At 41.7% G+C, this 278,938-nt stretch overlaps 3 protein-coding genes across 7 annotated transcripts; 1 reads left to right on the forward strand and 2 right to left on the reverse strand.

Annotated features, from left to right (window-relative positions):
- The first annotated feature begins 5,439 nt into the window (after positions 1 to 5,439).
- LOC103815314 (MARVEL domain-containing protein 3-like) lies at positions 5,440 to 24,468 on the forward strand. 2 transcript variants are annotated; one of them, XM_009089060.4, is made up of 4 exons: positions 5,440 to 5,508; positions 6,600 to 6,755; positions 10,153 to 10,313; positions 23,602 to 24,468. In XM_009089060.4, exons 2-4 carry the CDS (start codon positions 6,640 to 6,642, stop codon positions 24,297 to 24,299), a joined length of 975 nt encoding a protein of 324 aa, XP_009087308.1. In that variant the 5' UTR covers positions 5,440 to 5,508; positions 6,600 to 6,639; the 3' UTR covers positions 24,300 to 24,468. The 2 variants fall into 2 exon arrangements, with proteins under 2 accessions (XP_009087308.1, XP_018782367.1); XM_018926822.3 differs by lacking the exon at positions 5,440 to 5,508 and adding an exon at positions 6,205 to 6,353.
- Positions 24,469 to 36,330: 11,862 nt separating this feature from the next.
- On the reverse strand, positions 36,331 to 186,984 carry PHLPP1 (PH domain and leucine rich repeat protein phosphatase 1). The gene is given in 20 exon segments (XM_050971019.1): positions 36,331 to 38,407; positions 40,295 to 40,523; positions 42,232 to 42,426; positions 43,342 to 43,446; positions 47,093 to 47,223; positions 51,521 to 51,683; positions 52,701 to 52,901; positions 61,247 to 61,402; positions 65,214 to 65,309; positions 67,186 to 67,246; positions 68,851 to 69,053; positions 70,974 to 71,204; positions 71,720 to 71,866; positions 81,666 to 81,832; positions 96,887 to 97,012; positions 99,009 to 99,205; positions 170,606 to 171,955; positions 171,958 to 172,094; positions 172,278 to 172,712; positions 186,752 to 186,984. Coding segments are annotated over 20 exon segments (5,688 nt in total). The 3' UTR covers positions 36,331 to 37,282.
- A 23,037-nt stretch (positions 186,985 to 210,021) lies between these two features.
- On the reverse strand, positions 210,022 to 254,186 carry ZCCHC2 (zinc finger CCHC-type containing 2). 4 transcript variants are annotated; one of them, XM_018926803.3, is made up of 14 exons: positions 253,122 to 254,186; positions 239,719 to 239,830; positions 236,376 to 236,452; positions 234,082 to 234,153; positions 230,742 to 230,854; positions 228,728 to 228,822; positions 225,361 to 225,444; positions 223,467 to 223,524; positions 220,663 to 220,795; positions 219,120 to 219,184; positions 218,182 to 218,276; positions 215,202 to 215,330; positions 213,002 to 214,510; positions 210,022 to 212,020 (listed from the first exon to the last, which is right to left on the reverse strand). In XM_018926803.3, exons 1-14 carry the CDS (start codon positions 254,052 to 254,054, stop codon positions 211,953 to 211,955), a joined length of 3,543 nt encoding a protein of 1,180 aa, XP_018782348.3. In that variant the 5' UTR covers positions 254,055 to 254,186; the 3' UTR covers positions 210,022 to 211,952. The 4 variants fall into 4 exon arrangements, with proteins under 4 accessions (XP_018782348.3, XP_050826480.1, XP_050826482.1 ...); XM_050970523.1 differs by having other exon boundaries at positions 220,663 to 220,798; XM_050970525.1 differs by lacking the exon at positions 225,361 to 225,444.
- Positions 254,187 to 278,938: the final 24,752 nt, after the last annotated feature.

Here is a 278,938-nt window from a genome sequence, read left to right on the forward strand (position 1 = left end):
AGACTCAGTATGCTGCACTAAACTGTGGGTTAATTAGAAACAGGAGTCTCTCCTCTATTCCTGTTTTTGGAGGAAATGTTCATCAGCAGAAAGACAGCAATGCAGAAGTCCCACCTCCTCGGTGAGTAACTGAAATCATCCTCTCCGTCCCAAACATCAAGGTGTTTGGTAGAAAAATAAGCAGAATAAGATAAAGTAGTGGAAAATCCTGGTTGAAAAGTATATAGCAACTTTTTACTTCAGGTTTTAAATGTGCACTGTGTTGAAATATTGTGGGCTTCTTCTGAAAACTAACTTAGAAACAACTTGATCCATTTCCCGCTCAGTGAAAGAAGACCTTGGTGGCAGATTCTGTCCTAAACCAAACCCACCTGCCATGAACTGCTCGGGCCACAGGATGCCACTGTTGCACATCTTTTTCAGGAGGTCAAAAGAAAGAATGACAAATTGTTTGCATGAACAGGACACCTAAATTTAATACCTCTTTTCCTTCTTAACATATACAATTGCTGATGTTTAGAGCCCCAGACAGACCATCCAGTTGTAAATAGCTCAGAGCTGCACAGGAATATGTGTTTTCTTCAGGAGCAAATATTCGAATACCTTTTAAGGCTCGATTACTGAACCCAGCACCTCTGTACCTTCATAAATTTCTATGCACAAGAAATCTTTCCAATGACTGCCCCAAGTGTTGACTCAAACTCTGATCGTTTTGTCCACAAAATAAATACCCTGTTGTTGGACTTTATCTGTGTCCAGATGAGAAAAGAAAAACACTAGATGGGAAAGTAGATTAAATCAGAGAGAAGGCAGGCTGCTCGTAATTGCTACCTCTTGTGAAAGAGCAAGAGCCCTACCATGTTAATAAAACTTCATAAATATTTTACTAATATAAAATGGAATGAGATGTATTCATGCCAAGAGACAGGGAAGTGGCCTGAGCTCCCAGATAGCTGCTCTTGCTGCAATTTTGTGCAATTTGCAAACTGGCACACAGAATCAGAAGCCCAGGACTACTGAGACCTCTGGGATGGTTGAGACAAAAGCACTGCACAAAAGTCCACCAGTGTGAATTTTAGAGGAGTCCAGATTGCAGAGATCTACACAAGGTCTAAAAATCCTCTGAAAGCAAATTTCAGTCCTGACATATTCTCACATTGAAGTGGTAAATTATTACAGAAAACTAAGTATGGGGTTGCAGACAGTCTCCAAGATTTACGCAGACAAGGGATCCCCCAAGTTCAGCACAACACAGATGGAATTTGTGAGAATGGGTTGTTAAGAAATGAGGGAGAAATTTTAATGCTAACAGTTTCTCAAATTTCAAAAGCCATTTAGGTTTTGCTCAACATTTTAGAAGGGAAAAAACATCTTTAGCCTACTATATCTCCGTTTAGGAACAGAGAAAAAGAAAATTAATGATAAGGTTTCAGATACATCTTGGGTGGCCAGCAACAGACAAACTTGAGGAAAGCCAGGATGAAAGTGACAGCTGTGGTGATGCAGAGCACTACTGAGGCTGGTGTTACAACTCTGTACCTCGAGCTGATGTAAATATGAAGGGGCCCACAGATAACAGCCTTTTAGGATTCAAGGCTTCAATAGAAACATCCTCACTACCTCCAGTCTGTTTTGGATGCGTCCCAGAAACTGGCCATTCCACAGTCAGGGTCTAGATTCAGTGACACCAAATCCCTCTCTTCAGAAAGCCATGTTGTAAGATCTCTAAATCAGAGCTAGACAATTACTCAGAAGATGCTGGGAAGTACTCAGCCTTGTAAGAGAAACAGCTACCGACCAAACAATTCACACATTTCCAAAGACAAAAATAAAAGAAGCTCATGGTTCCACTGCTTTTAAAATTAAGTATTTGTAACAGCACACACCAAGGATATAATATTAAATCATGACTGTTTGCATTTCTTTTGCTGAAGAAATTTTTAGTGTTGTGATTTTTTTTTTTTTTTTTTTGTCATTAGCACAGAAAAAAATTTGACCACACATAAACAATTACTTCATTCCCAAACTGAATTTACCTCCCATTCCAAAGACCAGGGATTTCAAAATCTCCTTAAGAAAGGGGGGAAAAAAAGCCTTCAATCCAAATTCTTTTCTTTTTGTTTATAACAATAAACAACAGATTTCATATAAAAGCAGCAGCATAAGGGTAGAAAATAGTGTTCCAAAGCTAATTTTAGTCCTGCTGATCTCAGGAGCTTAGTGTTCCTGTCAGACTGAACAGACTCCAGTGGTGCCCTGCCTGCCTGGCTGGAGAAATCTATCCCTGGAGATCTATTTATAGTACCTTGTACCCTGTACCTAGATTAGGTTTTAGGTTTTTTGTTTTGTTTTGTTTCATTGTGTTTTGTTTTGCTAGGCGGGAGCATGTATCCAGGACTACATTGATCCAGGACACAGATGTGACCTACTCGAGTAAATTAACAGGGGAAAAAAAATATCAAAACAGTTCACACTTCATTTTCTGCACATCAGTCCCTCTGGACTTCATCAGCTAGCCAAAATTCAGTCCCAAAGGTTATTTCTATTACAAAGAGAAATTGATGACAAAATTGAGTGTGTCTTTGATACAAACCCATCTGCTTACATACAACACAGCATCCTTTCACCTGCAATAATGTAAAAACAAATTATCTGATCTTTTTCCTTGGTGGTTGTCATTTAAATTTAGCCAGTACAATATCTAATCTCTTCATGATTTTCTCCTTAGAAACACACTCCTCCTCCTCCTACATGTGGATGTTTCTCCCTAGTTAGCATGATTTTCTGTGGCTTCTTCCACTGGTTCTTATGTCATATATAGGCAACTCCAGCAGTCACTGGAGTGACTTGTATCTTGTATTTTCTTTATGAGTCTCCAGGAAAAAAACCCTAATGTCATAGAGTTAAGGGGTTTTTTTTAATGTAGATCTCACCTTGTAATTCTGTGTTGGTTGTGACCCTGTTATTTCAACTACCTGGTTCCATAATGACTTTAAACTCTTCTAAATACTTACTTTGCCCACTGACTTGACTGAATTTTACCCAGTCCATAATAGCATCCCTTCAGTTCCACCGAGCCTTCCAAACCAAAATGGCCACACCTGAACCCTTTCAGCCCAGGAGAAATTCTTTAACAAAACTACTAGCTATACTGCAAACAGTAGCTGTCAAGGATACTTTCAGCCCCTACAAAAAAATCCATTTCCAGCCATGACTCCTTGTGATTTTTCAACTGTTTGTATGAAACCTGCCCACCAGAGGAGAGATGTAATTCCTCATGCTCTCCTCATGCAATGCACTCCATTGCATCTGCTGGATGCAAACAATGAATCGATTTCCCAAATATTTGTTATCTAGACAGGAGAAGGGAGTTCATGCAGGCACCCTAATCTGTGGGGTAAAGTCTGCCAAACTAGCTTAAACAACCTTTAAATAGAAACAGTAGGAATTAGAAACAAACAAAGCTACGAAACAGGAAAACAGTCCTGCTGTTAGGCTGCCTTTGCTAGCCAGATGACAGCCCCAAACTGAGAAGGCATAGCAATCGATGGGTAGTGGTGTCTCAAACTGCAGCTTCTCATCAGGGCTTCAGTTACAGTCACCACTCACTGCTGCCAAGAGAGGTAGCCCTCTTCCCCCATCCCTCCCCCAGTTTCTTCCCTGTGGGACATGTGCTTCTGCCAAGTCCTTGCTCCAGTGAACATTTGATTGCAGCACAAAGCCAATTCAACTCACTAAAACAGCAGAAAGTAAATTGATTTTGGCTGGAAAGCAAGCAGAACTGGATTATTATGTGATCAAGCAAGCACTAGAGCTGGTTCAAGACAGCAAGAAGAAGATGAAGTGTACAGCTAAAGGCAGGAACAGTAGAAGAGATCTAAGCAAGGTGAGAATGGTAAACAGCAAAAGAAGCTGTTAACACAGCTCAGACAGAGCAGGGAATCACACTCCTACCACACTTCAAAACATGTGCTTTGAGTATTCAGTTCCTGTAGCTATCTCCTCATTTCAGGGACCTCTATGTTACTTACAGGGGATTTTGGATTCACCTCTGCCATGGGACTGCACTTACAGCTACATATCTTAGCCCAATCTCACAAAGCACTGGTACCCCGAGCTTTCTGCTGTGAAAGGCCTGGGAAGGAAAGGGATTTCCTGCTCCCAGCTTTTGTGCAGGACAGTGCCACAGCATAGGGAAGCTTTCCAAAGCTCAATATTAGCTGGGCACGGTGTCATGTTAACACCATCATCCTGTTTCCCAGGCACAGGCTGCTTTTGTGTACAGGACTGCACAACCAACAAGCCATTTGCTGCAATTCCGGTTCAAGAGCCTGTCCAGATTCACTCCAAAAAGAGATTATAAACACCAACAGAAGGCATCCTGAGGAGACCAGCACATTGTTCCTCTGTAAGAGAGACATCACAGGCTGGCAGCGGGGTGACAAAGCCCCTGCCGATACATGACAGGGAGGGCTTTCAGCAGAGCACCAAGGAAGGAGACTGCATCATTCAAATAGCTGTTCATCCAAAACATGGCTCTGCACCAGAGGAGAGTTTATCTGCTTACCTCCCTGTGCAACCTGTCTAGTGTAACACAGGCCATTCCCACACAGCTGCTCCTGGGCACAAGTTTCACCCACTGTCTCTCACCTCCTTCCCTTCATCCCAACCCCACTCCCCATTCTGTGGGGCTTTCTGCCCTGAACGCTGCCAGACAATGGAGGTGGCTTTAGAAAATCAATAAGGCAACCTGTAAGGACCTTGAATTTCAACTTTATTAACCTTCAGGCTTTATATCCTCTCATGGTTATCAAATTCTTCCCCAGCACTGTAGGGCACAAGGCACATAATTTCATTAAATTAAAGCAAACTTGCGTTGTCCTGTGCTCCCAGACACCAGCACATTCCCACAGCCCTCGTTCCTGTTCATTGAGGAGGAGGAAAGGGCAAGGAAGCTGGTGAAGGGTCTGGGGTGCACATGCCATGAGGAGTGCCTGAGGGAGCTGGGGGTGTTTAGCATGGAGAAAAGGAGGCTCAGAGGTGACCTTATCACTCTGCAGCTGCCTGGGAGGGAGGAAGGTGTAACCGGGGGGGACTGCCTCTTCTCCCAGGGAACCAGCGGCAGAACAAAGGGACACAGCCTCAGGCTGTGCCAGGTGAGATTCAGGACATCAGGAAAAATTTCTTCACATGAAGAGTGATTAAACATTTGAATGAGCTGCCCAGGGAGGTGGCGGCCTCACCATTCCTGGCGGTATTTAAGGAAAGCCTGGACGCGGCACTCAGCGCCATGGTCTGGTTGACATGGCGGTGTTGGATCGCAGACTGCACTTGATGATCGCACAGATCTCTAGGTCATTTCCAACCAAACTGACCATGTGATTTTGCAACTCTGCTCACCTTTCCGGGCTGCCGAGGCAGGAGCGGGCAGGGCCGGCCGGGCCGGGGGGCGGTGCCGGCGGCGCCGGGAGCTGCTGCGGGGCGGGACGGAGCTCGGCGCTCCCTCAGGTGAGGGCCGGGGGCGGCGGGCCTTGGCCCCGGGGAGCGAAGGTGCCCGGCGGGAGGTGCCCGGTGTGTCCCGGTGTCCCGGGGCAGCGCCCACGCCAGGGCCACCCCCGGGACGCCACGGGGGTCTCGGGGCGCTGCGGTGGCGCTGCGGCGGCGGCACCTGGAATCTTTCCCTGTGGAATGGCTCCTGCCCTCGGGGGAAGGCGCTGTCTCTTTCCCTCTTAGATGCAAACAAAAAATAATTTATTCCTTTATATTGTATTTTTGTATGTTTATATTTATTTGCTTTATAATACCCAAAGGAGATGGAGGAAGGTTGTCAGGCCTTGATCAGTGCAAATTAAACCGACTGCAGACACTTCTGCAGGGATGATGAAGGCAAATGAGTCTAAAGAATCCTCAGGTGTTTGAAGTCTGTTTCCCTGTTTTACAGGTTTGGGCTTCATCGTATCGTGCTTGAAAAGATAAAGACGCTTTCAGCAAATAACAAACTGGTAGTATTTAATACGGAATTATCAGGGTATAGCTTCTTGCCCGCTTACTTTCAGCCCAGCACAGCTTTGCCTGTACCTAATGTTTATGCAAATCATAGGCAACGTGTGGTGGTGACTCTGCTTACACCCACGGGTGCCCTCCTCTTAGAAACTCCCAGGACAAAGGTCATAGCCTGCTCTTCCAGACTTCCCTGTGCCAGTGGCCGCTGTGTGCACGCTTGTGCCGTGCACTGGCACTTGCTGGGCTTAATGCTTTACCTGAGACACAGCGTTGCAGAAGACAAGATTCAGTTCTTGGGGGACAAGATCCCTTGCCCTGGCAGCAAAGGCGGGAGAATCAGAGCAGACCTGGTAAATAAGCTAAGTACAATAAATGTCAGGTACAGAAACATTGCACTTACTTGATGAAAAGGAGAAGGTAAAGAAAAATTTCCTGCTTTAATGAAGTTACTTTGTAGTTTAAAGGGTTTTACTTCCTTCTCTTCTTAAAAAAGCCTGTACTAATTTTGAATCAGCACTTAAATGAAGTGAGTGCTGGTCAATGAATAACTTTTAAGTGGAGCAATAAAATGAACTGGTTTTATTTCTCTGGCTCAGGAAGTTATTTTAGAAGGAGAGAATACATCTGAGAAACAAGATGTCTCATGCTGGAAGTCGATACCAAGATAAGCAATACCGGCACCATGAGAACCATAGATCTGATAGATACAAGGAAGACAGAAGAGCAAGAAAACCATACCCATACAATGCAAGGTACGTCTTTATCTCCTCAGAAAAATAGATCACAGCAGGTCTATAATGTCTGCCTTCTCTCTGCTTTTAAATAGGCTTAATTTACAATAATAAAGAAAGCCTTTACTCAGCTGTGAAAGCATGAGCATACTGTATTTGGAAGAGAGCTATTTTACACTTAGAAATTTAGCCTTTTTTCTTTGTTTTGAGCTGGAGACAGGACAGAAAGATAGGCTGTGTAACACAGGCAGAGATGTGAATTTCCTGGGATGATCTCAATCAGGTTGGGTGACAAGTAGGTGAAATGTGGCTATGAGTCTTAGTACAGTTCCTGAAGACACTGGTCAGCAGGTGACAGCAAGCTGTGGCTTGCCAAATATGCACTGCTTCAATAAAAATGTTACATGACTGAGACCAGTGCAGGAACTTTGTGAGCTCTCAAGTTGCTGTGAACATGTTCCTATTAATCTGAAATAAAATTACTTTCAGTAGTCGCTGTCAATAGATGAGTGCTTGTTGAAGTGTCTAAGGCTGTTGGCAGCACTTGAGAGTGGGTCAGCCCCTACCACTACAATGAGCAGATCAGCTAATGGGTTTCCAGTGCCAAATAAACTCTTAGGATATTGCACTTCTCCTTCCAGCCTGGCTTGGCTGCAGCACACTAGACGTGAGCTTAGGCTGTGTTCCTTTCAGGTCATGCCAGTGCATGGCTGCTCTTCAGGAGAGAGTCTGTAGGTCTAAACACCACTGGCAAATTTGCCATGGCAGCAGAGTGTTCATCCCTGCCACTTAGTCTCTGGGGACATGATTGTAGGGGAATTTAAGAATAAAGGCAAACAGGGAGAGGAGATAGATATAATGGAAAAGCTGAAAAGCTTTTTAATTGAAAAGCTGAAATGCTGAGGTACTCCCTGATAACATGCATTTTAGTAAGGAAAACAGAAAAACAATAAAAGGAGCAGAGAAGAGCACTGTGTGGACTACAAGTAATACTTATGGATAAGTATAAAACACTTGGGTGGTGCTAAAACTATTGCATTGTGAAAGTAGCTAATGATAATTTTTTTCTGTCTCTCTTAAATTATGAAAAATTGGAGAGAAATTGGAAAAATGACCAGCCTAAGAATCATCCTCAGAGGCTGAATGCCTGTCCTTAGCAAAAACAGAGCTTGGCAGGCAATATAGTTAAATTGTCTTGAATATATTAGAAGTGAGAGCAGCTAGTGCCAGTAACACATTAATAGCCCAGTGGAGAGAAAAAGAAAAAAAACAAAAGGGTTGGAGGTTTGATGTGGGCTTTTTTTTCTTTCCTGTATAGCATAATATAAGCAATGTGTGAAAGGCTGGCAATAAATTAAACCACCACTTTTTAATAAAGCACTTCTCTGGATTTCTTGGTTTTGCTGTTAGTTTTATATGTTTGGACTCGTACATCGAAAATTGATGGATGGGCTGTAAAGGTTCACAGACATCCCTGTATCCACCAGGGATTAGAGGAAGGGAAGCTGCAGTTGCAAATCTGTAACAGCCATGAAGATAATTCTTAGAGTCAAGTCAAGCATCTGGGGGCCATCAGACCCCACTAAAACTGATTGAAAGACTTTTCTGTCAGTTGTTTTGAAGGATTTTGTCTTAACCTAACAGCATTTCCTCTGCTTGGTTCTCATGGAGTTCTCGTGGGTTTTGGTGAAAACTTTGGCTGATTGATCAGAAGGCCAGCAGACCCTGTAATGAAATACATGGGAAGAATTTCGTGGAAGCTGTACTTTGGGTGCCTAATACTTTCATCCCTGATGAACCAGACTAGCCAGAGTATTTTTCTGTCCAAATGCATTTCTGTCTGAAACTCCTACCGCAACCTTCCTCCCAGTGCTGAGGAGAATTACCTAGAATGGTAAAATCCTCAAGGAAAACAGCAGCAAACGTGACCAGAAAGGCCATAGTGAGAAAAAAAGGCATCTAAAAAAAGGATTTTTTTCCCCCTAAATGTACTCTGCTGCTGAACATTGAGGCAGGAGAGGGGGTTGGTTTGATTTTTTTGTCTTGTTTTGTTTTCTGGCAAGTAACAGGAAACAATAGAGAGAAGCAGCTGCATCAGAAGTACCAAAGGGATTGCTTTCAAGTTACTGGAAGTCTTATAAATCACACAGCTTATTTAATTTATGTGACACAGCTGCACAGGATGCTTTGGTAGTTGCACAAGACACAGGACAGAGGTCAGAAAAATCAGAAATGTTTCAGCCAAATAGAGCTGTTGGCAGCTAAGCATGGAGACGTTAGCATTGGTCTTGTTATTGAATGTCTTAATTAAAATGTAAGAACTACAAAGAACATGATTTAATGTGGATGAACGAGATAATATTGAGTCTGGAATTGGATGAAGATAAACCTTAGTGAAGTGCAATGATACTAGGAAACAAAACTACAGTTGAAAATGCTGATCTGTGGATAAGAAATTCAAGATAAAAAAGGAATATGAAGAAGATATTTAAAAATAATAATGCTGAATAAGACTTAAAATATCCTTTAATAACAAACTTATCCAGCTGTACCTTGAAAAAGGCAAGCTCCAATTCTTCTTCAAATGAGGGAGAAAATTTCTGTTAGACCACACAAAAAATTTGCAGCCAATGTTTCTTTTAACTTGAGTGTTAGCTCAGTTTAAAGGGAAAATTGAACTTTTCCTATAAAATAACCTAAATCTCACCAACTTTAAAAATCATCGGGCTTCAGATATGGAGCTGTATGTTATTGCCGAAAACTGGACCATTGCATCAATGAAGAGACTAACTGGAGACAGGAGAAATGGATCTTTTCGGGGAGGAGGGTTGATTTTAGATTCTTCTTCAAATATCTTCAAGGACCTCAAAAATTTGAATAGGCTATTTTTTCCCTAGTTTAAAATCTTTATCTGTTTATTTTAATAGCTTTTATTCTTTTAAAAGACATCTTTGTGAGAGACACTAGTTGGAAGTACAAACACCAATTAAATAGTTGTGCTACTTTGCACATTTATTATGCCAAAATCTCTCTCATTTCTATTATCTGGCCTGCTATGGACTAGCTAAATTGTTTGGTTTTCATGAAAAAGCTGTTATGTCCTCTTTCTACCTTTTGCCAGTAAGCTAAACAGTTCAGCCAGCCTACCCAGTGAGTACACTGTTTTCCCAAATAAGGACCATTGAATGCAAATATCCTTGTGAATGTGGATTTATGCAAGTTTTTGGGATATTTGCTTTCAAAACAGGCAAGCAAAAAAGGTTAGATGCCTGTGAAGCAAGCTAGTTGCTTCCACTAAGAGGAGCATCTGATCATTTCTCATGTTCTAATGTTCAGGAGGACATTAGAACATTAATTTCTCATGTTCAGGAGAGAGTATGACCTAATGTATAACCATCAGTTGTTTACTCCATTGTAGAGACATCCGAGGTGGCCAGCACTCAAGGACTTCTCCTGTTTGCTCAGACCCTTACTCTAAAACCTCAGGAGCAGCACTGGAGTATTTTGGCCCACCACCAGAGTTTTATCCCACCAAGGAAAGCTTCTCAATGAAGTGTTCAAAGGTATGCACAACAAGAGGTATGTGAGACTCTTATTGCCTGCAATCCACCCCTCTCCTTCCATGGACTTCTCTTGGATTTGGTTTCTGTGTTTAGAAGCACAACAAAGTAAAGCTAGAGGAATATTATAACAAAAGAAAACAAATGGGGAAAAAAAAAAACTACCAAAAAAAAGGCCACAAGGACTGAGAGAGTTAATGAATGGCATAACTGAGGATTATGCCATTTTAGACATCTAAAGGCAATATTTACACAGATATTTAGATACTTGAAAATACATCTCTGGAATATGCATCCAGAGCACCAGAGTAGGTAATGTGTATAATCAGCCAGTCTGTGCAACAAGAGTTAGCCTTTGGGATTTAGGAATAAAATAGACATTTTAATCATTTGAGCAGTTTGGAGATGGCTGTTGAAGGTTTGATGATAGTTTATTTCCCAATCATTCTTCTCACACTTTTTATCAATTCTGGATTTTCTGCAGTTATCACTCATACATCTTTATAAAGCATCATCGCAGAAGACAAATTTTTTTTCTGGACATGAATCCAATAAAACAGTTTTGGAGAAATAACTTGGGTTTTTCTTAGGAAGAAAGCACCTAAAACAAGGACAGAAATGAGCCTTAATGTGGGAGGAAATCAGCCTTAGTAAACTCATTCCTGTAAACTGTAAAAAAGAAGTCGTTAAAATATTCATTACCCCGTGAAAGTTTTCCCTCTTTCAGGGCACTGATCATTCTCACCTTGTCTGTAGGAAAGCTCCGCTGCAGTCTGAGTTGAACTTGCAGCTAGGTGCAAAGTCTTTGGCTGATGTTTATAAATAGACTTTCAGTGTCCTCCAGTAGAGAGAAAAGTGAAGAGATTAGCTGTTGGAAGTAAATTAAAGCACATAATGTTAGATTATTTCTTCACTCCATGTAGGAAAGTTAAGTAGCACAATCAATTTAATATTTTTCTGTATGTGGGTACATACATGAACAATTTTAAGAGTGAGATGAACTATTTTGTCTTAAAAATACGTTCTCTGTTTTAGTATGCAGTTTGTTTTTCATCTTCAGATATAACTGCAACCATTAGTAAAGGTTTAATGACATGGAGCCATACTGATATTTTATCCATGATAAAATTGTATCATCAGTTTCTTCTTTAAACAAACTGAATTATTTCAACTTGCCTGAAAAGCTGCATAAAACTCCATGCCCTGTTTTATCAGAGCTTTAGAAAAATGGAGTAGCAAGTTAGTTTTAGTTACCAGTTTCACTGGTTGCTTGGACTTATGGATATCTTAATGTAAAAATCTGGGGGTTTTTCCCCCTGCATTTGCTTTTCATTATTTCAGTGCATTAAACATAATTAAGATTTTTTAAATGTCCTAGTTTTGGATACATCAGTTGACAATGATGATTTTACTCCCACCCCTCCCCCCGGTATTGCTCAGTGTTTTCCAAAAAATTTCATGTCTGAGCTTGCAGTGGAGGAGGGAAAAGAGATCATGCAGAAAATAAACCCTTTTATTAGCAACCTTATTTCAAAAAATGAAAATAGATTGAAGGTTGATAAGATTATGAGAATGTTACTACCCTGTTTAGTTTTTAGAAGCACCAAGATTTAGTGGACTTTACTAGAATTGTTTTGCAGAATTCTGTATTCCCTGCAGTTATGGTAGATGCTGTAAATGAACTACATGGATTGTTTACTAAGAAGTCAGTTCATGGGAGCTGCAACACTTTAGAGCATGAAAAGTTCCAGTAAATACTTATTAACCATCTCCTTTTGCCAATGATTTATCAGCACTCTGGTGAAATTTCCCCTTCCCAATCACCATAATTTTAAAATCAACTAGACTCAAACAAGGCTGGGAAATCAAGTGATGAAACAAATGTTTCCCAAAGCAACAACTGAAATGTGAACCTTAGTTTCTGATGGTCCACTAAGTAGCCCCGCCTGCAGTGGAGCTTTTATCTTTTGCCTAGCACACCTAGGTTATGTTCCTTATGCATTTTGAGCAGTTTAGCAAACTAGAGAGGAATTCTATAAAACCAGAGGTCTGAATAGTATTTGCTTCACCCAAATAGTTTCCCCTTCATCCATGTTTTTACCAGCTATATCCCAAAAAACTCAAGCTGAATTTGAGAAATAAGCAGCTGGAATTTTTAGGGATCCTGTAAACAGTTTAGAACCTTAGGACACTTTAGGACCTCATTCTCATTCTCCTGTCTTTGTTATTCCCCCCGCCCCTCCCTATTCCCTGCCCCTTTTTTTCCCCCCACAACCACATTAGGACAATAAAAACAGCCCAAATTTAGTGGAAGAAAAAACTGATACTGACTGCTTTTGCTGGTAGGAACATTTGATACCATCTAAGAAACTTCAAAACATTCTGATCTTTTTTAATCCTTTCATCTTGAAAACAGAAGGGGAAAAAAAAGTCTGTTAAAAAATTATATGAGGGATACCTATTCAAAGCCATTCAGGTGGGATCACATGGGTAGCAGTGCTGGATCATACGAGGCACTTCATCACTCTTCCCCCCAAAAATGGACTGAAGTACAAACTTAGGAGGACCATCTAAGTTTAGACCAGTAGAGAGTAAGCTGTCTTCTGGAATAGACTCCAGACTTTGGATTGGTGGAATTTCCTGAATTGGAAGACTGAACTCACATCTGTTGTGTTTAATACCTCTTTACAGACTTATGAAGTTTGTTTAATTCTCTGCTGAATCGCTTTTTTAAATGCTTGACCTTCACATTACCTTAAGATAAGGAGTTCCAGAGTTTCACTTGAAGTACTACTGTTTCATTCCCTAAAATGTTTTAAAGAAGGTGTTTCTGATTCTCATGGTATTCTAAATATGTAGTGATAATCTCATATATTCAGCTTCTCTATGAGATTTATGGTTTTAGAAGAAGTCTTCCCTTTTTCCCCATGCCCCTATTGCTTCTTCACAGATTGAAAAATAGCCAGTTTTGGTCAGTTTTCCAGTCTTATACCTTTTCCAGGTCTGCCACACGTTTTTGAGATAGGCTGACCAGAAATGCAGTAAAAATTCCATATACATTCCAGAAAGAATCAGACATCTGCCTAAAGGCTCTGTTTCTGTAATCCTATTCTAATGCTTCCTACCTTTTGTGTGGTGTTTGACTATCAGTGAACACTGAGCTGATGTCTTCAGAGAAAGAAACCTGAAATGGAAATGCTTTGCTTAGAATCCCATCTGCGTGCTCTGTCCAGAGGGGCATCGGTGTTTGTGTGTATTTCTGTACAACCATGAGGTGGAGGTTGCTTATTAAACACTGATTTCATTAATTTCTCATTCAAAGCTTGAGCTCTTAGCAGCCTACCATTTTTACTGTTGGCAAGCATGAAGAAATTTTTATTATTATTATTCTTAAAGCAGACTTCACCAGCTCAGTTTTCAATCTTTTCAGTTCATTAGTCTGTGCATCCACCATAGTATTTTGGCATGTAGTTTTGAGCTGAACATACTTGGAACCTCCACTTACAGGTCTTTGGGTCATATTGCAGAGCAGACCCAGGGTGTACGAACTGTATTTTCTTTGGATAAAACTAAACGAAAGGGTGAGCTGTAACTACTAGCAGACACTCTGTCCTTTGGAACAAGCTAGAGCCAAAACGAAGTACTTCTCCCTCCCCAGAAAAAGCCTGTCCTGTAGCCCCTTGTGTCTTCAACTCTACCTTACTCTGCAAATCCCCTCCCACTGCACTGCCAATATGGGCATATTGGTGACAGGCAGCACAAACCAGAGATTACTCCCTTAACTCTAGCTGCCTGAAAACTGGCTGTTTCCTTTTTATTATCCTTTCACCACTGCTAACCAGTGAAATTATTGTTTATCTCACAGGAGCTTGTGTCATTAAGAGCACTACCTTTCTTCAGATATCTGCTGATTCTTTTAAGTGACTTCCCTATAAAACTCTTGACTATTCCCTGCTATGCTGTCTTCATGTCTAGTTTCTATATGTTGGGTAATTTTACATAGGAAAGCTACACTTGTGGGCCTGCAGATTACAGATCAAAAGGCAGTAGAAACAGAAGTGTGCCGCCTTCTGTTTCTGCAGTAGTGAAGCAGATTGAGGGAACAGCTTATAGACTGGTGTCAAACTGCCTAGATGCAATATATCATTTATGGGAATTTGAAATAAACTGTTTATGATAAAGACAAACTTTTCATTAACTAAGGAACTGCTGCTTGCAATAGCCATTTCTTACTGCTTACACACAATATATTACATATGCCATTTAAAGCAGCTCATGTTGAAAACAACAAGAGTTTTTTGACCTGGTGATTCTTGAGGCTGAAATTCTGTCAGAAGGAAACATTCAATTTGCTTTTCACAGTGCAGGTAAAATTTATGTAGTTCTCTATGTAGAAAACCTAAATTAATTATCATTTTGCCTTTCAAATAACCCCCCTAGATATATTTAAAATATAACCAGATTCAGTGCTTTGGTTTAGCAGATGAAATGAAAAAAGTGTTCAAGGTTGGCTGCCATCCTTCACCTCAGTGAGAGGAAAATCTGAGTTGAACCCAAGAGTGAATTGCTGATCATAAATTGGTCTCAGATTGGTCTTCAAAACTTTTAATTTTCTTTTTATTATATTTATTATATTGGTGTGAAAGAGGTGGAGCAATGCAATTCTTGGATAATGCCTCCTGTAGTTTTGCTTAAACAGCGAAGATAAACTTAAGTTTCTGCCATCTTTGGTCAGTATGTGACTCAGAAAATTACTTGTGCTTTTGCCTTCCATAGGATTGTACTGTGCTAGTCATGATTCCTGAGCAAATATCTTTTTTTTTTAATTTTTCAACCCATTTGGCCTTTAAGGGAGACAACACTGAAAAGGTTACGAAACAGTTTGTGAGGGAGCAAATATAATTGAATCCCTGTTCTTTGGTGCTATGAATACAGCTTTGCTCCTTGAATAGTGTTAGATTTCTTAAGCATATTGTAGGCACTTCCAAACAATCATGCCTTTAGCCTACATTCTAGCATCCACAATTGTTAAAGCCTTCAGACCAATTTCCTCTCAGAAAAAGACAGCATTATAGTTTGTAACAACATGAAAAGTCTCCAATTTCAAGCATAGCCAGGAGGAAATATCAAACTGAATTTATTTGGAGGAGGAAATAGAATTAGGGAGTAACAATGACTTTCTCCAGGATACATTCATGCACTAACAAGCCAGCATTAATTCAAATGTAAACATCTATAAGCTTTTGTTTTCACAAAACACAGTCAAATTTTTTCCCCTATAGCTGTGCATGCTGGGAACTACTCCTAGACTAGAAAAAAATACTGAGATGAAAAGTTAGCCAAGACACAGGGTTCACAGTAATAAAAACTCTCTTTGAGTTATGCCATTGTTCTCAGCCATAAAGCTGCTGTTGTTTCTTTGCTGTGTTGTGTTGTGATACTGTTCCTCTTGGAGTCAGACATGGAAGTAGGAGGGGGAAAACATTTTGTGGAGGACTCATACCCCTTTCAGTGCTGTGGAGATGCTGGGGGGGAGCAGTGGTCTGTAAGAGGCATTGGTCTGAAGTGAAAAAATCTCCTGTAGCTTTAGGTATGCACATTCAAAAACACAGAAGGGTCATTAAATGTGCATGGTGCAGGTAACTGTGTGTGAAAACAAGCATTTGACAAGTACATGCAGCAGCATGTTGCATCTTTTTGGCAATGCAGGACACCTACATTCCTGTGGGGGCACCCAGCAGGATTAGAAACTGTTGTGTTTTGTAGTCTCCATCTTCACATTTTGCCCCCACAGTGTGCCGTGCTTAGTTCCTTTAAATTGTGCCAAAAGCTGCTCTACACTGTTCCTGTGGCAGTTAATTTCCATGTATTTCTGCCTAAGAAGGGAGCACTAGGGTCCCCTATAGTCTCATTGTAATTAGACAGCTTCCCCTTCTATCTTTTACAAAGTATATTTTAAATACAGCGTGACTAACAGGCTGAAGTTGCCATCAAATTTTTTAATCTTGTAATTGTGAAGAGATATGATATTAATAGTGGGAATTGAATGGAGCTGTGCAGATTAAAATAATTCCAGTTATTCAAAATGCTTAATTAAAGTAGCAGAGTAACAAGATACAGCAGCAGAGCTGCAGGTAACCTTCCTTCCTGTTCTGATGTTAAAGTATTTCATTTGGAGCTCAGTCCTCTTTACTGTGAAATACAAACAGCCTTGAGCAGTTGGCTCTATAAAAACACTCAGGAGAGCTACACTACTTGCAGATGCCAAATCCTACCTTTAGCAAACTGTTGCCTTGCCAACACATGGGACTTCACTCTGCCCACGTTTTCGTATGAAATTATTTTCAACCACCTTTTGGCATTGTGCTAACATGTACACAATTGTTTTTAGAGAAGGGAGAGCTGCAACTGAGAAGACTCACTAAAGTTGGCAGGCGAAGATACTGGCAAAGTTGCTGTTAGCTCTTTGGTGTGTGTTAGACTCCAGTCCATGTTTCCCATACTGGCAAATCTTAGTTAGGTTTGCTCACTGCCGTTACAGAAGAAGAGTTACACCATCTTTCCTTTGAGAGAACCAGGTTTGTCTTCCCTACATCTGACCCAAATTATGGGAACAAAGGGAAACTCTTCTCTTTAAAAAGTGGCTCACAAAGCCAATTGATACAGAAACAGACTATCTATTGAATGAAGCTCTATTTCTTGAGCAAGTGATCCTAGCTCTCTTAAAGGAGAAAAATCCACCCGGACAGGAATGTTGCTCACCAAGTGTGACAACGTGCAATTAGTGAAGTGAATGAGAAGCTCGGGTTCACAGGTGCCTCCAACCTGACCCACCTTCAGCCAGACTATGATTACTTAAAGAGCAATAACACCCCAGTCTTTGTACTTTCTAAAGGTGGCTCAGTTTCAGTTCAAACAGAGGGAGTGGCCATGGAAAGTTGGCTTACGGAACAAGAGTGTTTCATTGTTTTCTGAACTCCTTTTAAAAAAACCCTTCAAGCTGGTTTCAATACTAAGACACTTGTTTACTACTTGAAAGAACTATTGGTACATTAAAAAAAAAAAGGCCATTTCCTGAAATGTAGAATGTGAGGTGACCATGCAGAGACCTACCAGTGCTACAAATAGAATACGGCCTTTTACAGTTGTTGTATTTAAGCAGTACTGTCAAATACTACAGTTTAATGCAAGATCTTTTGCTTCCCACCCTCTCCAAAATTGGGAAAGATGACTCATGCTCAATTAGCAGGAGAGAAATCAAGAACATTCTAGAAGTGATGCTTTAAAGAACTACTGGGTACAAGTAAACCATAGCTGTTGTTCCCAGGCAAGGGCTGGGTTGTATTGAAACTGTCTTACAGTGGTGGGAAAATATGGGGATAGAGGATGATGCAGTAATTCTACAATTTAGGTCCACCCTTTCCTGTGAAAATTGGACAGCACTTTTTAGAGGATGGGAAGTTATTAAGCAAAAAGAATAGAGCAGGTGGGATAGTTGTTCTTTAAGGGAAGAGGATACACAGAAAAAACAGGATAATACATTTGGATCTGAGCACTCTGTGAATGCAAGACTTCTCTGAGTCATTAAAACCAAGGCTGGTCATCCTTTGAGATTTCCTAACAGAGTGATTATCTTGACTAGAGAGAGACAAATTATTAAAAGGTAATAATAAAGTTTATTTTCTAGAGCACGTAAATAATTTAATTTTCCCAGTTTTAAACTATTTCTTCTGTGATTTCCAGTAAGATGGATATCTCAAATGAGCGTAAGTGTGTTGGGCACATCCATGCAATTTAAATGCATTTGGCTCTGAGCATGTGCATCCCTTGGGTCCTCTGAAAAGCCAAGATTTTGTTGGTGTTACATTGCCTAATTCTTGTGTTTTAGGGTTGGGTTGTTTTTTTTCTGCCTTTGATTTTAGCATGACTAAGTCCCACCACTGGCTGAAGAACACAGAGACCTGCAAAATAATAGTGGTGTGGGGGCTTGGGGGGCATTTCTTTGTTTATGAAAAAGCTGTGTATTGCCCTTATTCTGCTTTAGGGAAGCTGGTTGAATTCTTGTTACTGGTTTCAGTAAGATCTTGCTTTCTACATAAAGGGAATAATGGTATTAAAAGAAAGGTATTAAAACATCTTTGCACCCAGATTTTATATTTTTGATCTCTTGCAACTGTTGTCTTCATTTCTTTTTCCTTTACCAGTTCTCCTCCTCTGTTTTGGTTTCTTCCCATTTCTGTCACATTTTGTCCCCTTCCAAAAGCAGAGCCAAACTCTGCTTTACTTTGAAATTTTCTCCCCTTCTAATCTTTTTCCTCCTGCTACTGACTCAGTTTAGCAGAGGGGTGACCGAAGCTACTTTGAGCTGTGCCTTCAGTCTCTGGGGAATGCCAAACCTGCACTGCCAAGAGATGTTCTCCCTTTGAGATCCTTTTCAGGACTGACTGCTGCTTTTGTAAGTCACTATATATGTTCGAAATACTTGTCTTCTCCTTTTTGAGGGGGGGAAAAAAAAAAAAGAAGAAAGATTACCTCTGAAAAGCAGAAAGCTACCCAAATGGGGGGTGGGGGGAAAGAAGCAAAATACAACTTGCAGTGAAAAAGGCTTGGAGAAAGATTTGTCATGTGTGTTGTAGCTTCTGACGCCTCTCTTCCCTTCTCCTGGAGCGACCCCTAATGGGATGTGACATGGATACCACTGACCTGTGTGTCACCAGCCCTGCCACTGGGATCCAGGTGTCCAAGGGTGGCAGCCACACATCCCCAGGGCTGCCTCTGGGTCCTGCTGGTCCCACTGGTATGTGGTCTGCAAAGGAAGCAGAGGGAGAAGGCAAGCCAAAATGGAGAATGGTAGACATAGAATATCCTGGAAGTACACAGTGGTGTTCACTGAAGAGGAGTGAATGATACAAAAAGAGACGGGAAGAGTAGTCCATGTGCATTCAGCAGAGGAAGAAGGTGACTTCTGTCCCAGATACAGTGGAGGGAGACACTTTGAAGGCCTTTTCCATTAGTATGGCCCTGATATTGACCATTCTACTTTATGTACATGTATATACACACACCATGACCCCCCACACCTGAACATCAGAGCTGTCCTGCCACAGTGCCTGGATGGAAATTCCTCTTTAGGGCTTCTGACACAAGACTTGAGTGCACAGCTGAGTTGCTGGGTACCTCACATTCAGCCACAGTGTGGTCTTAAGAGGCAGAGCACGCAGATTTAACAGCTCACCTCACCTGAGAAGGGGAGTTTCTGGGTCTGGCTCTTACTGCCCTTGATTAACTCATGCCAACACGATTGCTCATCAGATATGCTGTGTCACCTCAAGAGGCTAAAGTTGCAGAACAAAACCAGCAGCACAAAAGAAAAGAGTTAAATAGTTTTCTGCTATTTTAATTTATTTGAACAACTCTTAGAAGGGCCTAATGTGGGGGTAAGGGAGAAAAGTAGTGACTGCCCAGCCAAGAGTGGGAGCTGTTAAAGTCAGCTGCGTGTGGGTCTGTACCCTTAACCAGCCCACCTGTCAGCTTTTCTGGATGGTCAAGCCCACATCTGACAGAAGATAAAACTATTGTTCAGTGAGTTGATGCCATGGAAATAGCCCAGCAAGGAAAAGAAAGGGAAAGAAAAAGTGAATAGTACATAAATAGCATAAATTGGAAGGCGATATCATTGGTTATAGCAGGAAGTGTACTCACAGCAAAGGACAACTGCAATCAAGCAAAATTAACAAGTAGGACACATTGAAGTTACCATCCACTGCAGACTTAGAGTTTATGGAACTAATGAAACAGTTCTCTGGAAATCTCTGGCAACACCCACTTCTAGACTGCAGCCCTTCTCCTCACCTTCAGTGCTGGGAAGCAGTGCAGGAAAGAAGCATAGGTAAGGAAATAGCAATCCAGGAGCCCTGACAGGACTCCTGTAACTTATTCAGTAAAGAGAGGGTTAGTTCCTAAAGCCAGCTGTTGACTGCGCTGATTTTAATACTAATGAGTAACATTTTAGGTAAATCCAAAGATGTTGAACCTGAGAAAGGAAAAAAAAATAACTAAACCAATAGAATTCTGAGCTGTTCAGACCTTTGGTTATTTACACTTAAATTTTGCAATGCATTCATTGTTGCATGGGATTAGGGAATTACTATAGAGATAAGCAACTTCCCTATAGGAAGACCTTTTGGTTTCTGCAGCTACAACTTCAAGATGACATGGCTAACTGGCCTGTGAAAGCAGAAATGGCAGGGCAGACTCAGAAGCATGGCTTGTAACTCAATCCTTTGCACCAGCAGCACACTGCTTGACACAGGTCGCTGCTAGGATGTGTGTGAGCAGACCTTGGCAGAGCTAAGATTCAAAACTTACCTGTCCTTTTATTCCTTACTTCTCAAATCTGTCTCTATCCTGTTATGCTAGTAAGATTTTATATCAGCTTGTAACTATCACAGATTAGGGCTGCAAGAGGCTTTTAGGGTTACTGGGTTGGAACATACTGTAAGGCTTAATATTTCCATCAAAGCCCTGATGATTATACAACGTCTTAGGCATTTCCACTAATTGTCTGCTACGTTCATAAACCCAGCTGGCTGTCATCATAGACCTGTAATTCATTCTACATACTGCTTATCATTTTAAAATTGTCTTTAATACAGAAGGCTTTGTTCTTGCACTTTCTTTTAAAAAAAAATCTAACTTAATCTAAATGATACAAGTGATTAGTGAAGTAGCTGCTTCTGAACCTCTCTCCATTGTTTAGTCACTCTAATCAATTCTACAGCAGCCACGTGTCATAACTGTGCAGGTACATACAAAACCTGACCAGCCTGAAAGCCCTGTCTAAGGAAATTTTTCAGGCATGCCTTTAAAGCATCTACTGCTGTGCTTAAAAATACAGTAGACCTGCACTGATCACATTTGTCATCCTGTTATCAGTCAGCTCAGCAAAGTTAAGGGGTGGCGTACAGAATGTGTGTGAACACACAGAAAGTTTTGGAGCAGCATCATTGAGGATTGGGGTCATTTATAAATGTGGGGAGGTTAGCAGCAGGCAGTAATTACCTTGAGAACAGAAAATTGCCTTTTCCAAAGCTCAGCAAGGTGAGGTAGAGGAAAAGTTGATGCTTGGTAGGTCAGGGGGCCTCAGTACACACAGATGAAAAGGAAATTCTGAGGTCAGCAGCTGACTGATCATGGGTTCCCAACTAACACGTAGCCAAACATACTTAAAATTTATGTTTCCCTTAATCAAATGGTCTTTCCTCCATGTAGACTTGTAAGAACTGTTTCCTGCTGGAGCATCTATGAAATCAATAGTCAGCCTTTAAAAAGGGAAGTGCCCTCCTGCATCCAACAGTGTAACACTAAGGGCCCTGAGGATCTAAGTTGACTCCCTGTATTTGGAAGGTATAATGTACAAATCAGCTGAGCAGACAAAAAAAAAAAAAACCCACCTGATTGAGTTCCAATTAATGTTCTGCACAGCTACTACTCTTTCAAAATACTATGAACAGTCCTAGTAAAGTGATGACTCTTTACCTATTAAAAATGACAAGTCTTTTGGCTGCATCATTTGAATTTGGTACAAGAAGTTCCAAATCCTAACTCCAGGGCCAAAAGTTAAATTTCTCTCTATGTTTAGCTCCACAAATACCTCCTCTGAAGTACTTGAAGCCTTCTGAAGAGATTTGGTAACCAGCACAGTTATTGCCCTGCTTCACAGAAATGGTTGTGCAGAAGGGTCTGAAAAGGCACGCTGCCATGCAGAAACCAGCATCACCTCTGAAGAACACAATACACAGAACTGCTCACTTGGTTCCTCTTGAACAAGGGGAAGAATTTTGTCTGCTCTAACACTACCTCCCTGAGCTAGTGGCAGCAGGAAAGTACTTGCTACCTTAACCCTCTGTGGAGGGAGTAAGAAGGGGCAGAATGGGAATATCTGATAATCCGTCATTGTGGCTGTCACTGTCTTTCTTTGGTTAGAAGCATCTGGCAACACAAGAGAGGAATTTGTTTAATTCCCTTGTGTTCCTGCTTCAGCCCTTCCTTTTCAAGCCCATACAGCCTTGACAACAACTGAGCCGTTGCACAAGAGGGAAATGCCATGTGGATCAAGCGCTAGTAGCAAAAAATGAAAGTCTGTGTGCAAACCACAGATCCTGCTCCACTTTAAGGACAAATATAGGACCACTGTGTCAAGCATCTTACATTCTTGGCTGTCAGACAGCAATGGAATAATAAGATTTACAATTCTGTAATTAACTTCAGAACTTTGGAGCAACACGCCTGACACGCTAAGGGTTTTCATTTCCCCAACAGGCAACTCTAGCTGTGCTGTGCTTCACCATCAGTCATGTTTACTAATCTTAGTCTGACCCCTAGTGAGCTGTCATAGAATAATCAGATTTATCAAACATGAGGCAGCTTCCTGAGAGGCTGCTACCACAAAAATAAGTAATTTCTCTCCTTTTCAGTTCTGGGTTTTGTTTGTATTTTTTCCATTAAAGATACTTGGTTACCCTAACAAAAAAAAAAAACCAAAAAGCCAACTCAGAAGTTGTAAGGCTTTCTTCTGAAGGTCAGGCTGTGAAAGAATGCATTTGACCTAGTATCAAATTCACTTAATTTATTTCTGCATACAAGGTGGGTTTTGCTTCCTTACCCTCCTTCTTTTTTTTTTTTTTTTTTTTTGTGCAATCAGAAACTCCTGTTTCAGAGTTACATGCAATTTTTGTCTCTGAAGGAGATAAAGTGCAAGTTGCATCTGGTTAGACAGTAAGTTTAAATTAACAAATACCTTCACAGAAAAAAAAATGTATAAGTTAAAGTAGTAAACATGTTTTGAAGGACTGAAGTAACTTACACAATTTTTCAAGTCGTTAGAAGCTTCTAGGTTTTTGTCAGCATCAACCTCAGCATTTTGTTCATACTGGATATTTCTTGCTCAGTATGTTTATGCCAAGTAGTTACAGGCCAAAATATAATCACTGTGCGCTTGCCTTGGCAGTAACACAAGCACTGTAAAATTTTTATGGATTTTTTTTCACTGCATGAAGATCCATCTATCAAGCACACTGACAAATTAAAAAAAGTAATTTGCCCAGCCTCCAAAATGTACCCGTGAGAGTTCAGGCTTCTCTTCTTTTTTTTTTTTTTTTTTCTTCCAAGTGCTTTTCTGTAGCTGTAGCCAAGAGGAATATCTCAGTATTAGTACTCTCTGTCTATGGTTTTGGTGTACTTCTGTCACCCACAGTTTGCACAAGATGTGTTTTTGACATCTATTTGCACTGCTGTGCTCCTTCCAGGCATTTTGAAGTTTGTGGAAATCACAGCTAACCTCCTGGTGCTGATTTGCGTGGGCGCTTCCCAAGCCTCCGTTGCAGGCTTCACGTCCCTTGGAGGCTTCGGATCCTTTAACCTGAATTCAGCCTACAGCCCCTTTGAGGGCACGGAGCTGCAGGAGGTGAGGAACCTGGACATGCAGTTCACTCAGATGAGAGCCCCTTGCGTGTACGGCGGAGTGGCCTTCAGCTTGACAGCGGCCACGCTCACCCTCGTCTTCCTCGTCGTGGGGGCAAAACCCATCCAGCAGCTCCGGATAGGGCTGCTGGTAGGCGAATGTGCCTTCAGCCTGCTGGCTGGCCTGGCCTACCTGGTGGCCGTGGGGCTCTACCTGCACTTCGTCAGGCAGGTGAATGCCACCGAGGTGTGCAGGAGGCGCGAGCGGCTCTACGCGCGCCGTGGCTACACCTCCATGAACTGCGACATCCAGGGCGGCGATGCGGCCGTCGGCCTCTTCGGGGTCGTCGCTTCCTGCCTCTACTTTGCCAGCTTTGTGGTCTGCATCCTCGCCATCCGCACCGTCCGGGCCTTCCAGAGCCACGTGGCCGAGGCTCAGCACAGCCCCAAGGGCAGCGTTAGAGACAGAAGTGTCAGAAACCACCACGTGCGCAGGACCTCTGAAAGCTCCCACGACGTCCGGGCTCTCGCCACGTTAGTATGAAATCAGCTCTGGGACTGTGCCAGAGAGATGAGGCTTCAGCAAAGGATGGACCTCGCAAATAGGCAGCCAGCCCACAGTATATATTCCTACAAGGTGCTGAAGTGTGTGTTGAATCACCGATTGTAACCATACTGCTACAACATGATGTAATAAAATCGACATTGAGTGACTGCTTTAACAAGGATTTTTGCGCCGGTCTCTCAGGCTGGACTCCTGCATTTAAAATGTGTTTCATTGTAATGTTTTCATTGTGCACAGAGCAAATCCAGACAGCAGTGGGCTTTTAACAGGTTATAACTGCGTTGCTGCCAAACTTGAGCTAACAACTACTTCCTTTCCCTCTCCCATGACGTAGGGAATTGAATACCCAGCTAGGATGGGCAGCTTTCAACAGATCCTGTGTCTGTTGTGTGTCCTACAGTGCTTACAAAGCAAAGAACACCCGAGTGCTTTTCTGAATCCTGTCCGAAGTTACACTTGTAACCTTTCTTGCCTGGGCTAGTGAAGCGTTTTATCTTTTGAGTCACGGGGGTTTACACATGCCGATCATGTGCTTCCTGAGGAATGCTCCCTGGGGGAACTTGCTGCAATGTCAAAGGGAGCATTCAGGGTCCTTATCCAGTTTCCTACTACGTTTTCCCATCTCACTGAGCACAGATCAGAACCTGAGAGGCAGCACACTGGTCAGGTATCAGCTTAGTAAAGATACCATTTGTTTCTGTAAGCACCTAGACGAGGTTTGGTTTGCTGACTCCACAGCCAGTGGTGGGCAGAGCCTGAATTGGGAACATGCTGCCTGCCCTGGGAATGCTGTAACAATGACAGAAGGTACATATATCCTTCCAGTATCTAAACAGGCAAAGCATGAGTGAACAGCAGTAATTGTCTGCCCCAGGGTTGAGAAAATAAATTTAAGAGAACATCTTTCAAGAGTCCGTTGTTTGAGGCAGATGAAACAGATCACTGGTCTTCAAAGGTGAGGGAGTGGGAGAAAGAAAAGGCTGTTCTTCCAGCGCATAAGATCTGTCAGCTTGAGAGGAGGGAAAGCTCTGGCCATTTTAATTCTTTTCAGTTTTGTCTGGCTTACAGTCATTGCCCAGATGAGGCTTTTTTGAACCATAGTAGAGCTTATTGACTGCATACTTCATACATACACATATGTATATACACACACACATCTCAAAGGATTGTGTTTGAGGCCAAACAAGAAAGTGTTACAGTTCTGATTAGAAGTGATTGCATGAGTCTTTACAATAAGTATCATTTATATAATTCCTTAAACATCTCTTTAACACTTTGAACAACAAAAAGCTCCATAGCATTATTATGCTTATGGAGAGACAGGAATAGAGTTTTTCCAATCTGGCTATGACTCACAGTCATCATAGAGTCAGGAAATTAGGACTTTGATTTCCAGCTCTTTGCCAAAGCCCAGACCTTCTCTGGTATGCTGTAATCAGCTACAAAGTCTGTTCCAGGGATGTCTGGCATGCAGCTAAAGCTGCAGCTGACCACTTGTTGGGCATCTCTGCCTGCACTCCTGTACTGTGCTACCTCTACACCTTGCACAGTTTGAAGGCAGGCTTAGTTACACAATGACACACTGTTATTAACTTACACAAACAACAGAAAAGCAGCACCTTGAAGTGACAAATTCAAAAGCTTAGAAAATGTTGCAGGTAAGAATGCATTAATTTAAATTGGTCCTTAAATACATGTACAAGATGAAGTTTAATCTCAGGGCTTCTTTCTCTGTCCCATTCATTTTGGGATGCTTGCCTGCCATCCCTGTGTAAAAGCAGTAAAAGCAATAATCTTCTTGGGAGCACTGATTTATGTTTTCTTTTTTTTTTTTTTTTTTTGCTTTTCTCTTTATTCCTTGTGTCTGTGGTAAAGTCCTCATTTGCTGCAAGGTATTTCAGTCTTTGGAAAATGGTGCACAGAGCTCCACTGTGGACTATTGGTGTAGTGTTCCTCCCTTGGACACCTGGGTCCCTCACAGTCCAAATATTTTGGGTCCCTTTCCTGTTAGCAGGAGCAGTTTTAATGTGTTTTAAATGTAGAGGTAAAACGTAGGTGCTGAATACAGGTCAGTCCCAGTCACATCCTCTCAGCTCCTCACCCAGTTGCTTCCCTGGGTGAAGGGACCCTCATCATCCCCTCTTGTTTCTAACTTTTACAGCCTCAAGTTTATTCCTTATAATAAAACTAATTCTACTCTTTTAATCTAAAATGGTTCCCCCTTGTTCTGTCACTACAGGCTCTAGTAAAATGTCTCTCTCAATATATAAATGAGGGCTGAAAAATGTGGAAAAACAAAAGGGTCTTCCCAGAGCCTTCTTTTCTTCAGGCTGAACAACCCCTCTGATCATTGTCCTGGCCCTCCTATGGACTCTCCCCATGAGATCCATGTCCTTTCTGTGCTGGTGACCCCTGAGCTGGATGCAGCACTCTGGATAGTGGTCTCACCAGAGCAGAGCCCAGGGACAGAATTCCCCCACCCTGCTGGCCATGCTGCTTTTGATACAGCCCAGGATATGATTTGCTTTCTGGGCTGCAAGAGCCCACTGCCAGTTCAAATCCATTTTTTTATGCACCATTTTTTATCCCCTCTGTCCTTCTCTCCAGGGCTGCTCTTGATCCTGGTGATTGTCCCAACCCAAGTGCAGGACCTTGCACTTGGCCTTGTTTGAACTTTGTGAGGTTCACATTGGCCCACCCCTTAGGCCTGGAGACCCTGACAGGTGGCTGTGGATGGCATCCCTTCCCTCAAGCATTCCAGCTGTCAGCCTGATGTCATCAGCAAACATGCTGAGGTCCTGAAACACTGCAAGCAAAGGGACCCCAAAGAAAGCCACTACCCAGTGACAGTTTCCCTAAAGTTTTGTGCCTTGAATGTTTCCTTCCTTGACACCATGAAGAAAGATTATTAGGAAATAATTGTGAGGAGGTAATAAACAGTGCCATTTCCTCCATTCACCTTCACTGAAGGAAGTGGAGAGGAGAGGGGGAAATCCCGGAAATACTTCTCAGAGGACTAAGGCAGGAAAGAAGCAGCTTTCCTATCTGTTGGGGTGAAGGACAAGCCAAATGCCATCAGAACAATCCAAACCACCTTGCTTTCCAACTATAACACCATGCTTGATGTCCTCTAGAAGTCATGAAAGTCCCGACTCTGTGAGCTGGGAAGGTGTAATACAAGAGCAGAGGTTGCAGAGGTTTTCTAGCAGTCACATGTGACTAAGGCCACAACAGGCTGGTGTCCCCAGCTGCCATTGCAGGTGGTCCTTCATCCAAGGCAGATTAGCCTTCCCACTTTCTGCTGAAAGTGGCTGTGCCTGACCATTACCTTAGAGCAGCGACTGCCATTTAGTATGGGACAATATTCCACATTTGGACCAGTACACAAAGGCAGGGCAAATGGCTTTTGTCAGCCCTACCATTCCTTTGAGCTTTCCCTGCTGCTTGCCCTGGGCACACGTGTGTCTGCATTGCCTGCATGCAGCCTTCAAGGGCAGCACTGAAAACAAGCTCAGCTGTTTCTCTGACACAGCCTCTGACAGCCTAGTTCACCTGCAGCCAAAGGAGCCCACAGCCAACACCCTCAGTCCCTCTTTGGTGAGGAGGATCCTCAGGCTGTATCCAGCCTGCCCTCTGTGACCACCACAGCTCTTCACCTGCTGTGAAGGAAGCAGGGATAGCGAAGGCCAAACCTGCCCTTCTCCAAGAGGCTCTCCTGGGGATAAAACAGCACAACATCTCTCAACCTCAAAGCCATGGGTACAGCAAGAAGCCTTCTGGCACACCAAGGCTTTTCTGAAGCTTCACAGAGAGGATTAAAATGGCAGCCATCCCTGGAGACATGAGCAAATGGATGCAGGTTGCAGGGTGAACTGGAGCTGCCTGGCAGGAGAAAAGCCCCATTGCAGATGACAGGTCACTAGTGAAAGGAGCTGGGCTGAGTACCTCATTCATCTCAGAGTCACCTGTGAGACTCCTGGCCAGCCCCTTTGGATTTAAACCATCAATTTGCACCACTCTGCTTCAATGTGTGAGCAAACAGCTTCAGTCAGTCAGAGAAAAACCTCCAGCTGTGCCCCCCAGCATTAGCTACCCACAGAGGGACCCCTCCCCACAGAAGATTCTCAGAGAAAAACAATCTGTCTTTGAAAAAAATGTGTCTCCATGCCCTAATCTTGAGGAGGAAACAAAGGGCATAAGATATTTATGTTGAGAAGGACAGAAAGATAGAAAAAAGAAAGTAGAGAGGAGGAAGGAGGGGAGGGAATCCTCTCCCCTGATCCTGCATCCCAACACTGAGTAAACTGCTGTGAAAATTTCATCATGCTGGGCTGTGCACCTTTGAGTACCCATTTTCCTAGATGTGTCCTTTGTTCCAACAAATTGATAAAACAGTGTAGTCTGGGGTAAATCTTGTCCAAAAGAGAGCAAATCAACACCCAAGGACACAGGTCTCTTGCTTCAGTGTGAAAGGCAAAACTGGGGGGGGGGGTGGGGGTGGAGGACAAAGAGGAGAGAGGATGTTTACTCTTCCAAATAAGCTTAACATAACCTTTACATTTCCCAAATAATTCATGTATCTGGAACAGGAAATCTGGTGCTGCTGGAAGATCTGCATGTATTAGGGCATTGCCATCCTGCTGCAGAGCAGCTGTAAGGGGGAAGGACCTGTGTACCCATCCACAAAAAGGAAATTTTCAGGTAAGCAGAAACAAGAAGCTCTCCTATTTTCTTAATGACCAAAAAAAAAAATAAAAGAAAGCATTCCCAGCCTATAATACATTTTATCCCAATTTAAGCTTTCTCCATGAGTCCTCCAGAGAAGAGTTTGAGTGTATCCAATGTGCAGAAGCAACTAGGGACACAAACCGGTTGTGCAACAGCAGAAACTGAATTCAAAGCTTAGCATTAAGAAAAGTTGGCATCTCAGTTTACATGGGAAACTGCTTTAAATTGATGAGAATACATACAGGGATTAAAATACTAAAGAACAGTTTGAATGGAATTTTTCTTTCATAATCCATGCATTTTAGTCCTAGTGCAGTCTCAGCTTCTTACTTTAAAGTTACTCTTCTGGTAGTTTTCCACCACAAGTCACATTTACCATAGAGTTGAGCAAAGCTACAGATATACATCAGAACTTCAGTAACTCAGATCCCTCAATCACATTTGCCATACTTGGACGCCTCCTTTTCAAGACTCAGGTAAGTTACTTAAGGGCACCACTGAAGTGCAGTGTTTATGACAGCTGTAACATTCATTGTTACTCTTCTCCTTCAAATCATCCATCTCCCAGAAATGGTGGCGCTCAGGGTATTGCAGCAGCTTAACGCCAGCACAGCACAAAAACTGTCACAGATGCTCAGCATCACCCGTCATAAATAAAACATGAGACCCCTCGCAAGGTCCACCAGTTGTCAAGGCGTTTGATGTAATTGGTTCGGGCGTGTGACAGTGCAAAACAGGCAAGTCACAGGATGCCCTTCATTACTACAAATGGTCTATTGATTTCCAGGCATGCCTTTCACACACAGACCTGCACCTGCTACTGCGCTCCCCAAAACTCTCAGGCCAGGCTGAAGGGCTCAAGTCTGGGAAATGCCTACATGTGTTTTATACGTAATTAGTTTTTCAGAAGGATGTAGAAAGGCTCATGATACAGATGCACACAGGTGCTAACAGGGTGTTTTCCTTGCTTCAGAGTACAAAAATAATTCCCCCAAAAAAATTCCCCAACAAGGTGGCCCTATCACAGAATCATTAAGGTTGGAAAAGACTTCTAAGATCATCAAGTCCAGTTGTTAACCCAGCACTGCTATGTTCACCACTAAAGCATGTCCTCAAGTGCCCACAGCCACATCTTTTGAAAACTTCCAGGGATGGTGATGCCACCACTTCTCTGGGCAGCCTGTTTCAATGCCTGAACACCCTTACAGTGAAGAAATTTTTCTAAACCTCCCTTGGTCATTACCTCTCATTTTGTAACTCAGGAGGAGAGACCGACCCCCACCTGGCTACACCCTCCTTTCATGCAGTTGTAGAGAGTGGAAACATCTCCTGAGCCTCCTGTTCTCCTCAATAACCTAAACAAAGCAGCTCCCTCAGCTGCTCCTCATCAGGCTTGTGCTCCAGACCTTCACCAGCTCCACTGCCTTTCTCTGGACATGCTTCAGCACTTGTGCAACTTAAAGGGGATTCAGATTTTTCGACTTCTATATCAGATCTGACGGTGAAGATTGGGCGGTTTATTTGTCCAAATAAATAAGACATGCTGGGATCAAGACCTCATTGCACATAGTTTGCTAAGACTACAGGAGATCCTGCCAAGATCCTGTTTTACCTGGCAGCACAGCAGGTGCTCTTGGGATCAGTAGCAGGTGTGTCTTCCCTGGCTTCTTCAGCCCTCACATCCTTGTTTGGACTCACAGCAACTACTTGTAACGCTCAGTGTGTGCAAAGCAGACTCCTGCTATGTCTGTGCTGCTGCCTTCCTGCCTTCCTTGCTCATCTGAAGAAAGGCTTGTCCGGGCCTCTGGTGCTCCTGCACGGCTTGCACGATGGGGTGGGAGCACGAGGGCGAGGGATGCAGCCGTTCCACTGGCAGCCGCCAAGGAGGAGATGCAGCAATGCTGGTCCAGTGCCGCTGTAACGCGAGGGGGAGCCCTTGCAGCTCCCAAGGAACACGGACAGCAGGAATACGCCTTTCCCCACCCCAAATATAGACGCTCAGTTCCTCGTCAGAAAAAAACCAGGAGGCCGGAAAGCCATCTCTGATCATCTTCACAAGGACATTGGTCCTGGTTCAAACACGTGCAAGCCACAGACCACTGGGAGTGGGGAAGGTCTCTTGCTATGGATCCCCCTTCCTAGATATCCCTATTTCTGATGGTGCAGGATGGTCTGGGGACATCTTTTCCCACATTCTTATCTCCAAAGCATTCAAAAAATGCTAGGGAATGACTCTGCTGATACTTGAGCTGACTCTGAACAGCAAAGAAACAAATTCTGAAAACCTGTGGTCAAATTTTGCCCAACAGAAATGAGAGAACAGAAAAATCTCTTTACCCTTGTTGAATGAAACTACCATAGGTGACCTGGCAAAGTTTGCTTTCAGGGAGATTTGCTCCTTTCAGGAGGACAGCTTTACCCACTTTAAAAAGACACAGCAGTGTTTGCTCTTCCTTGCCTCCCAATTTTAAATACATTTGAGCAGAGCACTTCACTATGTATTCTATGCACTATTCTGTGCATTGTATGTCACTATATATTCTGTAATTTCAGGACCAAGTTAAGTATTAACTGCATGTGCACCTACTGCAAGATCTTTTTTTTTTTTCCACAAAATTCTGGGTGTCTCTCTCCTTGAGAGGAATTAAAATGAAAAAGCATCTTACAAGTCACAGACTTCTGCTGTACCACTCTCTCTTCATAGTTCTGCATCCCAATTTCCTTTAAAGCATTCAACAGCATACATTTAATTAGCAAAACAATCCCATCTGTTCCACGAGTCAATACTGACAACTCTATGGTTAAAACACATTTATTTCTCTTGGTGCAGCTGTGCTGAATCTGACAGGGGGAGAAGAGCCTGCTGTGCTCAGAGCATTGTGTCTTGTGCCCAGGCTCTCATCACAGGGCTGCTGGCACTGGGACTCCTAAAGGCCTCCAGAGCCCAATCCCTGCCCACTGACGGCCCCGGGACACCCCTAAGTTACCTACATGCCCTAAAGACAAACCTCCAAAGACAATTCTACAGAACCACTGGTAAAGATCTTTTCTGTCCGTTTCCTTAATTTTAATGAGAGACACAGAAGAACAAGCTCAAACAAAACCACCAAACATGCACCAGAGGCTGTGACGAGCAGCAGGACATTGGCACTGAGACCCTAATGGGCAACAGGGCAAGAAGAGCCAGCTGAACTTCATCCACCAGCAGGGACTACTTCCCAGCCTTGGGACTGCACACTTCATCCTCTCCCCCAAAGTCTGTCGTGCAGGAATCCACACTCTGACTGTAAATCGGGCACCCTGAATCTCCTACAGCAGAAAGCCTCAGGGGATCATCGGCTCCTGGGTCTCCCTATGAAGGAGCAGACCAGTCCTGCCTGTTCCAGGTCTCTGTCACACTGCACTTATTATACAACAGCCTCCTCATGCCGTCATGCTTCTGATGAGCTCTTGCAGTTTTAACTGTCTCCCTTTAGCTTACAATATTAAAAAAATATGGAAAAGGATGAGATAGCGTCTGCTTCATTCAGATCCTGCCTCAGTCTCAACCTAGAGGGCAAGCTTAGCTCATGGCATGAGATAAAAGGTAGGACGAGGTATCCAAGTCAACCGCAGGTGAATCCAAACTTGTCAGCCAGAGAAAGAATGATCTAAAGGATGAACTGTTGACCTCAACAGGAATGGAAATACAAATAAAATGGTCTGGATAAAAGCAGGGACCAAGCATTTAAACCAGGGACTTGGAGCAAACAAGGAACGTTTTCCACACTGATGTCCCAGATAAATGGAATACTGATTCTGCCTTGAGGCTGTGGTTAATCTATTTAATATTTGGGGGTTTTCCACCCCCATCTTTTGATTGAAATGGCTGCAAAGAGTCACTTGCTCTCAGGCAGCAGACAAATTTTAACTTTCAGCTTTCCATAGAAGCAGTAGTCTTTTTAGGCAGGGCATTTGAACACTTACAGCATCAGTCTAAGGCACAGCAAAATGCAAGCAATCAAGAGGAAACAGACTGGTTCACGCAGCACCCCGTGAAACCCTCAGTGCAAGCACGCAGGCCACAAATCTGTAAGACAAAGCAATTACTGCAACAATAGCAGACGTTAGCCCCAAACGAATCAATTGAACTAACAAAGCAGGACAGTAAAGCAGGTTAACAGAGAAAAGTAAACACGGAGTCATTTAACAGAAGCCAAGACTGTCCTGGTTCCAGCCGAGCCCAAAAGATATTTTTACCACCTTCTGGCCATGTAGCTCCCCCCTGCAGCCAAAGCTCTGTGGAACCTGACCGCCAGGACTGCTGAGAACTGTTTGGCTTGAGTGCCTCCTCCTCTTAGAAAAAGCAAACCTCTCCGCTAAGGGGCTGGCAGTGTCCGGGGAAATCAGGCAGATCAGGCTGAAGGTACTGTCTGTTCACTCCTTTGAATCCTGCTCTGCTTGAATTGATTCAAGCCCTCCTGCCCCCCAGAGCAGCGACACCCTTCACGGGGTTATCCCAACCAGCCCACTCAAGCGCACATTTGCAAGCCCAGACCTGCAAGGCTGCACCCGAGAGACACCATCCATGACTAGTGCAGAGATGCAGAAATTACCTTCAGAGCCAAGTGTGACATTTCATTAGCACCCAGCCCCACACAGATATGCTTCCTAAAGAGCAAAATTGTGCTTAAAAAAGAAATATGTACAATTTGCTGGAAAATTACCTGTATGAGCAGTAAACACAAGGGCTGGTGATGATGCCACAAAGAGATTACTTGAAGCAAGACTTAGGGCACGACAGTAGCAGCACATTCTGTAACTATGAGGGAGACAACCCACATGGATGCAGTGGCATGCTCTGAGGCCAGTAAGCCAGAGGAAGGCAATGCCACCATGGTGGTTGCCATCATGGAGATGGTGGCACCAAACGCTGAATTCACAGGCAGGATGCCAACAGGCTACTCTGGCACAACCAAATGTGTTACATTACAGCACTATGGGCAGAAAGCAAGAAAAAAAGCTTTTATGGCTTTTAACAAAAGGCTCACATTTACAAGCACAGAAGCCACTCAGTTACTTCTCAGTAGTACCACAACTTTCTGTTTAATATTATCTTCCAGAAAATAATGTAAATATGTTCATTTCTCTGCCATCAGCTATCCACCTCCTCTTATTCATGCATTTCTGCTTGTCTCAGACGCATCAGCAAATTTCTAAGGACATGCAAGGTTTGATTATAAAAGTAATGGGGTTGTACATTTTCCATGGCTGAAAGCCTTCTTTTTAGCTCCCAACCATCATCCCTGCTACAGCTGTCAAGTTCTGCAAATAAATCCACATCTCTTGTAGTCAGATAGTTCCCAGTAGGTCAAAACTGCAAAATACACTGTGAACATAATCCAAAAATCATGTGCAGTATTAGTGCATGTAGATGTAATCAGTGACCTCAGCTTCAGCCCTCACGAGGTAAGAACACACCAACCCGCTTTTGTGAAAGAGGACAGTAACATCCAGAAAAAGTAATGAGTAGCAAACACTGCACCTTGTTTTTCAAGTCAGTTTAAAGCCAGGACAAAATATCCTTTGCCCCTGTTGAAAAATAAATGCTATTTACAAACATGCAGCAAGCATCCAAGCTAGCAATCTAGCCCGACACTTGACACAAAGCCCAGCAGAGGGATGAAGTCACCCCATAAACGTATCAATCCTTCACATTATGACTTGCTAAGACAGCCTACTATCACAGCCATATTTTCAAGGCAGGACAAACAATCCAAAGGTATACTTCCTCTACCAAAATCCTGTCACTCTGCTGCCACAGAAGCCCTGACTCCGGGATGCTGCTGCTAGCTTTACAGAAGGCACCAGCCTTCAGTGGGCTGTCAGTTTTGACCATCTACACTTCAAACTAAGGGCATAAAGAGGGAAACCACAAGGGCTGGCAAGTTCTTGGGAGTCTGTCCTTCAAATGGAGGGAAGGGAAAGTCTTTACAGAGCCTATGTGCATATCCTTTTATTCACATAAGAGAAGGGGAGTATCAGTCATCAGCACTGAGCCAAAGTTTAGCTCACATGAAACGTTTCCCCTTCCACCCCTGTTCTGCCTGCTGCTCTCTCTGAATTACCCCATGTACAGCACAGCAGACACCTTAGCACAAACAGAGACAGCAACAGCAGCAGGAAAATAAAGGTAGTGTCCTTGCTAGTTATCACCTTCAGCCTCAAGCAGCATCAGAACAGAAGGAAAAAAGGGAACCTTTTCCAAGGACAATGAATCGCTTCAGCAAAATCTGAAATATACAAACTGTTTGTACCAAAGAACACCTAAGAGTTACTGACCAATAAACCATAAACCCTTTTTGTTTAAATACATTATTTAATGAGTTTTCTTTAAGAAAGAGATATTTTGAAGCTCAAATTACAATGAAATACAATCTTCTAGATCTACAGTACACAGTGCTATAAACATTTATCAAACCAGGTATTTTAATATTTGCTCCTGTTGTTATTGTTATTAAGGAAAAGTAACTAAAAATCTTCTGTTAACAGCAATCCTGTTCTAACTTGGCTATTTCAGCCTAGAACAGAATAAGGACAACAGCCTGTCACCACAGTCCTCGTCCCAAATACAGACCAAATGCCAAAAAGAAACAAGACACTGTCATTACTGCACGCTATTTCAGCTTTTAAAGAGTGAGAAGTTGTAAAATGGAGCAGTTGGCTGAGGGCAATACTGAGAAAGGACATTTCTCCTTTCCCACAGGAATCACAAAAAGATGCCCCTTTGCCACCAAAGTCTGATTGCCATCGAACTCATGTTCATGCAGCACATTGGAGCAAATTTACATATGTAGTTTTAAATTCACTTTTCTGCCTTCTCCTCATATTTTCTCTCTTCTCTCAGTATCCAGTGCTTTCCTTCTACCTTTTGTTACCCCTTCATCATTTCTATCTTCAGTCACTCAGTCCCAGTGGGACAGAGCCAGAGCACACTGCTCCTCTTGTCTTCTGGCATTGTCAATACCGTGGCAAAGGGCAAATCAATAGTGGTGCATTAGTACCGAGAAAGGAAAAAATGGAAGAGGTCAATTCCTCAGAGAGTTGGTTTGTATCTTTTAAAGGCCACTTTGCACAACCTTTGAATTCTGAAAATACAAGTGAGCTTCTGCAGTTAGTGTAAAAATGTGATCGAGCTGAAAAAGTTAAACACTTCTTGGTTTAACTGAGCAGCACGCTGAGGAACCACAGCAAACTGCTGTTTGAGAGCTGCTGCTCAGCTAGTCAGACATAAAAGCAGACATCAGGTGTAAATTTCATATTTATTATAACAAAAATTATGACATGTTCATTTGTGCATTCGGCTTTAATATAACTCTTGGTATGTAAATGTTCTACAGCAAATGAGCTCTATACAATCATGCTGGTTGTGGCAGCAGTAAGGAACACAAACAAAACGTGTCTGTAAAAGTAAGGAAAGAAAGAGACCGGAGGAAAAAGTGGGTTTCTTTGAACAGTCTACACCACCTGGGCTCTAGCTAACTTGTACACAGCCACACAGTCCATTACGCTTAATGACCATGGCCCAAAGAGTCGCTTAAGAAAAAAGGTCAGTTTTTCAGGTTGTGTCCTTAATGCCAAGGCTACAAAACATGTAAGCATCACTATACAACACTGAGCTATTTACAGGAATTTCCCAATCAACTGTTCTCTCAGAGAAAATTAGTGAATCTCAGTGACTTAAGTCACCTGAAAGAGTAAAGCAACTCCTAGGAGTTAGTCTCCATATTCTACAAATGTCTATCATTTTCAAGACCAAAAAAAGCCTTTTCTCTCAAAGAAATACAGTATTACAATATTACTTAAATCATTTAGCACTGGCTACTGCCCTGCTTTTCAAACGAAACAAACAAGCCATTTTAAAAAATATTACATCATCATCTGTTTCTCAGCAATATATTAAACCTTTTTATTTTTTTATTATTTTTGTTTTGTTTTCCTGTTTTTACACTTGATATGTTAAGGGAGGGTTAACTATTTTAAACTTTACCAGTCGAGCGTCTCTAGAAGAAAGTCAATGAATATTAAACCTAACAGACTGAAAAGCTGCAGTTATCTGTAGTGGCAGGATAAGGAAAAGGAAGTATATAAAGGAAAAGGATAAGGAAAACCCCTGCTGTAATGCAAGCCCACTGGGTCTCACAGTCAAGTCTCCTTATTTGTTAGTTTATTTTAGGAGCAGTAAATAGAGTGGGTCATAGTGGTGTGTCATAATAGTCTGCCAGGTGGTCCATCGGATACTGCTTCTGCTGCTGCTGCTGCTGTTGTTGCTGTTGTTCCTGGTGCTGCTTCATAATCTCCTTGACTTCTTCTTCGAGCTCGGGTGGGATGATGAACTGGTCATCAGGATCAGGCTGTGCTGGAGCAGCAAAGTAGCCCCCCGTTTTTCTGAGCGGCGCATCTGTTGCAACTTCAATTAAGTTATGGCTCCTCTCGTGAGGTGCCACAGAGCCGTTGCCCCGCCGCCGCCCTATTGTGCCCGTGGCAGAATACTCAGCTTTCCTGGGAAGGCCGGGCTCATCTTCATTGGCACTGATGACGATCCCTTCGTCACTGGCTTCCACTGGCACTTGGAGAAGCTGCTTCTCCTTGGCTCGGCTGCAGTGGATGTCCACCTCCACCTCCACGCGGCTGCCGTTGGTGAACACCCCCTCGATGGGCTCCTCATCGTCGCTGTCAAGGCCGTTGTCGGAGAAGGCGCTGGAGAAAGTGGCGCTGGAGAGCTGCCTCTGGAAAGAGTTGGACAGGCAGACGGGGTGCAGCATGCAGCGCTGCTCCCCCGGGTATGCCGGGCTGTTCTCGTTCATGGCCACCTGGGGCGGCTCGTCCGAGGCTGTGGACCCCACCTCGCTGCTCATTTCCGAGGTGGAGATCTCGCTGCTGATTTCGGAGGCCATGCCACTGCTCGAAGACGGCATCCCGAGCGCGTCTGTAGGCCTGTCCTTGATGACCACGTTGACCGACTGGGGGAAGATTCCTGGGCTGGGGGGCGGGACCCCGTTGAGCTCACAGCAGCAGAAGCTGTCCTCCGTCACGTTGAGCTGAACCACGACAGCGCTGATGCTGTCGTTGCAGCCATAACTCTGGGCCAAAGTGCAAAGCTTCTTGGCGGCCGCCAGCGCATCAGGCACGTTTCTGACGGCCTCAACGGCTTCATCCATCGAGAGGCTGTCCCACAGCCCCTTGCTCCCCAGAATGAAGAACTCATCTTGTGGAGTTAAGGTGATGGACTGGACGTGAGGACGCGGCACAACACTCGGGTGAAGGAAGGTGTACCCCAAGATTCTTGTTGAATCTGTCACACCATTCACTTTGCCATCCTGAAATTAGAAAGGACAGGAAATTGGCAACAAGTTAGACAAGGATATACAGTACCTGCCTCTCCTTGTATTCTACTGATGGCTGTTTTTGCAGTAGCCCCAACACTGCCATTCACAGACAAGGAGACAGACAAGCAAAGTGACTTGCAAGGAGGTGACAGAGCTGGGAGTAGAGCACAGCAAGGGCTGGTTTGCAATCCTGCGCTGCGCCTCCTACACCCGACTGATTTGTCATCAGCACCACCTATGCACAGACCAACAAAGCAGAGGCCTGCAACAAAGAGCCATCTATTCTGCTCCTGCAGCTGCAAGAGCCAACTGGACAAATCTTTTACCAGTGAGTCAGACTTATCCCTCCTCCACCCACAGTATCTGGCTTTAGACAGAGCAAAGCAACACACACTTGATATAGGGGCAGTTCATTCAGTTACAAGTCTTCTCTTGCAGCTGTAGCAATTGTAGGTTTCATCTTGGCTCATCACTTTAGAAACTGAGGTTCATTTAAAAAAACCCTTTAAATTAAGCATGCAAGTCAAATGTAGCAGGGAGCAAGTCTGCATTTCTCAGTCAGCTGAGTTGTAGTGAGATGTTTTACACGCCCCAATTACTTACTACATTTCCACTTATATATGACATTTCCAAAGGGAGGAGGAGTAGTATCTGAAGGGATAACATCAGTAAAAACGGACGCATTTGAGAAAAGAATCCCATGCACGTCCAAATCCCAGGATCCTGTCCTGGTTAGAATCCAAGCTGCCAGAATAAGCAGAGCAAGTGTCTGAAAGAGCAAGTCTGCCTATCTGTCAGCCTGCTGGGGATAGCTGCACCCTGCTAATTGCATATTCAAGAAGAACAGCAAAGGTGAGGATTTACACTCTTTGGGTCCAGCTAATAACTGTAGGGGTTATTATAAAACAGATAACCACAGAAAAGTGAACCAAGACTAAAAAAGGTTCCTCTTTAAAATCACTCAGGGAAAAAAAAGCCCCCATGTCAGCTAGTCAACTTTCCCATTAGAAGGCTGACAGCAGTGATAAGCCGTCAGTGTACATGAAATCAGTGAGTCATCTGAAGATTCAGCCCAGAAATTTCCCTTTTCCTCTATGGAGGCACATAATGAGCGTGCCTCCCTGATGTTGGAGTAATTCCCTTTCAACTTGTCACGTTTGAGATCCCAGCCCTCACCTTTCCCCGGCAAGATCAACAGGCACATGACTTACTCCACACACACGCTCACTCTGCTCTAAGGCACACAGCAGGGAGGTTTCTAACCTTTCCCTCACCATTAGGAGGATTCGATATTTATCTATTCCTCTGCATGTGTCACAAGAGGCAAAGCAAAACTGACAGCAGTGGCTTCAAGCTTCTAAGAAAGGAACAAACAGTCTTCTCCTCTCTCATGGTTCAGTTGAGCACAGGGTGAGTTTTCCTCTTGGGCAAGTGCTCTCTTCAAGAGCAGCCTGTCAAAGGGCAGTTCTGGGAACACAGCTCAGACAGCAAAGTCAGCCTGCCAGGGGCAAGGAGTCTCCTAAGGGAAGGACGACATTGCTCCAAGTGCTCTGCCCTCTCATCCTTTTTAATTGGAAAAGCTCTCCATGACAGTTCCAACACAGCAATTCCTCTCCCATTAGGAAGAGAGTATCTGCTTTCCTGTTTCAATGCAACATGCTGCTCACTCCTGAAAGCTAATCAAAGTCCAGCATGGCAATGGAATGGAAAAGCAACTTGAGTATGAATCACCTTGAAAGCAAAAGTGCAACTGAGGAACCCACACCATGAACACCACCTCCTAGAGGTTACTGGTATCAACACATAATTTCATGCCCTGCTGTGCAAATGCTATCCAAAGAAGCTGCAAGTTGCAACATTCCCCAGCTGTTCTCTAACCTCTGTGATTATGGCCTTATGCTGCTTAATCCTCTTCAGCTCTTCTTCACAGCTCATCATGTAACACCTGGACAAAGGCAGAGGTTTCCCGTTCCGGCAGAGAACGGTTTGGCACTTCCCCACGTTTGCTGAGGTTAGTGTGAAGCATCCACCAGGGTCCATGGGATCATGTTTTATATGGCAAAGGACAGCAGAGCCTCCAAGTTTCTGTCCAGCTGTTCCAAGTTTCCTGGAATTTAAACAAAACAGTGATTGTTCTTTAATTGGAAAACAAGTATTAGGAGCACTGTGGAGAAACAGCCGCTGTTCCACAACCAGAAGCATTCCAGGCACTGGCTCTACTGATCACTGGGACAGAAACAAAAATCTCCACTGAAGACTGTGACACCACAGCAGCAGCACTGCAGGGATCAATCCCATGTGCAACTCTCAGGCAGGGTGTTGTTTTCACATATGCAGATACTCAATTATGCTCAATTTTAGAAAAAAAAAATCTTTGCACTCCTAAGAGTCTCACAGTTGTCTTTTCCTTTACATCTAATAGATATTTGTTTTAAGGGTCAGATAGAGCTTTCGCTTCTGAAGCTATAGAACTTATTATAAAAATAATAATTCTGACTGTAAAAACCCTCTACTTTAAAGCAAATGCTGAAGGCAGAGTTTCACTGTTTTGTGATATCTTAAGGATAATGCTCTTAAAAGTTATCAAATTATGACCAAAAAAATCAAAAATCAGAATCCTGAGGACAGAATGGACAACTAAATTTGCAACCAAGCCTCAGTGTGCTTTCTACATTATTTTTTACAAATAGAAAACTCTAAACTCTAGGAGTGCTGCATACCACCTGTAAGCACCAGTGAGAAGAGCTTTTTGTAGGAATGCCGCATTCCTTGTAAATTGCATTAGTAGCAAACAAAACCACTTAATAAGTACTTCCAGTACTTAAATTTGCTGTAATTTTTCATTTTTGAATATTTTAAGTATATGGCAACCACCTTCTCAGTTAGCAGTCTGAGGCACTGTTATAAGCAATTATGGGAAGGAAATGTTTTCTCGCTTGTTTGTAAGATTCAATGCCACCCTACTGCTGCCCTATCTTTTCCAATACAACAACTTCAGTATTTTTCTTTTCCAAGGGTGCACAAATTCAACAAGAAGCAATGCTACTTTTAATTTGATCCATTTACTCAGTCTCTAAGCTGCTTATTTGATTTCCCCTCTGCTTCCCTGACCTCTTCACTCTCCTCTGTCCAATTCCCTTCATACTCCTCCTTCACTCAATGTGTCCCTAGGCACAATTTCTTCTTCTGACTGGAACAGCACACACGGTTTCCAAACCACTACACAGAACTACTATTACACTCATAGATATTGTATCACAAGCTCCAGAGAGCTTGTGATGGGTCCTACTTAAATAATATTCAAAGGCCAAAGGGATTTCTAAGAAGTCAGACTATGTGTTTTAAATATTTACATAACCTTACATAACCTGAATTGGTATGCAGAAACAGCAAGGATAAGTTCAGGCTTTGAAGGCAGTTGTATCAAGGAAGTTTAAAAAGATGATCAAGACACTGACACCACTGACTTGGTTATGGCCAATTGTAAACCTTAATACTCGGGAGATGATACCAAAAAGGAATAAACCTCCACCCACCACTCAGTCATGAGCATTTTAGTAACTTTCCGGGTGGGTTGGGATTTGTTTGGTTGGATGGAGAGGTGTTGGGATTTTTCTCCCCACACCTTAAAGAAACTGATGCAATATCACAAAACAAGCAATAAAAGGAAACAAATAAAATAAAAATACCAAGGCTTTTTCCCTCTTCCTCCCCTCAACATTTCTTCGAAGCAAGAGCAGGTGCCTGACCCAAAAGCAAAGAAACTGCACTGTAAGCACAGACAAGGAAAAAGAAGCTTCAGATCCAAGACTCACCTCTGCATAACGATGAACGTATTGATCATGTATTCCTCCTCATTCTTTGTTTTCTGCAGCTCTTCTGCCAGGATGTCACTCATCGTGCACTGCAGCAGGTAGGGCACTTCCACATTGCGGTCCCCATCAAACACACCATAAAGGGCCTCCCGGTTGTCACAGAAGTTGTTGGCTGAAAGTGCTGCCACACACAGCCTAGGGAAAAAACGAAGCAGGAAAACATCAGGGGTTCTATCCCACTACTAGTTTCTCAAGTTGTCATTTTGACCAGAGAGATGCAGCCTGCTCTGAGTGCCAGCTTTAACCACCTCTGGTCACAGGTGTTTCAGGACTGCTTTCTGAGCTGTGGGGACGAGTCAGGCCCATCAACAGTGCTAAGACGTGGAGAGAACTATGCTGGAGGTTCAAACTAAGCCTTAAGGATTCTTCCTCCTTTTCAGCATATGTATTTTTTATTGTAAAAATGGGAGGTAAAGTATCTCCAAAAGAACACCAATTTAAACTGCACTTGCTGCTCCAAAAGCCATCCTTAGGATCTAGCGTGCTGATAACCAAGTTTGGTGTCAAATCAGTTAAGAGTTAGGAAGGGTTTGCTGGCACTTGCTACGGAAACCTAGGTAGCAGAAGATTTCTAAAAAGGTATTTGAGGAACAAAGAAAGATTCATGACATAGCCAGCAACACAGAGACTAGCAGACTCTTGGAACATTATTTGTCAAGTGCTGCCTTTAGTCGAAGGAGCGCCACACACTATGAATATTCAGAGTTTTGGCCATTCTGTCTCTTCTTTAGTATCTCGGATTTGCTTGGTAAACATCCTTTGGTTGAAGATAAAGAAGCTTTGCAAAGAGGAAAATGCTTTTAAACGCTCAGACCTTTTGCAAGTATCAGAGTCTTGCATAGACCAAACGTGTCGGCTGCCCTTGTATCTTAGCAACTTCCCTAACAAAGACCCAAAGGGAGAGCCAGGCAGGAGAGCTCGGTACACAAATGGAGAGACGTGGCTTGGCCTCTGCAACCCCTAGAACGTCCCCAAAGCTTGCACTGAGGAAAGGATGTCTTTGTCTCGGCACAGAGGCGCTCACACAGCAGAACCCGTGCCAGGCCGTACTTGTTCTTGACGCCGGACGCCTCCGTGTAGCCGTGGCTCCACACTGCCGGCGCTCCCGACGCGTCGCCCGCCGAGGGCTGGTCGATCTTGAAGCACCGAATATTGCTGCAAGGAGAAAGGAAAGGGGAGAGATGCAATGGATGGACTTGCTGACATGATCCAACCTCAAATGTGAAAAGAACACCCCTTTTACTCTCCCAGTTCATAGTAAGACATTTAACAGTAGAAAACGAAGCAGGACATCCAAAGTGGTTACCTTGAGGTGCCTGCATACAACCAACAATAACTGAGCCGCTATCAGTGAGGGTGTCAGCTGCACTACTCTGTTTAGATGCCCTGTATTTCCCTGCCCTCACCCCTGAGCTATTTGGTTCAAACCAGGCCCTGCAGGAATACAAAGCTAATTTGCCACTAGTTTGATGGAAGCCAGTACAGCAAAGTGACTTTTTAAACTTATCCATCTCCACACATTTTAACAAGTTTCTGTGCTCTTTTCATTGGACTCAGATGAAATATCCTGTATGACCTACAGCATGCCCTAAATAGAAAAAAACCAATTAAAATAGTTGTTTAGAAACAACAATGTGTAGTAACAGCCTTTCATGAAAAGACTCACAAAACAGAAATCAGCTCTATCCTGATCCTGCACCAACCTGCAAGAGCCAGCCTGTGGTCCTGACAGCAGGCATAGCCCTTCTGCATTCCCCATCTGTGCAGTCCAATTTTCACAAAGGTCCTTGATCCTCTACCCTCCAATTTACTACCAACATAGCCTTTAGCCTGAATTTCAAGTATCTCCTGGAGCATAGTAAAGACTTAAAAAGGGCCCAGCCCTCTCTGTTTATACTCTTCTCTTCACAGCCCTGCATTGCTGGGAGAGATGACCTACCCCCTGCTCCCTACTGCTCTCTTCCAAAGGCAGGAAAAGCGAGCTCCCCACATGCTGCAGATACTTCAAAGGCACCCAAACCTTTCATGAACCAAATGAAACATAAAAGGACACAAGCAGAAAGGTCTAACTGTTCACTCTGAGCATTAGTTTTTCCTCTAAATCCCCATCTGACCTGAACACACAGGAAAGTCTTTTCTGCATTGCAAAACCTTCCTCAAATAACCTAAAGTACTGTCACATCCAGTTTGATTTCTTTTTACATTATTAACCAGGATGTACATCAGTGAGGGTAGACTAAAAACCAACAAATTATATAAATAATGTTGGAACCACTTGTGTTTTAAGTTCTTGCTTTTGCAGCCCTCTGTGTGACAAAGAGGAGGCAAACATCTTGCCACGACTATTAAGAAGGTTAACTAACCCCAAATCAAACTGGAAACCTGGATCTCTTCCAAAGTAGCAGAGATTTTAATTCTGTTGCACCAGCAAAGCAGGACACTCATGAGCAAACACGCTTGCATTGCAGACTTCTCACACAAGGCATTTATCTCCAGGGCAGAGGAACCTGGGTCACAAAAGTTTCTTTTTGTTTCTTTTTTAACTGGGTTGACTGACCTCCGGCTCCTGGACAGGTCAAAGACCCAGAGTTGTCCCAAGGCTTCCCAGCAGTGGTGAACAAAAAAAGTTACCTCAACACACAACACACTGGTTCCAGCCTCCTTAGGGGCACCAGTACAAACAGACCATGTGTCCTGAAGGGAATGATACCCAGCAGAACATCCTATAAAGGCAATACAGGCTAAGGCTTCTGGACAGCCTGGCTTATTTTCCCCCTAATTTAAAATTACTGTTACAATTGAACTAGATGCTGGCTCTTAAAAATCAGAGTATCAGCACTTTTTTTTTTTTTTTTTCATTTTCATTTTAATTGCTAATGAAAATTCTTACATCCCATAAATCACTTGGCAACATCCTCCCAAGTATGCAAGCTTCCTTTAAGATCTCCATACATAAGAAAAAAGCAAGCATGCATGACAGGACTCTTCTCACCAGCACTGAGAATACATATTAACCTACTACCTGCTTGAATTCTGCCAGGGCACAGATGGAGAGCTGCCTTTCACATGCAGAAGGAGGATATAAAAAGTACCAAGTGCACAAGTATTTTTGTGCCTGCCACAAAAATCAAGTGAAAGAAGTGCCTCCTCCCTCACAGTCAATTATAGCAGAATACCATAAAAGTAAAGGTAGCATATCAGACAATGAGAAACCCCTAAGGAGGCCTGAAACACCTGATTGTGCCTAATGAACACAAATGAACAGAATGGACCTGTGGTTTTAAGAATAATTAATCTTTAAAAAACCTCAAAACTAAAAAAAAACCCAACAAATCCTACAACAACAACCAAAAAACCCCAATAAACCCCAAACAAAACATACACTCCCCCCCAAAAAAAACAACAAAAAAACCCACTCCCAAAAAACAACAAAAAACCCACCCATACTGCCAATGCCAAAACAAATAGCAAGGAAAATGCACGTGCTAGAGGGAAAAGTTTCCTGTGAATTAAAGACCACACATATGCCAGTGAAAATATAACTGGGCCACACTACCCTTCAACTACTTTGAACTTACATTTGTACAAGAATGCTACCATGCACGATGCCTGAATACCAAAGAGGCAAGAGAATGTGTGACCATCTTGTCTGCTGGGTTATACATAAGAAAAGCTGGTATTTCACTAAGTTTTGACACCATTCATTAATTCTATAAAATATGTAGAGCTTTTCCCCTATGAACCAGAGCAATATTGCACACTGCTTCTTTAGGAAGATTTCCTGTATGCAAAGAGCAACTCTTAAAATAGAGGCATGCCCCTTTTTTCACTGTCTGCTGCAGAATATGGACTCTTGTTTTCATCTCTGAGAAATCATCATTACTCAAATTTCCACCTATATTTTGAAAATCTGCTGATTAAAGCTAAAAGTAAACTCACACTATACATTTCCCTTGCTTGCACAACAGATGAGGGTTGCTGCTCCAGTGTCTGATCTTAACCATTTAAAAGCAAGCAACATGAAGTAACTGCTCAACCGCTAAAAAGTAAATCAATCCTTCTTGGAACCATTCAATGTTTAAGAATAAAGGAGATTTAGAAGGAAACTTGGAGCTGGTGCAGTTCAAGGCAGCACCACTGTCCACAGATTATCTGGTTTACTGCAACAGCTCATCACACTGCAGAAGAGGAAGGGACAAAGCACTTAGGGAATTTCAGTAATGGATGACACTTAAATCCCACAGGAAACAAACAGGTAGACAGGAAGGAAACTGAGGGTCCCAAAGCATAGGAAGCAGTTTCTCTGCAAACAAAGTGAGTCTTTAGCAGTTAAAATATAAAAAAACCATATAATATCTAGCACAGAAGCAGACAGATATGAAGGGGAACAAGAAACAATGTGAAGAGGTAAAAATCAGCACAATGGCAAAGACAGACCCAAGCAGGATGAATGCAACAAAAAGATACAGCAAGCAGCTACTGACATCTCATCACTGCTAGAAAATACATCTTTTGGCTGAATCTAGTGTCAGGAAAAAAAAAGCAATCAAACTGGCCCAACAGTGGTTACACCAGACTAGCAGACCCCTCCAGGAGTTACAGCTGAAAGCAATTGCACCAAATTGGGTAAAGTCATCCTCTTCAATGAAGCACCAATTTCAGACCTATTCACACTATCTGTTACTTTCTGATCCACTGGCAACAGGGAACCATATCCCTTAAAAGAGATTCCACTTCTGTGTATTGTGGTTTTCACATCTAGAATTGTTCTGCTCCTTCCCCACTCTGTAAGATAACTTACTTCAGAAGCTCTAGGGTTTTGTGATCCAGGGCTAATCTGGGATTTCCAGTCAGGTCCAGCTCCTGCAGTTTTGGAGGCAGGTTTTCAGGCAATGTGACTTCACTCAATTCGTTGCAGCTTAGGTCCACACACTGCAAAAGGAAATCAGCCAAAAAAGCAAGAGAATTCAGCTGTCATCAAGATCATACAAATTTTGACTAAATGTGGTAATGCATGTTTCATGAACAATAAAGGCTGCAATCAAGACCTAAGACCATTAATTTAAGTAAGTGGTTCTTACAAAAGAAATTCTTACATGGCATTTAGCCATCTTGCCAGATGTCTGGGACACCTAGAAATATGTTCCTTCCATTTCCATCTCTAGTCAGGTGTCATCTTGTTACAAAACCAGTAAGTTTTGTCTGCTCTTCACAGAGATAGTCAGTGGATTTTCAATGTAATTTAAAGAAATGTTATTAATGAAAACAGTCTCTTAATAGACAAAGGAAATGGAGGTAAGTACAGCTGGGGCTTCTAAGCCACTGGCATAAAGCTCCCAGGAATTCAGTATTTACTGAGGGATATTAAAAAAAGCAGTGTTATTAATGTATGCGGAAGGGAGGAGTAGAGGGGGGAAAATACTGGAGCAGTTTTAAACATGGTTTTAATTAGTGCCATCTTAGATGGATTTATATTTAAATACAAAATCAATAAAAAGAGTGAAAAAAAAAGATTTTTAGTATTTCAAAAATACAAAACAGCAAAGAAACTTGCAGGCTGTCTACCAGCTAAGCACAAATTGGCTAGAACAAGTCCATTATAATGATAAAGTCTCCAAACATTGCTTAAAGCTGCATATTCAAATGAAAGTTAATACACAGGGAAAAATAGGGCACATGAGAACAAAATCAAATCTCCAAACTACTAGAAGGATGGCTAGTGTAGTATGCCCCAAAAACTAAGGAAAAAAAAATAATTCTGAGAGGACAGAGCAGACTGGTATTTAACAGAGGACAGACGAACTATCGACATCTTTCTGAAAGGCCATTTTCTACTTTCAAGTTGCAAAAGTGAGAGACTTCAGAAACTTTAATAGAAGAGCTGAAAGGGGCAGAGGGAGACTTTTTCAAGCTGCACATTTTGACCATTATTTAATTTCCATCAATACAAGAGAGGCACTTTCATTTTTGTAGGTATACTCAAAGACATCGGCTCCTGAGCTGGAAGCAGACATAAGATAACCTACTAAATCCTGGAAAAGAACAGTCTCCAAACATTTTATTAAAAAGCGCAATGAAAATAAAAAATTTCTGACCCAAATCTTGAATCCTGAGATTGCCTATTATGGAAGCTTTATTATCTATGAAGAACAAACTGCTGGTGTTATCTAAGCCTGATAAGGAAAGCAAAGTTTGAATCAGTCACGCAAACAAAACAGTAGACAGCTTAGCAGCAGTTATTCCAGAGAGCTTTTTCTCTCTGCACAACTGCTTGCTGCTTCCAGAGAGCCAGAAATTACTTTGCAGATTAAGGAAGCTGCCAGCAGGCCTTGCTGTGTTCAACACCTCCATGCCATTATATATATAGATGGGAGAACATGCTAAAATGAAAAGTACAAGCACCAGTAATTTCATTGTTCTCCTTAAATGCCCAGTGTGCCAAAGACAGTGACACTCTAGAGCAGATCCCTTGGCTCCTAGGCACTAGTGAAGATGGTTTATTTATCAGGTTGGAGTCTCTTAGTTGCTTGTACTCGTTGAAGAATAGGCTAAGAGGGACTTGCTGTGTTAGATTTAGTCTTTGTTCTACTCCACAGGCAAGCAGGAAAGTTTATTTCCTAATTTATCCCAATTTCCTCCTGTGTTATTTTAATGCAAGCTGGTTTTGCCCCGCCCATGCAGCACCAGAAGAACAACTACAATGGCAGATTTTGCACTGGATGGGCCAGCTGGAAGACAGGGTTTAACAGGGAGCATCTGCTTAGGCTGCTGCTTTCACAGCTTTGTAACTGTGTTCAAGGCTGGAAGGGACTTGGGTTATTTCCACTTGTTGCTGAAGGTAGTCATACCAATATTATCCTATTTGGGTTTTTTTTTGGTAAAGCAAGGAAAAGGGAAGTCACACAACAGCTGCAGGGAAGAGTCTGCTGAGGCAAGGCACTGACTCAGGTGTGAGTGCTTCCAGCTGCTCGGCCGTTCGCAGAAGACATTTCAGGGTGCACAGGGCAAACCTAACTCTGGCAGTATAAATACCTGTCACAAAAGACAATAAAAATCCTAAAAATATATTGTCCAAGGTACTTCCAAGGTCTCCACTGGGGTCTTTTAAAGAGAGGACAACAAAGAACTTCTGTAGCCCTGACTGTAGTGTGTAAAAAAGGCTTAGAGACAATTATATCTTTAAAATGACCTTGTGACTGGAAGTCCTGGAGTTATTGCAATTGTAAAAGCATCATCCTTTACCCTAGTCTTCCTTCTGAAATCATTTCAGACAGCACAGTAACTGCTGATACTAACTGTTCCAGTGACACTGACACCAAAAACATAATATATCAGCCTCTCAGGATAATTAAACACAGAAGCAAAACAGCCATTACCTCAGGTAACAGAGTTTCCCCAGGAGTTTAGAGTGAATGTCACTTCAGTTAAAATTAATCATCAAATATGATATAATCACAGAGGTGACATTAGACTAGATGACTTGGAGCTTTGCTACAAACAAGCTTATTTCACCAAGTGACCAAATCCACAGTTAAAGAAATAAATTCTGCACTTCAGCATATTTTGAATGCCACCCCATATCTAAGAAGGAGCTCGTGTACAGGCAAGAAATGGACACAGGCAGGCAGCACATGCTTAATCTCCAAACTGATAAACACCAACCCTGACCAAGAGATATCACCCGAAGGCCAGAACTCCTATGTCTAACAAGCCACCTTCCCATCTGGCAACTGTATGAACTCATCTCATGTAAGCCAAAACTAGGCTTGAGTACTGACCAGGCATTTCCCTTCCACAAAGGTGGAGTCAAAGAACACTTTACCCTCTTAGATTAAGCCACGCATTATCCCTGCATTCCCAAACCACTTAGTGACGTCCATGTCTCTTTCTTTTTGCTGAAGAGAACTAAACCATAGGGAACCAGCAGGAAGAAACTGCCAGCTCTTCCAAGAGCATTTTGCTGTTCAATGTGGCCAAGCAGCACTTTAAATATGACACCTCCATAAAGCATTCTGTTTTCCCCAAGATGCACAAACAAAAGGAAAAAGGTGACTGTTCTATCAGTATGTTTATGTTATTTTTTTTTTTTGTTAACACCACCCTCACAGTTTTAAAGAAATGTTTACCATGCAGAGCCTCACTCCCCCACCCCAATTCTTCCTCTGAGAAAAAAGGCTTTACTTCTGATTGATTCTAAATGGCCCTCTGCTTCCTCTGACCATTGTTCCAAAGAGGGAGGAGTATTCAAACCCACGAGTTTGTTTGAGATTTCCTGGCTGAAACCACAAAGCTCATCTTTACATATACTCGCTTGTCCAACAGAATTATTGCTCCTGCTGCTTTCTATGACCCCAGACACTGAGGCACACACAGCAGGCTGGGAACTTAGCCTTTTGACTTCACAAAGTGCCAGAAGGACACTTAAGTTGTTTTGAGTCCCTGAATAGGTAATCAGTTCTCAGCCTCAGAGAAGGACAGATTTTTCTGCTGTATCACAAGATTTGTATGCTGTGAGACAACAGTCTCCCAGTTCTGTCCAGCAGAAAGGGCACACAGTGCAAACTATTCTGCACTAGAGCCAGGCGAGAAGCAGGAACTCGGTTCACTGAAGGTAAGGAAGAGCGTTCATAGTGTGATCAAGTGAAGAACGCCTCCCTCAAAAAGAAACGTTGGAAAAAGTTCAGAATTACTTCTGGAAACACAGACAGGAGACAGATTAGCTAATCTTCCTGTTGTGCAAAATATGACTGCAATTAGGAAAATGAAAGTTGATTGCCTAAATACTCAAATCCTGTGCTCCCCTGAATTTATCTCTGTCCCTGAGGTCTATCCTGTAGCTTCCGCAGTTTTTGAGACGTGCTCTAAACAAAGTCCATTCCTTCAGAATCAACCAATTGCCAAGGCAGAAAGAGCTAATGACACACAACTCTTGCCAAATGTTTAAGTTGTATCAAAACAGACTGCCACAGGAAGACAATTAACACTCATCTGGCAGAAAAGATACAGTGCAACCAAGGTAAGCGTAAAATCAGATTTTGAGGCTCCTCTTCATGCCACTGAGGCTGTACAGAGGCAAATATTTTGCATACGATTTCAGAGGAGAAAGCAGCCATCAGATCCCCATCTCTCTGAGAATATACTGTCCCATAGCAATGAGAGAGCCGAGGGCAGAAAAGAATTGGTAAAATTACATTACGCTTGCTTCTTCCAAAGCACATTCATTCCATACCTTTATTTCAGAAAGCTGCATGACTTCTGGGAAGACTTCAATGCAGTTGGAGTGAGCAATTACAGTATGCATACGTCTGCAGTTCATGATGGTTGTTGGAATGGCTTTCAGTTTGTTCCCACTAATATCGATTTCCTCCAACTCTTCCAGCTTGGCCATTTTGCTACAAAAACAAGAATTTGTGCATTTTTCTTCTAATAGACGCATACTTTATTTTGAAGCAGCGATAAGACCAATGGTTTTGTTACTTTAAGAGAACAAAATCACAGACTTTCATTCTTGTTCACAGCAGTGCCTGTCATCTCTCCTCATGTCAGATGCTAACACAGTTGTGGAACAAAATGTGTACTTCTGTCAGTGTTTGTTAACGCTACCTTTCAAATTACTTATTTTGCTTACATCCCCCTACTCACCAGCTCACTTTCACTCTTTCCTCTTTCCTCCTTCCTCCCCCTTTCTATCAACTCTAGTTTCTCACTACATCTCTCCACCTCACATTTTCCCCTCCCACTTCTAGCACCCCACTCAGCCCTTCCCACTAAATGCATCTCCTTCTCCTTGCTGCTGAAGCCCAGCTGCTCAGAATATCACGCAAGGACAGAGATGTCTCTTCCATTATTTATTGGCATCTCTTCTTCAAGGTTGTACCCCATCAGTTTTACAGCACATCTTACACTTGAAAGATTTCTGATTAAAACAGAGTGAACTGAAAGCACAGAAACTGCTGCCAAGGCAGAATCTCCTTCTGGAGTTGAGAGGATTTTTCCCTAGTGGAGTTTAGTCCACTTCCAGAGGACATTTCCAGACGGCTGTGCTCACAAATCTCTTGTGAGGAGAAGCTCATCAGGTGTAAGCAAAGTTACCAAGCCAGGGAGAACAGAGGACCTCTTTGTTTGGCTTCCAAAAGCATAGAGTGACCCTGCTGAATTAGTCCAGCTGAGAAGAGTTGCAAGCACCACGAAAATTCATGGAGTAACAAGCATCACTCATGTGTCTGTAGTGCAAGAGAGGGCAGCAGTGCGCAGGAGGGCATAAGCAGGGGAATCCACCCAATGTGGTACCACTACACCCAAAATGCAGCCTCTGCCACCAGATTCCGGCACAATTCGGTTCTCACTGTGAACATGCTTCACAATGCCCACACACCTGTGGGCCAGAGACAGTGAAACAAGTTCCTTACCTTGCAGGGAAGCTCTGTAGGCGATTGTAAGCCATGTGCAAGATTTTCAGGTGTGGGTGGCCTGTTAACAAGGGTACACATTTATCTGTGAGGTTGTTATTGGTCAAATACAACTCCTGCAAGATGCTATGGGTTTCTTCAGAAAGGGTGGCTGGAGGAAGCATTTCCAGTTTGTTGGCAGAGGCATTAAGAAATCTCAGGCTGCAAAGAGAAGTTACATAAGGGAGTTTAGTCAAACATCCTGCAGGTTTTGTCTAGAAATATAAATAAGAATGCCTATTTTTAAGAGTTAACTTAAGATAGTCATGAGGTAAAGGTCAAAAGCAACAAGTTCACAACAGACCAAAAGTCTAGCATTACATGAGCAAAACTTCTGATCATGTTTTTAATGACCACATTTGTAAGAACAAAACATCAGCAAAAGGAGTACATCGAAGTGCCTCTATCCCGTTATCAAGAGCTCTGTATCTCCAATATTACTACAGCTGTAGCTACAGGTAAGAGCAATAACAAACCACATCATTTCCATACTCATTACACATAAAAATGAGTTCTGTATTCATCATCAATGAACCATGAGAATTGCCTTTCAAGTGACTAAACAAGTCAATGGTAAAAAAGCCAGCCAATTTTCCAGTATTGGTCTAAGGTGCAGACAGTATTTTGCTTAAACATGCAGGCCTGAAAACAACTGCAAAATATGAAAAGTACTCTTTGAATATTTGAATGAAAAAATATGCATAAATCACAATAAAAACTAAAACCTGGGACCAAACAGTAATTTATCCTTTCAGTTTTAAAGAGAAACTGTGCTAGTAGCAAATTAAACTTTACAAGTTACATCCTTGCTTGCTGATGTGTGCAGCAAGAGAGCCTTATCTCTGCACAGCTTTTCTAAATGTCCTTCTCCTGCTCCCCAACACAGCAGGAGCCCATGTTTTTGCAGTCCCACCACTAGGGACAACTAAAGGAGCACAGAAATGGAGCTATTCTTTCTGTCCTAAAGGCCTTTTCCAGGATGGAAATAAGACCTGCTGAGGTATAGGCACTTCCCATTCCTGCCAGTGAAGTTCTGTAGGCAGAGGATTCATGTTTGTTAGGAGAGTATGGTGACCACAGCAGCACTGTAGGTATCTTGACGGCTAGAACTCTCACCAGCAATTCCAAACAAATGGAAAAATAAGAGTATTTATCCTTTAGTAACCAACTCTGGCATGACTATGCCTTTTCAACAGACATGGGACCTCTCTTCCTTCCTTCTGTTTTCAGAAAAGGCTGCCTTGGAGCAATGCAGAAGGAAGTGTGGGCTTGCCAGTCTGCAGTGACTGCATTCAGACCAGGCTGTCCTGCTTCCACCAACTAATGGGAACAGGCAGCTACAGAGAGCAAGGCTGCATTCAAGAAAAAAAGACTCATAAATGTGCTGTCTCAAACCTGTAAAGCCCACTGATCAGGACACAAAAGGCAGGTGTGTTCCAGTGCTCGATCTTAAGAGAAAGTGATAAAATATTGATGGCTGCTCCCATGCACGCAGGAGTCCACACTGACCTTTAAGGTCTATTAATGAATGAAGTGGATTTGCAGGAGTAGCAGCTGGCTCAAACTTGCTCAGCAGTAAATAAGGGTCAGGCATGCTACAGGAGTCATGTGGAATGCCAAAGGATTAAAATCCCCCACTATTTCCATCAGAAGCAAAAGCCTCTCAGCACTGAAGTGAAACCTGCACTGCACAGAACTGAAACCCAGTTAGCTGTTTTACACAGACAGAGGAGTCCACTTCAGAGAAACAGTTTAATCCTCAGGCTCATTCATTATTCACAAAGATGCTAAAAATCCAGAGGAAGAAGTGAGGAGAGGAAGGATTAGTACAGAGAAGAAAATAAGAAGCTGAAAGGGATTTTTAATTTATTTATTTAATCTAAAAAGATGCTCAGTTTCACCCTTTAGCTACAAACTAAAAATATACTAAGCCCATTCAAGGCTGGATCATTAAACCGAAGTGTACTGCATCAACAGATCCTGTGCTTAATTAAACAGCAGCAAGTACAGCTATTACTAAAGTACAGACAGTTACTACTTTGGCAACTTCAATCAAATGTGCATGGTAGTCTTCCCTCTCCACAAGCTAAAGGCACTTTGATTAACATTAAAGTCACAGGGTTTTTTTGTACCACTATTAGTACAAAATGGTCATCTTCAGCTCAAGCTGTAAAGGCTTAAGAAACAATTAGGTTTAAGGGTGCTGGAAAAAGTGAGTTGTCACAGGAACGATGGGGATAAGAGGTGACAGCAAAACACACCCTGTGAAAGGTCATGCTCTTCTGAAGAAGAACCTGTATCTTATGCAGCTTGCAAGTTTTGTTCTTGCAAGCTGCATGAGAACAACCTGCAGTGTTCCACAGGTACCAGCAGCGAAAGCGGTAATTTAGAGAGGATCATAGCCCATGGCTGTGAAGTCTGATCAAGAACTGCTAGCCCAAAGTACAACTAAAAGCTTCAATTAAGACTCTGATACTGCTGAAATTAATACAGTGTACTATACTGTAGGCATTTTAGATTCAAAAGAAAAAAATTAACCATTCTTCTGTTTTTAATAAACTATCAACATTGGTGAAATGTAACAAGACATTTCAACTTGTTCCCTCACTGGTAATAAAAGTGAGTGGAATCTGTGTGTTCCTGTCAGAAGTAAGTTTTGATGCATGTATTTTCTAATGGGGAAGGGAGAGAGGAGGGTTGATGCTCTGCACACACACACCATTCCCCTGACCCTGATCTTTCGCTAGATCTTCCTGGGAGTGGTACAATGACACTTGAAATAAATCCCCATCATCCTAACCTAGAGGCTACTGCCTTTTTGTGGATAAAGTTTAGGTGACTAGCAAAAGCCTTGCCAATAACTTAGAAGAGGAACCCTGTGGTAGCAGAGTGTCTGACCTTAAACAACTGACAGTCAGGGTCAGAATAGTCACATACTCATCTTTGTCTCCAGATGACGTAATTAGAATTAAATCAGCTTTTGGAAATGAGCGTGTTACTTTCTTACATGTTTTTAGACCAGTTGTTACATTAAAATGGCAAAAAACATTCTGACATAATAATTCTTTCAAGATATTGTCTAGATTTAAAAATAAAAATGAAATAAAATAAAATAGGGACACTGTTCTTTGGGTAGAGAACAGAACGAACCATCAGATTGCTAGTACCAAAGATTTATCAATTCTGCACTATAATCTTATGTTAAAAATAAAAACCACAAACAAAAAACAAACAACCCCCCCCAAACCAACAAAAACAAACAAACAAACAAAAAAAAAACCCACCAAAAAACAAAAAAACCCCGCAACAACCCAAAGAAACCCTAGAACAAAAACCCAACAACCAAAAAAGCCCAGGAAAACCTAAAAGTGTAGTTGCCCGTCAGGTCTTCCCTCACACTGATTTAACAGAAGTCCTCCTCCAGGTTATTTCCACTTCCCTATTTCTTCATCCTTGTGCAATGTGCCAGCTGCTACCTTAGAAGGCACATCTTATAAACACCCTCCAGAGGAGTGGAGATTTACTTGGGCACAACTGTTCCCATCTCTCTTGTGCATGGACTTAAACTGCTGCATGTTTCCCACTCATTCTGCTTATCAGATGGAAGCAGAATGTCAAGTATTAAAGCTCAGTCCAAGATTAATTGTTTCCCCTTTCCAATTCCACCCACACACTATACCACAAGCTCATGAAAAAACTACAGCATCACTACAAAGACCTGGATTCAGCAGCCTGTGCGCATACCAGAGCACAATACAGCCAGGAAAGCATGAATTAACAAGTACTAAAACAGCATAGCAGATGAAGATGTCTGAAGGGAGATGTCTGAATTCTTCAGCTTTAACAAGGTGAATATTCTCCCCTGGAATAATAACATAAACAGTGATCTCTGGCTGGAATAAGTCACCTTTGGTTTTTTTGGGGTATTAAGTCCCTTGCTGGACTTCTCCAAAAGACAAAAATAAGAAAAAGCACTGTCCCAAAAGAACAGGCTAGAAACAAGGGCATGGATTTAATTCAACCAAAACCACCTAATATGCAGTCATATCCAATCCCTATTCATACCCAGAAGATCCCATCTAAATTTAAACTTCCAAAAGCAGAGGAAGAATATTTTCTATAAAAAACTGCAAAGGGTTTGAATTTTGCCTACCAATGCCTACCTCTAGCACACACAAAAGCCGAATAGAGACAATTGGGAGAACACAGCACCTCTGAATTCCTCACCATTTTGTGAGGCAGTTTGACAAACTTGCCTTGCTGGGCAAGACACAGCCATCACTGAAAAAATGTAAATTCTCCAAAAAGCTTAGGAATGTTTGACACTAAAAAGAGGATCACAGACAACAGCATTCTTTGGTGAAGCAGCAACAAATCAAAACCACAGTGTTTAGCTTGAAAGTACTGATAAGAGTTGGAAAGAACACTGCAGTTGCAAAAAGAGAATATGCAGAGAAATCAAGATCTCGAGTTTGGCCTATGCCCCAAGATCTCCATCCATACAGAGGAATCAAAACACAAAATTTCTTCTTCAGTGTTCTGCAGAGACATGCCCTCAATTTCTGATTGCCTAAGACTAAAATAATTTATGAAAGTGGTAGCAGGTGCGTGAGGAAGAATCCTGTAAGCTAAGCATGTCTGGGGGGAAAAAAGAGGGGGGGGGAAATCAAAGCTGTTCTGCCAGCCTGTGCAGAAGAGAGTACTTCTTAAAAAAATAAATAAAATAAATTAAAAGACAGAAACACTCAAGTGAATCCCCTTCCTGTTGATGGACTGCCAGAAAAACCACTTCTCTGCTGCTCTCTCATCAGCTCTTACTTTCTAACCTATCTTTAGCTATTTTATAAACCGGGATTTCCCCAGTTGCTAAAGAACCTGCTTGCAATCCTTAACCTAGCATCAAAGAGACAAATGTGGATAAGCATTTCTGCCACACAAGCATGTGCATCAAACACTCACTCATTTGACTTGATTTCCTCCCTCACTTCCCCTGCATCCAGGATAGGATGAATCTTTGCATCACAAAGAAGCAGCCACAGTGGGTGGAAATGGCAAATACCAAACGAGAGAAAATTTAACTGGGTCACCTTCCAGAACTCCAGCAAAAGCCAAACCCACCAAAACAAATAAAATAAACTCAAAACAAACAGAAAATCAAATGAGGTAAGAACAGCTGAACAAAGCTGAAAACAAAAATCCTGCAGACAGAGTCTAGACAAGCTCTGAATAGCTGACATTGGCTTAACCACCACAGCTGGCCACTACCAGACACTGCAAAACAAAGCCCAAGGTTTAAGCTGTGCACATCACAGCTACAAATCTTCACCACACAAATGCTTTGCAAGTCTGATGGCTGTTTTAAGGGTAGACACTGAAAGCATTCATTCTAACTGGAAAGGAGCTTAGGCAAGAGACAAACCCTTCCCAACTTACCACTGTGCTTCCCCCCATTTTTAACCCTGCCCTGACCTGCCACTATTTTTCTACTGTGCCCAACTAAATCTCTTGAGGACTCATTTGTCTCATCTGGAGAGCACTTGGTGCAACAGTGTCCATGCCATTAAATGGTAGTTTGCCTGCAAGCTGCTCAAGGAAGGCAGTAAATGTCTGTACAAAAACCAGACAGTGGAAAAGGCATCACAACAGATGCAGCAGAGCACAGAAGTGAAAGGCTTCCAGAATGCAGGTGCACAAAAAAAGGTTCAGGACTCAGTTTGGGAGTTTTCCCCATCAGCTGCAGCACTTGCATGAATTCTCTGTTTTTCCAGCATATGGTAATGAGAAATGAAGAGATTATCTGGCTGCCTCTGTAGCACTGATCTTGCCAAGAAAATCCCCACCCCACAAGAGAAATCCTTGCTAACATAATCAAGATGTGCATACTTTCAGTGCAATAAACAGAACCAAGTTCTGTCTTGGTCAGAGAGATGTATCATAGGTTAGTCCTCAATTTTTCCTTGACTAACAGTTTAAAATAGAAAATTAATTAAAAATCAGACCAACAAAATATCCCTAATTATACTCTTCAGCAAAAAAAATACACCTTTTCACTGTTTTTTGAAGGATTAAGGCAGAAAATCAATGTTTACAGATTGCTCTATGAAGAGAACTGAGGTTTTTCAGTATTGGGGGTTTGGATGGGGTTTTTTTGGTGAAAGCGATATTCTCTCTTCGTGCACCAGTGCACCCATTTCCTTTGCTTCCTCAGATGTTCTTCTAGATGTCAAAGCCCACCAGTGCTTGTGCTGAAGTTTGCCCAAGGCACTTCACACCCACTTTGTCAAATATTCAGAATTGAGAAAGAGAAAGCGTTTATAATTCACAGCATGAGGCTTCATACAGACAAGATATCATCTGTCAGTTGCACAGACCCGAGTACCTTTCAAAAAAACCCAACCAAAACAAGCCCAAATCTTTTCAAGGCTGTAAAAGGCATTTTATGCAGAGATAAAGGTACTGTAAGGTAAAGTGATTTGTCCAATATTACACGCTGGGTAGAGACCATGGCACACCACTCAGGAGAACCAGTTCTCTTGGCACGTCTGGCAGTACAGATTGTGCTTCCCAGGGAATGCTTGGAGAAGAGAAGCATTTTACCTTTTTAAAAGCAAAACAATCTCCTGAATGCCTTTCCAGACACATTTCTGTTGACACTAAGCTGCTGATAGATGCAACCATTTGAAAATAAAAGGAAAGAAGTTTTGTGTAGGAAATTCCAAACTTAAACCTCTGATGTTGTACACTAATATATTCACCTGTACTGTTGTTTTCCTTCAGAGTTCTCACTTTTGCAGCAGTCATAGGAGAATCAGCATGGACAAACCATACCATCTTAAACCAAGTTAAAGGGTGTCAACAGGGAAAACACTACCCAAGCCAACCTGGGTTGGGTGTCTACTTCTACTATCATCACAGGCAAGGGAGGCAGCATTGGTGATGAGATGTCAGAATGGGTAAGCCCTGTTTATCTCCTGTGATGGTGCATGACTTTGTTAAGACCTGTAAAAGACTTTAAAAACACCAGCCCTTTACTGCTTAAAAGCTGCAGAGAGGAACAAAGTTCCCCAAGCCTGAATCAGCCACTTAACACTGTTATTCAAAGTATTCTTTAATTCTACCTCTTCTTAGCATATTTCTAGTAAACTTCTGGGAATCTATCCCCAGTCCTGGTTTTAGCTTTGTAGTTTTTCATTTTGGCGTCAAAAAACAAACAAATGAACAAACCAAAACAAAAAATGAACAACCAAAAAACAAACAAACAAAAAAACCCCAACCCTACCTACAGATGAGCTGCAGTACCAAAAAGTCAAATTCTCTCTCTGCCAAAATTGTGGTACACTACATCCCAGACCTACCACCTGTTTTTAATACAAACTTTGCAAAATTATTTCTCTCATTGCTTTCAAAACGCCAGGAGCTCACTGAAAATTACTTTAAGGTTTCTTTTCTTTCCAAGTTAACACATTCAACAGTTAAAGAGTTTATTTAAAAAGCATCTCAACCATCAACCTGATTCTCCAAGTCAATTTCAGGAAATTTAACCAGATGCTCATGACAGAATTAACAACGGTACAAAAAGGAGGGGTTTTGCAATACTCTTAATTGGGAAAGGAGATCTGCCAGTGAGATCACCACCTCTTTTGCTCCTGCACCTCTCAAGAAAGCCAGGAGCTTTACATTCCTTTTGTCACAGCTAGAATCAGAAATAAAAACCCCCACAGCACACAACCTCACTGTCTGTTAAATTATGCATGCATTGAGCAGTCAGAAATCCCATGACTATATGTGGAAGTGAAGAAGTGCAAGGAATGCTGACACCAAGTGGGGCCAGCCCATCCACCATTCCCAGATGATGCTACCAACCTCCTATATTTCAACCACAGTCACTTGAAGAATAAGTTCATATTCAGAAAAAAAACCCCAAAATCTTGAAGACTCTGATACTAAAGAAATAGCAGCATAAAAATAAGAATCTAGAAAGCAGATCAAGTGATAACATCAGCTAAATTAGTGACAAACATTTAAAAAGCATAGAAAAAAATTCAAAGAGTAGGGACAGGGGAATAACTGAATTATTCTGACCGCCTTATGCATAGATTTTGTTTTGTTTAACAGGTATAAATAAGTTCTAGCCTCTGACTGAAGGGGGAAAAAAAAAAGCTTTCACACTTCATCAAACAAGCCTAAGAAACATGTATTTAAAGAAACTGCCACTAAACCATTTCAGTATATGTAGTAGAAAATAGCATGTGCTTAACTCTACAGCTAGATTTCAAGAAGTAGGTGTTCAGCAAGAGCTTGGTGGGAAAAAAGAAGCAACCATATAAGGAAACAAAACCAGAATAAAAAGAATGTGCTCTGGTGAGTTGGGCAGACATCTGTTCTTACCACACAAGGCTTGGCAACTTTCAAATTAGAGAAGCCTCAGATTACCCTCTGAACCAGGAAGTAACAGGCCAAGCAAGGTTCATGCAAATCAAAAGGATCAACTTTCTTTATAATTTTACCTGTCTGCTTTCAAAAGCAGGTTAGATGGCAGTTCCAGGAGCTGGTTGTGCTGCACGTCCAGGACCTCCACCTGCGTTCGCTCGAGCCGATCCGGGAGCCTTCCCAACATGTTGTGTCCCGCCAGCAGCTTCCGCAAGCTACTGTTGTAAAACAACCTTAAGAGAAATAAAAAACACCAAAAATGAGAAAATTTTAAACTGAAGAGTTCCTTTGATAATTTAAATATGGTATCATGGCTCATTACAAGAAAGTGATTCAGCCAGCTGATTAGCAGACGTGGTATTAATTACGCACAGATCCAAGAATGTCTTCCCACTCTACACCAACTTCTTCAAAAGGTTTTCAGAGACAGGGAAGGAGGTTCACAGATGATTCAGGAGTGAAAGTAGTGACAAAGGGTTATTTTATGGCACTGTATAAAACATGAATATAGAAGCATGACAGTGAAGGAGGTAATTGCTAACAAAGGCTGCAGAAATGTGCACATGTGGGATCCCCCTAGCTAATGCAAGCACTTCAGAAGTGGGGGTGAAATCACTGGTCACCCCACAAGCTTTATAGTGCTCGACTCATCATCTGCTGACTCATAATCCAATGCAATTCCCCACCCCGACAATTTTTCTTTTCTGTTAATACCAGACTTACATAAAGCCTCCTCTCCAGTTCTACAGCAAATGAAATTTATCTAATCGGCTTTACTTTCTCGAGTTTTTACAACCAATACACGACCTGGAGTCCCACCCCCCTGCTCCATTTTTTTGTGGGGCTAGAGAGAAGGGGAAGGGAGAAGAGGGCAACATAAAGAGAAGAGTAGCTGTTCTGATCAAACAGTATAGCTTAAATTCACAGGATAAACAAATGAATGAGGGCATGCACCTAAAGAAACCAAAAATAGAGCAACTCTCAATTTTGAACAGAAACCACTTTCAGCAAATTAAGAAAAAAAGATTATTCTTCATCTGCCATGTCTTACATCTGTCTTACATGCCTGCTACTGTACTGTTTAATCTGGCGAGCCCATGCAACATGCTGACCTGCTTCAATCCAATACTCTTGAATTATTCAGCATTAAAGCAAAAATCTTCCCCCTGTCACAATGACCCAAATACACATAACAAGCCTCCCACCCTCTTCCCTACAATGCATCAGGTCATGGGATTATTGTGCCAAAATCATCAATCAAGCACGTTGAGTATTTTCCCCTTGACAGATACCGTCACTCTCAGTATCTGCATGCCAGTGTTAACAGTTATCTCACTTGGCTGGATTGTCTGAGTTATGGCCATGGATACAAGTCAACAGCCAGCCCTATCATTCCTGAAGGCTCAACACGGGGTGAAAAGACTTAGCAAAGTGATAAGTCTATCTATTATGTATTCGTTATTTAACCATTTTTGGTTTGCTCTATTTTTACTTGAAAATCTCTCAAGTTATGGATTTGCCTTTGTATTCTATTTTTTGAGACTGGCTAATACTGTCAACACCAAATATCAGGGTAGAAAACAGAACTGGTTGACAGAAAAAAAAATCCCTTGGAATTTTTTTTGGGATGGTTGGGGGCAGCACCATTTAAAATTTTTTAAAAAGCTGAAATTGTGCCAAAGTCCTCCGAGATTTTCTCTTTCCATTATTCAGAAGAATTTAGTAAATCTTTGGGGGATTTTGATTTTTTTTTTTTTTTTTAAATTTGCTTTCTCTTATTTTTAAGTCAGACAAGCACTGAAGGACCTGGGGTGGCTGAAAAGAGGTTGAAGAGCATTTAACTAAACAAGCTCCTGATGAGCCTGGGATGCCTAGTTCTCAAGCTGGGTGGGGAACCAGGATGCTGGGACTGCTCTTCCATACAGGCAGCTTTCCCACTTGCCCAATTCCCACTGGAAGTTTTTGTGAAATCAATAAATTCTAAGGATAAGCACGTCATTCATCATCAGCATCTTCTCAGAAAACACAGTCTGGTGTAAGCGTTCTACCAACTCCTTTACTAAGCAATTCTTCAAGAGAACACAACGTTGAATACAGATAGATCTTCAAAAAAAAAAAAAACCAGAAAAAGGAACAAAACCACATACAAACATCTATTCCCTGATGGAAACAAGATCATTTTGGCAACTCCTAACTGAAGCATTTCCTTTCTCTTTGGCAGTATGATTTTTATGAATTTGTCTTGCATAGCTAAGATCAAGTACCCTTTTTTGTTATTTTTCAATACTTTTAAAGCTAAAACAGTTGCATTACAGTCCAGGGGACATCTTCCCTTTTCCCTTAATTGAGACAAATGCTAGTACAGAAACATCTATCTCAACTGCTTCAACTCTTTGTCTTCAAGGACTATTTCTCTGTTTCAAGAGGCAAACACATAGCATCAAGTGTAGTTTGTTTAGATCAGATGCAATATTCACCCCACCAGGAATATGTTGGTCACTCAAGGCTTGAGCATTTGTGTTTAAGTGTCACATGCAGCCTCCTAGGGGAGTCCTGCTGATTCAATTCACAGGTTTTCAGAATGCTATTCTATGTAGAAAAAGAAGTACAGAGCAGAGCACCTGAACACACTCATTCAGTTTTTACTTGCATTTACTTGATACTTAAGCATGTTGAGCCATTTGCATTTGACTCCAGACCCAAATTTCCCCAATGGTTTAAGATATGCAAAGCCTGCCTTTTGAATGGAACAGGACCCTAAAACTGAGCTGACTTATTAGGAGCTAAGCTATCTAGACATATACTACAAAGAAGAACTTTCAAAGATAAGCTATTTCCTGGGGTTAATGATAAGATGGCAGGAGAGACAAGTGGGATGTTGACTGTACCTAATTTCAGCTAATCATTAATCTCCCAGAGATATCCGGTATGTCTTGGAAGTCCTGGCTGTTATGAAGTGCAAATGAAAGAAAAATGAACTTTTGCACCCCCACCTTCTGAGTAGGCACAGCTTGATTTTTTTGTGTGTGTGTGCATGAAAAAACAGAGGAATGAACAGTGTGCACAACAGCCTGCTAGTTTGCTTGGTGAATCTCCTCACATTCTCTTCTGCCCATATTTTTGAAATCCATTATTTTCCCATATCTGACACTAAAATGGACAAGTTTACACCATCTTACACATCTACCTGACCCAGAAAAAAACTATAATTCTTGGTTTCTGGTGCTTTTCTGTGCTGAACAGCTCTTTAAGGAAAATATTGGTACTTGATGATCCTTGTGGGTCCCTTCCAACTCAGCTTATTCTGTGATTTAGTAGCTCATGATACATCATCATCTTACACAACATCTCTTTCAAAGTGTACAGAACAAGCTAAAATGACAGCTCTCTTCTAGGGAAGGCAGGAATTCAAAAATGCCCAACATCACCACCTAAGCAGTATAATTCACCTGGAACAGACAGCTCTCTCTAGAACAAATAATAGCAAGACATATTTATTATTTAAACTCAACTCCTATTTTGCTTTCTCTTGACTTCTTTTCTATCATTTATATTTATCAATTTTAAGTTTAGACCTCTAGAAAAGAGATCATCTTGGTAGTAAAGGTAATTATCCTTCTCGCAGGACTTTACTTACTTGAAGAGGCTTTCCCTTTTTTAAACCCTTTGTCATTCAAACAGGGCTGTGAACTGGAGTCCCCAAACATCACTGAAACTAAATTGCAAGTGCTGGATTTCTAACTGTCATGTAAAGTTATGGCTGTAAATATTTAATATTCAGTATTAAAAATGAAGTGCTTTCCTGCCTGAACAGCCACATGAACAGCTTCAAAGTTCAAAGGAACTACTTTCTCTGCATGAAAGTAAAAGAAGAAAGGCTAGGTGGAAGCTTGAGGCATGACGACACCCCACAAGGTAAAAATAAAATCAAACAAAAGATAAAACAACCCTGACAGTCACTGGAATAAGCTAAACACTGAGTCAGCAATCATTTTTGAATTGTTTATCCTGTTCCCCATTGTGGAACTGGTCTGCAAGACTTACCGGGCAGGCAGCTCACGTATCTGATTGTGGCCAACATCCAACACTTCCAGTTTCCTGCTGTCACACACCCACTCAGGCAGGTTTTCCAGGTGATTTCTATGAATTAAAGAACACAAAGAGGTGTAACTAAATTATAATTGAGATGTAAAGGCTATTAAGAACACAGCCTCAAGAGAGATAGAGATACCTGCAGGAAACAAATCTGCTACATAGCATGTTGCCTGTGAGATTCTATCATGTGTCCTTCTGCAAGGGCATTACCAGTACAGTCAGGTCCTGAGTGAGGGGGCAAGAAAGCTAACAGCAGTGTTATCTCCCTGCATGTGCAGTCACTAAGAAAATGGGGGAAAAAAATGCTTCCAAATTACCAGGGGAGTATTAAGAGTATCACAGTCCCAAAGCTGAGATCTCTCCATGGAGAAGAAAATTTCCGAGATGCTTCTCAGAAGATATTCACACCTTACACAGTTGAAATATCTCTTCAATCTCTCAAGTACACTGAAATCCACTCAACCATTCTTTTGCTATCTGACTGAACAGAGCAAAATTTTTTTTCTACATATCTTTCAAGCCAACTGTTTTGCTTTTCTTGCATTTATCTTCACAGGAACTAACCCTTCTGGAAACTAACATCTTGGAGGCAAGGTTTTCCAAATCCTGCAGGAAAACATGCTAATAGGCACTGTGGGGCACTCCTGCATCCTGCCTTAAAGACAAAAATTAGCAGCACAAGATACATGGAGGAGATTGTGTGCAAATGCATCCACATAATGACCACTTCAGTCAGAATACACAGATGCAAACTGGACATCAAATAATAGTCAGGCACTTGCAGACCTGAAGTTCAGGAATAGGACACTTATGAAGCATGAATATAAATCAATCATTCGCTCATATCCTTTAGTTTATTCCTGCAACAGCACTCAATCAAAATATGCAATGGCAACCCAACCCCTCTTCTCAGACAGCTTCCCTTCAGATCTCAAACAGATTTCCCAAGTTCCAACAGAGCCAAAAAGCTAAGGAGACCCTACCCATTTAGTTACAATGCCATCACTGCAATGTAGCACAAAAAGGGTTTTGTGATCAAAATCATGCATTCTGCACCAATTTCATTAAAAAATAAATCGAGGACACAGCTTTTCAAAGATCACTTTCCAACAAAGCCCTTATTCAGTCACACCAGTGTGTTACATTTAGGACAATATGAGTAACCCAGGGCTGATAAAACTTCCAAGCTGATGGCCACTAGCCCAGGTAGCTCACGAATTGTTATGATCACCCTCAATAGCATGAGCGCTTTATGCAGGTTTTTTAATGAATGAGATTATCACTTTAAATGCAGATGAGTAATTGCTTAAATAAGACAGCCATTAGGCACGTGTATAAATGTTTTTCTGATTCATTCCTGGAACTGTAAAACAAACTAAAACACCCCCTTTTTCCATTTCTTCCCTTATTCCACCTCCCTCATTGAGGTGAAATTTATGTATGCATTCAAATGGCTCAAATGGCAAATGCAGACATCCCTGCAGCAGCCAGGGCTGCAGAGAACTACGAGCCTCTGCAGGAGCTGCCAAACTGATGAGTAAACTATCAAACCATCACCTACGCTGGGCTTACGCTGCAGACATATCCAGAAAGTAACTTCTGAACAAGTCTCAGATTGGTGTGCGTTTGAATCATCATGTTCTAACTCCATAAGACAGGAAATCTTTATATCATGGAAACTCTTTAACTATAAAGAAATTCAAATTTTGATTTTGGCAGTAATTAAAAAAAAAGTAAATCTATAAAAAGGGAACAGGAGGGAACTGACCAGCAAGAAAGAAACTCTGAAAATCAGTCTTTTCTTATTCCAAGGTCCAATTCCTACCCCCATTCCCACTCAGCGAGATGACAGTAAATGTCATTGTTCCGTAAGTCTCTTTGATTTATATTTCAGAGGTCCAAGAAAAAAACATACTCTTACCTAGAAATATCCATATAAGCCAGGCAATTAGGAACTGGATACACATCAAGGTGAACAAGTTCTAGGGGAAAAAATATATATAACAAGAAAAGCAGTGATAAAGATTTACACTTAAATGACTGTTCCATAAGAACTATTTTAAGAGCTAACACCCTGAGATTTCAGACCACATCAATAACCTAAAAAATTTCTGAAGATCTGGACTTTTGTGAACCCCTTGTGACATAGCAAATGTACTATGTTTTAGTACATTTGCTATGTTACATTGTACTTGCTATGACTGCATAACTGATCAGGGATGAGAAAGTAGAGGATTTTAAAAGTTTCATGGCAAATTCTCATTTTTAACATTTCTGTTACAACAGCTGTAATTTTACCCCCATCACCCTCTGCACAGAAGAGACAGTCACAAAACTGCTCTACTTTTTTCTCACTGGTCACTTGAGATAGAAGCATAGGAAGGGAACCTCCCCACTCTGGAACAGCAAGTTACAGAATACCAGAGTCCTTTAGGTCATGGCAAGATCCAGAGTATTTGTCAACACATTACATAAGCCTTGGCATGCCTGTGGAGTTCCCAGTTGCAGGCAGCCTTACAGATCTTTTATAACACAACTACAGCTAGTAATGTTATTGAAGCAATCAAAATATAGTTCATATCCTAAGGTTTCAGGTAGCTAGTGCTTAGTGTTAAGTTTAAAGAAACCCAACACTCAAACAGACATTTATTTAAGCCTACAGAAAAATCAACTAAAGTGCAACTCTAACATGCAGTTTCTTTGGAAAATGAGATGAAAACAAGGTGGCCGAGGGTAATGAGAGGACAAGCCAGGAGGAACAGCAAGACCAAATAGGCAGTTGGTTGCAAGACATGGGTTGACTTGGATTCTCAGCCCACATTGAACAGCACATGCTCAGATTATGTTAACTTTTCTCAGCTACAAAGATCCTGGCATGAATACTTAATGAAGGCGCAGGCTTAGATATTGCTAAGATGACAGCCTTTTAAAGGCAGTTCAGACTGCTCATCAAATGCACAGTTCTCCTACTTTGCATTTTCTTTATTCCACACTGAACTACTCTAAATGATAAAAATCATGGTGCAAACTGAGTATTTTAAGTAATAGCAGTTTCTAGAGACAGATCAAACAGATCCTGTTCATGAAACACAGCAGTCATGCAAGTGCATGTGAAGAAGGCTGCATTATTTTTATTATCAAATATGAGCAAATGAAGTTACCATTATGAATTTCATAGCTTTCTGGACAGGCTAAGCAGCTAGAGGAAGGAGCAAAAATTTATAGTTTTGGATTGTCCCCCAAACGGCCACTTGCCCAAACTTTCTCAGTGCAGAGAAAAACAGTAAATTCCTTACTGTCTTTAGCAGAGCAACACATCAATGCAACCAAAACAAGCAACAAATTCAAGAACCCTCCCTACTGACAAAGAGAAGAATTTCTAAGATTTTCACAGTTCTTAGACCTCCAAAACATGGTTTTATTAGGAAGTCACTTCCAAAGCTCAGAACTGCCAGTAGCATTACACAGCACACGTAAAACCCTTTTATCTAGGACTGCGGCAAGAACCTCCTGATTATGTGCACTACCCTCCTCAAGCATCCCACAGAGAACCAGGTCCAATGACAATACCACAGCTGCCACTCACCATTGCAGGAAGCATACAGAGCTTTGAGGAAATAGCCACTGATTTTGAGAGTCACCAGCTGATTCCGCTCACAGTGTAACACTTCCACGTTGTTAAAAACCGTCGCGTCCAGCTCCCCAAGTTTGTTGTCTCGCAGATCCAGTTGGGTCACATGATGCAGAAAATCTATTTCATCAGCCTCCAATCTCCTAATTGAATTCAGTCTTGCAGACAAAAAAATGAGATGAGTTGTAGTTATATGGCAGGCTGCTGCTGACAAACCATTGCTTGCTCTACAATCAGTCAGCTGCACTGGATTAAACTAGCCCGCTTTCAGGTTCTGATCAAAGTTGATTTTTAATATTTTCCCCTTTGTTATGTTACAGTTTTATTCCTTTGAAAAGCAGGATAGCTATGCTCTGTAGCTTTATCCATCATGACAAAGGAATGATGACACCAAGCTCCTTTCTAAACTACTTTGAAAAGTACTGATGAAAAGCTCTGCAAGAAGCTAAGCATTACTGTTACTGTGCCTATAAAAATAAAAGATGATCTGGCTGTTATTTGTGCCCAATAGTTTGGAAAAGAACAAAACCTCTACAGTTCTTGCTGGCCTATCATCTGCTGGAAAAATCCAGCACATACAAGTAACCAGCCTGTATTGGAGACCCTTGCCTTATTGAAAGGCCAAATTGAGATTTATGAATTCCCATATATTTGCTTCTCGCCTCTGCATGCTTCACAGCAAGTAAATTCAGACCTGAAAATAGGTGTTGAAAGAAAACACAGCAAAAATCTAAGACGATTGGGTCCGACAGATAAAAGAGGACAGGTTTTACACACCTTCACTGCAGTGCATTGATACTGTTAATACTCAGCAACTTCCCCAGAAGTTATAACTGTATGAGATTACCTATAACCCCCTAAAGACTGACGAGCACTCCAAAGAGATTTGTTTGAAATTCCCAGTTCTGAGGAGAACACTAAAGTCAGTACAGTAACTTCTGCTGAAGCTTAGTGGGCTTCTGCTGGCCCACTAAGCCAGCTGAGCCCTCTCTACAGCAGATGACAAATACTTGCAGTTTTCCTGTTGCTCCTGCTTTCCAAGCATTGCCCTCTGTGTAACAGTTGTGTTTGTAGAGCAGCTGCATCTTCCAGTTAAAAGAATAAGGGTAATTAATATGTCCCCTCCAACACCGCCATACCTTTTATATTTTCAATTTGCAAGTAGTGCTTCTTTGTGATTTCACTGAAGCAAAACACTTCATTGTACAGCAAGTACAATATTTACTATTCCAGTTACTGCCAGAAAGAACCACTGCTCACTGCTAGGTGCAAAAAGGATGCAGCAGACGATGAGAGGGCTGGAACTGCACCACTGGAACTCATGGCCAGGTCAGCCACAAGATCCCTCCTCTGAGGCCAGTTAATTTGCTTTTAACATATGTACAAACACAGACATATTTTAACCCTACCAGAAGCACTTCAGAATCCACCTACCTACTTTAGCTAAACTTATGCTGGCCCTTCCTAGACTGCAAAGTCTTGACAGCTACGTGGCAGCTGACTGCAGAATTTGTCTTCTCCAAAGACCATAACAACAGAGAACCACCTCATACCAGAGCTATTTGTAATAAGGATCTCTTTGGACTCCTGTGAGGGTATCAATAAAATAACATTACTCATGGTGGACAAGGCCTTTTAACACACCAAGAAATACTAAAATATCTGGTTTTGCCTTTTCATCTTCAATGCCCTTTTCGTCACCTCACAAATCTGTAACACCTCAGATAGAAGCTTTTTGGGCCAGGGACTATCATGTCTATTGCATTAACACCACAGCAACACAAACTGCAGGAACCACAAGTATCCCAGGCTCTGTTTTGTTCGATCCTTTGGGGCAAACATTCATTTCCCCTAAAACTCATTTTTCTACCTATTGGTCCCCCTAAATGCTCCAACTTCCTCAAAGAAGAGTGCTAAGTCACAGCAAGTGCTGGGAGTTACATAACACCACCAGAAACATGGTTCAGTGGACAAACACAAGAGATTTATACCCAGAGGCAATTCTGACAGCCAAGGAAAAGCCCTTTCAACACAAATAATTTAGACTCACTTATTCTTCCCCTTTTCCGAACACCTACCTTAGATCCACATGCTTAATATGAGGCATCCTTTTTAACACCTGCAGGTTCAGGGTATCCAAGCAGTTTCCTGACATACAAAGTTTATCCATGGCAGTCAGCTTCTCCAGCACTCCAGGAATGTCAGTGAACTCGTTGAAGGACAGACTCACATAGCTGAGTTGATGAATATGCTCCAATTCATCAGGAAGTGACTGGAGAAAGTTGCCATCCAGCAAAAATGTCTGCAAGCTATTAGAAGAGGGGAAGGGAGAGTGAAGAAAATGAGTGACCTGTTAAATCCCATTTCCTTCCTATAAACACACAAATCTGCTGCAGTTACAGTGACATACAATATACAAAAGGGCAGCAGAAAGAAAAATGTTAATGAATAACGCTGTAATAGCTGCTACAGAAGATATCCAGCAAATAATTAAAAGCTTTGGCAACTATGAAGAGTAGGCTGTTAGACAGTTCTATCTCCAGAATTACATCTGAAGAACATAAGCAAGAAGGGTTAAAAGATTTTTTTCACCATCAAGGTGACCTTTGTGTCAAATGCTAGAGACTGGAAGAGCTCTGAGGCACAAAGCGTGCTTTCCCTTCATCCACAATTGCTTCCATATGGATCTACAAGCCAGTCTGCTCTGACAGAACCCAGTAAGTTTAAACTGTTTCTCATAGCAGGAGTATGCAGAGTCATGAAACTGCTCATTGCCTTTGTTATTGACAGGCTGTGTATGTGAAAGTTCTAAGAAAGTACTTGCTTGTGCATTTCGCCTACAACTGCTGGAATGCTTCGGAGGGCATTGCAGGACACGTTGAGTTCAGTCAGGGTTGGGATACTGCAGACTGCCAGTGGGAAGTCTCCTAAATTATTATTCGAAAGGTTAAGGCTCTTCAATTTGGTGAATCTAAAATGAGATAAGAAAAAAGAAAGGAAATAAATAAGTAATCCACACTAAATTGCCTCATAATGATTAATATAAGGCAAGTTTGATTATGTAAATACAAATCACATGCTTTTTTAGTTTATATGCTCAGAACAACCAGGGAAGCAACCAGACACTCAAATTCAACATCACTTGTAAGAGTTCACTCATGTTAAGCTGACAGAGAGAAACAGACCCACCTGAACACATTAAATGCATTTTCCAATGAGTGTAACAAAGAAGAAATCCCTTGCCATCCTTATATATTTCACTTCTGTGGCATCTCACCGTGTACTAAAGCACTGCTATTTTCCTGATCCCATTTTTTGGTAGTAAAATTACCCTTGTGGTAGTTTTGCTACCAAAGGTGCAGAAAATTCTCAGACTATTTGAACACTAATTTTTTGTGGTCCTGCTGACCTGTGTGCTCAGGACCATTCATGTTTGCCTTCCAAATAAAAATTCTCATTAGAATAGACTGTTTGGAATACAAGTGGGAAATGTGCTAAATTAAAACTGAATTTAATACGGCTTCTGTAGTGACAGAGGCAAAATTTTGTCCTTGACATGTCACAGAACTCTTAAAGCCCCTTGGTTTATGACATCAGCCAAAAAAAAGCAACTTGCATGTGTCTGCCTTACTAAAAATGACCAAGACCATTTAAACAAAAAACCCAAGTAGGGGACAATCCAATTAGCCAGCCTGCATGTTCAGCAACATTATTATGGTTGCCTGACAACCACTGGGAGGTGTGCCTAAAGCCAAGTAAAAGGATGAATGAAAAGATCTGTGTCAGACTCCGATAGATGGGAGGAAGTTTCTTTTCTGGCACAGCTTATACCAGGACATTTTATCTGGACTTAATTTTCCCTTCATTAAGGATCAAGTCCTTTATTTGTGTGAGCAGACTTTTATATAACTTGGCAATGGAAGCAAAACTGCACCCATGAGTGCTGCTATTCCACATAAAAGTAATCTCCAGCAGCATGTGCCAGTGTATCCACAGCCTCTGCATCAGCCCATTCCTACCTCAGAGAACTTTGTCCTCCTCCAAGCAGGAAACATGGAGAGCAAATGCATCAAGCATTAGTAGAGTTTTAATAACAAGACTGAAAAATCCCTAGCAGCTACTGCAATCAACTGGCGCACCCAGTATTGCCTAAATCAAACTCATTTCACTGACTAAAATTCAGCAGAAAACATAAGCAGTGCCTTTGTATGGTACTTCAGTGAGGGCTGCTGAGCCCCAAAGGCAGGCTGCAAACACATATAGCATTTCTACAGGCTTGCAGCAAGCAAAGAAATGCTGTACTCTCTAGTGGTATTTTGGTGCAATGATGGCAGGAGAAAAACATAGAAAAACACTGCCAGAGTTATCACAAATTTTGAACACCCTGTGCCATGCTGGAGGCAGAAGAAGTTTGGAACAAAGTTAGATGGAGACTAAAGGAAATCTTGCAATCAAATTACTGCTGCAGGGGAAAAAATGCTACTGTGCAGAAACAACGACTAGTCTATCTCTAAAGGAAGAACTGTAAATTAAAAAGGAGGCAAGGGTAAGTTAAAAAGGGCTGCTAGCCAGAAAAATAAATATGCACATTTTAAACCCTATACATTCATACCCCTCTATTTTGAGAGAAAGGACTTAAAAATCTTGAACCTAGAACTGAGGTCTTAAAAATCTTGAACCTAGACATTAATCCTGCATTTATCTTGAAGATGACTGTAGATTTAGGGCACAGATATACTGCCTTAAAATTTGGGGTGTTTCTGTGGTGGAACAGCTGTCCCACATCATCCTCAAAGTTAGCTGCTAATACAAATAAGAGTACTCCAAGCACTGGACTCTGAGCCTTTAGAATATTTTCTCACAGTATTAGGCAAGTACAAAAAAAGTAAAAATGGGAAGATTAAGTCAAAATAACTCAGCTGCTGGAGAAACACCAAAATGTAAGTTTTCCAATTTTCAAGCCAACCATGAAAAAAGAATTAACTCATTTAACAACCTACAGCCTTTACCTGTGCCACTCTGCAGTCTCAAAAGGATAATCTCAGGGCTTTTGTCCAATAAACAATCTACTAGAAGATCCCAAACACAATATTGAGATAAAATTACAGAAGAGCAAACTAAGAGAGCAAAGAGGACTGGAGCAGCAGGTGGTAAAGGAAGCTATGAAATACAGTAACTCCAGTGTCATGTTCAGTTTCAAGGTTTTCTGCATACATTCTTGTGCATAACTGCCCTAGGTCAAAGAGGAGGAGGGAAAAAAGTTCCCCCTACTCAACATATCTGGATTACATCTCTACTACTCTAATGTATGTTGTAATGTGTGCTTATTAAAAGTCTTTGGTGAGTAATCTAACTACTCAGGACACAAACTGAACTGGTTAACAGGTCTATGTAGTACATATGTGAGGATGAACAGCACATCCAGTATTGGATGCACTCATACAAAATGCACAAAATGTACACCAAAAAATCCACAAAAGAAAGTTCATTTTTGAATCACATTTACAGAAACACTAAAAGATAGACACCATAGTCTTAGTTACAGTTACACTAATTTAAGACATCTGGCGGGAAAGAGGTATTTTCTTCCCCTGTTGCAAACATGTTCATTTAGAAAATGCTAAAGTAGTATTTCTTCTCACGGAGCACTGTCAAGTGCAGAACATTGAGCAAATGCCTGCTAGTTTGGCTCAGTAAAGTTAAGATCTAAGTCTGCCTCTCATCTTTGGCTACTCACTTCACACTACGCACATCACGAACGTGCCAGTGCACTTCCGTTATGGAGCACTGCCACGCTGCACATTTAAAATGCTGCATTGTTTATAGTGCTTCTTATATCTAGACAGATTTACAGTCAGTCACACCAGTATCACTTGTATATCACATCAATATAAATAAGGTAGGAGAGAAGTATTTTACAGACTCAAGATTTCTATTGCAGCTGAGTTTGCAAAGTATCAGGCTTCCAACAGATTTTTACAGAGCAACATCTTTGCTGTTTTCTCACATCCAAATATTTTCTCTTATCAGAAGCAGGCACACACACCCATGCTGCCCACATGGCATTGCTAGAAAGAAAAAAAAGGCACAACATTGCTTGTTTGTGGTACAACAATGTAATAACCTCATATCAAGTCCATACATATGCTTTTCATCCTTCCATGGTTCCAGACTTTGCTATCTCTTAGTAAAAGTCAACCCAAATGAAGAACAGCATCTCTCAATACACTATGCTCAGTAAGCTTACTAAGCTTTCTATTGTAATGGCCAATACATAAACACTCATTTTGCTGAACAAAAATAGCCCTACTTTAAGCTAGAGCAAAATGTTGACATGTCAACCCTTGGATTTAAACACGCAATATGACTGAACACTAATTGCCCTAATTGAGTCAAAAACTGCCCACTTATTTAATCCTGAAGCTGCCACTTCAGGAAGGGCTTTAGTTTGACATAAGAAAAATAAGGAGAGGGACTAACAAGAGAAGTTTGTATCACAGCAGAGGAATGAACTGACAGGCTAATTTCAAATTCAGCTCCACCTGGTGTGAACAGCAGAGGAATTTCCATTACACAGTACAGCATTTGTGTTCCACTATGTTTGGGGCAAGGGGAATAGTGTATTCCAACTGGTGCTCATACACCATCACTGAAATCCAGCCATAACAGGGTCATCTGACAAAACTGCTCTTGCCCTACTCTTACCAAAAACAATTAAAGAGCAGTATTTTACCACACCTGCACGGGAAAGCATGGCTTAATAAAGAATTCAGTCTAAGGAAAGCAATCATTTTCCCAAACCTATCTCCAGAACCTGGGCTCTCATGACTGTGCTGTGGTTACAGCTCAATATTATTTTCAAGCACCAATATAAGTGTCCCTCATTTTCAGCATCATTTCTGAGCAGAACAACAGTCTTTGCCTTGCAGTGCTGTGACAAGTTTTAGAGCCAAACTAAAACTTGCCACCTTCTTGAACACCTGCTACTGTGGCCACTGACTTAAGCACAAAGAGAAACTTCCCTAAAATTCTGCCATGGCCATTTCCTCCTTGGAAATAAAAGGTGCAAATTACTCTCTTTCTGCAATTGTGTTGGATTACTTCCTAAGAGAGTTGCTAGCCTAGTGCCAAAAATACTGTCATAGCATTCCCTTTGGGGAAAGAAAGGTGTCATTGCAAAAGTCTGAAATTAGTAATATAATTCAAATGAACAAATAACCAGATGTTAAGTCAAAATCAGACTACCTCCAAACTTAACAACAAAGTTTTTATTATATTACATGGTTGGTAAGAGTACCATAAAGACAAGAGAATCAAGTGTATGGTTTTGTTAGTGGAACTACACAACGCAGTTCTCAGATTCTGCACATACTTACCACACACTGCTTCATACGGGGAGAAAGACTGACCTCAGAGGAAGGACAAAATTCTTAGGAAAAAGTAGTGGAAATATATTCACTTCCTCTCTACTGGAAATTTATAATGGAAATATAAAAGGGGTGGACTTCCAAACTGAAACATGTTTAACTACATGAAAAGAAACCCCTTACTTTGGAAGCCATATTCAAAAAAACTAGAAAGTAAATTGGAGACTGGTACAAAAAACTGGATTCCATATATATATTCACTTGTTGAAACATTACTTGGAAGAGAGACTGCTGTACTTAGCCTTACAGTTCACTAAAGTGAATCCAATTAATCCAAATGCAATTTCTACTTTTAGAGTACACTATTTTAAAAGCATGTATCTCGTACTGCCATTCATTTTCCTCATACCACTATTAAGTTCACTGTTCCAATTTAAAATATATAATTTAAAAAAATTCAATCTGTTTCAGGCATTAAAGCAATTTTGCAATTGTCCCCACTTAGTCATTTGCAGAGATTTAATTTTATGATTTAATTTTTTTAATTTAATGTCACTGATTTTTGCTGTGTGTTCATGAGGGCACTTTCTTGACATCACAAAGATACACAGGAGTTAAGGAGAAGACAGTCATGAAGGTTTGGAAGGATACACTAACAAAAGCAAACTTTTCTGTTCAATGTCTTTACAAGTTGGATAAAACAAAAGCGGTGAAGTTACGTAAACAACAAACTACAACGCCATCTTTAGCATTACAATTATTTTTTAAAAAAATTCCAAAGCTACAGAGATGAGAAAATAAGTGCAGCATTAAAATACAGCAAGCACTGGATGGGGTTTATTACTAGCAGACCTCTGGTTGTCAATACCACACCAACCTTTCCTCTTGCCCTGCTGCTTAGATAGCTGCACTTCAGTGCTTGACTTGAAGTGAAAGAGAAGAAACTATATAAAAGTAAAGTTTCCTGTCCAAGACCAACAGAATTGTGAGAAGAAGCTCCCCGCATCTTCACACACCATGGAGCAGGCAAAGTTAGCATGCTATACATACTAGGATTCATTTGAGTATCAAAAAAAACCCCACCCAAAACCCAAACCACTAATCCCTCCCAAAAAAAACCCCAACAACCAGCCTGTAAAAAACCCCAAAAAAACACTCATCAAACCCCATAAACAACACCACGAAAATACTCCAAACAAACAAACAAACAAAAAAAAAGCAAAAGGGGAAAAAAAAACCCCCACAACTCAAAACCCAAACATACACCCCCCAAAATACCAAAATAAAGCAGGGTGGGGAGGGGGAAGGAGAAAGCTCAAATCTTTTCCAGTGCCCCTGTGGGGCCTGACAAGGGGGTAGATTTATAATTGACATTCATTAAACCATCCAACTTCCTCCAGTAACCTCAGTTTCATACACTAATAGCAATAATCACAAGGAGTACCTCAAGGCACTTAGAGGCCAACCATGTGGCAGGCTGGAGACCTTCCTCCCTGCTCCTCAACCTCTAGGCACAAGCTAAGATCAAGCTGCATCTCATACTGACTTCCAGCAACCTTGCCTGCTGGGTTCATACCAGTTAGGCTGGCAATACTGGTTCTCCCTTGCTTCCAAGTGCTCTCTGAACAAAGACTGCATTTTAAATTACCTCCTTATTGCACAATGAATTTATAAGGACAATTTAATTTGAGGTTGTCTGAAATCCTGGGTTTTCAGATTAAAATTGGAAGTTGCAAGGGATTTCAGAAACACTTGCATCAGTAATTCAGAGTGCTCGAGTCTTCTCATAACCTAGAGATGCATCTTCAAACTTCTGCCAGGAGCCTCAAAGAGTTCCACCTGAGATGCCACAGAAGGCAGTGCATTTCTATAAGGGCTCTGGGAGAGAAATTATACTAACTCATCTTAAGATAAAAATCTATATAATCACTGTTAACAATTAACAACCACAATCAGAATAATAGTTAATTCTTTAGATAAAACTGGCAAGCATAATTTTATTTATTTTTAAAACAACTTTGTGTCTTATTACATCTCCCTTTTCTTTTCCTTATTTTTCTTTTAAATCTGCATGTCTTATCTTAAAAATCCACATACTGATAACTTACTTTTCAACATTAATAAGAAAATAATATTCTTGATGCCAACCAAATTTTCCAACAACACCAACTGAAACAATTTCATATAAAGTGTTCTCAGTACAGTGAAACAGAGCAACAGTAAATAAAGACTATGGTCTATTCTTGTGCCTCATCTCAGAGCAACAGCACTCTGCTAAATTAGCAAGCCTGAACTCTTAGCATTTCAGCAGGGGAATCTCTCTTCTCCAAAAGAGAAACATTCTTTCCTGAAGTTTTAAAAAAGATTCTGTGAGGGAGAACAAGTAGGATCATTTGCTACTTTTTTCAGTACAGATGAATTTTCAGAAGGCTTACTTGTTTATATAGCATGAAATATGTATTCCCTGATAAGCAGGAAAAAAATAGAGGTTGCTGTATTTACCTTTTAATAGTCAGGGTGTTGAGTTATGGAAGTTCACAAAAGGTGGCTGAGTGGACAGTAAAGCAAGAAGAGGTGCAGCTACTGGGAAAAAAGTACATCTACACCTCTTTACACCTTCAGATGCCATGTAATGATCAGGACTAAACATTTTATTCATAAATGCAACAAATTATATTATTTTAACAACTGAAAGAAGGACCTGTGCAAACAAAAACAGAAATGCCTTTTTTCCTCAACAGATTCCTGACTATAGCTGCCATGACAGTGCACTAGTCAGCACATCATTACTATGACCCAGCTGCTTTCAAATCTACTCAGTGGGTGGCTGAAAAGTTGGTATTTTATTGCGTCTTTGACACACTTGTTCTGAAATCCAGCATTCATTAAATTACCAACCAAAGTGATTTATTAAGAGGAACTGCAGCACCAAGAACTGCTTATAGCAAAACTAATTTTCCTAGACTGCCCTGCTAACTAGGTTTTACTTTAAAACTGTACCAGGAAGGGTAGGTATGTAAATGCCAATGTGTTTTGTTCAAAACATCCAAGCATATGGCTATTTTGGAGCCTTAAATACTTGTATGCTTGATTCAGTGGTGCCGTGCCTCCAATTTAGCAATTGAGAATTTTGCAGAAAAGCCAACAGTACCAAATCAGAACAGCAGAGATTCTGTACTTGCTTTCCTGTGATTTGAAAGGACACAGCGAACAAAAAAAAGACTTTCGGTTTATTCAGTGACGTTCTACTGTGTGCAACCCCTATAAATCTGAAAATGGCTTTACGGAATTGGTTTAAAAAAGAAAAAATAAATAAATCAGATGTGTGTTCACAGGAACAATGAGCTTCACTTTACACATGTCTTGATACCAGATTTCACTAACAATTTTGAAACGTACAGTGCTCTCCTCTTTCTAGATATTTGTGCATTTACTCACTAGAGAAAAGCAGACTTACTAGCAGTCAAGCTGACTCAAAGCTTTTGGGGAACACAAGTACATCTCGAGTTTTCCCTCCCAAAGGAGAAGTCAGTTCTGTCTTTCTTAGGGCAGGAAGGAGAATGGCTTGGGAATACACTCCAGGGTCAGGCTCATGCTTTTGCTGCAGTATGGAGGCAAAAGCAATGGGGCATCACTTTTCTGTACCCTCAGCAGGAACTACTGCTACTTCACAGAGTACTTCCCACTGTCACAGCAATGGGAACAGTGGCAACAGCTTCCTCCAGCTACTCACTGTCTGGGTGATGCCACCTGACCTGGATGAAGCTAAGGCTGGAGGACATCAAGCAGACAAAGGGAAACATCAAAGACAGGAGTTTCTGATGCACCAACTCAGATACACCAAAACAGTGCTGTGTAGCCAATTTTTTTTTTTTCTCCAGAAGATCCCAGATCTGCCTCGTGCCTTTTTGCCAAGCTCAAGGCAATAGAAGCAGAGCAGAATATTACTTGCTTACAGAATAGGGCCAGCTCACAGAAGAATGGGAGAAAACCAGTTTTGCACCACCTCAGGTAAATGCCACTTCTCCAGATTCTCCTCATCTCAGAAAACAGGAGAGTTATATTTTGTCACCTGAACTCTCTCTCTTTTATGTTCAACCTCATGCTCGTAAGAAAAAATTTAATGGTTTGTTGACTATCAGCAAGACTCATCAGCTGTTCTTACAACTGCAATACCAAGAGAACATTAAACAGAGAATGAACATTGCTATCACATTAATTATCAATGCTTTCTAATCCTAAACAGAATTAGTTGCAGGTACACGGACAAGTCCAAATCTATTCCAAACAGAAATTCACTGTAGGTACATGGACAAAGCATAATCAAGTATCTCCTTTAGACTTTCTGATATTTAAAAAGGGAAAACTATAAGAAGTCATAAAAATAAGAGACACTGATTATTTGTCCATGTTCATCGCTAGCTTGTGCTAAAATTCCATTTGCTATCTGGAGACCTATGCTGACATTCACAGTCCAGTCAGAATTCCTCTCCAGACTGTGCTCATAATGTCTTGGAATAGCTGCCTGCTTTGTTTGTGAAGCAGACTTGCTGGGTTCATTCATCTTTCATTATGCCAGATTTTTTGTTTTTCCAAAATGAAATTGGAATGATATAAAAATACAACAGCCCACATAATCCATCTTGTACTTTTCAGTTGTTTTTCAAAGAGGAAGGGATTTAGAATTGTGGTTTAAAACATTTTGTTTGAACAGGACCATCCACAAATACAATCCTGAAGTACTTTGCAATTCACCTACCACTCAAATTAAAATCACAGCTTTATATTCAGTATGGGAACATTCATCTCTGTGAACACAGAAAGGCTGCTGATTCCACAGAACACATACATTAAATCATTCAGAGCACCAATCATGCTGCTGTCTATCCATTTGTTACACTCTTGGATGAGCTGCAGTGGAAAGAACTGGAAGGTCCCAGATACTAAGAAAGAAGAATTAGGATTGAGCAGAGTAGAAGGAAGACAGGAATCAGACTGAATTTAAGAAATCAGGGTTTCCTTTGCTTGGGGGGGGCTAACAAAAAACTTCTTCACTTGGTCACACGCAGTACTGTTCCTACCTAGAATGGCTGCCTTTGATGGGCAGTTCACCAACTCATACTCACACGAGTCAAAGGCTGAAGAACCACGGTCTGGCCTCAGTAGGTAGATAAAAACACATTATGAAAATTGCATTTTGAGCTGAAAATAACCTTCTATTTACAAGAAAAACATGAAGTTTCTTATGAAAGCCAGTCTGTTTCTACCACACAAAGTTAACCAATTACTGCAGCATAACAGTCAGGCCAATGTTCCCCAAGAGGAGGTAGTAATTTTTAGGAAAGTTCCTGCAGATCATGGCTGCAAAGACAGGGAAAGAGTAATAGAATCATACTTCTTTACCTTTGTAATTCACTAAGCGCTCTACTTGTGGATGGGCTGGGGTTTAGCCTCAGGAAGTTCTGCTTTAAATTGAGATGAGTGAGGTCTTGGCTATAAAACAGGTTGGCAGGCAGGTGCTCCAGGCTGCAGCATGAAAGATCCACTGAGCTGATGCGTTGTGATGCAACCTGGAAGTCAAGTACAACACCAATATATTAATATAGTAATAAAGAAAAGAACATTTCCTTCACCCCTAGCAGCACAAGATAAACTTTTTTAAGCACAGCAGAAGCCAGTGTTGGCATATCTAGCTGATCTAACACAGTTTACATAATTGCTGCAAGTTATGCCATGATCTCTTTCTTGGCCTCGGTGCTTAAACCAGGTCCACAGACAACTAGCAGGGAGAAAAGAGCAAAGGTTTGTCAAATTATTATGCGAAATGAATCCATTTCCATTTATGAAGTTATGCAATATTTGACAACCAGAAAAAAAATTATTTGACATGAGCTTTAGTTTAGTCCTTTGGGTAGCACTGCCTCCTCCAAGTAAGCGGAAGTGAGGACTTAGCAGTCATCACCCCTCTATTGGTTTCATACATCCAAGATGGGTATTAAATGACAGAAGAAGAGTTATCTCATTTACACCTTACTGAAGAGAAAAAATAACCCAGCAGCAAAGCACCAAGCACTCATCTCTTCTCAATGAATGAGAAGACTATCCAAAAGTGAAAAAAAATATGACAAAAACAAAACTGAGATTTGGAGGCTTAACACTGTTTTCTAGAAAGAGGAAGGTAAAACAAACACAATCTATAGAGGCTAAAAAAAATCATATCAAATAGCACTATATATATACACAGCTAGAGTCATTCCACAGATACCTATAGGCAATTTCTTCAAGTAATGGCAACACTGCCCCTTCCCATATCTCTAGGATACGCCTCGGTGAACGACATCTTCCTGTTTCACTGATTTACTAGACTTTACTAAAAATAAATTAAAAAATCACCAGCAAAATCAAAAACCAAACCAAGGCTGCAGTGTAGAATGCTTATATTTTCTGTCCTACACTGCTAAAAATGTTCGTTCACAAAGTAGTGTCACAGACATGCTACATGGCAAAGCACCACCACGTGGTAATGCAAGGCAGTGGGGATGGTGGGCAAGGAAGAGAAGCCAAATGATAGAAGAAGAGGAGGCATTTTTGGAGCAGGCATGGCTGGATCAAAGAAAGAGAAGCAAACAACTTCGCCACCATTTTAGATTTCTGGGACCACACCAACAGTGCTCAAATAGTTATGGTGTCATGTCAGCTGCTCACACCAAAAGCAGCTGTTGTTTCACTGGCCTTTTATGCTGGGAATCTGGAGGTACAAATACCACAACTAAGGGGCAAAACAAGGAAAAGACCCAACAACTCCTAATCAATGCCCAGTGAATAAGAGCTTCTCAACTCTGACAAAGGCCACACCACTCAACCTTCTGGGCAGAGACAGAGTTCCTGCTACAAGGCACTCTGAAACTAAAGGCATCAGGTGTTGAGGAGGTAGCTTGCCACTGAAAAGAAGGCCACAGAAAATTTTTTCCCTCTCCAATGCAAGGTACACAGGATAAGTGGTTGCTATTATAAACACACAGCCATAAGCTTCAAGGGGAACAGACGCTGCAATTTTTTTCTCCAACGCAACCATTAATAATCCAGTCCTCCCACATCCATTAAAACGCATGAAGTTTTGTTACTCAATTAGTTCAGTCCTTTTGTTACTGTAGCTAGTATTTTTCTTCCCCTTGTAGTATGAGACAAGAATTATTCATAGGCTATACTGAGCAGTCATCTCTGAATGCTGGGTATTCAGTCTGTTTATGCCCAGCACTGTACAGCTCTGACTGTACTGCTGACACCCATTAAATTAAAAGGAGGAATGTTTGATTTCAGGTGTAACACTTGTATACACTGTTGCTCCAACTACTTGTTTGGAATGTGATATGAACAGCAATAACCAACCCAGCAGTGCTTAGCAAGGCTCATTACTCTAAAAATATCTCAAGAACGAGAAATGGTAATTCTGAGTGGGAATCATGATAACACAGGCAAACAAAATCAAATATACAAATTCTACTGTTGCCCAAAAAAAGCATACAAATCCTTTCTTAAAACTGTCAAATAAAAAAAAATAAATCTAGTTAAAAGTAATTTGTTTTTACATGCTATATGCACTTGTTCATTTTTGTTTGACTTTTTTTAAAAGGGAACACTTTATTATACAAAGCATTTAATTAATATTTTCATGCAATTGACAAATATTGAATGATGTTTCTACCAGAGAGATAACTGTAAAAGTTAAAACCATTCTTTGAAAAGGTCTCAGTTCTGGAATCAACTGTAATTTTATCAAAGTCTTTCTGTTACCAAACAGTACTCTAAGAATTAACTCTCAAATTGTTACAAGGAAGGCTCATATAAACACATAGTTATTCTCACAGGCAGGGATAAAACTTTTCTCTTTCCATTACTCAATACTGTTCTATAACACATTCCTACAAAATAGAACAACAAGATGAAAACCAAAGAAGACATAAAGACCAAAGAACATAATTTTAATACTTTCTTTCATTGACCAGAAATTTTCATTAGGTAATTTGTAGCTGAATACCAAAATTCTGAAATCATGTTGTTCTGAAATCCATCAATCTTGCAATTGTCTGCAAATGACTTGAACATAGCAAGACCGCACAGGCTTGAGTTTGGTATTGTTTATTAAAAGCAAAGACTTTTTTTCTAAAAGATGATGCAGTTCTTTAATAAAGCACTGTGTTTCCTTGACTCACTGTGGAGAATCACTGCAGAGATAAGCTGATAAAAGGTGGGAAAATGCTGAGTAGGATATCCTTCACACTCAAAGAATAAAATGCATCAGAAGAAAAGGACATTATCTGCAGAAAGTCATGCTTCCACTGGAAGCAAACAAAACCAAAAAATTCCACTGTAAATAAATATCCCAGCAAGTTATCTGGGTTGTGTTCAACACATCCATGTTCCTACAAAAATTGTGAAGAGAGTTGGTATGGGAGCACTGCTAGGGGGAAAGGCTTTCTGGATACATAGGGAACCTACATTCAGCACCTGTTACGGTTTGTTTGGTGTTTTCTTGTGGAAAACCCTTAAGTATAGCTGTTTGATATGGTATATGTACACATATATAAAAATAAAACCACAAGCAGCACAATTCAAAACTCCACAGCCAGAAGCCGCCATGGCCCAAACCAATCCCTCTCAAATGTCTTCTCATCATATCCCAAACTGCACAGACCTCTCACACTTGCATCACATGAAACCACTGCTGCATTTCCTAACACTGAGGAAACGGCTGGGGTAATGACCTTCTTACAAGATGGTATATCACAAGCTCTCAATGGCAGGAGTACAGCAAGGAGCTGTAGAGTCAAGGCTTGCCTCTGCAAGACATGCAACATTTGACACCCATGCAGCTCAAACACAAAGCAAGATCTCACATTTCTCTGAAGTCTCTTTTTCAGTTGGGATATTTAATCATCAAAATATGAAATATGCTGCTTTGTCCATTCCCTGGATATGATTTTTAAATACTTTACAGTCTGTCATTGTGTTGCAATGTCCCCCACTGTAATACCAGAAGAGTAGTAATGGGATAAGGCCACGCTGAACTTTGTACATCAAACCACAACGTCCAAGGGAAGATTTTTTTCCCCAGTTCCTGCTGCAACCTGAGTTATGCATCCTAGGCCTACACTGTTCTATCTTTTTTTCAATCTTCAAATGAATATAGCAAACTAACTGCAGTTTTGAAGAAGTGATACACAACATAGCACATGTACTACAAAATGCCCTGGGTCTACCCACTGCAAACACCAGAAACCTGTAACTGTGCTTTTAATTTTCCCACAGCAGCAACAAAATGCAGATTTATTCTATAAATACCGCCACAAATAATGCTGCTGCAGAGAGCTCTCCCCGCCTCGGGCAGCATGTCTTCTGTTTCTCCCCACCTGAGAGTTGCACACATGCCAAAGAAACAGGAGTCTCTTAATATGAAAACTCACTTTTACACATGTGTTACTTGTGCCACAATACATCTACAACTATTCCAAAAAGCCAGCAGTACCTCTGATGCCTAGATTCCAGGCAACACTTCAAATAGAAGAGATTTGCCAAAGTGTTCTGATTTTATTTTTTTCTTTACTTATTATTTTTAAATAGGAAACCATATTCCACGACCTGTGAAAATACAGTATGGGTTCACTGTAAATCTTTTTCAGCTGGCAACAAAAATACAGAAAAACACTTGCATCAACCCATATTCTTTGCTGCTTTTTGCTACACGGGGCTGAAAAACCACTTTGCTTTGTCCATCAGTATAATGACACCTCTGTCACCGAGCTATGCAACAAGACTGATTATGGTCTTTGTTTTAAATCCTTGGCTATACTACAAAAATGATCTGTTGCTGACAATGGATGTCAGCAATGGGCACAGATGAACCCAGCTGTATGGACAAACACAAGCCTTGTTTACACAAGGACATCTTTTGGTGTGATCTGTGGTGTGAATTTAAACCAATGTAATTATGTCTTTTTCCTGTTTACCCTCATCACATTACCTATAGTTCTATTCAGATAAGAAATTACTGCTTAGGACTTCAACAGAAGACAAAATAGCAAAACAGCCCACACTGCAGAGGCAGCCAAATTCCCAGTCTGTTTGAACTGAGTTGACAGTGTTAAATTATACCTGCTGTAGACATGCAATACAAAGGCAGTTTAATTTTTCTCCTTTAGGATTTGTTTTTAAACAGTTTGATATCCACCGTGGCCTGCATAAGCCTTAACTAAACAGTGATACATTGTCTTGAAATACCTAAACTGACCTTGAGCAAACAGGTTCTCCTCACCTCAGAGCTAACCTTGCCTCAAATCCTAATCCTCCTTTCTATTCAAACATCAAAGCCCTGCTCAGCAGGGGCCTCCCTCCATGGAGCTGAAGTCCACAGCCAGGAAGCACATTGGTGGCCCCAGCCACAGCCAAGAGCTGAGGAACTCCTTAGCCTGGTAAACGATCTAATGCCAGAAAACTTAATGAAGGGGAGGGGGGAAAAAACCATTTGCTTTTTCATTAAAGCCATGCATTTTAATTTTTAAATAACAACTGTTAAAATGGGTGCAGTCCAAGGCTAAAAGGGTACTGTCTTTTCTGGCATCTCCTTTTTGTTTTCTTTCAAATGTTAAATTAAATACATGCCAACTCAAGCTAAGGGGCTTGCACAGAAAATATAAAACCCAGCAAAAGGTTTTTTTGAAAGCCTGTCACTCAGATCCACAAACCCAACAGGCACTGCCACAGGTCAGAGCAGTAATTCCCTATTAAGAGCAGGGCAGAAGTGCATGCCAGTGTGGCAGCACTCACAGGGCACTCTTGCCCCATCTCTCCTGTGGAGGTGAAGCAGTCAAAAGCCTCCAGTACAAATGCCTCATGCCAATGAGACTCAGGGGAACAAAAATAATTTAAACTTGTCACTTCTCTGCTCTCCTTATCTCTGTACAAAGTTTTATAAACAGACAGGTCACTTCTACTTTTAGCCCTTGTGCAAACTTCTAACAACTGAAAACAGCTTCAGCAAACGTGTAGGGAGGGGAAATGGGAAGGGGATTGGAAGTTGGGCTCATTTACCTTTCATGATAGGAGACCAGAAAAAAATTCATAGATGTGAAAGCTGGTGACCCAAGTTTAGCATAAGATTTTGAGAGCAAAAATTTGACAAAAAAGGTGACATTCAGCATCTGTCATTTGGAAATGCTGAGTAGCATCTGAAGTCATTACCAGAATATGAGTACTTTTGCTCCTCCTGGAGGAAAAGTAGCCTTCTTTTAGAGACAATGTACAGGTATCAATATTACCCAGGGCATGATATCAACTCTGTACCTTGGTGGTAGTCACACTGGGATGCTCACACTAAGACTCCTGCAAGGACAAGGCTTAAGATGTAACTTAGAGTTAAGTGACAGTAATTAGCTGTTGCATTAAGCTACCTATAATTCAGACATGTGAATCTCCATTTGGTGGAGCAAGGAATATCAACATCTTTAGAACAGCTTGACTGAAAATAATTCATTTGTAAATTCTGCCAAAAAGGTGACAGTCTAATAAAAACTAAGAAAAATCCCTTTTGCTTCTTACTATTCCTGTTAGATTTATTTTTTAAACAGACAAGCTGCTGTATTGCCAAGTACACAGACTTTGCAATGAGCAGCCCTCCAGCAAGGACTTTATTTCAGCATTTTTTTCAGTTCAGCATGGGAAAATCATGCAGCAGATCCTCATGGAAGCAATGCTAAAGCACATACAATGGCACTAAGTGCAAATCATGCCTGGCCAAACTGGTGGCCATTTTATGACAGAGTGACTGCAGCAGTCAGCAAGGGAAGACCAACCAATGTCACCCACCTGGACCTCTCTAAGCCCTTCAGCACAGTCCCACACAACATCCTTATCTCCAAGCCATGAAGGCATGGATTTGAAGGGTGGACTATATAGCAGATAAGGAACTGGTAGATGGATGCAGCCAGAGCTGTGGTTAATGGCTCTGTGTCAGGTGGAGGGTAGTGGCCCTCAGGATCATAGGTCTTGCAACTGGTGATCTTCAGTGTCTTTGTCAATGACATAGTGAGATCAAGTGCACCCTCAGCAAGCTTACAGATAACACAACAGAAGGAAGAGAAGCCATCCAGAGGGATCTGGACAAACTTGAAAAGTGGGCCCGCAAGAGCTCATGAAGTTTAGGAAGTCCGAGTCCCAGGAGCTGCACCAGGGTCAGGAGACGACACCAGATGTAAGTACAGACTGGTAGAAGTCACCACTGAGAGCAGCTTGGGGTTCTGGTTGAAAGCAAGACATGAGCCAACAACGTGCACTCACAGCCAGGAAGGCCAACTACAGGCTGGCTGCATGAAAAGAGACGTGGCCAGGAGGGCAAGGGAGAGGATTCTCCCCTTCTACTCTGCCCTTGTGAGACCCCACCTGGAGTTCTGCAACCAGGTCTAAGGTCTCTAACATAATAAAGACATGAACTTTTTAAAGCATGTTCACAGGAAGGCCACAAAGATAATCCAAGGTTGCTCAGAGATGCTGCAAATGCCCTGTCCCTGGAAGTGTTCCAAGTCAGATTCTATAAGGCTTTGAGCAACCTGGTCTACTGGAGGGTGTCCCTGCCCACGGTGGGAATTTTGGGACTATATAATCTTTAAGATCTCTTCCAACTCAAGCCATTCTAAGATATACTATAGATTTCAGACTCTTGCCAGTAAGACTTACACTGGAAGTTCACTTGTCTGAGTCTCCCCAGTCCCACATGGAGAAGGTGGTAGGATTTTTTTTTGTGTGTGTTAAGCAAGAGATTATGCTAGGTCCTCCACTGCTTATCTAGGTTCTTTGACAGAGCTTTACCATATGGATTAATTCTACAATGAGATGAACTCTTTTCATACCATTATTCCATGTAACTCAGAAAGGCCTTCTGACCCAAGTATTTTGTAATACAAATAATCATAGATATAGCTCTACTGGCCTGTGGCCAAAAACTGGTCCCCAGCACTCATTCCCTCTTCTCCTTGGAGACTTTATTCCTTCTCCACTGACTACAGAAGAGGCCTAAGGAGAGTAAATGCCCCTAAAGTTAGGTTTTGCTAATAATTCCTCTCCTTTCTTCCTTGCTGCTGGACTTTGCCTGGAAAGGCTTTCAGTGTTACAGCCATTCAGCTCTAACATTTCAAGATCAGCTCCATTATCACACCTTACACACACCAAAATTCTGTGCACTATGTCAGTCCCTGCAATCCCCTCCTGTCCTATGGGATATGCTCACTGCGGACACTTGGTTCCCCTGAGCTTCATTAAGAGCAACTTTACATTAATTCTCCCACTTGTTTCTACTCCTTTACTTCCAGAGATTACTGAAAACACTTTGGGGTCCTTCTGGATCGAACACACCTTAAAAGATAACATATACAACACCTAACTGAGATTACAAGTAATGCTTTCCTGTAATTATGCAAGAGCTGCACAAATTCAGCTTCAACAATACCAGAACCTGATTTAGAGGCTTCAAAAGACAGTACTTGAATGCTATTCCAGATGTGTGGGCGATACCTAGTTTTCTGTTCTCACTCTTGGCTGCAGTACTTCAATAACCATTATTAACTGAAGGCAGCAAGACCAAAACAAGAACCACAGACTCTCAAAATTCCAGCAAAAGAAAAAAAAAAACCCAGTGAAAATGTAATTTCTCTAAAACACAAATGAAGAGCTTCAAGTTACCATTACACTTTAAAATCAGCTGAACTGTTTAGACATGCAAAATTAATCAGCTGAGACAAAATACCAGGCTTCCCTCCTGAACCATTAAGAGACTGACTACACTGAAACACACCCAGAAATGAATTTCCAAAATGTCAACTAACCTCTAATAACAAAAGGCACAAAAGAATAGGCTTTTCAGGGAAAGAAGAGGAAGAAAACTTGCAAGTGTTATCATCAAAAGAGCAATAAAACTGGCTTCAAGTTTGCTTTGCCCAATCTTCTGCTTTCACACTTCAGACGATAAGAAGCCATCAACAGCAAGAATGACCAGACATGACTTCAGAGCAAAGGTCCAAATACTGAAGATTTCGCACACACAGAGAAAAGGAAGTCAAGTTCCACATGGAAACCAGAGGTTTGTTTATGTTTAAGTATCTGTAATCACCACCAAAAGGAAGCTGTGGGTTTATTTTTAGGGATCTATTTTTAGCGACAGCATTATCTCAACATTGTCATTTTATGGTATTAGGGGAAAAAACGGTTTCCTTGTACTAAACTTAAGAGTTATCATATTTCCTGTAAGTAAGGATCAGCTCAAAAAAAGAGACGTACTAAAAAACGAGAAAATCTTCCTGGATTCTCTTTCCTTGACTAGATGTGGAATCAACTTTTCCAAGAGGCTAATGGTGCTGCTTAGTCTCAAGTGTGAAGAAACACAAATTGTTATTCACAAAGAAAATGAGCTTTGCTTAAAGGCTACTCTCAAAAGATGCCCACTGATGCTGGCAGTATACTAAACTAATTTTTAGGTCATATTGGAATAAAGACTCATTTTTCAGCCTCCAAGCTCAACTGGCATAAGAAACAAACCAACTACTTCATGGTCACCTTCACAGTGACCAACCAGCAGGTTTCTGACCTCCAACCTGCTCCCAACACACGTGAAACCAAGCAGCCCCAAATCACAATGGTACATTCAAACACATAGACTAAGACCATAAAGCTAAAAGGAAATGTCAGAAACTCCTAACTGCAACACAAGTTGTCTGTTGCACACAATTCCCTGTAGAATGACCACAGGTGATAACCAAGAGCAAAAAGTAAAAGCAAAAACGCTGATCTAGAAATTCAAATTGCTTGGAAAGTAAAATTCTGCACAGTATTCCTCCAGAAGAAGGTCATCCATTGCTTAGGGGGCTTAACAGACACTTGGAGAGGAGACAGCGCAGGCAGTGACATAAAAGCTGTCAGCACTGTAACAAGTAACATCCCAAATATCTTAAAATAAATTACTTTATCCTTGCATATGATTTTCCCCTGCACTCACCATTGGGGCTGTTCTGTGATGAAAGCTCAGCAAAAAGGTATTCTGAGCCCATTTTGACCAGTAAGCATTAGAAAAGCCTGTCCCTAATGCCTCCAGAAACAACTGAAGCTTGGTAATAATCACTGCAGTGATGAACTCTGTGAAGACAGCTCATTACAGTATCCAGAAATACATATGAAATAGGTCAATCACCTAGAGGGCAAGCCAGGCAAATACAATGTAGGGCTAACTTAACAATGAGATTCGTGGCTTCAAGCCTCCTTTACAGACTGGAAGCTCTATTTTGTATTAAAAAGCTCTGCAAAGTCTGTGTTCCACAATGAAGCTGGCGTGGAAGTTTCTCACACCACCTTTCCTGGTTGACCATGGTTGACAGGAGAAGGACAAATACTAACATCTGAAAGTATCTGAAATCAAGATGAAGCTATATGCACAAGTGGATATACTTTATTTCCCATCACTTTAATTAATTTTTCCTTCTGTGCTGAAGGAAAAAGCAGTCCCAGTTAGATAGGAAAAACCTATCCCTGTCTCAAAAGTGGATGAAGCACAGCTGAAAAGCAGGTACATCTTTAGCAGTGTTGTTGCTTACTGCATTTCCTTAGCACAGTTTCTGCAAAACACATCCAAAAGCTAATCATCCTGGTCTCCAATTTTGGAAATATTTTTGCAGCACTGCAGTCAAGGTCAAGAATTATTTTCTAAATTCTGTAGAATTTATATATATAGATGTAGTCTGTAGCACCAAGTCTGTGGTCAGAACTCAAGCCTTTTCTCCTCATCAGAAGTAAATATAATATCATTAGAGTCATAGATCAACTTTACAGGGCTCATACTCCCCTTTTTACAACAGTCTCTGTACACAATTGTCATATTTGTACTGAAAAAATAATCAGAAGACTGAGGCAGGTGGTCAGAACTAGGTAACTTTAGAGAAAAAAAAAGTAAAAAGCAAAACTAATAATTTTGTACTGCTGCTTCAGGTAGATATCTACACAAGTTGAGGAAAGATGGAGACCACAGCTGTAGAGGCTCCTGCATTACTTACTTGCATAGTATAAGCTAAATTCTAATCTGTTCTAATTTTCTGCTAGCTTCACAGTGCAAGTAAACGTATGAAGAGAGCATTCTGCACTGACATGAAAGGAATAAGGCCAACATGGCAGCATGCCCTTCTCAGCTGAATTTGCTATTCTTGCTATTTTTACCATGTTTTAAACATAATGTACACTGACATCATCTCTCCTTTTTCACAGGCTACAGTTGTTTGGAACACCACATACTTCCACAGACATTAATACAGAGATAACTGGAACAAGGAAAAGAAAATATAAAAGCACACAAGAGAAAACTCTTAAATTTCATAGGTTTTAAATCCTTTTTTTGGACATTCCTTGTATTTTCAACAGCAGTCCTCTTTTGTGTGCAGGCATGTAAGCCCCACATGACAACTTATGCCCAGCCACAGCTGTCCAACTCTGGTCGATGGTGTGCAGACACACAGGCTCTGTGCCTGTACACGTCTCCCTACATACACAGACATGCACTGTTCACAGCCCTTGTCCCTCCTCTCCTCTCTTCCTCTACCTGCCCCACTGAACCAAGCACTAAAGCAGGAAATAATTGTCACATGAAGCTGTTGACACACTTCCTGCTCTCCTGCAACCAGGAGGGGAGACAGAGGTTCTGTGGGGTCACATAACTCATCCCAGCATGCCCAGTGGGGCACACTACTTTCAAGAGGATAAAATTCTGTAATGGATCCTGGCATATGCTCTACAATACTGATTTTCCAAGGCAGACCTTGACGTTCCATTTTAAGTGCATGCCTTGAAACACAGAGGACTGCTAATCCTTTTATACTCCACCCAAACCACCCAGGTCATGAACTGTCACAGGCAACGCTCACAACAAATTTCACATGCTGAAAAATTGCTAGGTTTAGCTGTTAGAAGCATCCAACAGCAGACCAGATTCCAAATAAAAGGCTCACAACACAAGTCCCACCACTCCCTAACACTGTATGTGTAACACTCCTCTCTCGTCTACATTAAGGGTGTAGCTTTTTAGCTTTTGGAAGTGGCAAATGAGGAACCCCCTCATCACAGCCTCCTCACTGTTAAACACACATGCTTTGCCCTGTCCTTCTGCATTTGACATTCAAGTAGCCAAAAGCAGCAGATTTGCTGTGCAAGTAATTGTGCCAGTTCCAGAACCATCATGACAACTTTATGCAGACAAAATTCTTTAAAGCTGTGAAGATGTTCCTTTCTTTCCCCTCTGCTCTCCCTTCCCAGTTGCATAAGCCTATTTTTCAACATTTGGCAAGAGAACGAATGCATTAGATCACAAAGGACCAAATCTGTTGCTGTTGTTTTCCTTTTAAGCTTCCTTAATTAGCCCTCCAGTTTTTGGAAAGTAAAAGGAAAGAAATGCACTGTGGTATAGAACTATCAATATTAACGAACAAGACAGATCTCTGGCTTTTAAAAATATTCTGTTTGAGGCTAAATCAGTGTATCTAAAAGTGGCCTATTTGGAATAAGTATGTCACCAAGTTCGATATTTAGGTCAGTATTTGTGCAACAATTCTAGTCTGTCCTGAAAACAGAAGTTCTGTTCATCTCAGGACACATACATATAGGAAAACCAATCCCAATACCTATTCACCTTCCAAAAGTTTACAGAGGCAGAGCATGAGAGTGGTCTTGGCTATGATAGATTCCACTGTTAAAATGAATCTGATTATAGAGGAGCAATGCTTATTTTTAATTAAACGAAACTCCAGTCTCCACAAACACAAATTCAAATGTTTTCTAGCACACACATATTTATTGCAGGAGTGATGCATTATGATTTGTCTTATTCTGAACCACCACTAAAAAGTCAACATTGCCAATATTCTGTGGGGAGAAAGACTGCAGAGCAAGCATTCTTTGCAAGTCTCCTTTCAAGATTGAGCTTGTTATTTAAAAGGTAAAATAACATCATCTTCTAGCTCTTCTGAAGTATACAGAAGACAGATATGAATTGTTTTTTCATAGTTAAAAACTGAATTCAGCCATTTTAATGAAGTATTTTACCAGGGATCTCCTTTGGCATTAAAATTTATAATTAAAGCTTTCATTACACTAAGAATCAGAAGCCTCTGTTTTCAGCAGCACATATCAGGAGCACAAAGGAGAACAACTACGCTGAAGAACTACCACAGAATGTAAGTTAACACAAATGTCACTTTCAGAACAAATGTCATTAAACAACATCTATTATTTAAAATACAGTCTTAAACATTACTCATAACAACTCACAAAAGTGCAAGTACTACATACAACACCAGTATTAAAGATGAATCTGTAGGCACCGTGTGACCTAGCCCATAGCGAGCAAAGAGAAGCTAAGTTTCAGAGCCATAATACCTCCCTTCCTAAATTTGCTTGCTTTTAGAAACACAGTGCTTTACACAGTATTTTCTTAGTTAGCATCTTTATTTCAGCAGCTTTGAACATGATTAGTTCCCAAACACCTGAGGCAGAATACCTCATATAAATGTTTCCCAGAGTAAGAATGTTAGTTTGCCTGAACTGCAGAGCTGAAGATTCAACTTCTGTCACTTCTTTATACATGTAAATCAGGTGTGGTGCACCTTACAATTAAGCACTTTGACACAAACAGCACCAGCTGGAGGAAATCTGAGTTACTTTTGCAGCATTACTAGTTTCCCTGTTTCTGTTCTTCAGAAACAATGTTACTGCGCAGCACTTTCCACACCAAGTAACTCGCATACAATCATGCTTGTCTCTGTTTTACTGTCTCAGGACAAGAACCCCAAACACCAAGAAAACAACTTGAAGTGGCAAAGTACTGTTTGAAAATCCATGAATGCAGAATGCCAATTTTCAGGTTTGGGGGCTGGGGAGATGATGTTCAAAATGCCTTTACTTTTCCTCGAAGCATGTTTTATCAACTAAAAGAATAGCATAGAGAGTTTCTTCACTTCTGACAGTCTGAAAAGACACTTGAAACTCTGTATTTTCTTTCTACACTTACATAAGAATGGGAGGTTATCGTGAGTGCATGGGGATATGTTCTCATGCTGGCTATCATCCCAATGCTGTTAGTCATTTGGGTGAACCAGAGAGAAAGAGAGAAGCACAGCATGGCACAGAACAAGCTTATGCTGCCAGAAATTCAGAGGGGTTTTCTGGCCATTTATCTCTAGCTCTGAAGTTCATTGTTTTCCACTGTTTTCCTCACTCATTAGATTTGCCTTTCATTTATCTGATGTCAAACCCTCTGGAGATGAAAGGACACTACTGTCCTAGAGACAGCCCCAAAGCAGCAAGGACTCAAAAACCTGACAGACCATGCCTCACCATCTCATAAAACATGCCTTGGGGATTTTTACCTTGAGGCTTAACAGACCAAAGCAGATATGTCAGAACAGCTTCTTTAAAAAGAATTTTTAAACTTACTAGGAAAAAAACCCCTAAAAGATATTTTAAATGATGCATGTGCTAGAAGGTGCATTAGTTACTGTTTGAAGAAAGTCTGACATCCAATCAAACCTTTTAAAAAGCCCACAACCTAGGCTGCATCATGGGCAATCAGCTGGATAATACATTATTGCAATGTAAAGACAAAACAGATCTAGTGCTACATGAGTGTCTCCAAGTACTGCTACATAAAACTAAGTTGCTGTAACATAGTAAAGAGTATGGAGAGTCCTATCAAGTACAAAACAACTAATGAGCAGTTTAGGGCCAACTACAAAAAAAAAAAATAGAGCACACTGAGAGCGCAGTAAAGAAACTTCAGTTGTAATAAGTATGAAAAATATAATGGTTCAAGATATATAAAGCTTCAGCAAAAAAGTGGAAGGGATTAAGAGATAAAACAGACAACTGCAAAAATACCTTTCAACAACAGAAAGTGGAACTGAAGAGTTAAACAAAAAAATGAAGGCCCTATACTCCTATAATCAATTGTGATCTAAGCCCAGTATAAAATTTACTTTACAACGGTTTTAGCTAGTAAAAACTTTTTTCACTGACAGAAAATTTTTTGCTTATTACAAATAACCCAAAAATCAGTTATTAAACTAGAGAGAGGTTCAGCAACACTTCCAAGCAGGAAAAACAATCCTTTATTCTAGCAATTTAACATTTAGGTTCTATGTAAGGAAGGAATATTAAAAACCCTGACATTACTTTAGGTTTTAATAACACTGAAAAAATGCTTTTTAACTGAAATGTTGACAGTTATATTTGTCATCCTTGTTGTTATAATGATCTCAGTAGATCCATCCAGCTGATAAGAAAACGGAAGAAGTTCAGTACAGCACTTTGCTTACACAACCTCAGTAGAAAGAAGTGTTGGTACAAATGCAGAAAAATTCACCTCCCTATTACCTGTTACCACGAGCCTGTTACCCAGAAATCTGGGTATTTCCATACAACACGAACAGCAGCAACAGAAGTTCTTGACAATCAACCCAGAAGAGGAACAGTATTGCTGCATGGAGAAGACTGAACTGGGGGAAACTCTCCAAACATCCCATTCACAGCAGAGTTAGCAGCATTCTCACCTTTGATGCCTGTCGCAGCCATCGCAGATATTCAGTGAAGTTATCAAAACAAATGTAGTAGGTCTGGCTTTGAGGTCCAGAGGAGCTAAATGCTAAACAGTGCTGGTGCTTTTTCACTTCTTCCACCTACAGCAGAGACACAAAACTGTGAGTCAACAAGAGTCAAAACTCTCTTTGCAGAACTCCCCAAGGCAAAGTTAAAGTGTGCCCAAGAGCAGGTCATCAAGTAGATCTCAAACACCCAAGCTGGATCTTGGGTGTCAAATATCCATGAAATCTACACAAGCAGGAATGAGAAAAGAAAAAAATAAACATTTTAATAGAAACTGAACATCATAAAAGGTTTGCCAGTGAAATGCATTTAAGGCTGTTTTTATGCAACCTAAAAAAATACAATTTTTACTCCCTGGTTATTAAAAACAGGCTTAACAAAATGCTTCTCTTACAGCCCAATTAAATTCTTTGGCATTTCTCAACTTGTTAAAAAACACTCAGAGTACATCATTCTGCTACCATGCACGAGAAGTCCCACACAACTTATGGTCTCAATATCTCAGTACAGCATTTTGGAAAGCCTTTGCAAACCAGGAAGTGCAGAGTATTTATGGGGATGAGGAAGAATATTTTTTGAGCAATAGTTTAAAAAACACTTAGTTCTGTGCCAAGCACCCTCCTCCCCAGCTTTGTCAGCAGAAGCCCTCAGTACATTTTTTCTGAGCTTAGTTATCCTTTTCTTTTAAAATTTGTTGTCAACTTTCTACTTAACACAGTCTGCATGTTTTATTTCACATAAGGCATTTCTGTGCAAAAGCTGCTTAGCAATTCCACATTAAGCAATTGAAATGGTACATAATCTTTTCCCTTTTAAAATTAAAAGAAATATATTGAGATGAAAAAAATATTTATCTCAAAGAGAAGGCTGATGGGAACCTTAATCCTGTCCTTTCCAGCAATCTACAGCCAAGAATACATTTCACTCTCCCTAGTTCACACACTGTTGCCAAAAGAAGACAATGTTTTTACTTTGGTATCTCCCAGGAAAAGTTGGAGAATCAAGTGAAGAATCATAAAGAGGCAGGAAAAATAGCTCATAGAAGGCAGCTCTGCTTTTCACACTGCTAGTATAGAATATTAATGAATCAACTCTAGTCTCATATATATATACTGAGTATAATACTGTGAAGCTTGTTTCTCCAAATAACTCTCTAGAATTCAACTTACCAGTATGTAAGATAAAGGAGGATTACTTAAGCTGTATATTCAACCTCAAGATTATGATTCTATTCCCATTACCTCAGTTAAACAAGCCAATAATAGTTTTCTGAAATCCTGCTTAGGTTAAAACAGTGATGTTGTAATCTTACTGTCTTCACTACAGTTTCACAGAAGAGTTAAGGTTGGAAGGGACCTCCAGAGGTCATGTTGTTCAACCCCCTGCTCAAGCAGGTCCACTTAAAGCCAGTTGCCCAGGACCATGTCCAGATGGTTTTTAAGTATCTCCAGGGGTGATGGATATGCCATCACCCATCTGGGTAAACCATGCCAGTGCTCAGTCACCATCCCAGAGGGAAAAAATAAATTTCCTTGTGTTCAGTCTGGAACTCCTGGGTTTTAGATGTAATCCATCAGAAAAAAGTCCAGTTTTAGCTTTTCACAAGGAAAAATATTTGTTGCTGTTAGCTTGCAACAGACCACTACTCATACAATGATGAATACTCAAATTCCCACTATGTTCAGAATAAACCCATGCCTTTATTTGTTAATTTTCAGAACTTAAGAATAACCCATCATGGATAAAACTTGGATGAGGAGGAATGGCAGAGATCATACACAACAGGCTTGCACGTATCTCTGGCTGTATGCTACTGCATATATGAACCACTTAACACTGCACACAAGAAAAAGACTTTGGTGCATCCATTGCTTTTCTTTGTAGTTTTAACTCAAATATTCTAAATCATTAAATACGACCGACCATAATCAAAAGTCATTTATATACTTTGAAAATCCCACTTACAGAAACAAGCTTTTGGAGGGTCAGAATCATCCTAATTGAATGCAATCTTCTCTTCATAAAGAGACACAGGTTAACCAAGCAAATAAATAAAATAAAGTATCTTACTTTTCCACCAATTAAAGGGAGGACATGCATCTTTCCAGTCTGGCTTTCCTTTACTGATGAGACAATTAGGCATGTTCCACAAAGGATAGCTTGGCGTCTTGTCCATCTGTTGACTGGCAAATGTATTTTCCCTTTTCGAACATTGTACATTCCTGAGAGCTGAATCCGTTCGGAGCTGCCAGTGCTGTGGGGCTTTCCTGAAATAGAAACAAAAGCATCCACTTAATCACAGAAAATCTTTGCCTCTTTCACTCAAGTCATCCTGAGACTTGATCAGGAAATTTTCAAGCTACAAACTGCAGCATGGCAAATGATGTACAGCTTCAAAACCATGCAAGTAGGTAATTTAATATTAGCTTCAGTACAGTCCTTTTCCATAGGTAGAAGGATATGACAGGTTGGTATGATGAGGAGCAGGTCACATTAAATAATCTGCAATAACCATAGAAGCACCAATTAATGGTAACAGCCTTCTCTCTGGAACCTAGAAAGCAAATGTTCATCTGCAACAATAAGTAATTGGTTCCTGTTGGGTTCACAAGGCGTGTGGTAACTGCAGAAGGGGTGATGTAGTGCATGCTGACCCGTATCTTTGCGTTTCCATGTCTCTTCTGGCTACCCTTCAGCTTCAAAAGCTTCCCAAAGAACACAGGCCCTACCTCCCCACACTGAGCCCACACTGCTCAGTCCAAACCCCAGAGGTAGCACACTCAGCCATTACATTAGCAGGGGCAACCTAGATTAAACCCCTCAAAGACCCTGCTTTAGTCTGAGTAAAGATTTGGAAAGAGCGAGGTTACTTTGTCTGTATTGCAATGAATTCATTATTTTTAATAATTCAGATTATTAGCAAAACTACCAATTAGACCAAATCTGTTAAATGACTTTAAATGTCTCAGACTCTACTAATCTAATCTATTAATAAGATTCTACTCTACAGAAAACACTATTAGCAATGGCAGCACAAAGACAAGCATCTCTCACTCTGCTCTTTCAGGATGTAAATGGGAGGCACAATTTACTCATTCTAATCTGATTTATCTACACCAAGTTACACTATCAAACCCTAAACAGTCCAGCCCAGATTTGAGTCATCCAAATACATCTAAGTATTTTGCAAACAGAGACAAGAGCTAATCATGCTCAGGTTAAACCAGTTCAAATTTATGTAAGAACACCAGTGTCAATGAACCTTGGGAGGGAGCTCCCCTGGATAAACAAACCAAAGGGTATGTTAATTTCAAGTAGCTTCCCCATCACAATAAAAGATAAATCACTAATTTCCCCACAATAATATTTACCAAAATTCCTAAATACTAGGAATTAATAACTCATTAGGACTCCAGAAAAGCAGAGTTGTTTCTAACACTAATATTTCAGAGCTGTGCCTACTGATCTCCAACAGTGACAAGTGCTGCACACTATTATTTCAACTTGCTATTATTCCTGCTTGCATGACAGCTCATTTGTCTCAATGAGTCTGCTCTTGCCTTCCAATTGTCTACAGAAAGATAGAAGACACCTACCACATGTCCTTTCCACTGCCATTCTCTCACCCCTGCCTAGCCCATGCCAATTCTTGTCCTTATCTTTAAAAGCAGCCTTTTTGAATCTTCCTGCCAATTTAATGATCCAACACTTGGCACAGTTACCCTCAAGCCTTGCTCTGCTCTAATAAACACTAGCATTTAGGCTACCAACTTCTGCCAGTTTGGATCTGCAGGAACATCACTGTTGCTCGACGCTGAAACACTGAAACTTTAATGCCCACAAGGTATCAGCCTCAAATTCAAAAATAGGTGCTCCAAGAAAGCAGTAGTTACACTGCCAAGCAAATTCATATCCAGCCACAGAAGCTGTGGATTAACTCTTTCTCTAACAGAGGGAAATGGGACACCCATTCCATGCAAAGTCTCAAGACAACCGAGAGAGAATACAAGTGAGTAAATTAGAGCAATTCAGCCTTAACAAACACAAAAGCTGAATCAAACAGTACATTTGGAAGATGAAACATTTAGTTCTTAAAGTAACTGAGAATTTATCTAGCTTGTGTAAAATGTCACAGAGCACTGATTAAAAAACTAACACAAACAAACAACCATATCTCTGTAATGGAGTAAAAAGTGCCTGGTAAATGCTAATAGCACAACTGTATAAGGAATAGCTGTCAGGGATGCGTGCAGCTGCACCTCTAAAATTTTGTTTTATGATCATCTTCCTAGGTCCGTTTTCTGACTGTGTGCTCTCTAACTTCTCAGGAAAAGTGGAACATGCTGCTGATAAAAACCCCTTAAGACTGTAAGACAAACTCAATCTCTTGGGAAGACGAGCTCATTTAGCATTTCAACAGAACCAAATGCAACTTTCACAAACCTTCATGAACAAAGGGCACAATTTGCACTTAATCTGGGCAGACCTGTGTCCTGGAAAACACCAAACCTCAGAAATTTTTAAGGAATATCATGGATAGCAAGGAGTATGAGCTCTGGCTACAGTGCTGCAGCCAAGATACTTGGTTGGAAACACAACAGCATTCTGGAACAATCAAGTAGTAGCACTATCCTGCCTAGTCCACTGGTAAAAAGACTACCACACTAGGTACTCACACTTCACAAGGGGTACTGAAAAATTAGTCTTGGAAAAAGTTACAGGTGAAAATAAATTCAGATGCCTGAGAAATCTGCTTTCTAGGACCAGACCCTCTTGGACTAAGCACATGATGTTAGGCACAGCTGGACCTGTAAAACTACTCATAAATCTCTAAAATATAGTTCTAAAATTTCATGTAAATTTTCAGTTTGGCAGTCACAAGATATAGTAACAACTAGTATCATTAGTAAAGGTTTACTAAAAAACCTGGAAGTGAGCTATCACTAGAAGTATTCCTGCTAGATATGAACTGTATTTTCTCTCCAAGTTCATATTTGACTAGAAAATTACTGGAATAAGAACCTTCAGTTACTCCAAATACAAGGGAAAAAAAAAACACTTTAAACTCAAAGGAACCCTTCAAAGGATTTAAAGTGCTTTTTCTCAGCAAGTACTGTCCTTTGCTAAGTGAAAGCCAGAAGGTTCTTGATGAGAACATACAGAAATAAACACTGGACCAATTTCATTAAAGCAAATGGTTTCTCCCATTTCTTGTCTACTTCTCTACATAACCAACCATCTGGCTGCACCAGATGATCTTTCAAGGTTCTTTCCAACCTGGGCTCTTCCCTGATTCTGTAACTTGAAAAGCTCATGTTTAATATTGGATCACATGTTGTTGCCTGAGACGCAATCTGCTCACATATTCAGTTTTCTTCCTGCTTAAGGACTGTCATCATTGATACTTGATAAAACACTGTGATACTATTATCATGCAAGTGGGGGGAAAAAAGAGTCAAAAGCTACTGGCTTATTTTGATTTTAAACAGAGGTTAATCAAGGACATACCAACTAGTTGTAGAACTAAATCCCTAGATTCATAAATCCGCCCAAGTATTTTTTGCAGGTAACTGTGAGCAAAAGCTGTTTGAAAAGTAGCAGCCTTGCCTACTAAAAAATAAGCCTGGACAGACTGAGCTTTAAAGAGCTCAGGTATTAGCTGCCAAGAGAACATAAAAGCAGGAAAAGTTTAAATGACAGTGAGCTCTGCCACAGCAGAAGTGGGATGGGGTTTGGAAAGACTGTGAAGCGATCTAAAGCTGGCTGTTCCTCACTTCAGGGAGGAAAGCAGCAGGTGGCAGAGTCTCCTGCAAGAGGGCTCATCCCTGACAAGCTGGGGAGTGGAGGACAAGGGAAAGGCTCAGAACTGCACCTGCCTTTTCTATGACCTGGAAAATAATCAAATCAGAAGGCAAATGACATTTTTTTCTTCCAAGCGTACAGAAAGATGGGGAGCAATGTGGACTACAGAAGAATGCCTTCAGGCCACAAAGCAAACACCACAAATTATGGCATAACTACAGCATCACCACCAAAAATCTGTTGGTTTTGAGGTACCCTGCCTCTAACAGTGCCAGAGGAAGCACTGTTTTCGGTAAAAGCATCAGCAGTTCTGAAATTATGTTACTCAATCTGCCTCACAGACCGCCCATTCAAGATTTAGAAGGCTGCATGAGATTCACATACAGATGAATCTTCAGTTTTAACTAACCCTGAAGGAAGCAAATGAGTTTTCACAGGGGCCTGCGATAATATACCAAAGCCAAGAGTCGTGCGGATAAAATGGTAATGATGATCCTTTGCAACTCGAAACATAAATTTGAATCCTGCCAAAAACTTAAAATATAATTATTGTTGCACTGATCAGAGTGAAGGCAAATAAGCCAGAACATCCAGAAGAGTCACATACCAGAAAATGTTTTTCAAATGCTAAGCCCAACCAAAGCAGTTTGAGTGTTTTAGCAAGAAACCATAAAGAGATTATTTTTCATTCCTGTCAAGTCTCCAAGACTACAGCAACTCCTAAGCACCCCCACAACAGGACTTTTGTTCTGTGCAAGGCATTAGAAGAGATGCCTCAAGGAATTATGAGCAGACCACTCATTTGGCTATCTTGATATTCATGCCTGAATTCCTCTCAGTTTTAACTCCTCCTGAGTCCTGAAGGGAAACTAGCGGTATTCACAAGGATAAAGAAAAGCAAGGAATTTGATTGAAACAGCAGGACTGTCTTTAGAATCACAGAACCTACCCTGCTTCATAGAAAGCAGGATGGGACAGGAGTAATGTTTCCATGATGTTAAAGAACTAAGATCTCACCACAAGCAGCCTGAGGAAGCTCTGGGTACACAACACACTGACATCCTGCTTGGTGCAGAGACTTCAAACTTTATTAAATAAATACCCACAGCCACTTGCTTTGGATTCTGGAGTAAAGCTTTTTATCCCAGCGATGAAAGGCATATGGAACACATTACCATCAGAAGTTATAAAATACCAGCTCATTATGGGACATAAAAGTACTTGGGGAGAAAAATACTCTCTCTTCAGCAATACAGCTGATTAAGTTGCAAGTACTTAGTATTCCCCCCCTGTTTGAAAAGTACAGCCAATAAAGTCTGTCTCTAAAGAGAGACTTAAGACATTACCAAAATAAGAGCAGGGAAAAGTGTTGACATAAGAAACACGTTCACTTCTGTGCAGCAGGTCTTATTTTTATTACTAATATTGGTTTGATGGAATGAAAACTAAAAATTCCTTGTGACCTGCATGGTGCAGGCAGCCCGGCCAGCTGGAGAGACTGCCCGCCCCAAGCCATCTCGGGTATTGGCCAGCGGTAAGAGAGGCTTAAGTTATTATTCAGTAGGAATAGTGTCAAAGTTTGAGACTTCTCAGAAGTGACTGAATTAACTCTGAGTGCCTAATTTAGGGATGTACTTTTCCTGCTACAGCTGGGCAGCTACAGAGATCATCATCCTACTCTGCACAGTGTTGGGCCCCCAGCCCAAGGCCAGCATTGCATCAGCCCAACCATATCAGCTGCTCCTCGCAAGGTGTCCCCAAGCCCTTTCAGACAAAATAGGCTGCTTTCATTTCTTGCTTCTCCTTTTGACTGAGAGGCCTTAGGGACAGCTCATGGTGAGCAGTTCAGCATGGAGAGCAGAGGAATGGCACGTAGGGGCCAGAGCTGTGACATAGTGGTTGCTGCTGGAGAGGATATGTAATCAAACCCACACATGGCTTTCAGCAAGTCATTTCAGAAACAAGATATTACACACACAAAAATTATGTGAATATCAATTCTTGTACGCATTGGAGCAAAAGAACACCCAGAAACCACAATTCAGTTTTGAAGATTTTGATCTGAATCCACTTGGGAAAGCTGGGCTATTCCCTAGCTGGTCAGGGGGAGCCAGCAGGGTGGGTGGCAGCCCCCGAGTTCACACCTGGAGCACCATCCCCACCACCTCACTGAACTGAAACCAGAACAGCTCATCCCACATTGCCTGTGAACCTGCAAATCAAAGCTCAGCACTGGTCCTGCCTAAATATAAGTGCAAAGAGGCCTCAATTAGTTCAAAACACAGAAAGCCCTTGAGTGTCTTTGCCCACCTTTTGGGAAACTACGCTGCAATTGCTGTTGCTGAAACCTTACTGCCATATCATCCTGCAGATTTCTACTTTTGCTCAAGCCCTTTCATTAAATACAGATTAAACTACTGCCTGCAATGTTTTTGAAGCTTTTCAGTCATGCAAGGCTGCTTCCCCTTTCATTCTCGTCAAACTAAGGACAGCAGTGATGACTTCAGGCAAGCCCCAGTGCAATGAGATAAAAATAAAGCTGCAAGTGAGATTTAAAAAAGAAAAAAGAGGGTGGCAAAGGAAGAAAAAAAAAAGGATACAAGTAAAACCTCAAACTATTGTACTGCTCTCTTTTTTTATTTGAAACGTACAAAGAAAACCTACATACAGACACATGCTTATTAGAAGTTTTTTTTCTTGTCCCCACTGTCTTAATTTAGAAACAAAGGCACAGAATTAGCAGGTTTTATATTTAACTAAGACCAAAGATTCACCTCACAGTCTCTACTAGCAGGCTGCTTTTGCAAAGGTAACAGACCAAGAATATATATCAAAGCTTCACCTGTCAAATCATTCCAAAATTAGCAATTGAATTTTTTCCCTCAAATCTACTAAGACTCTTAAAGATTGCTGCAAGATTTAACACAAGATTTCAGACTGATTCTATACTGCTCGGTCAAGGAGGAACTTGGTCACCATTATGCTGTTCTTAAGGGCATGTAACTATCAGCATAGTTCCATAGTTTACTCATTATACTCCTCCTTTTGCTGCCCTCTGTATTGTATGGGTGCTGGGGGAAACTGAAGTAGTTAAGTTTCCTTTAGGAATTAGCAGTTCAAGCTCTGCTGCTTGAAGGCTCTACTACCTTTTCACTGGAGGAAGAAAAGCAGACTCCAAATGATAAATTTTACTGAACTGTGTTAAACTCATCCTTTTCTTTAAGGAAACATTCACTATGAGACAGAACTGTCAGAGTAGAACACAGACAACCCTTTAGTCTTTGTAAAAGATGTTCCTCCTACTTTACAGGAAGATCACCCTTAAAAACAAGGATTACTGCTACATGATATGATACAACAAAACATAGTTAATAGTTTTATAGCCATAATCCTGCCTTCCACTTCAGAGTAAATCCTCACTGGAGGAAAGGTTTGTATGCATTTAATAATTCAGAAAATATCCCTCTTTCCCCACTGAGACAGATTGTTCCCCACTCAGCCTTTGTTCACTTGATCATTCCCTTTATCTTGTTCTCAACAAGACTCACCATCTTGACACAGGAGCCCTAAAACCATGGTATCAACTCTTCAAAGAATATCACAGGCAAAATGCAACAAAAATTACTTCTCTGAAAAGCTTTTTTATCAAGTGCCATGTAGATCCAGGGATGACAGCTCTAATACCTCTAATGACAAAAACTAAGTATCAAAGTATATAAGCATATATAAGCAAAAGCTTCTGAAGGCAAACCTAACAGTGATTCAGCAGAATTCATTGAAGAGTCATTGTTAACCAGCACAACTCCTACACTAGGACAACCTAATATAGCCAACAAGCTAAAGCAAGCTATGTAGCAGTGGACAGGATGCTATTTGCAATTAAAAGCATGCTTGCACAGTGGAAATTCATCTGGATTGCTATGTAGAGACAGCAAACACACAGCCTTGGAATGCAATTGTTCTGACTGTAGCAAGTGAACTCAAGATCTAGCTGCTTCAATGTTATTTTGACAGATTTTGAAGTTCAGTTTGTACAAGCAAACATCCATAAACACAGACTGACCACCAACAAACTGAAAAGCCACCTGGTTCTTAAACTCTTCACCCCATCTATCCCTACAGACTACTCCTGCAGCTGACACGGGTCCTTCACATTCAAACTCTCAGACTTCTGCATCCCCATTCATTTAGATTGGGGATGCAGGAAAATCCATGCAAGTTACACGCAGGCAGGGTTGTTTAGCAAAATAAAGGCACACTTGATGTCCGAACTTCTGCTTGGAAATAGAAGTTTGATTTAAGTTTTGTATTAAAAATACAATAGAGATGCAGGCTGAATTCTGTTTTGTTCAAGTATCTCATTTTGAAGAAAAGTTATAAAAGGGAGAGAGTCACCTGCTTTCCAGTAGCAAAACTCAATACCAACCCTTTTGGGAAAGAACCATATGCCACTTCTCCAAGGAGAAATAACTGAAACATCCTGAAAATGTACCATCAAGAAAAAAATGTCATCTTCCTCCTGTGCTTTAACAAAGTTGCAAAAAGCTGCAATATTGGTCTAGAGGCTTCCAGGAAGTCTTATCTAAAACAATTTTCCCGTCTGGAACTTAGGATTCATTTAAAGAAGCTACTTACTAAGTTCTTCAGTGACATAATCTACCAAGTATTTTTGGTCAAAGTAAATTTAAAACAGAGTTAATCTTACACTGGGAAGACTTGTGCTAAATTCTGGTCAAATTCCTTACACGTATTTCTTTAAAAGAATACTTTAGCAATACATTTCAAGTTATCATTTATTACGATGGCCTCAAAAAACTCCACTTTCAAGTTATACAGTTCTATGCACTGATATTAAAGAGGTAAAAATGCAATAGATGGGGCCAAAAAAAAAAAAAAAAAGAAGACTTACAAAGTCACCAGTACTTGCCATGACTTTTATAACAGCATGTACAGCTTCTGTAGGATGGGACCCAATGAATGCTCAACTGACCTTTCCCCTTTCTTCCCAGTTCAGACCCTATAAAGCACAGCTGAACAAAATGCTGAAAATGCACTTTTTTTCTGGTGAAGTCATGCAAAAATTGAATTCTACTTGTTAACTCCCAACGCACAATAAAGCCACAAGCACAGTAAAATCCCTGGCATCCCAAAGGATACTTATCCTGTCTAAAGCAATTGCTGTATTGGCAAAAGCTCTGAGCTAACCAACTGTTTTAGGCAAAGCTTGAGTCTTGATGGAATTGAAGAGCAAAATTACACTGAAGTTAGCAGCAGCTTTCAGGTTTTATCAGTGTTAGATGCTCGACATGAGGCATGGCAATGTAAGCTCAAAATAACCACTTGAACGCACACTCCTCTGAGCAGGAAGAATGACAGCCCCTGGCAGAAGTTCATCTGTATGCCTTAGTACCACAAGAGAAATGTAGGAATCCATGCTCCTTACCAGGAGAAGTTCAGTAAATCCCCACATGCCCTTGGAATGTACCTGCCTTGCCCCAAGGAGGGAAGATGTGGGTAGTCAAACATTTTTTAAAAGCTACAGAGGAACACGTGTGCATGCTAGGTCAAGAATTGTTTTGCATGAACTTCTTACATAACACAAATGTTATTTTTCAAAGTATTCTAGACTAAAATTCCATTAACTGCAAGATGATTAAGCTATTTTGTGTGTTAAATGTATTCAAGTTCCAAGTACAGTGATTTTTCTCCTTGTTCTTTCATCAGAAGAAACAAGTCAGGTATCCTACTTATCTAAAAGTATGTACTTATCTAAATCCTTGTTAAGGTAAAACATTTTAAGTACGACACTTCCTACCACTGCACCAGCATTGTTGCAGAGATCAAAATCTAAACTCCAGATTTATCATAGGACACAACTGACAAACAGCTTATATCAAATCAATTCTGTAGAGTATTGCAAGGCACATCTATTACTAGCACATCTCAAGAATGTCTAGTTTAAAAAAAATCACAAATAACTGTGATATGAAACTATACTGAAAAATATATAACTTGTCCAGTCAAGCCCCTCTAAAGTTTAGCCTGCAAAGAGAAGGCTAGAAATCTGGATTTGGAATTGGCAACATCTAGAATCAAAAGCCACAATACCTAATAAATAAAAAGAGAGGAAGTAGTAGGCTAAGTGACTGCTTTAAATTGCACAAAGACAGAGAAATACAGAACCCAGAAGAAACAGCAAAAGCGATTAGTCAGAGACTTATCTGTCATTTAAAATTCAGCTTCATTAACATAAGATTTCAAGCTACTGCTAGAAGGAATTCTGGCTGACCTTATAATCCAATCTTACTCCATCAGATCAGCTATTGTGTTCACAACTTGCTAGGGAAGCTCAGTTCATACACATTATGTCTATACCTTGGCTGCTTTTCCCATGTACTAGTCATCAATATTTATGCATGCACGTGATTTTATGTAGTATGCTCATACGAACCTTTTGTTTTAAAGGAGCTAGTCAGAGCAATAATGGGTTTGGTTCTGACTTCAGTAAGTAGGCATGGAGTACATAATCAGCTGAAAGTGAGAGCTGCAACAAGCCACAAGGACACTCTCGGTTGCCTGTTTCTCCCTCTGCTACAACACTGTAGAGACCGTTCCTAACACCACCCCTAACAGCCCTTCTTTTTCACTTCTCTCTTATCAGCAAAAGCAGCTTCAAAGAACCACACAGAAGCCTGGATGACAAAAAAAGAGAGACAGTATTTGCAGATACCCTTGGAAAGCTTCACTACCTGGATTTCTGCCTGCTTATAGCCATCCACCTTGTTTCGTTGCTAAAGAACACAGACCCTTTGATTCACGCTAACTTGACTTCAATCATTCATGTGTTTTCTTTTTCCAAATTTACATGACAAAGGTTGGATTATGCTGATATAAATTAAACGTGTGTCAGCAGCAAAATTCTGTGCCTCAGATCGCATTCCTCAGGGGAAAAAAACAATACAAGACAGAAGGAAAGCTGATTTTATAAAGTGTGAAGAAGGAAACAGTGGGGAGAGATATGCATCATGAAGAAACATGAAAGAGAACATTTTCTCAATGCTTTTCTACCCCTGGAAACAGGCAGAGAAGATTTATCACATGCCCACAGATATCAGGTTTGACACAGTTTCTTCTCTTTCCTACCTCAGAGACTAGAAGTAACTGGATAGCATATGGGAATTGTCTAGAAGCACACATCATACGGTTTTATTACAAAGGAGAGGAAAAAACCAGAAGACATTGGCTTTTTCCATTCCCTTTTTAAATTAAATGAACTATCACACATCTGAGTCATCTCCAAACCCATCAGTTTTCTGTCCAAAGCACTCCATGGGTCTGCGAAAGGATAATCACAAGTACTAGCTCATAAGCCTGTCTACACTCTAAAAGTCTCTTCTTTGATGCTATACATCCCTATAAGAAAAATGTTGAAAATTCCCACACCCACAGCAAAAGCAGGAAGAAGCCTGTACAAAGGTCCAGTTTTCCAAGTACACAGTCTGATTTGGAGCTCCTGAGGCCTCAGGAAGTCATCTAGGAGAAATCAAAACAAGTTCATAAATGTCAGCTTTGACAGGAAAGTGAGCGTGCTAAAAACAACCTCAAGAATTTAAATTCATCAGAGCACCATTTTAACTCTGGTTCCTGATAATTTTAGAAAAGGATCCTTATATACCCACCATGAGTCCTTTGTACAACACTAGTAGGATCAACTTGAAGCTGGGGCTACTCATCCAAGTTTTCTGCTCTCAGTAAAAATACCCAGAAGAGTCTGAAAAGCCCACCTACATATGGGAGGACCCCATCCTAAAAGTCAAGCATCAGCTTTTAAATGGCATTTGAATCCAAGACCTCTCAACACCACAAGAACAGTCCAGCTGAACTGTGTTCAGTGTAATACACAGCACAAGTAAGTCCATTTAAGTACATTGATTGTGGTCAGACCATAATAGTATTTCATTCTTCTGCCCTACAAATGAATGCTTTCTCTACCACTGGAAAAAAATATTGTGGCTACACAGAGACACAGTAGTTAAACTGTTTACTTTGAAAAAAGCTGAGCAAATGAAACTGTTCTACCCTCCATCCTTGCCCAATGCTAGCATCTAAACACCAAAAAGACCCCAACAAAACCAAAACCATTACCCTCCAAAGCACATCCTTTCAAAGTTCAGCACATCTTAATCTTATTAAAATTGTATAGAACACTCCACCCTGTAATCAGGAGTAAAACCTAAAATATGCAAGATCTCATTTAAGCAGGCTCTCTATTTTGACCCACCCACTCTTGCTGACCAATTGTCTTAAGTGCCTGGCTCCTCACAGAGGAAGGGATCACATTACATGTGTCTTTCTGAAAGCCATTTCACAGGTCACCTCCAGCAGTGGAACGCAAATAGCCAGGACCTTATGATCACATACCCTAATAGCAGAAATCATCTCCTGTGCTATCTCACCTGAGTACAGAGGAGGGACAAGAGATGGTGGATCAAAACCACCTCACCTGCCTCCCCTTTCCAGAGATCTACTGTGTGAGTGGAGACAGCCACACATCCACAACCAGGAACAGTAATAAAGCTCTTCTCTCTAAAACACACATGAAGCTTCCGTGTCAGAAAAACCACAGGAAAGGTCTGCAATCTTCTCATTCACAAACATTTGCAGGATTAAATCTGAAAAACATTTGGACAGATTTTGAAAAGAATCCTTCCCAAAATACTATCATTTTGATTCCTCTGCCCACTCACCCTCTTTTGAGGGAGAACTGAGACTCCTGAAGACTTTTTTTTTTTTTTGACACTTTCTATTTATGTTCCAGATATCTTCATCTCCACCTCAACAAGAAAGAAAAGGAAGAAGTCAAGGATATATTATAGTTGCAGTACTTTAATTTATAGTATCCCAGCAACAAGAATTTATTCCGTTAATTTATTATTAGGAGCAAAACAATAATTAATTTAAATTACAAACTGTTTACTTTGCACATGGGAAGCATGTTGGGTACAAAATGCCAAGCACTGCCAACCTCCAAAAGAACATTATTCTATTATACTTCAGATCTGTAGAACTCACACTTTGAAATTTTATTTTAACTGAAGTTTTATATACAGTATTGCTACATTAACAGATTTAATGAGATACTCTAATTTCTAGGTTTTTTGACTAGTAGATGATTTCTAGATAGCTAGACAGATCTCATTCAGTTACATAAAAACAATGAGACTTATGAAACACCATAAAATTATTCAATGTAGCATTTTTAATAAAAAATAATCACATCACGGAATCACAGAATCTGCTGAGTTGAAAGGGACCCATCATGATCCTCTAATCCAGGTCCTGGCCCTGTACAGGACGATCCCCAGACTCACATTATGTGCCTGAGAGCATTGTCCAAACACTTCTTGAACTCTGCAAGGCTTGGTGCTGTGACCACTTCCCTGGGGCACCTGTTCCAGTACCCCAGCCCTCAGGGCAAGAACCTTTTCCCAATATCCAACCCTGCTTGAGAGAAGGCTTTCTCTGGCTGGAACACCCCCACCAGCAGAAGTACCTCCCCAAAACTTGAGGAATCAACTGCTTGGCAACAGAAGAAAAAGGCAACCAGTCATCAGGATCTGCTTTCAGCTTCAAGGAACACTGGCATCTCTATTTTGGTTTTGCTACCAAACCTAGATGAGGAGAAGAAGGCTCGAGAACAGTCTTACACCATGGGAACATCTGCAAAGGTATAATGGGAAGTGGGAAGGAGAGGGAGAATTGACCCTCCAATGCAGGAAAACATCTCCCCTTATTGCCCCAGTTTGTCTTGCTCAACATTCTACTCTAATCGGAGTTTTTGTAGCGGCCTCCTGCTGGTTTTTGAAGCAAATAAGCCAGTGACCCAGAATGTAATTAAGGGAAAGGAACTGTGTCGTTTACCTCATCCAATTTGCATTTTGCATACTAACTCATAGTACGAAAAGCTGTTTAGACATACTTTCTCTCACTGCTCTACTGAACTATTTGCTATTAGAATTGTTAATATAATGTGAGAACTCACTAGGTAAGATTAAAAACACTTTGATTCACATTTACTTTAACCGTCTTTTTCCTACAAAAGCATGCAGCTGTTTTGACTGCTCACAAGCAGAGAGGCTTTGAGCAAGCATAGCAACTCTACTCAAACATTTATACAACTTGGCATTTCAGCAATTCTTGACCAGTTGTTTTACCCTGTAATCCACTTTCTTTCCATCTCCTTGAAATGCTTTCGCTAATCCTTTGCCTCAAGTTTTGCTGCTTCCAGGGCAGAACTCACCACTATCTCCACAAGCTATACTCAGCTATGTGCTCCTCCCCAGCAATGACACAAACAGCCCAAAATCCTTTTAGGAAGGCTTATCCCATAAACCAAGACCACAGTTACTTAACATGGCAGAGACCACTTCCCTGAAGCTACCGTAAATTCATGGTAAGAATTATACAAAGCACATTACTAGACCAATGCCCAACCTGGAACCAAGAGTGCCATATCATCACTGAAGCCTGACAAATTTCTACATTTGAAATAAACTATGGAAAACTTGTCCTAATAAACTGTAAGAAAAAGGTCCTCAGCTTTGTAGGACAGCACTACGGAATTCTGGCCAGCATATTCTAACATTCAGTAATATACACAGCAAGCCAACCAGAACTTGCTACAGAAACAAAACTGGCCACTCTTCTCCAAAAAATAGGCTCTGCTTGAATTTGAACTTATAGACTTGGAGATTTCAGCTCCAAGGATGCAATGATTTAGCAGCCGTCACAGATGTCTTGTCTTACTGAATCATGAAGTACAGTCTGAGGATTTCATGTAGTTTCAAAATCCTTTGACTATCTTTGGAAAATAAACTCATCAATTCACCAGAACCTAATCACTACAGGAAACAACTTTTTAACAACTTAGTTTTTTAACTGAGAAACTTTTTTCTTCAAAGTCCAATCTGAAAGAGATACTGATCTTAACAGCTTAACTTGAAATAGTCAAATCTATAAAACTTAGTAATTTTAAACTGAGAGCAAAGATCATCTCTGAAGAAGACTGTACTGCTGTACTGGATTTCTTGTTTGGTTGGTTTTTTGGATTTTTTTGTACTAGAAGCAATTAATTCATGATGAACATGAAGATGATCCCTTCTAAGACATTTAAAGCTAATGCAAAAAAGACATTCTAAATCCACACATGGTATTAAGTTTTCACCACATAGAATCCAATGCATGGAAAGAAAATTCTCATGTTCCCTCAGTAAAGTTTGCTTGTGGATAATGTGGAGATTATCTGAGAGCACTGTGCTAGGCCTCAGGATATGGGATTGAAACCCAAACCTCTATCCCTTACTTTTCTTGACTACTAAATTTTATGCGTTGTTTACCGTTTTGGGGAGGGGAAAAAAAGAGGAAAAGGAAAGAAAGCACAAGCACGAAATTGCTTCTAAATCCTTCTATGCAAGCTGCAAGCAGAGCAGCTGTGTTCATCCAACACTCATTAGGGGGAAGAAATTTGTTTTGGAACAAAGTAAATACAATTCAATACCTGAAGGTAGACTTCAAAATCTACTTGCAAACCTCACAATCATAACTAGGTACTGTCACAATGATAACCTCGATACAATAGCTCAGGACTACATTTATATTTCTTGGAAATAGTTGCAACAGTGAGTTTCCCTGTGACTAAATATAATCTCCCCAGAGATGCATCAGACAGGCTCATAACTCTTCTGTAAAGAAAACCTGCTGAAAGGTAAAAACATGACAGCAGCAGTTTTAGAGAGGGATCAGGCTGGAAAGATGGCAACAACGAAAAAAGCGCATTCAAGAAATCTATCCTTTTAAAGCACAGGACTCTTTATCAAGTCACCTTCAGCTTTATCTACCCAAATAAAAAGATTCTGGTTGAATAAGGCCATTATTTGGTCTATTCTTCTAAATTTCTCCTTAAGGTAAAAACCAGCAGTGCTCCAAGGCAATCCTAAATTTACTTTTTAATGAAAACAAAAGAGGAACACATTCAGGACACACTTCTCTGATGTATATTACTGAAAGATAAAAGATGCTAACAAGCACAAGCCTTATTCAGCAAGCCATAGATAGATTATTCCTGCAGATGTACCTTTGACAAAAACAAAGAACATATCAGGCTGAAAAACAGGGAATGCTTTAAGTTTCAAGGCTGCTACATGCTTTTCACCTAACCAGAACGTCTGTGGAATATCGTCTTGTTGCGAGGTTTAAAAAACCTACCCAGCTTCTACAGAAGAAGCATAAAGCCACAATACCACTAATTCACGAAAGACAACTTCAATTTATTAAAATTACATAGCTACGACCAACTCATATAATTGAGTTGCTGTCTCCTCTCCTTGAGAGTAAGCCAGCACTGCAGGGTAGCAGACCAGAAGTAACATTTTAAAGAGGGCAAGCCAACAGCATTACGCTGACCTGCAGAAAAAAGTACATTCAGTCTTCATCATTAGAGATTTAATCTTCTGGTACTGTTCCCCAAGTACACGACACAACATACAAGTACAGAGTCATAAAGGTGAAAGAAAAAACCACGTGAATCTACCAAACACAAAAATACTCTGTGACCAGACCCCTCCACCTGGAAGTAATGCAGATTTCTCTAGATTCTACAAAAATCCAAGCACATTGAAACTTAGGGCTTTTTTTTGTTGTTGTTGTTGATATAAATTCCTTAGTTTAGGAGTAAATTACAAAATACTTAAACTATAATCAAGCAAAAGGTGAAAACCTTCTATGGGCAGCCACTAGCAGTTTTAGCTATCCCTCAACAGACATTCTACATCACTAAGCATCCCTAGTCCCACTCTCCTCTCTATGCACAGATAATGATCCAAATAACATTTTGAAGTCTGCTATTATAATGCAGTTTGGCTGATTTTTTTTTCTCTGCCTTTTTATTAATGCATTACCCCAAGACTTGTCATCCCACTGCTCTGAAACAAAAATAGTACACTTCTGAAGAGAACCAAGCCACTTGTTCTTATAAAAAGATTATCATGCCAGTACAAAGGTTGTTGTTTCTAACCGAGTTACTCAAGCATCTTGCAATAAGCCATTCAGAAGTTCATCGTTACTTGTCCAAACAGATTAGTCATATTAGTGCTGAAGCAATGGCATTATGTAAAACTCTGATCTGCTTCATTAGCTCCAAATCATATTTACAAAATGCAGCATGCTACTTCAGCATGTCTGCGGCAATCAGCAGTTAAAACACTTTATTTTACCATCACCCATGATATATGAGCTACATGCGTAGCCAAAGCATAGCCCATGGGTGCTGGGCTCTCACAACTGCCTGCTCACCTAGAGCACAAAAGGCAGAGCCCATGGAGAGCAGGAGCTGTAGCTCCCATCACTTCATCTCAGTTTTAGTGGGTTTGTGCAGAGGGGTAGCCCACAGACAGACAAAGGCAGCAACAATGTGCTGCTCCATTTTCGAGACCTTGTGCACATTTATATCTGCTGATGAAACTGAGCCATTTTCCAATGGACAGAATTTAGATATTTATGCAACTTGACAGAATCAAGCTATTTAACAATGAGAGGAGAGCAGGGATGAAATAATGGGACTAGGATGTTATGAAGTGGAGCAGAGGTAGAATAAATACTGACATACCCCATTGTAAGTCTCTAGCTGACATTATCGAGTTGGCTTTGGAAACTAGGACAAGTGATCTGAATCATGACAAAAAGGCTTTCAAATATACACTGTCTGCTCTTTGTTTGGATTTGAAGAAAGGAAGCAGCTTCTCTGAACTGGTGGGTACATCCTCAGAGCTTTCCTCTTGAGAGTCATTTTCAATTTACCTATTTAAGATGGAAAGTTTTCCACAGAAAACAATCAAGCAAGTTAGCCTTTGGATTTGTTTGCTGTGAGAAACCGCATAGGTTATGGGTGTGCAGTCAGTAAGGTGCAATACGTAGGCCAGACAGAAATTACTGGGGAAAAAAACTGCATTATTGTTTATAGGGTGACAGTATCATATCTGGTACCCTAAACCTGGTTCCCATAGCTCACTACTTGGTGAGGAGCAGTAGTGGGGAGAAGATGTATCTTTCACAATAAGTAAATGGAAAATTTTGTGGTTGTTTCACTACTTGATACTGTAAAGAGAAAAATATGTTCCTTCAACTGGTCAAGAAAATTCATGGCTCTGGGCCAGACAACACTGACAAACTCAAACACACCACCACCCTCCCCTTTACCATTTTTGAAGGAAACTGTATTTTCAAGGTTACAGAAACTTCTGATTCTTGATACTGGCACAAGCTCTGCATGCCCCACACACCAGCTCAACTCAGTCTCTTCCACCATGAGATTCTCAAAGACTATCAGAGCCCAAACCTGTCCCAAGCCTACTTAACTGCCTGTGGGCCTTCCTAAACAAGATTTATTACTTTCTCACATATAAATTTGTGCATATTTAAGCTCAAAGACGGGGCTGACAGATCCACACAAGTTACCACACAAGCAGGAATATGTACTGCTTAACTCAAACTCCCAAGTCTACTGCATCAGCTGCCAGGAATTATTCCTTCAAAGTTCCTCTGTCAAGACCATGATGCTTTTTTGGTAGAAACAGACAAGAGTCTACACTGTGAATAAAGACATACTTTCCTCAAAGAATCCTTGATGGCAGTGGAGGACTTACTTCCACTCTTCTCCAGTGTTCAAGCAAGTAATTCTTTGCACTTCAGTTTCTACCGAAGGAAGGAAATGTCAAGAGACAAGGCTAAGTAAATAGCTCCTGGTAAATGGCATTTTTGAAGAAAACAATGCTCTACTAGAGGGTGCCCATCCCTTGAAGCAACAAGTGCTGTTTCCACCATCATCTATATACACAAGAGGGTTAGAGGAGCCTAAATGTACAAGTCACTGGTCCTCAAAAAAACTGGAAAAAAGATTCTACATAAAATTCTGTGACTCCATTTCACATACCTGAGTTTCTTTTCTAAAAAGGACCAAATCCATAAATGACAAGCCATGCAGTTTCAGGAATTCCCTACCTGTGATATTAAAACCAGAAATGAGACTCCACATTTGGTGCTTTTACTTTTCATTTAGGTTTAAGAATCTGGGGAGAGAAGAGGTAGCATCAGATTTTGCTGGACGGTGATACAGTACTACAGGGGTGAGTACTGTTTAATTTCACAACTTGCATAAATTTTCCATCCTTCCATTAAAGTGGAAGATTCCCCAATTTAAGTACTCCCATATACAAACCCCAATTAATCCAGCAACTGCAGCCATATTGCTGTACACAGCAAGAACAAAACCAAACTCAAAAACCCCCACTCCAAGCCCAAAACCAAATAAAACCCCAGAACACTCCCCACCTTTTAAAAAGTCATTTCTGAATGGGATAGACATAAACCAGACAGGCATCTTAAATACCAATTCTCTGACCAGACTGGCTATTTCTGGATCAGTCTTTTTGGTATGTTCTGTTCTCACAGCCACATCTCACAGCTATTTTCCACATGCCACAGTACACATGCTGGCACCTGAAATACCAATGCTATGCCAAGTCACGTGATAGCAAGGGGGAAAGAAAGTAGTATTACACCAAAACTAATAGTGTCATAGACCCCTTCTTACTATGGTCTCCCATTGGTTCCTTTTTTTCCATCTTCCCACCACTAACATGAATTTTCAAGGTTAGTCACCTCTGTGTAAAGCACCAGAGGGCTGTCAGGGTTTTAAGATGCTCAAGGCAGATCTGATCTAAGAATATTGCTTCGGATTTGCAAGAAGTGGTTTTTGCCTTTTACCCCATCTGCTGTAGAGCACAAATTTTGCCATCCAAGATTATCCTGCAGAGATCACCAGGAGGGCACAAAGCTCTTTCTCAGGAGCAAAGGAGCCAGCACACCTCCACCATGCACAGTAGGGGATGCACGCCACGATGAAAAGGGGCACTCAGAGATAACAAGTAGTGACACCCACCTGGTGTCAGCTATCAGAAAAGCACATACATGGAAGACCCCTCTGCTCCACATGGCGTGCTAATGTGCAGAAGTCACCTGTTCCAATATAAAGTTCTCTTTGAGACTGATTTATCTTCATCTCTTCCAATGCCTACAGGAAAAGACAGAATCACACAAAGCTAGAAAGTTTTAAGTGAGTTTGTCCATGGTTTGTTTTTCAACCAGAAAGCAGCTCCTAAGTCTTACTTGCACATGTATTTTCCTACTTGCTCTAGAAATGCCAGTGGCAAACAGAAGCATTAAACAAAACAGCTCCATGCTCAGATGAAAGATTTCTTTACTTCAAACAGAGATGAGATTCCACAGCACATGTTGAGGTTTTCAGGAACAGAAAGCAAATCTGTCACTCAGAGACAGATAAGCCCATCTTCTGAAGGGCCTTGATGCTGACAAACTTCTGCAGCTAAAAATCCAGCTCAGATAAAGTTTCTTTTCCTGAGCTAAGCTACCTTAAAGTTTAGGACGAAGTATGCTTGCAACAGAACTTCAAAGCAGCTGTATCCAAAGTAGAAATAAATCACATTTCCTAAGCAATAAACAGCCTATGTGTAATGCTCAGTTTTTGATGAAAAGGGGAGATGGCCCATCTCATCCACAAGTTTATGGATTATTCAAGAGCAGAGTCCTAAAGTTTAGAGCACACTATTTTGTTAAGAACTAGATAAAGCTATTTTTGTTCCAACATAAAACTAAACTTACTCAGTAAGACACAAGAAAAAGGAACCACCTGCGAGTTTGAAGTGTTCCAAATAAAAATCTTTGTCTATGGTTTCCTGGAGACAACATTCTTCTGTAGCATTCATAAACCATCATTTTGTCCCCAAATCCCTGTGCATTCTTAAACCAGAAAAAGAGTAATGAGTCACAGCCATAACTTAAAACAAGATTCCTAAAACTACATTGGCAACTTCCAAGTGGGAGATCAACTTCATCACCTTAAAAGGAAAAAAAAAAAACCCCAAAAACTGAAGGCTGCTGATGTTCAGTATTTTCAGAGCCACCTCAGATGTGGCATCAGCAAACACTGCCCACACAGAAATAGCTGATCCTCTCTGCAGCAGAGGAAGCAGAACTCTCAGCTGAGCAGAAATGACAATATTGCTCTTCAAATATCTCACTTGAGTTAACACCTATTGCAGCCAGAGACTACACAAATTCAAATACATACAATCCCTATTTATGTCACAGCTGAATGAGAAATAGGCTACTCTGAAGCATATGCAACTAAAATTTTGTTGGTTCGACTTGCTCCTGTCCATTTACCTTTCCTCTGAAATCCTTCCTCAGAAACTTGGCTATTTCACACCAACTTCAGCTTAACTTCAATATTGATCTTCATAACAAAAAGATTATTCCTACAGACTGAAAAGAATTAGGTCCTGTTTTTAAACTACAAGAAATCAACTCAAGTCCTGTAACTCATGGTTCCCTTTTTACAGCTTAAATCCAGCAGTGAAACTCCACAATCAGAGGACAGCTGGAGGATGCTTAATCTCTTCGATTTCTCAGGCTTTGTTACTAAAGTAAGAAAAGGACATTAAAGCTCACACCCACACCATACAAGGGGTACAGGACAACAGGACCAGCTTAGTAAGGAGGGAAAAAAGCCACAAGTACTTCTCAGCTGCAATTCACTATGCCGTTTAAAACTGAAGTGGGGATTAAAACCCAAATCTGCACTCCTCTCTCTCAGCCTTCCTACCAAAGACCTGCCATGTGACAGATTACAGAAGTCTTTCTTCACTCACTTCCACAGCTATTAGTGAGGAACGCAGACAGAAGTAACCCTACAAAAGCCACAGTAACATACCCAGAATCAGAGGCATGACATGGAGGCAAAGAGCAGAAAGAACAGTACCAGTCATAAGGTGAGAAAGTTAGGTATGCTTTGTAAACAACTGTCAAGGTACCAGAAGATTTAACAAGGGTTAGCCTTGTTACATAGGAGGAAGAAAAAAAAAAAACAACCAAAAGAAACCAAACAAAAAAAATTTTGAATTTATTCATCAGTAGTTTCACAACAATATAAAGAGAACTGCAATGTTATATTCCTTAAAGGAAAAACTATATTCTGTCTGGTCAATTAAACTGAAAGCTTACAGAAAATACAGTAAAACTAACTATACGATAAATTATTTGGTGTAATAAACTAAAATGCTAAATAACCTTTTAAAATTAAATTTTAAAATTAAACAATTTGTTAAATAAAAATTAGACTTATTACTCCACTTACCAAACAATAAAAATATCTGGACAACAGCTACTGTTAAACAATAAACAATCCTTTGATACCTACAACAACTAAACATTTTCAGCCTCTCAAAAAAATACAAATTTACTGCTTTTTGTACTCTGCTGAATTTGTCCATTTAATTTCTAAAGGCTGTCAACTTTCCCAAGTCTCACTTTTTCTAATTAAAATTGCAATAGATCATATATGCTTAGGATTATTTCAGCATTTCTCCACATCCATACAAGAGCTTGCAGCATAAATCACAATTCCATCTGCCTTGAACTGAAAGTCACTTTCACTGTGGGGAGGAATGATTAAAAACCCCTTGTCTGATAATGACTTATCCATGTAGCAGCCTGATTTTTTTTTTTTTTACAGTACAGTCAACCTAATTCATCTTTTAAAGTAAGGGGAGAAGTTACTTTACAACTGACATGCTCATACCACTTTTGAAGACAACTTTTGAAGCCATCAACTAATACTTTGAGTAGTTTCACATTAAAGCAATATACAGGGAAGCCACTCTTAAAACTTGTAGCACAGATAAGCATTTGGTGTGTTCAACATCAGCCAGAGCAGAGAGAACAGCAAGCATGCTAGTTACTCAGAACAACATACTTCTCACATTGCAGGAGGAAACAGAGTATGTTTATGCTGCTGCTGCATTAGGCAGTCTAGGTCACTCTGCTGCTGCTATGGGGCTGTTTTGTCAGCAATGATGAAGCACTGAATAATATCTTTTAATAGTATTTCAACAGTAAAGCATGTAAGCCAGATCTCAGTAGTGGAGCATCAACAGTGTCAACAGGAGTTTTGCAAATTGCTGCAGCCACTTGTCTTTACGTACAGGCAAGCAGAGTCATGTGGGCTCTGCAGAGAGGTGACTTATTTCTCGCTCTTTCTCTTGCACATAAGCCGTTCAAATTGTTTCATCAAAAGGTTGCTACCTCCCTAGCTCACTTCTGCAACAATTCCCCCCTCCCTCTCTCACAACCCAAAGCATTGCTCCCTGAGTTCTTCTCTTGGCAGACTGAAATCTCCATTAAATGCCCAGCCACCAGCTGCACACTGTTCCTCAACAATCTAATTTAGCAGTACTGAAACAGAACAAACACTGTCCCCCACCAAAATAATATAAAAAATATCTGTCAATTGACTCTGTATACAGCCACTCCACATACTGCCTCTGCACTCAGAATACAAAAGTGCCATTCCCTTAAGGTTCTTCCTCAGACCATGTTTTCTTAACATCATGTCACCAGTTCAGCAGCAGGACCATTCCAAAGGTATTCTCATCCCTCCTACCACCACTTATGCAGTTAATTTCCAGCGTTCCTTTCCCTTACCACCCACAGCCATGACAGTGCACTTGTTTGTGGGAACACACTGTTTGTCAGACCATGAAATTACCCTGCTACAAAACAGCTTTCTTCTTTTAGTTTTTCTAAGCTACTGTTGCTCACTGAATCCTCTCAGAATCCAACACCTTGCCCATCTTCTCCCCTTTTAACTTCCACACCTGCTAAGTGCAAGTGACTTCCCTCACATGTTAAAATTCAGAGAGATAACAATAGGTGTCAGGCAGCAAGCTCATGAACCAAATACTTTTGATCTAAACTCCCAAACTAACCATAAACACTACACAAAATTTCATTCCATCCCTCCCACTGTATAAAATTATACCACTTCAATCAGTCTTCAGAAGTGATGGCAATGTGTGGTGTTCAGTGGAAACACAGAAGACAAAGGAGAACTTTCCACTAACTGGACATGCAGCAGGAAAACACTCAGGTAAGAAGCTCTACAGCTACATGTGATTAGTCATGTGTTCATTTGCTCGTCAACATCTAAATCAGACCAACAGCTGAAGTAATCTTTAAGATCTGGGAACAAACTCAGAAAAGGTAAAGACAACAAACAACCAGTTGAATGTAACATACTCAAACCATGTGGGCTAAATCTGAACCTTTCCCATGCCAAAAAACCACTTAGGGCATGTACAAAGGGCATACTGGTCTCCAAACTACAGCTAGGGAAACCCCCAAGCACTTCCACAAAACCAGTTTAGATTATAAAAGAGGAGCACAAAACCTACTTCAGATAGTGTTTCAAAAAGTAAGAAATTGACCACAAGTCTTCATTATCTTTTAAGCTGTATTTATTTGGAAAAACTTGTTCAACAAGTTGCTTGCCTGTGAAACAAGGCATCACCAAATGCTGCAGCACTAAAGCTAGCACATAGCAGACCTTGATGTCAATGCAGGTCTCTTACTCCTTGGCAACAACAGTCTCTGTATTATTCCTTTCAAACAAACAAGCCTCCCAGCTGATACACTGAAGCAGAGCATACTGATTTAAATATGTGTCAGACCTTTCTCTAAAGTAGAATGGCTGCTGAGCTGCGAGGCCACTGTGATGAAATGTACAGCAATGCAGAAAGTTACATTACATGAATGTGCTAAAAGGGGCTCATGCCCTGCTTTTTGAACGCTCTACAGGCTCCCTGCCTGTAGGTTTAATGCCTTGAAAATGCTATCCAGAAAAGTGGGCTATTGTATTAACTAACCAGCAGGAAAAACAGCAACAGCCAGGAATGTCACTGAAAAGCAAGGTCATGGAAACTGAGTGCTACAGTCTAGCACCTCCATCAGATAGTCTGACACTTCTCACAGAAGTCTGACACCATTTGGCTCTTTCAAGTAAATATCAGGTATTTCAACTTCAGTTTTTACTGGATTAATAAATGCATAGATTAACAGAGTGAGTTGGTATGGTTCACATGAGAATGATATGAAACTAAGACGAGAGTCTCGCATGGCTATTCCTGCCCAGGCAACATGTCCTGATGGGGTTATTTTTGTGCTGCTGTAAACAGACACATTCCATTCCACCTGTAAGGTCAGCAGCGGCACCTCTGCACTCCCTCATCTATTTGTTTTTCATAAATTTGCTCCAGGTTGGCTTTCATTTCAAATAACTTGCAGAGACTCTTAAGCTTTTCAGAAGCAAGGAAAAAAAGCAGCAGTTGGATTTTGCTGTGTAGCAGCCCCCAAAACAATAGATATCTTGCAAGCTAAACAGTCTGCAATTCTGTTTAGCTAACTAACATTGGTTTTGGCCCCAGGTGCAAGAGAAGAAAAAGAAATAATGACAAGTTTGCTAGTGTTTTCAGTTTTCACATTATGGATATTTATTATGCTAGGTGTCTGTGATATTGTGCAATCCTCTCACAAGGGAAAAAGACTAAGAGCAGAAAAAAATATTAAATTTCTTCTTTTTCCTGTAACCCCAACCAAAATAGTTTTCTTATTCTTATCAGAGCAGCTGTAATATTTGCAAGAAATAGTAACAGAAAAGGCAGCAAACTAATGAATTGGAATAATGCTTGCATTCACTTATTTGCATATAACCTTCTGAATGCCAAAAACTTTGGAAACTTACCTTACATCTCTTTAAAGATTCTATAAACCGATTGACAAGAATGGTGAACACAAAGTAAGATGAGAATATCAAAAGAGGAATTCCTCAAAGCTTCATTAGTACTTAATTTCCATGACAACATTTATCACCTACTTCTAAATCAATCCTTAGAACCTTTTAAGCAATGCAAGATAAGTTTCAAAAGTTATATACAAATAAGTGAATGCAAGCATTATTCCAATTCATCATGTTTGCTGCCTTTTCTGTTACTATTTCTTGCAAATTCTTGTTCCAGCATCTGGAACAAGTGCTCCTTATGTTCTACAAAGGCTACAAAACCCATGAACTATGACAAGGTATACTCAAACTCCTCATGAGGGTTTACTCTTTCATTTAAATAACTACTTTAACAAATGCCTGGGATTATGCAGAAAATTTACTGAATACAGATAAAAACTTTAAAATGTCTCAATAATCAAGTGACAAGGTGTCACAAAGTTTTAAAACAAAACAAAAGCAACAACAATAACAAAAACACATTAAGACTACTATCCCACTGAAAAACTAGATTTTCATCCATACTAGCATGCCTTAAGCACATTAATCCCTCATCCCCCTACACTTGTGAAATTCTTAAAATATCACTTCTCAATTTGCTATTTATTGTTTGAGCCCCCAGGCTGCTTGCTCTCAAACTTCATATCTGAGCTCTAAAGTTAATGTGAAGAGTCAGACGGAACAGCACAGCTCCCTGGTGGAATATCCCATTCTTGGTTAAGCTCCCTTTTTAATATTTAGCTTAGTGCCAACAGCACAACACACCAGAGATTGCTTTACAGTTGCAGTCAGTCTTGGGTCAATTATACTCCTGGTAGCTTCTTCCAAGGGGCATAGATCTGTCTACAGAAAAGAGAGTGAAGAAAAGCAAAACCACTGTTACCTGGCTTAACAGTGTTTCCCTGCTGGAGGCTCAGGTATCCTCCCTACAGCGGAGTCCTACAGCATTCACTTCAACATCCTTTCTACCCTGCAGCAATCCTGCTTCAGCAGAGCCACAGCTTCACATTCTCTGCTGCAACAAGGAGGTGAACCCAATTTGCTACTTTCTCCAAAGTCACTATCCATCCACAAAATCCTCCCATGTGATGATGTAATTGTTCACTGTTTGTATCTCCTTCCACTCCAACCTAAGTATGAGCGTGAGAAATAAAAGAAAATCCCAAAACTACCATGGCTCTGAGATTCACAGCTGTGATAGCTAAGACCCCTTCTTCTCAGTGCTAAGCTGCTACCTATAGCATTACTTTGACAACTACAGAGTGTTTGAAAGAGCCTTCTTCCACCACTGATCAAGGAGGGACAATGCAACAAAAACAGCATTCAAGATACAAGAATCACAGGACTGTGAGGTTACATAGCAGCCTGCTCCATCCACTACACTAAACAAGAAAAGGTATTCCTCTCTGAGGCAATAAAAGCATGGACCAGGTATTTACTCAGCCATTTCGGAGATGAAAACATTTAATTACCTCACTGTAATTACCTACACTAAAATCAACCCAGGACCTTTGAAGAAAGCTCCTCTTTGGGGACAAGATAATCACCTTTGCCCTCGAATACCAGGGAAATCTGTCCTTTAAAGTTCACACCGTCTGCATCTACAGGAAGCTGTAGAACTAGATATATTGTAAGTAACAGATAATGAATACGAGCATCACTTTTAGAATAAATAACTTAAATAAGAAAATTACCTTAAGACATTTCAACAGCGATTAAACAACATTTCAGTGACTCATCTTATTATAGCAGACCACAGGAGACCAGTGTTCCATCATTAGGAAAGCTATAATGATTCACAGGCACCACAAGAGGGACAACTGTGATTCAGCTTTAGGCCCCTTAAAAGAGGAGAGACCTCAGGGGAATCTCTATGTCCTACAGAGCACTGGTACTTCCAGGTTCATTGCTGGCAATGTGGGAGCGAGATGTCAAGCCAGGAGTGATGGAAAATTCAACTTCACAGCCTTCCACACTGCATATTGATCAATTTCTCTCAGTTAAAGCAAGATCTTCACAAACATCCTTGTTACTAAGCAGCCATTTGTAAAAGAGGCAGGGGAGAAAATATTTGTTTTTCAAATACCAAAGGACAAGGGAATGAAGAAAGGGTGAGGGAGAACCACACAGATAAACAATTGCTTTTCATTACACCAGGAAGTGCATAAGGACAACTTGTAATTGGTATAATCACTGCCTCTGCTTCTCATAAAGGATTAGTTTTTCTAATTACTGTAAATATTTTTATTGCCACAGTTCACACTGAAGAGTAAACAAAGCTGGGGAGGCAGCTCTCACAGTCCAAAGGACAGAAGGAATGTATCTCACGGTGCAGTGATTTCAGACTGCAAGGATGCTGCTGGCCTTGTGAGCCAGCCTCATCCCCACTCCTCTTCCTCCTCCAGCCTTCCCTCTAATAGACTGAGAGGCAACAGGCTTGGTTCTTAATGCCAGACGTGATTTCTCCCCCACTACTTCTAAATCCAGCTTCTCCATAGCTGACTGCAACACTACTCCCACCTTTCCCTCCTGCTCCCCTGCAACGTGCCTTCACTTCCTTCCATTACGTTCATCCACACTTAATCGAGACCAGAAAGCAACACAGCTGCCTAACAAACACACCTGCCCCACTATGCTTGTCACTCTGCTTGTTTACACTTGCTTGCACTCCCTTGGTTTTGTCCTGCCTAAACACAGATCTCAAGGGCAGGAATTAGTATTGTGTACAATGCCTAGCATTGCAGGAACCCAATCCAATTATTCACAAGCGCTCCTGCACAATATGTTATTAAATGTCAGCTTGCCTATGTACCAATTTTATTGTTTTTAACAGTTAGGCAAAGCTAAATTCCTAACTTTGGTTATTGAAAAAGTCAACTTACACTTTTAAGTTTAAGAAAACCAACCAAACAAAACACATAAGGGAAAAAAAACCCCAAACCACCACCACTACCACCTCGACTCAAAAATAAAAAAGTTGCCCTGAAGGTTTATCCAACTCACAACTCACTCTCATCCTAAACCTCTTTGTTCTATCAATGCTACTGAATTAGAAGAAAAAAAAAAAAAAGAAAATAAAAAAAGCAGCACTGGAGGAAAGCCATGCCTTTTTCCGGAGTGAACTAGGTATTTAAGGCCTTCTAAGCGGAAAAACAGTCTTTCAACATACTGTTTTATGAGATGGTAAAATAAGTCCATTCATACCAAATCAACTTGTTTTTAACCCAAAACAGATGTAAACTCATCCCTCCAGAAACACGGATCTTTTGCAAACAGTTGAAAATGGTTATTCTGCTAAAGACTTCTGGCAAGCTTTTGATAGCTTCTTCATACTCTGCAGTGAAATACTTTGAAATCAACTGATCAGCAAGCCATAAAAGATGCAGAAGGCTCAAGGTGAGCAGTAGGGATGCTTTCAGCAGCAAATGTAACAGAAATCAGAGGGAGCAGCAAATAAAGGAAGGTCTGGCCTTCAATACACAGCCCTCGAGATGAGCTGCAGAGGATGAAACCACACACCAGTCAATGTGTGAAGAAGCCAAGAATGATCATGCAGGTTCAGGTAGCAAAGCAGCTGATACCTCTGACAGGCCAGTGCACCAAGGACAGCCGTAACTGCATCCCATTAACTGGTAAGTGATTTCCTTCCCAGCAACTACAGCCACTACCTTGATTGGTGACTGTCAGTTTTGTGGGTGGTGTTTTTAGTGGAGTATCACTGTAAATCCACAAAGAAGTGCAAGGCAAGTGATTCTATAAAGACTCCTCTTAAAGAGAGTTCAGCCAAAGAAAGTCATGTGGTGTCAATGGAATATCTAATCTGGTGGCAGCTATGAATGGAGGGGAGGGGAGAAAAATTAAAATTGTTTCTCACAGGATAAGTTTACAAGTAATTGAAAAAACATAATTCTGCAAAAGTAACAGACCCTGGCTTCCAGAAAAATATTAACAGGCCTAGATGAAATTCAGATCTCTTTGGCTAAGTGGGAATGGCTAGCCATCAGCCAGTATGTGAAATATCTTGAAGCCATTTAATTTAGAAAGACCTCCTTTTACTTCTATGCAGCTGGGGAAAACAAACAAATGAAAAACCCCCATAAAAACAATGAAAAATACATTTAGCACGTACTAACCCAACACATCCATGGTGGTCTGGAGAACGGGTCAGATTTGACATCCTTGTATAGCAATTTTAAACATACGAGTTTAGTCTGTTTTCGCACCTGAGTCAGAAAAGCTCCATGCTGCTAGGTCAAAAGGGCTGACTTCATCCTTGAGAATATAAATAGACAATAGTATTTATAGGATTAATAATGTTGTAGTACTGGTACAACTCCTAGTGAAATAAAAAGCCAGCTCTGAAATCCACAGTTTAAAGACTAAAATGAGATCTGATAAAAGGGAAAAAATAAATAAAAAGACTGAAGATCAATCTTTAAGTGAAATTTATGAGCCATGATCTATTTAGTCGATTAAAAGGAAAAGGGGCAATTCAGTATTCAAATCTCCTCTCTCCTAGACAAAAAATTCAAGAATTCCCGTCTGAGAAATATGTAACAACAGACAATGAAGAAAGCTGAAATTAAACATGTTAGACTACAAGACAAAGCAAAATAAGTGTACTTAATGGTAAAATAGCTTAAAAGCCCCCCCCCAATAATCCTGTAGGACACAGGAGTACATTTTACACACACACACTGCAGTTTTGATTGGTTGCTAGAAACTTTTCTAAAATAGAAAGTCTTTCCAAACAAAACTTCATGTAAAGGACCTGTAAAGCTTAAGAAAGAAGCTGGACTAGCTCAGAGGAAGTTCCTTTCACCATGCAATTGATCATTTGTTCTTGCAGGCTCATGGCAGAGAACCTTGCTGATCAGCAGGGAGCTGAAAATATACAGTTTTGTTACACCAAATCTCATGTCAAGTCCAGGCATTCTGCACTCTTCAAAGGCTGGGGTCTCAAAAAAAACCTCAACCTAAGCCATTATCAACCAAAGGAACAGTTGAAGTTGTTAAAATTATTTCCACAGATGCTGAAAAGACTTGCTTCTGGAGGAGTGCATCCTTCCAGCTGTGTAATGGCTCAATACCAAAGCTTCCAGTTCTTTTAAAAACTTCAGAACAAGAAACCAGATGTGCTTTGCTAATAAACTTTTCCTTTCAGAATTCTATGCCATTAATGGAAACAGGAGACAGATATCACTTCGAGCCATTCTGAAATTTGGCCATTTTTTGTGGTATCTGTCCTACCTTCATGGCTGATCTTGATTTTGCACTTGTGAAGATATTTTCCCCCCCCTAAACTCAGATTTAAAATTAATATTCCACCTGAAGAAAAAGCCGATACCCATTCTTAATGTTTCCCACTTTTTCCTTTTTCTTAAAAAAAAAAAAAAAAAAAAAAGGATGATGAAAATCTTTTTGGACAAGATAACACACACAGGTATGTTGTAAGAATTTAAATGACTTAACCTTCTTATCAATGTTATTATCGAAGCAGCATACAGTGCCCTTTCTGTTTCTTGCTCCAGGAAGCAAAACACAGCAGCATCCTCTCCCCTTCTGCTCTCATACCAGACTGGACTTCTGCAAGAACAAATCCTGTCTCTTCCAGATGTAAGCAAAATAGTGTCTTGTTTTTTAAAAATTAAGGACATCTTAAGGGAGCAGGGTCCCACAAAGACTTTTTTTTTTTTTTAATCTAAATTAGAAAACCAACAAACCAGCTTTAGCAGAGGAAAATACAGCCACAGAGCCAGGTAACCCAGACAATGCACAATTAGTGCTGATGGTACCTTTAACTATCACAGAACATTCCAGGTAACATTAATTCAAAATTAATATATTGCCTTCCCTTACCATCATGGAACTTATGTTCAGTCTCCCCTTCTTATGAAGTTCCATCTCCCCTTCATAAGAAGGGGAGACTGAACATAAGTTCATAGCCCCATCAAAAGTATTAAGTACTTTGCAACTTAAGAGTATGCAAGAATGCCAGGAACATAAAAGAAACACAAAACAGCTCAAGGGTAGTCTCACACCTTTGCCTTGCATTTTGTGAACCTACCAAACAACACTCTTTGCCACAGGGAATAAACGTCATTGATTTTCTTCACATAAAGAAAAAGGCCATTCCTGAAAACTGCTGTGACTCTGAAAAGAAGGTCAACAGAGTTTAGAAGGATGGACTTTCTACATGCAGAATCCCAGAGAACTGAGTGATTTCAAGTGAGTCATTGCAAACCAGCTCAGAACCCTTCTGATCTCTTTAGAGAAGCCAAAAAAAAAAGGAAAAAGCCAGGTGCCAGCAAGGTATGATTAAAGATATTTCACTACTCTTCTCCACCATGTCACCACATTGTTGATGTCTCCTTTGTTCTCAACAGCTCTCATCTAAGCCATCTGCTTTAACTGTTTCTGAGTATTCACTTTGCTTTGTAGCACCTAGAAATCCTCATCATAGCACAAGAATCCACCATGCCAGGTGATATCTAAATACAAGCAGCAAACATACAAACATATACCCACACAACATATAACGGCACACACAAAACACATGCTTGTCCCAGACAGCTTACTTTTTTCAAGGACATAATTCCTCTGAATGCCTCCACATTCCTGTGAAGAATATGCCTTGAATCTTCATGTATAACACAAGTAACAAATTAATTGTCAGACGAAGTGCTTCTACTTTGTAGTTACTGTTTTTACACCCTCTAACCTCAGTTACACTCCAAATACACTCTTCTCGGAAAACAAGATTTTTACCCAACTACTAAAACTCTCAATTTGCTAAGGAAGAGACCTTAGCAAAAATAAACTGATTTTCTTGTAGGATCTGGAAGTTGAACTCATGTTAGGAATATATTATGAAGCTGGTGTGGACAACTGTCTGTCATCAGTTACTTGTTTCCCTGAAAAAAGGCTTTGAAAATATTAATTTTCATTTCCAGTCAGAGCATTATAAGGAAAATTGTCAAAGCTGCACCCACTCAAAGATATTCTAGATCAACTCTGTCAATACTAAGAGCAACAAGAAGGAAAGAGTTTCCTACTTCCCAGATATCAAGAGGACATGAAGAAATTAGTAAAGTTCTTCTCACCAGACCTCACAAGTGGCATATGGTTCCTTCCTTTCACACACATTATAGCTGTCATCTCCTGTTATACAACCATCTTACTGTATTCAATGAGTGCTCATGAGCTCAAGCTTGCTCACAAGCTCTGCTAAGTATCAACAGAAGTTACTGGACTTGCAAATATGACTGTCATATAAAAAAAAAAATCCATGCTGCATGGAGTAGTAGTTAAGATGTTGAAGCTACATCAGTTAGGCCTTCAAAGTTTTTTAAATTATCAGCTAAAACTTAACATGAGCACACAAGGGAGAGATTAGAAAATCAAGGCTGGAAGAATCTTCCACTCTGCAAAAGAAGATTCACACTATAAAAGGGAATTTACCTGGGTAAAGTACAAACCTTAGAACACAGGGGGTCTTTCTCTGGAAATGAGACAAAAATATTTTATCTTCTAGTTAGCAGCCTCTGCCTTACTTACTCCTTAGATTTATGGAACAGTTCATTTCTCCAGTATCACATTCACTGTCTCACATGCTCCCAATTACCACCACAAGACAAGTATCATCATCATTCTGCAGACAGTTAAGGGAGACAGCCTTGCCCCAGGCCACAGTGAGTCAGTGGTAGAAGCAGGATCTCATCATCTCTCATTGCTCAGCTCCTTCCTTCAGACGGCGACGTTTTACTACTCCCACTGTCTTAAGAAATGGTATCTTGATTTGCCAAAGTACAATTAAAAAGAAAGATCCGGAAACCAAGAAACAAATAACTGCTAAAAACCTGCCGTTTAAATAACTCAGTAAGCACCTTGATAAAAAATGCGGATATAAACCATTCTGTTTCTATAAAGACACTTTCTTGCCTGCAGTCACTGCATCTCTATCACAAATAAAGCATAAACTCAAGAAACTATTTCCTTGTCATTACAAGCCTGATATGTGCACAGAAAGTCTTCTGTACTTTTGCCTACAAAAGGTGGACAATCACAATGCACATCTCCAAAAAAAAAAAAAAAAAGTCCTTCCCTTTCAGTTTTCCAAGTGTGACTACAACAGTGGTATTTTTAGTACAACTTATGTCATAATTGGATGAAACTTGGGCATTTCAGGACTCGATGACAGCCATGGTTTCTTTCTGGTAACAATTTACATGCAAGTCTGTAGTTCTTGCACCTCTATAATTCATTTGCAGGGGAAAAACAGGAAACTGGAAAACAAAGTAGCAAAGCCTAGTTCTAGGCAACACTGCACATTTAAAATGAAATTTTCTTTTTAAAAATGTAAAATATGCTGTTATTGAAAAAACGCTTTCAAGTCTATGAAGATGAGACTCAAACACACATTATGATGGCAATTGTTTTGCATATGACTGAATTGACAAGGCTCTACAGTACTGATGTAGCACTGGAGCTTTTACCAACTGATTTAAAGCTTTGATGTGGCTCAGGCTTTATAAGACACCCTGACAGTGCAAAGTCTCTGCTGACAGAAATAGCAAGAGTTCCTTCAGCAGCAGACTTGGGCTGGTCCGTTTTAAACTGCAGTCTCCATGGTAGAATTTCCTCATCTGCATCAGACTGTTCTGCTAGCAGCTATTGGAGGAGTATTTAGAGGGGTGTCACACACAGTGTTTAAAGCACTGCACACCAGATTACTTCCCTCGAGGATGACAGAATTGAAAATAAGTAACATTAACTTTCATTGTCTCCAGAACAAGAGAAGAAAATCTTTATCTGTTTCACTCATCAAGTAAAATACTGCAACTTAGGTGAGACAAATAACAAGCTAAATTAAAACAGTTTCAATAAATACTGCCTTGAAATAGTAACAGTTGTTTTCACAGCCTGTGTTGTTCCTGTGCTATGGAAATTGTGTACATTTAGAGCGAGTAGAGGAAAAGAAATAAAAAAACGGAAAAAAAAATGTGGCAACTCTCAGCAATTTGTATGCTTAGGCATATTTTCCCTTTCATCTTTTCTGTTTGTTCTATTCCACACCCTTCATTGCAGTGTTCCTGCTTTCTGGAGTCGCAGCTGCTATGAGAGAAACACCACAAGTTATTCTTGTCTTCAAGCTATGACTGTCGACCTTTGCTTCCCCCATCTGCTACCAGTACAGCACCCTTGCACTAAAGGACACTGATCATCTTACAGAACAAAGTTTGACTTGAGACTCCTGCTACTTCTCTAACATAGTTTATTATTTACAACAGATAAAGTCAAGCTATATGTATTATTAAGCAAGTTAGACACACAAAGTTAGCTGCAGTGCTCCAATACCAACATGTCTTTATTAAGCTTTTCCTTCAGTAAAAGCTGTTCTACAAGACACAATGGACATACTAGCAACAGTTTCCCAGGAGGCTGATGGCAGTATAAAGGAAGAGCTTCTTTCCCTCAGCACTGCCCATGATGATACACCTGTCAACTCAAAAGTGAAAACACACACACACAAACCCACACACAATCACATCTCCTCCTATTTGCCAAAAAGCCAACCAAGCCCTGAAGAGGAAGCCAGGTGGGTAATGGTAATCAGCCTGCTGCTCACTAAGAGGGATTTCTGCACAAGTCATTGAATCTTTGCTACTGCAGGATCCCGGATGAAAACTGCCCTAGGAGGGGTGTGGGTCAATGAAGACTCTCTCTGGTCAGTAAATACCAAGTATTTCATAGTGTATAGTATATATTCATATAGTACTTAATAAATACAAATATTATTTCATCCTGTCCCCTTAAAAGGCTGGTGACCATTCAAAGTGTGCCTTCCACGTAGTGGCCAGTTCGACAAAAATCTATGTGCTGTCTTTACCTTTCAGAGCAAGTAGGTGATATTTAGACTGAAGCCTTTTACAGAAGGATGCACAGGGTTTCCTACTAAATGATTTCATTACTTCCATGAAAAAAAAATAGTCTACTAATCAAGCAATCCAGACAGATTACCAGGGGACAGAAGCTACTATGAAAGCCTAATGTTAGACATGTCAACTAGAGATCCACTACTGAATAATTCAAAGCAAATAAAGGTCTCTCTTGCCTCTTGTCATCTGCTTTGAGCTATTCTTTGGAAACATCTAACAATTAGTTTCAGCAAAAGGTGGCCGGGCTGAACACAGAATGAAGAGGCACATAGGAAAAACAAAACCCTGTGAAATGAGAAGAGAGAATCTCACCTGCACAATGCTTATGTTTGAACTCTATGGCTTGAATGAGAAGAAACCATCTTTAGACATGTCTGAAAAATTCCATGTACAACTGGAAGAGGACTAGCAAACATCATCTAGTTTCACAATGTTCCTCTGCCTTACTGAAATAGTTCAAAGTTTCAGAAATTAAAACACATTAATGTACTTTTTCAGACAAAAGCATAGCTTGACTAGAACAACAAGCAAGCTCTGACATATTTTCATATTCTGTAAGTGAAATATAATTCCAAAGTGAAAAAGGAATATCAAGTACATATCTTTTTAAGTCCCAATGTCTTCAGGCCTGAAAAAAGTTGTTCTGTCAACTTTCCAATACTGGTCAGCTCAATGAAGTTTCTTCCTTCTCAAAATCACAGTAGTCTCCCAGTAAGTAACAGAAAATGAAATAAGAACCAGCTTAAGAATTTGACCAATATTGGCTTAGTTATGTTTGCAAGTTCAGCAAAATCTGCTCTTCATATTGTGTCATAACAAAAGCTGAAGCAGCTATTTGGTATGGAAGGAAAACTGATCTTAAATCTAACAGGGAGCAAATTAGGAGGAATTCTCTCAGATTTTCTCCACTCCCTGCTAAAGATTTTGCTGAGATCTATCCAAGTTTCTCTCACCCTCCTCATAAAACAAAATCTTAAGGACTGTCTGCATAGCAGTCAAGACGTCATTGTTGGCAAAACTTCTTTACGAGAGAATCCAGTATTCCAGCAGCTCGTGGTACTAACGAGTTCTTTAAGAACATTCAGACGTGGGTTTGCAATTTAATTTAAAAAACTGTCACCAGTCTTTGTAAGCCTAAATAGGAAAGGTACCAATTACAAGAATTCCCCATTATTCTTTGACTGCTAACTTAGCAAGAGCACACACTAGTAAGAATTCCCAGGGACACGAAATACCCTTCTTTCTCACTGAAGAGTCGCAGAGAAGCTGAAAGGAGTGATTTTCCCCTGCATTCCTTCTCTTTTTCATGATTTCATTACTAAATTTCTCAAAGCAATCCTATTCTATTTTTTAATTTAAGCAGTTGTATTTGGAGAGAAACCACACAATTACTTAACAAGGTCAGAACCATACAATCTATTTATTTTGTGTGTCAGAGCTCAGAGCAAATGCAGTTGCATTCTGAAGTGTAATCCACTCTCACTCTGGTTAAGACATTAGTGCTTTCCCAGGTTTGTGTACAAAGAAAATTACTTCTGGAAGTTCTGCTGAGTACTACACTATACATAACACAAAAAAACCCCACACTGTATGTTCATCAGGCCCCCCTCTTATAGAGGGCTGGAATCAACTGCTCCCTGCCTGAATTTTTCAATTTGCCTGAAAGACTTGAGACAGCAAGACAATTCCTCTTCTTCCAAATCTCAAACCCTTTCACAGTCTAAAAATCGCTACAACAGATTCTTTAGCTACAATGGAAAGGTCTCAATTTGAAACACCAGAAGCAATAAAAAACCAAGAATAGCCTGAAACAGCCTAGCTTAGAAAAAAATCTTGTTCAAAAAAATCATTCATCTGAAGCCTGCAAGTGACTTTCTTTTTTTTGCAGTAAAGAAAACTAGACTTAAATTACTGTCTTTAATAATAAACACCAAGGAACCCTCTTCCACAATAAACACACATCAAACTCACTCATTTTGTAAGACTGCATTAAGTATTCAGCCAGAAATCAAGCAGCAACTCCTCCTCTTGTTTTAGGATGAAATATCCCTTAGTTTACACAAAGTCCAACAGCTAGAGGATGAGAAAGAGTTTAATCAGTGGCACCTGAAGCCTTCATGAAGCAAAAGTAATTTCCTAAACCAACATGAAAGTTAATGAGATTCAAATATGGGCAAAAAAGAGCACTGGAGACATCATGCAAGGAAGCTGGTTACACCTCAAAGCCTTTGCTGAATGCCCAAGTAAAGATGGAAATACAGGGATAGGATGCATTTGAGAAATGAAGATCTACAACCTGCCAAAGACTCTGACAACGGAACACCATCACAGGAATAAAATGGATATCTAAAAAGCCTCAGATTTAGGCAATACCAAGATGGTTCCTCATTCCCTTCTGCTCGCAACTCAAGACTTGAAACCCTAAATATTGCTTTGAAAAGATAAAAAAAAAAATAGTATAGGAAAAGGATATCCTTTTTTTCATGGCATGTTAAACAAAAATAGCATTTTTGTATCCAACATGCAGTCTAAACCCTCACTGCAGCTCAGGGCAGGGCAGGAGCTCAGCGTTTAACACAGCTGCTATCTTCCAAGAATACAGTTTCCAAACTACGTTTCCACAAATACAGTAAGATTTTCAGTTGCCTGCAAAGTGATACAGAAGTTTTAGATTGTCACTAAAAGAGTAAAATACACAATGTCTCACAAACTTTTATTTCACCAGAATACCCAAGTGCTAAACTTGTTACCACCCCTCCCCTCACCAGAAACATACAGCTCTACCTCTTCCACAGGAAAACAATTTAATTGCTTTAATATTTCCTGAAAGTAGTTTAAATATTTCTTGAGGTTTTATGAAAATAATCCAGAATAAAGCAGATATTCTGTATGGAAAATGTAAGCCCATACAGTTTGGCCATCTTAGCAGCAACTGCATTGCTATCTCTTGAAGAGGAAAGCTGTCTGACAAAGCAAACAAATGCAGGATCACTACCAGTTTTGACTTAACTGTGCCAGCCATAAAATGGAAAATTTTTTGTCCTTTAATTGCTTCAAAGACCCCACCTTCTCTCTTTGCCATCTTAGCTATTTGCTGCAGATGATGTAAATCCAGATATCATGGTCTGTGTTTTATTAGAAAGCCTTCTCCATTTCTTTTTTTAACTTACAGGACAAAATCAATCAAAACAGAAAAAAGTAGATATGAATCATACACCTTAAAAGAGATGGTCAGCCTTTGACTACCTAAAATAAAAGCAGAAGCATCTTTAGAGACAGCAACTGCAGCTCACATACACCACTATGACACCTCAGATGGCTCTAACACAAAAAGCTGTGTAGCACAGTCTCTACAGGAGGCATCAGACCATAATACCCAAGCCTCCTCTCAGAAGGGACTTCAAACAACTCCACAGTGCTAGCCCATGGAAAGGGAATAAACCTTGTCCAGCACAACACCTCCATCACAGCTCTTTCACAGTGCTCAGTGACATGGAGAACACTCTACAGTGCCTGCTCTTGTCAGCACCCTCATGAGAGCAATGATGCTTCCCCTGCACTTGGATGTCTGGAAAAAGCAGGGACCCATGTACAAAAAATCAGCTACTGCTCCTGTCAAACCTCATATTTCCCCTCTTGGTGAAGGAAGGCAGAAGAAAATACACTAGCGAGCACCAAAAGTTCTTTCAATCCTTTGCTGAAACCCCATCCATTTCTCAAGGAACAGGATTTCCAGCCCTATGGTCAGTTAACTTCTCAGGATAACTAAATCAGCACTTCAGTGCTGCTGTGATTACAGACCACAGCCAGGGAGTGCACTCTTAGTGTTCTCACCCTGACACAACACAGTCTGATGAGTAAGAAGTTATTTCCAGGACCATTCCAGAATAGGGAGAAAAAGAAACAAACAAAACCAAAATAACCCCATCTCCTAAGAACCAAGCAAACTAACAAAAAAAAAAAAAAAAAAAAAAAAAAATCCCATTCAGCACTCTATCACAAGACATCTTTTACCTATACTCTAGCTGCTAGTTGCCAAAGCCTGCAAATAACTACCATCAAAAACCTAAAAAGTACATTTAGATAATCCCAGTAACTAAGCATCACTGTGAAATCAGATCTACAGCTTACCTTTGACCACCCAGGCTGGTGAGCAAGAACTAGATTACACCACTTTCTCCACTTCAGTCTGAAGCCCAAGCCCTCTCTTCTTCAAAGAGACAAATACTTGGAAGCTGTGATATTTTCAGGAAGCTGAGCTGCTTGCTGTAAAAAAAGCTGCTTAGCAGACTACACATTATCTTTTGGGAGGTGTGATGAAATATTCATTTTGGTCTGTGTAAGGCATCCGTCATCCCATATGCATGCTCATTAGTTCTTGCACGGAGTAACAACTCAGGAAGAAAACCACAGAAGCAAAGCAGAGAAACCCAGATTCCCACTTATTACATCTCTGTTGCCAATGCAATCGAGAACTGTTCTCCCCTTTCCCCACACCACAACTCTCTTGCAGCTCCAAGTACTACACAAATGAATGGCCAAGATTTAAGGTACCAAAGGAATGTATGGATTGAACATCCCAACTGTTTCTGGGAAGACAGATCCATCATGATGTTGCCCAGCTACTGAGCAAAAAACTGACTAGCAACATCCACTGATGACTGGGAGCCCAAAGTCTGGATGCTCAACTGTCCCAATATAGAACTTTTCCACATGAAACCATACATCAGTGACACAGGGACAGAATCATTCAGACAGAAACACATTCAGTCAGTCCCAGCCACAGAAGGAGCTTTCTTATTCACAATGCTAAACACCATTTTCCACCTCACAGACCTTCTCAAAACCAGCAATAAAAAAAACTTGAGTGAGCTCCCATTACTTGAAGAACTTTGCTAGACAAAAGGGGAAGAGTAGACTGGAATAAACCAGTATCATACTCTTCTGCATGAAGCGACAGCACAAACACTCTCTACAGCCTAGATGACTGCTACCCAGGAAAGCAGCAGAAAATAGCTTACTTTAAGAACTCAAGTGTCCTCTTTTACCCCAGAGTAATTACAGAACACAGCAGACATTCATTCTGGAGAGGAGAGTACAATAGCTGTTTGTTACCATCAGCACTACAATTTAGGATTTATCTAAGCCTATCACACACAGAACAGACAGCTCAAAAATGCTCAAGACAAAACTCAAAATACTAACCGCAAGAAATTACAGGTGAAAATCCAAGCAGGACTAAGGCTTGGCCATCAACACACAATTTAACCACCCAGTAATTTATGAATTGAGCACATTTTTATCCAAGCTTCATCTAAGAAGCATTAGGTGTAGCTGCTCAGTGAATACACAGCAGAAAAAACATTTAAATCACTGTAGTCTACAGCTAGCAAGGAAAGTTGCATCTTTTACAGCAAAGGCACAGGCTTTGTGAAGAGGAAGAGCACCCATGTGTTTAACATCAGAAACAATGTTCTGAACTCACAAAGTCCACAACCAACATAATTAAGGTGCCTATGCCTACATTTACATTTTTTCTGCTCAGGGGGGTTTCACAAGTTTCCCCACACTAAAGCTCAATCTCAAATTTTAAGAAGCACAAGCTATTAACTTTCCACATCTTATCCAGGTGAGAAGTCCAGATTCCTTTCCTCCCCATATATCTTACAGCAGTGCTGATACAGACTTTCATAAATCAGAAGTTTTAACAAACTCAAACATATTGTGCCTCCAGGTCCAATTTATTTTACAACCACTACCAAATTAACCCACGTATGGACTCAGATTGAGAAAACTGCTATCCCCAAGCTGCCCGGCAGGTTTAAAAAAAAAATCAGACTCCATCTTAAACAACATGTAGCATCTTAAGAGCTACCTTGTCTACATTAAGAACAACACTGAAAAAAACATTGTTAGACTGGTGTGAGCTCCCAGCTACCTCCCTACTTGCATGCCCTTAGCTTCTGCAGACAAGAGAAGGACAGCAACACTGATAAACTGCATGGGAAATAGAAAAAAAGCAGCATCTATCCCATGCTTGGAATATTTCTGTCCCATCTTCAGAGGACAACAGAAATAACAGGATTTCAGAAGCTACTCTACTACATCCCTGAGTAACCTCCCACTGAGAGATAGTAAGACATTCAAATAATGAATTCAAATAACATCAGTATATACTTCACACTTTCCTCTATTACAGAAACATGCCTAAAACATTTATAAACATTATTTCTAAATATATTCTGTTACAAATGAGGCGACTAACTGTGCTACTTAATTTACTGTGGTAAGCATATTTAAGTCTCTAATTTTTAAAGACTGTGCATTGGCTGAAGGAATGCAGATAGCTGAATACGAATACTTGTTTGGACTCGCGCAGAACATCAACACATACCTTTCCAGAAGGGCACACTGGATTGAACATGTAATTACAGTCTCAACCCTAGCAGCACAAATAGACTAAACAAGCACTGTTCAAGTTACTCATGCTCAGTTTCGCAAGTTTGACCCCTGAAGCCAGAAGGCAAACCAATTTTTCCAAACTGCCAGAAACACAAACACAAGTTTAAGCAAGCTTACAAATCCTGAATAATCACAGTACCCCCTTAATCAAGGCTAATTTCTCCATCTCAAAAGTTTCAGCTCAGGCACAGAAGGAACACTGGAAATGGAATTCTATTTCCATTTCCAGTGCTTATACTTTTCAACAGATGGCCATAACAATGGCACCAGTAACAGATAACTATTTCATTTTAACACTAAAAACATATTTTATGTAGAAGTCAGACTTTCCCAGCTGAACTTTTTCTTCCACCAAAAAGATCCAAGATCTAAGAATTCTCTTGCTTAACAACTTCCTGCCAGAAGCAGGAAGCTCAGAAGAAACTCATAGCTTCAGGAGACAATTGTCTGTATTTTGGCTCTTGCTATGAAGAAATACACTTAGAGCCAAATCACCTGAAGCTACAGCTCTTACTAAAACTTCCTAAAAAACAGGTAAAATTTCCATTTTGTATTTTTAATAGAAGCTAGCACTTGCAGCAGTATATAGATACATAAGATCTCTAATCAAGTGCATTCCCTATATTTTATTGCAGGTCCAAAACAAACAACTTCTGTATTTAACAATAATTCAGATGCTGAAGTTTTATGAGAGAACTGTGGCTCCCTAATAAATCCATACAAGGTTTATCTCCTCAATGAACCAAAACACCATTGAAATGAAATGCTCAAGACAAGACTGCTGCTGCTCTGCAGTCATTTCTCAGAGAAAAAACTGAACATAAAGAGTCTGAGTAAGGAACCACACATGTGAAATAATGCTCAGATCTGCAGGCTAGAAAGTACAGATTTTAAGAAGTTCCAGGTGCCAGCAGCATAAACTGCAGTAGCCAGTCCCAGGTTCATTGGCAGTCACACTGGATTAAGATTGCAGACACAGTGGTTGGAGCAGAGGTCTGGAGGTCATTAGCCCCACCATTCTCTTTGGGTGGCAAACAGCACATCCCTCTATAAGAAACAAGATCTGGGGTCTGTCAGCACAACCAAAGTCACAACAGAGCCAGTCCTCCAGGAAGCCATTTCTGGGCACCTGTACAACAAGGATGTGACTGGGATGAGCTTAGACTGCACTCAACCAACCTGACTGTATTCAAGGGACACAAGTAGGCACATGTACATGCCAAGGAAAAGCAGTGGATATTTCTCATTGCCATTTTTGCAACACCTTTTGCTTGGTCTCCTACAGCATCCTCAGCTAGTGATATGAACTAAGTAGACAATAACACCAGGTTCAAGGCTTAAAATCAGTGGCTTGAAATCAGTATGAAACTCAACTGCAGGCTGTCCCATATCCATGAAAGAATTCCAAACTTCAAGTAAAACCTTGAATAACCTAATCTAACCAGACCTGACCTTCTCTGAGTTGGAAGTGACACCAGCTAAAATCCAGAGATGCCTTCTGACCTAAGCTATACCATGATCTCTGCTTTGTTTTAATTAAAGAAATCCCAAAATGTCTGTTGCAGCCTTTGTTTGATTTATGTTATGCTTCTGCCACCCTGCTGGTTTCAGCAGATAAAAAGACTAAGAGCCACAATAAAGGTACTATGGAAAAGGACAGTAACTGTTCTGCTTAGAAGATTCACAAGTCTCTCTGAAAGAACACTTAACTTGTATTCTCAAGTCAAGAATCCTTAACTTGGTTCCTACTGGGAATTAAAAACAACAAAACACCCAAGCAAACAAAACCCTCACATACTTGCAGCTGAAATGCTAAGACAAGAGAGAATATTACATTCATTACTGGAGTCTTGCAACAAACCCATTCTAGTAAATATGTCAAATACATCTAGACCAGGAATAGTATAGAAAAAAGGTCCCAAAAGAGAGTTCATGCGGAAAAACAAAACAGAAACCAAACACAAAAAGGTCACCACAAAAAAAAAAAAATACCCTTAACTCTCTGCTTACCCAACAGAAGTAAGCAAGCATCCTGAAAAAGCACAAATAAAAACAAGTTTCCATCTTGCTTTTTAAACTGACAGCAATGCCTTATTGAGGTATCTAAAACTGAATAGACAACTTTAGTTCAGCCTCTGCTCTGCTTGCATTAATTCCCACAGAGACACTCTGGTATAAGATTTTAAGCACCAGAAGAAAGAGAAGTAATGGCATCATTTGCTGGATGGAGGCCAGGATCTCACATATCCACTCAAGCTTGCATCTCTGGAGACAATGTTTGTTCCTACCATAATTGAGTTATGTTCTGTGCAATGAGAAGGTGAATCAATTATGTTCACCACTAAACAGAAAAGCTTAAGTATTCTCTCAAGAGCTTAAAAATTTGCGCAATGGCATCTTCAAAATACTGTTTATTCTTTTCTTTTAAATAAATAACACCACTTTGATTCAATTTCTGCTCTTCCTGAAAATTTCTCATCTTACAAACCCATGAAATGCAATCAGGTTTTAATCCACCAGGGCCTGGCAGCCAGGACTCCCTATTTTTATGTTTACAATTAAGTTCCTGATGGAGTAATTTATGTTAAGGGCAGCATCAGATAAAACTGCCATCTTCGCCTTTGCTAAGGCATTAAGGAATTTCGCAGGGAACAATCATCATCTCAGACAGTAAAGTCACATTGAAAAGGAAGACTTTAAACACATGTATAAAGAAAAGTATTAATTCTGTAAGGTCAATGGATTTACAGTATTTTAGAGGTTAATCCTCCATGTTGGCTGTAATATTGGCTGCAATATTACTTTGGAAGACAGAAAAAAACTGAACAAAACCACTGCAATAGGGCATTGATAAGGTGCCAGTCTTCTATACTTGTTCAAATAGGATACACAGGTTACCTTACTCAGAAAATAAAAAAGCCAAACTGAAGACAGATTTCTGCACTCAGTTATACATCACAACGAAAATCTATTTTTTCTTTAGTCACAGAAGTCAGTAAGCACCAATCTTAGAGTGTTTTCTGGCACCATCCCACAGATATGAATTAAGCCTCAGATACCACAAACCGACACAGGTAGGCACATTTTTGGACAACTTTCTAGCTAGAAAAAGCAGGCACACAAGTACTTCAACCTATGCATATTCAAGTGTTTGGTAAGCTTTGAGCTTTTTCATAAATAAAAACTGATTTTACCTGTAATTAGATTAAATATCATTACTATCAAAACTATCAAATAAAGCCAGTGTCATTTCTATCACAGTGAATGTCCAGTTCTGCAAACTAATGAACACAACTGCTTCATCTATTTACCACAGCTTACTGAAGACATTGTGCTTACTCATGCTATCCAAGGTAAGATAAATCTTAAACATGTCCTTAGAAAGATTAAAGAACCCCTTAATAAAAGTTGTGTAAACTGTTTTAAAGAATATGCGTTACATTTGTAAGCTAAAACAAAGAGTAACTACTTGGAAATAAATCCCAATCCACATGGATTTAGCCTCCATTTCTGACAATGATATTATTTACATAATTGAAAATCAAAATAAAAGGCAATTCCCTACTCATCTTATTAAAATTAAAAACTACGCAACTGGACAGGGTCCTCTAGAGAAGTCATATAATATGTAGTGCTTTTTGTAGGAATGCAAAGTTACTTTATTCTAGATCATATAGTTGAAGATTCTGCTATTAAACTCCATCTCCTGTTTATATTTTTAATCAGTAAAAAAGAAGAAAAAGAACTCTACAGGAGATGCTGCGACAGATCAAGTGGACTTTAACAGGAATGACTCACAGCACACCTCTTAACTCCCTTACTTCAATAAAACAGCTGCAGAACAGGAAAGGACCTACAACAGCCATGAGCAGGAGAATGAGCCTTGCATTTCAAATTACTGCTGCAAAAGCAGCAGAATTCAAATTACAAAGATTTGCCAATGTTCCACAAAGTTATTTCAAATCTCCTTGGGATACTTGTTCTTCAACACTGAAATAGTTAATATCTTTTCAAGGCAAAATACCATATTCTAAAAATACCAAGAAATTAATCCACTGACATAGAAAGTTTTAAATAAAACAGCTTGAAAGCAATTTTGCACACAAATGTACTAATTTGGACAAGAAAATATATTTCCACACAGAGTTGCTAATGAATCTTTACTTTCAATTCACAAGAGACCTAATTTCCAATTCAGCAACACAAATATTAGAAACCTGGAAAGATATTTTTCTCACTAACATGCAGCTTTCACAATCTAAGTTATAAGCTTACTGTTTATTATTAGTAGCCTTTACATATATAAATCTGGGTAAAAGACCCACCACTGACAAGTTCTTAGAACTCTAACAACACCATTGAGCTAGATCTGCTTAATCCAGCATCCCATTTTCCCCCAGTTCCACACATACAAATGGTACTCCACTTGCTTTCTATTCTTGGAAAAGCCTCAACAGTCTGGTCTAATTCTGCCTCCAATTCTTCCTGCACTATAGGCAGCCAACTTCCATGCAAACACAGCTCATCTGTGAGAAGTCCATCTTCAAAAACCCAAGTACCATACCCATTGGCTTTTGCTGTGCAGCACCTCCACCTCCTATGCAACCTTTGATTAGAACAATTTACTTCTTTCCAACGGGTGGACTCATCCCTTCAGCCAGCCAAAGTCATCACTCACACACCAGTTAGTTTCGTCCCACTTCAAATAATGTTTCATGAATGTAACAAATTTAGAACCCAGTTGGAAACGTTTCTGAGTCTCCTCCTGAGCCCAAAGCCTCAGACAGGAACCTGCTCTGTCACATGGGTAACAAAGTATAACACTTTAAGGTCCAAGTGAGTCCAGCAGAAAAAAAAAAAAAGACAGTTAAATGTATCTCACTTTACTGAACCTTTGAACAAAAATTCAAGAGGCTCATTAGAGACCGGTTTACTATGAGATACCTGCCATTACCCTCCACAGACAGAAGATACCTAGATGAAAAGGATAAACCAAACTAGACAAACCATGGAAAAAGGCAAAATCCTGAAACCATATAAAGTCTTATTAATACCTATAGCAGTATTTATGAAACTGAACCTCTTCCCTCTTTTCCTATAGAGGAGGACTCTAGGTACACTCCCTGAAGTCTAACATCCCAAGTATTCCAAGCTCCCTATTATCTACATAACGTACTTATCATAAAAAGCTGTTTCTGCAACAACAGAAGAACTATGTGTTCCTGGGCGACTCAAAAAGGTCAGAGACCTAAGCATTAGTAAGGAACCAAAGTTACCTCATTTTAACATTGCAGTTTTACACCTCTATTTTTGCTCTTTCTTAGATACAAATATATACACACATTATTTAACCATTCTAAGATAGATATAGGGGCAGGGTGCTACACATTTTCCCCTTCCATTACTATATTTCAGGAAGTATTTTCAATTTTCTCTCCTAGCACTGTTCTGATACACTTCAATGGCCTTAGACACTGCACAAGAAACCAAAATTACACTGGGGGACAAGTGAGAGAAGAGTAAATAAAACACAAAATTAGTCACCAATCACTTCCTGTATTATGGCAAAAGAAAGAGCAGAAGTAAACTATTAAATGCAGGTGGTATATCTATGACAGTAGTTATAAGTTAAAGAGAGCAAATCTGCAAACAAATCTGATATTTAAATGCTTTCAGAGCTGTTTTTTCAAGCAGGGATATCAGAAACACCCGCAAAAGAACTCAAATATAAAATCTCCCGGTTCACTCACTTCAGGAAGTTTTAATACACATTATCCTATCCTTTGCAGCTTGATCTCTTATTGACTAAAGAGCAGCTGACTGGGCTTACAACAGTCAAAAGCAACTGTGCTTGTGGTGACCATGAGACACTGGAGCTCAAGATCCTGATGGGAGTGAGGAAGCAGAGCAGCAGGGTAGGTACTCAAATACATGAAAGCAGATTCTGGCTTATTCAAGAAGGTTGTAGGAGGAACACCCTGGCAGACACCTCTGAAGCTATATTTAATGGGGTAGAACTCATCCCACTGGCAGCAGAAAAACGTCACATTCATTTCTTCTCTAGGAGAAAAAACTTCAAAACCACAGTTTTAAATAGGAAAGATCTTAACTGCTAAGAAGTGCTGCAGCACTGAAAGACGATGCTAAGCATTTATGAAAGAGTATAATATGCATAAACTATTGTCTCCTTTTCTCCCTACACAGCTCACTTGTCTCCAAGGCAAATTCTGAAAATCTCATTACAAGAAGTAGTTGAGAAACTCTGAGATAGACATAACCCTAAAAAATGCTCATTAACAGAGCCAAATCACATTTATTTTCCTTACACTGCAGTTCTCAGTTCAGAGATGGCTGAAACAACCTTGTATTAGATAGGATGAAAGCACTGAGACTTGGATTGTACTCAACCCAAAGCATTTAGGTGTAGATCAAATCCTCCCCAAACTCCATTTTGCCAGCATCTAAAATCACCTCAACTCCAGCTTTGTAAATTCCGTTCTCAATTACTTGAACCAGTCCTTTTCTATGACAGGCACCTAAATTCAAGGAGAAGAACATGGAACTCCAGTAAATACTGTATTTTGAGGAGATCAGTACAACACATGTTTCTTTTCCCATTATCCTTAAACACCTTAATATAGCCTTAGGAGAGCACTTCCTTCTAGAAATAGAGCTCGTCATGGAGATCAGTGAGGAAAAAGGGACAAGGTAACACATACATTCCTTTTTCTTTCCCCCTCCCCCAACTCATCTTCATGCTTAAATATGTTTCTCTCTTAGCATTAGAATCTTAGCATAAGAACAGATAACAGCCACCAATTTGTTTTGGCTATAGTCTGAAGGTGAATTTCAAGGAAGGCAATAATGCATTGTTCTAGAAATTCGAACAAACAAGCCCAGTTTCTTCCAAAACAGTGTCTGAACACACACAATCCTCCTATTAAAAAACAGCTGCCCAAGCTACCCTGTTAGCCAAGTAGGCTGTTCTCTAGCCATGATTCTGGGAGAACACATAAGCACAGAACAAACCCAGCACTGCTTGTGTAAGTACCACTATAATGCAGACAGAAGAAAGACCTTCTTTAATCTCTCATAATATATTTGTCTTAAATATTAGCAAGCACATCTGATTAGTATAACAACCACCCATTTATAATTTGTGTTTTTAAATACGTATTTTACAGCCAACATGTCCTACTCTGGAAGTGAACTCTCTGTGAGCATTTTACAGGCATGTCAACAGAATTGCTGCAAAAGGGGTTACATACCTATTTCATACAGCAACACTAGTTAGTAACTGGACAGCCTACTCAGTAACTGGTCAGCTTACACAAGCTGATTAATTTTAGACAAACCTCAGCAAGGCAATACTGACCAAAATAAGGCTCTTTTAATCCCTCTCCAAAAAGTCCCCAATACTGCCACAAATACTGCCCAGATGCCTAGAAGAAATATGGAACTCCAAAAGATCTAAGAGACTCCTTCTTCCCACTGCAGTTTTCTATCTGTGATCTACTTGCTTTGTCAGCAAGGCAGGCCACAAGAACCTTTTTCTTCAAAAGGTCTCCAAGGAAAAACAAACACCCCACAAAGCAAAAGGATTTCCCTTCAAACCTTTTGGCCACCTGCACGGAGTGGGGACAAAAAGCAAGTACCAGTGCAAAAAGCTCAGTTTTAATCAAACTTCTAATATCATACCATTTTCATGGTGTCATGCCACTAATTTCTCCTACTTTTGATTACTTCCTACTGACCTCCAGATCCAGGGGATGCCAGTGACATGTCAACATGATACCACCACTACTGTGCAAGTTACCCTCTAGCAATTCTCTAATCTGCACCAAGTGCTACTTTGGACGGATTGTTTTGTTTGTGCCTGGAGCTTAAGTCTTTTAAAGTTATGCAAGTTAGGGCATCCAGGCTTAACCTTCAATTTCTGTGTTCAAAAGTGCAGTCTTCTTAATTTCAAATTCTTCCACATCACTGGTGGACAATTTTTACTAGTCATTTGTAAGTTTTGAAAATGTTTTCTTTAGCTGTAGCACACCATATCATACTCTATAGCAAAAAAGGTTTCTGCAGAATTAAGCATAATTCAAAACACCAATTACACAATCTCTGCAAGCTGACAGCCCAGCACCAGGTAGGGAAACCGAAAGAGAAGATCAACTTTCCCCTTTTAAGTTTCTTAAAAATAAGAAGACAAGTTTCTTTTACCTATAATACCAATGCAGTTCCCTTTGTTTTGGACAAGAAGTTTTATATGTGCCGCCTTTATACACATTTTGTGATCCCTATACAAAAAAGTCTAATTGACAGAAAGGTCTCAAACTTCAAATAACAAGACACTGTGGAATTTGTGTTCTAGCTTTGTCCCTTTGTATCCCTACTAAAGATGGTCAGTGAACTGCACACAACTTATCTTTTGTCCAGATATTAAAGCAAACAAATGTGAAAGAGACTAGAGGTTCAAGTTTTTGATTTATTAGTGCTAAAATTACATTATTATCATACTTAATACAGAATAACAGCAGAGGTTCAACATATTAATAACTATATCCTGTAATAGGTGAATTGGATGGTATGCAGCAGGAGTTGTGAGAGGACACTCACTGAAAAAGGTATGTAAATATCTGCACATTTATTTTTAAGAAGGCTCAAGTTAGAAGTCTGTGAGAATTCAACAAGTGTTAGAGATAGAGGCAAATTCCTTATTTTAGATACTTCAAAAACAGGTTTCTAAGATGTTATAAAAACAATGTCACATCAGTACCATTTGATTTTGGTTATACCAAACCTTTTCAAAAACAAAATGTCCACACACAAGAGTACACAGTTGGACAGCACTACTCCTTGTTCAAATGTACAAAAGATGCCCAGAGACACAGGTAAATGGTACTGACACAATCATTTATCTTCAGAATTTTCTGTAGCCCCCAAGTGCCAATAAGGCAAAAGAGATGGTAGGAAGCACTGCCTCCTGAAAGCTACAGATCTGACCCCCAAAACCACGTTTTTCAGACTCAGTGTCTTACAGACATTAGGATGGAAAAACTTGCCTAAGGAAGGCAACCCCGAAAGTGGCATGTCCTGGTGAGCAGCATTAGGCCCATGCAAACTGCACCAAGCTTAAAAGGCATCACTTTTGGGTGATGTCAAAGCAAGGCCTTGTCACTGCAACTGAACGTAGGAAATAAAAAAAAACCTAATAACAAACAAACAAAAAACAAAGAAAGAAAAAAAAAAGAAAAAAAAAACCACCCCACCTCATCAAAACAAAATTCATCCATTATAAAGATTAGCCAATCTTGGAAAAAAGTACTGCATGTTACTCCACAGGGAGGAGTAAGAGACTATGCTAATAGAGCACAAAGTGCTGCACACATCACAGTGAAAAAACAATCCAGCATGGCTAAATACACCCACCCATTCAGCCAAAGCAAGATTCTGCCTTTCAAAAGTTTTATCCCGTTTCCACTCATTTCTATGGGCTGGAAGACATAGCAAACAGTAACTATCCTTTCAAGGCACAGACAACATACATTTCACTTAACCATAACCAGCAGCCTAGTAAGAACAGACAGGGTGTTCTTTTAATGCAGATCCAGAAAAGTTGAGCACAAAGCCCCACCTAAACCCAGAATTTCCAACAGTGGCTGCCTCAGGAAGCTTTCTAGAAGAAATGTAATAGAGCGCTCTCTTCAGTACAGCAATCCCTTGAAAGGAAACAGATTTCATTTTCATTCAGCCCAGACCAGCCCTTTGGCACTCAAGGTTCAGAGCGGCCTGAAGCTGTGCAAGCAAGCAGTGACTGACTCCCCAGAGCCACCAAGAACAGTGGTTCAGGACAGCACATTATAAATCACCAATCAAGAACCCTTCCCTTGCTGCAAACAAATCTGCTTCATTAAAAAAAAAGAATATCCATTCTTCCACACTAATTAATACTTAATAATTTTTAACAGGCAATAGGGCAATGGAGATGGCAAAGCACTCTGTACTGCCTCCCCCTTGGGAAATTCTGTATTTGCTCTCTGCATGCCCTAAAACCATCTGTCCCTAAAACCACGACAACAACAACGCCCTTGCCCATTACCACACTTCTTTTCTGCAGTAGAAAGTAAACATAGCCAAAAAAAACCTGAGGTAAAATTCCAAAAATCACAAATATTTAATCTCAGTCATCTAGATAACTGCATCTGAGCTTAAAGCAGCACTATAAAGTCTGATTAAGATTTAAAGAGTACAAAAATTAGAGCAACGCACTTGATTGGTAGTGTTTACCTACCCTGTTATGAAGCCAGGCAGAAATAAAGTTTAAAAGCTAAAGGTGTTGTAAGACAACTTGTTTTCTTTAAGTTTTATTAAAGACCGAAAATAATTTCTGCCTTTTAAACCCCTCCCAGCCCCTCCATTTTTTCTTCTAGAATTTACATTTAGAATCTTCAAATTCTGATTTTTTCATTTTTTTTTTCATGGAGAAGTGAAAGAAAGGGAAGAGCTGCAAATTAGGTTTCTGGAAAAGCCCTCCAATGATTTTTTGCAATTGGATAACAAGTTAACAGGAAAACAAGGGATTTGTGGCTACTGAACTTTTGGATTATTTAGCCCAACAATTTGCTAATGCAAGCTATTGTATGTTCCAACATCAGGGCCACATGAAACATCTGTTTTGGTACTCACAACCTGCATGCAGCTCCAGGACTGTCCAGTGACTTAAAATGGAAGACTGCTTGACTACTTTAGATAATGGTATGACAGCCTAATCATGTCCAGCCAATTCGTTGGAAAGTTTCCTCAGAAGAAAGTGCCCACCCACACACTGCAGAAACCAAAAGGCTGCTGCTCTTGTGACTTTCCATAATGTTAGGGTCATATCACAGAAGAAAGATCTCCACCTTGCAAGCAACCAGCTTCCAAGAGAGAACTCCCAATAGAAGGACAAAAATCGGGTGCTTTCCAGTTGTGCTACAGAAATGAAAAGGAAGAGGAAAGAAGTAATTCACCATTTCCCCCTGTAGTTTTAAGATCAAAACTATGGAAGAAATGTGTCTGCTAAAACGTTTCTCACCATTATCAGGAATACAGAGGGGAAAGGACCAGATGCCACAAAGTTTGCCATCTTGCCCAAAGACCTCCTAAAGAATTTTTCATCTAAAAATACTTAAGAAAAAGTTAAACAGAATTTATAAAACAATAAAAGCTGACAACATGGTGTATCCACTAGAGTTGCCTTCACATTTTTTTAAATCACAAAATTACGTGAGCCAAAAGAAGAACATGGTACTGTTGCATCAGTAAGATTATACAGTTGTCTCTTGTATGGACATAAGAATCCTAGAGGAATTCTGAGTCTCAGGTAAATCGGTGTCTTTTACAGTCATCATAAAATGCAAACACTGAAGACCTGTGAATGAATATATATGCCTGTACTTTCCAACTTTAAACCCTTAAAGTAGAAATATTAAAATATTTTCAAGAAAGGTGCTACACAGTGACTACAACAGTTTTAAAACTCACAAGGAAACTGAAAAAAAAGGACAGAAGCTTGCCAGGTGACAGACCATAACCTCCATCTGACTGTCCTGATTTGCCCCAGGTTTGCCACTAGTTTGCATGTTATGCTCTTGCAAAAGACAGTACAATGTTGACATTAAAAGTGAAACGATGACAGATAACTATTATCACCATAATAAAATGTCTAAGAGCTGGCTAAGTTGAACAGGACCAGAGGGAAATTCCAAAGCCTAATTTTATCCTCTCAAGTATCTAGATATATAGACATGTTTGCAGAAATATTTTCCATTCACATGATGGCTACAGTATTAATTACTATCTTACAACATTCTGCTAAACACACACACACACACAAAGGCATATGTTTCAACAGAGTAAATCCTACACCACTGATGGTGGGGAAATGAGACACACAAGAAGTGGCTTTCAATGAAAACCAAGATGGTTTTCATATGTAAAACTCATCCACACTGTAATAAGCCTTTGACTCCTAGTTTACCTGTGTGATAGGTCCCCAATACCAGATTATAAAGGCAGAGGGAACAAGACATGGAGACTGGAGACTTTCAGGTGATAGTATCTTGCACAAAGCATCTTGTGGCAAGTGCTCGATTTGCTTATATAAGCCAGAAGCTAAACAAAAAGACTTGGCATTACAACAGAACAGGCAGCTCTTGAGCATTCATCTACTCACAATGCTAACAGCTAGGAGGAGCAATAGCATAAGCACACATTCCAACACCCCTTTTTGTAGCAGCAATCATCAGCTCACCAAAACATGCTAAAATAATTTAAAAAGGACAGGAATTATGCTTTCTGTGTAGCCCAGCTCTCCTCTTACTCACAGTACTGTCAGACTTTCAAAGATAGTTAGCTTAACTTTAATGTCCTGTACTCTGGAAGGTGAAACAAGCTAATTTCCAAACAGTCAAGTTTCTCTTAACACTCTTTTTATCTCCATTGTCCACTCTGCTTCAACAGCAACCCATAATTTGCACTCATTTCCAAGTGATGCCAACGCACTTCTATGGCTGCCTGGCAACAGGAGTTTTACTTGTAAATCTCCCCTCCACTGACACACTCCCCTCCTCCAGTACTCAAGAATGTGTGGAATAGCTGAAGCTATTTATCTTCATTTTGCTGAAGACTTTCACAAGGTGTTGAAAAAATACCAGAAAACCAACCTTGAAGCAAATCTGTGCTTGCATGCACTTTTCAGTCTTGTTATGAAATTGGGTTCACAAAGTAAGTTTAAGTAGTGACCTTCTAACTTTGAAGAGATTAAAACCTTACACATAATGTGTTATTTTATACATACAGGCAAGTAGAAGGTTTTTAATATAAATCTGTAAAAACTAAAGCTGCCACAGTACTTTTAGAGCTTAAAATGGTAAGCTGTACTAAAAGGAAAGCTGTCATGGATATTCAGCACCAGTATTTATAACAGAAAACAGAATTCAAAACTCAGTTGAAAGTTGGGGGGGGGCAAAAAGCAGTATGAAGAGGCTATCTACCAGCAACAATTTTTCACTCCTTGCTTCCTCATTTTTGCTAGAACAATCCAGATACTTGGCACTACTTTCTCAGTTGTACATGTGGTAACAGGTGCCATAATCCATAAGTAAATGCTCTCAACAGACCACAATCCAGAACCAATGACCTTGGGAAAGCTACTTCGTTCACAAGACTTGTTATCTCATGAAAAGTAATTCAGACTGATCTCTAAAACTTGTAAGCTAGAGCATGGAAAGGGAAAAGAACAAAAACAGCCAAAATACTCACTGACAGAGTAATAAGCACAATCCCTTTCCTTATAAAAACTAGAAAGGAACAGAATGAAACTCAAAAACACATTGCAGTTTTCAGAAGAACAGGAAGCTGTCCTACAAAAGCATCAGAGTTTCAAATTAAGTCTCACAGCAGGGCAATGCTTAAATCCTACACATGCCAGGATCCCAATAAAGGTGGAACCTTATAAAGGTGATTACTTAGCTTTAAGGTAATCCATGTTTAAAACATTATTTTTAAGGGTACAGTGGCTTGCAGGTTTTATACACCAGCATAAAAACATGTACTTCACCACATGCTATGAGCCAGACACACAAACTTTGGGTTCCCCACCTCCAATTCAGTTTCCAGATGAAACATGCTAGATGTAGCCCACCCTGCCTACATAAAAAGCTTTTCATCTACAGACTTTCTTGCTGTTCAGGTACCAAATCATGTATATCCAACTGTTCCATCAAGCACTTCTCTCTCCATTTTGCAACAGACAACCCAGAGACTTGTTAACAAGCAAACCTCAGAAGGGTCTGTACCACCCCAAATTTGTTTTGGTGAAAATGGCAACTTGCCCAAATCCTGCTATACTCATTCTATATAGCTGTGTGCTTTCCTCAACGCCTCAGCTGTAACAGCAGAAAACCCACACCAATATGCCACTTTCCCTTTTCCAATGCCCTTTACACGTGTCAGTAATGTCTATCACTGTGATATCTAGCTATAAAGATTAGAGACCACAGATCAGAGATGTGAGACAGTTCCTGAGAAGTGAAATGATTGCTTAAGTGTGCAGAGCATTTTGTAGCTTTGACTACTAGCTTTGATTTAGTAATTGTTTTTTCAGTTTTCTTTCACCTTCTTGTCCCCTTTCTCTCTCCCCTTCCCTGAACCAAGGGAAAGCCCCTGTTACCAGCTTTCTTCTCACCCGGCAGCAAGTACACTTCCTCATCCCCTCCTTGAGAGACCATTAGTAACAGTCTGTGGACAACAAACATATTGGCTAGAGCCTTAAAACTCAAAAAGAAAAAGAACTATTTAACTAGAGCAAGTTAAATGGAAGCAGCCAGCCACCACACGCCAGCATAAAGTTTTCCTCATCAAACTCAGCACTTCAGAATATCTAAGATTACAAGTGCTAGCAAAAAAGTGCTAATCTATCCCTGTTCAGACAAATCCGAACATACCAAAGGATTCAGCTATCTTGGAGCTGTGGACTGTGAACTTCTCATGATTCTTTGCTCTTTCTCAAGAGCTGCCAAGTGTATAAACTGTTCCCATTATTTACTCACAGATTAACAGTTGGTAAATTGGTCCCAGGGAATTGCTGAAAAATTTTCCTTATAACTATTTCCCTTGCTTACAAAAAAAAAAAAAAAAAAAAAAAAAGCCAACCACACAACGCCTTCCACCCCCAACCCCCAGCCCTGAATGAATGTGAGAACTTCCTGCACTCAGAACAACATGAATAGACCTGGCAAGTAGTCAGGGAGATAGTACAGGCCCATGAATACTCTGAATTCAGCTTCTGTGCTGCCGCTAAATTAAAGGAATTCAGGAGCCTCACAAAGGCTTGGTTATTTAATTATATTATAAAATAAAAGGCTGAATCTATTAGACAGCATACGAAAGAAACCCTTTCCCCGAGTGCCTGCGCAGAACAAGCAGCCCCAGTGACTCTGCCTAGCCTTCTCCCTCTCCTCAGGGTGATGTCACCACCACACTGCTGCCAGATCCAGCTGAGCTGTCGATGGTGGCAGAGCACTGCTCTACCCGCAGGCAAGAGTCCTCACCAGCTAGCCCTGAGACAAGCCGTGCTTCTCTACCACATGGGGTTTTTACCTCTGCTCTTCACTCACCTGAGACTCCTGACACCTGCAAGCAAGCTACAACTGTATTTATCTCTGTTAACTGGATGAACTCCTACGGCAGCATTCAAACTCTCTTTTCACTTCAAATACCTTTAGAAAAAACCAAAGCACACACATTAATAAGAGTAACAACTATTAGTAAGCAGTGAGATGTAAAACCTCCTTTTTTCCCCCCCATCATGTGCTACCTTCCCTTCCTTTTTAACTACCAAGGAACAAATGCACTCAGCAATCTGCCTCATAGGCCATTAGGAAACAAAGTCAGAGCAGCTTCCTCTAACTGAGGACTCTGTTGCTCATCAAATCTCTCAACAGCCTCACATACACACGAGAAAATGGACAAGGCAAGAACAGCGCACAGAGGGAAAGATCAAAATGACCCAGAGCACCATGCACTCATTTTTACAGTTCAGCTAGCCATGCTTGCTATTTGGGAACCCAGGCTGGGACATGTGAGACAGCAGCACCTCACCCTTGTGCCTTGCCAGAAAGGTGGCAGCCCTACATCTCATCAAACCACAGTGAAATGCACAGGGTAGTGGCCATGCTGGCATGGCCTAACGAGACCTGCAACCAGCTACCACTGCCCTTTCACTACCAAGAAGGGAAGCAAATATTGCCATCCAGAGCAAAACTGACAGGTGTGCCTGCCTGCAGACAGTCCCACAGGGCTGTATTCTCTTCAGCATCAGCTGCCAAAAGGACAACTCTAACTCCAGTGTGGAGAAGCAAATGCACAAGAGAATCCAAAAAGACAGAACGGGATGTTTATGCATTAATGATAAGACAAGGTTTGTCTAAATTTCATTAGGAAAGTTAGGGTATTGCACTATTTCCCTGCTATGGATGAAGACATCATTATATTTAGACACGTCCGCTACAAAAAGGTTGGTGGGTATATAAAAATAAAAAGTGGGCATAAAAGACTTTAGGCCACAGCATTTGTTTCGGTGTGGACAGCATCTACATTAGGAATGAAAGTCAGACATTAGTCTCCAACCATCTTCAGACAACTATGTATTTTGCTGCAAAGCAGTATAGTCATGTCTACAGAGAACAGTCCAAGGGAATTTCAACTGAGAAGATGCTGTATATGAAAATTAGTGGATATGAGCTAAAGTAAAACCTGAATATGAAAAATGCAAAGAAAATGTGAAGGAAAAGGCCAGTGCAACCAGAAATCCACAGTACCGAGGTACAATTGCCAAAGAACCTACCAAAGAGCATGTTAAATACCATCTCTAATTAAGGATTACCTACGTACACAGGAATAGAACAAACTTGAACTAACAATACCACATCTGGAAAGGCAATTCCCCAGCTTCAACTGCAACATGCTTAAGCATCTCACAAAATAAAGAACACACCGATCCAAGAACAGTTCACCTCTACTAAAATTACAGTTGTCCTTGTCCCCCGTTGTTTCAACGGGGACAAGGACATATAGAATCACAGAATATTCTAAGTTGTAAGGGACCCACAAGGGTCATTGAAGTCCAGCTCCTGACCCAGCATACGACAGCCACAAGAATCATGCCATGTGTCTGAAAACGTTGTCCAAACACTTCCTGAACTCTTGCAGGCCTGGTGACCATGACCATTTCCCTGGGGAGCTTGTTCCAGTGTCCAACCACATTCTGGTGGTTTCCTAACATCCAGCCTAAATCTCCCCTGACACAGCTTCATGCCATTCCCTTGGGTCCTGTCACTGGTCACAGATGAGAGGAGATCAGTGCCTGCCCCTCAACTTCTCCTTGGCAGGAAGCTGTAGGCTACAATGAGGTTTCCCCCTCAGTCTCCTCTTCTCCAGGCTGAACAAACCAATTTGACCTCAGCCGCTCCTCAAAAGGTTTCCCCTCTAGATCCTTCACAACCTCTGTAGCCCTCATTTGAACTCTTTTTAATGGCTCGAAATCTTTCCTATACTGTGGTGCCCAAAACTACACATAATGTTCAAGGTGAGGCTAAACCAGTGTAGAGCAGAGCAGGACAATCCCCTCTCTCAAGGGGTGCTGTCCCTGATGCACCTCAGGACGTTGTCAAGCCCTTTTGGCTGCAAAGGCGCACTGCTCACTCATATTCTACCTGCCATTGACCAGGATCCCCAGATCTCTTTCTGCGAGGCTTCTCTCCAACCGCTCATTCCCCACGTTGTGCACACATCTAGGGTTCCCACATTCCATGTGCAGAATCTGGCACTTGCCCCATTGAAATTCATATGGTTGGCATGCAATCCTCTTTTGGACAGAAGTCTGAACACTGAGGTCCCAAGACCTGCTGACCAGGAATCCTACTTTTTTCAGGGCTACAAAAGGAGACTAGACTTTCCCTGTGCAATACTCCCTAGCAGCGCTTTGGTTCACAATTCAGAAAGGACAATGATTGTTAACTGCATGTTTTATTTAACTTGTCTATTGATCATGCCTAGCTTAGCTGGTGACAGCAAACATGAGAGCAGTGCCAAATTCTGAATCTCCTCCATGTCTGCTGTACGCATTCCTAAAAAGCAGAAGCTTTAAGGATCTGCTGCACATAATACCACTGTTTATAATTCAGTCTAATGCTAGGAATCAGTACATGCAATTCTAGGTTCAAAGGCTATAACACCATGAACTCTTTTACCATCAGCCACAGTTCTTACTATGCAAAACCAGCCTTTTTTTCCTTTACGTCATAATCAGTCTACAAATTCTTACAACAGACAACCCAGGCCACAAACCTTGCCTTTTAAAACCCTATATTTGCTAGAGATGCTCTGCTGGATGAAGAACAGGGCACGTGACACAGGAGATTTTATTAAAACAAAAACAACAAAACAAAACAAACAAAAAAAAACCTTTCAAATGCTTATTCCTGTAATATAAAGGTACAGTACATTTTAAACTGCTTTAAGGCTCTGTTTTTTTTATCTCTTTTGACTACACTGTTGCCTGATCCTACACTGTTGACATATATAGACAGCAATTTGTTACAGCCATGTGCTGTCACTCTCTGGAGAGAATTTTACTTACTTATTTTTGCAGCCCTGTGTTAGCCATGCTAGAACAAATGCTCTTCTCCACAAGCAATGCAGTGGGACTGTTTGATACACAGCCTTACAGATACAGGCACAGGAGAATGAGGAACACACAGAGGCCTGCTGATACATGCATATTGAAAAGAAACCCTTCAAAATCTTCAATAAGAAGACTCAAAATGTACAAAAAGGCTGAGTTGGTAAATGCAGCCAAGAATGTTCAAAAACTTCCAGCAGAAAAAAGAAAAGGAAAGCAGGGAGGGGAAAAAAAGGAAAGAGGAAAAGAAGGTGGGAAGGAAAACAAAAAAAAAAAAAAAAGACAAAAAGGGAAAACAGAAAAAGAAGAAAAATAAAAGCACTGCAAAAGAAGATAAGAAGGAAAAAAAATAAGGCAAAAGAGGGGAGAAGTATCTAGCTGCCTGTTCTGGGCTGAAAGGATCTACAGTTGATCTCTGCTTTGCAATCTGCTGACACTCTCAAGACAGTACTGTTCACAACTAAGGTGACAAATCTGCATTTCCCATTTCCACAGTGCAAGAAAGTAGTACCAGTTATTTGCCAGGAACTCAAAATCTATCTCCTATTAACATAGAACTGAAGCAGCAAGAGGTGCTGAAACTGCTCACACTCCAGTGGAGCACTGCACAAAGGATCGCATCCCACCCCATGCTGCAAATTAAATATCAAATACACCTCGGGTTCCAGCAGAGAAACATCTACTCAGACACTCACAGAAGAATATGGCCTAGTCCACTGCAGGCTACAAGCTGTCTTTATCTCTGTACTACAGTGTCTAGTGATACTGATCAACATTATTTCATTTTAGATTTCAATTAAAGAAGCTGCAAGTTTCAAAATAAATAGGATCTTTTATCACAAAGATTCAGAAAAGAAGCATTCTGAAGCATTTTTCTTAAAAGAGACACATTTAATACGTAACCTCTAAAGCAAAATAAGTAAAATAATTTAATGTACTCTTCTCGTATTAGCATGAATTAACACTGTCACTTGATTAAGGAGATTAAAGACACACACACCAAGCAGTTCTCAGTGCTATAGTCTAATCTTAGCAGGGATGAATATGCTTATACAGATGATATCATTGTTCTTGAAGTCATGAAATAGAAACACTTTCCATATTTGATAGTCTGAAATGCACCACATTAACCTTCTGTTTATTCACAGGGAATATACAGACTATAGGTTCTTTAATTTATACAGAGAAGGAACATGTTTTTCATGCTATCAAACAAACCCACCCACTTCACCCATAAAACAAAAACAGAACAAACAAACAAAAAGGGAAAAAAAAAGATAAGACACATTCCAGCAACTTCCCAGAGCTTGGACATTTCAAATTCTTTCAGTCAGTATTTTCTTTTATTAGCTAGGACACCCAAGACAAAAATGTTAACTGCTTGCTCTGAAAGGATATAAACTCAGGTCTACTTCTAAATAATCCATTTTTAATCCAGACAACCATGCTTCTACCAAGACAGTACATTAGAAGTCCTCAACTCAGGCACAATTTTGTATAATTACATACATACTTCACAGCTTTCAACAAACTCCTGTTTGTATTTCTGAAATGTTAAATTGCATCTCCCACACATATATGATTAACTTCTCTTTGAGACACATCCTGTTTGCAACCTGCAAACGATCATGCTTTAGTGTTTGTGACCACAAAATACTGGTACCAGAAGAAACCAAGAGCTCCTAGACTGTTAACTTCAGTTCATTAGACATGCTAGCCATCTTCCAGATTTCCACCCCTTCATTCTTAACACTTTGTCATTACCGTCTTTATTTCATCAGACAAGCTTCATAGCATGAAAGCAAACAGACATAGATGCAGAAAGTCAACACTGACACTCAGTAATTATGCCTGAGACAACCTAAAAGGTTTCATAAATAAAGTGATTGCTCACTGATGTCCCCTAGAGGTCTGTCTGTCCCACTAAGTAACATACAACAAGGAAAAATACCTTCCTCCGTCACTTACTAGTGCTGCACTTCAGTCACAACAACCCCATGCAGGGCTGTGGGTACAGGCTGGAAAGCTGCCAGGTGGAAAAGGACCTGCAGGTGCTGGTTGACAGCAGGTGAACATGAGCCAGAGTATGCCCAGGTGGCCAAAAAGGCCAAGGGCATCCTGGCCTGGATCAGCACTTGTGCCCCTGTACTCATCACTGCTGAAGCTGCACCTTGAATGCTGTGTCCAGTCCTAGGCCCCTCACAGGAAGAAGGACATTGAGGGGTGGAGCACATCCAGAGAAGGGCAACAGAGCTGGTGAGGGGTCTGCAGCACAAGTTTGATGAGAAGTGCCTGGGGAGCTGGGGTTACTTAGGCAGGAAGAAAAGAAAGTTCAGCAGGGACCTCATCACTCTCTAAAACTGCCTGAAAGGAGGGTGTAGCCAGGTGGATGGTGGTCCCTCTTTCCAGGCAACAAGTGACATCACAAGAGGAAATGGCCACAAGCTGCACCACGTGAGACTCAAATTGGAATCAGAAAGAATTTCTTCCCTGAAAAGATAGTCAGGCATTGGAATAGCCCACCCAGAAAGGTGGTGAAGTCACCATCCCTGGAAGCGTTCAATAAACAATAGGACATGACACTTAGTGTTTAGTTGGCATGGAGGTGTTCAATCAAAGGTTGGATTCAATGACCTTGGAGGTCTTTTACACCCTCCACAATTGTATGAATTTGAGTCAATAATCATAAAGAACTCATGATAAGGAGTCACTGGTTCAGCTGATCAGTCATCTAATAAGCAAGTAGACTGCACCCATAGTTAGCTTTGCTGCTTGTAGGACTCTAAGCACAAACGGTCCTACTAACTATCTGCTGTAATAAAAAGGTTAGAGACAATCTGGCAGTAAGACAAACCAAGTGCCTGAATGAGAGCAACAAAATGTCACTGTACACAATTCTGATCAGAAAATTCACTGTCCACTTAGATACTTAAAACTTTCAAGGCAGCTCTAAAACTCATGAGACCTGCTTAGATAGAGCTCCTCCATGGTGTATATAAAAACAAAATGCTGGTAAGGACTTCCAAACTTTTCTGTACCGTTTATATTAGAGCCAATAACAATTTGAACTAGGCATGGTTTTGTCTAAAGAAGCATGCCGCTTTTTCAAAGGAAAAGAGTCAGAATTATTCTCATCAACTGAAGGTGCCTAAATCACAGGTTTTGTTCTACCCTTAATGCTTCATCTACATTCTCTCCTCTCCAGAGCACACATTCAGAAAAGGAGTGGCCTGCCACTTATCTTAATTGCAGGTCTTACTATCTCTTTCTCTTTGGACACAAAGCTCCATAAATCAAGCAAACAGGAAGAGAAATTGCATTCAGATTACATAATGAGGTTTATGTAAATTACACCTACAGCCCAGGGTACTGAACTTCAAAGACATTCCAGCTCCTCATTACCCCCTGGACCAAGACCCATTGTTTTGTCTTTATTTAAATAAGTTGGCACAGCAGTTGGAGTGCTTGAAGATGAGAAGAACCGGTTCAAGTAGCTATTATGGGCTTTTGAGAATTATTACTACAATCCAGAGCCTAGTAAAGCTGAAGATTCCCATTGCCACTGCACAAGACCAAGAACAATTAATATCCTGCAGAGGAACAAATTTACCTCTGGCTCACAAAAACACCTCGAGTTAAACTCTAAAAACCTTGCCCACTTGCACAATTTTCATTTTCCTTCTACAAAAACTAAACTAGATAAAACTGGAGAGAAAAATTCCCTGAAACTCAGTATTTTGCATCAATATGTAAATAGCTATTCTTAGCTGTCAAATCGAGGAACACACAGTTAGTCAAGCAATGAGTATTTTCAGCATCCCTCCAAATAAGTCAAAGCCAGCTGGAAGAAATTTTACTTCCCTATCGACAGAAAAAGCTTCAAAGAAGAGCATGCTACGTTGTGAAATTAAACGACTTCACTCCAGGAGGTCTTTCTTCCTGATTTTACAATTGTCATTTTTAAATGCAATGTCCTCCAAAGAACAATTTTTGCCCCCTAAAAAATGGGGAGATGGAGCAGGAAGGGGGGTACAAAACCCCCAAGAGATTATGTACCATTCCCATTCTTTCACATACTTAACCCCATCCATGGGAGCAGAAAGACTCAGCCATCAGACCCCAATGTCAGGACTAGCTAGCTAACCAGGGAAGCAAAAGGAATCCTGGTTGGGACAACTGGCATAAGGAACTTGGACTACCCACTTGCATAACTAAATGACTTTATGTGACAGTGACAGGGAGTACAGAGGGCCCTGGTGACCACATCCATGGACAAGACCCCAAAGGGTCGTTACTGACAGTGCCTTCTTTAAAAAAAAACAAACACCACGGTGGCTGTGCCAGCACAGACACCACAGAAAACCAGTTCTACCATTCATTTTGCCGACCTGAAATCCTGAACAAAACTTCAGCAAAACACAGTATTGTTATTCATTTAAAACCCACAGACATCCCTCCATGATGGTACAACAGCTGCTGCATTCCAAACAGCAAATAACACTTTTTCTTTACATTCATAGTTTATCATACAGCACACATATGATAAAAAGTAGACAAAGAGTTAAATAAAATATATAATAAATAACAATACTTAAGTTTAAAATTCTCGTATATCTAAGGTGATGTCAGTATGTAACAGCAATCAGTGGGAAAATGTTCAATTCAAATCTGCCACGAGTTATTTTTAGGAAGTGGTATCTATGTTAGGATACCATGGTGGATCAATGCCAGACTCATTGAAAAAAATAACTAATCTACAATGAATACAGGTTACTTTCTAGTGAAAAATGTTCAGATTATTCTCACAAAAAAGGCAATGCTACAGCTAATTCAACTGTTCAAGAAAAGTTATTTAAGGACTAAAGTTACAGAAAAAACAAAACTTGGCCCTTTGGAATGAAGCACAAAACTGAAAAATCTAGAATTTTCACAGAAATTTTCTGCCATAAACTTTATAGACCTTAACTACCCCAAATCTATACATAACTCCAACACTACCATGGAGTGGTAATTTTAACAGGTTTCCAAACTCTCAGATGATTTTCATAAGAAAGATATAATTGTTTGGGGTTTTTTTAAATGAGGTCCATTGTCCTCCTGTGATGTTTTTAAAATATCCTATGAATGTCTTAGTGTTTCAGAATTCCTGTCTTAGAGACAAATATAGAAAAAGTTAAGACACATTCATTTCTCAGTGAGTTTAAAACTTTTTAGGTGTTTATGAAGGTCAGTTGCATTTCTCTTAAACATCTCGGAGAAGTCTAAGCTGGAAACATATGGCCAAGACAGTGAAGTTTACAAACCTGAAGATGTTTTGGTACACCACACCCTATCCTTTTTACTTGGGTTAAGCTTCCCCATGCAAACTGCAACTGACTTGAAGCATCAAAATCTACTCCATTTGAATACACACACACAAAATATTTTACCAACATACCCTCAAAGGTAACTACAGCATTCAGCTCTCTGGGTTAAAGAATACAGTTATTACAGAGCTACTCCAGACAAATGGCTTCCCAGAGTGCAAATCCTCATTTGAGCAAAAGTTCTAAAATACAGCAATGAAACTGACTCAAGGAAAGCTGAAAACAAGTACATGAGCACTTTGATCTGAACTAAAATGCCAGTGTGCCCAATTCCACAAGCAGTGAAATAATGAAACACTGCAGACTAAGTCAAACTATCTCTGCTTTGCAAAGATGGTCAATCTTTAGTTTCTTTTTCTTTTCCTCACCCTAAATTAATAAACAAATAGCTTAAATAGTTATTTGAAATGATCACCCCTTAAACACAGAGGGAAATGAAGCTGTAAATATGTGAGGCACAGGGTCCCTCCAAATTAGAAAGCTGGGTATAAGAAGCAGCAGTCTAGGATTTCCATCTCTAAACTTCTATGGAATTTTGTATGCATATATTTTTCAAATTGAATTGCTCAGGCAGGTTATCTTACACATGCCTGTCTTCTACAGGACCACTTAAATAACAAATAAATATCTCTTTATATTGTTTTATAAAGAGATTTTTTTTAACTATCAAAGTAGGTTTTGATAGTTAAGAAGCACACACCAGTTGCTAACACTGGATCAAATTAATCCTTTTTTTTCATACTATTAAGTAGCACCTTTCTAAGAACCATGTAGTGCTTTAGATGCATAGCAGTCTGTGTACTAATAGAACAGATGGATGGTTTAATTAGAGAAGGGCTCTTAGGTATATCAGCAATTCCATCATCAAGTGGATGTTTATACGTTTTTAAAAAGGGGGGGGATAATTGGTAAAAAATTGCAACAGTGTATCAAAATACATTAAGAGAAAAGAAAGGAAAAAGAATGCCATGTTCTGTGCTGCAGCAGCGAAGAAATTCAGCTCCTGGATGTACCAAATTAGGTACTACATATTCAGTATATATAGTAACTGCTATGTACATCACACTGAAATCTCCCGTGTCGGTACTTAACACATACTTAAATTATGGATGCTAGCCAGGAGTACAACAGAATTTAAAAGTTGCAAAGACCATTGTACTTAACAGCTGTCACATACCAAAGCTCAGCTGCGGCTGCACCAGCATTCCAGCATTATCTGCATGGCTCCTCCCTTGTAGGAGCCCGAGAGCCCCCCAGAAAGCTGCTTACCTAAGAAAGACCCCATTCCAACAAAAGATAAGCAAACGGCTATGCCCATGAACAGGTGGAGCCAGCCAGAGGCAATGCAACCATTTTAAACTCTCCTGCAGAGCAGGACTAGAAATGTCATTATCTTGGGACCGACATGGACCAAACCCAGATTTAAACTGCTATGTAGCTGAAAAGTGAGTTTCCCAAAGAGGAAAATTTTAGGTATTACTTCTCTCCGCAGGACATGCCAACACATAAATGATTACAAGGTAAAGAATGTTCATCCAAGTCACGTTAGGAAGAAAAAAAAAAAAATTAGGATCATAGCAGCCCTAGGCAGAGGTTGTTTTTCCTTTCTGTTTCAGACAAGTTCATGGAGACCGCTCCTGTCCAATCACACCTGCAAAAAGACATCCATTCACATTAATGTGAATTAATTCCTTTCATGTTAAAGATACGAGATGTCAGAACTATGTCAAGTGCTCCAAAAGCAGCTCTTTAGGGCACAGCTGCTCTCCCACACTCTATAATAAAAAGAGTGTCTCTGGCATGCTTCCCCCCCATAACAGCACTTAGTCACCTTAAATCGAGTTTATCAACGTATTAAATGCTGAACTGAGTTATTCACCAAGTAGCACAAACAGCAGCCAGCAATTCAACACATTCCACAAAGCTCTGCACTGCCAGGCGTCTGGCACCTTCTAAACTAAGCATCTTAAACTGTGTTTCCATCCATCTAGCTGGAAGTCTTAGTATGACCCTAACTACAAAGTGTACAATTTTTAAAGAAGGCAAGCAAACACAATTGCTCAGAGCACTGCAACTGATCCTGACACGAGATCTTCCTCCCCTTTTCTTTACTGGACAGAACAGCATTGCTTATACTTCAAGACCAAGCTAGATTCATTTTTCTTCACAGCTTTATAAAAGGCCACGTGAGCCAAAAGGATCTCTTCCCAAACAACATCTGACAGCCAGATGCAAATTAATACCCTTAATTACATCTGGCATTTCTTAACATTCTGCCTGTAGGCAGTCACCTACTGCAAAATTGATATATTTGATGACACCAGCAGGTGCAGAAGCCCTATGTCACATCAGGAGGCAGAGAATTTAATGGCAGCCAAGTGCCAGAATCAGAAACATTACCTTTCAGCACTAAAACAAAAAAGCCTCAAACATCGATTGTACTGAACCAGTCTCCAAGACCAGGATCATATTACTCACGCTTCTTGCCATGCAGAAGCTCCAGAACACAGCACTGCATATAATTCCATGCTTATTTTTGATCTAAAACAAATAAGCAGTTCTGCAGCTTTTAATGATATTGTAGTATTAGTCTGTTCTTCCTTCTCCATGCAAATTATCGGGACGTCAAGGCCACTGTGACGACAATTATTTTTACAAAGCAATAAGGAATATTAGAACTTGTTTGCAAGAAGTCTTCTGGATCACAGCCACTCTTGAGGTTTTAGGAATAGTTTAGGATGTTTGACCTAATCGGTCTCCCAGCAACAATATCACAACTGTAATTGCACTATGGATTCTTACACAGTTCCATAACTGCATCACACAGTATCTCAGCAGAAAGCTATTTAACCATATCCTTTTAAATAGAGATTAAGTATTTCAAACTTTGAGGACATTATCTTTTGTTAAGATAGATTTCAACAAAGAGAAAAATTGACATGACTGACCAATCACTAATGCCCAGTTTTGCTCAAACTGATGTTACAGGAAGTAGGATCAGCCTCTTAAAGCTGTAAGGGATTTCGTTTTAGCAGTGGTGTTATCCATTTAATGCTTAAGAGTCAAGACACTGATGAAATCAACCACAATCACACTCTTAGGGAATAAAATAAGAGGAAACACCAGAATAAACATGCACTAACCACATTCTGAAACAAACCAAGGCAATGTACAGGAAGCACTTTTACCTTCTTAGCGTCCCATTTTGGTTTCGAGGGTTTTTAAAAGACCAGATATTTCATTTGCAGAACATTTGTAGACTGCTATTTATTAGGAAAACTGTTTTGTTATAGCAGAAAAATCTGATTCTCTGCAGTTTTCCTAGCAATAATTTTTTAATTTGTCTTTCCAGATTCCAAAAACAAAAAAAACAAAAAAACAAAAAAAAAAAAAAAAAAACACAAAAAAAAAACCCAAAAAAAACAACACAAAAAAAAAAAAAAAAAAAAAAAAAAAAAAAACCAAAAAACAAGTCATCACTTCTCTCTTCTTCTCTCCCTACTCCAGGGGGATTAGGTGAAAAAATTCCTTTTAGAAGCAATGCAATAGATCCAACTTAGGTTTATAACATTTCACATCAGTAAAATACAAGTATCACCAAATCCTACTGAGATAGCTTGCAGGAAATTACAGGGATAGAGATACTAGTGGTACAATGGTTCTCTATCCATTGGGACAAGCCAGGCCACTTAAATCAACAAAGTCCTGGGCAAACAGGAAATCACTGTTTTAAAGCTTTCCTTAGGGTATGATCCTGGAGGATCATTTATTAAAAAGTTATTTCTCCTAAGCAAAACACTTAACTTTGGGGCCAAAAAAATCGCTCCCTTTTCCAGTGTAATTCAGTACATATTCTTTTTAAGTGTCTCTCCTTCCCTCCCTTTCATCTTTGGGTTGTGTTTGTATAAAATAAGGAAGCAGAGATAACTTGCCAAGACAGTTACATAAAATCAGTATAATTATGTGTCAGTAATATTTTCTTAGCTGTTTTTTGGCTGGTCTGGTACCTTAGATGCTGCAACCTTTCTGTTACAAGCACCTGATCACAGGTGTTTTAGATGTTGATCACAGATCCCCTCAAAGAGATAAGGATTTCAAAAAACGCTGCACTTTTGAAGTACAGAGGCATACTTGTTAGCATATGAACTTGCGTAAGAAATTTGCATTAATTTAATTCTATGTATGCTCACAGAAACATCCTTCTATCCAGTAGTTTTGTACAAGGAAGTCTAAAATGTACAAGCTACATTAGCAGTCAAGTTGAGACACTGAAATAAAACAAAGCTGGAACAACCTCATCCAACATGTATAATTAATCATTTAATGCATTAAAACTACATGCAAACAGGCTTAACTGTGTGTAAGACTTCACTATGTTTCCTGATTGCGTTTTCTTTAGAACACATCCTGTTAGAAAAGGAGGCACACAGCTGTCCCAATTTAAAACACGTGTGTGCATCCCCATTTAATGGTGGGGTGGGACTGGAAATAAAGGAAGCACATCCCTCCCAGCATCACCTGCTGACTTCCATCCTCAAGAGCAGGCAAAGAAACACAAAAGACCATAATTATGATCTGAAAAAAAAGTATTTTAAGCTACTTTCTAACCCCAATGCTTCTAACCTATTTCTGTCAATTCCTTTAACAAATGCTACTTTTGCACTCGTTATGCCATGGTCATTGTACAATCAGAAAAATCTGAAGAAAAGCTGAATTGACCACTTTCCACCACTCCCACATTCTCTTCTGAATAAAAAAGGGCACTTATCCAGCGTACTGTTCTCCTTCCCACCCCACCATTACCGACTCCATTTGACATTCAGTGGAATTCACTCGAGAAAAGAATCTCTGTATTTTTCCAAGTTAAAGCACTGAATTCTCACGGTTCATTGAAGGACGATTCTGCTCAGCCAACCCAGCAAGGGGATGGATGGCATGTGCTACTTTGCTAGCATAACCTCATCTCGGGATATCACATTTACCTGTTTCACAGGAAAACTGACAAGGTGTCTGAATGCATACTTGCACATTAAACAATGTCTTCGTTTTGAAGATATGTACAGGATAGTTAAAACCCAAGAAGTTCCGAGATTACAATAAGGCTTTTACACAAACCCACGCAACTGACACACAAGGTATTTTTAAACCTCCCTAAAACTGCAGAAGGTTGCATAATTACAACGTGGGAGATAACTTTTCCACCCAACACTCTCCAAATTCTGCACTGTATGTTGCAACAGCAAAGCTGCATTACAAAGCTTCTCCCTTTTCATTATAAAGGTTTTGACCACGCCACTTCCAAAGACAATGACCTGTACTTCTCTACTTCTCTCGCTTGCTGCCCTTAGTCTCTCAGTGAACTCCCACCACTCTAACGGGAAAAACTGATGCCAACATCAGTTGAAAGCCAAGCACAGGATTTTGTTTGCAGGCATGCACCGCTCTCAGCTCAGGCAGCCGCGAGCCCTGTGCCGTGGTAACCTATTTCAGGAGCAAGAATTGCGGGGCTTCCCCCTTGGGGAAGAGCCGGCCGTGCCCTCGGCTCCGCCGTGGGGCGGGCTGGGTGTTCCCCGGAGCGAGCACAGCGCCACTAAACCGTGAGCCAGCTGCCGGCATCCAGCAAACATTCGGGACGAACCTTCGACCTCCCGTGCCCGACAGCGGCAACGATGCAATTCCTCGTCATTAGGGAAAGCAGTAGTAGATTAAGGCTGATTTAACCTCGGACGCCCAGTGCCGCCGCTGGGAACGGGAAAACAACACAAGAGCGACCTCCATTAGCGAGGCGCTGAAAGAAGGGGAGGCTGACCCGGGCACAGCGCTGGAGCAGCCTGAGCGCCGCTGACACCGCGGCTTCTCCCCGCAGCCGGCTCGGGGCAGCGCTTCCCGCCACCGCCGGGGACCTCCCGGCACGGCCCCTCCCAGGCGCGGCGCGGAGACACCCGCGGGCCGCCTTCCCCGTGACAGGGGACAGCCCCGGGCCACCTCCTCCGTGACAGGGGACAGCCCGGCGGAGGAGCAGCGCCCAGCCGCCCGCAAGACCTCCGCTCACCCCGGCGCCCGCCGCGCCAACAGCCGGGGCGGTGGGCGCGGCTCCCGCCCCTTCCCCACGATCGCTCCCCAGCCCCGCTCACCGGCGTAGAAGCGGATGAGGCAGCCGGTCTCCGAGTCCATGCCCTCCTCCTGCACCCGCCACAGGTCCCGGAAGCCCAGCTGGGAGAGGTAGTCGTTCTGGATCTGCAGCGGCTTCTCGTGGGCCTCCAGCCGCCGGCTGGTCTCCCCGTGCAGCTGTACATACAGGGCGGGCGGCCCCGCTGGCTGCTCCCGCCCGCCGGCCGCGCCCGCCGGCACCCCCACTGCCCGCCCCGGGGGCAGCTCCCCCGGGCAGGGGGGGCCCCGACCCGGCCCCGCACCTGCTTCTTCTACCCCGTCGGGGGGCGCCGGCTCCACCTCCAGCTCGTCCGAAGAGGACGAGCCACCGCCGCCGCCGCTGCTGTAGGGGTCCAGCCGGTCGGAGACGCTCTCGGCGCTGGGGCTGAAGCTCTCGGTGTCGGAGCCGGTCGGTCCCAGCTCCCCAAGAAGGGAGGGGCAGGAAAGCGGCGGCCCGGCAAGGTACAGTTCGGCCGGCGGCGCCCCGGGGCTGAAGTCGGAGGGTGCCGGGCTCGGCCGGCCGCCGGCCAAGTCGCTCTCCTCGGCGCCGCTGCACAGCGGCAGGCGGTCGGGCCGCGCCGCTTCCCCGCAGCCTCCTCCGGACAGCCCGCTCCGCATCCCCCGCCGGTTCCTAGGCTTCTCGTCCGGCTGCGGCCGCAGTCCCTCGGCCGCGGGCTCGGGCGGCGCCTCAGCGGGGCCCGCCGGCGGCTCGGGCGGGGGTTGCGGCGGCGGCGCGCCCGCCTTACCCAGTACTCGCACCACGCTGCTGCCGCCCCGGTGGCCGAGCTGCTGCAGCCGGGCGGCCACCTCGGCCGCTGTGGTCTCCAGGGTGCAGAGCACCGGGCGCAGGTAGCAGTTCATGTGCCTCTCGTAGACGTGGACGCAGCCCCGCTGCAGGTCCCGCCGCACCCAGTCCCGCTCCGGGGGCTGCAGGGGCTGCAGCTGCCGGGGCGGCTTCAGCAGCAGCAGCGCCTTCCTGTCCAAGCTGCGGGTGCCCAGCGAGGGGGCCGGGGCGCCACCGGCAGAGGGGGAGGCGGCGGAGAGGTTCCTCTTCAACCTTCCTCGCCGCAGAAGCAGGGAGTTAGCGCTGCCGGCCCCGCCGGGGGCCGCCGGAGTCCCGCTGGCCGCCAGTGCCGCGGGAGGAGCGAAGCCGCCGGCTCCCCCTCGCCTCCGCCGCGGGCCGCCGGCCGCTTTGCCGTCCAGCTGCCCGCCGCCGACCGACGGCTCCGCGCCGCTCTCCGCCTGACTCCTGCCCGGGGAGCCGCTCTCCGGCTCCCCCCGCCCGCTTCCCACCGCCGGGGCTTCTGCCGCTCGCTGCTGCGCGGGCTCCATCGCCGCGGGGCCGGGGATGCCGCCGCCGCCCTGCTGGGAGCGCCGCTCGGCGCGGCGCGGGGGGGGCCGAGCGGAGCGCGGCGCCGCGTCCCGGGGGTGGGGGGGATTACGTAGCAGCCGCGGGAAGCATTCCGCCGGTGCCTGGCTCAGTCCCGCTGCCCGGCTGTCGCCAGCGCCATTAGGGAGGGAGGGAGGGAGGGAGGGAGGGACGCAGGCAAGGAGCGAACGATCCCGCCGCCGTCGGCCGCTCCCCGCGCGCGCGCGCGGCTCATGAATATTAATCAGCCCACGGGGAGCGAGGGAGGCTCGCGAGGGTGACGCCACCGCTCGCGCGGCGGGGCGGGGCCTCGTCGATAAACACAGCGTGATTCCCAGCCGGCCTGGGCGGCGCGCGGGGGCCGCTGGGAGCTGTAGTCCTGCGGCGGCCCCAAGTCCCGGCAGTCCCCCGGCTTCCCGCCGGCCTCCCGCCGGCCTCGGGGGCCGCGCAGACTCCGGCCGGAGCGAGGGCGGGAGGCTGCGGGGCCGCGGCTCGCTAGCCGTGGTGGCGCTCCTGGCCTTCCCTCACGGCGCGGGGCTGAATCCCTGTTAAAATTATTCCAGGACTTTGTCCCGCGCTTTATGTTTGTGTTCGTTAGGTCTGGGCGGAGGGTCTGGCAGGTCCAGTGACCGCGCTTGCCCCGCTCTGCCCAGCCTGACACGTTCTTCCCGTTGGCTGCCTCGGCACAGAACCCGAGCACTGAGCACCGGCAGTCTTCCCCTCTGAAAAGGGAGATGATTTTTCCAGATCCAAGATGGAGAGAGACATGGAAATGTGGGTGGAAACACACGTGTGTATATACGCGCACAAACCGTAAGAAGAGCTGCTTTGTGAGTCGGCACAGAGAAGGTTTCACTGCCATTAGTCTGTCATTGTATTTCAGGGACTATGCTTACCTAAGATGCCTACTTGTAGAAGATCGCTGAGAAATAGCCATTAAATAGAATCTTTTTTTTTTTTCAAAAAAACATGTCCCAGTGTTTAAAACATTTCAGTGTTTAAAACAAATCACTGAAAAGGAAAACCATACACATTGAATTAGCAGTGTAAACATGTGAGTTCTTATACTGCAGGGACACTGTACTATGGAATTCAGAGAAATCTCTTACACTCCTGGAGATGTTTTAGCTGAGTAATGCCGGCTGGATGGGGCTCTAGCTGCCTAAGATCTCTCCTTTTTAATACATTTTATAAAGTCATAATGAAGCATCTTGCCAAATTCTCATGAAAAACGCAATAGACTGCAATAAATTGAGAGTTCTGGGCAATTGACCGGTTATGTCAATATTAGGGGAGATAAATCACTAAGCATCCTGAGATAAACTCTTAGTGAAACATTATTTTTAGCTGGTTGGTCTTTTTAGTGCACATATGTAATATATGAACCCCAAAATAAACCAGACCATAATAAAATTAAGGTTTCTCTTTCCTAATAAAACATTTCTCCACACTTCCACATTACTATGTTCATACCACATAGAAGCAGATGAAACAGGGCACAGCTAAGAACTTACAATGGAATAATGTAGCTGCCTTTTTAAAGTTTTTCTTTAACAACAAAGCTGATGTTTACTGTGTGTGAAAACCACCCACTTTCTGAACAGAACAATCTAAAAATTAACTGTTCTGATTGGGAGTTTATGCAGAGCAGTATCTAGAGCTGCAATCACCAGCAGGATCTTCTTTGGAACTCGAGCACAAACTTGCAGAAGATGACGGCAGCACTTAGCCCTTAAAAACTTGAACTGGTGCCCAAAACCTCCTCTGGCAGTGGCGACACTCAGCAGAAGTCAGAACTGAGTAGATGAGCTCTGGTTCTGGCTGTTTGATATATTCTGTTTTTTTCTACTGCTTTGCACCACCCTTGTGCCACCTACTTCATAGAGGTTACACCAGGTCCCCTGATTTAAATGTGTGAGAGAAATGTTCTACATGCAAACACACACAAGACACACACACAAGACACACACACTCAGAAGGAGACAGCAAGCTCTAGGGACATTATTGTTAATGATGATACTTGAAATATTTCTAGCAAACAGTTTCCAGCCCTGCTTTCTTTGGTGGGAGTGGCAAGAGAGAAGATTACCTTTCTCAAAGTGTTCAAATACCTGAATGTTCATCCACACAGGAAAAGTCCAGAACACAGAACCAAAGAGACATCTCCTGGGGCTTCCAGTTTTCTCCCTTGTGGCTGGAGATGTCACATCCTACACATTAGTGAGGTCCTCCTAACACAGCAGATAAGCAAGCTGAGCATCCGTTTGAACTGAACTCAGCTGATTTGTCCTCTGCCCTAACTGGAAGTTTGTCCCAGGGCCACCCTGTCCTCCCTGTTTGGACATTCCTTCCAATTTTCAGCCTGAATTTTACACTTGGGTAATCTATGCACATTTGGTCACATGCCAGCATTGCATTGCCCTTTGACTCAAATAGCTGTGGGGTTTTTTTTTAGCTCCAGAGCCTTTACCCCAAGGTGCTTAGAAGCAGCAACAGTATTCCCTGGCAGGCTTTGTTTTCTCTCTTGGGTAGACTTAAACACACCCTTGTTGTGTCCTCTGAGGAGATAAATCCCACGGCATAGGAACACACCGTTAAGGTCATTTGGACAGCCTTGGGCCAGATCCTCCATGGAGTGGACTGGTATAGCCACGGCTCTGGATTTTCTCCGTGAGTCCGCACAGAGCAGGCGCCGTCTGCGATACAGCTCAGAGAAGGGGCCGGGGACTGAGCTGACCTCGCTCTCCCTCTTGCCAGGCTAACTCACTGCTGCCAGCAGCCCTACTCATGAATGGCTTTATGCAATTAAAACACAAAGTAGCTGTACTAAAGTCCAGAGGGTGTGGGGAAGTTGTTGGATTTATCTCTGCCCCATGACATTTGTTCAGGAGCAGAAGGCTGCAGTGAGGCTCCTGGCATCCTATTGAGCCCCGAGTTGAGCTGTGAGAAGAAAAGGGAGCATGTGGTTGATTTCCATACTTTGCTGAATATGATGGCGACAGTTTCTGTAGTGGCCTAGCACCTCCAAATGTTAGCAGTACCCAGCCTGATTATTTTTGCATTGTGCAAGGAAGTGTGCTTGAAATCTCTAAGTACATGCATATTTAAATTGAATTCTGCAGATTATGAGAAAGCTCTGCTATTTTCCATTTCCCCGTATCTCTTATATACTTTTAAACTCTCCTGAAATTGTGAATTTTTATAGGGATTAACTGGTGTTGTCATACCTGGGAATGGAGTTTGTGAAATTGATGTTTGACTGGAGGAAGTGGAAAGGTGAAATACACATTTCCCTTTTCTAAAGTTGGATTGATGACAGCTGTTTGGGAGACAGGTAAAATGAAACAGGGTGGTTTGCAATCTGCAGTTTTCCGACCAGACTCAGGCAATCTTGAGGAGGAGTTTTCTGATTACAGGAGTTGGCAACAAAAAATGAGGGAAAAAAAAGTAATTTATCTGAGATTACTACAAATTACTCCATACCAAAACTTTTTATACTGAATGAACAAACTATACACTCTCACACATAAGTGCAGGAAAATGCCAGAAGGTCTTGAAACCACAAGAAGACTTTTGAAGACAGTTTTATGTCCAGACCTTATCTGAAATCCTCACAGAGGCTGATTCTGTTGTGATCTTCACTGTCTACGTTTCTGCTGGCAGCTGCTACGGCTACAGCAGGAGGCATCAGGCTGCATACACAGCCCTGAAGCTGACTGAGTAACTGCAGTGGTGCTTGGAGTGTGTTAATTCCTGCTCAGCCTCTCCTGAAATCTGCCTCCCCCAGTTCTCACAGATTCCTTTAAAGCCCTCAGGGATACACTGTGCTGTTATTAGATGTTTCTGCAAGGGAAGGGACAGATTATGGGCATCAGCTGATGTCTGTGGTTTTCCTTACTCTTTCATTATGAATGTAGAAGAAAGGACCAGGTCCCGCTTTGATTAATATTGCTGCTGGTTCTGTTCTTTTCTCTCCTTTGTTAGCATTATACCCCTTCATTTCTGGTAACATCTTGGTTTAGCTATAGTTAATAATTATAGTGAATAGACAATTCAATGATGGCTTATTTGTTCTAATTTTTCAGAAATGTCTGCTGCAGTGGGATAGTAAACAGCTTTTGTAAGCTCAGTTTTACCATGAACTACACTCAAAGGGATTGTTTTTAGTTATATCAAATATGCAGTGAATACCCAGTTTCAGTTTTGTTTTCAAAGATATCATTGCAAAATAATATGCCATCATTAAATAGGAATTGCTTAATCCCCAGTCCTTGACTACAGAAAAATTGACTGACAATCAGTTCTGGATCAAAAGCTGAGTGCTGAGAAATGCTTGGGAAAGATTATATTTATACTTTCTCTGCTCTAAGTCATCTTCAATGATGCTGCTAAATGTTCATCAATGTTTCATAAAGGTATGAATCACTTTAGTGATTCCAGTTAGCATGTGAAAGTGGAGAGGGAGCTTAGAAAGAAAGAATTTAATGTCCTTCAACCCTGCAGAGTGTTAGGGAGCTTACTCAGCTCTCTTCCTTAGTAGTCTGTTTTTGTAGTAAGGGAGAAGTTTTCTACAGATGACAAAGCAGAAGACTTATTTCAATGTCAAAACGCTGAAACAAAAGACATTTGCCACTGTATATGTAATTCAGGAGCAGGAGATGGATGAGCAAAGGGACCATTTCAAATTAAACAATGTAGTAAGAATAACCTTCTTTCTGAAGAGAAATTGAATGTTGTCATATGGAAACCATTCTCAAAATAGTATTTTATCAGTAGGGATTAATGTCATTTTTCAAAATCCTAGGTATGCATCTGTGCCCCTCATTCATATTTGCAATGGCCACAGCTGTAGGAACCAATTGGATATACAGATAACAAGGAACTGAAATTTTATGCTCGAGCTGCGAACTTGAGTGCAGTAGTGTGTGTATGTTCCATGCAGTTGTGCTCATCTTGGCATGTAGGGCCTTCAGGGTAGTAAGGTATTTAAGGTGGTGCTAATTCAGGGAAATGTTTGTATGTAAAAGTGTTCTTATATTGAGGATATGATTAAGAACTATTCTTGAACAGGGAGTTTCCATTACTCAATGCCTGAAATATAATTTTGAGGCTGTAAGTGATCTTAGAGTCGCTCTTTTGTTTAAACATTCAGTAACACTGGATTCTTATGAGCTACCATTACAGCTCCCTAAATAATTTTCAGCAAGATTTGATCTGTGTTTCTGATTCCGAAACCACTTCCATACAAGTAATATCAACACTACTACATGTTCTTCAGCAGTGCACTTCAAAGCACGTCACAAATGAGAGCAAGTGTAAATATTTTCATAATAAGGAGAGAGGAGAGGAGAAAAGAGGCAGGGACCTTCTTGGCTGCACATTAGACTCCTCTAAAGATGATAGGCACAAATCAGGTCCCTATGGTTTGAAAGTGAAGTGCCAGGCTTTGAAACTTCCTTCTTGGTAAGCTGGAGTCCTGTCCCAGCTCCCTCTGGGCAGAGGGGCTGGAGGCGGGTGCAGAATCCAGCTGTGAGGTTGTTCAAGTGACGGTGATTCTCACTTGCAGTACTTGGCCACTTGAATTTCAGTTTCTTGTAGAGCTAACCTGTATTGCTTTCAGCAAGGCATGGTTTTCCAAAGCCTGCAGCAGTGGTGTAGAGATCCTTTGATTACATAAATGTTTCCCGTTGTGACATGCACAGGCTGGGCTCTGTTAGCATTGCAGGTAAACAGTCGGGAGGTGCAGCTTCCTTAGCAAATTTTGGAATTTTGTCTGCAGCACAAACTTCTTGCTTCTGTCACATGAAGAAAGACAGGAAACAGCAGCACCTCTGCTGCAGTTCAAGGCAATGAGCAGCTGATTATGAGTTAACTGTACAGCTGAAAGCCACCTGCAGAGTAGCAAACTTGAGGAGAAAGAACTTCAGCTTTGTTATACCTGGATTGATTACAGGTCTATGTTATACATTCTATGTTAAATACTATGTTAAAATTAAACCAATATTTTACAAATTTTGCATTTAATTTGTGTTGATACTATTTCCAAAGTCAGACTTTGTAATTGCCAACAGACTCAGCAACACCATACACTAATCCTCTTACTGTGTCTTCAACTCTTCCATTTTAAGCTATTTGTTTTGTTTGTTGCTTATTTTTTTAAAAAAAGAGCTTTGCTGCCTGTTAGATATTAGTGCACTAAAAGATTCTCTTCCAGAACTTTATAAATCCTTCCTTGTAATTATTTCTTTTTATCTTTCTTCCTCATATGGCGTCTTAAGCCCTTTTTGTTTCAGAGCTCTACAACTCCTCAAGGTACAGTATTCATCACTACTGATAGAGATGGATTAGAGTGGATTCATTAAGCTGCAGCCAACACAGTGGCTTGAATGTGATGGTTTTACATAATGCCCTAAATAGCATGACTGGCGCATTTGAAGTGACCCAAGAGACTCCAACATTTTTGGTATCAGCTTTTCACGAGGTTAGTCATCTCCCATTAATTCCCTTGTAAATATCTTGGAGGAAGGTTACTGCCTGTTGTTTAAAGGCTGTGCATAAAGGCCTTTCATGTGAGACTGGGGATATGTTTCCGCCGTACAGCAGGTTTGGCAGCAAAGTTGGCTTAGAAAGGTCATGCCCCTACTCACTTGTCTTTGCCTCTTCTGCATGGTGTGTTGCCACTCCTGTGTGCCAGGATGATGGGAGCAGCACTGCCAGCAGGATAATGGGAATGTTCTGCATTAAAACAAATTGTACCTGAAGAATCTCAGGTAATCTCCCTTTAATACAGTAAAAATCTATCACATAAATGCCAGTTATTTATTTGTGAATGTCATAAGCACTGAAGTGAGACTAGCCCAGGGGAAGCTAAACACTCAAAATATGTGTTAGTCATGATTTATCCTAGTACAGAGTGCTATCAACAGCTGCATCTACAGTACTTTACTTGAAGTATAAACAAAGATGCACATTTTGTCCTTTGAAGCAGCCTTTTAAAATTTATTTCTTCAACACCAAAGGTGTCTCTTGTTAAGAGTAAACACAGAAATCCTCCAAGGAAATTTACAAAATAAAGCCTTATATAATTAAAATATTGGCAGGATCAACTTAGAAGTTAATACTAAAATAGCTCACTGTCACTTCTATGGCTCCCCAGGCACCCCTCTCAGAAGGGCTTTCAGGTAAGCTGTAGTGAACATATCTGAGCTTTGATGAAAATGACCATAAATCTAGGAGAGTAGGGGTTTTTTTCTCCCTTAGCTATTCAACTGACAAAATGCCCATTGACTTGTAGGCTGGCAGCCATGAACTTGTGTGCAGAACGGCTTTCATGTGCCGGGTCAGCAGCACATGGATGTGGCTACCAGAGGTGCCTTGGCTTCAGAGCTCCACCCCTCCCTTGCACCCGGGCTCAGCCACGCCAGCTATGACTGCGTAGTCACAGGGCTGTGACACGCTCTTGCATGAGATTAAGAGAGCTCTTTGCAATACACTGGAACGATGGGAATGGGCTCGGTATTCATGGGTGAGGCTAAACTAAACTTCCAGGAAAATGACTCTGTCATTTCACCGACAGATCATGTGGCTCCCCATACAGTAACCCACGGGGGGGGGTCACTGTGGTGCCCTGCTCCGTGCTGTCTGTCAGTCTGTGCAGAAGCTGGCCTTGCACAGCCAGGAAGGGTAACCATAGGAAAGGGAGAACAGCTAATATTTGAGGATCCAGGTTTGACTGAGGTGAAAGTGTGCATTGTTAGCTTTGCAGATGTTGGTCAGGATACACCAAACTACAGTCAGGTGTATATAATTGACATCCAAACTCTTTCAGAGTCAGCATCATCCTGCTTTTGCCTTTCTAAAGGTGTCCTTTGTTGCTTTCTAAGTGCCAAGAACAGATCTGAATGCCCTGTGAGACTCCACCTTTTCTGGTCAGAGCAAGGGTAAAAAGCAGGTTCTCCAAACTGATGTGAATTCTCATTGCTAGAGCAGAATGAGCTCTTCGTTTTCCCAAAAGCATACATGCCCAGGCACTGTCACTGGTAGCATGTTCTCCAAGGTATTCAGTGCCTGTGACCTAAGCACCCTGCAGATCAAGACATGCCTTGGAGTTGGATTTTCATCAGCCTCTTCATAAGACAGGCAGTGAAGCCATTGTGAAAACCCCTTGGTGGCCCCCATGCAGTTGGGAAATGCTGTGTTTGGAAGTCAGCCAGATTTTTAGGAACATTGTTTCTGCCAAGAGGTACTGATAACCTGCTTTCATAATAATAGCACAAACTTCACCTTCTAGCAACCTGACACGCTTCCTTGCCTCACCAAACAGATCTGTCCTGCACTAGGAGTGGATCTGGAATGCCATACTGCCAGGAACCAAAGCTTTCCAGAACCCGCTTTCTGACAAAAAAAAAAAAAAAAAAAAAGGTGATGCACACGGTGAAGAGTTTTCCTGCAGAGTTGAAGAGACAAAGGGATAGAGCTCCCTTGCTACCTGTGACTGTGAGCGGTCAGGCTTTTGAAAGAAGCCCAGGTGGTGGGGTTTTCCATGAGGCTGGTCCAGAGTCCATCACACAAGAGCCAGCCAGGGAGCTCTTCTCCACAGCGATTGCAGCCAGGCTGCTGGCCAGGGTTCACATCCGCCACGGCTTAGCGCAGCTGGCCTGCAGGCGTTTCTGGGTGGTAGCCAAGTATTTTGTGTCCTACCATTCTTGGCTGCCCTTTTATATTTTCTTCATATCAGATCCCAGCATACAAGGAACTTGCAGCAGATTTTTAGGTGACTGCTGGAAACCCATTTATCACATCATTCCCCCACATGGTGGCATTGCTTGCAAAAAGTATCCACTGATTCCCAGTGTGTGATGTTTTGTTTCAGGTGCTTTAGCCAGAGTTCTGCTGCCATGAGGGAGAATTTGCCACCAGCACACCTGCTCCTCTTCCCTTACTCTGAGAATGAATGCTCTTCCAGAACAGACAGACCATGGAGCTCTCCGAGACCAGCAACCCCATTCAGGAGCTCTCAGGGAAGCTGTGTAGGAACATGCAGACAGCAGCTACTAAAAAGGCTCTAGTGACTCTCCTTCTGTCATCAGTGGTGCAGACCAGCTGTCAGAGGAGTGGTCACACTGCTCTGGAGTCACCATGGAGTGACAGAGCTCAGGCAGCCAAAAAAGCAGGCTGCTCCACAACCATCCTGGAAGGGATGCACTGACTAAAGAAAGCCAAGAAATTTGGAAAGCCTCTGTATGAGATGTCCAATGAACACGTCTCACTACAGAGAGGAAGTATTGGTCAGTAACGTGTGTTATGGTGGATGACCTCTGGGCCTCCTCAGGTCATCCTTCCAGGAGTGGGGCGAGCGTCAAAGCGAGATCACATCACCCAGGGCCTCGCAGTGCACAAAACCTCAGAGAAGTTCTGGCAGGCTGGAATTAGCAGGCTGAGTCACTCAGCCAGGAATCAGTTGTCAATGTGGTCGCTGTTGAACGAGTGTAACGACAGATTGTCAAATACCTAAGCAAGGGCTGCTTTTTGGCAAGAGCTGAGATATTGAAATGATTTGTTAATCGTTCGCAGGATTCCCTACCTACATCTTTTCAGCAGCATAAGTGGATTAGACTACTGGTCCTTCTAGATAGCATTCTGCTGCAAAGGGGCTGTTACCCCACACTTGAAGGAAAGATGAAAGGACAATTGTGGTAGATGGTGGGGGATAGCCAGTCTCAGAAACCTATTCCCAAAACTGCAGTGATTGGAAGCTGGCTTTACCCCAAAAGCATGAGTATAAATCCCTTCCAAAGCTCTTGTTTATTTTTATGCATGTATTAGCAGTCCTCTTTTGACTCCTGCTAAGATTTTGGTTGTGATGATACTAGGTAGGAAGGGATTTGGCTGAGTAACTGTATGCTGTGCAAAAAAAAAAAAATATTTCCTTTTTATCAGTTTTAAATGTGTCCTTTTTCAATTTAATTGAATATTCCTTTGTGTTTATACTGTGGAAGGGAAACCAGCAGCATGTATTTGTGAGTGGATTTGCTGGACAGGGGCTGGGATTGGTTTCCTACTGCTTCAAACCAGGGGAAACCACAGCAGAGTGGAATACGCAAATTAAGGGTTCTGGTTAATCAAACTCAATAGTACTTTGGAACAAAGAGAAAGTCTTAGGAGAGTTAGTCCTTACAACACATCTATATTTTTTCACTGCCTCCCTTCCCCCTTTTTCTTTCAGGAATGATTCAGTACAATATCTTATGAGAAACTTAGCAATTTCTAATTGAGCAAGCTAGTGGAAGGTATCCCTGCTCATGGCTGGAAGGTTGAAAATAGATGATCTTTAAGGTCTCTTCCAACCCAAACCATTCTGTGCTTCTATGACTAAAAATCAAGGTAAAATCAATCAACCTTAACCCTAATGCTTTCTTCTAGTTTTAAAACAGTCACGAGAACATCCCTTATTAAAGGGGCTACCATCCCTTTTTCTTTGTTGTAAAGGTTATTGGAAAACAAACCAAGCAATGTCTCTGTTATATTTTTGCTGAGAAGATTCCTTCTTTGGCAGGGGAAGGGTAATTGTGATAGCAAGCTGCTTCTGTTCCCAAATTCCCTGATGTGCTGGGGTCATGTTGCATATTTGCACTCTGCTTTAACAAGGAACAGCAACACAGACAGAAGGGCTTATTTTTGGTGTCACTACATTTAGAGCAGATGTTATAGGCTCAATTATCCTGGTACTTCAGCTGTAACATAGCATTATTCTCTAAGCTCCGTATCTTTGGCAGAAATTGTTTTGTTGGAAGGCACTGCTTTCTGAAAAAAGCAGTGCTTCTGCTCCTCCACTTAGTATAGCCTGACAGCTACCTTCAGTAAGCAAAGTTATCATTTTGGATTGCTTCTGCACCATAGCTACAAATCACATTGAATGTACTGCTGAACAAACCACGTTTTATAAAGTGGAGCATCTGCCCATTATAAGAATATCCAGCATTTTAACACAGGATCATTAGTCACTGAGAGTAAATTGATAGGTTATCAAGTTCTGCATATTTCAGTCAGCATTCAAAAAAACCCTACTTGTGCAATGCAGGAATATTCCAAGTTCAGCAACCTCAGAGTATAGTTGAGTATCTCCATATATAACAATGTTGTGAAACAGAAAGACACAGCCCACAGCCCCTGAATCACAGCCTTGAAATGCAGCATGACAATTATTTCATTTTGAGGCCAATGGTGATGAGCTCTGTCAGCATGGCGAGTAATTAGAAGAAATAGGGATCGCTTGACTCATCTTTTCTTCCTGCCTTTGCCAGGTCGTTAAAGATACCATTTTCACCATCTAAAGCTTTTATTCCATTCCATTATCCCATTCCATTTACTGCATTATATTCTGGAGTTATGTTTATGAAAAGGGACTCTACATTTTTAATTTGAAGGTTTTTGTCTTGAAGCAATAAAGCCATTTCTAATGCTTTCTGTAAAGGTGATGTTTTTTAGAATGCGTAAATTGAGATGAAAATAACTGAAAATAATGAGTCAAACCAATAAAACTAGCAGAGGAATCAGCTAAATGGTAGCTCAAAGAAGGCTACAGATCACATATTTAAAAACAGTTGAGTCATTTTCTTTTAAAAATCCAGCTAGACATGCAATTCCTTCTCTCTGTCACCTAACATTTGCCACATCTCCTACTTTATGAACACATACACTTTGCTTGGTAAAAAGGCAGAATCTTTCACTACAATGTATAGCAAGATATGGCAGTTTTACACTATTTATGTTATTAAGTAGTGTTATAACAAGAGTGGGCTTTTTAAAATTTCATTATTTTAGTTGCAGCATTCTCCACAAAAGATACTCATATATTTCCTACACTCGGACTGTATGAACAGATTATCCAACAATTACATATTAATTATTAATCACCCAGTGCTTCAGAAGCCACCCTGTGGCTCTCTAGTGCAGGAACTCTACTGCTTTTGCAACCTAATGATATGATTTTCCCAGCTGCGGTGTTGCAGTGCTCAGCCAGACGGAAGGCTGATGACAGAGGAAGACAAAGTTATGGGGATGCCTAAGGTTGTACCTCACCTGGCTAGGAGGAGGTTATGAAACAGTAACCTAAACAAATTCAGCAGCCAAAATACAGAAAACTAGTTAGATGACAGACTATGGTTAGAATTGGAGTGGGCTCATGTTTTAGGTGGTCTGTATAGGGATTCATGGAAATACCTGAAAAGAAGCAAATAGGGAAGAAGATCTTTTTCTCCTGGATTCCCCAAGAACACCTTTTCTGACTCCGTGTTTAAGTGGCAAGCCTGAGAACTGTGATTTGCATTATCAGTACACATTTTTGGCTGTACATGGTTACCACGCAGGAAAACAAGATTGATTTCTCATTCTCAAGCACATTTATAATGTCTGTGCAAATGAATGTAGGGCATATCCCGGCTAGATCAATATTTATGCAGCCTACTTTAGAAAGCAAGGGAGTCGCTTCTAAGCAGCAGGGGATCTTGTAATTTCTTTTCCTATGGTTTCCAGTGAAATTTGTTTGCATAATGCTCCATGCTCGCTGACAATTAAAGGGAGTTTGCACGGAGGCCCCTCCAAAAGGCTGAGCTGCTGCTGCTGGCACCAAGGCAGCGCCGGCACCTGGGGACTCCCTGGGCGGAGGGAGGTGTGGGTGAGCCCGTGGAGCTGCAGGCCAGGCCGGGGCAGCAGGATGGCCCCGGGAGGGTGTGCTTGTGACAAGTGTGTGCTTGTGGCAAGGCGTGCGAGGGCAGCGAGGGAGCACAGTGCTGCTCCCCAAAGAGACAGGGGCTCTCCTTGCCAGCTGGTGGCTGAGCTGGTGGCTTCTGCCGCCTCCCTGCAGCTCCAGCACCAAAGCCACTCGGCTTTGGCTCTGTGCACTTCATTCCACTTGAGAAAGAGCAACAATTAATTATCCTAATTAAACCCAACTGCAGAATATCGAATACTGCGGTTTGTTTCATTCTTCTAGGCTCACCTCTTTCGTGCACACATTCCCCATGCCGTTGTCATAGCTAATCTCTTTCATTCATTTTGAATTGGTGGGCAGGGGGCCAGGGGAGAACGGAACACATAATAAATCAAAAGGCAGTAGCAAAACATTAAAAGGAGCCAAGCTCCCAGCAGTATGCCGGCATCTATGCTTAAAAGGATCTTCCTAAACAGCTGTTTTCTCACAGAACAGCTTTCATTTTCTTGATGCTTAGGAGGAGGCAACTTCACTGACCCACAGACAGAAGGCAGCATTTTTGTTCTGCCATATTTACCAAAATTTTCTTTTCTTAACTTGACTTGAATAAACTCAAGGGACTTCAAATGCCCATAGTAATTCAAGTTCCTGCACAGTGATGCATGTATTTGGAAATTAATTGGGAGATGGTAACAAGTAACTTTACAGTATTGGTATCTTCTGATTGTCAATTTAATTTGCCATCAAACAAAATACACTTTATGTATATAAAGTATCCCCTGCAAACTTTTTTTTTCCTAAAGAAGCTTCTCCATGATGCAAACATGACAAGCTCTAGGCTACTAAATCATCCTGATTTCCATGGCTATAGCACTCAAATGCAGCATTAGCAAATACAATATATTGAATGCCTCTGTAGTAAATAATTCCATTTTTTTTCAAGTAACTAATAGGCAATAAGAACCCTGTCAGTTTTGTGTTGACAAAGTATCTTAGTTACTGAGTAACTATAGAGATGTTTTCCTTATGCTTGACATAATTATCAAAATGCCTTCCAATAGCTGGTGAGGATGTTAAGGCTGAAAGAATAGTTCCTGGAGTGTAGGTCACTGTTCACAGGGACATAGAAGTCAGCTCTGCACAGGCCAGCTATGTACCCACAACTAAAAAGATCTTCAATGTATTTCTTCTTGCCATCAGTCCCTTTGGAGCAAACTGGAACATCTGGTGCTGCCCTCCAAATCAAGTTTCAGGTTTGGTCAGCCTCAGGCACAGGGCCAGGAGAAGAGAGCCACAGACATCCTAGGGCATAAGTCAGAAATTACATTGTTTCTCTTAAAGCTCCAGCTTGGTAAGGACTTAAACTCTGTGTTGGCTTGTTCAGAAGGGGGGATGCAGTTGAAAGTATGTGCAAAGCTTGCTCTAAGAGCTCCCAGCCCAAAAGGATACTGGTTTTGCAACTTCCCTGATCTGTAGGCAAATCTTTCTTCACGGTCCCTGACCTGTGCTGTTTTAGTACTTTGGGGTGGTTCAGATTTTGCCCTGGTGCTGTTAACTCTCTGCAGATCTTGACTCTCTGGAGCTTCTGGCAGACTCCCCAAAGTTGGATGTGTCCTATGGCCTAAAGAACATGGACTAGTGCACTGTGGTGAGAGACATTTCCTACTTGGCATTCATGCTGAGCTCTGCATGGGTGATTTTTCTCCTACAAGTGATGTGGAACATGCAGAATTTCAATCTGAGCTGTGCTCAATGAAGAATGAAGGCTGGAAGGGATCCCAGTGGGATATTTACTGTCTCTTACTGACGTAGAGTATTATAGATACCATACAAAAATATTACTTATAGTATAATGTCAACAATAATATATAAACTATACCCATGATATTCCAACAGGTTGTCTTTTAGATATGCAGAGAGAGAGGCTCCATTGCCTCCATGCCTGGCTGCTGTCTGTCCTCTGTCCCGCTGCCCTGACCAGCTCTAATTATTTCCCAGTGACTAACCCGAAACCGCCTTGCTGCCCCACAGGCAGAGCAGAATAATTGCCTTCCGCTTCGCAGCCCCACGTGTTGAAATACCCTTCTTTCCTTCTTCAGGCAGAGCAAGGGCAGTGCCTTTGGACTTTCCTCATAGGTGTTGTTCTCCAGGCCTCCTGCCAGCCACATGGTTGCCCCTGTGTCCAGCTGGGGTGCTCTTGTTCTGGGAAAGCCTGACCCCAAAACCACCTGACTAGCAGCAGGGTAGAAGAAAAGGGCTTGTGCCTGCACCTTGCGAGCCATACCCTCGTTGGTACATCCCAGTGCAGTGCTTGCCTTTGTCTCAGAAACATGGTGCTCCCAGGCTTTACAAGCCAGGTTCCTGCCCAGAAATCTGGGCTATTGCTGATTGGATCTGACCATTGTTCCTGTCTGACAGCACCATCTCATGTGACCTTGTCCCCGTTCTGAATGGCATCCTGTGTTTCCCCCCACACCAGCACAGTGTCCCCTCAGCGACACCAGTGACGATGCCAGCCCCGGCACCAGCGTGCCCTGCTGTTCCTGGTAGGGCCACTGCTCCTGCTGTCACTCACCCTCTTGCTACAATTTGTCAAGCCTTGTGTCAGCATCTTGTAAATTTCTCTTTTGAGCTTACTTATGATGAGAATGGCATCAGAGACACAGTCAAAAGCACTTAGAAAGCAAGATACGTGACGTGGCATCTCCTTTCTGTAAAACTGATGGCTGCCATAAAAGGAAATAAATTTGCTTGAGCTCATTTAGTGCTCATTCCTTTTATCACCAAGTGTGAATTAGCCCACATTTGATTACTTGATCCAGTAATTCCAGGGCATTGACATGAAGTTGGCCAGTTTTCTCCTTTGCTCTCAGTTTTAAGGGAGAGCATTTTTTAATTCGTCCATCTCTGTACAAAGTCACAGTTTGACTCATCCTCCATCAAGTCTTACGGAAAACTAACTACTCATGGCCCAGAGGTGCCATGAGTACCAGGTCTTCAAGTATCTGAGGTCAAAGTATCACTGCCATTTTGCAAATAATTAACTTCTGCATGAACTCCTTCCTTGTTAGAGTCACCCATCTTTCCCACTGGTGCTGCTGGTGTTTGCGTTACCTACCCACATGCAACTGGTGTTTTGGGTAAGAAAAGTAGAAACTAAAGGCACTAAACACCTCCTCTACAGAAAGGTGCATGATGGAAGCATTCCTGTTTCAGGAATTAGAGATCATAGAATGGGATTCCTGATGTGATTCACATTAGAATGAGGTTCCTGGTGTCCCTTGATAATCCCCTCTCAGCTCACACCTTGGCCCTCGCTTGCCCCTGCATGTCGGGGCAATGCTTTGTACGTGCTTGGCTTGCCAGGTGTCCTCTTCCTGGGCATTTCCCTCCTGTGCTGAGGATGGGAGACTGCAGCAATTAAAGAATAAAAGGTTTTAGAGAGCAAATAAGTGAGTCACACCCTGGTACGTGTCACGTAAAAGTAAAATAAAACAGTAAATCAGCAGATTTCATGGAAACAGCATGGTCCAGGCTTTGCTCATGGAGCCAGCACAAGAGATCTGTGCATTCACAGATCCACACAGACGTGGCCATCCCTGGCACACCATGTCCCACCCCAGCTCACGGGACTGATGAGGCCAGTTTCTCACAGTGCCATTGAAAGGAGTTGGTTCAGAGCAAAAAACACTTTCCTGCAGCATAAATCAGCCCTGCAGAAACTCGATGCTCAGCCATACCATTAATGCCAGAGCTGTTGTGCTGTTTTGAACCTGGGGAGCAGGGAAATATCCCCAAGGCAGCCCAGGGAGCGACAAGGAGAGGATATCAGGAATGCCAGGGTGTAGGTATTTGACATAATCTTTGAAAAAGACCAGTGGCTGCTCTCTGCCACTCTCCCCACTATTTCTTCCTCCACTTTGGCTGCCCAAAAAGCACAAGCCAACCATGTTTTGTTAATAATGAAGAAAAATGGCTCTTTGTTGATGGAGCTGCCACTACGCATCCCCACAAGTCCCATGAGCAGCTCTGCTCAGGAAAGCTATGCTTGATTAAACTGAACCCTGGCTTCCGAAATACTGGAGCAAGGGCTGTTGTGGAACTTCATCCAATAGAGCTGCATTTTATTTTTATTGCTCCTCATCTGTTTTCCCTGATTTTGATAAGGCCAGAGATCACCTTGGCTCAGCAATCTCTGCTCTCAGCAGAAAGAGGAGAACCATGCACTGAATGACCTTACTGAGGTGCCTGTCACGTAAAAACCCTTCTGCCACCTGGAGTCCTGCCTACACCCACTTTTCTCTCTCCTTCATGAATATTTATGGTGGCAAAGCTAGATATAGCAGGAATTAGCATGGAACTTTAAAATTACGCAATAAGCAATTTCATATAGAATGAAGTTCCTTGGCAATTCTTCCATACAGTTATATCAGTAAGATTCGTGCCTGTGCAATTCCCAGGGTGAAATCAATTTTACTTTGGTTTTTTTTTAGGGAGGGATAGAAGATTAATGTGATTCTCCACACACTTTCATCACCAGACTTTGCTGGTTTCCATTCCACTGTAAAATGATGATAGTGCCCTGCCTCTCAATTTATATTTTCCTTTGCCTGCATATTGCTTTCGTCTTCCTGGGGTTGTCTGTTGTACCTTCCCCTTTTGTGTTTCCTTTTTTATCTCACATCTAAGATCACTGTTTTGTCATGAGACTGGGTCTTCCTCAAAAATGCATCAATAATAGAGAAAAAATGGAGGAGCCAGTCAACGCTGCAGTAGGCGAGAGGAGTAAAGTAGGTTAGGCAGTTAGCATTCATCAAATATTTAGTGAGTGATACAAGCCGAGGCCAGCCTTACGGGATCTTGATATGTTTTCTCTTTGTATGACGTGGTTAGTCCATCACACAGGTCCCTGCAGAGCACCCCAGCACTTACCCATGGCCCTGACCTACATTCTGCACGGCGTCTGTGCCTGTCTTTCCCCAAATGGCAAAGCCCGCTTGGGAAGAGGGTTTTGCTCCCATTTCAAGGCACCTGCAGCCGTGCACAAGCAGAAAACCAGCATCTGGCCCCTGCTCACCCTGGCTGTGACATGAGCTTGTCTTGTAGGTAAACATTCCTAAGCCCTTACTGTAAAATGTGTTTCCCTGTTTCTTATTCAACCCTTCTTTCATCCTACTGTTTTCCTTCTTATAGTAGACATTGCTCTGGGAGAAGCCAGCATTTCCCACTGGTAAGATCAGCTGAGCTCACATAATTTCTCTAAGCCACAGCGCTGGAAGGTTGGGCTTGTCTTGTGCTGGGGATTTTTTTCGCCCCAAAACACTAAGGATTAAGGATATTATCCTATAATGTCACGGTAATGTTTCTCAATTCAAAAGGGCTTTAAGATTCCCAGGGAGATGAAGCCACTGTGCCACATCAGGCTTTGTCATGGCACCCCCAGTGTGTCAGGGGCTTGCTGTGCCCCTGGGTCCACCCAGTGCCCATGGCCTGTGGGGCCAGGTGGCTCCCTGTGCTGAGCTGCATTACAATGCAGAGGCCTGTGCTTGTTCAGAACCCATAAACTCAGAGACAAACGGGGACAAACGGCCTTGCCTCATTCCTTAAATCCCACAGTGTGCCTTCCCATTGCCAGGCTCGTTTCCCCCAGCATCCTAGTACAGGTGTGCTGCTTTCCTCAACAACACTTTGCTGGCACTTGGATTTCTCTTTCTTTGCAGTGAGGCTGGGGCTCCTGACAGCTCCTGCGCTTTGTCTGCGTGCCCCTATCCCCCCTCAGCCAGCTGCCTGCCAGGAACCTGCACACCTTTTTGGCTGCCACAGCCCGGACTCGAGGGGTCCTGCTTGGCAGGCACCTGCCGAGTGCATCCCTTTGCTTTCGTTTTTGCTCCTCTGGGTCCCCCCGTACGCAGCTCTCTTCTGCCAGGCAGCTCCCTGCGCGCAGGGCGGCTCACGGGAACACGAGGCTGAGGGATCAGCAGCCAGGGCTCAGGAACGTGCCACGATTTGCTAAAATTGCCTAATGAAGCTTAGAGCAGCAACTTCAGGCACTTGCAAAGCATGTAACAGAAGCAGCACCCTTAGGCAAATATAACCCTAATTTCTTCACATAAAAATTAAAAGGGCAAATTTAGGAGAAAATATAAATCCCTGTCCATAGAAGACTTGTTTTTCTCTTTTACTCCAGGCTAGAAATATCAATGGAGTTAAACATTTGTTGACGCTTGCACAAGCACAGCCAGAGCAAGAGAGCTGAGTAAAGGCAAATCTTTCCAAAAGAGAAGCCAGAGCCTGCTGTCGCTGGCAAGATGCAGGGTTCGAAGGAAATGAAGATGAGTGAGATTGCAAAACTGAGATGCCTGCACTTGCAAATTACTTGTAATGGCTCCAGAAACGACTTGTCTAGTGCTGTTGTTTTACCTTTTACCTACCACTAGGTATGCACCTCCGCTCATTTAAAGGGCTGTATCGAGACATATAATTTGTTTACAGCTCGTTAATTGCCATTATAATAACAATAGCATGATACATGCGAAAGCACGCTGGCGTTTTGGTGGTAGCAAGCAGCAGAGCCTCCCGAAGGCAGCTCATTGCTTGCCCAGAGCCCAGTTGCAAAACACTATTAAGTCCTATTAGGAGTAATTTCGGGGGCAGATTGGGGAGCACGAGTCTTCCCTTTGCCACAGACAGAACACACACAGTTCAAACTTGTTTCCTTCCTAATTGTGGGTGAGCAAAGCACAGAGACTGTTCTTTCCATTTAGGTCATTTAGGGTTTGAAAGGAGCATATAAGGAGGCCAAGGAAGTACAACGTGATGGTGGTTCTCTAACTTCTTCCATCCCAGTTGTAACACACTCAATTGTAGAACTTCTTTTGCAGCAGGAGCAAAGCCTCCCGCTCCCAGCAGATGATACTAAGCCATTCCTCTGGGTACCAGCTCAGAGGTTACTGCTTTCCCTTGGCAACAGTCCTTAGGCTGACCCCGTGTGCAGGGCTGACAAAGGTGGTGAATCAGCTCAAAAAAAGAAAAAGGACAGAAAGGAGAACAGGAATTGTATTGCTGGCTCGACCTCAAGTGCTAATGGGAATTTGGCTTGCCTGATGCAGGATGCAGATTTTGACTGGGATGCCATGAATCCTGGTAATGTCCTCTGCTGGCATTTGGTGCTTCTTCTAAAAAAAAAAAAAAAACAACCCAGATCTCAGAATTTGGAAAGGGGCTTTGCACTTATTTTATCTTAAGAAGAGTTTAAAAACTGCAGGTAAGTAAAAAGGATTCAAAGCTTTTGCAAAATATATAGACAACTATTTCTTTTGACCAGCTTTAGTAAGCATAGCCAGGTTCTGACTGAGGGGTATAAATGCTCTTTTTTGGAATGGAAACATTTTTGCTAGTAGTTTACTATTCTCTGAACTTGTCATGAAGCACAGAGCAGTTGTCAGCCATGTGCCTCAATAACACAAAAATATCTTGGATAAACTCCATCACAAGATTTTGCCTTTCAAACATTTTTCATTGCAGTGACCACTGCTTGCCAAGAAAAAACAGATATAAAAAGAAGATGTTCTGCTTGGTTTAGTAGTAGATCTAGAACAATTATTTTGTGGTTACAGAAAAATCTTTGCTGTTTTCACTGTGTGTCTTGAGAAAAATTCTTTCTTGCCAAGAGATTTTATGAGAAGCACAGGCTGTGCTATAAAATCATGCTGTATTCTTCATTTAATCACAGGGAGCTGATATAAAATGCAGACACTGAAAGCAAGAGATGAAATCTCACGACTCTGTGAGAGCCCACTCTTGTGGTGGAGGAGAACTCCTGACTTTGGTTTTCACTGCAGTGATGTGTAAGTCCCGACAAGAACTTCCAATTCGTAGCATCTGCACAAGTTTCATGCTACAGCTCCAGAGCCAAGTAAACATCATATCACAGCAGGATATGATGGATTTCCCCATCCTCATGACATCAGCTCCTTAGCAGGGCATTTAGTGGCTGAATGCTTCAGTCGTGAGTGTGGCCTCTTTCTTGGTCATTTTTTCCAACCTGACTCCAGTACCAGGCTCTTTCTGGCTTCCCGTGTAGAGCAGAAATCCACTTCTGTTTTCCCTGGAGCCATTATCAGATCTGTATCAGTGGCCAGGCCTGCCTTGCTGGGGATTTCTGCAGCAAAGGGAGAGGCACTGACACCGACTGCGTCAGCCACAGCACATTTGCCAAAAGCCTTGCAATGAGTTTCATGCAGAGAAAAGTCTTCAGCCCTCCAAGTCTGGTCTTGTGAGGCTCCTAGCTGAACTTAGGTGTCTCTGCCTGGAGGTGGCTGTCCTCTAGAAGAGTCTATGGCCACATGGCAGAAGATGGCAACTTCATCTGTCTTCCAGAACTACTTGAGGTGCTGCAATTGCAAGAGATATACAGCAGGATTTTTCCAGAAGCAACTGGAAAAAAAAATCTAGGACAGAGCTCACCAGGCCTCTTCCAGATCATCCCTCTCTCTATTAGCCAGATTAACATATCTTTCTGTTTTGTTTTGGGGTTTTTTTTCCCCCTAGGATGCACCACCAAGATATACCAGATGTATCTAGCACCACGCATGTTCCTGTGGCAGCATGCGTGGTGCTAGATACATCTGGTATATCTTGAGGAAGCCAAGTTTGATAAGGATTGCTTTCCCTGGCTTTTCAAAGTGGGAAATTTAGGTTTTATTGTGACCACATGCAGAAGTGTGCTTTTTGGAGTTGTCACCATCATCCAATGCACTTGGATTTTGCTTCCACTTTGACTTTTTTCCCTGTGCTCACAAGTGGGGTCGCTGTGGAAAGCTATAAGGCACCTTGCATCTTCCATTGGAGCAGACACCACATATGTTCAGAAGGGTTGTCTTTGTTCCCTCACTTTTGCCAAGCCCATTAATCTTGATCCAAAACAAATTAAAATGTTGTCATCCATACTGGGACAGCTGTGGGGTAGGGGTGTGCCTGTGTAATGCACCAAGCTTCCACTGTTTAGGGTGTGCTTTGCTACCTGGAATAAATTAGTTACAGTTTCTTGATCTACAGTACAGGATCCAGCTGTTGTGTAAGTGTGGAAAAGCCTTCTGTTGTTACACAACACTGTTGGTTTCACCCCCACCTATGATACAGCTGTGCAATCAAAGCTGTGCTGCGAGCACGGGTGCGTTTGTGCACCGCACATCCCTCTTCCTGCCCCACTGCGTGCACGCACACACACATCAAACACCGCCTGCTTGCTTGGGCAAACAGGGAACTGTCCTCTTTTTCCCACAGACTGTGAGGGAACAGAGGTCAGAAGCTGAAGCAGCTTCGTGGCAATGATTTCAGTTTGCATGGGTGGACGCTGTTTTACTCACAAGAAAAACTACCAGCCCTTGCCACAGATTCCAAATGGCCACATGTCCTCTGCCCAAAATGAGTCCTGCAAATGGAAACATGGCTTCTGGACCAGCTCTGCTTTCCACTCCTGACATTTTCCATCTGGGGTTCATACACCCTGGGTCATTCCCATTTATGTCACATGAAAAGAGGAGGAGAAAGCCTGCTCCTGCTGGCCAACCTTTGTACCCGGGGCAGCAGAGGTGTCGCCACGCAAGAGGTTTTGCTCCACCCAGAGAAGGAAGCGAGTCAGGTGTCACTGTCCATGGGCATGTGGGGTCACTGGTGCTGCCTAGGGCTGTGGGACAGAGTGAGGGCCAGCTCTGCTGCAGCCCTCTCTGGGAGTGGGAATGGGCAGTCTGATAATATGAGGGGGTTTTATTCTCAGCAAGCTCAACACTTTTTCTTTTTTTGGGGAAAAAAAGAAAAAAAGGAGGAAACGCACCTGATATGTGTACCTTGTCCCACACATGCTGTGGATGTGCACACAAGGATGAAGAACCATGCACACAGTGAGGCTCTGTGTACCCTGTGCCAGTGGCTCCCAGCAGCTCAGGACTCTGGCACCAGTCACAGAGCCTGACAAGGCATTTCAGCCTCTTTGGAGGCCTTGGCTGCACATCACCAGAGCCCACCCTGGGTCACTGACACCGCTGTCCCTCTTTACTGCCACAGACCTCAAGCTGCAATCAATATCTCAGGCACAGATCAAGTGTGGACACCACCAGCATGTGGCAACACAACTCCCTATATGGACCCTCAGAGAAGAGCAATAAAGATCAGAGCTCATCATTTTACAAACATGCAGGGACCAGTCCTCATCCCAGAGCTCTTGCAACACCTCACAGGAGAGAAGGAGAGAAACCCCAGCAAATGTCTCCTGACATTTCTGGTATTTAAATCCTCAGCTCTCAGGCTAACTTATGCCTTCGGATTTCAGTGGAAGATCTGGCTTGAGTGAAGCAGGACACAGTCACACTCCAAGTTGCACAGTGGCAGAGAAGACAGCAATCCTAAATCTCCTGAATCCCAGTCTTGTGCTCTTTCTTCCCAAATTCATGAGTGCTTAATCTTTGAGAAGCTTATGCTGAGATTTTCATGTTTGTTTAAAGTTTTAAAACAAAACCTAATCACCTGCAGGCAATCCTAGAGGGCATTTTTATTTCAGTCCCAGATGCAAAACAGCCCTAAACCTCTGCATATCTGCTGACACAGAGGAGATTAAATGCTATTTTGCTGGTCTTTTTAAACCCCTTATTGATTTTTTCCTGGGTTTACACAGGGTTCACAAGTGAGAGCGTTGGTCCTCCAAGTACGACTGTCCATTTTATGTGCCACTTTCTGCATTAAAGGACAGGCTGCAAAAAGGCCAATATGAACAGTAGTGCTGAAGGGCTTGCTCATGGCCCAGAGCCCCAGCACCTTCATCTGAGATATGTTTTCCACCTGATATGGTTAAAGCATCACAGGGGGTTGGTGTGGAGGTCGCAGCCACTTTAGCCAAGCATGGTGCTGTTGGCTTGAGAGAGTGATGAATCCAGAGCAATTGGCCTTCTGTGGGTGGCAGAGGGGAAGGACCTTCTTCCTTCTGGACCTGCTGCCTACGCCTTGGTTTGCAATTGCCTGATTGGCCTTGACACCAAGAGGTCAGACTCTGTCCCCAGGGTGTGAGTACAGAGCTACTGCACGAGCCACAGGCACCCTCTGGGCACCAAACCCCTGGGGTCCAGGGCCACATTTTGGAGATGTGAGAGCAGGGCTCCCTCCAACCCCAGCTGGACACCCACACATGGCTGTGTCACTGTCTGGGAAAAAGCACCACCACAGAAAGGAGACCCAGGAGCTGAGCTCAAGTGTGAACCTTGATCATCCGCATGGCTGGAGCATCAACCCTGATAACCCTGTCAGCCACATCTGCTGGAGGGGCTGCCTGGCTCCCAAGCCACCACCTGGCTCTTGGTCATGGCTTTGTCAGAAATCTCATTCTTTGAAGTGCAGCACGGAAACCGGAACTGCAAAGGGAAAGAGATTAACACGCTGAAAGAAAAGATGCTGCACAAAGAGCTTCACTGGCAATTTCAGCATAAATGGGTGAAAGTGTGGTACTACCAGAAGTGTATGCTGGTACTACCAGCATACACTTCTGGTAGTACCACAAGGAAGTGAAAATGGGGTCTTATTACAAGGGTGATTACACTTACAGTTGCCTGGGCTACAGGTATACATACAAATGAAACAAAAGTATCAGGTATACCTATAAACAACACATAGAATCACACAATAAATAAGGCCAGAAGGGACTGTCTGGCCCAATCCCTACCCAAAGCACAGCCAGCTTTAAAGTCAGAGTAAGCCTTTGTTGGGAGAGTTTTGCACATCCCTGCAGGAGACAGCGTGACCACCAACCCTGTGAAAATTTTTTGCCAACATTTAATTGGGATTTCCTTGTATGTAACTTCTGTTTGGTGCCTCTCATCCTTTTACTGCGCACTTCCAAGGTGAGTCTGGCACTGTATTGCCTGCAAGGTAGTGTCAGACAGCACTGAGGTCTACTTTCAGCCTTCTCTTCTTCAGGCTGGACAAACCCAGCCCTCTTGTCCTCTCCTTGTATGCCACATCCTTCTGTTGGGCCTGCTCTGGTACCAAGGACCCTCCAACGGGACACAGCACACTTAGATGTGGCTTTCCAAAATACTTCGTGTTTTCCGCCAGAGAGGCTGAAGATTTGTTTGGTTGGGTTATAATCTAGGTTTTCTAAATTTAAGAGGTCTTGCTTTTCCAGCTAAAATACCCTACTGACTATTGCTGGACAAATGACAGTCAGAAAGATCCTCCAGCTGACCCCATGTAGCTACTCCCTTCTTCTCGGCTGGTTTCTAAATTGCCAGAGCAGGGAGGCTCCAGAACAACCTTTTATCGAGAGAAGTAGGACAAAATTCAGCCTAATTGCCACTCTAGCAGAGCTAGGGCAGTCTGACACAGAAGCCTACAGTGAGGTGGGGGCGATAGAAGTGGTTGCAAGCCTTGCACAGGAGTCTCAGGATGTCTCTTAAGCCCGTGCATTCCTCTTCACCGTTTTAAAAGGCAAAACCTGTGCTTGCCCTTACCTCCGTGCCTGCAAAGCTGAGCACAGCCTGCAGCAGCGATCTCGGCCCGCTCCGCTTTGGTGTCACTCCGCTTTTCCTGCGAATCCGCGGAGTCAAGCCAGGCGAGCCCGGCAGCTCCTCGCATCCTGCTTTCCTCGCCCCTCCGGGCACGGGCACTGCTCCCACATGCATCCTCCCTTCCCTGTGGTCTGACTTACACCTCTTTTTTTTTTTTTTTTTTTTTTTAATTGCTTTTCCTTCTGTAGCAAACTCCACCTTGGCTCTGCGAGAGGGACACAGGCTTCAGCCTGCAGGGTGCCTGCTGCTTTCCCTCTGCTCGATCCCTTCAGGGTGGCCTCCGTGCGCTGGGAAAACATCGCTGGAAAAGCTGACCGGCACTGAGGGCTGAGCTGGCTTTTATTCTGATAAGTAATCAGGTCGCATAAATGCCATCAGACAGGATTAGTTTCATGATCTCTGCCGGCAAGTTCTTCAGCAAGGGAGGGAAACCCTTCAGAGCTGTGCTTGATGGCAGAGCCGGAGCTCTGTGCATTCCTCGGCCAAGTTCTGCCGCATTTGAGGCAAGCACATTTGCGCCTGGGCAGGGAGGCAGGGGCGAGCAGGGCAGGGGCTCTGCAGCCAGCTTAGCAAAGCCTGGCTTGCTCCTCTGTACCCTTCCTCTGGGGACTCTCTGCCTGCATCCATCCATCCATCCATCCATCCATCCATCCATCCATCCATCCATCCATCCATCCATCCATCCATCCATCCATCCATCCATCCATCCATCCATCCATCCATCCATCCATCCATCCATCCATCCATCCATCCATCCATCCATCCATCCATCCATCCATCCATCCATCCATCCCTGCAGGTCTGAGGCAAGCCGAGGCACGTGGCCAGCCTCTGGAGCAGGAGCCAGTGCTCACCAGCAGCTTTCAGCCTCAGGATGTTTCCCTTTGAACAGCTTGACAGCAAAAGCTTTCATCCTGGAGAAGACTGACTTGCACCTGCGGCTTGTCGGCCCATCTTCCTGGAATTTGCACGCCAGTGGCTAAAACCTGGCTTTGGCTTTAAGGTCGAGTGCTTGAGTGGGGTGGATCTTGCCGAGGTGGCCTTGCCCCAGCTTCAATCCCCTGCTTGAAAGGTCTCACAGGACAGCCTAGGATACATGGGGTGCCTCATGGCTGAATTGCACCTTGGCAGAACAGCTTATTATTCATCCCTCAGGGCCAGTTGCTGGCTATCATACAGGGCAGGGGCAATGAATGAAGAAGAAAAGGCATCTTTTTGAAAAATAAAGTGGTTTGGGTTTTTTTTTCCCCTTCCAAGAAGCCTGCAAGGCAGAATGGCAGCATGCATGAAGAGAACATTTATGGAGATGAACAGCGTGGCCTATTTAAGAGCAGAGTGAAAGGACAATTATTCTGCAGCTCCATTCTGATGTTAAGCAAAAATAAAAAATGTTGGGACTCAGCAAAAGGACCACACACAGCCAAGGAAGCAGCACTGGCAGTAGGGGGGTTGCACTGGCAAAGGGACCCTGATGGGAAGGGCTGAGGTTCCCACTCACAAAATCACCAATCCAGGGTTTGCAGGAGGAATTGCCACGAGTAAGAGCATTAAAACCCCTCTGCGAGGCAGGCCGAGGCAGTAGGGAATAAAGCCAATTGCTGTTGTACTCATTTCCCCATCCAGGAAATCAGGGCTAGCTCTGCTCTCTTTCTGGCCAGCTGAGCCTGCACAGCCAAGGCTGCACCTCAGACAAGGCACGTGCCAAAGCTGTCCCTAAGTCCTATAGGCACAACCCAGCACCTCCTTGCAGAAGCCACCACCAATTTATGATGAAAGAGAGCCATCAGTTTTGCTTGCAAAACAGCTATTTTCTCTTTTTTTAATTTTGACTCTTAAAGGAGCTTTTATTCATCCAGGTTTCAGAGAGGGCAAGAGGAGCCCAAGCTTAAGGGGCAAGGGCACCTGATCTGTTACACAGATTTCTGAGCAGAAACCTCACCAAGTGAGCAAGAACAGCTCACAGTGGCAAAACACCTGCAAGTTTCAGCACAGGTGGCCCTCCAGCCTCACTTACACCCTCCACTCTCGGCAGGGGTGATGTACAGTGGAATTCCCTGATCCTGTGTGTGATTCTTAAGAATTGACCTGCACTTGTGAACTCCGAGGCCCTCAGAAGCAGACTCCCAGAGTTCCCTGCTAAATAACTCCCAGGCAGCTTAAAGTTAGCTTTCCTCAACTCCAGGGTGGCAACTCTGTTCTCCTTTTTTCTCATTACACTGAGAAACAAAGTCAACCATTTCATGATCCCTGTGGCCCACTGTGCCATTCCCCATGAATCTCCTCCACCTTGGGGCAGAGGGATCAGCTGTGTGCAGCCAAGCTCTGTTGTGAGCCCCATCCCACAGCCATCAAACGGGCTGGATTCAGGAGCAGGGATGTAACCCTGGGCTCCTGACACCAGCTGGACACATTTCTCCCAGAGCAAATGCCTGTTGGCGATGAGAGGATTTACACTTTCAGCTTCACACTGCTGTTTACAATCAGTGCCATGGGGGACAAAAGCATCTCTGTGTCCCATGGAGCCATGGAAGTAATTACAGGGAGAACTCTGAAGTGCTCAGATAACCTGAATCTTAATATCTGTCTACACAGCGTAGCTAGCTCCTTGAATCATGGTCTGTAAACTCAGAAAGAGAAAGAGAAAAAGCTCCCATGCCACAAAGAGCTGGCTACTGGGAGAACAGGACAGCTTTCCCTCTGATCAGGGCAGAGGGTGAATGAAGCCATGTGCATCATTCCTTCTCCAGGAGCATGTTTAGAGTAAAGGGAAAAGCACTGGAAAGAGAAGGGGAGTGCACAGCACTAGAGGCAGAGAGGAGCCCCATCAGAAGCAGTGATGTCAAGCTTGGCTGTCAGACTCCAGCAGGTGTGCCTCCATTTGGATGCAATTCCATTTGTAGGTAGTAAAACTGACGGAAAATTCAATAAAAATAGATACATTTGGCAATCAGTGGAGAGCTGATCATTTTCCCCTTGGTAAAAGGCGTGCAGTAAGGGCCTCCTTCAGCCCCACGGTCTCTCACTGCCACCAGAGCCTCCCACAGCTACTTGTGGCAGCAATTACAGAGAGAGAAAATAAGGCTCAAGACATACAGGAGACATTCACATGCCTGGAAGAGCAGCTGAAAGCCTGCTGGGATGTAACAATGTTCCTCAAATTATGCTAGATGTCTATACCTGGGCTAATTAAATCCAGCCCCCTGTCCACACCAAAAAAAGAGCATTTTTGGACAGGAGGAGACAGGAGCAGCTTATCAAAGAATTGCAATGATAAACATCAAAGGGGCATGTCCCATAGTCCTTGCTTTGCCTGAGGATATTTGTATCAGCAGGGAATGACAGGCCACCAGCAGGAGCACAGTCTGTGGGACCTCTGAGACCTGGTGGCACTGGCTGGGTTGGGGCAGGAGATGAAGAAATATTCCCACCACTAGCATTCACTGGGAGCTGCTGGAGATGCAGAATCACAGAATATTCTGAGTTGGAAGGGAACAAGAACCATGGAGAAACACAAACAAAAGCCTTGAAGGCAGAGACAGGGAAGGAGTGAAAGTTGCTTGGCTTGAGATTTGTCTGTGTACATTAATCTGGAAGCTTTTTGCTGCTGTTCCCTTTTCAGCTGTCAGTTCAGCATGAAGATGTTAAATTTTAGAGGAAAGGAAAAGCACTCTCAGCCTACCTTCAAAGCACAAGTTGTAGTTTTGTTTAAAGTGGAAAAAAAGAGATAAGCCTGGCAGGGAAGGACAGCATCAACCCCTAATGCTTGGCCCTTTGGCCCAAGCAGATGCCCCAGGCACCTCAGGGAGGACAAGAAAGCAGCTTCCAGGCAGAGGAAGAAGGACAAGAGCACTGAGCCACTGAGGTTCACCTGTTGTGCTAAGTGAAATTTCCACCAGTGCTCATGTCCAAGCCTCGTGCCTCTCCTGGGCTGTAGCACAGCCAAGTTTAGCCCTGCTTTGGCCCTCAGGCCAAAACCAGAGCCCAGAACACACACATGCACTTCCACCACGTGCCACTCCAGTCTAGAGCTCAGCCACCCTCCTGCCACCCACTTAGCTCCAGTGACCACTGAAGGGACCACCTTGCCTGCCCCCGAGTTTCCACTTCAATTCCACAAGGGACAGGAACCACAGCAACTCTCCTGTCCAGTGCCCCATGTCCTGGACACAGGCAGGCCTTGGCTCCCCACAGATGTGAAACAAGGAAAATCTGCTTGATGCTCAGTAGAAACTGAATCTGGAGAGAGTTTGCTTCCAACTACATTTTCTGAACTTTTAAAGCCCTTTGAGCAGAAACATAGCATTATCCAAACAGAACACGATGCTACAATAAACAATACAGAACAAAATACATAAACTAATTAAAAGTGAAATAACTTTGAGCCAGTGAAACCCAAAACAGAAGGATGGAGCAAGGTCATTGCAGACACACTGAGGCAGACAAACAGCAGCAGCATATGAGACTCACAAGGAGATGAAATGAAGGGAAAACACAGGAAAATGGCATAACCAGGGAAGAGAAAGTACTGTCTAACTCACCCAGCAGCAGGTCTGGAAGCAGGGATTTTGTGGCTGATCCCATTGCCTCACTGTGAGAGAAGTGAAGCAAGAACATGGGAAGTGGTAGCACAGTATGGCTTGTGGCCAAAAATTAGATGAGACCCAACAGAGGCATGGAAGTGGAAATGAAGGGGGAAATGGCCTTTTTTCATTTGGACAAGTATGCCCAGCTGAGCCCAGGTTGTTTCTCACAGGTGCTATTGCCCACCCCACTGTGAGAGCCCAGCCAGAACCACTCTGCTCTCCACAGATAAAACAAAGGGCAGGCAAAGCCCTAGACTGGCAACAAGGAGCCTGCAGGATTAGAACGTCTCGGGAAATAAACAAACCACCACTCAGTGCATTTGCATTCACATTTGTGAGGGAGCACCACAGGATTATTGCTGCTCCTTTTCTCAAGGAGGGAAAAGTGACATTTTAGACACTGAGCGCTAACAAGCGCAGGCAGGCGAGTTTTTAGCTGAGACTACAGCATCTGTAAATTAGAGAAATCTATTTTGCTTTCTTTGATTAGACAGCTACAGTCTGATGCCAAATCTGCCCTCTTTCACCTGTCCCTGCTGCCTCAGGCACACGATGTAATACCTTATTTTAATAGGTCTCTAGTGAGCAGCAAAATCCTCAACCGCACAGTTCAATGGCTTCCTCAGTGCTGCAAAAACACTCGTGGGGGAGTGTGGCTGCAAAGCTCTGTGTGCTTCGCTGGAGGGCCCCAGCCAGCTCAACCAGCACCAGGTTCCTTTGGCTCTCCACTTGTTGTGTGACCAAAATCAGTTCCAGGGTAGCTGGGACTGAATTTGAACCTGAACCAGCCTTAAATAAACAATACTGAGTGACTCCATTAGCTACATTTTAGTCCGAGTCTTTCCATCTTTTCTTCCCTCTTCCCATCCCTGCTCTGCCCTATGCAGTCTGGGTGACCTCCATCTTTATTTGCCCCCCACTGTTTTTCAGTCCACAGCTGATACAGACCCAGCAAGAAGGAAACCACGACTTACCTGGGAGGAGTTTTAAGACAGCGCCTTGCAGAAGGAACCTGACCCGAGATGAAGAGGTGCTTGCCAGGGGATGCAGGACAGTGAGGCTGCCCCGTGAGGGAGAGGGACCCCAGCCTTCCCACAGCCCCTTCAAGAGCCAGCAGCTGGACCCAGGTCCGTGAACAGCCCCAGAGCAAGAGCAGCAATGGAGCAGGCCCAAGGACCACCCAGGAGCCGGGGCAGGAGCAGCAGGAGAGGGAAGCGCCCAAACTGTGGCCCTGAGAGCCCCCTGGGAAGGCCGGGCCGGCGCTTAGCCGGGCTGAGGCACACGGACAGCGCCAGCCCGGGGGAGGCTGGGCGGGTCATGGAGGCCCATTAGTGCCCCCAGGGCCCCGCTGTTCGTCTTGCATCGGCTCTGGCTTGTTCGCCCCCCGGGCTTTGCCGAGCAGCCACCCCGCTGGTGCTCTGCTCTGCTCTGCGCGGCAGTCGGGGCAGCGCTGCTCCCGCTCGGGAGCAGCTGCGGTGGCTCCCCGCCATCCCTCCATCCCACCCTCCCTCCTTCCCTCTGCCGCCTTTAAACTCTCACGTATCCCTCTATCAAAGGCACGGCCAGCTGTAAAAATAATATCCTGGCATGGATGGAGCAATACGGCACAATGTGCAAACACCTAAGCAGAGCGAAGCGAGCTCTGTGCGGCTCGAGAGAGAGCGAGCGTTTGAAGCAAAATTAATTTTGATTAATTTTATTAAAGAACCAAGGGAGCTTCCCGGCTTTTAAGTGGCAACAGGAGGAGCCTGGCATGTCCCTCCATCAGAGACAGACGGGAAGAGCTCATGGACCAAAGGGAAGAGAGCATATGTAATGTGTTACACATGTCTGTCATTGAAGTAAGGAGCTTTAAAGAGTTCAGAAGGAAACTAGATACATTTCCAAACAAAAGAAAGGCTGAAAAATACAGGGTGAGTGACAACACCCAGTGGGGTGGGGAGAGGGCTCCCATCGCCTTCCCTCTGACTGAGAAAGCCTGAAGCGCTAAAGTCTTTTGAATATGGAAGCTGTCTAAAACTGGTTAAAGATGTGCACTGAAAGATGAAATTTTAGGGCATTAATCAAGAAGGTATTTTTTGGCAGTTAAGAAAGTAAGGGCCCAAATAAATGGTTAAACTTTCAAGGAGCCCACACTCTGCCTATACTCACCATTGGAAATGTCAGGCTGGCTTGACCTACTGCATCCCAACCCAGGCTCTACTTGCTTGCAAGAAGACCACTGGCTAGGTAGGTGCTTTTAACATAGATCCAGAACCAGAAACAACTGCAGTTTGTAAATGAAGCTTCTGTAGCACGGACCACCAGCAAGCAGTCGTGGTCCCCCTGTGGCTCCTGATCACAGCATGATCCACTTCTCTGCCCGCAGGATGCTCACCCCCAGCCATGTGCAAGTCAAAACCTGCTCTGAAGTGCTGTGCATGTCACCTGCCATTGGCCAGGAGGTGGCATCCCCCTGCCCGAGGGTGTCCCAGGTTCTCTGGAAAGAGCAGGAAAGTGAGGGCAGATCACCAGCTAAATGCAGGTTGAGATTTATCCTGCAAGCCACAGGGCCGTCTTTTCTGAAGGGAACTCAGCACCTCCTGCTCCTGTTGTCTTTGCTGATGGGGCTGCTGGTGCAAATGAAAACACGGCTCACACAGGTGCCTGTGTGAGAAATGGAACATCAGCATTCTCTTTCTTCAAGCTGCCCTGCCAGGTTTTGGGCAGCGGTGCCTGAGCCCGAGGGCAGAGCGCTGGTCAGGGCATGAGTGCCCTGCTCTGCCAGGTCTTCACTGGGCAGTGAAGCACAGCACCTTCCCACCAGCTGTCCCACACAGCATTAGGAACCTGCTGGCAGCAGATGGCAATAAAAGCATTATCATATTCCCTTCCACAGTCAAGAACAAAACTTAGGAAATGCTGTTGTTGGTCTCCAGCAGCTTGGCTAGACATCTCTGGCTTGGACAAAGTGACAGCTTTGTCACCTCAGGGCAGCTGCTCTCCCCAGTGGTGCTGGAGGCATGACAGCCTTTGGGAATCAAGCTTTAGTTGTAGAGTATCCAAGCACATTTGCTTTCCTGTCTAACTCTGAATTAACATCCTGTTCTTTGCCTCCTCCAACTAAGAACATGCTAGAAATGAGATTTTTCTTCCTCAGAAAGGAAGAAAAATATGTTTTCAGTGTGCAGTGCAAAGTCCCAGCTCCTATTAAGCTGCCTTTGCAATGGCAGGCTCTGGCACAGGCTCAGACTCTGATAGCTACCCTCCTGCACTGGTTATTTTTATTTTGAATTAGCAAGTTATACTATCATTTGGGAGTTTCCCTATCACAGATTAAAGCATTTCAAATGGCCCTCCACGTCTTTCATAGCAATGTTTAAGCCATGAACCATAACATTACAGTCTCTGTCACCTTCATCGTGTGCATGGCTTTAGCACAAATGGGTAAGAGACTTCGAAAGTCTAACCAGGGCAAAAGTGAGATGAAAAAAAAAAACCCAGCAAACATAAATGAGAAACAGGGGGGAAAAAATCAAAGGGAGACAACACTCAGAGCAGTGTCAGCTAGCTCTGTGTAGCCATAACAATTATGAACACATTATAAGGTTTTGAATGTATTGTTCTAGTATGTCCCATGTCCACATAACTCAGCCCTGTGCAGATTGCTGGAAGGGCTCATCTCCTCTGTCATTGTCTGATCTGGCCAACTGCACTGTGGTGACATGCAGAATTCAGCTGGTTTTGCACCAAATTGATGCAGTTGCTCTTTGAAGTTCTGTGCTATGAAATTGATCTGAGCTGTGGTAAGAAATCAAGTGATGTGTGGAAATTGTCTCTCCCCAATGCCTGTTCCTATTTTTTTGGTGCTGCTGTTGCTTTCCCCTGCTCTCCTCTCCTCATGTTACTGCTCTTTTCATCTGTGATCTTTATTTTGTACGCTGACAGAGGCCAGGATTTACATGCCTGGTTTGAAATACCCAGGAGGCCTTGGTAAGATGTACCTCAGAGCCAATCTGGTCTTAAAGGAGCAATTAAAATAAGTCCCATGATGCTTTCATCCAGAAATCTTGAGACTGCTAAGCTGTCTGCTCTTTTGCTGAGGCATGTGCATATCTGTAAAAAACATTTTAAAGAAAGGAAAGGAACATTCTGATAGCAAGACAATTACTTTTATTTAATTATATTTACTCAGCCTAGACATGCCATCAGTTTCAAATCTTAGTTTTGGTAAAAACAAGAAAGAAATCTGAAGATGTTGAAATGGCATCAAACTACAAATTATGTAAAAGACTATTTTAATGTAATGTTTGATTATATAAATTATATTTTATTATGTATCCCATAATTTTTTTAAAGAAGTTCCTAAGCATTATTTTAACATCAAAGTTAAGTGGCAAGTAAGTTTTTAATGCAACAATCCCCATCTTTCCATAGGAACACCAATGAGCATTGTAAATTCTTATCTTTGTATCCATCTTCAACATCCTCTGCCTCTGGTCAAAAGCATACTTTAAAAGTCAGTAAAAGATGGACATTTTAGATCAGAGGAAAGTTCTAAGATACAGCTTTCCTTTTCCAAGTTCAGCACTTTTTTCAGCCTCTGCTTTTGTACCTTGTGCTATTGACTCATTCATGTAACAGTGACCCTGTACACCAGTCAGGGAACACATATCAATATTAAAAATAATAGTTTTATTATGTTCTGTCTCTAGGGCAAAATGTTCCCAAGCATGAGATATTCCAGATAAATGTCTGATCTGTGGACCTTCAGGCTAAGTAGAGATTAAGACATTACCCTCAAAGATAACCAGACTGCCTCAGAAATTACTCCCAGGAAAAAAAAAAAAAAAAGCTTCAGAGCGCTCAGAAAGCAATTTTCATTGTATGAATGCAAGCTTCTAGAACTATTTTAATCCTCAACAGTTCTGAAGACACAGCTTCCACATCTGGCTGCAATTCTCTGGATCTTCAGTATTTGTTATGACACCTGGGCTATTCTAGCTCTGGTTTGGGTTGGCAGGGACCTTTCAAGGTCACCTATTCTAACCTCCCTGCAATGAGTAGGGACACATTTCACTAGATCAGGCTGCTCAGAGTCCTACCCAACCTGACTATGAATGTTTCCTGGGATGGGGCACCTACCTTCTCTCTGGGCATCTCATGCCAATTTCTTATCACCCACAGAGTAAAGAATTTCTTCCTAGTATCTAATCTAAACCATCCTCCTGTCAGTTTAAAACCACCTTCCTGGTAGGCACCCTTGAAGTATTGGAGGCCACAATAAGGTCTCCCCCAGAGCCTTCTTTTCTCCAGGTTGAACACCCCTAGCTTTTCCAGCCTTTTCTCAAAAAAGAAGGGCTCCAGCCCTCAAATCATCTTTCATGAACCTTCTCTGGACTCAAGGTCCACATCCTTTTTAAGTTAGGGAGCTGCCCCAGAGCTGGACACTACTCCAGCTATGGGATCTCACCACAGAGGAGCAGAGGGGGAGAATCCCCTACCTCAATCTGCTGGCCACACAGTTACCATTCTTATTTTTTTGAGAGGTAACAAGCAGTATGCTCATCATGTAAGAAAATCCATAAACATGAGAAAACTCAACAGAAATGAGCATTACAGAATCACAAGAAAAAGCTTACTTAGATGGCATGAAGATGCTGAAACCAAGTTAAACTGAATCATCTGAGTGATTAAAACATGGGGCCAATAACACCAAGGTCATGGGTTTGATTATTTAAGAGCTGGACTTGTGGGGCCCTTCCAATGCAGAAAATTCTGTGATTTCTGTGATCTTAAGTGGTACCTCAGAAGTTCCCACACATTCCACTGGTGGAGTTATGCTGCCACCTATTGTGAGGATGAACCTGACACACGTTATTTTGCTAGGCAACGTTTGCAATAATTACCACTTGTCTTTCTCCTCTTTGTATTACAAGTACTTTCTTCTGAAATATCTGCAACTGATCAGTGCTGGTGAGAGCCTGCAGACGTAGGTGGTCTTTCAGCTGGACCAAATACAGTGCTCATACATTCTGGTCTCTAATCTACCACATGTGCAGTTTAATTCGGCTCTCTCTGCTGCTGCCACCTCAAAAGCTGGTCCAAAATGAGAACCCTGCTTCTCTACTCCGATCAGTGGTTGAGGAATGCGGCCATGGGCAGAGAAGCAAAGTGTTCTTCCAGCATAATGCTCAGAGATGTGCTTTCCCTCCTCCCTCATGCGAGGAGCACAGGACTACAGGTTAGTTCCACGAAACTGAGACAGCACTTGAGCTACAGTAAAAACGTCTGACTGTGCCTTAGGACACCTCTTCTTTCCCTCAAGCACAAGGGCAGCCCACGTGGCCATTAAATATATTGTGCCCAACTCCAGCAGCTGCAGTTACCTGCCCTGAGCAGGAAGCTCTTTTTTTCCTGTGTGCAGAATTTAGGCAAAGTTATTTCAGGAGAGCAGCCTCAGAAGGCCCAGGCCAGCACACCTCCAGAGGCTCACACCATGAGCAAAGCTGAAACAAACTACGATAGTACTTCCATCTCTCTAAAACTGAAGTAGCTTGGCACTGGTCAAGTTCTGCAGTTTTCAATGTACCTTTCCCCACCTTTTTACTTCCCCCTCTGCCTTGGCAGAGCACAGAGGTGCTCTGTTCCTTTACCTCTCCAGTAGCATCAGCTAAGCCAAGACCCAGGCACTAGGCCATCCCTGCCATCCTAAGGTCACTTAGCTGGGAAAATGAGGCCATCTGTTCAGCCACAGCAAGCAGCGTGCATCATCACACTCCCTTGTGCTCCCTCCTTCCCATCCTCTCCAGGCCTGCCTCATTATTCATTTTTTCTTCCAGCTTTAGGAACCAAATGGCTCCAATCCAGAGCAGCACTGCAAACCAGGAGCAGCACAGTACTCAGGAATGACTCCTGGACAGCCTGGATAGCTGCTCAGGCCAACCAACTACTGGGATTTTCTCATTTATCTTTGAGGCATTCAGCAGCTTCCAAGCCACTCCATAGGAGGGAGAATCTCTGGAGCTGCAGCTGGAGTGAAACCTGATTGCACAGACAGCAGTGGTGCAGCCAGAGAAGAGAGGACAGCCAGGTACAAGCGCTGTCAGCTCTCCAGCACATCAAACACCAGAAGTATGAGGTGTTTCTGCTGTTTGCTGAGCCACAGGGTATGTATTTTCACACTTTTGAATTGAGTCCAGCCAGGATCTGTCAAAGGCAGGGCTGCTTGCAGCACAGAGGCAAATGAGTATACCAGCAACTCAAGATGGCACTGTACGTAGCAGATGGCATTTTCAGAGTAGTTTCACCATTTACAAACTCTTTGGACAGGTATTCACACTCCCTGGAGTCCAGGGAAGGACACGGGCTGCTTGCAGTTATGGAAACTGTGTCATGGTGTCTGTGTGACTCCTGGGTTCAATACCCCACCACGATCATGGGAATTGCCAGAGAGGTTGGGTTCATGGGCAACTTTCAGCTTCCTCATCACCTGAACTGGTTTCTCCAGAAGTAGGTTGTTCTGGGATAAAAAAATCTGGGACAAAAATCCAAGGTAGTCTGTGGCCCTTGGCTCCATAGATAAACTGCAGCCAAGTAGTCAGAATTAGAAGTTCTCCTTACAGCAGAGTGAGATCAGAGTCCTCAGTACTCTTCCTAAGAACAACCCAAGCACATCCAGACACTGCATTCCTAGCAGACCCTTCAACTGCCTTGCAATCAGGCAAATTTTTCTAAGCTTCCTTCCTACTCCCAGCAACTCCTGTTGCCCTTCCTTTTACTTTAGAAATAGAAGATCTCACTTTCTGGTCACTACAGGACTAGGACACACATTATTTGCATGGCAGTAAAACAATAAAAAAGCACATTTAACTCGGATTTCAGCCCAAATCCAGGAGCCATCAGGTTAGGATAAGCTTACCTATTCTGAAAGGGCTGAGGTCCAAGTCCTGGGCCTATCACACAAGGGCAACCTCTTTCTACCAGGAGATCTGTATCTTAAAGAAGTTTAAATCAAGATACAATATCTTGACTTCAGACACAAGACTGACCTCAGTTTAAGTCAAATATTCTTGGCTTTGTCTCAAAAGTGACAAATTCCACCCAAAATGGTAGCTTGCCAAAACCCTCCATCATTCCATCCCTACACCCAGCAGCAGTGATTCATCGTTCTCAGTGATAAAGGACAGTACATGCACACAGGTACTTTTTTTCTTTTTTTTTATTGCTGTTAATTCAAGGAAAAAGGTTGCATAAAATCCAATCTCTTCTAGAAATATAAGTGACCTTTCCAGTACATTTCAAATATCAAAGTATATGGTAAACATACAAATAAAGAGAAGGTAACATACCTCCTATTTACAGTACAGTATTTTAAATCATAAAATAAGTTCCATAAAGTACAACTGGCAGGTAATTCACAATACATGTCCATTGGTGGTTTAACACCCTCACTTCAACTCAAACGCAGTTCAGTCATTTCAAGTGGTCCAAAAATACCCAGATCAAATAAAAATTTTAATCAAAATAATTTTCATTTACTACTTAAACTTTTTTTTTATTTTTAAATTAAAGCTTTCATCTACCTCCCTCCCCTCCCCCCCCTCCAAGAAAAAAGTTTCAAAATGTACACTGGTGCTATAAATATAAATGCTATCTATGAAGAAATGTAGTAATCAAGCTTTTTTTTTCTTCAAGTTTTTTGTTTGTTTAGCAATTTATTAGACAGCTGAACCAAAGATTGATTTTTATTTCATCCCTCTACCGGACACTGGGTCTGATTTTAAGAAAAAAACACTTCTGCCATGAACTGTGAGGAATGCCAAACCTTATGGATATACAGTGGTAGTTGTTCATCGGTGTTGAATGCAGCAGTCAAAAAACACACTCGTCTTCCAGATAACCTCAGTGCACTTTAGGAAATCAAATATTACCTGGAAGCAATTTAGTACATATATTGGCTTTTAAAAATAAAATAAAAAATACAGCAGCATTAAACTTACTTACTCATGATACTGACATGTTTAATACCATCTTAACACTCATTTCAGTCTTTCACATTATACCGTAATTACGCATAGTGGTAAATTGTTATAAAATAGTGACTTTCCTATTTGGTAGACAGGTTCTAATACTAATACCTGACTATTTTGTAGAAAACCATAGCTTTTGTTCAGTTTGAAATAAAACATTTACATTCTAAGTACAATGCAACACTGTAATAGTTTAGGAAAAATTCAATCAAGTAATGTTCATTCTGTGTTGACACGATGTAGAATAGCTTTAAAAAAGGAAAAAATGCTGTCAACTTTCATTACAAATGCAAACACACTGAGTACAACATTCATACCATTTTTTTCACCTTTGTTGCTGAACATACAGGCTAAAAAGCTACAAGGGAAGAAAAATCTGTCAATTTAAGCTCGTTCATTGTTCTAAATCTGTTCCAGTCCACACAGTTTCAGCCCCTTCCTGCTCTATGTATTTTCATTTGTTTGGGCCCCTTGAGAGCTGCATATCTGTATTATTATCAGGTATAGTACACATACACTGTCGTGTTTTCCTTTGGACTCTGCTAACAGGATGTTTGAACATCTCCCCTCAATTCATGAACATTAAATTTAGAGTATGGGCAGGGTCTGTATGAACTGCTAAACACTCATGCAAGCCCAACAAATGCACGTGGACAACCAGGGGAAGTAAAGAAAACAGCAGCATAAGGAGAACAGGGAGGGAGGGAAGAAGATTGTGGTGGGGAACATGACCAAGTTTCTTCTTTCACCATGTGACTGCTCCACCAGTGATGTCAGAGGTCAGAGGAATTTTTTTTTTAAACTGCAGTAAACATTGCACATGTCTCAAGTCTTCAGTGCAAAAGCATGGTTCGAATGCTCTGTCTGATTGTTTGGCTGTGTGTGTGAATTACATGCATTACGCAAGCCTCTTGTAGAACCAGGAGGAGATCAGGGACTCAGCCTTCTTCTTTTGTATGGAACAGAGGTGCAAAAGCAATGAAAAATTCCAAAAGAATATAAAACCGGGAATGTCCCAAAACACAAGACCAACCTCCCCCGCCCACACACACCTTCCCCCAATTTCCCAAGCTTCACTTTAAGTAGGCAATGTTTACTTGTTTCAGTCTGCAGAATCCAAGGTATCATTGGAAGGGGGAGGGGGAGGTGCGTATCTCAGTCTGTAAGTGCCTAAAACAGGAAAGAGAACTACTAAGTCACTGCTCACAATTAAAATGGATTACAAAACCACTACAAGGTATCAAAATGGACATGCTCTTCAAAAGGCACTATCATCCTCCAGTCCTTTTAAAGTAGGTCCACAGACTTTATCCTATTTTCTTTCATCCGCTTGCTAGAACTGTAAGTCTAAAAAAAAGATACAGAATGTAGATATAGTACTTGAGCTCTACTAGAAAAATGAAAAGATGGTCCCCATCAAGGTTCATCTTTCCTGTTCTGGTCCAATTAAACTACTAAAGTCAGAATGGGAACAAGGGCAGGAATCAAAAATAGATTGTGCTCGATGCAAACCCTGCATTTTCCCCATTCTTCTGGATGGAGAAATGGGAGCTATTCCTTTCATATTTAGCTCCAATCAGTTTCTGCCTTTTAGCAGCAACTGTCTGAAAAGTTAAATGTATTGCATGACAGGGCACAGAAGGATGGCTGATTGTGCAAAGGTAAGCCCTAGAAAATGTTAAATATCAAATGGCCAGTCTATTGGTTTTTCTTTCAATTCTCAGAAGTTTAAGGAATCCAAGGTCATATCATGAACAATAACTGATTTCTTTTTGCCAATGAGTTCTCTCAAAAAGCACCCCACTGAATGGGAATGGGAAAATTGAAACAACATGCAAGTCTCAACACAATGCCAAAACCAAACCAGTGAAAAAAGAATGACAATTTAGGACTGGTATCATTTTACTTTTCAGCTCTGAACCCATTTTCAATTTCACGCTGTGAGCCCCGTTCCCTCGCACTGTTCTACAAGATTTTCAGGCAGAGATAGGATACTTTGCAGTTTTAGAGCAGGTCACTAGTGCACAACCATTTACACGAAACATACACACGCACGCACACCTTTCTGCAAGACCAGAAACAGCACATTCAGAAAGGTAAAGAGAAACTACCAAACTCAAAAGCAAGTCCTCTGGGAGTTATCATGATTACCTTGTTGACTGGCCTCCATGGATGACTGCTTACAGTCCTGCGCATAGTGTCCACTTACACCACAATTGTAACATGAAACGTTCCCATTCTTCTTGGGTCCCGACCCATTTGTGTTGGCAACTACGTTAGGTGCTGGATATACAGGATAGAACCTCCCAAATCCTGCCATCTGCTGCATACCATAGTTGGCTTGGCTTCCCATCACTGGGTCATGCATAAGCCCGTTTGCATACGGAGACTGAGGCAGGAAGAACGGAAGCTGTGTTCCATTGCTTTGATGTGCTTGATTGAGGTAGCTGCCATTGCAAAGTGATGGCAGAGTGAAGAAAGATGGAACTCTGTAGACTTGTCCATGAAGTGGGTTATGATAAAAATAGCTATTAATCTGAAGGCTGCCATTGGTCCCACAGCTACACCTACGTCCACAAGAACCACAAGGGCCAGATCCCAACTGCTGCGGAGGTAACATTGTCCCGTTAGTGTTATTATTCCCAACAGCGTTTATGTAGGATGTGCTGTCACTCTGTGCAGTGCTGTGTGTTAGAGCGGGGCTTGGGCTGGGGGCAGGGCCGGGCGTGTGTGTTGGGATTGCAGGAGGAACAGTGGACTGCACCTGACCAACACCGAGGCCAGCGGACTGAGGTGGTGAGGAAGTTGCTCCAGTGCTCAGCACGTTTGTATTCTGGTTGGGCAACACGCTGGTAGCGTGAGGGCTGCCTGGCAAAGCATACGAAGCTGGTGGAGGTGGCGGTGCTGCTGTGGAGAGACCAGCTGCTGGAAGAACTACCTTGAGATTGGTAGGCTGAGGGATTGCTCCTGGGTTTCCCTCAATGTGAGGCACCATTTGATTCAGTCCTACCACTTGGGATGCAGGTTTTGTGATGGGATCTGTAGTAGGAACTGGGGATCCTGGGAAACTACCTGGATTGTGGACTGGGATAAAGGCAGTATTTGGTGATCCAATACTTAAGTTTCCTGTCGGCTGCTGTGGTCCGTTAACTGTGCAACTTTCTGATGATCCCTGTGGAGAGGGGATTTTCAACCTATGTATTGCCAAATGCAAACCAGGGCTACCAGGCTGGACAGAATGTGGAAGGAAAGACGATGGGACTGGCAAAGGGGAAGCCATGAGCTCAAGGCGTTTCTCAGGTTCACCAGAGGTCACTGGGCCCATTCCTGCAGGAGGTGAGTTCGCAGCCTCTCTCACCGGCGAGACAGCGACAGGTGTGGTAACCAGCATTCCCATGGTTTTACCATCTGCAGATATTGGTGGTGGGACAACTGCTTCAGGCTTTTGGGCAGCGCTGTGCATCACACAGTGTAAGGCAGGCATGAAGGAAATATGCTGAAACTTTGCATTCAAAGGATCTTCTGAAAGGCTCCCATTTTCATTATTCACTGAAGAGATATGAGCAGATGATTTGTTCATATTTGATGAACTGACAGCACTGTAGCCTGTAAACCTGGTTGTATTTTGATTCCCAGAGTCCTCAGAATTGCTGTCTGTATCTGTGAGGAAAAAAGCATTTGTCAGTCATAACAATGAACCTCAAGCAACAGAGAATCATGCCCTGGACCCATTTACCCATATAAAACCTATGGAGTTTGATGAGGTGAATGATAGTTATGTCTTCCCAAACTGTGACATCTTCAAGATTCTTTTCATTCATCCAAATTAAGCTAGGTCCATCTTCATGACTTGCGTGTATCTCCCTGCCCAACTAGCTACTGTGTCTTTAACTTGTGCATATTTGCAACTGCGAAGAGTAGGACACAGAGTAAATTTGGAATTTGCATCTGTCTAGAAAGATATTAACAGAGATTATTTAAATTTGGAAGGAGTGGCAAATTGTCAGTACAAAAAGACAGAGCTTTCGGACATGCCACCCATAATTTTATATAAACCCAGCCCCTTTCAGGCCAAAGTTTCCTACATTACCATGGAAATTTCTCAAGAGGGCTATATCACTGAGGCAAAAAAATTATTATATATGTTTAGTAACCTAAAGCTCAGTGGTATTTGAACAGTGCTAGAAGCCCTTCAAAAGGCCCAGTCATGAATCCACAAAGAAAAATATTTTCTGTGGCTAGTTCAGAAAACAAAAGTACCTAATCAAACTGAAAAATGAACTAAAATAACTGCAGTAAAGAGATTAGTCCAGGAATAAAGGCATTCATGCACACTGTCCATAAATACAACCTCTGTCTTTTTCTTCTTCACTATCAAAGCTTTCCCGCCCATCATGTCGCGGACTAGAAGGAGAGCTGTAACTTTCAGATGATGTTTCTCCACACGTATCATGACCAGATCCAGCATCCAAATTCAGATCTACAAATAAAAGTTGTCAGTTTTATTTTTAATCTCAGGGTATGGAAGTGAGGTTATTTTGGTTTTCTCACATTTCCCACTAGTTGAGATTTTTGCCTGTTTCTACTTAATTGCATCTGTTCCCTGTATTTCTATCACTTTCGTTCCCAGCACTCAGGACTGCTCTCGTCCCTAAATTTGTGATGAGTGAATCCGTGGTGTTAAAGAAAGTGATACTGAAAACTGGTATTTATGCAAAGCAGTGATAAGAATGATGATCCTGAATGATTCCTGTGATGTTTATACTGGACTGTAGTACAACACTGATTTCCTCTCAACAGTAGTGATCCAGCATTTCCGCTGGCAGAGCTGCAGCGCTCCTCGGTGACACCAGCACAAGCAGGAAGCTAACTCAGCAGGACATGGCAAAACAATGCACCACTTCACAACTCACTCTTCTAGAACAGGCTTTAACCAAACTCTATCAACAAATCCTGTTTAAAGAAAAAGAGGTGAACTGAAAAAGTGGTAAACTGTTTTCTAAATTCTGAATGGATCATGGGACACTTTTGCTGGAAACCAACTTTCAGGGTGGATAGCTACTGTGGTTTGGCTTTCAAGTACAGCCTCAGAGGGGAAGAATGACAAATGCACCCTCTCTCAGAAATGACAGACACAAACTGGAAACCCCAACCCACAAAACCTTGGTTAGCAAAACCTCAGGACAAAAATGAGACCACTAATTATTATAATAATTTATAAATAAAATAATTTCTACCCATTTTTTATTGCTATCGGAAGTTTAACAGAGATGGCTCACCAAAAAGTTGCCTTAATGCTTCAATTCTTGAAATAACTGCCTGGATTAAACCCATAATTGCTTAAATTATTTTAACAAGTACTTTGAACATCTAATATAAACTAGAGCCTCAGTATGAACCTGGGATCACTAAGAGCCAGAGTGTAAAGTGCTAATCACAAAGTATGCAGTCTTAAAAGTCACCACTGTAACTAACTAACACTTCAGACAAGCTCAAAATAGGGAGAAAAAAAGAAAGAAAACATGAGGCAGTTAAGAATTACAGACTCAAAATAGGGCATTTCAAACCAATCCTGGATATATAAACCTAGGCAGAGATTCAGACTATTATTTTCCCCCATAGACTACTTCTCCAATAAGTTTCTCAAAATATGTTTTGATGTTTTTATGTGGGTTGAAAGATCGTCTCTGAGCAGGATTTAATGGCTTTCAGCCTCTGTGGGTTAGAGGTTTTTTTTGAACCAGCCAACAGTTTCACAGGAGGCAGTTTCACATCTGTAGAGTGGTGGGTAGTAAGCAAACAGAACTCCTATGGAAAAGCATTCCCTACTAACTTTGCAGAATCAGACCATCAATTAGGTTGGAAAAGACTTCTGAGATCATCAACTGCAACCTATGCCTAACATCATCCAAACCATGGTACCAAGTGCCACATATCCAGTCTTTTTCAAAACACCTCCAGGGATGGTGACTCCACCACTTCCCTGGGCAGCCCATTCCAATGCCTTGTCATTCTTTCTGTGATTCATTTTTTTTCTAATGTCTACCCTAAACTACCCCTGGCACAGCTTAAGTCTGTGTCTTCTTGTCCTGTTGCTGTTTGCCTGGGAGAAGAGACTGAGCCCCACCTGGCTACACCCTCCTTTGAGGTGGTTATAGAGAGAGATAAGGTCTCCCCTTACACACCACTGCATCACCTCCTAAAGTCACTGTCAGTTCACAAAACACAGTACGTTTTGCCTGACAATAAAAACAGTAATCAATCAGAAATGCATGCAGCAGAGCTCTGCTGTAGAGTATGTTTTCTGCTTAACGGCCCTTAACTATGGCTTTCCAAAACTGTTCTAATTTTGCTAAGTTTGTGAACAGTGAGTTCTTAAAAGTTTTACTCAAATGCTGTTGGTAGAAAGTAAAAACACCTGCCCAAACTGGATCCAGCTGGAACCCTCCAAGGTGAGAAGCAGTGAGAAGAAAGAATGAAAGCTTAATCAAGATTGTATCACAAATGGAAGCAACAGAAGGACAAGGCACTTTTAAGAGTCCTTTCAACACTTAGGCAATTAGGCGGTGTAAAAAAAGGCAAACTCTGTCAACCTTCCGTCACAAGAACTACACATAAGACAGGTGAGGTCGCAACTGATAGTGCGAATTTAGAAACCATCAAGATGGCAAAGTCAATGGGTAGCACAGACCTTCAGAAATTTGTAATAAAGCTTGAAGACTCAGTTTAGTAAAGGAACACAAGTATAATTTTTTCTTACAACTGACTGATGTACACACGTCTTGGACTAGACACTCCATTTAGGATTACCCTAAACTGACAATCCTGCTAGGGCAGCATACACAGTTCTGTGTTGTAGCTCAGAGGTCACCTGGTATAAACACTACAGGTCATCAACTACAGTTCTAACAACACAGGTTTTAGACAGGTTTCTTGTGGGCCATTGCACAACAGATGAAGAAACTAGCAGGCTTCAAAGAGCATACTTAATGGCAAGATGCTCCATGTCCACACACTCAGACTGCTGAATTTCACATGGCAGAAGCCCAACAGTAGCTGTTTCTGCAATTACTCCACCCCATAAGCTGACTTATGCAGACTTCAGAAGTATTTTGCCACCTATGCATGAAGAGACACACTCCAAGCAATTGGATACAGAAGACTGAGTCTAGTGTGTTCTGTACAGCAAGTCAAAGCACAAATTAGACTGCCAATATACCAACTTGCTCCAGAACATTTTTCAGACTTGTGCTTTCCCCTTTACAGAAGACCTCAAATAAATCAGCTTCAAGTTCTGTTTCTTACTAACAGCTTTGGAAAAAGCACCTTACCTTTTGCTGTCCCAGTACGGATGTGTTGCGATGCTGCAACTCGTACTCCATTGCTCCTGTTAGTCAACCTGCAGTCAGTTTTCTTTGCTTTCTCCCTGTGTAAATAATTTCATGGCTTTTTTGCAAATGCATGAGTACAAATAATCAACCATGAATGAATATGGAATGACACTAGAAACAAAGGCAGTGACTCCAGGCCAGAAATGTGTATTTAATAGATAACAAATAATAAACAATTAAATAGAGGCTGCTGGTGCAATATACCAGGAACTAAGGCACAAGCAGCATTACTAAACACTATGAATAAAGATCTATATAAGAAAAGACATCAAAAAGGAATAGGTGCAGCAAACAGTAAAGTCATTTTTGAAACCTGATGCATGTAATATAGCCCTACCCCAGTCTAGTGTAATAGCACCGGAAAACTTGGAAGTAGGCAGAGTATAGGTAAGGGTGGAAGTGCTTTCACTTCTCACAGTGCCGAGTTTGTAGCCTGCAGGAAGTTCTGAAGCCCTCTGATGTGCAAATTATCTTCAATAAGACATTTCAGCCAGTTACCACCCACTTCATAAAGTTAAAGGTTGCTGTCAACCCTCATTTGATTTTCAGTATGTTCTGGACAGTTTTACATCTTTTAAGTTTCAAATAAATATAAAGGGGAAAAGGCAATATGGTTAAGAATATACTTCCACTCCTTCACCTTTTTATTAAATGCCAAGCGCTATTTTGAGAAATTAATGCATTTACTTAAAATCCTATTTTTCAAGTTACTTCTTTACAGAATATAAAATAAGGATTTTTATGTAGCCTTGCCTCACACCATGCCAGCTCTTGTGCCAGCACAGCAAATGAAAGCACCTAATTGACTGCAGACTCGGTTTATCAGAGTGAATGCATTACACTTCATTTCTGGATTACCAGTTACATTAGAAACCTACTTTTCCAGCTGTGGCTTTCCTTTCTTCTTGCTTACTGTAGACAGACTTCGTTTTTCCACTGTGTGCTAGACAGGAAATAGACACCAGTCAAACAATTATGAAAGCCTAGACAACATCACTCTAGGCTGACACGTCCACAAGTCCAAGTGTAGTGGGCTCACAGGTGCTACAACCACCCAAAGAAGCACTTGCTCAGTGCATCTGAGCCTATAAAATAATGTATCATGTGTTGTGTTTACATGAGAATCAGCAAAACATTCAGCAAATCACCACTTGCAAGTATACCAGAGATATCAATCAAATTATTGTTTGCATGCCGTTCTTCTTTCAGAGGATAAAAACAAATGTCTTTCATCACATACCTGCTAAAAAGGCCGATCACCAAGCTTAAGGAGCTATAAAATTTGTTGCTATAAGTGGAATTATTTGATAGTTGGGGGTGGGAAATACCTGTGACAAATTATTTCTACATAGTGACAAGCAGGTACCTAGCCTTAAACTGGAGGTTTAAGCTGCTAAACTAAACTCTAGAATACAGCATACAAGCACATAAGTAAAAACACTGAACCTACACAATTTTTAAAGTATGCTGTCAATAACTGTTATAAACAACTCCTATTTGGCAAGGAAGTAAAATTTATGAAAATTCTGAAATAATCTCTGTCAAAATCTCTGTATTTGTACTTCATTTAAATAGCTTTTCCTTTGCTTTAGTAAATTAACCTCTTTCTTGCTTCAAGTTTGCAATATTACAAGCTTTGATGCAGCCTACCATTTCATGTTTAGAAGCCAACCTCAATTCACTACCCTGCTTTATAAAAAAACGAAACTATTTGTTTTGGCTTGCAATTCCACACATAACAATCAATAGCCAAATTCCAAACATAAATGAGAGTAATATCAAACAATTCTAACATTCTGTGTTTTTCATATATAAGCAGTGAACAAGCTTCCTTCCCCAATTTCAGTAGTAGATAATTTTACTTATAAATAATTGTTCTGTTTACCTATATTCACAATGAGATTGAGCACTGAAGAGACACAAATCCCAGAAAAAGTGTATATGCATCTATCTATTAATGTTTTTCAAAGATTATTACTTAAATAATACAGGTAAGATAGAAAGAATATGTTTAACCTATTGTACCTACTGTGCATTAATACAGTTTAGCTACTAATATGGTTTCTAGTTGTTCCTTGCAATAACAGAAATTGCCCAAGCGTTCTGTAATCGTCTCTGATGACAATGCCACAGTAACAGGAAAGTCCCTGATCAGAAATTAACATTAGACTTTTCTGATTACTTACATTCTCCTGGGGAATGTTATTTACCAATTCATAAACAAAATACTCAGCTTTCTGAGAGTGTGGTAAGGAATTATAAAGGGTTTTCTAATCAAGGTAAGTCAGTAGCAACTTCAACACTCATTTTGTACAATTTTAGGAACACTTGCCATCTTTTAAAGCTAAATCTCATCATGTGTAGTGGACAGCCTTCTCAAGCTTCTCAGAATATGGTTTTAAAGAATAAACAGCAACACACCTGGTCAAGGTTAGTACAGTGCTCTGGGTGCTGCTGGACAATACAGCTTTTCCTTCTCCAGTCCATTACCCCATTCTGCTCTGAGTGCTGAATGTTAAGGCTATCCAGTGAAGAACATTTTGCACTGCTAGTGCTGCTGAAAAGAAAAAAAAAAAGCCCCAAAAGTTACGCTAATGTGAACAAACTTGCAGGCTTGTCTTACCAACATACATATTTTGAATCATGTTAGGAAATTTTGCTTTCAGAAAAACCTAGGAATTTTCAAGATGTTTAAAAGATGTAAATTACAGCAGTTCATGTGCTCTTAAGTTATGATGTGACCATAACTGGAGTTCCTTTTTCATTTGTCTACTATAATTTGATGTAAAATTCAGAACAACAGAATTTGTAGAAAACAGTAATTGAGGGCAGAATTTCCTTGGATATTTCTATACACAAAAACTTTGCTATTATCATACCAGACGTGGCAATTTCCCAGACAGAAATGTAGTCTGAATTCATCTTCTTTCTTCCTTATCATTAATGACAAAGCTGGAATTACTTTGTAATCCCTGTTTCAGAATTCATGAGATATTTAAAGAACGGAGCACACAATTACTACAGTTCATACTGCAGCTGTGTTTGTTTCAATTTCAAAATGGTCATCTTGCTTTGCATTTTTACCTTCAGGAATGCTAGTTTTGAGTAGTGTGGGGAGAGGGGAGTTACACTTGGCATTTACTTTGGACTTTATAGTGATTTCCACTGAAGCTCTGCTCTCCAGCAGCTGGTCAGAAGAAATACTGAACTAGGTCTGAGACCACTGGTCAGCTAAAGCTGCTGGAAAATAGTCAGGGTTCTGACAGAGTCAGTAAGGCACAAGGACCTATAACCTTTTCATATCTTATACAAAATTATGCCTTACTGCAGGTTGGATGCAAAAGAAAAAAAAGAAAAAAGGAGTTAACACTTCAAAATTCTTATCTAAATACTCATGCTGATAATTGAAAGTGCCTTTTAATTCAGGGCTGCTGGCAAGCTGCTTCACAAAAGTTACTACTATATGAAATGTTACTCAGTTCCATGATGGCAGAAATCCAGCTCACTGGAAAGCACAAGATGTTGAAGTTCCAGTAGCTACCTAGCAAATATCTCTGTGAGTAAGGGCTCAAACTACTTAAAAGATACACAAGAGAATATTAAAAAAAAAAAAAATTAAGAAAATGGATAAACCCAAGGTCCCAAAAGATAGACATAAACCCCTGATTGCAAAGACAGAAGCAAGGTCACTTTAGAAACTTCTGCCAAGTGTAGGTAAATGATTTCATTGCCAAATTTGCAGTCATTTCATGGAAACCGTAAGATTATTAAAGTTTTTGTTTTGTATGTATGATCTCATTCCTACCAAATTTTTCAACTTTTCATAAGTAAGGCTGCAATACTGAATGAAAACAAGAGGTATACAGATACACAATGTACCAATGCTATTTGAGATGAGCTGCTTGTGACTCTGAACAGGTTTATGCATATTTAAAACAGAACAGTTTCATTCAGTGCCATTTCTTTACAAACCCATAAACAAAAGGCAGAGATTTTAAGGAAACAGACACATAAATCGAACAGGAGAGGACTAACAGACCTCTAGGAGTCAAGGAGGAAATACATTTCCCCCTCTTAGACAAAGAGAAAATAATAGTTAGCTAAAGAAATTTCTCTCTCAGAACTTTGTGGAAATGTCTGTCCATCTCTTTCCTACCTGAAAGATAGATCCTAAACTATGGTCAGCCTTAGTGTAATTCATTATACAATGACTAAAAAAAAGACAATTTCTTTATTAATAACCATAAGCTAGTAAATTTGGATCCTGATCTGATAACTTTGTAGTAGACTGTATATCCACTGCTGTAATCACAGATTTTGTCAAGTTTATACCTTCTTCGTGAGGAAATATAAGCTGAAAGTAGGACAGATTGAAACCAAAACAGACACAAAGCACTCAGTTATCTTGTGATGAGTTCACAAGAATTTTGTCTGGTAAAGATCTCTGGACCTTAACCAACACTGTTCTGTGCTATGTTTATATTCTAATTATTGGAATTCCAGGTAAATTCTCAGCACAAGATAAATACCTTTTACAGACAAATCAACACTGAACAAAATTGTAAATCACAATAAATTCTGTATCCATTCTTTCCCTTAATTTAGTTGAATTATGCACAACTATGTGCAAACATACCTGAAGTTTTTAATCAAAATACATTAATGACTGAATTCACATTAGGTACTTCAGGGATCTGAAGGCATATATAAACGACATTAATATGGTTAGGAACTGCTTCCACGTACAATGGACACAAACCAGCGTGGTGTGCGTGCATTTGCCAGTAAGCAAGGGCAAGAATGGACTGCCCTCTCCTATAAGCTTCTCTTTGAGGTTACCTAGGCTTAAATCAATAGCACCGGAAATTTTCAGCACAAGCATGGGGGTATGTGCACATAGGAAAGATACAAGCCATACAGATTACGGCATGTAATATCTTATAAACACAGACCAAAACATCAAATCGTGAAGATCCACAAAATTTGGGAAAGAGCTATCCAAATGACCTAGACCTTCAGATTTAGAAATAGGGTCTTCTGAACTATTTTTCTAATAGTTCAGAAGTTAATAACAACCTCCTAAATTACAAAAATAAGATGAGAACAGCCCACCACAAACAAACAAAAGCTCCCCAAAGCTTTACTCCAGAAGGACACTCACTCTCAAAGCACCAACAAATGGAAGTGCAGAATGTAACATGGTCCCATTACACCCCAGTACTTACTTGGCAACAGGACTTTTTCCATTATGTTTCTTGTGAACTGCAGTGTGCTGCATTACATCTGGAAAAAAAAAAAACCCAAAGCATGATTTCAACAGAAATTCCATTTAATCTTTTAAATCAATCCAGAAAATTAATCTTTCCATCACTACCAGGCACATAGCAGAAGACATCTGCATTAAACAGGTCAGGCTTAATTTACAGTGCTGAAATTAGCAGGTGTTGCACGGAAGACAAATCAGTTTGTATAAATTATATAAACAAGACTCTTTACCTTCCATTTCACAGAAGAATGAAACAAAGAGAGGAACTATGACAATGCCAATGTTTGCTCACCTCTATATTTAATTCTAAGCACTGAATGCATGACTGAGTATCACCCAGTATGAAAGAACAGAGAGAGAAGAAAGGAATGAGTCAGAAAAAAATACAACATTTTGTTATTTCTTCTGAATACTGAAATTAATCTCAAAACTACACATTCTGACTAGCAAATGAAGACATGTCATACACTAAAGTACTGCATTCTGAACCTGAAAATTCAAGTAAAGCTTTGCAAATTGCACCTGGCAAAAAGAGATAGGGCCTCAAGGCCTGGCTGGGTGGGGCTCCAAGTAACCCAGTATGGTGGAAGATTCCCTGCCTGTGGCAGATGATTTGGAACTTTAAGATTGCCAACCCAAACCATTTTAAGAGTCTATGAAGAAAAACTGAGAATTTCAGAGATATGGTCTACCCTTTTTTTTAAGGTAACTGTTAGATTTTAACAAAAGCAACTTCCCTTAGTTCCAACTATTGATGACCTTAGTATTCTTGGTACTTAGGATTTTGCCTGAACTCCTGCCAATGCTACACCTAAGTTCAAATTCTAGTTTAAAATAACTTCTGGTAAACACTTTACTATGCACAAAAGGCGTTCTGAAATGCATTTGTAGTTTCATCAGATGAAGACATTTATGTATTTTTAAGAGTAGTATATAAAAGACTATTTGGGTAATATATTGTAAATTTACTTGGTGTGCTCTGAACTCTTCAGAATATGGCAACGATTATTATCACAACAAAAAGCTGTTCAAACTGCATATGTAGATTACTGAATCCACAGAAATTCAACAGCAAATTTCTTATGAATTATTATTATGTGAAAGAGGATAAGAGTGCTGTCATTACTTGAAAGCCAGCATAAGCGTTCAGTGGTCTGTGCTCACCCATCAGTCCCCTTTCCCATTCTTTCCACCTACCAGGAGCTTGTACTTGTTTCCTTCTAAAAACAATGCAAAACTGGCTTGCTGTTCCTTTCAGAATGAAACTATTGACCAGTCACCACGCTGCTGCTTCCATGTGTGAACTGTTTTTGAGGCATTTGAAAAACACAAGCTTTTAGACTGTAACCAATACTCACTACGGCCCCAACCTTAGTAACAGTCCAGAGTATCAAAGCAGCATAGGTTAAGAATAAGAGGAGGAAAACTTGAACTTTCTTTCTGTGTAAAATTAGAAGCTAGACAAATTTGGCGTAATGTAAAACAGTCTTGAAATACCCTTGAAATACTGCACTTAACTCTGAACCCTGGTAATTGAAGAATAAATAGGTAAAGACAAGAAAGTCTATAAATAATCTTGGCTCATGTAAATTGTGAGGTATATATATTCCTGGTTGTTCAGCACAGCTGTGAACTTCTGCCTTTGAGCAATCTATGAATGCTGCCACTTCTTGAGCTATAGAACAACCTCTTAAGGAAACTGCTGAAAGTACACAAAAATTCTTCATTTGCATAGCAAATTTAATTCCATTTTTGTACCACTTTATACCAATGGAGAAATCAGTCAAGTGTATGATTTCCAGAACTGAGTGTGGTAAAATATCTCCAAGAACCACCTTGGAGTACACAACTACCTTCCTCCTGACTTGAAGCTTCTGAACTGTCCTCCTTGAAGTGTTCTGCTGTCTTAACCGTCTTCAAAGAGGGTTGTAAGTTACCTGCAGAGAATAAAGTTCACGTAGTAACTTTATAGATCTTGAACAACTGGACAGTTCCTGAATGTTTGCACTAAACTGGAAGCTAGGGAAATGGAAGACTGAACTTACTGGTTGGCATGTGGCAGCAATTTGAACATTGCCTTCTTCAAAGCAGGCCATCTCCAAGAGTAAAGGCTCTTAAGAGATACTTTTATTTTGAAGAAAATAGTGTAGAAAATCATTTTAATGCTTAAGTACAATTTCAAAAGCCTGTGATTGTGATAATTATTAGAGATATTCCTATTATGCTGCACTTCAGATTTTTCTTCATAATCATTTTGTGTTACAACAGGAAATGGGAGGAGAGCAATGATAGTTACTAGCATTCTTCTGCAACAAATTACACTCCTCCACTGTCGAATCATTCATCTGCCAAAAGCGACCTAATTTGTGCTTAAGTCTTCTAGTGCCCTTAGCACAGTCTTCACACACCATTTTTGCCTTTTTATGCCAGACAGGATAAAAAATAAGTAAGAATAATATTAACAGTTTTGTTGCAAAAACACCACTTCCATGCTCTGAGAAAGGACTTAATTTCTTTAATGATCTAACACTAAGAGTCTACTCTTCCCCTCTCAAAAAGTTCCAAGTTAGTGCAGGTAAAAGCATCTGAAAGCTGCTGCTTAGGAGCTTGAAACATTGATAAGAAGACCTTTCTGAATATCATCTGCATTGAAGATACTTCATCCCCAGAGATCATGCTGGAATCAAAGTCTACTCCAACGTGAAAAATCGTCTAAACAACTGAACTTATGAATTAGGAGGGAGCTAATTTATTTCCTCCTTAATGGAACCATAGCAACATAATTAAGCTTACTGAATATTCAGTGTGAGAGCCCCATTATTATTTAAGATATGAAGACCCTTCACAAACATAGAATTTACTTCCACATAGGTTTTGCTAAATAACTTTGTATTTCTGTGAAAAGATATTTTTATCACTGACTCTGTATAGCAACTGAAGACCAATTTAAGCCACAAATGCTTTGTCTGTCAATTAATTCTGCATGTTCTATTTCTCAATACTGTCAGCACATGCAAAATGTACAACTGTGATTAACTTGCAGTAACAAGGAGTAGGATTTCAAGAATCCCAAACAGAAAACCTAGAAAAACACAGAAGCCAACAATAAAAAAAAAACCCTCAAGGGCCACTTAACTGGGGCAATTTTGGCAACAGGTGGGGTGAGTACTTTTGTCTTAGTATAGCTTCTATTAGCCTGCACCACAAGAAACATGACTGTGAGCTACCATGGACAAGTCATTCAATCCCCCTTACCAAAAGAAAAACACCGATGTTAATTACTGCTAACACAGTAATTCTCCTCATAAAATGTTTTCTTAATATCTAACTCAATGTCAGGGCCTGAATCATGCCAATGGGCTTTGCAGCTCTTCCCTGCTCTCGCAAGGGTTTCACCTGCCCACAGTGAAGATCCAATCTGGTACACTGCAGTTTTGCAATTTGGGGTGTGACTGCTGGGAAAAGAACTGAAGATGCCTCACCCAGAGCCTCCATCCTTTGGCTCGGGAGCTGCATTTGAGCTCAGGCCCTTGCCTAGGGTGCACTGCTGGCACACCTGTGCCTGGACATGAATCTTGCTGATCCTGTTCTTAACTCTGACCTACTGACTTGTTTTTCTGCCTTGACCTCAGACCTGCCTCACTACTCTGGACTTGTCTGGCAATCACAAGGTTCTTGCCTGCCCCTGGTCCTAATCTTTCTCATAAGAAGTTAAGCCTAGTGCTTTCTGTCTGATCCATCAGAGAGAACAGATCATCCTCTTTACATTAGGACTCTGGTATTTGATGACTTAAATAATTTTCCATTTAAGTCTTTCCTCCACTCTGCTAAACAATTAAGTTCCTCATCCTGTCTGTCATACATTCTACATCTGACAAATCCTCATGAACTGTCATGTGCACAATTATTTATTACCATAAAAATTATCCCACATTTAAGATCACTTTGTAATCTATAAGACTTCTGACAGAATTGACATTTGTCTGTTCTCTTTCTGATCTACCCACCATGCAGATACTTTTTGTCCAGTCAACTCTGTCTTGACGGAATTTGGCACTGGTTCTTTTTAGAAACCATTTCAAACTACTACCGTGTATACAATGCATTTGAAAGTACTTCCCAATCAGATGTAGTCCACAGTCTAAAATATGCACACCCTGTCCAGTGTGCCCATCATTAGCATGAATCTTTCTGGACTTTGGAAACTCTTTCCTCCCCATGCAGCCTTTCAGTCCAATAGAGGTGTCAATTTTTACAGCAGTAAATTCCAGCCAGTTCCACAATTACCCTGATTGTTATTAGTTTAACATTTTTAGAAACCTGCAATGTAAAAATGAACTGTTATTAAAAAATGTTACAAAGCGACCCACAGCTTCTACCCTAACCACAGTGCTTCTATCTTGTCATGGAAAGAATACAACTCTCACAGATCACATGCATTACTTCAAACTGAAGTCAGCTGTCATTCCTCTATTTTTTCCCAAATGAATATGAGCTGTCTGTTTGGAACCTACAATCTGTTCAATTCCCTACTAAGATCTTTAGCAACTTCTGAGGCAGTGGCCTCCCAGTCAGTGCCTCAACTGTCATAGTGTGTAACATGCACTGAAATTAGGAAAGATTCAATGGAAACAAAGATCACATCATCCTAAGGCATCCATGCAGAGAAGCCAAGCTTTGATCACACAAACTGCAATACACAAGTAGGTTAACAGGGCCACCAAAGAAATCTCTGCAGTGCAAATGATGGAACACAATTCTGTATGTTCTGAAATTAGGGACATGCCATCATTTATGTACTCAAAACAAATCTCAGTTTAAATATCAAGAGAGATGAGTATCTACAAAAGAAAATAAACAAAAAGCAGATGTGATTTTTCGGGTCAGTTCAAACTTTTTGTTCCAAAATTTAAATTTTGTGAAAGAAACGCCAAACTGTTGAACATACTCAATTCATAACAGCCTATTTGAAGAGCATGATGGTACAGAGAATGCAAGAAAGAATGAAAGAAAGAACACAAGCTGATGCTACATAGCATGCTCCCATTGTCAAAAGTATGAGTATCTGCTCAAGAAACTATTCATTGACCAGGAGCTCAAAAACAACCAGTGGAATATAACACACAAACAAAAAATTGTAAAACTGTACTCAGGCACAGCAGCAAGATTAGCTTTTTATAGACTTCTCATTATATAAAACAGTATTAAGATATTTCTTACTGTGAGTGTGCAAAGATTCTGATGAAATTGATTGGAAGAAGTTGTATACTCTCTGATTCTGCAGAAAAGCTTCCGATGTATTTGAAAATAGCTGCCTGAAATTTAAGTGAGAGTTTGTTAAACTAAGTAACAGAATCATAGGAAGAACACAAAAACTTACTACAGTACCATTTAAAAGCAAAATAGGCAGTTCTTAAGAGGTCCAAACCCTTCAAATTGCACATTCAACAATGCTAAAAGCTACTTTTGAGCTTTGCTGTTAAGTGCTAGTGTAACCTTGGAGTACAGTCAATATAAGCAATTGGTATGATGATTTTTTTTAAATTTAAAAAGGTAGGTGCTTTTGAGTCATTCTAATTCAAACATTTTAGCCACTTGTAACATTTTATTAAAGAGGAGTTTTAATTGAGTACAAAGGCACTGGACTCTATATTTTAATTTTTTTTTTTAACTGAGAACACATTTATTTTCCGAAAACAGTGCATCTCTTTCTTAAATACATTTGAAGGGTAAATACAAAGTTGAATTCACCTATAACGTCAGTATTTGAATTTTGTAATTATCTCCAAGGGCAGAGGGCAGGATGCTCAACATTGCTCTGCATTGGTCTGAGTCAGTTACCAAGACGTCAGTGACAAATTTTATTAGTTTCAAATAAGAAAACAGGACACAAATAATGGTTTTCATTTCCCACACACGAAGGTTTTAGATATTACTTGCTAAGAGGCACTATCCAGCTCTATTTCTTTGGAGGAGGGGCAGGGGAAAGCAATTTTTGGCAAATGAGCAAATACTGAAACCCCCAAATAAGTATATATTTATGCTAAAACTGACACTGAAAGAAAAATGAATTTGCATACTGTAATGCTATTCTCTTGAGATTATTCATGTGGCATTCCTGTATAGTCACAACACAACCTGCAAATTGTAATTACAGTTGCTTACTCTAACATAGTTGCGTATGTTCAAAGGTTATCTGCGAAGTGAGTCTCTTGGGTTTGTAATTACTGTGCAGTGAGGCTTCACAACCTTTGTGTATTACAATACATTCCCTTTAGTCAACCTTTGTTTAACAGGTTTATTGATTTAAAACCACTATGCTTATTAGCCAAAACTGTGCACAGAGATTAATTTTTGGCCTGACAATCAAGCCAATAAAGACAGACAAATATTACAGACCAATATTTATTTATTATTTTATTGGCAAGGGGGTAGTCAAGGCTCAGAGTGGCTCCAAATCTTATTTAACCAAAATATTACAACAAAATGCTAGAAGCAACAGAACATGATGAGTAGGAGTTTGAAAAGCAGTGCCTGATCCCTCAACTACCCCAACTTAAGAGACACTGCCTAACATGATGAATAATTTGTTTTCAACAAGGTTGAACAATCCTGACTGAAAAGGACAAACATAACAACGTATCTGTACCAAACCAGGAAAAGAAAAAACAAAACAAAAAACAAGTAGGCAAACCCAAATTCATATTACTGTTGAGTTACAGAACTTGACCACCAAGCTCTCTCATCACTAAATAGCAGGTCATGAGATATGGCCCATTTTCTGACAAATACATGAGTTACTTTTAATTTTATATACATACTTCACTATTACTGTTCATTCCTTTTAATTTCCGTTCTGTCTCTCACTCTACCCTGCCATAAAAAGTAGAACATATGTGCTCTGAGTTACTGTTTCTAGTATTTCTAAATATACCCTTGTGTAAAGGAGGCAGTATCCTTCCACAAATGCCAATAATTACTATATAATGCTGCTTAGAAAAAATATTTTCATAATTGTGCAATTACTTCCAAAGAAGTAATTCCATGAAGTTTAGTAAAAGTCTTAATTTAAAGAAAATCTAAGAGTCAAGAGTATCTATTTCATCACTGCCTTCCCACTTTCTTTGCAAACTGGGTTTAGGTAGCAGAATTTCCACTGTCCATAGAAATCTTCTAACTTAACTTTAATCATTTTTCTGGTGATGCATTTCAGGCTATTTGCTAAAACATTTACCTGATGATGGGCTCAAGATCAGCATGCCTTCGTTCTTCCCTCTTCTGAAAACCCTGATTTAATGCTCTTAAAATAGCCTTGTCAAATGCTTCAGAAGACAGTTCCTTTGGGAGCTGAGAAAAAGGTTAATGTGAAAAGTGAGTAGTTGACATTTTAAAGACTATAATTGTTCACTATGAGTCTTTATACCTTTTGGTATCAACAAGAAACTCAATTGTTTCAGTTTGAGTGATGTATTTTACAGACCAAAGGTACAACAAATCAACATCTAGTTCTGCAAGAGAAACACTTCGCTGTAAATCCTCACAGCAAATCCAGACATAAAACTGTTTAAAGCTCTATTTGAAAGAATTACATTTGGAAATCTACCAAATACTATGGTCTCTTCCAGGATAGTTTATAGTCTCTTTTAAAATTTATTTCTTTAAATCTTTCACATATAGAAATTAGTTCTGAAAATGACACAAAAAAAAAAAACCAGGCGTGACTGAATGCACTGTACTCACTATCATCACTTGGCTAGACTGAACTGTTTTAAATAAATGGGAGTAGAAAGGAAACCATTTCAGTTATTTAATACACTAGACTTCAGAGGGCAACACTGAGATTAATCAATAGCGAGTCCCTCCCCAGTTGCTATTAATACTGAATCTTCTCAAAATTCGTTATAACTTTCCAAGGCCAATACTACAAAGTGAGGTCTTCTGATGTTCTAGTTGAGAAGGCAAAATTCTTGCTACTTAAGAGCATGTCTCTTTCAAATGAAGAATATGCCCCAGAACAAAGTTTTTTCACCCTTAGAACTTCCAATTATTGTACTTAAGTACATCAAAACTGATCAAATTTGATCCACATTTTAAAAAAAATTTAATATGGCACAATTAAGAGTAAACTGCCACTGAAAAATGCTTTTTTTAAACTGAAGTTCAAAGCTATTGCTAATTGGTTAACATCTGCCACCAGTTAGGATCAACAGCACTAAGTAATTCACACTAGAGCAGCATCTTCCTCTTGTATACCTGGAATACACCTGACCCAGAGTGCCAGCTGGATACTGCATCCAGCTACTGGAACCACAGCCCAGCACTCAGTAATTCTTTCACTGAATGAAGTGGTAGTAACAGAGGGATGCTGTGTCTGATGCAGATAATTGCTTGGTAACATACATAAGAGGAACTCCTGGAATCCAGACAGACAGGGGCTGTTAGTACTATGTTAGTACAGTACAACACCTGAAATGTCTTAGATCTAAAACCACAAAGGGCTGAAAGCAGCTGTTCTTTGGCTTTGATATGCATTACTGAGGAACTCTGACTGAAGAATTAGTCAGTGTTAACCAGGAGGTACCAGAAAGTTACTGCAGAAGTGTAGGAATGAGCAAATCTCCTATTCTAGTATTTTTAATGTAGATTTGTCTCTGGAAACAGTTACTTTCTTGTCTTTAAAATTTCTGTTGAAAGGAATGCAATTCCTTCTGTAGTTAAAGATTCAGTTATACGAACCCAAGATTAGGCGCTTAAGGTAATGGGACATCCTTGTTACTTACAAGGTTATTAGTCCTTCCACATATGTGGGTAATTTCCTACTTGCAAACAATTTTTCATGCTTATAACCTAAGAGAAGCCAGATTTTAATACAAAGCATCCAAGTTATGCCGTTTACTACCTTAGTTTTCCCACCGATGCTTCTATTCTGAAACAATTTTTACCATTAACTTATTTCTATCACATGCAGCATTGGAATTTTCCATCAAGTATTTTGACCACTCTTTTCTGTCCCAAGGAACCTGAGCATACTATTTAACAACGCCATGTAGATTGGAACAAGAACAACAAAAAGCCAAAAAGTAAGGACATATGAAGTGGATGTTTGTACTTTATGTTTTTTAAAGCAAGTAAGTTCTGTCCCGCTTTACTTAACAATTCTCTCTTACTTCTATACCTACAGCTATCAAACCAGCACAAACCAAATATATTTTTCAGCTGTGCACACTTTCCACAGAAGACCTCAGGAAGCTCATAGCAGCTTGTGGTTGTCTTCCTCTTGTTCTGCCTTGTCCTAGACACTGCTGGAGCAATCAAGTCAGCACATGGAACACCCTACATCAGCCAAACAGCACAACTCTTCAACACCCTGGATCATGTCTGTTTTCCAGGCTCCTCCAGGAAGCAAGTAAACTCTAGAGAGGTCCATTTCAGAACTGATGTTTGTCTTACACAAGTGGGAGAACAGGGGGAATGCATGTGAATGCTCATCCCAGAGCTGCACAGGACCCTGTATGAAATGCTGGTTTTAGGGTTCTCTTCAGGTGCAGATGCATGTACCTTAAGCTGTGGGATAACCCATTTGCAACCAGACATGCCATCCATAATTTAAATCCTCACAAAACAAGCTGTGGGAACTCTTAGAACCAGATATTCAACTAGATTAATATTCACTGCTTAATTTCGAGAATACTGGAAAACAATGTTGATAATTTAAACAGTGAACAAGATAATGACCTTTGTACGGTGACGGGCTTTCCACTTGCAATTAACACTGGAGTTAAGAACACCAGATACCATCAAAACATGTCCAAAAGAGATCTCTCATTACTGCCCTGAGTAGGGAAGAGTTTAAATATAGAGTAATTTCCCAGAATAGGTGGAATCCAAAATATTAGACACTGGCAATGAACATACAGTTCGAGGTCATCACACAGATGAGGTCTGCACATGGCCTATGCACAGAAATGTATTTTCTGATCAGAGCAGAGGGGAAAACAACTGAGAGAACTTTTAGTTTTTTTAAACATGGATACACACACACATATAGTTGCTAGATTTTCTTCAAGTTGAACTCCTTGTGATAATGAATAGGCCAGCCTTTGTTTTACTGAAGAATACAACAGCTAAATTAAAAACTATTATGCTTATGGCTGTGTCTTACTAATTAAACATAACAAATTATATTCTTTAAGGTTCTTCTAGCAGGAACACAAGCAAACAACCAGTGGTTGTACCTATACATAAAGCTCTGTGGGGAATATTAAAACCTCATCTGGCAGTTTCATGGTAGTTCAATTAAAACTCTAAGTGCCATTTTGGATGAGACAAACAATCACCTCCTGGGAAATTTCCCGAACATTCTCCAGGGCTGCTTCTTCTGTCAAGATCCTTCATTCCAATATATTTAATTAAATGATTAATACAACTGTGAAGTGCAAAAAATCTGCTGGCATGCTTTTTTTTCTATAATTACCCCCCAAGCAAAAGCATGGGCAAAAATCACAGCTCTTCTAGACTATTTCTGGAGTTATAAACCTGATGTATAAACACTACTTTCATATTTGAATACATACTTTTAGCAGAAATTCCTGAAGCTCCTGATGTGTTTTTGTTACACATGTTACAGAAAAATCGGACCAGGTTACCTAGAATGAAGGAAAAAAGAATGAGGAAAGTTCCTTTTTCCAAACTTCATAGCAATTAGCTTGTCTGAACAATTCCATAAATTTGGTAGTTTCAGAGTTAACATTCGCAATTAAGCAAACACCAGGCTAAACAGGGATAAGGCTGTACTTTTTCAAAGGCATACTAATTCTGAGCGTGTATTTTAGGATCACCTTCATGTTATTTGTAACTAAGAGAGCATGGGCAAATTCAAGGAAATACAATGTAGTCCCTGAAAATTACCAACTCAGAAAGAAGCCAGGAAGAAGGCTCTGTAATTACGGGACTTGTATCAAACAGAAATAATTAACCACAAAAAATAGGTACCAGAGAAAAGGACTGTAGGTCAAACATACTAGATTGAGCTCTCACTGTCATTACCAAGAGTCAAAATGAGAGAAAAAAAAAAAATCTCTGTTTATATTACCTATAAAATAATTTTATCTGCCTCAGACTCAAATCTTACACAGTCATATAGAAGTTGTTTTAGGCTACAAGTCATAAAAAGTACTGCAAGTTACAAAAGAAGGCACTCAAGAATCAGACAACATTTTGGCATGTGCCTTTATAAAATTTCAGTAGCGCATTGTTCTGACATGACATGCAAGTAGTAAAACAGCAGCTTCACATGCATGTTTTGAGTAAAAAATACGTAAGCTTGGTTAATGAGTGCTGCCTGGCTTTAAGCCCACTTCTGGGCCAAAGATTCCAATTAGTTACATGGCAAGATTCAGGGTAACAGGAGTGGACACAACAATTATAAACATTCATTTACTCTCAGGAGTTGATAGAGTAATGTCACCCACCAAGTGCCTTCAACTTAGTCCCCAAAAATGCCAACTACCCTCAGTGCCCTCAGCTGGGAAGCCATGATTGCAATTGTTTTTACAACCTTAAAAAAGCAGTGTCTGGGCAAGCACAAAATTATCTACAGCGAAGGGCACAGAATATACCTGCACAGATGAGGAAAGGAAACTCTTTCCTAAAAGAACTGGACTTCCAAAATTACTGAAATGCTTGCCAGAATATCTCCACATTCCCCCTTCAACAAAGAAATTCAAAACCACTGTCAAATCTATCTACATGCTGTCTCTTTAAAATAGTTTTTTGACTTTAAATATTGATAACCCATATAGGCATTCTGCACAAACTTTCCCCATCTCCTACTATATTTTACTTCATACTCACTTCACAGACTATTTGGAAAAAAAATCTATGATGTGGTTGAAATATTTGGCCAGGTTAATCTTGAAGACTTTGAAGACTACCTTCCACATATTACTGTCCTCAACAAAAGAACAGTGCATCCATTTAGAGAATACAACATCACAGAATACAATACCAAGCTCTGCCATCAACCCATCAACTTTCAGCTCAAAATGGATTTAAGTTTGCTTCTTCAAAGACCTCCCCCATGTCAAATGACCACTTAGAATGCTTGATGTGAACCATTCGTTTTCAGGTGAAAAAAGGGAACATTTAACTTTAACTTCAAATCTGGTATAATACCAGATCCACATATATTTGCAGAATGACTCGTAATGCAAGTCGGCCCTTGCTAAGAAAATTACTACTTCGATTCAGCTAGAATATCACCACCAACAGCCTTAGTAACTATCATTTAATACATGCTGCCCTTAGCTACTACCACAGATGAAGACTACACTACATAGGCTGTCCAGGTTTTGGCTCTTTTCCAGCTTGCTTGGTTTTACCTTAGGAAACAAAGTCCAAAACAAAGGCACCAATCCCCAGTTTTCTCAAAAAGCACAGGATCCACCCTCATATAACGCTCAGAGAGGCTCCACACCTTCTTGTTTACATACAGTAAACACTGAGAAACAAGACTCAAGATGACCATATGACTCCAAGCAATCTACAGCTGCAGACACAACTGTGCTTCTGTGCCACTTGAGCAAACGACTGACTAGTTTTAGAATTCTTATGAATTAGAAAAAGCCAAGTTTCCTGAACTGATGTCACACACCCAGCTATGGCGGATGTTTTACACCTTTCCACCTCATGCCCTCACACTTTACGCCCACAATTACATAAAACACCTGATTTGCACACAGAATTCAAAAGAATCACATGATAATCCAAAGAATCTCAAAACTGCCTCCTGTGAAGGTTTTGGAAACAAGCTGTATGTATCTGCAGTACATAGACAATAATTTTAACATCCTGGAGGTTATTTGCTTACTTTGAATGTGTACTCCAAATGTTTGTCAGCCCTTTTTCTTGATACGTCTTTCAGGGTTATCTTCTCAATGTGTACAGCTGAAAGAAAAACACCTTATTGTGCACTCGAAAACTGACATTTTGCAAACCATTCCTTACTTTCCCAGGCTCTCTGAGCATGCCTGTAGGCTAAATCCTGATGCTTAGGAGCTGTTTTATTGCAACAAACTGCCCGGGAGCAGGTAGAACTTTGCTGGCTCCAAGTATGTCTCTGGCCTAATGACAATCTCCTTGGCACACTATGCATTACCCAAGAGCTTATTCAGACCAAATGTCACATAACTACAACAATATAACCACTATAAGTGAAAAGACAATAAAAGGAAGTCAAATTGTATCTTTACTCCAAAAAGTAACAAATGCTGATAAAAACCAGCACCTTCTACACCTAGGTATCAGAGACATCAAGTAGTAAATGAGGGCAAACTAAGGCCAAATACCCACATTTCTGAGGGTACTTAGGTGAAAAGAATTAGTTAGGAAAGGCCTGAAGGAAACAGAAATGACAGAAAACAAAGAAGCAGAAGAAAGCTTTGACAGTTGTAGTGCAAAGAGTGTCACTGAACTGAACTGAGAGGGGGAAAAAAGTACTGTAAGTACTTGCTACTTTCACATTCCTTCCCCACAGCCTAATGTACACAACAATAAGGAAGTTCGGGCTGTGACCTGGCAAAGTGCATCACCATACCGCTTCCAGGGCCTGAAGACTTTGTTGAGGGCACACAGCATTGTTCAGGAAATACTCCATACAAAAACCTTTTTGTAGCCGAGATGGGCTTCCCACTTTTGCTGCTACGCTGGCCTAAGAACTCAAGATAATTTTATTCTAGTGCAAGCCTGAACACATCTTTACATTTAAAGAAAAAAATTATTTAAAAGCAGCTCGACCTGCCCTACATCATCAATGCTTCCTTTCAATGCTTTAGAAACTTCTTTTTTTTGGAGGGAGGTGGGTGGTGTTTACAGTTAATGTTTTCCTTTCAATTTTTAACTGCATGTTTACATGGGATATATTGTGAACTACTCATAACAAGTGTTTTTCCTAAAAAAAAAAAAAAAAAAAAATTAAACCTCCTACAATTGTATGTTGCAAAACTTATTAATGGATATTAGCTAATTATCATCTAATATAATGTAAACATTCTAAAATTAATTTCGTTACAGTTACAAGTCAAGTCTCATCCCCATCAAACATGCCATTTTTAAGAGAATTAAGCATTGGCAATTTCCATAAAGGAACAATAAGCCAGCAAATAAGCCTAGTGATAGTGCCACAGCTTCCAATTTTCTTAGTAGAGAGAGAAATACTGAATGTGCTGGTATACAATGGTTGTAATCCTCTAGCTGGAAGTTAGGAAGACAGACAAGCACTTCATTTTTACCAGTTAATGAAAATTTATTATTACAAAGGAAAGAAATCTGAGATGAGCTAAGGATGCCAGACAATATCAGTATTTTATGAAAAGATGAGTATTTAGTGACCTTAATTTTTACCTATCTGGTATAGATTAAAGTGCTGTTAGAAGAAGGACCATGGCACAACAAAAGTTTTGTTGCAGTAAAATTTTTTAATGGCTAACATTCAAATTGATACTGGAATTCATATTCATAAGTTAATTTAGAAGTTGATTCCCATGACTGGAACTGAGAATAGTGGTTTAAATTGCATTCCAAGACATGCATATATTAAGCATACACAATTAGGAAACTAAGACCATTAACATTCACAGACAAGCTTTTTCTCCCTAATGAGACTGTGCTTATTTTAAACTATTAAGTGTTCTCAATGCTAAAAATTTGTCCTCATGTATAAAAAAAATTGATTACACAATGCAGTACCTTCAAATTCCTTTACTTCTTTCTGCTGCATGCTTTATTGTAATACATGATACAACAGGTAATTACACTGCTGTTGCTGCACAGCTTTAGTTCTACAGTTTCAACAGACTCCTTTATAAGGATGACATTTTAAATATTCTAAATGGCCAGAAGAAAAGTTTGAATACACAAGCCAATGAGGCGTGTCACATCTCTACCTCTATCCTGGACACAGCACATGCATCCAGAATAATTAAGTAAAGCATGTATACATGACACTGCTTCCATTCTAAGTCCAAGATTTTAAAAATTCATATTCATCACAGCTGAGAATAAAACCCGAGTTTACTATCAGTGGTATTTCTAACCAGTAAGGAGATTTCTGCACCAGGGAATCTCTACCACATAACTGTGGAGCAAGTATCACAAAGGTACTCTGATCCCTCACTGCGGTTTCTCACTATGATAATACAAATGCAGAAAAATATTTAAGCTCTTTGCTAGATTAAGTTATTCAAATTTTTTGTGCTTCTGTTACTCAATTTGAGTGTTACTAAAGAGATTCCCCCTTTTAGGTTTCTAATTCATAAATACAAACACTTTGAACTCCATAAAAGGATTTGAAACAGGTTTGTTGTCTGTAATCTGCCATTATCTTTCTCTTGTATTTTTTTTCCATGGAATCAAATCTCTCAAATAGCCTGCCTTCAAAGTGCAGGTAAATCTCCACACTGGAGACAAAAAGACATTTATGAGGACAAAATGAATAGCAATCGTTTTTCCATATTGTTGGCTCCTTCCTATCTGCAGACTACCTGTTCACTAATTTTGAATAGACAAGTAACTTGCTAATCCTCTTGAAGAATAAAGGGTGAGAATAAATCTGTTTTCAATAATGCTCATTTCTTCAAAGAGAAGAATTGTGCTGGCAATTGCATATCAGAATTTTGTTTATGCTCAGAAGCCTTGTTCTTATACTCCCAAACAGAGCCAAAACAGTGACTTTTATGAAGCCTTTCACTTCTCCAAACTGCCATGTCTGTAACATCTGCTAATATGTGGATTTTCTTTGCTATTTTTTTTTTAATTTCACCAAACACAACTGAATCAAGCAGCAAAATCTATGGAGTGCTTCCCAATATTTTTGTGTTTAGCTTTGCTTAAAAAATCTAAACACTGTTAATACAATTGCATTAGATGTTCTTGTTTTCCCCCAAATCCTGCCCCTTTTTTCAGTGGGAAGCCCATTTGTAGCTAATTTTCATGCAGGCATTCACTGGCAGTTAGCAGCTAACACAAATGACAACTTGTTATAACAAAGAAAAGACCAAGTAGGTGGCAAAGAAGCTATTTTACTTACCAATCACTGCAGCTTCTTGTTCAGATTAACAGCAAGAGAGATACAAGACGTCCACAACTCCAAGCAGAGTTTAATGTTCAAGGAAACCCTTAAAAGCCTTCCTCAAAAGGAAGCTCAGACAACATACCTTCTCGCTGAGGTCTGTGGGAAGCCATTGGAAGTCCATCATGAGGTGCTGCGGTTCGTTCTAGCAAACTGGTCTCATTACTTGACATGCAGTCACCATGGGAAAAGTTGTTCTAAATCATGAAAGAGAAAAAAAGAAATGTCTTAGTAGAAGGTCTCTTACCAAAGCTTGCTCTAAACAGCAGGTATTACAGAAAAACCCACAAACCCTTTAGACAAAAACCTGAAGCTCTTGACAGCGGCAAAAAGGTTCTCATTAACCATTTCAGTTCTTACTTTATTTATGTGCTTATCAAATGTCACCTATAACGTCCAATGTTTCACAGCCCTTATTTTAAAAACAGAATAGGATAGGGAACAGGGTATCTCAAGCTGGACAATTCAAGACCATTAGCTCAGAATTTCAGTGATAATTTGCAATGAGCATGAACTCTTTCAACTACTGACATGTCAAGTCATCTACTCACTACATTCTAAATATATTCTCCTCAAATTATATTCATGCCCTGTACCTTCAGCCTGCCACCTCTTCTATACACGGAATCATGAGTAACTGCTTGGACAGTCTAAGAGGACATACAGTCCATGCATATCTAATCAACTAAATCCATGCATCTCTTACCAACCAAACATTCAGAACCCAAGCAGTTGCCACCAACACCCTCACTTTCATACAGAAAAGGACAGATTAAAAGCTCATCTCCCCCCACATTTACATGTAGACTTCAAAATTATATACCAAGACATATTAATACAGCGCACAAGAAGGGACACAACAAGAAATCATAGGAGATAGATACCATGGACAGATAAGTAAAAGAATAATCAAGGCTAACAATGATAAATAAGAAAAAGTATTAGAAGAGCATGGACTGCAAGTGGCTTCCCTAGGGTAACAAGAGCCTATATAATTTTTTCCAAATTAAGATGAAACATTAATGTACCAATTTACACATTCTTCAATGACCAGGTCTTGCTAAAAAAAAAAAAATGAAGCAAACTAACAAACTGATCAACCAAGCTAAAACTCAGAAATATTTTAAAACATCCAGTGACATTGAATGCAGCTATTTAATTCTATGTTCAAGGAAACAACACATCGCCTTAGAAAGGTACATGCACTAAGAACTAGAAAATACAGGAAGTTACTAGCAAGTAGTTGGATTAATCTTTTTTAAGTAAAGCACCTCTGTTCATCTGTAACAAGTAGTATAACATATGAGTCGATGAAATAGCAAGTTCGGGAAAACTGAATGCACCACAAACATTTAGGAACTGGTCTGCATGAAAACAGATTTATTCATTCAGGATGAAGAACACTGAAAGACCCTCATAAAAGATGAGTAGAGAAAAAATATAAATCTCCAGAGAGCACTCTTTATTTTTAAATGCAGGAAGCATAATATTAAGTGCCAGAATATATGTAGTTTGTTGGGTTATTTTAAGGACTTGTGCAATGTGATGAGACAAATCACCAACCAAGATTAGTTGCTGTATTTGTTGTAGAGGACCCCAAGACTGTCACAACAGAAAGACCAGAATGAGAAAGCACAGAGGTGGCAAAAGACATCTGAATCCCCTGCCAGTTCTTCAAGAAACTTCTTCAGATGTGACAGATATATCAGCTAAAGCTGGCTTCATCTTACTCAACCAGCTTTACTTCATCTACAGCACAGGTACAAACTGTTACAACTCCTAACAGTATATTCAACACATGCAGATCCAGGGAGTGTCCAGGCACCAAGGCTGCCCTGGGCATGCTGGTAACCTAACTTTGGTCAGTGACACCAATAGCAGCACAGTTAGCAAGTGCCTTTAGACTGCACTGCAGGACATTTCAGCTGTTTCATCAAACCAGTGTATGATTTGTGCTCTGAGATGAGCATTGGTAATTTCAGGTTTCAAAGCCATCACATTTAAAATATAAAGCCTGCTTTGTCTCTTCAAGATAAAACTCACACTAGTCCCCAGTCACCCAGTAAACAATCTCAGCAAACATCTAATAAATTATGAGCTCAATGTCAGATATGAGGAAAGAAAGGAAAACAGCTGTATGTCAATGAGACTGCAATTTTTAACAGCTTTAGCACATTTTCAAGTTTAGCTTACTAAAATAACCCCCCAAACAAGCCACCACACAAGCATGTTCTGGAGAGAACTACTTCCAGAACTCTTCAAAAAACCCACTGATACTGTTACAGCACACATTTCATAACAAGTGTGGGCAGAAAAAATGGAAGTACTTTGGTTTGGTTAAGAGATAACTCCTGATCTAAAAACAATCAAAGTTGAGGTCAGACCTTCTCTTGCATTCAAAGTCAGGATATTTGTTTTGATTAATGGAAAACAAATTACAGACTATTCTAAAAAATAATTGCTAGTTTAAAAGTCAAATAAACTGTGAGCAGTTTTTAGGAGATGTATAGAAATAGAATTTACTTAAAAAAAGTATTCTGTTCATGTCAAAGAACCTCATGTCAAAGAAGCATTAAATACTGCTGCTACACCTTCTAATACTAGAAAATTGCTTCTTACCAAGCACATATATCATCTCTGTAACAGCATTCAAATACTTTTGCAGTGAATTATTCTAGAATGGTTATTTTTCTATCCATGACAGCAGTCTGTAACAGGCAAACTACAAACGCAGTTGAAGACCCCCTCTAAACTGCAAAATATTACGTGTTTCAAACCTTATTTAAATAACTATATTGATTATTATAAAGTAACTATAATAAACTCGTAATTTATTAATTTGCAAAATTCTTCATGTCCAAAGTTAACCAGTAATATGCACTGTGTGTATTCTGTGACTGTTGGTTTTCATAATAGCTAGTGCAACACAGGGGGTAGACACTGGGAAATCCAGAGCAGTCACAGGTTTATCTTACAGCCTGTGAAGCTCCAGATATTGTCTTAAGCTGCATTACTGCTCTTCACTTTTAGTGTTATCTGCTGTGACAGTTCTACATCAAACTCACAAGTAACTGAAACACAGGTGCCACTGTCAGAGCAGACAACTCTAGGGCGCAAGTGACTGCAAAGTCTGAAGGGCCAAAGAATATTAAGAATGGCATCGTGTGTTGCTATGCAGCGCCAGTCACACCAGGAACACAAGCTCTTTAAAGCCTGGTACACTGCTGAGGAAGGTCATGCTATACAGAACCAGCTGTGCTCGTCCTTTCCTGTCAATGAATATAACATATTCCATGTTCACACAACACACAAGCGTAAGGCTAACCCTCACACAAGCCTTTGTCACTGTGAGACTTCACTCCAAATCACAGTGCTGCTGCTAATGATTAAAATATAGTGAAGCAGGAAATGCGGGTGGCCCCAAACCAGCTGCCAGATAATTAATTTGATACCCACACAGATCTCCATGATGGGCTAAAGGATTAACTATATTTCTCCTTGAAAGTAAAATGAGCTAAGAGAGCACCCTAAAAATTATCTGCTCTTAAAACCTAGACCAGAGTTTTGTATTTAACAGATCTATCCTCTCATGGTTGAAAGCAAGTACTATGTTAAAAAAAACCTTATCACTTGAGACACTTTCCAGGACTGTATCATACGAACATAGAATGTTTTGGGTTGGAAGTGACCTAGTTCCAATCCCTCTCCCATGGGCAGGGACACTGTCCACTAGACACTAGTTGGATGCTCAGAGCCCTATCCAACCTGGCCTTGAACACCTCCTGGTATGAGGCACCCACAGTCTCTCCAGGCAACCTCTTCCAGTGCCTCACCTCCCTCACACTAAAGAATTTCTTCCTAATATCTAGAATGTGGTTGGATTTCTAGCCAGCAAGCACACATTGCCAGGTCACATTGAGCTTCTCATCAAACCACACTCTCAAGTTCTTCTCAGAGCTGCTCTCAATCCATTCTCTGCCAAGCCTGTATTTGTGCTTAGGATTGTCCCAAGCCACCAGCAGAACCTTGGCCTAGCTGAACTTCATGACTTTCACAGAGAGTGCCCTCTCAAGCCTGTCAAGGTCTGTGGATCCTTCCCTCCAGTGTGACAACTGCAAAACACTGCTTGCTGTCATTAGCAAACTCGCCGAGGGTGCCCTTGATCCCACTGTCCGTGTCATTGACAAAGACGTTGAACAGCACCCATCCCAGGACCAACCCCAAGGAACTCCAGTTGTCACAGGTCTCTGCTTGGACCAGGGAGCCCTTGAAAACAATTCCTTGAGCCAGTTCCTGATCCACCGAGTGATCCACCTCCCTAAACAAACCCATGTTTCTACAGTTTAGGGACAAGGCTAGCATGTGAGACAGTGTCAAATGTTTTTTTCCTCAAGTCTAGGGAGATAACATCAGTCGCTCCTCCTATCAACGTTACCACCCTGATGTAGAAGGTCACCTAATTTGTCAGGCATTGATTTGTTCTCAGCAAAGCCATGTTTGCCATTAAATGCCTCCTTATTTTCCATGTGCCTTAGCATGGGTTCCAGGAGAATCTGTTTCATGATCTTGCCAGGCAGAGGTGAGACTGACCAACTTCTAGTTCCCTAGGTCTTCCATATCTCCCTTTCTTAAAATGGGGCTTATGTTTCCCCTTTTCCGGTCAGTGGAAACTTCACTAGACAGTCATGACTTCTGAAATAAGACGGATAGAGGCAGAGATACTTCAACTGTCAATTCCTCCAGGACCCATGGATGCATCTCATCAGGTCCCATTGTCTTGAGCACCCTCACATTCCTTAGACGGTCTTCAACATGTTCTCCTACAGCTGGTGGTTCCTCATTCTCCCAGATCCTGCCTTTGCTGCCTTTACTTCAATGGTGTGAGCTGGAGCACTAGGTGAAGACTGAGGCAAAAAAAGTTATTGAGTACCTCAGCCTTCTCCATATCCCAAGTGACTAAATATGCCATTTACTTTGAGTCTTTCTTTTACCACCCATGTATCTACATAAGTTTTTGCTGTTGCCATTGACATCCCTGGCTAGATTTAGTTCCATCATGGCTTAGCTTTCCTAAGTCAGCTGGCTCAAACAGCTTGTCTATATTTCTCCCAGGGTATCTGGCACTGCCTTCCACCCTTCGTAGCCTTCCTTTTCATGTTTGAGTTTGTTGAGAAGCAACTTACTTATCCACACAGGCCTCCTAGCATTTCTGCCTAACTTCCTCCTCAGCGGAAAGCATCAATAATAAGCTCAGAAGAAGCGATTCTGTAATATCAATCAATTTTCTGGGGCCCCTCTTCCCTCGGGGGCTTATTTCATGCTACTCTACCAACCAAACAGCCTCCTGAGTAGGAGTCCAGAAGTATTCATGCCCCAAGGTCAAGGGGTGCTTGTCTGTAACACAAGTACCAAATACCTAAAGTGGCGAGCCATCCTGCTGAGAAGGATGTTGCTCTGTCTAATGCCATGTGAGCTGAGCAGATCTCAGCTAACCTACACATGACAGATGTCCAAACTCTGCCTTCTGTCAATGTAGATGACCGATCAAACAATGTCATGTTGTCATTGCTTTGGCAATATGTAGTGAAATCTGTTACTGGATAGCCTACTAATCATCACGAGCAAGCAATTGATGCACTTAAGTCTTCCGATGCTTGCACTGCACTTTCATAAAAGAACTATTCATTTATCAGCTCTGATGAGCACTAACAAGGGAAACACACTTGCAGCAGCTGGACAGCTTGATTAGTTCTACATGCCCAAATATGAAATAATATTTTTCTGCAAGAACTACAGTAAATGTGCTATGAGGGACAGCACAACTCAGCCTTGCAGGCTGTGCGGATGTAAACTGGCACAGCTCGTTCATTCATCTGCAAGTGGGAACTGACAAACAAAGCCAGATGAAAGAAGGCATTTTGGAAAAAATCAAGGTCTAACTCATGATTGTGAGCTATCAACTACAGCATCTGCACCTTCAACAAAATTGAGTGATATCAGAATAATCATTAACAGATGTGGTGCCAATTACAAGACCAAAGCCATGATTTGCTTATAACAAACCTTGCAGGCTCTTATCCTCATTGCTTCACAGCTGTGATACACAGATGTATCGCTGCAGAGCTGTGGTAACATAAAGGCTCAACACGTCCTCTCCAGAAGCAACATCCAAGTGAAACTGCCTGCCTACTTGTGTGCTGCTTAACCCTCTCCTGATGACTACAGCAGCAGAGATGAAGCCTTACTCAACACTCTGAGCAACTGCACCTGCACCCCACCACTGCGGGGTGTGTCTTGGATACAGGGATAGAACATTCTTGCCATTTTAAAATGAAAATCCAGCATAAGCATTTAATACTCACAAATGCAAACTATTTAATGTTTACCACCATTAATACAACAGATTGTCCCCTAACCAAAAAAAAAAATCTAGTACTGTCTCAGACAATCTGCTAGGCAAATGCAAGACCAAGACTGCAGACAAATGCCCAACAGACTTTGCTACTAAGCCATGCTCCAATCTGCAAACTTTGAAGTACACAAAGGTGCCATCCAATTGTTCTAAGACGGAGAGAAGCTGTTCCGCTCTACAAGACTAGCAGAATGAACCTCAAGATCTAGGACCACAAAGACCCACCAAATTATCTCTCTTTTGGCCAAACCAACATACAATTTAGATGTTTCCATGTCAACGTTCAACACTAATGCTCCAGAACAATAATGCTTAGTTCACACAGAACCACAGCTGGAGAAATGTGCTGACAGAAATCTCAGAAAGTTCACCATGGGAAAGTGCAAAATCCTACACCTGGGCAGGAATAACTACAGGCACCACATATTTGGGGACCTAATAGACTATAGAGTAGCTTGCAGAAAAAGATCTATATGTATAAAAATGTGTGTGCATGTGTGTGTGCACACATCTGAAATGAGCGTGCAATGAGGCTCTTTTTAGCAGTGACCAGTGACAGAAGCAACAGGCAGAAGCTGAAACACAGGAGGTTCCCTCTGGACATCTGGAAACACTTTTTCATTGTCAGGGTGACTGAGCACAGCTTGCCATGAGGGGTTGTGTAGTCTACATCCTTGAAAATACTCAAAAGTCATCTGGACATGGTCCTAGGGAATAAGCTGTAGGTAGCCCTGCTTAAGCAATATGACCTCCAGAGGTCACAGCCAATCTCAGTCCCTTCATGGTTCTTTGACCAGACATAAAATCCCGTAATATGTGCAGTAAAAGCCTGACTGGCTGAACATACAGTTCAAATGGATAATGTGCAACTGCCCTATTAACTCATATCTAGTAAGCAGGACTGCATAGAGAGTATGCCCAGGTGCCTAAAAGTACTTTAAAGCATATTTGTTTTGCAAAACTATGTTAAGAGTTCGCCTGTAAGAGGCTGCAACAAAACACTATAGTGGAGACAGAAACCTGAAAAAACATCAGCTGATTCTGAGAAGAAAATGACACCACGTGACAGCTTCAGCAATCACATACTGACTAACTTATAGCACTACCAAATCATAACAATTTTGAGACAAAGGGCATACCAACCCTCTTACATCACATGAACAAATTCAGCCTGTGGCAATTACATTTGAAGTACTAAACATGGCAGCTACACCTATGATTTAGAGTGCTGGGGGAATATCGAAACTCGTGTTTGCTAGAAACACAGAGTGTCTAAGTCTCACCTCCACCTGAGCTTCTAACAGGACCTAAACCAGCTTCAGTTCAACCCAGCTAGTCCATGACACAGTAGAGAACTTGAAGCTAGAGCCAGCCAAGCATCAGTTCAAGCCTTACTCTATCCCCAGGTGTTTGCTCATTCAACAACCCTGCAACATCAGTACTTGTGCTATTGTTAGCTGAGTGAATAAAAATAAAATTACTTGAATGTAGCAGTTCAGACTAATACAAAAAATTATTCTCATAACAGTCTAGAGCAATAGGAAGATTTAAAAAACATTTGCCCCTGAAGAATAGTTCACTGAAGTACAGTCAGTACTGAGAAGGGACAATACCCTCATTACTACATTTAACTACCATCAAAGGGCAATATGTCATTTTGTCCAATCCTTGAACTCCAGCATAGTTTGAAAGTATTCTTTTATGTACAGCAATTTCAAATAACAGAAAATCTCTGTCTTGTGATTATCTTGCTCCTAAGACACTTCCCAAGACACTAAATTTTCTTTAGCTGTTCAAAGTATTTTTAATTTCTTCTCCCAAAAAGACAAGATTAAAAGGTTGAGGAAAGGCAATAAACTCACAAAGGAATGCAGCTCCTAGCCAGATCTCTTCCAGTTTTGGTCTCCAGAAGTATAAACCCTTAGACTTGGAGGATACCACAGAAATTCACCAACTCTTGAAGGAAAAGTAGGTATTTTGTTTTAATTAGAGTAAGGAAGAATCAGCTATAGTGTTTTCTAGGACAGGTATGGCTAGAGACTGATAATGACAAACAAACAAGGTAGCAGATTTAAGCAGGCAGAATCCTACGGACTTCAGAGGGTTCACAGACACAACCATCTTACTGCTGCTGTCTGCACCCTTTTCTGCAGCTCTTCAGAAAAAGCTGAGAGTCCTCTGCACTCCAAGCCCAGCGAGATACTGCTACCTATAAATAAGTCAGCATTGGGCAACCCTGAAAACTGGACCATAGCTCAACTACAGCAATCGAAGTACAAGCATTGGGAAGACATGGGTGTATTTTCAACACCCCCAGTATTCATTTAATCTGCTGGAGAACAAACTGTCAGGGACAACAAAGAGGCTGGTTAACTCAGTATAATGGAACTGGGAAAAGCTACAAACTTGTACCAACACCTTATATTTAGAATTAAACTGCTAAAACAGCTCAAAGCAGTGAAAGTTTTTATTCCGCAATTTCCTGGAACATCAGCATGCGCATCTAGATAGAACTCATTCATTTTAGGCATTGTTTTTTATCTAGCTATGACTTCCTTTCCAGAAGACTTCCAGTAATGTTTCTGGAAATTTGGAGACAGAGAAATTCCTGTTGAGAGACAAGGCTGTTAGGTTCTCTGAGGCAGTTGGAATACTTTTCATCTCAGTATGAAAAACTTGTAAAAAATTTGTATTTCCCTGGAGTGCACCACCATTTAAAAGATCTTCACCAAGATTGAAATGACATTTTTATCTTTACGTCTCTTATTTAAACCAGACTCTGAAGATACACTTTTCCTTATACTCAACTCTATGACACTAAAAACAGTGTACTGCAGAGAGAGCTCTTAGATTCTAAAATTAAATTCTACTACCTTATTCTGCTGCAAGTGACTGAAGATCAATTATAAAAGCACTCTTCTTATTTGCACACAAAATAGCCTATAAATAGAAGTGCAGTAAGAAAAATACTCGGCAAATAGAAACTTCCTCTTTGTTTGTAAGGACAGACTTTTTTGGTGAAGAATCCTGCAGCCAACTAATTATATTAGTATTCAACAAACCATTATCTCCAGGAGATTGCTTATTTCAACAGAACCTTGGTTCTATTCCTGTCAAGTGTGCCTGATTAAATATTCAAATGCCTAATGCAAGCCACATTTAATATGTTCGTAGATATAGAGAGCTTCTTTGGTATTTCAGCACTTTGATCCCAGACATACGATGGGATGGAGAAAGATAAACAATAAAGTCAAACTGCTTTGATAACACTGCGCTTATTAAACAAAAATAATCAACGCAAGAGTTAAGCTATGTGTTCTGTTACTTAAACCAATATACAGTGTTATCAACAGGATCTTTGCACGTTAACGCTTCTTTTATTCAGCAGCGAATATTGCTGATTTATTCTTATACTTCAACTTCAAAGTTGATATTTTAAACACAATAATGACTTTTTTCCAAAAGATGTTCTTATAAACCACACCTTAAATTAAAAATTTGAAAATAGTATCAAGTATTTCTACTTTAAGCATAAGAAATCCCTAACCTTAGTTCAGAACACTTCATAAGGAAACCAAATTTATCAACTGTAAGGTAATCCTAGATCTGCCCATCTCACTCCAACAGTCCCACCTCCCACAACTTCTGAATTCCTGTTTTGAGCTGAATTTGTTAAAATATATCACTAAAAAAGTTAATTTTTCAAAATCATTGAAATAAGACACTAAAAACAGCAACAATCTTATTAACCCTTTGTCATGAAGCAACTTTATTGTGAGCTCAATTTTATCAGACAACACAGACCCTAACCAGAAAACAGAACCCCAACAACGGGAAAAAGCAAACTGCTTTATGTTCTAGTAAATCACCCACAAATTCTTTGCAGGTGAACCTCCCAAGCCTTGGTGTTCACTAAAGCTAGGTGTTACAGTTCCTCAAAACCTCAAACCGAGCCATTTAGATACGCCACGTGCAATAGCACACTCCTTCGCCCTAAAGAATTCAGAACTGACAAACCACCTGACTCTACTCCAGCTCTGAACTCCCTCACATACGCAGGCTAATTTCCTATGCCTGGCTGCTGCCAGCTATAGGAATACGTTCGTATTTCACGGCCCGCACGGTGAACAACAGCTAAGTGACCGCCTTCCGACGAGTTAGAAGCCGGGAGCCGAGAACGCCGGGGAGCGCTAAGCACGGGAAGACCAGAGCAGAGCTGGCAGCCTCTGTGCACAGAACCGCTGCTACGCTTTCTCTGCCCGACAACCGGGCACGCCGCAGTGCCGGCGCACACGCTTCCCGCCAGCGGCCCAGGGCAGCGGGGCGGTCCCGGGCCGAGCCCCACCCCCCCCCCCGCGTTATGCAACGGCGGCACCGCCCCTTCCCGCCGGGCCGGGCCGGGCCGGGCGCCGCCCCAGGGACACGTGACCGGGAGGCAGCATCGCCATGTTGGACGGGGCGGGAAGTGGCGGTCACCGTCAGTCACCGCGTCCATGTCCGCGCAGGGGGCTGCGGAGCGGCCCTCCGCCCCGCCGCCACGGAGGGCATACGCGGAGGGGCAGCGGGGCTGTGCCCTCACGGGGCGCGGGCGACCCGTGACCCACCCGTCCTCCCCGCAAACAAAGAGAGGGGTCATCCCCTTTGGCCGGGCCATGACGGTGCTCGGTGGGCCGTGCCCACCCCCGCTCCCCCACTGCTGCCGGTTCTTGTCCCCTCGCCGCGTCCTGCTGTGCCCCTCTACAGGAAGGAGAAAGTCCCCGTCCTCCTCCCAGGCACCGCCTGCCCGAACGCTTCCCGTGCGGCCGCGGGACGGAGCGGGAGCACCGCGACCACTGCGTGGGCTCCCGAGTGGAACTGCTTGGGCTGCCCGGCACGGAGCGGGTTATTCCCGGAGATGGAGCCCAGCCCTTCTGACACGAGCCCAGCCGAATAAAATTTCAGAGAGGTCTTTATGAACCGTTCCAGTTCACAAACGCAGAGCCCTGAAGGCACTGAAATTCCAGAGATTAAAGGAGGAGAAAAAGCCTGTGGACACCCGACAGGATTTTAAATCAAGTTCAGTGCAATGCTACGGCAGCATTTTGCCAGGGAAGCCTTTAACTCTGCTACTGGCTCCATCTCCTCCAGCGTTTTATCTGCGAGGGTCCCACCGTCCCCGTGGAACGCTGACTGAAAATACTCAGCAGAAACCCACCGATCCCTCTGCTCCCTGTCAGCCATTATTACCCAGAAAGGCTGTACTGTATTTACAATTAGCCATTAAGAGAGGGGGGAGGGGAAGGAAAGCCTACGGAAGCGTTGCCGTTTCACTGCTGTGTCGACTACGGAGTATGTGATGTGCATGTTCTGCCAAGCTGACTCGGGTCTCTCAGTGTTCCCCGAGTAAACAAAACCACCACAAATTGGACAGCTGCTTTTATACTGAAGCCAGAACACTGCACAAAACTGACTTCAATTCCAGTAGTTCACGGGAGCCTGCTCTCCCAACTGCAGTTGGTGGGACACCCTGAGCAGCTACAATTGCTGTGCCAGTTCCAGGCAGGAAGTATGTTTCCGGTTACTAGCGCTTTAAACCCAGAAGGGACAGTGTCCAGTCTTACCACTTCCTGCAATTCAATCTTTTCACCGGAAAGATGGACTTTCAGCATTAATTCTGGGATAGAACTAGACTTGATGCAGGTCAGTGAGCCAAAATAAACACTTTTTGGACTGATGCTCCAAATTCATTGTGATTTCAGTTCTGTAACATCTGCCCATTAGTTTATGACCTGCCAAATGTGTTTTGGCCTTTAAATGATATAAGCAGTTAATAAGTATAATATCAGAAGGCTTAGAAATTGATCCCTGTCTCCTCTGAGTACTCCTTAAGAGCATACCCCATCTTTAGCAAAGAGAAGCAGCCATTACTTTCATATGGCAGGCAATGTAAAAGTTTTTTACAAGTGGCTGAAATGGACTGCACTGCAAACGAACTTAGAAACAAAATCCCAAAACCCCAACCCTCACTGCTTTGTACCCTTTTCTGTCAAGTAACTCATGAAAACCTGATGGGTTCAATGGAACAGCACTGTAAACACTCATCTTCCAGCCCTTCCTTCCCCTTTGCACGAGAGGCCATCTATAGACCAAAAACTTCAGAGCTCCTTGAGGACAGCTTGGCTGCATAAATATGGGGCAATTTTTAATGCCAATGCTCATCAAGAGGGCAGCAGTGAATGGCACTGCAGGAAAACCTCTGCTTCAACAGAGCTACTGCACAGGAGAATGCTTCCCTTGTCACTTACTGCAAGTCCTCATCCCTGGTGACAGCCACATCCTAGCAACAAGTGGCACATCTGCTTTTAGGATGAGCTTTGCTGTTTCCTGACAGCCACCCAAAAAATCAGTTTTTCTCTGCACAGAAGCTCCAGTTGTGACAATTTGTTTCTTTAGTGGAATGAGTACCAACCCTTCCCTAATGTTGTCAGCCATCTCACTGAACCTGGTGTTTCAGAGAACCAGCTTTACAGCTGGTGACCCGACTGCTGCCCTGATTCTTGCCAAGTTCAAGCTTGTGTCTCACTCTGTGAATGGGCAAGGAAGCAGACTCCATATAAAAAAATATTTCAACTAGTTCGATTGGTTTGAAGCCCCTAGAGAATACTCTCTTAGGCAATCTGGTCTCTATCTAGCATTATTATTTCTATTTTTACAAGTGTAGTCAAGCTGTTGCTTGTACTCCCGCTTCGTACAGTGACCTACAGCGTACGAGGCAGCCAGTTCAGTACTGTGCACCCTGCACTCCAGCACGGCAGAGTTCCAGAAAAAAACCCCAACGTTCCAGAAAGCATGGCAGGCTAGGAAAATGAGCCCTTCCCCCCGCCAAGAAATTTGTAGTAGACACTCCGCAGGAGGTTGTGAGGGCGGCCGGGGCTGACACTGCTGTTGTAGGGGGAGGACGGAAGGGACCACATCCCAATGGGGGGATTCGGGGAAAGCAAGCAGCCTCTCCTACGAAAACGGGAGGGAGCGATGGAAGAAGGACGAAACCACCCGCTGAGATGGCGCAGCAGGAAGGGCGCAGGACGCGCCGTTACCTGGGCTGGGTGGCGGCCGAAGCCCTCCTCCTCCTCCTCCTGGTCCCCGCACAGGGCCCTCCGCAGCCGCTCCAGGTGTTCCCGCAGGGTGACCCTCTGGTGGAAGGAGAAGGCCGGGTGCAGCGAGGCCATGGTGAAGAGCAGGAGCAGCTCCTCCTGCGCGCCGCAGCCCAGGCCTTGGGCGGCGGGGAGCCCGGCCTGCCCGTTCTCGGCGGCTCCGTCCATCACCACCACCACGTCCCCCTCCTCCTCCTCCTCCTCCTCTTCCTCCTCTTCGGCCGCGGTCCGCCGCGCCGCCGGGCAGCTCTGCAGGATGGAGTCCACCTGGGGCAGGAGGCGGTGCAGGCGGCCGGCGGCCTCGCGGTTCTCGGAGCCCAACAGGGCCAGGTAGACGATGAGCTTGGAGCGCACGGCGGGGTCGCGGAAGTCGCCGAGCTGCCCGGGGTCGCTGAGCCCGTTGGCCTTGGCCTCCGAGTCGCGGAGGCAGTGGTAGTCCTTGCGAGCCAGGTCCTCCAGGCAGGAGCCCAGGAATCGCAGCTCCAGCGGGTTGCACAGGTCCAGCAGCCCCACCATGAACTCCAGGCGCTGCGCCGAGCCCAGCACCAGCCCGAACCACTCGTACACCGTCTCCTTGTCGGTGCGGGCGGCCGCCGAGCCGGGACCGCCGCCGCCCGGAGCGCCCAGCGAGGCGGGGGGGGGCGGCGGGCCGGGCCCAGGCCCCGGCCCCAGGCCGTGCAGCCGGCTCGGCCTCTCCAGCCCACAACCCCTCCCCGCCACCGCGGAGGCGCCCCCGCGGGCCCGGGGCACCTGCTGCTGCAGCGGGAGGTGACAGTCCAGGGCACCCCCGGGCTCCTTCAACCCCGCCGCCGTCGCATCTTCCGCCGCCGCTGCCTTGTGGCTCGTCTGCTTCAGGGGCAGCTTCATCTTCAGCATCCTCGGCGGCGGCGCGGGGGGGACGCGACGCCCGCCGGGATCCGGCGGCAGCGGGGAGGTGGCGGCGCGCGCGGCGCTCAGGCGGAGCCGCTCATGCCGCTCATGCGGCCCGGCCGGCGCGAGAGCGGCGCGCGCGCACGCGGAGCAGGGGGAAAGGCGGCCGAAACGGTCCCGGCGGGTGGGGAGTGGGCGGGCGAGGCGGGGCTCGACTCGCTCGCGGCGGCCGTTCCCCGTCTCCGCCTCCCCCCGGCGCGCTCCCGCGGCGGTTCCCCCTCTCCCCGCCTGTGCCCGGCGCCCGCGCAGAGCCGGTAGGCGCCAGCGGTGGAGCGCTCGCGGCCCTGGGCCGGCGCGGCGGGACCGGCTGAGGCCCGAGCTCCCGGCGGGGGAGCGGCGGGGCGGGGGACAGAGGGAGGGAGGGGGGGGTGGCGGGCGGAGCGCGCGCGCGCCTCTCCGCCTATAGGCGCTGCCCGCGTCAGCGCGCGCGCCCGCCCGCGGCCGGGGGCCGGGGGGCGCGAGGCGGGGCTGCGCGTTGCGCGCGGGGCTGCGCGCGCGGCGCGCCCCGGACACGCGCGGCCGCCACGGCCCCTCCCCGCGCGCGGCGCGGGGACCGGCGCCCGCTGTGGGAACGGGAGGGGGCCTCGGGTTTGCCCGGTGAGTGCCATTGGTCACTCCGATGGGAACGGGTCAGTAGTTCGCCTGGGACCAATCTGAGCAAGCCTCCCTATGTCCTGGATGAACGATTTCTCTGAGATGAGGCCGTGCGTTGGCTGGTGGCTCTGGTGTGCGGAGCCACGTGGGTTTGCCCAAAGCCGGCGGGAGCGGGCCCAGAGCTGTGCCGTGCCGGTGGTGGAACAATGCTGAGTGTGGAAACATGGCTGCTACAGGCCTTTTTAAATTTATTTCCTATTTTCCAAATTCTAATGCAGTTGAAACTTCTGCTATTGTAAGATGTCTCCTTTTTTAAAACTACTATTGCTCTAGTATCATGTTTTTCCATCCAGTTTTGGGTTTGTTATTTTTTTTTTTACAATAGAGAAATAAAGCAAAAATTGCAGAAAAAATATAGTAAAACGGCTTATGGAATACTCTCTTTGGAAATAGCAGGCTTGCTGTGCTCTCATTCCTCCAAGTGGGTTCCCAACTGTTGTGTTCCACGATAAAAAGCCTACAATTACAAGATTAAGCAGTGCTCTGAGTGGTCAGAAAGTTGCAATGCTCCTCGCTTTGATTCCCCCTCAGTTACATAAAGGAAGTGTATTGAAAAGGAGAACAAAGCCTGTGGCTTCCTTCAGCACACTGAAAAATAAAATTAATTTTAATTACAATTATGCAGAGAAGCATCCCTGAGCTGCTTACAGCCACAGGGTATAAACTGCCAGAGCTGACTGCCCCTTACCTGTTTGTCCAGAAGCCGATGGTGCTACGATGAAGAGCTTTATCAAACAACTAAGAAACTGTCATGCAGATTATAATAGTTTTGTATGCATCACTCAAATTTGCTGCAGAGCAGTCTTGAGTGGTGGTTACAGACTATACTATTTCTTGCATTTTTATGCATGTACAGCAAACATATGTATTCTATTTTTAAACATTAAATGACTAATTTGAAGGTAGCTCATGTTGGGTTTATAAGTTCCTAGTGGCTGCTCAGTCCTCTTCTGGTGACACAAATGGACTTGACCCTGACTCAGCCCAGCTCTCCTCATTCACTGGTATCACAGGAGCACTGGCACTGTCCTCACCAAATCTTCAGGAGTGGAGAGGGGAGTGGGAAGTGGGTTGGACCTTACCCTTCCATCCCAGACTGCCAACAGTTCTTTGCTGGTCCCAGGACTAGGGAGGTGAAGAAAAGTGTCATGAAGTCTCAGAAACTTGTTTCATTCTCTTTTATTTGATTCTGTTTGCTGCTTATGGCTGGGCTGGACCTGTGAATCACTCCAGATCCCTGCAGTCATTTGTCAAAGCAGCTATCATAATGCCACAGTAGAATATCTTCTTATGTCGTCATTGTGAAGCGGTAATTCTTGGAATTACAGCAATTCTTGTCATATTATTGTTATTTTTTTCCCCGAAGAAAAATTACTGGGACTGTCTTGGGGGATGTGCCAAGCTGGAATTGCGGAAGCACAGAAATAAGGCTTGAGGTTTCTGCTTAGTAATTTAAATAGATATTTAGTCTGAAGAGAATTCACAAGATCAGAATTGCAATGATCCAAATGTTAGAAATAGCATTTCCTACTTTAACAATCTGTGATTCAAATAAAACGTGACATAGTTCCAAACAGATCAAACCATGGAGAGTGAAAAAGGAATTTATTTTTGTGGGAATGAGCAGAAGGGGAGGGCAGAAAGAGAGGGTATGCTGGTCTATTCAAAAATCCACAAAGGTAAGGTAAAACACAAATTCACGAGGGTAGTGGTTAAACATACACTCTCCTCATCCAGAAAATGCTTGAAGCCCGTCCCTATTTGTGACAGTTCCCAAGCTGATCCTTACTTTCACAAATAAGCTTAAGAACCTAATTAACTCAGCTCTTCCTAATTTTCCCTTCTTAATGGCTTTCACTATGATACTTGAGGAAAAGAGATGAGAATGATGCGAAGTCAGGAAAGAAAAAAAAAAAAAGGATAAGGAATATTATGAGAAAGCAAAAAGAAGACAAAGATATTCCAAGTGGGTTTACAAGTAATTCAGTAGCTGAGGGAGGTGTCAGCAAGGGAGAGGGCAGTGCTGAAAGAGAACTGAAACTTAAGTGCCCAAGAGAAATGAAAGTGAAACTCCGGACTTTTGAATGGAATGAGAAGACAGAGAGGAAGTGCTCAAACACTGACAAGTTAGTACAATGGGAAAAGCTACTATAAAATTATCTTGCCTAGTGCAAGTGCCCTGGAGGTTTTCTAACCTGGTTTTCTTTAAAAAAATGAATAGCTTGCATAGGTCTTTAATGACTTGGGCCCACAGTCATGCTGACTTAGGGTGAGCAACTGTACAGAGCCTTAGAGGGAAAAATATGCATGTAATCTGTCGGAGCTGGAAGCCAGATGAACTCTGATGCAACCCAGAGCAGGCAGAGGAACAGCAGGACAGTGCTGCTGGTTCAGGAGCAGCCACTTCTCTGGGAAATGGCTTTCTTTAGAGTACAGCGGGGATCTGGTCTGACACCCCAGGACAAAGGGCAAGAAGCCATGTCCAAGTGAGCTGTGGTTGCCACCACTGGATTTGCAGCAAAGGGAACAGTGACTTTCCTGACTCTTCCCCACCTGCGCTCTTTTCATCTGTACATCATAACCCCTGTTTACCAAAGTCTCGGAGCTTCCTGAGTGCACAGAGGCTTCATTGCCAGTCTAGAAATGTCCTTACAGACAGGTCCTTCTGTGAGCCTTCTGGCTTGGCTCTTCCACCTGGCTGTGACCATCAGTGCTGGGATGCATGAGCATCCTCTGCTGTGCAGAGCACCAGGAGACTCACAAGCCCTGGAGAGGCTGCTTCCTGTACTTTGTGTGCCGCCACACTGAGGAGAGGCAGCCACAGTGTCTTTTGAGTGACACCTCCTTCCTCACTAAATTCTTCCAAAGAGGTCATTGACATTGCAGGATTTAGTTGAGCAGGCATAAAACTTCCCCAGCAATGCTTTTAGATGGGGGAAAAAACATAAAGAAAAATTAAAACTAAAACACTGGGAGACTGGACTGAGTGCTGAAGCCAAGGGGGAACCAACAAAGCAACCTTCAGCTCTGTCAACATACAATTCTTTTTGGGTTTTTGTTTTTAATCCTTTTTTTAAAAAATATTGACTTCTCTTTCAGCAACATATAAAATCAGTTTCACAGTTTCTGCTTGTTTGTTCATTTACTGCTACTAAGGATCTGCTAAAATTGTTTTGTAAGTAGATCTCTGGCCCATTTAAAAATCAGATAGGGACATTGTAGGATATGTAGATATATATTTCATGTCGAGTAGTATATATATATATATTTCATATATATCAGGATATTTTTTTCATGTTGATACTGTTCCCCAGGTACTGTCTCTGCAACTAAGTATTTTTCACTTTTAACAAAGGTGTAACAAATCCTCAGTGAGGATCTTTGCACGGATGCCCATACTATGGGGTCGAAGATACATAAATAAGAAAACAAATCTTCCTATCCTCCTTTCCTCCTTTATTTCCTTTATTCCCTTCCCCCCCTTTATTCCCTTTCTTCTCCTTTCCCAGACTGTAGGATGATTAGTTGCTTCTTTATACAAAGTTTGCAGATGTGTTTAATCCACTGTCAGTAATATTGTCAGGTCTCCCAGCCAAACTCCCAAGGTGTAAGGAAATCATTTCAGGCAATGTCAGACAAATGCCACATAAAAGAAAACAACCCGGAAGAAAAGATAAGTTCCTTGATAAAGCTCTGGAATGATTTTGCTGACTCATGATTTGTCCTTTATCTCATGATAGTTGGAATTTTTTGTAACTTACCTTTCATTAAATAGGAGGTGGCTACGTTTTAGCCCTGGGATCTGGAAGAAAAAGCCTTGAGATTGTGACAACTTGGAATTCACTAAGAATAAAGCCTGTCAAATTGATAGATTGTTATTACTTGATTTTTAATTCTTATTGCTGTGGTGGATTTTGAATATTCAAGCTGATTTATTCTTTCAAACTTTTTCAGCAGGAGTTGAGAAAGCTTTTGTTTGAAAACTGAAGATGCGTTTAAAAAGCGCTTTTTAAAATATGCATGTCTGCAGTGAAGACGTGCATATTAAAGACATTTAGGACTTTATATTCAATATGAGTAGTTAAATGCAGAACATGACCCATAGTCCTAATTATGTTAGCAGTCAGTGTAGGAATAAACATACAATTTTAAGCACATTTTAAACTATTGAAACATAATTTTGGATTTAAAGTTACTGAAAAAAAGTTCAGTGTAGGCAGAGGGTGTTTTCTCAGGATCAGCTTCATTATGAAAGACTATTTCTAAAGTCAAAGTTGTTGGTTATTCATTTGCAAAGGTCACCGATCCCAGGCCTGTTTGGCAAGCTCGCCAGTAAAGGTACTGTTATGCAACGTGGTTGCAAGCTTCAACTCCCCGTTCAAGGGAAGCTGAACTGAGGCTGCAGTCTATCTTTTACATAACTGTCAAAGGTGATTTATTACTATTTTCAGCTGGATCCAGCTCAGAAACCTGGGAAAGATGGAAACATTACCAAGCTGCTAAAATAGGGGGGGCTATTTCAACTTCAGTGCAGTGTTCCAGCCTGTGAAACACATGGCCATCTGTATTGGTTTGTTTTTTCCTTGTAAAGTTATCAAGAGAATTTGAGAAAAGTTAAATGTGCAGAAGCACTGGTATATTCATATCTTTTGGGTCTTCTTTCTGGCCAGTGGTTTCCTGACTGTAATTCTCTGTGGGATTTTACCATCACTGAGCACAGCCTGCACTGGTTTGAGTCCCCCTGAGTTAAGGCTGGAATAAATTGTGCAGTAGCAGGATTCCTTGTACCCAGAACTGAAATTTGCACAGAAAGCTACTACCCAATCCAGATGACAATTCCATTTCAGGCAAGAAAGCAATGAGCTTTTCAACACCATTCAGCTTCAGGCTTTCTAATGTTTCAGCAAGAACAGTGGTGAAATGCCTGTGATTCCAGGCTGGTACAGGTGAAGCATCAGTGTGTGCTTTGACAAGCTATAGCACACTAACTCGTGAACATGAGCAGCCTGCAGACACAGCTCAGTTAATGCCAGGGCTTTGCTGTCAATGGAAACACCACCTAAATAAGACCAGTAGTCCAAAGACCATTTAAGCGCATGCCCAAACCATGTCTCTGTTCCAGTTAGCAGTGAAGTACATCCTTAAGTATAAAGCCCTGCAATATAAACACCTACACAAAGAAGAAAAGACTTAGGCCACCTTAAACATCTGATGAAAGTTAATTGAAATCTGTTCTGAAATGAGGGCTGGCAGAAGGAATGTGGGTGTGGCTCAGGCACCAGGCCTGCCTGATATTAGTCATATGTACATGATAATTATGTATGCAATGAGCAGCCGGGAATCAAACTGAGAGGTTTATTGGCTAGATTATTTCATAATCTCCACGCTTGGGCCACAAGGAAGAGAAGAGCATCCTGCTGATCAAACCATATGGAAACCACCATGGGCACTGGAGGTTCTTCAGAGCAAAACCCTCACCTGTATGGATTCCAAGGTACCAGGGAGAAAGCACTATATCCTGACCTTTAAAATGTGCAGTTACAGTCACAAAGACCAAGGGATGCCAGCGTGAGCTGTAGAAGAGTCATGAGTCACTTGTGAGATTTGTGCTGCAGAAGGAACACGTTATCCCTTTGCTCTGCTGGTAGTGCCAGTCTCTTTCTGTCTTAAATGATCCATCTGCTGCTGCCCAAATTAGACACACAGCTCTCGCCTTCACTGTGCAAAGCCATCGCCGACAGTGCTCAGAGCATGGTATTCTACGTAGCTCAAACCTTGCTTAGCATTTCACCTGCAGATGGGGAACCCCCTTGTGCCAAGAATGGCTTATGCCCCACTGAAGCCCTCAGAAGAGGAATTGTGGCTGCAGCTGCCAGAGACAAATAGACAAAGCTGGGATCCTGTAAGTCTTTGCCGGGAAGTCCAGCTGAAGGGCAAAAGGAGAGGTCTTCCTCTGGGGTGGGAGTTCCTGTCATGAGCCTATAGTTGAGACTGGATCTGGTGGAAAAATGACCACCCCAGTTGCACAGCCCAGTGCTACTGGAAGTGTGAGGAGGTTGTCTGCTGCTTCTTGTTTGTCTTCAGCTCCACACCACTTTTTTTTACTCAGGGCACACATCATCACTGTTAAAAAAATCTTCAAGCCTCAGCACACCTCGGTACGCTGTTTGTTTGTACCCACTGCATGCATTAACCTGAAAACAGTGGAGGAGGGCTCACCAGAGGAGGTGTTACACACTGACATTCAGTTATGATAAACTAGGTTGTGAAAATAAGAAAAACCAAAGAAGCAACCTTCACTTTCCTCATGCTCTCTCCCACAATACATGTATTTATTTTGAGGTGCTCATAGTTCAATTGTCCTTGAGAGTTTTCCTGTTTACTCTTTGGAGATGTCCAGTATTCAGTTCCGCTGCGAATCCCTGCTTGTAAAGCAGGAATTCTCCATTTGGCAACATCTTAGGAATAAAAGGAGTTGGAAATCTCTCCATGTGTGGGTGTTTCATTCTGGAGGTGTTTCTGGCTTTCCACTTCTGAAGAATGAGTAGGTTGCCTCAAAATAATGACATTTATGGAAGCTCTTTAAGTCTGATCTGTATTTATTAGGACTATAGCATATAAGCAGGATGTCTTACAATCTGAAAAAAAAAATCATAAAATTTACTCTGGAAAAAATAAATAATTCAATGAATAGCTGAGTGGATACCTCCTACAGAAGAAAAAAAGGAACCTACATAAGCTCTGGTTCCTACTGAAATTAATAGCCCCACTCTGGTGGTTTTTAATGGTCCAAGGCATCAGGTTTGCTATTTAGTGTCAACATCTCAAATCCCAAGTTAAGCTGAAGTAGGGTACTGCAGTACAGAAAATATCTAAAGCATATCTGGGCACTGAAGAGCAGCTTGGGTGACTGCCATTACCAATGCAGTGCCCTCAGCTCAGCCAGGCTTCAGCCTCACCCCCTGGGGCATCACAGAGTTCCATCACAAGGCCCTCCCCTGGCTGGGTGGTTTGGCTATTTTGGCAGTGGTGTCCTGGCTCAGGAGCAGCTGTGTTTCTTTTCCGTAAAGAAGAAGAGTGATTTCTAAGTGGAGAATAAAGAGTATCTTCTGTACGCATGAGATGAGTGGGTGCTCACCTCATTCTCACTCTGGTTCAGCAAGGCCACTCCAGCACATGCTTACCCTGAACTAGTATGTAAAAGCAGTGATGCTTGTGATTTGTTTAGCAAAGAGAGGTGTTTCATGAAGCTGAAACCCAAAGCCTTACTCTTTTTTTTGTTGTTGTTCATCAGTTCGGGCTGTCATTGGTAATTGAAGACAAGGGAAGGGTCACAAATTACCTTATTCCATCCCTACCTCAAGGGATGTTTTAAACAGGATATAATTATGATCCACAATCATCTACAAAATCTTCAAATAATAGTTTAGTCATACCTAGCTTTCTCTAGCATGTATTGAAAGAGCAATCAAAGTATTGCAGGCTCTGAAGAGCAAAAAGCCTACTTGAGGAATCATTGGCAAAAGGCTGTTTTTTAATTATTAAATTTAAAAACTTTTCAGTCAAAAAACTTCTTATCATCTTCTTCTCAATTGAGCAATTTCAAGATTTTTCTGCATTTATCCCATGTTGTCTTCTCTCTGGGACATTTTATACACAACTGCTCTTCTTTCTTAAATACTTGCCATTGGATATCAATGAGCTTCAAAAGTCTTTTGATGGGCTTTGAAATCCGTTCCCTTAGTAAATCTGTTCTTGGCCCAAATTATGCTTTCTTGCTGTGACTTGTGCCAAATCTCTTGGAGCCTCCTGTTCTAGCCATCCCTTCTGCTCTTGCAACACTGACCAAGTGAGGTTGCTCAGTGTCTTTCCTGCAGAGGTCCCAGTATTGCCCAGTGCAAGGGAAAATATTACATGTAGAATTCAGACTGCCTCCAGAACACTGTAGACTACTGTGTTTGGCTCCAGTCCCCATTCAAGAACTTCCTTTTCTTCTGTGCTGTACTTCTGCATTCAATTTTGGTGATAAACTCACCTGGCCATGACAGAGACTTCCTCTGTATTTGTGCAGTGGCCAAAGCATTGATTAAAGCCTCTAGGAAATAATAAAATACATAATAAAATAGTACTTAAGAAATCCTCTCTTTGGGACATGTTGCTTTCTCTATCTTTAATATGCCTGATACACTTTGAGACACTGAAAGAGTTGCAATCTGTAATGCTTTGAGTTTGCCTGAAGATGAGAAAGCCCTGATGACAGAAAGCTCAAATTGGAAAACGTTGGGAGCACACAGTCCACAATACAGCCCTCTTATCTGTCTTGACAAACCTGCTTTATCACCTCCCAGAGAAAAGTGGCAAAATCAGTTAAATCAAATGAATTACCATTGCAGCCTTTTGCAGGATCCTGAAAAAGGCACTCCAGCTCCTTGGGAAAGGATGCTCTGTGCATGCGTTTTAAATAATTTCAAGAGTTTAATTTTCTAGCAGTTTAATTACTAATCAGTGTCAGAAGCCAGTTGCAACATAATTCTGCCCAATTCTTTCTTTTTCTATATTTCCTGTTATAAAGAGTCTCTGGGGATTGCCCTTCCTCAGTCCTGAATGCTCTGTTTAAATAAGTTAAAAAATAATCTTTGAAATGTGAAAATCTGGCTTGGATGTGTAGTTTAAATCTGGCATCTAATGAATTCCAAGGAGTTCCCAGATCCCTCAATTCCTCTGAACATCACATTCTGAGTAATTTAAAAATTCTACTGTCCTAGGAGCTCATGTTTTTTAAGCACTTAGAGAGCATAGTAATGAGCACAAGAGAAAAGCTGAAAGAATATGACAGAGACATGAATTTCAAACAGCAAGTGCCAAAAAACCTGAACATTACTTTTGCCTTTAAATAAGCTTGTAACCATAAGAGAAAAAAAAATAATAATTGTTATTTGAGATTTTAGACATGCAGCTTAACAAGATGTTTCCTCTCACTAGATCTCTGGAAATGCTTGGACTCCTTTTGCCATCTGCAAAAAGCTTTTCAAACATTGTTTGCTTGATCTTAACCTTCTCCTGGGAGACCAGTGGAAAATTAGTGCGTTCTTTTTCAAGGTATAGAAATTGAAACAAACATGGTTAAGCCTCATCATTTAGGAATTCAGTCCCAGTGGATGCAATCTCTTCAGCAATTCTGTCTTCAGAACTGATGGCTGGAGGGAGCAATTGGAGAGGACAAGAATGGGGAAATTAGGAAGTTTCTAGATGAAGGCATCTTTAATGATGAACAGAGATTAAAGAAGAGTATGTGAACTGGAATTGTGCTGAGGAGTAGGAATGGTTACTTGGAAGTCCTGTAAAATGTTTGAGAGTTAAACTAAAATGCAAAGACCTGGTGGGGCAGTGGGAGGTGAAGCCTCAGGGGAGCCTTCCTGCTCTCAAGGAAACAAAGAGTGAGTTTCACAGCATGCCTCAGGCTGTGGCACCAACCCTCCCTTGTCTCTTGTCTTCCAGTCTCCTGTCTGTGAAATGGAGCTAATGCTTGGGCAGATCTCCTCAGGCAGATCTCCTCAAGCAGGAGGGCATTAGGACAGAAGTGAGAAATGAATCTCCACCTCATTGCCTCTGGTTAGCCAAACACTGACCCACCACCACTCACCATTGCCACTGCCAGGGTGCGGGGGGTATACCCAGTACACGTTTTAGCACTGTCAGTTCTCTTGTTTTCTCCTGGCCAACAACATTGCCTTGCAATAAAAAGACCTGCAGGTTTAAAAACCTTGATAGCATATCTGAGGAACACATGCTTACCCTACCATACAACATCATCAGAATAGCAGTGGTTAACTTGTTGGCTGTAAGACCCAGAAAGCAACATCTAATAGCTTGCTTCCCTAAGAAGGTTTCTGAGAAGGTTGGCAGAATTGGTCCATAGTGTGCAGTTAGCTGCAGATAAAAACTCCTGCAGATCAGGAGCTTTGCCAATGAGATAATGTGACACAACAAATTTAGGCACCCAAGTAGACTGATTTATCCCTAAGCAGTATCTGCCCTTTTAAATATCTTCAGAACCATCAGAACTTTTGACTTTAACCAAAAAACAAAAGGAAGAAAGGAAGAAAAAAGCAAAGCTTTTTAAAGTTATCCTGCATTTCATTCAGTGTGAATTAGTGAATGGTAGACTTGAAAAGTATTGTTTTTCATAAACTATATTATTTGCAATAAATCCACTTTCAAATTGTCTCATTAGGGACACAGCTGAAGCAGGACAATTTGTTAGGAATTATTTCTAATACCTATTGCCCAACCCTGTTGACACTCAACACGAAGATCTGTTTTACTGCATTGTAGCCATTTAAAAAGGATGGTAAAGTGGAAGTGAGATGATTGGAACCAACAAGAACATCCAACAAAATGAATTTGCATTGAAAAATGTTGTCTTGTCAAAGCTGAAATGATTTGTAGGGATGCATTGGTTGTGATGAAATTCTTGATGGTTTCTGAAAAATACAGCATTACCTTCTTACTGCTGACCAGGGCACGAACAGAAACAAACATTGGAATTTTTTTTGATCTTGCAATTGATGCCTCAACACAATTTTGTTCTGCTGCATAAAAATAATTTTGAAACCTAATGCAGCTTGATAACACATTTCCAAATGGTAGGAGGGAATTCATGTCTTAAGGCTGGCTACAAATTATACTTGTGTCTTCTTAAGAGCCCATTTACATGTCTATAAGGGTGCAGAATTGCTGTTGTATAAGTAAGACTTGGAACATGGGGAGTATAAGCTCAAGCAGAGCTTGCATATACATCCACAGAATAAGTATTGGGCACTGTTTGCTTTTTTAGATGTAGCTTTCTGTGCCAAGAATCCTACGAAGATGACCAGCATAAATGTCATCAAGGAAAAGCTAATAAAATAAAAACAGTTGAAATAAATAGACCCTGCACCAATCTTTGTATCATCATTCTATGTGCCAGAACCCCTGTCCTTCTGCAAAGTCCATGAAACCAATTCCAGATAATGTTTATTGTATAGGTATAATAGACACATACATTTTTTGTGGGAAATGCTGCCTTTTAGGCTCATGCTGTCTTTAGCATACAGAAAAGTCTTTCAAACTTCCAAATTCCAGACCTCACCAAAGGGAAAAGTAGCTGACAGGAAAGCAGGTTGCATCACTTAGAGGAGGCAATTACAGAGAACAGCTGGAAAAAGAAAAATGCAAAACAGCCAGGTGTTAGCCACACTGAGGGAGACAAAATGGAAAGGCTGTGAAGGAAAGGAAGGTCAAGAAGAAAGCATAGGACAAAAAAAGGTGCCAGTGATTTCCAGTGCTCAGGAGAGAAGCCTGAGCTCTGCTCCTGTGTCTGACCTGTTCATGTACCTCAGCTGTGTAAGGCTGCTGGACAAAAGTGTCTGCTGCTGGCATTTTTCTCTCTCTACTGCAAATTAGTTCAGGCAGTCAAGTGAGGAAAAAGTTACAGGATTTTTTTTTTTTTTTCCCAACTTGGTAATTTCAGTTTTGTGTCTGTTGATTTTCTGGTTTGCTCTTTCAATTGTTCTTATCATGAGACAAACATTGTGTCAGGGCAAAGCAAGTGCCTGGCTGGACCTGTGTTTGTTCCAGCTCTGAGTTAGATCAGCTTAAGCTGTCATGAAGATACACCCAAGATGTTTCCTAAGCCTAGAGTGAAATCTGCTGGCTTGGTTCAGTGGTAGTTGATTTAGAGCTATTGCTAGCTCTACACTGGGAGTCTCTTCAAGGTCAAAACTTGATATTTGGCAGAGACCACGAAACAGACATCCCAGACATAATAGTAATTAGCTATCAAGTCTGAGCTTACTTAAACTCGTAATTGATTTGGCAGAGGCCTCATCCCCTATTACACATGTTTTGAACTATTCAATCTCTGTTTTCAATATCCTTTTCATTTTGAAGGAGGTGTACTTCAGTCACTTGTCATATATTGAAAACAAGAATTTTTGTACAGCGCTCTGGTGGCAGCGGTGGTGGGTTTAATAATTTGCATGTCTAGTTTTGGTCAGCATTTTGTTTACCTGGCCATGTGTGGTGGTGATGCTGAGCTGAAGTGCACGGCCCTGGTGCCAATCCAGGATTCCAGCAGAAAAGGTGAGCAGTGGCCTCAGGAGCTGAGCCCAAGGCACTTTGATTTTTCCCCCATCAGTGGCTCTCCCTGGAGTGCTGGGAGGAGCAGGAGCGGGAAAAGATGCCTGTGGTGGCATCATCTGACACTGTATCATTCCTGTCTGATGGGGCAGAGCACTGACAGATCTGTGATGTCTGGTGCATGCGCAGATCTGGGAGGAGTGCGACTGCTCAGCACGACAATTCATCGCCATTCTTCATGGAGTTTGGGGAGAATGAAGGAAGCTGGCTGAGCTTCTTATTCCAGGAAGCAGAAGATGGGGGAAGGCAGGGTATGTGTGTGTGTTTGTATGTTAAATATTACCTGAAGTCTGAAGGAAAGGCAATTGATACACTTTTTTGGTTAGGTGATTTCTACTATTTCAGGCAGTTTTTCTTTATGCCGGGTGGGGTAATACAAGAAATCCCTGAGTTATTCTCTAGTGGTGCTTTCTGATGGTCTCCTTCCTATTTAACTTGATGAGGTTCTTTAGTCTCTAAAGGTATTGAAAGAGAGGAAATAAGCTTATCTTCCCAGCCTCAGGTGAAGGAAGGGGGGAGATTATTTATTCCTCACTTTTGTTGGTGAGAGGGGAGAACTTCTTCCTATGCTAAGTCTTTGAAGATAATTTGATTGGTATCAAACCACAAACTTGGTAAGGTCTCACTGACACTGTGAGATGACCTCCTGAATTTGTAACAACACAGCTTTATAATAGCATGGTGTGTAGGTGTGGGTTTTCTCAAAAATCAATACTTGATTGATGGCAGCCAGGTTACACACAGAGTGCATTTTATTTGGCTCCATAAGAATGGATGTGCTAATGTACAGGTAAGTTATCCTGCTCTGTGAGAGTTGTAAGACACAGATTTACTTGAATTGGTTAAGTTATGAATACTTATGAGTTCCTAGGGCCATCCATTTCCTTTGGACTAGTGCAGTTCAACTTATTACATGTTATCTCCTTCGGTCATATAATGGCTTGAAAGAAGAAGGAAGAAAAGAAAGCTTCTTGGACTATATTTTAATTTCAGTTTTAAATTAGAGTGAGTAGATAATGGGAATATAAAGAAATTATTAACGAACATGTGTGTGGAGGGGAAGCAGTGAAACAAGGTAAGCTGGAAGAGGTGGTGGGATTAAACTGATGAGATGATCTTCTACTAGCTGTGACAATAAACTGCCCAACAAAAGCATAAAGGAAGCACATAATGGTGTGACTGGAACATGTAGGCCATTTCTAATCCTGCTGCCCTAAGTAATGAGAGTAACAAAAACTCAGCAGTGCAGATGTACAGAATTGACAAGCTGGTGGGGACTCATTGCCTCCCAAGGCATTTAACACCACTTGCTCCTTAGGGAATTCCACCAGGCAGCTCTGGGTTGCAGTGTCAGTGAGGGCATCGCTGCCTTGCAGGTCTCTGCACGACAATTTGTCACATGGCCGGGATGTGCTCTCAGAAAAAGGCCCAGGCACTGACCCGGCTGGAGAAGTACTTCACCAGATTGTGCTGATGAGAAGATCCAGACTGGCCAACCAACTATTAAGAGAAATGAGTAGGGTTTTTCCTGCCTTTGAGGAAGAATCCTTGCCTGTCACTTTCAATTAGCCAAATTATAGCTGTCATTGTGTTTGCAACTCATTAAATGCCAGGAATCTGCTTCAAATAGTATGGGCAAATCAAAGAGACAGTCTTGATAATATTCTTTCTTTTAACCAGAAAAAATATGACTTCTCTTCTATCATGACACTTCACTGAATCAAGCCTTTGTTTCATCCAACCTCATTTTCCCCCTGCATTACACCTTTCTACTAATATCTAAGGACTTTAGTGGTGCTGTTCTCAGGAAAGAAAGAAAAAAATAAAGTAAGATCAATAGACAGACAGGCATGCTGATGTCTCTCTCTTGCAGCCAGAATGTTTGATTACTGCATAGCAGCTATCATACAGGGTTTAGTTCAAATACAGTATATGACAAAAACACCTTTCCATATTGGTCATATTTTTTGTTGATTTGTCGTTTCTTTAAAAGAAATATGGATCCAAAGCTACTTCGATTATAAACAATTCACTGTAAAGCACATGTTTATATACAAAAGCACAGGAATGCTCTGTCTATATAAATAAATAAAGTCTAAATAAAAGACTTCCCTGTTTGAATTCTATATTAAAGTCTTACTCCATAACAACTGTTGGTAACAGATAAATTTCAACTACTCTTCCTCTTCTTAAATATTTTGTTATAGAAAGCCTTTGATATCTTAATTAAAAGTGTGGATCCTGTTGTACTCAGCACAAATCCAGAACAAAAGGATGGAAAGTTCACAGCACAGATATAAGGCCACATGGAGTGGACAAAAAATGGGCAAATATATGGAACAAATGAAATCATACTGATCTGTGTACAGTCCTGGTCTCAGCACCCTGATGTCTTAGTTCTTTTCTTTTCTTTTATCAACACCATAAAGAAGCAGAGTTCTTTAAGGTAGCTGTGAAACCAGTTAATAAAAGCATTGCGCACGCCTTCAGCAAACTCCCTTAAAGCAGGAAAAGTGACGTAAGAGAAAACCTGGTGTTGTTAATTTCCCTAGCTGTTCAGAAAGAGGAGACAGTGCAGGGTCATAAGAAGATCACCTCAAGGGGCTGTCCATTTTGGCGGAGACAGGGATGGTGTTCCTCAGAGCATGGGCACAGAACAAGGCAGAAAGAAGGGAAAAAGGAGCCCAGAATCAAATTCAGGGAGGAAGGCCAAGTGGGAGCAGTTGGAGACATGGAAGACAGACAATATATGGCAATAATATTGCAGGGGATGGAAACAAAATGCTGTGTTGTTTAATAGAGGGCAAAGAGCACAGAGGAGAGAGGTCAGGTGGGGCAGACACTGAATAGAAGCTCAGCTCTTCCAGTACATTTGAATCTAAAGCAAAGAAAAGCACACAAGATGTGTGCAAGGACACTAATCACAGATGCTTCTACATTGCATAAGATCGTGGGAGCAATATAGCTATGCCTATGTGGGACGCTCTCACCCCTGTATCTGTTATTAAATACAAACCTACTGTTTACTCTCTCTTTCCCTTAGAAATACCAAGGCACCCTGGGGAAATACAGTTAAGCTTTTATAAAATCATCAGCATGCTGCTTGGTAATTTTATTCCCATCTAAGTCCTGCTATGTGGTTAAAGCTGGGCCACGTGCTTCCTGTTAAAGCAGAACACTGTGTCCCACCTTGAAAGACAGACCACATCCAAGTCTACACAAACTAATAGGTCTGAAAGGGCAGCAAATCTGAAAGCTACATGACACTGGGCCACTTGTTTATCAGTCTTGCAAATGTGCAAATAAGATACATGCTTGTCAATAAAACATATTTAAATCTGATTTTCTCCAGTGAAGAAAAATAAGAAAAAGAAAAAGAAATGCTTTTTGGTGCCTGAATGTCTATCGGTTCCTTTTCAAAATCTGCTTTTATTTATGCTCTGGTTTTCATTGATCTCTGGCGATAAACATGCCAGCTGAGAGAACTTAGTTCTAACAGACAGTTTTTCTTCCCTCTGCCAGAAGTGATCTGGTTTCCTCTGAGCTGTGCTTGGGACTCTTCAGTCAAGTTGAAATGTATCTCAATTCAGTGGATTATAACCAAATTAAATACAGCTTTGCTACAAAAGGTTTATTCTTTTTTAGGGTCTTCAAAATGAATTTTCATTCCTTTTCTCTCTGAAACACACAAGTTTATTGACAGCATGTGTCGTTGTCTGAAATCCAACACGTTTCTTACTGCACCTTATGAATCCCTTCTCTCATCTTTCTTGGCGGAGCATCTCTCCACCTGCCTGCTCTTTCCTTTGTCTCCTGCTTCCAGACAAAAACCTTCCTCCATCACCCTGTTGGCATGGTCATCTTCATGTGCTCACATTTACATGTCCCCAGCATGGGACAGAACCACACTGAACACACCTGTGAGGCCCTTATCAGTGTCCCAGAAACCCCACAGTGGTTTTCAGCTGGACTTTGTGGGCTCCTAGGCCACCTCTGGTTTGCTGCTGCTGACTCTCTTTTCCTAGGATGCTTTTCCCAGCCTATTTCCTCTTGAGCCTCCCTGTGTACATTTGGGTATTTTTATTCTGACAGAAAGCATCTCAGAGGCAGCTCTCATTCAACCTGAGGAGCTGAAAAATCCCTTTTACAGCATAAGAACTAATTCAGTAGGAAATCCCAAGGAGCAACCAATTTCAGTGTTGTTTAATTAAGGAAAAGTGCTCTCTTTACTTAGATTTGATGCATCCATATACCCCAAGCACACAGTCAGGGGTTGAAATGCCTTGACAAGGCACACAGAGCACGCCACATTTGCATTGACAATACTGCACTTCTCATGTGAAATAGTGGGAGCAGTGAGACTACTTAGTCACACTCCTCTATTTGCATACCAATATATTTCTGAGTTTTCACACAAGGACTTTGGAATTTCCCCTGTGACTAAGGCATGAAAAGCACAGGTACACACCAGAGGAAATGCATGTCCAGAACATATTTGTACCTGTGCCCGCTCCATTTGGGTGCTTTTCTCACCTGCAATGAAGCCTCCTAGCCCATTTAAACCGGGAGGCTTACACATTTGTGGTTCAGACAGCCCAGCATATAAAACAAGGAGTGACTTGAACCTCAACTGACCTTTGGCGAATCAGGAGTCAGTTGAAAATAATTTACTGTGACCTAGTCTTTACCTCATTGGAGCCAGTATCTTGAACCAGAAAGGAGATAAGGACTTGTAGAGAAGTGATTATGTTTGAACCTTTTTTGGCCTTATTGAATGGTTGATTAATACTATTTGTAATATAAATCAAATTGATTACACTTGGTAATGGTGAAACAATGCATCTATAAATAATGCTCAACACCTTATGTAAAAATATTTAACACTGAAAAAAAAACCCATGAAATTTTACCTTTCCTGAAACTCAATCTCCTGTCATTACAGAAATTCAATTTTAGGATTGTGGTGAAGACCCAGCAAGCAAAGCAGTACAACTGTTATTTACAGGTGAGGGAAACCTTCCTATGACACCGTTTCACTTTTAAGTGGGAAACATTTCTACTCAGAACTAAACTGCCTGCTTCTGGTAATTTAACACCAGCAACCTAAATATCCTTTGATGGGGCTTAATGGGGCTTTTTGTATGCAAATTCCCACAGCTGGAGTAAGAAGGTAAAAGTGGTTTATAGTACATGCAGCCAGGTGCATTGAGTATCCTGTGTCTCTGGGGCACATTAGATCCCTAAGTCCTGGCACAGACATGTGTGGAAAGGGCTCCCTCACCTCTTGGCTAGTGGGGCCAATGACCAGGATTCCCCAATCCCGGCCTCATGGTGAGCAGTGGAAGGGCTGCTGCTCACAAGGAGGAGGAGGAGGAGGAGGAGGAGGAGATGGGACTAGACGGCGGTTGTTTAGCTTGGCAGTCCTCACCTCCCGCGGCAGCCAGTCTCCTTGCCAGCATCCAGTCGTTCCCACAGTAAGCCTGGTCTTAGGCTGGGATGCTTGCATTCAGTTATTAATTTGGATGTAGCTGTAGTTTTCCTGAGCAGCTCGAGCCACAGCACGGGAAGCACATATTTCAGCTTTCTGCCGGGGCAGGAGTGAAGCAGGAGGAACAAGGCAGTGGTTTTGCCTCGGGCCTGTCTCCTGACTGGATGGTGGGGGCTGGTGGCAAGAGGAGGTGGGTTCTTCACAGAAACCCACAGGAATTTCCTCGTGGAAAGCCTTCGGCTGTCTAAGACACTGGGCTTGGGCCAGGTATCCTGGAAGTGAAAACAGCTACTTAACAGTTTCATAGCCTTCTTTATGATCATTTGTAAAGCGCTTTGCGAGAGGTGAGTTAACATTAAGCCCCCTCCACAGAGAGCAGAAGCGGCAGATGTGTCTAAAAGCACCTGGCAAATTAATGACAAAAATGTTAAGAGAAGCAGAGGCCTCTCATTCACAGGCCATGTTTGGGCAAAAAAGAAAAAAAAAATTAAATGCATGAAAGGTAACAAAAGCACATCTGTCTGTAAAATTGTTTTCAGAGGATCACTGAGCTGTGGCTGCAGCTGATGTTGTTTAAATCTGTGAGCAGACGCTGGCTTTGCCATGAGCTTTCCTGCCCTGAGGAACCACATCAAAAAGAGTCATTTGGGCAGGAGAGAAGATAGCTTAGATGCTGAGAACCTGACTTCATGTCTTATTTCAGGGTGACATAAACCTTCAGAGGTCTGTATCAGTTAGGTCACAACTTGTTAATGATATGGTAAATCACCACATCTCCATTTTGTCTGAGAAATGTAGAAGTCAAATTAGTACTCTGCTTTATTGTTCCTTGAAGAAAAACAAGAATATTTTGTTCTGTTTCAAAAATGGAGTATCAAAACCACTATTTTTATAAAAAATAATGAGTATACTTATGTCCTTGCTCAAAGCTCTGTAACACACAGCATGTATCGCACACACAGAGCAAAAAACTCCACAAAATAATGCAGCAGCCAAAGGAATACAAAGTAACATCAGCAACGGCTCTGAGGGAAATGCTTGTCAAAATCACTCAGAGAAAAAGAGTCTGTGGCTGCTCTGCTCTTTTTATTACCAGAGAAGATTTTAGTGGCAGTAGAGCGAACCACGGTTTTATTTGTTGTGTAGCTGCCCTGTAGTCCTGCCTTATGTCGTTAATTCACGAGGGGAGATACCACGCAGCTCAACCTAGCACACCTTTGCAGCAGCAGAAGCACTCCTGCAGAGCCGAAGGGATAACTTCGTTAGCTCAGCCAGCAGAGGGAACTGCTAATCAGCACTAATTGCTCACACAGGGCTTACAGATATCCTACCAAGCTCAGTAAGACCCCAATAAGTCATGGCACGTCACACTTTCTATGCTGTGTCTGACTGCAGATGACCCGGCAGATTCCAGCACCTCGGTCTCCCTCCGAAGCTCTCCTCCAGACCTCCATTTCCCCTCACTTTGACCTTACAGCTTTCTCCCGGAAGGAGGGCGAGCTCCCAAGCGGTTTTGGCACAATGGCATTTCTGTCTCTTTCTGGTCAATTGAGTGCTCAGATAAATTAAAAACCTGCCTGAAACACACAAATTCTTTCCCCCCCACATGTCCTCTCATTCTCCCCTAGTTCTGCTCCTGTCCCAGATATTTTCTGCCAAGCAGCAGCTGTACAAAGCAAGAGTTAAATCAGGTAGCTCATATTTAGCCTCAGTTTAACAAAGCCAGAGGCAGGTTTGACCCACACTGACTAGCTTCACAACTAGGCTCTGATCCTGTACCACAGTGCCAGAGCCACAATGCCACAGCCAGTGCCTGGGTGGGTACCAGTCCTCCAGAGCACCCCTTGTAATTCCTCTCAGCTTTCCACAGAGGAAACACACACATAAGTAATAACAGTTACTTCAAAAGCTCTGTGGTTATCAACAGCTAGTCAAGGAATGGCTTGGTTGCATCCTCTTCCCTGCCTCACTCCAGGCTGAGCCAGCGTGCTTTGTATCTTCCAATATGAAGTACTTCCCAGTCATATCAATTTGCTTCCAAGAGGACAAACAAAAGCAATCCCTTATGCCATTTGTTACAGCAGTCCAACTTGCTTTATTCAGTGCTCATCCTGGTGTTTTATTTCTCCAAACTAGATAAAATAAAAGGTGCTTGCAATGTCTCCTCCCTGCCAACAGCTATAGCTCCCATTCCAGCAGGAGCAACCCCACCAGCACAGCTGCACAAGATAGAGTGGGAAATGAAAAATCCTCCATCAAACATAAGCACTCCAAAGGGGATCCACTGGATTGAGAACAAAGAAAACATGCAGCAAAAACCTCATTAAACAGCTTCTGATGATCTTATATTTTGGAGGGCATTGAGCAGTGAGAGGAGCCAAAGGCAGCTTTCTTATACCATCACCTCTGGGCCACCAACATCCTTTTCATGGCTATTGAGCAGCCGGAGCACAGCCTGTGTCATCCACACCTCTGTTGCAGAGGCCATATAGAAACCCATATGGCACCTCCCTGACACCTCATTTCCTGCACCCCACACATCCTAAGGAAAGGCTTTGGTAGCTGAAGACCTGGCCTGCTGCATTCACATAAAATCAGCAGGGGAGTCTCGTTTGCAGGAATACAATGAATTAAACTGGATGAGGTCCACGACTAAAGTTACACTAATTATGGGTTTAAAATTAATGTAACACTAAACACCTGCTTCCTTCCAGCCTGAGAAAGATGCCTTAGAAGGGTGTTATGTCTAATTTCTGCTTTTACAACCTTGAGAGGAAGGTGCTTTAACCATGTGAAATTAATTGCTTAGGTGCCCTCCCTGGGCTCTCACATGGAAATCTGAGCTTTTGAAAAAATGAGGGAGTGAAAAGACAACAGCTGTAAGATGAAACCCATGATAGTATAAAGGCAGCCCCTTACTGAATTAATTTTACTTCCCTGTAATACATCCTTGGTTGGCATCCGTGCTTAACCCTTCCTTTTCCATTGAAATTTATTTTTCAAAAACCTCAGGACTTTCCAGTCTGGATTTTTTTTTTCCATGTTTAGACAAAACTAGTTAAGATACAAAAAAGCTGTACAAGCCCAGGACTGACGAACCTCACCCAGCCTACCCCCATCTCGCACTCTCCAAGGAAGTCTGTCTCTCTTTTCTGGGGTACCTGTGTGGCACAGAGCCATCCTCCTCCTCCAAGCAAGGCTGTTACCAGCTAAGCAGCAGCCCTGCCTGTGCATGCAGCTTGGGAACATAAGCAAACCCATCCATACAGCATTGCAGCTGGCAAAAAATTCTTTAGGGGACCACATGCTCCAAAATGTTTCTGGGACACCTTACCTTCAACTGCAGCCTGGTGATACACTTCCTTTGCTTGCATCATGTGGCAAAGTGTATGTTCCTTCCTCACCTATCTGGCCTGGCATGCAGGTCCCTCTCCATCTATCTCATGGCCTTTTTTGGAAAGGCATGGAGGGGAGACATAACCATTACTGCTCACAAATCTTTAAAAGTTCGGTAACTTGTGCACAGCCATAGGGAAATCAACTCCCATTGGGACTGGCTCACAGCTTGTAAATATTACTCACCCAGAGCAGTCATCCTTGAACAGGGATTTTCAACATGTGCATGCACTGCTGTTCTTATTTCTTGTACTTCCTGCATTTTCAATGCTGTATTTCCAATTCCCCATGTGATGTACTGCACCTGAAGGAAGACTCATTCCAGACATCCAGCTCTTTGGGCAACTTGGAGCAGCTGCAACTTTATTAAGGAAAATAATTATATGTAAGAAACAATTTACTTTTCTCTTTTCTAGCTCAGCGAGCTCCTTAGTAAGGTGGGAACAGGGATCAGACACTTAGTATTTTGAGTTTGACCAACTTGGCGTGAAAACAGCACCACTGTTGATGTCTTAGAAGCTACTGGTTCTCCATGGGGCAGTAATTAGAAATCAGAAACCACTCGACAGTCTTGCAAATTCTTATTAAAAAAACCCAACCAATAATGAGATAAATCCTCCTCATTCTGTGAGTTGATTTTCCCCAAACTGAATAAAATCAGGTCATTGCTTCCAGGTCTGCACTAACTGTAAATACCCCTTCCTCCCCCACTGCCACATTTTCAATATGTTGTGAGCCCAGAAATATGTCCTTGATAGAAAAGTTAAGCAGTCCAATGGCTATCAGTTCTGGGGGAAGGAGAGTGGGGAATCACTCCCTTCCATCACAGACACTGGGATGTCTACAGCTCCAAACAGCTGCAGTAGAAAGGTGGGAATAGGCCAGCAGGTTTGATCAGAGGAAGTGGCAAATTCCAGGGCCAAGAAGGAAAGAGCCCTGAGTGGCTTAACTCAGGCAAAATAGTTGAACCATTTAATTTTTGTACTTGTTGATGCTATTTCAGTGCCTCCGTCTGTAACATCTGGTTGCCTTAGATACATGAGGTAACTACGGCAACTAGTTATTACAGGGAGAGGGATAAGAAATAGATCAACATTACTGAATTTGGCAGGCTCTAAAATAGCTTTTCTGTAAGGCAGAGGCAGGTGCAAAAGGTACAACAGCACCATGGGGCAATGAAAGGCAAAGGTGGCCACAGCAGAACAGCACCCTGGCATTAGGCTGCTTAAGCATCTGGATGCATTACCTCTTTAGGTCTCCTTGCAGCAGGATTGCTGGCCGACGTACCAAAATACTTGGGATGCCCAAAGGGATGGCCCAGTATTTGTACTGGAGCTATCTTCACTCTAAGTCATCCCATCCCCACCACCCTACCCTCCCCAAACCCCTCCCCCTCAAAAACAAGGAAGGTGTTGGGAAGTACTAGTTGTCCTCCACAGATTTCTAACTAAAGGGGGGATATATGAGGTGAAAAGCTGTAGTGACCAGAATCCCTGTGAGCCTGTCCACACATCCTAATATCAACACTTTAATGGCACAACTGACACCATGCCTGGGTGATGTAATGTACTGTAGTGCACAAAACAGATCATAAAATGATGCACAGTTCTCATTAACTGGTCATTTTAGTGCCTTTCAGAATAATTAGTTAATCTGTTGGAAGGTGAACAGCTTTCAGGCTGGGTTGTTTTCCCTGCAGAGTCATTAAAGTGCACTGAAACACTCCAGTGACCTCCTTGCTCCAGACAGTAGGGACGAGTGGGTGTTCCCAGATTTGAAAGTGAACCATCCAAGACTGCCAGAAAGACATGTTTGTGCCTGAAATGTCTGTCTGACTTTTTTTTTTTTTTTTCCTCTTGGCTAGCAGGAAAAGCTGTGTTAATAAATCCTGAATAAACGAGTCCCTGAAAAGCTGGATCCATGTGCTGTCTGAATAACCCTCACCAGGATTATTCGTGCACAGAAATGTTCCCTACATACCTAGGATAAACCCTTCATTTCATATTTTACTCAAAACTACAGACATTTACAGAAAGAAGCAAGCACCACTGTTTCATCTGAAGCATTGCATTTAAAAAATCTCTAAGATCAGGGTGTTACAATAGCCAACCAGCCCCGGTTCTGAAAATGAAAAGCATCATTCACTAATCCTGGCAACACTATATTCCAGACCACAAAGGGCGCTGCCTTAGAATATTGTTTACATATGAAATCCGAGTGTGTCTACCAGAAAGTCTCCACCTTTTCACCTCAGCAGGCTGCTCGAGGGAAGTCTGCACAGAGTTTTGCTTCCCTTAGGATGTTTTCCTCATTAAACAGGCTAGTTGGTAACTGACATAAGTTGGTATTTTTCCCAGCAGATTGCCCTCTTGAATTCTTTGCTATCTATCTTCACAGATGAGAACTGGTTAGATGAACAGAAATTGAGATTCAGTCTCAGTAAATGTAAAGTAATACACACTGGAGGAGTAGCGAGAGCATTTTCAAGCACCGTAAGGGCTCTAAACTAACTACCTCAATTTCATAAAGTGACCCAGGTGGCAATGCACAGCTCAGTGAAAGTCATTACTTACCATGCAATCAAAATTGTTGACAATATATGAGAAGGCTTAAAGAATGGGCTGCAAGTTAAAAAAAAAGAAAAAAGAAAAAAGAAAAAAGAAAAAAGAAAAAAGAAAAAAGAAAAAAGAAAACAAAATGTTTTATGTATCCTCTAGGAAGCAGAAAACTAGGAGGGGGCCTGAGAGCAAGCATGGAGAAAGAGAAATGATCTGGAGATATCAAGAGCCCCTCCTTCCCCTTCTCTATAATAAAAAGAGGGGATTTTCAGCAAATAGAAGATGGAAGTTCACAATATTAAGAAGGAAACACTTTTACACAGTCCATACATTTTAAAATGCTGTGGAAAATGCTGTGAAAGCAGTCTAGGAGGTTACTGCCTAGATACTCTTTGCTATTTTGTATCTGCAGTGCAGACACTAGAAGGACCATGTGCTGGCCCTCTTGTCACCCTCCAACACTGGCAGAAACCTTAGCCTGAAAGAAACCTGAATGAAAGTGGCCACGTAGCAAGATGTATGAGGTCTGGCAGCTGGGAGCTGGGGCACACACT

This window comes from Serinus canaria, chromosome 2 (genome assembly GCF_022539315.1).
Source record: "Serinus canaria isolate serCan28SL12 chromosome 2, serCan2020, whole genome shotgun sequence".
NCBI classification, from domain to species: Eukaryota; Metazoa; Chordata; class Aves; order Passeriformes; family Fringillidae; genus Serinus; species Serinus canaria.

What these genes read in the sequence shown, in the direction of transcription:
- LOC103815314 (XM_009089060.4), top strand. Translation starts at nt 6,640, where the DNA reads ATGTCTCATGCTGGAAGTCGATACCAAGATAAGCAATACCGGCACCAT. An exon ending in CCATACCCATACAATGCAAG is followed by an intron (nt 6,756 to 10,152) that starts GTACGTCTTTAT and finishes ACTCCATTGTAG; the next exon opens with AGACATCCGAGGTGGCCAGC. An exon ending in AAAGGTATGCACAACAAGAG is followed by an intron (nt 10,314 to 23,601) that starts GTATGTGAGACT and finishes TGCTCCTTCCAG; the next exon opens with GCATTTTGAAGTTTGTGGAA.
- ZCCHC2 (XM_050970523.1), bottom strand. Translation starts at nt 254,054, where the DNA reads ATGCTGAAGATGAAGCTGCCCCTGAAGCAGACGAGCCACAAGGCAGCG. An exon ending in GGAAAAAGTCCTGTTGCCAA is followed by an intron (nt 220,799 to 223,466) that starts GTAAGTACTGGG and finishes TTTTCTTTTCAG; the next exon opens with CAGCACTAGCAGTGCAAAAT. An exon ending in CATGGAGGCCAGTCAACAAG is followed by an intron (nt 212,021 to 213,001) that starts GTAATCATGATA and finishes TTCCTGTTTTAG; the next exon opens with GCACTTACAGACTGAGATAC.